The following is a 288,358-nucleotide window of genomic DNA, read 5'->3' on the forward strand; positions in this document are numbered from 1 at the left end:
GACAGAAAGTTAAACAGGTTAATGTGACATTTCAAAGGGATTTTGAAATTCAATAGCTTTCTCTAGCAGCTGATGTTTATTCTCTGGTTGTAAGGCAAGTGTTGAATTTCTTCAAAGGAACAATGATAGATCCTAGAATAACTAGATAGGTTCAGCAGTCACTACAGGGTATTTTTCTTCTCACTGACTTCTCCCCACTTCATGAAAATTTATATATTTTCATGTACATAAAAGGGAAATGGAAAAACCATATGGCTGACTCTTAAACACGGTTTTCTTCATCATCAAAGGGGTTTCTGTGTGAAAACACTGATTTTATAGTTCTAGGAAAAGTAGGTAGGTATAGTGCCACTAAAAAAAAAGTCACAAAAAGTATATGTAAATCCAGAAAGAGGACATATTCCTTTTTTTTCTTACTATATCAGTACTGTATAAGAATGTAAGATGTTTACAATTATATAAGTGAAAGTCCCATGAGCTGGACAGTCTCTTTCAGATGTAGGTGATCAAATATGGCTAAGAAGACTAATAACAAAGATATGTTATATCTACTTAGATAAGCTTAGGGAGCATATTTTATTGCTTAGAAACTAGGATATAAATTGTACAATTGAACATATAAAATAATTTCATAAAGGTTTATTAAGATCATGGAAACCACATTTAAGTGAATCTACAAATAAGGAAACTTCAAAATGTGTTTTAAAAATTATTAAACACGTAGGTGAAAGAATTCTTAAGAGTCATTTGTTCCAAATGACTGGTTTTGTCATAAGTAACATATATGCAAACTGAAGTGATTTCATTAAACACACAAGTAAAGGAGGGAGGGAAAGAGGAGAAAAGTAAATTTAACAAATTATAGAGTCAAAGTATAGGTTGCAGAACCGAATCACTGGGTAAGCATGGATACAGCTGAGCTTCCAGAACAATTGGGATCAGGAATGTGAATGTTCTAGTAGTTCTACAACTCCCTTTTTTTTTTTAAATTTTCTCTCTACAAGTTAGAAGTCAATCTATGATGGGAAACTATAGTCCTGAATTTTTAAGTTATGTAATCTTGCAGACAACTGAATTACGATATTTTAGAAGAGGAATGCATTGGTCTAGATTGGATCAGTCACCTTTAGCCAGGACTAGCCTAGTTTGCATCAGTGTCATCCCCTAGACCAACCCATTGTGATGTGAGTGGAGGAAGAGATATGGAGAAGGAATGAAGTCAAGGAATAATATGATAGATTGCAAAGTGACGTTGTAATAGGAAGACAGCTCTAAGAAAAGTGGAAGATACAATGAAATGATCTATACAAATTTCATCATGTTACAGGAAAGCAAAGAGATGAGTTGGTTTGTTTTAGCTTGTATGACAAACTAGTAAATCAGTCAGAACTCAAGTAAATAGCCACATAAATAACTGCTTTGTGGAATATATTGTAGTGTTTTTACACATATTTATGTCTAACACAACCATTCTATAAAATATGCTTTAATGTTTTTATTTGTCAGATGAGAAAAGTGTGGTTCAGAAATTAAGAAAATGTCAGACAGGATTTATGCACAGGTTTCACTGATTCCCAAGTCCATTCTCTTCAAAAATAATAATAGCAATAACAATGCTGTTTTTTCAAACTCAACGCCTTTCTCTTCATGAGTGCCTATGTACTGATTTAGTGATGGACTATATTAAAAATTATAGAAATTATTTTGTGTACAACACGTTTTTCCCCAGAAATTTAGAGTTGCATTATATAGGGCATTATATAGAGAGTTAAGGCCTCTAGCATCCAAGATCAATTTAATCCAACTTCAAGGACTAGGATGATTTGATACTGAGTTCCAATTCCTTCAAGGTTCATTTGGTTTAAAGTTCACCCATACTTACCACAGATTGACAAAATCTCTATTTAGTTTCTCAGTTGACACACCTGGAATTGGCAACTGGCAGCTACAAATGCTAGCCCAGCTACAAATGCTAAACTAACATCTTTAGGCTTCTTTTCCAAATATTTTTGACTGCTTTATTAGCTCTTCGATGCTTTCAAAGAGAATTCTTGCTAAAAAAAAAAAGTTTTGTCTATGTTTTCTAGTTCTTTTAATGGAATAGTTTTTCCAAATTATAATCTTCCACTATCAATGCTGAAGCCCTAGTTAATACATATTTACTTAATTTAATGTCAAATTTAATATCCAGGAAGATTAGAATATTAGAATTTAAGAGGTTATTAGTACTCCTTAAGAGAAAAGTTTCCATACTGAATATACTGAAATTGGATAAATGAAATAGGTGAGGAGATGAAGATGGTAGAGGCTTCCTTTAAGAAATCTAGTCATGAAACAAAACAGAGTAACAATAGGAATTTTGGTAAGAAAAACAGAGTAAAAGAGAACTATTCATCATTATTGCTTGATTTTAGAATGCGGCACTTTTGAGTATATTTGTAAATTGAGGGAAAGATAGCATCAGATAAAGGATTAAAGACTGGCAGGTAAAAGCAAAGTTAATGAACTAAATTCTGCAGCGTTAGAAAGGAACAATGACAAGTTTTCCACTGAGACAGAGGAGGTAAATGAAGAGATTCGTAAGTGCTGAGATGTGAAAGGGTAGAAATTACAAATGTACCATTCTGATAATACCTGTTACTGTAGTGTTATAAAAGAGATCATTAGCTCATTTTAAGTGTGGATTGTCCACTTACCATTTATAAGGTCTTTTTCTTTTAAAACTAGAACATACATTTTATTGGTCCTTTAGTCTCTTCTCATTGACTTAAGGGGACAGAAGTAGGAAACTATTTCATACTCATATAGCAATATTCCATCTCATATCTTATTTTCTTTTCCCTGTCAAAATGTATTTTGAAGACTCTTATAAAAAAGAGCACTTAGGTTGGCCACTTACTGATATGGAAGTGTAGGAGGACCAATACTTTCTACAGCCTAAATGCATGTGAAATAATTTCAGCAACTGGTTCTTTTATTCCCTCATCTTGTATTCTTATAAATGAAAACTCCTCAAGGGCAATGATCATATGTTTTATATGCCCTGTCAAGGTATAGCAAATGCTGGGGGTGGTAAATAAATAATAAATAGGTATAAAATTCCCAAATAAAAATTACTATAACCTGAAGCAATTGCTGCTCCTGATGCTAGTGATGCAGAGCCGAGGCTACATTCAAATCACCAGGAAGAAACCATACATTCTTTATCATAGTGTCCAGAAATGTGAGTTACATTTTGGTAATTACAGTCTTCAGCTGACTCATAAATATTTACTTAGTATTTTCTATTTGCTTCACAGTAATCTGAGAAACCACCAATAATGCTCTAATCTTAAGTGAAATAAACAAGGATCCAGTTGATTAAATAGGATGCCCAAGTTTGTATTCCTGCTAATATATGCAGACCTGAAATTCAAACTCATTTCTCTAATTCCATATAAACAATGGTGTTATTTACAGTGCTCTATAGCCTTTGACTCAAAGTAGCACCTATAAGTATTGGATAATAACACGTTCCTTATGAAAAAATGAGGAATTATACCACTGTATTTTTCACTTCTTAAAAACTGTATCATATTTTAATTGAGGTAGCAATGGTTTACAAAACTGTGTATGATTTAGAGGTCCAAGGTCACAGCTCTTCAAATGTATGTTAGCACACAAAGGCCACCATCCAAAGCTCCTATAATCTTCCACCATTGGTCCACTGGGCTCGCTCCCCTCTTTATTTCTCCACCTCCCCAACTTCCCTTTCAAGTGGCCCCAATTCTGCAGTTAGAGTTCCAAATTTTGTTTTGGCTTAGTTTTACCTGTTCACTTGTTTTTTTCTTTAATTTCTACATATGAGTGGGTAAATATGTGGTACACACACACAATAGAATACTACACAGATATAAAAACTGAGGAAATTTTGCCATTTGCAACCACAAGAATGGGACTTTAGGAGATTCAGCTAAGCAAGGTAAGAAGAAAGAGACAATACCAGTTGATTTCACTCACGTGTTGAACCACTTGAATTTTTAACTATACAAACTCTCATCTTGGGCCTCCTCAGTGGCACAGGGGTTAAGCGCTGGGCTGCGAAGCTGCCTGCGGCCTCTGCAGCGCCAGTTTGATCTCCGGCAGCCAGGGTCCCACATGGCGCACAGATCTCTCCTGCCGCACCCCCTACTCCCCTCGGCAGTGTACTTCGTCAGTCTGCCTGTTCTGCTCCCCGCTCTGGCTCTGGTGAATTCTCTTACCCTCCCCCACACTTCTGACTGTACCCAGTGCTTGTATAAATAAATAAATAAATCTCAAAAAAAAAAAACAACACTCATCTTGTGCAAGGCAGAAAGCATAAAGATTGAGTTAATGGATAATTACTCAAGAATTAGAAATGGAAAATATTGTGACCTCCTTTTGTATTCTACCATCTTGGCAATGATATATTTAATAGGCTATATGCCCATGGTAGAAAATTTTTTCAGTATTTAATTTGTTCAGAACTGCCTAAGGAGATATGACATTACAAAAAAGGCAATTTCCTACTTTGTGTATTAAGACACTAATTTTTACTTCTTTGTTGTCTAACAGATTTGATTATGTAAGAAAGGTGGTTAAAATATCTGTGAGGAATTTTAAAGTTCATCTCAAAGACAGGCATTGTTAACTATCACTATCACAACTTCTGTACTTCTACTAAAGTTTTTGAAAACCTATGCTGTAACTAGATTAAAAAAATAATTTATATTTAAACTTTTAGTATTTGTGTAGATCACGCTGTGTGTTACCAAACATTAGTTGGAAATAGTAGCTATAAACAGATGAAATTTGAGAAAATAATATAAAAATAGTTATACTTGTTATACAATACAGCCTCTTTAGAATGATACAGATTTTTACAAACTTTGCTTCATTCGACATTGAACATATGGCATTGTAGTTTTGAGGAAAACATATCTCTGATGAGGATTTGCCTTTAAATTTGTATTTATCAAGCACCTCCCAAAATTTCTTTTACATTTTAACACTTATCCCTTTTTGTAATAGAATGTAGCTTACACACAAAAATATTTATTAGATCTATTAGACTACCGCAGTAATCAAAAAAACTCAAGAGGAAAATCCTTATATTAATATAAACATTATAGAGTTTTAACTAGGACTAATTTTAAGTCCATTCTTACCCATTACAAAGATTCTAACATGTAGGGCTTAGTTTGCAAAAGTACAGACTAATACTGTTTAACATTTCTTTTTCCAGAGTAAATCTGAAACATAAATTGTCTTATCAGTTGGCATAAGAAATTCAGGTAGCAATGTGAACATACAAATGGTAAGGGAAGGAGAATAAAGAGGATAAAACTGAAAGGTGTTTTAAATTTCATCCTAAATGGTAAGCCTTTAACATTTCTTATTATGTTAACATATACGTATTTTCTATTGACCAAATGAAAGTGCTGACAAAATTTTTGTATTTCTTTTTCATTTTGAGTTTTTCACTGAAATGTCTCAAACTTCTTAGGTGAGATATTTCAAATGAAATTAACATTATTTTTAAAATGTGTACAGTATAGATTTAGCATCATGTCTGCTGCTTATTTAAAAACAAAAAAATGAAAAAGACTGAAGATATGTAGTATTTTGAAAAACTAAAGAAAATACAATTTCAAATATTTGCAAGTGAATTCTTGAGATAGTACTTTACTTTAAAAATCTTGTTAGGCATACTGTACTATATTCTCTTAAAAAGCACTGGTTATAACAAAATAAGCAGTTCAATATAAATTAATTTAAGTACATATCATATATACTATATGAAATAGAAAAGAAATATAGATATGATTAATATCTAAAAAACAACCTTAAAAACATCAAAGATTATATAGTATACAATGTATAAAATTTAAATCAAAAGAAATACACAAAATACGGATATCAACTACAGATTGTGTTCAGTTACTAAATTTCATTTCTTAATAAGTTATAAACTAAACCTGAAGATTTAATGTACTACATAATGACTTTGACACTTTATTAAAATGGGTTGGTTGAAATCAGTCAATGCAGAGACCTAGAGGGTGTGGAAGTTTCTCAAAAGGCTAACAATGGATGTGCCATATTACCCACTTGAAGGGATCTGTGGAAAAAATACAAAAACACTAATTTGAAAGGAAACCTGTACCCCTATGTTCATAGCAGCACTATTTATAATTGTCAAGCTATAGATACAACCTAAATGCCCCTAGATGATTGGATCAAGAAGATGTATTACATATATACAATGAAATACTGAGTGATCAAAAAAGATAAACTCATGCCATTTCAGCAACATGAATGGAGTTGTAAGAGAAAATACTAAGTGAAATAAGTCAGGAGAAAAAAAAAAAAAAAAACAGATGGTGTCCCTACTATTTAGAATATAGAGAAACCAAACTAATAACCAGAGAATGACAACCTTAAAAGCTAGCCCTTAAAAACTGGCTGGAGAATTGAGGCATCCAAAACAGGGGTAGGAGGGGAAAGAAGGGTTGAAACAAGGAAGGAAGAAAGCACAGCGGACAATGGTGGTAGATTATGAGTGATTTGGTGGCAGTCACCCTATAGTGGTGATACCTGATGGGGAGAAGCCTACTGTTACCACAATTAAAGAATGAAGTATTATTTAAAAAAAAACAATATTCTATAAGACAGTGAAAATAATACAGAGATCCATAAATGGAAGATACCTGTTTTATATTTACTATATTTTATTAGAAAAGCAATGTACATTCATTTTAACAATCAATTTTTATTTTCTATATGTATGTGTGAATTCTCCAAAATTATTTTCCAGAGTTAGCAATTTAAAACTCATTTGTTTTTACATACAAACAATTAAGAAATCAGCAAAAATGATTATGAACTAATTATAGTAATAATGTAATATTAATAGAGTTAATAACATTTCTAAATAGCACATATTTACACTACAACAATTTGAAATCAATTTTGTGTTGGTTAAGGATTTTCATGCATTTTCTTCAATTTTTTTTTTTCTGTCAGAGTATTTATTAGTTTCCCAGGGCTGCCATAATGACTCATCACATGTTGGGTGGTTTAAAACAGCAGAAATTTATTCTTTCACTGTCCTGGAGGCTGGAAGTCTGAATTCACGGTGTCAGCAGAGTTGGTTCTTGCTAAAGACTCTGAAGGAGAATCTACTCCTTGCTTCTGCCTTAGCATCTAGTAGTGTTCCTGATTTGTAGCTGTATCACTGCAATTGTGACCTCTATCTTCATGCCACTTTGCATTCTGAGTTTCTGTCTCACTTTTTCACTTCTCATTAAGGACAGAAGGCATATTGGATTAAAGCCTGTTTTGTTCAAGTACAACCTCATGTTAACTACTTACAATCTCCATGATCCTTTGTCTAAATAAGGTCACATTTTGAGGCTCTGGGAAGGACATAAATTTTGGAGAGATACTATTCAATACCCAACCCAGAGCACTTTCCATTTAACTCTGATGAAAAAATTGCAAAATCGTTCTGATTTGAATAAAGACTGTAAAGTAAAAGGGAAACAAGTTTGGTACTAAAGTTAAATATTACTGTAGTAAATGAAGTCAATCTGGGGTATATCCAAGTATTTCTTATCTTTGTGTTTGTATAATTTTGTTGATATTTTATTCACTTGCATTCACCCATTGAGAATTTGTAATCATAATGGGAAAGATCAGTTTTTCCTGTATTTGAAAAAAAATCATTTGGTAAGTAAATTTATAGCTTAAGTATGATTTCAAGGATAACTACTTTTTAAGAAAAGAGTAATTTTCATGAAACTTTAATTAACATGCCCATGCACAATTGACTACTTATCTATCATTCATCCTTGGGTCATAATCCAAGCACCATATATCACCTGGTTTTCTTCACTACATAAAATTCCTGTTTGATGTTTTCAGAGTACCTTTTATAACTTACTGCTGTATCTACTTTATATTGATTTCGGTAAATATTTACCATTGTTGCTCTCCTCCATTAGAATATAAACTCCATGGAACAGTTACTGGGCTATGTATATTTTACATATCTTTGTTTCTCTAATGCCTAGTTCAGTACTTGTCAAACACCTGAGTAAATTAGAAGTGCATATTTATGTATAAAAAGTTAATATGTGAATTATGAATCAATCTCACCCATTTGTTAAAGAACCGTCTACCAAGTGTACTTTTCTTGATTAACTTTTCACAACTACAGTCATTATCTTTATGTAAAAACATTAGGTGTACAATGTTTTTAATATCTTGAATATATCATATAGTTTTTTAAAAGATTTTTTTTAGATTTATTTTTGCACAGAAAGGCCAGAGGTACAGGGGTAAGAGGATTCACCAGAGACAGAGTGGGGAGCAGAACTGGTGGATTTACTAAAATACAGTGTTGAAGAGAGCAGTGGGTGAGACAGGGGAGGTCTGCTGCACCCTAAGTGATAAGCTCCCTGGCTGGGATCGAACTCAGGTGGCCATGGTGGGACTTTGTGGTGATAGCACTGAGACTTAATCCTAGGCCACCACGGAGTTTCTATAGCATATAGTTTTTTATTTCAAACAGAAATGGTTGCTTTAGGTTGAATACCTCAATTAAAAAATGTAGGATTCAAATCATAAGAGATAATATTATTTATCAAAGGCATCTGAACTATTATTAAACACAAATCAACTTAAATAATAAGTTTTGTGAAATATTTTATGAGCACTGTTAGAGGAATTCTACATGTTATTGCATATATTACATGTGTAATATATGGAAACATGGCACCTATCATATTGAACAATCCCTTTAAAACAATGAAATTTGTCAGTATGATGAATTTTTAAAATGACACTTGAAAATTTAAAATTTACATAATACCTATACTCAAGAAAACTACAGTAGTAATTATTTATTCCCAAGTAGGAAAACTAAAATTCATTCCATGATCATTATTAATTATCTAAGCAACAGAAAATCTGTTGCCAGTCTGAATATCTTAACTCAGAATTTAGGACACACAAATATGATTATAATCTCTCTTTTTTGACAGCCTAAATTTACATATTTAGATAAATATAAATAGTACATTTTTTAATTTCCTGGCTAGAAAAAGGACTGCACTTCAAAAGTCACATATAATGCTAAGATAAACATATTTTTCCAGTTTTGACATCCTGTTGACCTTGAGTTGAACTTTGTGAAATTTCTTTTTGAGAAAAAAATGCTAAATACAAAATTTCCAAACACATATAGTACATATCTATGTATGTCCCACACACTTTCATATTAAGTTTTCAGGAACATACATGAAAAAAAAAACTGTGAGAAATGTGAGGGTCAACTTGAAGGATCAGATGACTAAAACTTTCTTTCTCATAATTTGATAGCTGCTCTAAGTTTGGCTGAACGCCCTCTGGGATTATCCTGTACATCCTGATCATTTGGAGTAAGTACCTTCTTGTGTATCAATTCCCACATTAAAGGGCCCCTTCCCTTAGAGAACTCTTCCTTGTCTTCATGATGTGAATCCAGTTGTGATTTTTGTATCACCTTCTGCCTAGCACTTAGGTTAAACCTTTCAGTCATGCTTATCCCAAGCAAGAAACGTTTGACAATGCGATCCTCCAGGGAGTGGAAGGAGAGGACTACAAGACGACCACCAGGTTTCAGAAACTTCTGAGCTGTCTTCAGTCCTGTGTAGAGCTCATTGAGTTCATTGTTCACAAATATACGTAAAGCTTGGAAAGTCTTGGTAGCAATATGGGTAGATCTCTGTAGCAAGTCTTTTCGTGCATAAATAGCAGAGGGAGGAAATGCACCTACAAACAAATTTTGTAAAAACAGGAAAAGACCACAGGTAACATTACTATTTTCCATTGTAAATCCAGTTTGTTGTGTGTGTGTCTGTGTATGTGTATATTTAAAGACCAAACTTTATTTATAAAATTGTAGTATTTCAATCATACTTCTTCCTTTTATTTCTAAGCATGTTCCCAACGTTGTGTTAGAAACATCTTCTAGAGCTCATAAGGGTAACTGGAGTCAAACAAGGTACAGGGAAAGAGAAAAGAGTAGATAAATATTTGAAGAATTATGAAAAACTTCCCAACTTTGGTGAAAATCATTAACTCATAGCTATCAAAGGTTTCCTGAGCCCCAAAGAAAAAAAGGCAAAGACAATGAGAAAACTCTTGAGGCAGCAAAATACAGACATAACAAATCAAGCTACAGTAGAAATGAATTATCATTCAAATATAAATGAAAAAAAATTGTCTTCCAAGATGTTAAGAGTGAAAGAATTAACAGCAAATAGATTTGCATTTAAGGAATGATAAGGGAAACTGAAATAAATAACACTAAGTGAAAAATTGGATAGACAGAAAAGAATGAATAGATAAAAGAATAGCTAGGTAGGTAGGTAGATTGATAGGTATAGATATATTTATACACATTTATTATTTTCTTAATTTAAGACAGGACTTTTTAAACAAACTTAAATGGTATTCTTAGGTTTATAAAATATATATAGATATGCATTATATATGATACAATAGCACAAAGGATGAGAATGTGTAAACAGACTATTTTACAAAAAGTTAAAGTTTCCTAGAGCAATTACTAAAAATAAACCTAATAAAGAAGTAAAATAACCAACAAAAATATTGTTCAACACCAAAAAAGACAAAAAGAGACTAAGATAGGGCCTCCCTGGTGGCGCAGAGGGTTGAGTGCAGCACTGTGAAGCTGTCCGCAGCCTCTGGAGCATGGGTTTGATTCCTGGCCAGCCAGGGAGATACCCACATGGCACAGCAGACCTCTCCTGTCTTGCCCGTTGCTCCCCTTATCAGTGTTTTCAGTCATCTAACTATTCTGCTGCCCACTCTGTCTCTGGTGAATTCTCTCACCCTCCCTTGCCGCTGGCCTGTACCCCAGTTCTTGTATAAATAAATCAATTAAAAAAAAGAGAGAGAGAGAGACTAAGACAAATAGTAAAGTGGCACACAATAAATCCAAGTGTATCAATAATTACAATAAATACATTAAATGCTCCAATAAAAAGACAGATTATCTGACCAAAAACCAGCAAGACTTAACCATACATTATCAACAGAAATAAACTTTAAATATAACAAACAGAAATAAAAGTAAGGTAAGGTTGTGATAACATATACTCTATAAACAGTAAATAAATATAAAAATGGGGAGACTATATTAATTAATAACTTTAATTAGTACAGGACTAGCTGAACTTTAATTATTTTTATTTATTTGTTTGTTTGTTTGTTTTATTTATACATGCACTGGGTACAGTCAGAAGCGCGGGAGGGCGCGGGAGGGTGAGAGAATTCACCAGAGCCAGAACGGGGAGCAGAGCAGGCAGAAGGACCGAAGTACACTGCCGAGGGGAGCAGCGGGCGGCAGAAGAGGTCTGCGCGCCATGCGGGACCCTCCTCCGGTGGCCGGGGAGCAGCCGGGGATCTAACCGGCGCTGCAGAGGCCGCGGGCAGCTTCGCAACCCAGCGCTCAACCGCTGCGCCACCGGGGAGGCCCACAAGCTGAACTTTAAAAAAGAAAATTACTAGACCTAAAGAGCAACATTTCCTACTGAGAAAAAAAGTCACCACAGCAGGGAGATAATAATTATAAATATTTGGACACCAAATAACATAGTTCCCCAAATTTTGACATATCAGAAAAAATCCTACATTTACATAAGCAATTAGTTTTAGGCCAAACTGTCAGTGACAATGAAGAAAGAACAGTATTTTCAATGTACATAATATCTATAGAAAAGAAGATGAACTCTACTGCACAGTGTCCATAAAAGTTAATTCAAAAAAAATCAGACTTAAGGGAAATACTAAAACCATTAAATGTATATGTATAAATAAATCTCTCTTATTCAGACTATACAGAAAAATCTCACAACTTATAAGGTAAAGAATCTATTTGAAAAATGGACAAAAAATTGATCAGATATTTTGTAAAGATGTTCTACATCATTATGTGTCATGGAAATGCAAATGAAAACCAAAATGAAATACTGCTACATATCTGCTAGAACTGGTAAATCCTAGAAAAACATAAACTACTGTACTTGATTCAAGAAGAAATGGACAATCTGAATAGACCTATTGTATGACAACTTAAGGGTTAAATTGGTAATCAAAATGAAAGAAAAGTCCAGATCCAGATGGCTTTACTACTGAATTCTGCCAAACATTCAAAGAATTAATAACAGTAGTTCACAAACCTTCAAAAAACTTAAGAGTGAAACACTTCACAAAATATTGTATAAGGCCAGTTTTACCCTGAAACTAAAATCAAAATCTTTACAAGAAAATTACAGACCAATATTTCTTACGAATATTAATATAAAAATCTTGAACAAAATAATAGAAAACCAATTCAGCAGCATATTAAAAGGATTAAAAACATGTTAAAAGCATATTATAACCATGACCAATTGGGATTCATTCCTAGAATGCATAGATAGCTCAATAAGTAAAAGCTGTTGATATAATTTATCACATTAACAGGAGGAAGAAAAACACCATGCATGATTATCTCAAGTGATCAGAAAAAGCACTTGACAATATTCAATATCCTCTCATGATAAAATCACCCAACAAACTAGGAAGAGAAGAAAAAAAATACCTCAAAATAATAAAGGCCACATATAAAAACACACCATTAACATCATAATCAATGAAAAGACTGAGAGGTCTGCTTCAAATATCAGTAACTAGAACAATGAAGATTACTTTTAGCATTTTTATTCAACATGGTACTGTAATTTTTAGTTAGAGCAATTAAGGAGTAAACTTATCTTGTTCACAGAGAACGTAATCTTATACGTAGAAATACTAAAGATTATGCATACATAAGCATACAAGATTTTTAAAACAAATTTGGGAAAGCAACAGGCCACAAAACCAACACAAAAAAATCAGGTGTTTCCTGGGATTACATCAAACTGAAAAGCTTCTGCACAGCAAAAGAGACATTAACCAAAACAGAGAGACACCCCACTGATTGGGAAAAAAATCTTTGCACCGCTATCAACTGATAAGAGACTGACCCTAAAGATATACAAAGAACTCACATAGCTCAACCAAAACAAAATACACAATCCAGTCAAGAAATGGGCAGAAGAACTTAAAAGACATTTAAAAAAATGTTCAGCATCCCTTATAATCAGGGAAATGCAAATTAAAACCACATTGAAATACCACCTTACACCAGTAAGAGTGGCACATATCAAAAAACAAGCAACAACAAATGTTGGTGAGGGTGCGGTGAAAAAGGAACTCTCCTAAATTGCTGGTGGGAGTGCAAACTGTTCCAACCACTATGGAAAGCTGTCTGGAGGTTCCTCAATCTATTAAATTTGGAGTTGCCATACGACCCAGCAATTCTAATAGGGACCTACCCAAAGGACACAAAAACATTGATTCAAAAGAACACCTGTACCCCTATGTTTATTGCAGCACTATTTACATTAGGTAGAACCTGGAAACAACCCAAATGCCCAAAAATAGATAACTGGATCAAGAAGATGTGGCATATATACACAAAGGAATATTATTTAGCAATCAAAAAAAGATAAACTCATGCCATTTGCAGCAGCATAGATGGAAGTAGAAGGAATTATGCTCAGTGAATTAAGCCAGAAGGAAAAAAGAAAATATCGGATGGTTTCACTTACAGCAGGATATAGGGAAACCAAATAAGACATCAGTGTAAAAAAATAATAACAGTACAAAACACAACAAAGCAAAAATGGACAATTATAAATGACAGACACACTGCAGGGGAGGAGGAGGGAGAGGGATGGGAGGGAGGGAAGGAGGTGCACAGGGGACTGAGGTGATGGTGCACAGTGCATTGGTGAAGGAAACTCTATGAGGACTACACCTGAGGGGTGGGGGAAGCAAATATTGTTTCAAATTAACAATGATTTAAAAATATAAATAAAAATGAAAAAATCAGGTGTTTCTCTAACAATGAACAATTTAAAACTGGAATTAAGAAAACATTTCCATGCACAATAGCATCAAAATTAATTAAATATTAAGGAATAACATTAACAAAAGTACAAAACATGCTATGAAAGCTCCCAAAAGTTTTTGAAAGTCACTATTTAAAATGGCAATACTCCCTAAACTGATCTAACATACATCGCAATCCTTATCACATCCAGCTGACATTATTGATATAAATGGACAAGTTAATTTTAAAATTCACATGGAATTATAAGAGATCCAGAGCAGTCAAACTGATGCTGTAAACAACAATAGCAATAACAAAACCCCAACAGAATGAAGTAGGAGGACTGACATTTAAGGACTTAAAAACTTACTGCAAAGAAACAGTAACTGAGCCAGTGTGGTACTGCCCTAACAATAAACTTAAAGCTCAGTGAAATGCAATTGAGAGGCCAGACATAAATGCATGTATGTACAATTAACTGATTTTTTAAAAGAATACCAAGATCATTAAATGGGGAAAGGGTAGTTATTTAAACAAATGATGATGGGACACAAGATACCCACATATAAAAACTGGAGTTGGATCTGTAAATCATATGCAAAACTCAAAATGAAACAAAGACCTAAATTTAAAAGTTAAAACTACAAAACTGTTAAAAGAAAACACAGGCATAAATTCTCAAGACTTAATTTATGGAAAGATTCTTGAGTATGAGACCAAACAAACAACAAAATTAGATTATGTTGGACTTCATCAAAATTAAAAACCTTTGTCATTCAAAGGACCCAGAAAGAAAGAGAAAAGATAGGCCTCCCTGGTGGCACAAGGGGTTAAGCACCACACCTCACTATAAAGCAATCCAAAGCCTCTGCAGCAGGAGTTCAATCCCCAGCCAGCCAGGGAGCAACCACATGGTGAGCAGACCTCTCCTGTCTCACCCACTGCTCCCCTCTGCAGTGTATTTCAGTCAATCTACCTGTTCTGTTCTCCACTCTGTCTCTGGTGAATCCTCTCATTCCCCGCATCTCTGGCCTGTACCCCAGCTCTTGTATTCATAAATAAATATATCTTAAAAAAAAAAAGAAAGAAAGAAAGAGGGCCTCCCCTGCAGTGCAGCGATTGAGCGCTGGGCTGCAAAGCTGCCCGCTGCCTCTGTAGTGCCAGTTGGATCCCCTGCCGCTGGCGAGGGTACCACATGGCACACAGACCTCTCCTGCTGCCCACTGCTCCCCTCAGCAGTGTACTTCCTCAGTCCGCCTGCTCTGCTCTCCCCTCTGGTTCTGGTGGATTCTCTCACCCTCCCATGCTTCTGACTGTACCCAGTGCTTGTATAAATAAATAAATCTAAAAATAGAGAGAGAGAGAGAGAGAAAAGACAACCTCAAGAGGGGGAAAATTGCAAATTACATATCTGATAAGATACTTGTATATAGAATATGTGAAAGAAGCAAGTTAGAAAGTGAAACACATGATACTATTTGTATAATATTTTAAAACACACACACCAAACATGCCCCATATAGCTTTTGAAAAGAGGGATGAACAGGAAATGTTTATTTTAAAATAAATCAATACTCTTCTTTAGGCTTATCCAATGGGCCAAACATGATATAAAAGTATAATGCTCAGTGAATTTATACAGGAATTTTTGTTTACTTTAGGAGACTGTTCCTAGAGAATTTTATGCCACAGAGAAGTAATCTTTGCAGTCCAGATTTCTGATGAACAAAGAGCGTGACTGCAACCCGGGCATTTGAGTCCCTTTACCATGCTTCTTATAGCAAAGTAGATTATACAATGCTGGCACCTTAGTTCACATACTAGTAATTTATAGGTCCCATAGCAAAGTACATTGGAACATACCTGATTAATCTTCTTATGGAAATGGATGAAAGATGGGGAGAAAAAATATGTTACACAAACTAGGGAGCGGAGAACTTGACTGTCTAAAGTTAATGAAGTCAGTATTATGGACTCACTCTTTCCTTTACAAAAACTACTTTGCTGAAAGGCTAGAAAATGTTAGTCACTAGGAAATTTATTTTCTAACAAGTTCCTTCAAAAACAAAAAGTCAAAATCAAAGCTGAAGAGGAAGGTCCCTTTTTTACTGTTTGCTATTAAATTTCTTCTTTTTCCAGACAAAGAGTTTCAGGGACTCAGGGTGTATTTCAAAATATTCAAACAATATGAAAAAATATACAGTTCTTCATATTTTAGAAATCAGATTTAGAAGATGCTTTAGGAAAGCCATCCCGAAGACCCCTTGATATAAAACTTGTATAATTAGTGCTATTTTTTTCAAAAGTAAAGTATCAAATAAAAATAAAAACTATAAAATCAACATTCAATGTACACATTAATGTAAAACATGAGGTAAACAAGAGTACATGAATCAATAAATCACACTTTTTTTTAAATCTTCAGGTATTTTTGTTTGTGCTTAAAATTTTTTCTTAACATCTCTAAAATTAATAGAAATTAACAGTGTTCAATATGACAATTATTTAGCTTTTTTGACATTTTATCATAGAACCTCTATTTGAAAAACACCTCTGAGAATGTGATTTTTAAACATAGCACTAAATTAGCCATGCCTGGCTATACAGTAACTAAATTCATGACATAATAGAAAGGCAAAGAATTTAAAAATATTTGCTTAATATTGTCACTGAATATGTTTTAAAAAACTAATAAAAATAGGAATTGTTAGAATAATATCTGAGTCACCATACTAATTGTAATTTAAACAATATTAATTCATGTGACATGATATTTCTTATTATATAACATTAAGTTCATATAATTCATATTCATATTAATTACATCTATACTATATAAATCCACAGCTGAAAAATTGATACTAGTCACTGTGATCAGAAAACCTTTTCTTTATAAAATCTAACTAGGCTTTGTCACTGTTACAAAGTCATGGAAAAATAAGACATGTGTTTTCATGTACATTTAAGGAATGGATGGTGCTGAGGAGAGTAGGGTAACTCCATTCTTTGAAGCTTTTCTTCTGGGGCTTTCTCACTTTCATTTGGAGAATTCAAAACAGAATAATGTCCAATGAATTTCCTGAAAAGGATTCCTAGCTGTGGTCCTGTCAACCTCAAGTCACATCTGAAGGGATCAGGAAATAACACTGTAACAGACAATGTGTTTTGTGTATTTTTTGGTGATGCTCTAGGGATTAAAGGCACACGTTTTCCTTAGACAGATTTGATTTCTAGGTTACCTTTCCTTTATACAGTCATTTTTATAACTGTAATTAATAAGAGGAAAGGCTGACAATGCAGATTGCATAAAATGAAGTTTAAAAAAAGAATATAAAACAGCATATGGTATTAGGAATTAAAATAGTAGAAACAAAACATTAACTGGAAGTGGTACAGACAAGAGAAGAAACTCCTACTGTTAGGATTAAACATGGTTCTTTGTCTGAATTAGAGGGTTTGAGACAATCAATAAATGTCCTAAATCTTTGGGGTGGCAAAAACGGGTTTCCTTCTGAAAGCCACCACTGAAAGAAAGCAAGGGCCAGAGTTCTTTTGGTACAGAGACTAGGCAGGAACATCTGCCTACAAGTGAGCAGAAAAAAAGATTTAAAACCTAAACCAGATTCAATGTCTACCCAAGTGCTGGACTCTGAATTAGGCTAAAGGAAAAGAAATACTCCTTAGGCCTAGTTCCTGTCCTTGAGGAGCTCATTGTTTTGTAATCCTTTGTCACCTCTTTCTCATCTCCATATCCTGTTATCAGAAATAGAAACTTGTCTCTGTTTTTCTATTTCCTGAGTTTAATCACAGAATCTCATATGGCTAATGCTTAATTTCATTAAGGCATAGAGTTGGTAAGACAAAATATGGACTGAATCACAATTTTGGTGATTTAGTGAATGAAAAATTTCCTTTTGTGTCTTGTAGCTCTTCAATGGACTTTAGTTAACACCAAGAGGAAGTGTGCTCACCCTGAGTGATGCACTTACACAACCTAGTCTAATGACTCGTTTACTTGTCTGCTTCACTCACTTTCCTGTTTGCTCTCTTATTCCTCCTGCTTAACACAGAAGCTCGTGATTCTAATTCTAACTGCACATTAGAGTTACCTGTGAAGCTCTTGAAAAATAAGAAAGCCTGGCCCCCGCACAGACCTATTGAATCAGTATCAGGAGTTTATAATACAGGAATCACTAAAGTTTCACAGTAGCCAAGATAAAAACCTATTATAGTAAACACTCAGAATATGTCTGCTAAAAGATAATGAATAATGAATTTAAAATAATGGATAAATGAAAACAAATCCACGACCATTACTACAAATAGTTTCATTCACATCATTGGATGGATATATTAAGAACATAATAGTCACATCAGCTAGTGATTAAATGAAAAGTTGAAGAAAACCTTATGAATAGAATTTTAAAATAATGTCATGAAATAGATCTTATCCTATATGTTACTATTTAGGCAATAATGTGAATGTAGGTGTCAAATTATGATTTTAATAAGGCAATTGAATTCTCAAATTCACTAGCAGTTTCACTGTCTTAATATAATTATTTGCATATATTTAATGATATCTGATACTACTGGGAATGTCCTTAATGAGTCATCATTGACACAAGCTTGAAGCACCTGAAAATAATTTTATACTCAGGAATTGCAAGCTTCTAAGTCTTTATTACGTGAAATGAGCAAATATGCAAGGGAAATCTTACTATTTCACATATGTTTTACAGAATAAAATGAGACATGAGAATGTAAGATATGGAAATTTGTATTAAAAAAATTCATCAATATGTTCAGTTAAATCAGTTTAATTTTCCCCCAAAGATTAAAGTACAATACAGTTGAGATTTTATGTAAACTTTATCTTACTTAACTCCTATTATTAAATTCTAAACCACAAGACTTCTTTCTTGTTCAAAACAGAACTGTTTTCCTCCTAATACTTTAAAGTGGCAAAAATTACAACAGTAAAACTGACTACAAAAGGAAACTGAAGGCTAATACATTCAGCACCAGGATGTTTTCAAATTAAGTATGCATAAAAAATGTACATGGAAAAGTAAATATACACTAAATCCACTGTGGGATAACAAGTTCTAATTCAAGTTCAACATAATTTTGAGACAATACTTGGCACTTATCTCTCACAGTAATGCTGGGAAAATTCATGGCATACAAGACTGACCCTAGTTGTTCAAAAAAATCACTAGACCTCTGCCTCATTGGGGCACTCTGTTTTCACACACCAGATCAGGTTTGATGGTGGTGCTTTATAAGTTTCTAACAGTTTTATATCTTTATTCTTTTCTTTCTCTTACACCAGCAAATTCTGGTGACTCTAACTCTAGAATATATCCAGAATCCATACCTTCTCACCAATTCCACTGCTATCTCTCAAGTCTAAGCCATCATCATCTTCTCTACATATCCATTGTAACAATCCTTTTCAAACAAAAATTAGATCATGTCACTCACTGTTCAATACCTCCAGTGTTTTCCAGTACACAAAACAGAAACTGAATCTCTTAACTTGACCAAATGTCTATGAAACATGCAACTTCTGCTTCCCACCGCCCCCATTTCCGTTACCTCATCTCCTGACCTTGAACTCTTGAATGAACAAGATGGTATGATGGTATGATCCTGTCTAGGTTCTTTAGCCTTTACATAGAATATCTATCTTCATATATCTAGCTGGCCTACTCACTACTACTTCAGGGTGTCTATCAAAAGTGACTAAATTGGAAAGGTAGGCTAACTCAAGGGAAAACAACATTTTTCAATAGAGTCTATTTACATTGCTTTATTATTTTTTAGAATATCAGGAACAAATATATCTTGGTTTACCATCTGTATTCCTACATTAGGATACATACTCAATGTATCTACTTACATTGTTTTATTATTATTTTTTATAATATCTTATTAGGAACACAAATATGTATTGGTTTACCATCTGTATTCCTACATGAGGATATCTACTCAATGAAAGTAGAGATTTGTTTATCTCTGTAAATTTTTGCACAAAGAACAAGCTGGTGTGTTAAATATGATTGGTTGTATTTTAAAGTTATAGTCACGTTAAAGAAAAAAAAAACAAAAGGAAAAGAAAAATCAGTTGTATGTGAAGTAAAATCTTAATGTCACTCCTCCTAGATTCTACCCAAGAGTTATATAGCATTTACTAAAGAAATAAAAAAAAAAAAAGTGTGAATGACATTCGTAAAGTAACTACTTCATGGCAAGTATGTAGTAGGTGCTCCTAAACATTTTATATATTTGATGTTCACAATAATCCTGTGAAGTGTTATTATCTTCTAGTGAGGAAATAAACTCAGAAGTTGTGTTACTGTCCCACATCAAATAACTATTGAAAAAAGTCAAAGATATGATCACCAAAACCTGTTTTTCCTTTCTAAAGTTCAGCACCACTTCTATTACACCATGTTGCCTTAATATAATATTGTTATTTCCTATGCTTTCCCATTAGGATGACTAAAGTGTATAATATGTATAAACAAAGTACTTACAAATAGTCTGAATATGACTTAGGTGATGACAACTATTAAACTTTAATGAAGAACATGTAAAATATTAATGGAAATACTATGTTCCCTGGGTGAATTGCTTTGATTCTATGGTGATGTAAGTTTTATCCAATCAGTTTAGACATTTACTGCAATTACAATCACAATATTTATTATTTGTTGAATGTTTCTAAATTTAATTTGGAATAATACGTGAATGAGAATACCAAAAAATTTTGAATAAAAAGGTAACAGTTGGGGGAGGTGGACTGGCCCCACCTGGTAACAAAACATAGTAGGGGGGGAAAGCAATAGTCAGTAATTAAAATAATATGGCATTGGCAGAGAAATAGAGAAATACATCAATGGAACACAATCCAAAAATAAATCTATTTGTATATAGAAAATGTAATATATGATTTAAGTGATATTTCTAATGAGTAGGGAAAGAATGGACCATTTAATAAAAAGGACAATTGGCTATGTAGTTTTTAAAAAATGAAATAAGATCCCCATTTCATACCATACTAAATTTCCTGTGGATTAAATATTTAAAAGTGAGAAATAAAACAAGAAATATACATAAAAATGTTAATTACACCTATAATTTTGAAGTGTGGAAAGTCTTCCTAAACTTGACAAAACCTAAAGGACATGAAAAAGTCTATATATGTGTTAAATTTCTATATCACAGAAAAAATTAGTAAAGTGAAAAACAGTCACAATCCAGGAAAAAATTTGCCACTATACATCAAAAACAAAGAATTAATATCCTTATTTTATAAATAGGTTTTCCAAGTCAATATGGTCAAAAAAAAAAAAAAAAGCAACATTACATTAAGAACATGGACAAAGGGTTTATTCAAGCAATCCATAGCTGAAATCAAATGGCCATTAGATTTGAAAACATGCCCAAATCAACTAATTGACAAAGAAATTCAAAGTAAAACAACTGCAAGTTATCATTTATGTAATATTAGACTAGTGGACATAAAAAGAATACATTTCTAGTTAAGATGTGGGGAGATGGATTCTCATATACTATTGATAAAGGTAAATTGGCATAATCATATAGGGAGTAAATTTATAAGTATTGATCTAAATTTAAACAGGTATATATAATCAAATCTTACAGATATACTATCACAGATTCACTTACAGTTGTCAAGAGGAACCATGAGGACCAACTCTGAGCCAGTAGATGGTGTCCTAAACAAACACTACCCACTCCACCCCCAACTCCACTCCAACAAGTTCTCCAATAACTGGGATTATTATTCTCAGTATATCATGAATCAGACTTACTGAAAAGTGGTCTGCTAGGAAAGAGCAAGGTGGATTCATAAATGGAAATGGAATGAAGGACAAAGGAGAGACATGTGGAAGAGAGACTCCTGGAATAGACACGGCTGAGACACGTGAGAGGCTGCTCCTGGTCCCGACAGAAACAATGGCAGTTGATAACTTGACCTCAGTGTAGACTATATGGTACATTTTGAATTTTGAATCTCTCCTTCTGCCCCAGTTCTCTGGGATCTGCCTAACCTGTTTCTTGTAGTTCCCAGCCAGAAGATACTGTAGACTTGTGGGAAGCTTTTGGGCTTCACCTGCCACATTTTAGGCTAAGACTGGTTGCGCATTTCCTCATTAGGGGATGGGAATTTTTTCAGTTTCATTAGGAAATTTATTTGAAACTCTTTCTTCTCTCTCTTTCGTTCTATGCATACCAATTCTATTAAAAATCTTTCATATCTAAGAACCTATTTCCTTTGCCAATGTATTCATGGATGATTGGGACCCCTTTTAAAGTATGCACTGCCTAACAGTTTGGGGTCTGAGTACGCCTTGGCTGCACACTCTCAGAGTTATGAATATTTTCTCCAGATTGTGACTGTCTTTGTACTTTGCAGAGGTTTTTATGACTTGCAGAAATTTAAAATGTACAATTCACATGTTTACTGAAGCATTTTTTTCGGGGTGTGTGTGATAAAAAAATAGAAAACACTAAGTATTGCTGTGGCAACAGGAGCCCCATCAGTGTGGAGACTGCCTTTCTTAATTATCATTGTATTCACAGTTAGTTGGTTCTGTGCATATCATTATAAACATTTGCTAAATAAACAATGAATTCTATGCATCTATAAATTTGAAAATGTCTTTAAAACACAAGTAAACAAAGTAAGTCAAAGATCACTGTACGGATCATCCCTTTATAAGTAATATATGCATATACTTATAGATTTATATACAAACTATCATATGTCTATGAAGAAAAAAATCCAAGGATACTAGAAATTGTTTAGATTAAAACTAGCATCAGCAATATTTGGCAAAATTTAGTAATTACATCCTGAATAATATACCATTCATTCATTTAGCCAATATCTATTAGATACAATGTGGTAAACAACAGGGGTTAAAACAATTATGAGGATAGTCCCTGTCCTAAAGAAATTCAAACCCAATGAGGAGATTAACATCAAAATGGTAGAAATAGTGCTATAAAGGATTAGACATATTAATATGGGAGCAAAGAAAACAAAAAAGAACCTTGACCTCATAAAGCCATAGTATTTTCCTAACTACTATTCTACAGAATATTGATCTTGCGAATCATAGCACTTATAACTCCCAAGCAAACATTGATGTGTCAATCACCAAATAGGTCTGAGAGTATACTGTACTCCTCTTTTAAGGATCCACATGCCCATAAGCATGGAAAGCTCTGAAGATTACTGTTTGTCTTTGTTTACCCTGACATTTCTAAATTTTTGAAATAAGAACATAAAAATTTTTAGTAACAACTATTGATTCCATAGAATTTTTTTTCTAACACAATAGGCAAAATACCAAAACCAAATTTTATATTAATCACTTGGCACATATTTTAATTATGTCTTTAAACCCCTATATTCTGAGTAGGTGTCCTTAATTCCAATTAAAGGTGAAAAAACTGAGGGGTTAAATATCTCTTTGCAAGTTCATAGGGATTATAAATAGTCATATAGAAATTCAAGCCTTTTAAATATGTAGGCCATGCCAATGCGCCTCCTTTTATGATACAGAGTAGACCTAACTTCCCTAGTAGGAAGGCATAACATTTCTGGTTAGTTCATCTGAGAAACTTTGGCAAGTGCTGATCACTATTAGTTCATTACATTTTTTAAAAATTTATTATATAGTTTTAAATGTTTTCATCAATCTACTTCATCTCCTTTTTCCTGATTAGAATTTAAGATGTTACGATGAAATCACAAGGCTTAGAGTGATTTCCATGAAACTCTGACTCCATGTCTGGTGTTTTATAAAACAAACTCATTTTCTGAGGGAAAATTAGTGTGGAATCTTTACTATAAGCCTGAATAGCCTTTTACTGAGAGATGTTGTAATGGAACCCAAATCACTTTGCATCAAGTTGCAAGAGTTTGGCTTTCTCTCCACACATCCCCTTGGGAGATGTGCATTGTCAAGCCTAAAGACTGAGCATCTGGTGAAGGCAGCAACTATCCTGGGTCTCTTACCCTGGGAACGGTAATGAATACCTGTGGCTTTTGTCCTTTTAGTCTATTCAAAATAACGTATTGTTAGCTCAGGTTATTAAGAGTATTCATCTGTCTGTCTTTTTTCATCAGTTTTCTTGATAGTAATTTTTAAAAAGAAACAGTTGCCACTGCTGCCATTATCAAAAGACTTTTGGGCAGGTACTGATTACATGTTTTTGATTAAGACTCGAGACTCATCCAATGCAGTACATAATGGGCTCTTGCTGAAATACTAGGCAGGGAGAGCTTTACAGTTTTTAATGTTCTAAAAGATAAGTGTCAAATACTTAACTAAGCAAAATGAGGGGGCAAGTGTGTGTACAATTAAGAGTCAGGGGCTCAGACGGCTAAAATCTTGGGAAATTAAAACCAACTCCTTTTATTCTTTCTTTAAAGCTTTTGGAGAAATGTTGAAAGAGAAGTTTGAAAGATTTTTCATATACCTTACTATGTATTTTTTATAAATACACAATTTTAGCTATGTCAGAGCAGTGCTTACTTTTATTCTCAGTCTAGAATGTTTTTTCCCTCTTTGAACAGTTTATATCTACTCATGCTTAATACTCACTAAGGTGCCATGTTCTCCAGAAAGATTTTGTAAGACCTTTTTATACATATTTTAGCACACTACTTACCACTCTGTACTATTTGTCTATTAACCTCTAGTAGGCTGTAAAAGGCCCAGAACTTTTTCTTATTTTCTTTATATCCCCAGCGCCATGGCTAGGGTCTGGTGTACAACAGGTGACAAAGGGGAAAACCCACTGAATAAGAGATACTCTTCCAAGAAGTAATTCTGAATGTGAAAATTCATGAACTCCCTGAAATCATTTTAAGATTTTGTGTATATGTGCAGTTTTATGTGGAGACTAATCAAGGGATTCTAACAAATTCTCAGGTGTTCCAGAGACCCCAAAGGAGGTAAATTCATGAGGAAAACACACTAAGGTCGCTTAGTTTTCAGCATATAATTTACCACCCTTAATGATATCACCAAAAAGCCTTTGCATTCATTTGGTTCTGTTTTATTATATTTTTTGTTATCTCTAGGAATATTTTACTACTTAGCACAATCAGAAGCTTTGATTGAGAACTCCCTTCATGCATGACAGCAGAAGTTGGAAACTATAATAGTGAATACTCAGTTTTCCACTGACTCACAAGGGATTTCATATTTCAAAAGTAAGAGAAAACCTTGCTTAGTAACAGTCTGCACTACATATAATAATAGAACACAACTTGTATGGGAAAGCATTAAGATAGATTTCATTCATAAAAAAACAGCATGCTTCTGGCTAGATAAATGACTTGAAGTCCCAGAGAGAAATTATCATTTTTAGTTTTGGGATACCCTTATGCTACTTACACTTTTTTAAAATTTAATACATTCACATGTTCAAATGTATTTAGACTTTTAGACTTGTGAATGAAATTAGCAACGTGCTATGGCTGTCAATGGGATGCATTGCAATTCCTCCTGAGTGGTAGGTTTTAAAAATTAATTCAGCTCTTGCACCTGTTTGCCAGCATTCGTCTGTTGAATTTCTATCACATTTAATAAGTCTCTGTGACGCAACTCGTGTCCTTTTGCCTGGGTTCCTTTAATATAGTGTTAAATTCTCACCCATCTGAAATTCAAGTAATATTACAAATTTCAAACTGTTAATTAAAATCTGTGAACTTGAATGGTTCTGGATAAAATCGGCTTTACACAGTGAGGTTCTTCTTAAACTTCTTCAGAATCTCATATAATCCTCAACTCCTACCAGGTTAAGTCTGAGAACAACATGATCTCACTATGGATGGTAGAAGCTTACAAATCCTCATACAATAGGGAAAAAAAATCAAGTTATAGGCTTGAGAAAAAGGTAACAAGGAAAATTACCTGCTGAGATGAAATAAGAAACATGGCTCATAATTAAAGGAATGGATTGATTTTTTCACACATTTTATTCAATAAAAACTAATTCTATATTATCCATATCTTAAAATGCTTAGCCAGATGGGACAGTTGAAACTGAATCATGATTCCTATAGTATTTAGATGGTGAACATTAAATTTAATCATTGACTCGTTAAGGAGGTACTGAGGCCTATTTGCCAGATGCTGTAAATGCAAAGCAGAAGACTAAGCAGGAGATTCTAGCTTATTTAAGACACACAATAAAATAGATTATCTGAATCCTTTAAAAATAGTCTATAGAGTATGCAGTAAACTGTCTGAGTTGGGCCAGAATTGGGAAATGGTAACAGCAAAAGGTATTAAACAATGTTCCTCTATTTTCTTGTGAGGTCACTGCACACTCATAATGAATCCTCAAGCTCCAAGGTAAAGTTCCCTGCGGCCTTGTAGCATATTTAACCTATACCAGAACATTTCTCAACAGCATATAATTATCTTTTAAAAATATTTATCTACTCACTGAAAATATAAACTTCCAGAAGGCTTGTTTTTTTTTTTTAATAACAGAGAAAAACTATACTTGTTGAAAAACCAAAAGAAATCTGACTGAATTAAAGAATGATCACTTTTCTCCAAGGACCAACAGCATATAGATTTTTAATTAAAATATAAATTATAAATACCTCCTTTTTTCCTATCACATACAAATCCAATACAATTTTAAATTGCACCCTCCATCTTTTATTTTCTGCCTGTTCTTTTCTACTAAATTTCTCAAGAAGTAGTGCTTTGGATCATGTCCAATGAAACTTCTGGTTCCTAGAAAGATGTGTATCCATTCTGAAAAATAATGTTCCAAGTGCTAAAGACATATGTATGTCATTAATCTCTAGGGGAATTGTCCTAGAAAGGAAGTACATGTCCCACAAAGTTCCTGAAATATATATAAATATATATAAAGATGGCTATTACAAGTCTGTTAGAAGTAATCAAAATATCTACAAATGAGGATACGATTAAGTAAATTATTGTATATCTAACTGACAAATAGTATATTGGCATAAAAATTAAGTAACATGATAAAATATTAAGTAAAAAAATTCAGAATCATATACATTCAATCACTGAAACTCAAAAAATGTGAGAGTAAATAAAGACAAATAGATAAAGAATATATTATGGTGGTAGTGGTATTAGAGATATTTAAGTTTTCTTCTGAATTTCTTAAATTGTATATGATTTATAAATGAAAATTATTTTATAATAAACTATCATACTTTATTATCATGAATTATAATTATTTTTACATGTAATTGTGAAGTAGATTTTATCAACAATTTTGCCAATTCTTTGTTTTGATTTCCTTTTGCTAAATGCCTATTATATGCCTACTACTAACCTAGGTAGGGTAGTTCTAAAAAGTAATCTCTAATCGTCACAAAGGTCTTCAAAGTTAAACTATTATCCCAATCTTAAGAGGATTAAAATGGTTATATAACTTGTCCAAGTTCACACAGCTACTAAACAACAAGACTGGAATTTGATTCTGGGTTTTTGTATCATTCCAAAATGAGTTTATAGTTTTGTAACTCAGTGATACAATAGGAAGGAGAGGCAATAAAAGGGTTTTGTGACATTAAAAAAAGAAAAATAGGTAAGCAAAATAGCATATTGGCTTGATAATTTGAGTCTGTTATCAAAGTCTATTTTCTATTTAAGAGTACAGAGATGAAGTCAACAGCTTATAAATCCTACCTGCTAGAACAATATCATTCTCAGCTTCAACTTCTGAGATAAGGTAACTACCTAAAGTATGGGGACTCTAGACTAATGCTTTCCAATGGACTTTGCTTAAATGTTAACATTATTTTTAAGAAAAAGAATGCAATAGCTTCCATATCATTGCTACATGTGCTGTCTCTAAAAGAGTTCATAGAATAATAATAAACAAGAGAACTCCCCATTCAACAATAATTTACATTATTATTAAATATAGCCAACATTCACTTTTCAAAATCTAAGTCAAGAGTTTATGTGTGGGGCTAACTTGTCAACCTCTATAAGTTGGCAGCCATACCTTTACTGAAGTTCTGTAATGTGACATACAAAAAGGGGTAGGAAGATAAAGGCATAGCAGGGAATAATTTCAAATTTTTAAAGTAGGGATGCTTTCCCTAATTTTAGCCATTTCTCACACTGACTCAGTTTTCAGGTTCTCAGTGCCTTGACTACAATTATCTCTACTTGTTGATATCTTAACCATTCCTTCAAAGAGCAAGACAACTGCATGGATAGGAAGTCTTTCCCGGTGAATTCATTATGAAAATTTTATTTTAGCATTCTTTTGCTTAGATGCCCAACATACCTTTAAGATATTAAATAGATATTACACACACATGCACACATGATATATATCCTATATGAAATTTAACATATATATATGCATATGTATATAAACAAAAATTTACTGAGATGTGAGGAAAGTAGGAAAAAAGGAAGAAGTCATTCAAAAGGAAAGAATTATAACAAAATGTTATACTCAAAAGAAAAATGCTTGTCCTGATGTAGTCGTATTTTAATATTTTAGAATCCAATTTGAATATCAAAATTATTCTTTCATTCATTACCTCCTTCCTGTCCCTAGAAATACAATCTTTGATTTTTGTTAACCTATCAACACAGGGGTTCTCTTTCTTTGGTATTCTTTTGGGATAATGTGAACATTTTACATTTTGAAAATGAAAACAGATGCTTGTCAAAGAACATTCTCAATATGTAAATAAAATAACTTGATATTTGAAACTATCACTTTTGGGACAGGGGCTGCTCATTGTTGGTCCTCTCAGTACTTTTGGGGTGAAGTTAATACATTTTATATCTAGCAGCTAAATAAGATATATATCATGTGACTCTGAAAAACAAGATGTTAGTACCAGCAGTATATAAAACTGATTGTGATTATCAAATAGTTCTTGTAAATATCTAAAATCAAAATTTCTAAAACTACTGAATAACTGGTTACAGGAATAAATAATCTTTTTTTCATTTTTAATCAATAAAGAGACAAACAAAATGGCCAGGATATTTATGTGTTATTAAAAATTTAATACCAATGTGAAAACTGCTAATGTGTAGAATATAAAGGCAACATATCACTTTAATTTTCACTTGCAGAAATACAAAGATATAAAAAAATAAGAAATGGAGTAATGAGGTAAAGAGACAGATTTCCTTTTTCTTGTTCTATGGAATCAATTTGACATTAAACCTGAATCAGGAAGATCTACAGGACTTTGTTATGCTAAATTACTTTTGTAAGAATCTGATCCAGTGCAAGATCACATATTAGATAGAGGATCCCAAGAAAATGATGGAATTCCAGGGAATTGGAACTGTATTGGGTCATGGGATTCAACTCTTTAATTTCCTGTCTTATGTTTTTTCTTAATTTTCTAAAATTGTATCTGCTTTTTCATTTATTTGTTCCCTCATCTTTTTATTTCTGTAATTTATGTGCTTCTATTGGGTGCCGGTGGCTTTTCTGTAAATCACCATTTCTTCTGCCCCTAAAAGGCACGATACAAAGGTCTCTGTATCCAAAAGCTCCCCTCAATTAACTCAAAACCTCTCACTACTTTAAAATCAATTCTTCCTTCTCTGGGTCCCCATTCCTTTTTTTAAGACTATCATACAGAATTTATCACAATTGCTTATACAACGACCTCCCACACAAGTATATGAAATCCTGGAAGACTGAGCTGTCAGCATTTTCCAGCAAAAGTCATGCTGTACTTGAATCCTATTAAAGGGATCTAGAGTAGTGTCAAAAATAAGAGCACAGGCATGAGATTACAAGCTTCCAATCTCAACTCCACTTGAAAAGAATGAAGTTACTTAGGCTCTTTGTGTTTCAGTTTCCTCATCAGTAAAATGAATTTATAAAAATAGTACCTGCCTCATGGGTTATGTGAGAATTGAGTTCTCCTGTCTCGCCTGCTGCTCCCCTCAGCAGTGTATTTCAGTAGATCTGCCTATTCTTCTCCCCACTCTGTCTCTGGTTAATACTCTCACCCTCCCGCACATCTGGCCTGTACTCCAGTTCTTATATGCATAAATAAACAAATCTTCAAAAAAAATAATTTAGGGCAATATATGCTCAATAAGAAATATTATTTATTGTTATTATTATTAAATTAAGCATGGCTCAAAGTCACTTGGGATTGGGGCAATCTCCCTGCTCCCCACTTGGTCCTTAAAACTGAGACTAGCCAGATTATTTCAGGTGGAAAGATTTTTAGGCTTTTCCCTTTTTTTCCCCACATTTCATTCGATTCCAAGTTGGACTTGTACAGGTTGTCTCTTGGAAAGTTACTTATTAAAATAAGAGATGTTTGCTTATGAAATGTCATGTGATAATTTAATTGGCATGAAGTTACCATACTGATACACACAGAGTGTAACAGACTGAACTCAAGAGATTTGAGATGACAGAAAAATGAGTGTTAAAAATGAGTGGTAATTGAACTCTGACATCTTCATTTATATCTTAATTGTGGCAATGTTAGTGCTATCTGGGGAAGATGAAGAAAGCAACATATAGGTTAATTAAAAAGATAAATGGATGGCAAACTAGTCTGATTAATAAATTCACTGGGAAAAAGTTAAGTTCCACAAAATTTTAATAGCAATGACCACTCTTAATTTTTAATTTTATTATTTCAAAGGTTTCTCTTTGGATTAACAAAATTTAGCTAAAAAGAAGATAATTTCAGACACAAGTTGAAACATGAACCATTAATGCTACTGTGGAAACACACACCTCACATGTACCAATGCAGAAAAAGGTAATTATTATTCCTCCTAAAAGTTATATAACTGCAAGGGAAGAACAGTTTTGAATGAAGTAATCAGTCTAGCTAGGCTCAAATTATAAGGCTGTGGACAGGTATTCATGGGGAGAAGACAACATTCAGGGTTTTGACCAGGACCCTTTGTTTGCAATCTGGGTCATCCCAGTTTTGGACAGAGAAGAACAAAATGCTTAAAAGCGTACTTGTACTTTAAAATTCACAGAGAACTTTCCTATGCACCAAGAATTAGTAGTTCCTATTTTCATGTAAGAAGATGGGGATCTGAGAAGTTAAGTGACTTACTCAACTTCATAGAGCAAATAATGGTAAAACAATGTCCTAAGGTATTTCACTTATTCCTCAAGATCCTTTAATTTATAGTGAGAACTTTGATGTTTAGGGGTTCACTCTCTTGATTGTGAAGGACAGGCTATAACTGATTCTCAGTAACATCTAACAACTTGTACTTTTCCCCTTGAATTTTCATTTTACTTTGGCTGGGAATAGTCACATATCTTAATTGATTTATTTGTTCAATAAGTATTCATTAAGCTCTACCTATTTACCCAGTCCATGAGTCAGAATAAAGGTTACATAAAAATTTCAGGTAGGGTATAAGTGTACATATTTAATCAATGAGATTGAATCATATTTTAGAAGCTTCTCGTTGTCTTTTTCCTATTGAAATAATGATATTCTGAGCCTTGCCATTCTTTGATTATCAGTGAATTATCAGTTTTGAAAAATCTGAATCTAAATCCCAATGATGTGAAAAATGATTGACATTAGTTACTTGATTTTCGTATGAGCTTACAGACTGAAAGTGAATTATCAATATCAATTTAAATAAAATATAATTACTAGGGTTATATTTGATAAAGTAACAATGGTAGTACAAAAAATTATTCAACTCCATTTCAAGAAAAGAAAGATGAAGTCTAGAACTGTTCATGTGTACACTGAAAGTAAGTTGTGGAACCAAACTTAAACTAAGATATTTTCATTAAACTAGATTTAAATTAATAATTGAGGGGCCTCCCCTGGTGGCGCAGCAGTTGAGCGCTGGGCTGCGAAGCTGCCCGCAGCGTCTGCAGCACCGGTTCAATCTCTGGCTGCCAGCGAGGGTCCACATGGCACACAGACCTCTCCTGCCCGCCCTCTGCACCCCTCAGCAGTGTATTTCATCAAGTCTGCTTGTTCTGTTCCCTGCTCTTGCTCTGGTGAATTCCCTCACCCTCCTGTGCTTCTGACTGTACCCAGTGCTTATATAAATAAATAAATAAATCTTTAAAAAAAATAATTGAAAGTACTTTATTTTCCTTGATGTATCTAGAACTGGAAAGAATAATGGAATATGCTCTTTCTAATACATATAAAATATGAACATCCTTTATTATGAGGAAAATAACCAAACTTTTTAATTCAAACAGTTGTCTAGAACCATCCCACTTTAAGACTACCTTAATTCTGCAAATTCTAAATCTCAACAATTTTTTTTTTCAAAATTAAGTGTTTGAATTTTTCTTGAAGAGCTTGAAAGTTTTTATATGTCTCATTGTCCATTATTATTCTTTTTTGACTATTAAGGAATGTTTTTAACTGTTTCATACTTTAAGATATTCTGACAGTAAGAGAGTATTATTTTTCTTTGCAGTATCCCTAAGAAACTAAAGAGGGATATCATTTTAATCTAAAGATGAATAAACTATCAGGAAAGAAATTTTTCTAATTTATCTAAATACTTTAATGTCAAGTTCAGACACTGATATGGAAGTTTCACTGTTTCACAAGCCTAAACATCATTTTTTAAATTAACGTTGACGGTATTTCATTGAATACAAATTAGGAAAGTAGAATCTTCCTCATCAATGTGAATTTTTGTTTATTTTATACATTAACCCTGAAAAAGTATTTATAAAGCACCTTCAAAAGGTCAAAGCTATGATAAGCCCCGGGGCACAGTGATGAGTAAAAGAGTGCCCGCACCTGGCGTTATCACCTCGGACATTGCTGGCCACTAAAAAATGTGATTTATGTTATTACACTTTTATTAAATTTTTCCATAGCCATATTAAGAAAGCAAAAAGAAACATGCAGAGTTAATTTTAATACTGTATTTCACCCAATATATTTGAAATATGGCCATTACAACAAATATTCCAGGTACATTAAATTCTTCTTTAAAACTCATTTTAAAAATCTATTCTACATTTTACATCTATGGTACCTTTAAATTTGGAGTAACCACATTTCAAGAATTCCAGACACATGTGGCTAGTGGTAACTAAATGGAGAATATAGATCTAGGGGAAAAAATGAATAGCAAGCAAGCACAAAATGGGAACTCACTTTTTTTCTCTGTTTTTCTCTTTTCCAAAGAATTAAATCAATAGTAAAGTCTTATTATAGGTCAACCTGAACCATAAAAATGGAATCATTATAGAGAACTCAATCTTTTAACAATATTTACTAAAATTGACTTTTACCTACACATCATGTTCACTGCATCATTTGTCATAGTTCTAATATATTTGAACATCACAGTTGTTCTGAAAATAGTTAAACAGTTCCTAGTATATAGTTTCATATAATTTGTATCTAATATCACAGTTTTATTTCTCCAAGTTTGCTGCTTAGGTTCCTGAGACAGAAAAGTTAACTCAGTTTCTGAAAGGCAGATTCCTAATTTTTCACAAGCTTCCAAATTCTAGATTAGTATACCAGCTTTGTAATTAATAAGGCTGTAACCTTGAGGAAATTGTTGACCTCCCTTTACCTAGCCTTAGTTCTTTTAGCTACCAGATGAGGCTTTTTTAGTGGATGATATCTAGGATGCCCTCTTAGCCCAGAGCCCTCATTTTTAGCACCAGAATAGTCTGGATTTTCTTATTTAAAAAAAAAAAAAAAGTGTGACTTTTCCACTGTTCTTCCCAACATGAGACAGCGAGAACAACACACATACCTAGTTAGAGAATAACAGAAAGGATAAAGTAGAGACATGTTAGTGTGGAGTAGGATGACAAAAAGGGATATGACAGAGGGTAAATTTAATGTCATTATGCTAAAGTAGAATTTTTGAGGATCAGATACCATGGAATATTTAATGTTTACATAAACAACAAAAATTTTGTTCTTACTTACTGATTACCATTTCAATGGTAAGAAGGACCTTGAGGTATGCAGTTTAAAAAATTAGTCACTTTATATTTTCTTATAATATCTGAATTAAAGCCTTATAAAATCATATCATAAAACCATTGCTATATAATCTCTAAATCTTGATCTTAAGATTTATAATTGTTTTACTCAAACTATGGATAATATTAAAATAGAGGCAGTCAATATTCTATTTTATTTATAAACTTCTTTACTTAAATAATAGAAACTATTGAAAAGAAATTTTAAGACATTTGGTAAATGAAAATGATTTAGGGTTTCAGTCTATAGAAGATGAGAATTTACATTGGAATTCTACTAAAAAACTGTGGGAACTGTATTTTTGCCTTGGAAAACTTTCATCATGGAACACAGCTGTGAAACAACTTTGGCTTCAAACAGAAAGGCTATAATAAAGCGCCTCCCATCTAGACTTAAGTTCAAGAGGGTTATGGTGACGAACAGCAGAAAAGATGAAATGTTTCAATAAGGCCCTCAGGCTGATTTAGTTAGCATTCACAAAGTGGAATAACCTATACATCACATACCCTTTGTTAGCTGGTTGTTTAGAATAGATGTATGAGTCACTGGATTTTATTTTAGCAATTGGGCAATGCAATTCTCCTTTTGCCCAAAATATTAAAATGCAGAAATGTGAAACTAAGAGAAATAATGTCAGGTCTTATAAAGGACGCTTATCAACCACTATGATGGATCAAGAAATTCTGCTCTTGTCATTCCAACCTCACCTTGGTAGGCACAAATGATAGATTACCATGTGTTAAATTATTTATATATATATTATATATATATAATTAAAGTACTCAGTAAACTACAGTATATATTTTAACATTGTGTGTGGGGGAGAGGTGTGGAGGGGGGAGGTTTGCAAAACCAAAAGAAAGCTGGTGTGATGGAAAGACAGGCAAGATTCTGTCTTGCATGAATTCAAGTACAAATGAATCCCTTTGGGAGTTGGGGGATTAACACACACACACACACACAAACACACACTTCCCCGCCCCTCTCTCAGACACTGTTCAGAATTAATGAGGGTACCTGCAACAATACTGGCAAGCTGCTGGGTTCTGCTGATGGGGTAGATGCTGCGTGCTTGAATGATTGCTGAAGCGATTTTCTTGGCGTGCTTCTCTTCCCCGTATGTTCTCAGGATGGATGCAAGTGCCTGTTGATCTAAAGCGTTCACAACATCAGCTGCAGTGGGCATGTCAGGGTACCTACACAAAAGAAGAACAAATTAGCTCATTGACATTGGTTTTCATCGATAAGAGGTGAACCTTCAGACTTCTGAGACAGAAAGTCAGGCATGCACACACAGTCTAAGAGAGTTTCCGAGGTTTTTAAAGTCTAAGACTGAAATCTTACATGAGAAAAATAGATTTTTCATTTCAAATGACCATCATTATGGTATGCGGGGAAGATATGTGACTTTCATCAAGTCAAAGGCAGCATGAAGTTAAACTATTGTATTAACCTTTAACTCAGAAGGTAGCTATTATTGCTCATACTTATTTCCCCAAACAAAAAATATTGAAAATGCTTAGATTTAGTTTTTCAAAATTTAAATTACTGTGCGAAATTTTTTTCAGTGCAGAAGATACAAGGCTTACAGATGGATAAAAGAAACCTTCACAGAAACAAAAACGCAACCTACACAAGGAGAAAATATTTGTATATCACACATCTGACAAGGGGCTAATTCCCAAAATATGCAAAGTACTATACAATCTATCAACAAAAAAAGTCAACCCAATCAGAAATGGGCAAAAGATCTAAAAAGACATTTTTCTAAAGAAGACATTTAGATGGCCTACAGACACATGAAAATTTGTTAGACATAATTTACTACAAGGAAAAATGCAAATCAAACCACAATGAATTATCACCTCACCCCTGTGAGAATGGCCCATATAAAAGAAATGGAAATAATAAATGTTGGTTAGGATGTGAGAAAAAGGACCCTTCCTTCACTGTCAGTTGAATGCAAGTTGATGCAGCCTCTCTAGAGTAAATGGTGTGGGGATTTCATAATAAAATAAAAATTGAAATCTCATATGATCCAATACCTCTACAAAGTATTTACCAAAAAAATACAAAAACTCTAACATGAAAGATGTATATGCCCATGTTCATAGCAAAACTGTCCATAATTGCCAAGTCATGGAACCAACCTAAGTGCTTAATGACAGATAACTAGATAAGGAAATGTGGACTGTATACTCAATGGATTACTACACTGCTATTAAAAAAAGATGAAATAACATCTTTTGGGACAAAATGGGTAAAACTTGAGGTGACTGTGTTAGGTGAAATAAATCAGAAAGTGAAAGATAGATATTGGCTTGTTTCACTCATCTATAGAATATAAATAACCAAAAACATATATTGGAAAATACAGCAAGAATCTATACAAAAAGAAAGCTGCAGGTCAGTTTCCTTCACAAAAACTCGAGCTGTAAAAGACAATAACATATATTATTTAAATATTTAACAATTATTGGCTATCCACCCATGACAGAAGGTCACCACGGAGTAATTGACTAGAATCAACAAAAAGTACTAAGCAAGATTAGATGGCAATTTTTGATGAAAGAATCAAAGAAATACCAACCTCTGGTCAAATAGAAAAAATATATTAATAATAGCGGATAATATCATGCATTTTGCCTGATCACTGCAGTATGATTTAGGGAAATGGGTTATGGACTTCTAAGTGATGAGCTGATGGAGGCTGTACTTACTAGTTTTGCTAATAGTACAGTTACTATTATTACAGTTAGCATGTTAGATTGATTGTTGGTTTCATTTATGAGAACTTAAAATTACAAAGATATAGTAACTTTAAGACCTGAGGATCAAAACAGAGTGGACTTGCTTGGAAACATCTGAATCCCTCCTTAAAAATACTACATTGCACCTTGTAAACACCTAGAATCTCTGGGAGAACATTCTGTTGTCCTTCATTTATCCTCTATTTTTGCCATGATCTCCCTCCCCATAACCCTCTCCTTCAGATTCTAACCCATGATATGAAAGTAACAATGCTTACCTCACAGAACTGTTGGGACAATTATGGGTGCCAAGTGTAAAACAGTATAATGCCTGGCATACAGGGAATGTCAAACAATGCTACATTGTTCCTTAAATCTTCCCCATTCCTGTATTTGCTAATCATTATTCTTAGCCAGATTGACAGAAATCACCATTGGATCTTATCTAGTTATGAATTTAACTGCCCAAGCTACTAAACATTAGACTGAGTCTTGTTTATGATAGTAAAATTAGATTCCATAGGATATAGTCTTCTTGTACCAGCACATTTCAAATATTAGTATAGGAGTACTTAGCAGTTTTTTCTATGAATTTCTACTTTTAAGTAAGAAAATTAAAACAGCATTTTGTTCAAAATTAGTTCAGTGAATAATAAGCATAATTTTATTTTACTTGTGTTAACATTAAATAGTAGCATAGAAATTTCCATAGTACTACAAGGTAGAAGGCAGCAACATCCTGGAAAGGTGTTGCTGGGAGGCTTCAGAATAGGCATTCATATAGTAAAGAAGTCAAGGTGCATGGTTTGCACCCCCAACTTAACTGGTTAAGAGATCTTGTCAGTCCTCCAGACATCATCAACTTACAATGACTTAAGGTATTAGAGAAAAAATATTAACAAAAGTTGTGACTTATTTATTAACTTCTATTGAAATTGCAACTAACAACAGACTTAGACCCACAAGTTCTTGAAGCTGTGAATGTCACTCTGCTACATGAGAAATTTATTATAATTTGAAACCCATTGGTGAAACTGGGGTAGCACAGAATAAACCATGCTATAAGATATCAGTGTTAAATGGCAACAGGTTAAGAAAGCCTCTTGCTCACATGTTCATCACCAGCCTCCAGGATCTGACCAGCCCCACAGTACCCCACTTGGATTAGTAGTACACATACTTGCATCTTGGACTCTCTCTGTGAATTCACATGAACCAACTACCTCTTTCTGAATGCCACATACTTTCTTCAGATCTGTTAATATCTTTAATGAGGTTAGAGTCTGTACTGTCTACCTGGAAGCCATTCTGCTTTTTAAGATATATTTGCTCAATTCTAATCTCATCCATTATGTACAGAATTAGAATTTAATTCTCAAGGGAAATCTTATTTTCAAGGTCTTAAGGGTGAACCTCAGAAACTCTGATTCACAGAGCACAATTTGCTAATAAATCTTTATATTAACAACATGGGGATTTACTACTATTAACTAAAAGTTTTCCTCATTGTATTTCAGAAGGCATCTTCCTTACCAAGATATAGACCATCAGAAATTTGCTTGCCATTTTATTACCTCTGCACAAGAACCTCAATCTCCAAACATGAGACGATATTTGACCTTTAATATAAGGATTTTTATTATTTTCTTTTATGATCACATTCTTCATTCTATGAATGCCAATTTATGCAAAAGAAGGTATAAGCATCAAAAAGAAAAAGGTCCCACAAGTACAAGTCACCATGCAAATTAATAGGACATACAGCAACATGTTAAAATCTACCACAAGTCAAAGAGTTTTGGACATGAAATTTCTCATATATCGGTCCATCTAACAAATTGGAAAAATTTTCAAAAACTATGTTTTTCAGTAGAAATGCTTATACAGGTCTAGAATTGCAGATCAGCAACAGTAACAGAATAGTTTGCTTATTTAGATATAAGAGTATGATGCTTTTTTTAGGTGGTGAGCTTTCTAATGGTAGAATCCATGACACATAATTTGTGGTGGTGGGAAAGGTGAGAAAAATATAGTTAAGCTTTGTAGGTATAGTGGAGAACAAAAACTGGTATTTCCAGGGTGATGATTAATGAAGAGGAAATATAAAGCTGTCCTATGCAGACTTAATATAGTGCCATAAATTGTAGTTTCTCTGAAGAAGGTTGAACCAATGACAGTGTACAAGAGGCAAGACAAAACACAATTGCTGACCTCTAGGATCTTGCTTTTATACAATATTCAAAGGAATATTAGTTTTGTTTACTTCTCCTAAGAGGCATATATTTGGTTCTGTATAAAAATGGAATCACTGTTGTATAATCATATTTATTAAAATTGTTAGTAGTCTAAAAGCCCACACTATATCTGTAAAAATAATCAGTATGAAAGTTATTGCCTTCACCACTTTATATAAAGATGACAAAGATTTTTTTATTTTAAATTCCCAAATCTAGAGAAACACTAATCTATATAATAATGAGTAGCAAACAAAACTGATTTATTGTATATGGATAGTGTTAGGTGTTGGTGTGTGATGGGCATTCTAAGTCTTAAAAGGAAATTAAATTCAGAACAGTTCTGAGAATCTGACTTCTGCCTGTGGGGAGAAATGTATTATCAATACTCACCTGTCACCATCCATCCTCATGTCCAAGGGGCCGTCCTTCCGAAGGGAAAAACCTCTTTCAGGAGTATCAAGTTGCATGGAGGAACACCCAAGGTCGAAAAGAACTCCATCCAAAGTTCCTGGTTGCACCCCACCTTTCATCAACAAGGTTTCTGCCTGGCTGAACTGGGCTAGTAGAGCTCGTATCTGTTTACTGTGAATAAACCAGGAAATGTAGAAAACGCTTCAAAATCTTTAAGGTCTATGATCAAAGGAAAGGAGCACATGCTATTTAGATGATTTGGCCAAAACAGATTTAATAATTATGTTTACCACATGCTTGACACAATATAAAGACAAACGCTAGAGGTAATGTGACATAATTTCATTCTTGCTAATAAACACAATTTATTTTATACCTCTGTGAAGGTATACAGCAAGTTTGTGAATTAGAAAAATTTCTTTGGCAGACCAGGTATTTCACTTTTTCTAAATTTTTTTTCTTAAATCGAAAGATTGAGAAAAGAAGCATATGTCATTCTATCAGAACAATAAGTTTAGAGATAACAATTGTTAAGGACGCAAAGCAAAGGGAACCACTATCCGTTGTTTGTCATTAAGTACATGGAAAAAGGGAATCCTTATGCACTATTAATGAGAGTGTATGTTGGGGCAGACACTGGGAAACAGTATGGAGGTTTCTAAAATAAAAAAAATTTAAATAGAACTATTATATTATGCAGCAATTTCACTTCTGGCAATATGTACATCTGAAGGAAAGAAAAACAGTATGTTGAAGTTAAATCTGTATACTCATGCTCCTAAACATTATTTATAATAGTCAAAATATGGAAACAACTTATGTGTCCATCAGCGGATGAACAGAAAGAAACTGTGGTACATATACACAACTGAGTATTATTCAACCATCAGAAAGAAGGAAATCCTACTGTTTGCAACAATATGAACAAAACTTGAGGGCATTAGGCAAAATGAAATAAGTCAAATAAAGACAAATATGATCTCACTTATAAGTGGAATCTTATAAGTGTGTGTGTGTGTGTGTGTGTGTGTGTGTGGGAGAGAGAGAGAGAGAGAGAGAGAGAGAGAGAAAACAAACCAATAAATAAGAGAGATCAGATTTGTGTTTACCAGATATGAGGGATAAAGAGAAGGGGAACCGGATAAGGTCCAGAAACTTCTAGAGTAAGAGATGTATTGTACAACATGATGACTACAGGTAACACTGCTGTGTGTGTATATATATATATATATATATATATATATATATATGAAAGTTAAGAGAGTAGATCTCATAAGTTCTTTATCCTTTTTTTGTATCTCTATGAGGTGATGTATGTTACATAAACTTAGTGCAGTAATTATTTCACATATATATGTCAAATCATTATTTTGTATCCCTTAAAAAAACTACACAGTGCTGTAAGTCAATTGTATCTTAGTAAGACTGGAAAAAAGACAATTTAGTAAGGAAGCCAATTTAAAATAAAACAAGCAATAAAAACAAAAATCATAGTAAAATAGATATCAAACCTCTAAGACAGGTTGTGCTGCACAGCCGTACAGTTGAACTGAAACTATGCCTAAAATGAGTAACTTCTTGCAGAAGCAATGTTTTAGCTCTCAGCAGGGATTTTTGAAGTGAATGGAGGATTCAGAATTAACACACAGGAAAGGAGTTGGGATCACCTTACAGTTATACTAATTCTCCTTCCTACACAGACTGAGATGCTGCCTTCAGGGTTCTTCAGAAGCCTTAGGGCAACTGGCATACACTTTGGAAGAGGAATGAGAAAAATTGGGCTTTGTCTACAGGTGTGTAGTTATAAGCATGTGTTTTAATAGTGATGGGGAAATTACATTTATGGTATTTACTGAAAATACTATGCTTTTAAAGGAGAACTTCACAGCACACTGGTAACTTTTCTTCATAGTCTGATGGAGAAAGTAATTTTCAAATTTGTTCACTAAATATTCATTAAATATCTGCTATGCGTCAGGCACTATGCTATTTGGAAGTATAAAAAAATTAATAAAGCCTGGCTTTTGGAACTTAGAGTTTAAAGGAAGAGATACTTTATAAAATAACCTAATGGGTGCTGAAAAAGAGATAAACTGCTGTATCTATATTTTAAAAATATACAATGAATGCTTTTACTAGCATTGGAGACAAAGAAGTAGAATCTTGGAATTACAAGAAAGCCCACAAATCATTTATTTCAACTATTTAACTAAAGTTTGAATCTCTTCTCCAACATTAATGGATAAGGGAAGGATTCCCATTCTGGAATTATGGAAATGGCCAAACACACAGCAGAAGACATTGGGCAGACGAGATTGAAAGGAATTTAATAATCACAGCCCGGGGAAGAGGACACTGTGTGTCATGCATGTTCACATGCATGTTGCATCAGAAAGTGTAGACAACCAGAAGTTATGGGAAGCATCAAGAGAGTGGGGGATTCTTGGTTCTCATATGAGCACCTGACTAGGTTGTTTGAATAATTCTATATGGGCTGGCAGAGAAATGACAGCTGTTTCTCAGGGATAAGCAGAGGGGGTTTTAGAAAAGGAACTCATCTGTGGGATATTAGTAAGAAGAACTTTTGGTTAAGACATTTGAGACTCTCCTATTTGTCCCCATCATTGGACTTGAATATTTAGTCTTATACCACAGTCATCTAGCACATGTTTGAATATTCTCACTAATAAGAATTCACTACTGATTTGTTAGCCAGTTTGTTTTTAGTCAAGTTGGTATATGTTTCCTCACTACTTCTATTTTTTTCCCCCTCTGGCATCATCTATGTAAAAAAGTTGAAAACTATAACCCACAGCAGCCATGCACATAGCTAATGTTAACTATTATAAAGGTTATTTCTTGGTTAACTGTTAGTTTCAAAAATCTCTATTCTAAAACAACTGATTTTTTTTATCTTATATATTTTTACATCATTTTTCATTTTTGCACAATATATGCATTTTCATCTTGGTTATAGTACCCATACAATTCCTACCACCCTCATTTTGATCCTAGTCCCTTCTCCCCCACCCTGTAGTGTGTCTCTGGTTTATAATTGCTTGTTGATTTTGATTTTTACTTTATTATAATTAGTCTTTGTCCTAGTCCCTTATTCAGGTGTTCTAAATTCCTGCTATGAGTGAGACCATCCGGTATTTTTTTCTTTCTGGCTTATTTTGCTGAGCATGATCCCTTCCAGCTCCATCCATGTTGCTGCAAATTGCATGAGTTCATCTTTTTTGATTGCTGAGAAATATTCCATTGTGTCTATGTACCACATCTTCTTGATCCAGTCATCTATTTTTGGGCATTTGGGTCATTTCCATAGCTTACCTATTGTAAATAGTGCTGCTATAAACACAGGGGTGCAGGTGCCCTTTTGAATTAATGTTTCTGTGTCCTTTGGGTAAATACCTAGGAGTGGAATTGCTGGATCATATGGAAGCTTTATCTTTAGCAGGTTGAGGAATCCCCACACAGCTCTCCATAGTGGTCGGACTCCCAACAACAGTGCAGGAGAGTTCCATTTTCTCCACATCCTCACCAACATTTGCTGTTGCTAGTTTTTTAATATGTGCCATTCTCACTGGTGTAAGATGGTATCTCATTGTAGTTTTGATTTGCATTTCCCTGATTACAAGCATGGGAAAATTCTTTTTTCTTTCAATGAGCTAGTAGAGGGAAATGGTTTTTCAGACACATTTCTTATGAAAGAAGAAGCACATAGCCCTCATTTTTTGCCAAAAGATATCTTGACACAAAGAAGGGAAAGAGTGGTAGCCAGTTTGGGTATACATTGTAGATGAATAATACAGAGAAAGATAAATCAGGTCTTTGGATTGAGCCTCAGTTGAAATCCTTTTGTTTCTGAGGTACATGAGTACATGAATTATCTTTGTTACTGAAACCAGCTTGAGTTGGATTTCTTTAAGTTGCAATGGAAAACATCATAACTATTAGAGTTATCATACTCAAGTATTTTCTTTAAATTACACAACTCAATTCTACTGCTATTTCCAGACTTCCCCCGCACCCGGCAAAAAAAACTTTCACCGAGCTAGTTGCTCCTTTCTGAATATCTTAGTGTTTACATATGTCCTCAGATCTGAATTCCATAATCATCAGCAAAGAATAAAGTAAATTCTTGCCTCTCTTTTTCTAGTTTTGTACAATACAGGTCATGATCAATATAGCTTTACAATTAATTTCACACTGTTGACTTATACTATTTAATGCCCTTGAGTCTTTCCAAGTACACTGCTATAGTACTGTTCTCTCTAAACTCTACATGTACAATTCTTTTGTTAATTATTTTAGATCTAAGTACCATATCTACCCTACATATTTTATACAATTCTTTAAATATCCAAGTATTAGCTTTAACCACAGAAATCTTCTTTACACTGTATAAAAAGTCTCAACAAATCCCTATTGCCCGGTCTTGATTCCTTAGGCATGATAATTATTATCCTACTTGAAGTTAATACACTTGAAAAATAAATACAATATCTTGGAGGGGATGTGTGCATTCTTGATGCCCTCAAACCTGTTTAACATGCAACACTCATGCAGTTTTATGCTTCACAGTGAGTAAAAACAAAAATGTAACCCTGTGGGCCTAAACTCGGATTTAGGATATAAATGTATGATAATAGCACATAGGGAAAAAATGTAAGTATGTAAGTATGAGGCTAAATCATGTATTCAATACAGAATTTTCTGATGCTACACAAGCTATGTGTTTCTAGAATTAGATTGTCCTCAGGGTAAAGAAACCATACACACAGTTTGCTGACCCATCTGTTGAAAACCCTAATGTCAGACCCTGTGACATTACTTTATACATGTGATTATGCTGAGGTTAACCTAGACAGGTATATTTTATGCCCCTTATTTTTTCCTCTCTTCTGTCATTCCTTTCGCCTTCTTTTTCTCACTCAGGTCTTATCTCGTCCTCTCCTCTTTCTTCAAATTTTGATTTTCACTATTTTTCATATATAGCATATACATATATATTAGGTGTTATAAAGCAATTAACATAAAAGTGTCAATTGATCAAAGAGGATCACAAGGTCACAAAAACTGATCTACATTACAACATTTACCCGTAACTGCAAATGCACAATTTGTTCAAATTATATTATCATCATCATTTGTTATCACCTATGCTCCCTAGGATGTAAACAGAATGGTACTGTAAATGAAAGCACATGTTACATGAGAATAGTTCTGTGCAACTCAACCGCAAGAAAAGCCAAGGTGCTTAGCCATAGAGTACCAACAATAGTTGGGTTGCTGGAAGTCCCTGTGAAGCTCCTTGACTATTGACAGATACTGTTATTCTTGATTCTGACAGGCTATCTGCACTGAATGTACAAATTATGACTCTGTTTTATTATAAAAGACAAATACACTGAGGCTCACGTTATAATAGTAGCTATTTAAGTATTAAACATGGGACTTCATCATTCTTTGATCTACAGATAGTCTACTGAGAGGGGATAAGGATAAGTTACCCCACAATTAAAGAAGGGGATCCAACTCATAGGATCAAACATTTTGTAGTTAATACTGTATTCATCCATCTTGGTTTTAGAGAACCTAAATTCCTACGTTTCATAAAATGCTTGATATGAAGAGGTACTTTTCACTGCTGAGGGTAAATAATTTTCAGAGGACTTATTCATGTAGAATCAATTTTTTTAAATGGGCTGTTGGAAAAGTAATTTAAAAAATGTGAAGTCTGAACACAAATTTTCAGGAAAAACTTTGAATTTGGAGATTATTCTTCTGAGACAAACTAGGAAAAAAAAATTGCTATTAAATCTGTCCTCCATGGATTTAACATTCCTCCATCTTAACCAAAAATATTAAATAAATGCTTAAGTCCTTATAAATCTCTAATCTCAAGTACAGTAGTGAACATTACCATAGCACACAAATGTATAATCCAAACAAACAATTGATAAAAACATATAAAATAAAAATTATTTATTCCTGGGTAGTAAAAGCATCTCTACATATTAAGCATTTTATAAACCATGGGAGTTTGGGGCCTCATTCTCACTGAATCACTTAACTTTGGCTTTGTGAAAAAGCACTCCAAAACTTAGCCATTTAAACAATGATCATTTATCAGCTCATATTCTGTGGGTCAGTTAATTGGGCTGGGCTCAGCTAGGTGATTCTTTTGACAGTGGGTTGACTGAGGCTTAGTTCGTCCCATATGGCTTTATATGCCACGAAGTTGTTTGGAATAAAGCTGGCAAATGGACGACATCTCTGACATTTGGCTGACTAGCCCAGATTTCTGCACAGAGAGACACAATATGAAAAGCAGGAAGGTAGGACAATTCCAATACACAAGTAATTTTTAACTGATTATGTCCAATTTTCTGACATCCCACTAGTTAGTAGTTGGCTAAGTTCACATTCAAGGGCTACAGACACACAATTCCTGAGCAATAAGGACATATTACAAAGGAACACATACAAAGAAACAAGTATAGTAGGTATTTGTACAAACAATATACCGCATTCATTCTGTATTTATATTTCATACTTTCAAATTCATATCTAATGAATTTGAATTGAACTTGAAATGAATGAATTTGAAAGTATGAAAGTGGAAACAAGTATTTTCTCTTCAATCTTAGATTCTTTTTTGCTGATTGAGACCTTTATGTTACAGTGTAGTTTCTTCTTTAAGACATCACAAGAAAAATGCCAGTGTGGTTGGCGGTTTATGCTAACTACAGTTAGAGGTAGAACTAAGGTGCCAGAAATTTAAATGTGGGTAGAGACCAACAAAGGTTCTGTAGTGTATGGGTCTGCAAAGGCTAATACATGATAATCTGGAAGAGAGTAGCATGTGGTAGTAGGGCATCTATAGATAGCACCAAGTAAATGAAGTATATGTGTCAGCAAATCTGGTAATAAAGAGGTATCAAACTGTTAATCAGACCTTTCCCAAAAAGGAGTATATTATTCAGTTGTGAAGGAACTGTTATCATAGGCAAGTGAAGGGGAAGAGATTCAGGTATGAAAGAAAAAATTAGATATGTGATTTATTAGCAATGCTCAGTTACTAATACTGAGGCATCAAGTCAGGGGAGTAGCAATACAACTTGATACTAACTCCACTAATCTACAGAGCAGACCATCTCTAATCCAATATTCAGAATTCTGTGGCAAAAATACTAGGGGCACTGAACTAGCCAGTGAATATGCAGAGAGCTTTGATCATGTAGACAAAAGTGATGAGCAGAGTAATGCAAAGTGGAAGAGACAAACATTTCTTAAGAAACTGTCACTTACAAACAAACAAACAAACAAACAAACAAACAAACAAACAAAAACCCTGCCAGTAATAGTACCAGATATTTAATGAAGTTCATTTTACTGAATTTAAAGTGAATTGAATCCAGGGTTCACTTCATATAAACCTTAACCATTAAGAGAGTAAGAGCAAAATCCCAATAACTTCTATAGTAAAAGTCTGCTTATTATGGACCAAAGCTCTTCCCATATTAGTGTCAGCATTAAGCTATGTAAATCCCAGTGTATTACATATTTTCAGTCACTAAATTTTATAGTTATATAGGCACAAAACTAGGACCATGGCTGCGTTTACCACTTCATTATGCATCCCAAGCAAGGAATTCAGAATGAGTCAGAGTAACACATGAATTAGATAGTTCATACATAAGCAATGCTGAAAGCAAATATTTGCTAAGTGTTTTCTAAGTGCCAGAACTGTGCTAACGTTTCCTACTTATTAGGCCATTTCATCCTCATGATAACCCTAATGATTTTTTAAAGATTTATTTATTATTTCTGCGTAGAAGCATTGGGATATAGGCCAGAGGTTCAGGGGGTGAGAGGGTTCACCAGAGACAGAGTGGGGAGTAGAACAGGTGGATCTACTGAAATACACTGCTAAGGGGAGCAGCAGGCGAGAAAGGAGAGATCTGCTGCTCCATATGTGGGTTAGCTCCCTGGCCAGGGATTGAACTCAGGCCTTGGTGGTGATAGCACTGAGACTTAACCCTTAGGCCACCAGGAGGGCCAACTCTAATGATTTATATGACATTAAAACCCACATTCTGTAGATGAGCAAACAAGAATTATTCAAGTTGTACAGCTAGTAAATTATGGAATTAAGATGTAATCAAGCACTTTCTCACTCCAGAGTCTATGTTCTTAAAAACTACACTGTACTACTTCTCAAGTTTCTAATTATTTAGCATCATTTCAGATTGCTAACTCTTCACTATTACATGACCTTGTGATGATACATAAATCTGCCTAGTTTTTCTGAATTTTTAACTAAAATGATTTAATTGCTTTAATATCTGCCATCTCTTCATAACTATAGATCTGCAGATTCAGTACTCAACAAATACTTACTAAATAATGAGTATCTACCAGGTGTTGGATGCAGGGATATAAAAATGAACAAGAACACAAAATACAGAAAGTACACAGGAAAACATAAAGAAATCACTGCGAGGATGGCTTATTTCTTAAGACAGCAGTGGTAGAGTGGAAAAGGAAAACAACATCATAAGGTTTATGTTTAACTCTCAGCTCTGAGACTTAATTACTCCTATAGTATTGGACAAGTTATTTAATTTTCCTGTTTCACTTTCCCTGTATCTCATGCATTTAAGTTTTCCCCTCTGAGATAATCTAGTATGACAGGAGTATCTCAACAAGTTCTAAAGTTAGACTGAATAAGAATATGAAACTTCCTAATTATTCCCTCAAGACTCAGATTCTTCATTTGTACTATGTGGACAAGAGAACAAATGAACCTCACAGATCTTTTATCAAGAACATATTAATTAATGTACCTGAGAACACCTGTTAAAATGCAGGAGATATAGGAAGATCCTCAATAAATATTACTTACTCCTTCTGCTATAAGCTGATTTTCATTCTTTAGGCACATTTCATACTATTTTGGCACTGTGTTACTAAATGAGGACTGGAAACAATTGGTGAGGATTTGTTCCAAGCAACCAAATGCATAGCATACTTACTATGAGACTTTTTCTGTAATGTTTTTTATGACACTACTGGGTTATATTTCTTCTTCCTTTTCATGCACTAGTTATAGTTTGAGAACTTTTCACTTTTGGATATCTCAATATTTACCACACCACATAGAGCTCCTTGCAGATGTACATACATATATATATATATATATATATATATATATATACCTATCCAACACATTTATTTTCTATTAATTATAATCACTTTAAACATGCTTGCTTGAAGAATATTTACATATACTATATAAATAGAAAAGATAATATTTTTGCTTTGCATAACTTGCTCAAAACCTTTAAAAGCATCATCTTTATCGGATGCTGTCTTTCCCATCAGGAAATACTTTAAACATCATAAAATGCAATTTTATTTCTATTGCTTAGTAACCCTTTCAAAATTTATTCAGCGGAGAAATCTTTCCTTGTTCTGAAAATAAACAACTTAGGAGATGGCGTAAGTTTTCTACTTAACAATGTATAATAGTCTAGTGACTTCTGTGAGTTGAAAACAAAGTCAGCTCAGAAATAAGACTGTCCAGTGCTCAACTATAAAAGAACAAGTGATGGTCTCACTCATAGCAGGAATCTAGAAAACTTAAATAAGGGACCAGGAAAATGAATAACTATAAGATAGTGAAAATCAAAATCAACAAAAAACTATGAACCAGAGACACTTTTAGGGGGGCGGGAGGGGAGGGATTGGGGTCAGAATGGGGGGGCTGCAATTGTATGGGGAATATAACAATAAAATGTATTTAAAAAAAAAATAAAAAAAAATAAAAAAAGGAGAAAAAATAAATAAATAAAAGAACAAGTGAATGCGTACTGAATAACTACTAAATATCTGGCACTGTTCTAGGCACCCGAGTTACAAATAAATAGATCATATAATCTCCAGGATTGCAGAGCTTACATTTCAGGTGATAATCAAAATCTGTATATGCAAAGACTTCTATTTCTGTCTAAAGCAGTTTAGCTTCATCATACCAGTCTCCTCACAGTAGAAAAGAGAAAAACTGGATTAAGATAATTACAATTACCTATTTGAAGAGATTAGAGAATTATAAAACAAGCTAAGACTTGATGAAAGAAATAGGAAGTGCAAATAAATAAGCCCAACATTGAAATTGTTCCCCTCAAGGCTTTTGCATGCTATGCATGTGAAAGCTGAGAGGCTACAAAACTGAGCAGAACTTTTGGCAGCTTCAAAGGATGAGGGAGACAGAGGTTGAGTTTAGGAGTTTATCACATGCATATATGACCAGATAATACACCCAGAAATTCAATATGAATAGAAGGGTTAAAACCAATGGGTAGACCAAATATAGATCACACAAAGCCTGAAATCCAGTTTCCTATCGTTTAATACACATTGCTCTAGAGTGATATGGCCATGGATGAACTGCCTGTAAGAACAGGAGTAAATGACATCTGGAGAAAGATTATCTTTCAAATTTTCAAATTAGCTCCATGATTTTTCAAAAGAAATGTGTAAAATTAAATGAAAAATTACTAACTAGATCCAGATATAAAAATAAATACAAATTTCAATGAATTGATAAAAGAAATATACACAGAAGAATAGCTATCAGAGCAGACATTAAAATGATCAGTATGCACATGAAAACTAGGACAAATTAGGTAAGTTTAGTCTAAAAATAGCTTTATAAGAAATAGTAAAATGAAAGTCAGACCAAATCAAAAACAGAAAAGTAAAGGTTTAAGAGTAGCTTAGAAATAATCCAAAAATGGATAGGTAATATTCAGGTTACTTAAGCAGAAAGCATTAAAACTGAAAAAAGGCAGAGAAAATAATTTGGGTGAAACAGAACAAAGCATACATAAGACACATAAGATAATTTAACATATTGTATAAATGGAATTCCAAAGGCGAAGAGAGAGAAAATTAGGTAAAAGCAATATTTGAAGACATAATGGTCAAGTGTTCCAAAATGATTAAAGATTTCAAGCTAGTGATTAAAAAAAGTACAATAAACTCCAAAGAGGACACACATTAAAAAAAAATCCATGCTATCAGTCACATTTGTGAAAACAGAAGAAAGTTAAACTACTAAGGAAGAAGAAAAAAATACATTACATTCAAAGGAACAACAAACAGAACTGAAATACTCAAAGGCAAGAAATAAATGACAACTTTCCTCCAAAAGTGAAAACAAAAATATTTTCAGATAAAGAAATCTGAGATAATTCACTACTAGCAGAACCTTATTAAAGAAATTCTAAGACTGGTTTTCTTCAAGTAAACGGGAAATAATCTCAAGTGAAAACAAGGGAATGAAAATGAAATCTAGATGAATATGCATCATATAAGTTAAGTTTCCATGGGTTCAAGATACATAGAAAGAGTGAAAATATATGATAGTGGTAAAAAAGGCAACATGGCAAATGTAGTAAAGATGATTTAAAGTTTTTGTAATCCAATCTCCATGTCCAGGAAGAGGTGAATGTGCTGAATTATCTTTTTTCTGTTTGTAATTATTATTCTATCTCCTCTCTGTGTTTGCTCATATAGTATACATTTTTACTATTCTTTTTAAGTTTACTCTGGAAATCACAATATATATAATTGCCTCACAGAAGTGTGATATAAATTAGCACATTTTTCAAATCAGTTCACAAGGTTAGCATAGTCCTGATTCAAATCCAACAGATAAAAAAGAGATAAAATAACAAAATATGAGCATAACAAATGCAGCTACATACATTCAACTGGCAACATGCATGAAGCAGCTCACCATGCAGCACTGAAATTAAGGAGTAGTCAGGGCTGGAAAGATGCCTTTTCTAATTATCTTAGAATAATCAGAATTCACCAAATGAATATATAATAGGATTTAAAAAATTTTTAGAACTTTTCTGGTCTCAGTTTCAGGTTAATTATCAGGAGATATCAGTTTCAGATTAATTATCAGATACAAAAAGAAACACCAACACAAAAATACAATTTCCCCATAGCCTAGGGAAGATTTCAATACACTTGGGCCCCTCACAGGGCTATTTATCTACCTTAATATTATAAAAGAGCTTAGAAAATGAAGAAAGATTTTTTTGATAAGAAAATTTTCTTAGCCTAACTGCTTGCTGGCTTAATTTTGTTAGTATTCACTTTATTCTTTTCTATACCATATTTAAGCACAGAACCCTAGATTTCATATAATTCTCATATTTAAATATCTATTTCCTCTGTCCTTAAATCTGCCTGCCCTTTTCGCCCCAACTCCATACACTTATTCTCTCATTTTGTGCCACATTACGTGTATATTTTTTCAGTGCTTGATGAGCATTTCTTCTAGATTGCTACAGAGATTACTGACAATTTGTTTAGCACTCAATATGGGCTACTTTGTGTTATTATTTCTCTCTTTAAGAATGTGTCCTACTTACCTCTGTAATTAGACCTTCAATCTCTAAAACTTCATATTGACCAGATCATGTGTTTTTTAGTATCTTCAGCACCAAAAGCATTACATATGTTCAATAAATATTTTTTATGATGGAGGTGGTAATGATTTTGAAAGATATTAACATTTTTCAAAAAGGCATCAGAGATGAGACCATTTAGTAATAACTTACTCTACATTCTTTTACACATCACACTTAAATGTGATCAAAGTGTTAAGAGTTGTAAGATACATGGAAAATTGACCAAAGCTTTGGAAGGGCTAGTAGTTATGGAGGACATACTCCATACATTTAGTCAATACAACTCTAATATTTTTAGAAAATTATTTTTCACATTTTTTCACATTTTTAAGAGTTATGAGAAACATTATGGAAGCACATTGTAACCACAGTCAAACAGTGTATTTTAAAGCTTTTGTTCATGATAATCTATTGCCCACAATATCGTGGAAGAACTAAAATATACTCAAGGAAAAATAAAATTCTAGCATGTCCTATTGACAAAGGAAATAAAATCCACAATTCATACAATGAAAGCCAGAGAATTCAGTCAGGTAAATTTAATCATCAGAGAAGATTGAAGAGCTTTACTTTGAAGGATTGTGCTACAATCACCATACTATTTAAATAAAATTCCTCTTAGAGAATTCTGTACTCCATTCTGGGGCCTTAAAAGTATTTGAGGGTGGAGGGGGGTGTATTACATTTTATTTATATGTAGAAGATCCATTTTATGTATAGACTGGTTTTCTCTGAGAAATAATTACCAGACACTATTTGCAAAATGACAATTAAATTGCTCCCTCTATGATTTCTAAAATGTCTGGCTCCTATATGCTAGATAACTCTGTTGTCTCCTTCATTCAACCTTCTTATTCCAATCTTCTAGAAAGTTTAGTGTGATAAATGGAATAAGTATCCCTCTTTGGAGGTATCGTTTTCTAAGACTTATATCTTCTGAAATTGTTTTGTTTTGTTTTTTTAAATGATTTATTTATTTATTTATACAAGCACTGGGTACAGTCAGAAGCACGGGAGGGTAAGAGAATTCACCAGAGCCAGAGGGGAGAGCAGAACAGGCATAATGACGAAGTACACTGCTGAGGGGGGCAGCGGGAGGCAGGAGAGGTCTGCGCACCATGTGGGACCCTCGTCCTGCGGCCAGGGATCGAACCGGCGCTGCAGAGGCTGTGGGCAGCTTTGCAACCCAGCTCAACCACTGCGCCACCAGGGAGGCCCCTATTCATCAAATAGTTTTGATGAATCCAAACTTTAATCACCATCCATATGTATTGCCAAAATATCCTACTAGTCTAACAGTTATTCAGGAAATTCTGTCATGACTGAAACACTAATAGTTGTGAAAGTTTGCATTGTTGATGCAGGGTGCATGGATAACTGCTTGAATCCAGGTCTGAAGGGTCCAGATGATTTAATATAATGGTCTCTAATTAAGGGCAAATATCACAATCATCTGGGAAGTATTTACAAATTATGCATGTCTTACAACCAAACTAAAGAATCAACAAGATGAACATGGTATATCTGGGGGATTTTCATAAGGCTGTCTCATAAAAAGCTCTCTGTAAGGAGCAACATTTAACAATTGCAGATATGTTGCAAAAAGTATGGTCTGTTTATAACAATGCCAATATAACATGCATTTGTCTACAATCACATCATTTTTCCCCAGGAAACCTCATAGAAATGTTCTAGATAATTCTAAGTATATGTGGAATCCAATTTTAAAAATCAAAAGAACAGGGTCTCCCCTGGTGACACAAGAAGTTAAGTGCAACGCTGTGAAGCTGTCCACAGCCTCTGCAGTATGGGTTCGATCTCTGCCAGCCTGCGAGAATCCCACATGGCACAGAAGACCTCTCCACTCTGGCCCGCTGCTTCCCTCTGCAATGTATTTCGTCAGTCTGCCTGTTCTGTTCCCCACTCTGTCTCTGGTGAATACTCTCATCCTCCTGCACCTCTGGCCTGTACCCCAGTTCTTGTATGCATTAATAAATAAATCTTTTTAAAAAAAATCAAAAGAACAAATCACCTATATTTTTAAGTTGAAATGTTACTGTTCTATACATAGATGCTTTTGAGATTTTTATAGAAAGTAAATCTGCTATAGACATTTTCTGTCAAGTACTATATTAGATACCACAGTAACAAATGTAATACATTGTTATACACAATAACAAATTATTACAAATGTCACAGTAAATAACAGTAGCACAGAACTTTAATATTCACAATGTTCTTTAACTTAGATGACCACATATTAAAACTTCATCACAATTCTATAAAATACATATAACAAGAGTATGTTTTTCCATTTCTTTCTGTAAGATTATCTAGCTAAGTAGGAAAACAACGGGTGCTCCATAAATGTTGGATAACAAGTAAATTGCTCAAGGTCACACAGCTAGTAGTGTTAAAACTGAGAATTAAACTCAGGTCAAGTAATTCCAAGACAGAAATGTGAAAGCATTACTATAGATAGCTTTGAGAGGTTGATTCAGGGCATCTGTTTGCACATCACTCTGATGAAACTGATTCAACAACTTCTTAATATAGTAATTTCTGAGCTATGTATACATTTTTTTAAAAAGGTGAAATGGCATGCCAGGAGAAAAAGTCTATTCACTGCTCTAGTTTTAGAATCCACCGTTGAGGAGGAGGGATCAGTAAAGAAATGGAATTATAAGATTTATGTCACCAATGTGGATGGTTAGGTCACTGACAGGTATTCTCTGAAATTATCTGCCTGATGACAAATCTTATTTTGTGTTTGAGAATAGAAACAATCCAAACATAAATACTGAATCAGAATTAACCAAATTTGCCTCATGTGGGCACAATTAGGTTTCCTGGAGGGCTATATATTCCAACTCTTAAAAAGTGCAACAACAATAAAATCTGAAAATAACATTACTTTTCAATAAGTACTAAAATTAATTCATTCAGATTTTGGTGTCAATTACTTGGGTTATTTCGTTTTTGACTAAATGTGTTTTACAGTAAGTATTGGTTCAAATACTATTTACAGGAGTACTGAACTAAATGTCAAAACATCCAGAAACACTGTATGACTTCAGGCAAATTGTTTCCATAGGTATGCCTGGTTAAACATTAGAAAATACCGGGACTTAACTAAAAATATCTTTGAAATACCTGAATACAAAATCAACACACAAAAATCAGTAGCCTTCCTATACACAATCAGTCTGAAGAAGAAGAAATCAAGAAAACCATCCCTTTTATAATAGAAACAAAAAAAAAATCAAATACTTGGTAATAAACCTAACAAAGGAGGTGAGAGACCTATACAAAGAAAATTATAAAACACTGTTAAAAGAAATAAAAGAAGAAACAAAGTGGAAAGACATCCCCTGCTCATGGATGGAAGAATTAACATTATTAAAATGTCTATCCTGCCAAAAGCAATACACAGAACTATTCCAATAAAAATCTCAGTGACGTTCTTCAAAGAAATAGAACAAATACTGATGAAATTCATATGGAACCATAAAAAGCCACGAATAGCTAAAGCCCTACTGATGAAAACAAAGGAGAAAGGCGGTATCACACTTCCAAACTTCAAGCTATACTACAAAGCCATAATAATTAAAACAGTTTGGTATTGGAACAAAACAGTCACACAGACCAATGGAACTGAATAGACAGCCCAGAAATAAAACCACACTTATATGGACAACTGATCTTTGACAAAGGAGCAAAGAATATGCAATGGAAAAAGGACAGTTGGTTCAATAAATGGTGCTGGGAAAACTGGACCTCCACATGCAAAAAAATGAAACTAGACCACTACCTTTCACTGTGCACAAAAATCAACTCAAAATGGACAAAAGAACTGGACATAAGACCTGAAACCATAAAATATATAGAAGAAAATATAGGTAAAACACTACAAGACATATATCGCAATAACATCTTTAAAGACTCATCACCCAAAGCAAAGATAATCAAGGAAAAGACAAACACCTGGGATTACATCAAACTGAAAAGCTTCTATACAGCTAAAGAGACATTAACCAAAACAGAGAGACACCCCACTGATTGGGAAAAAATCTTTGTACCCAAGTCAACAATAAGGGACTGATCACAAAGATATACAAAGAACTCACAAGGCTCAACAAAAACAAAATAAACAATCCAGTCGAGAAATGGGCAGAAGAACTTAAATGACATTTCTCCAAAGAGGAAATGCAAATGGCCAATAGGCATATGAAAAAATGTTCAACATCCCTTATAATAAGGGAAATGCAAATTAAAACCACATTGAGATACCACTTTACACCAGTAAGAATGGCACAAACATATCAAAAAAACAAGCAACAACAAATGTTGGAGAGGATGCCGTGAAAAAGGAACTCTCCTACATTACTGGTAGGATTGCAAACTGGTCCAACCACTATGGAAAGCTGTCTGGAGGTTCTTCAGTCTACTAAAAATGGAGCTCCCATACGACCTGGCAATTCCACTATTAGGGATCTACCTAAAGGACACAAAAACATTTATTCAAAAGAACACCTGTACCCCTATGTTTATTGCAGCACTATTTACAATAGGTAAAACCTGGAAACAACCCAAATGCCCAAAAATAGATGACTGGATCAAGAAGATATGGCATAAATACACACAATGGAATATTACTCAGCAATCAAAAAAGATAAACTCATGCCATTTGCAGCAGCATGGATGGAGCTAGAAGGAATTATGCTCAGTGAAATAAGCCAGAAAGAAAAAGAAAAATATCAGATAGTTTCACTTACAGCAGGTATACACGGAACCCAATAATACATCAGTGTAAAAAAAAAAACAAAAACAGTACAAAATACAACAAAGCAAAATTGGTCAATTATAAATTAGAGACATACTATAGGAGAGGAGTAGGGAGAGGCATCAGAGGGAGGAAGAGAGTAACACAGGGGACTGAGGTGATGGTGCATGGGTGCATTGGTGAAGGAAACTCTATGGGGACTACACCTGAGGGGGTAGGGGGAAGCAAATATTGTTTAAAAATGAACAATGATGTAAAAAATTAAAAAAATAATATATTTTAAAAAAATTAAAAATTAAAAAAAATCTTTGGAATACCTGAAAGCTCATTTTCAGTAATTTTAGAATAATAATAGTTAACATTTATTGAACTATGCATCAGGCACTATTCTGAGTACTCTCCTCTTATTCAATGCATATAATGTTCAAACACACCTCAAGTAGGTACTGATATATCCCCCCATTTTACAGACGAGGAAACTGCTTTAGTTTCCTAACTCAGGCAATTTGATTCTAAAGCCTGTGCTATTAAGGATTATGCTTAATGTCTATGCAGATTAATATTTAACAAATTCAAAAGTACAAATAACCGCTACCTCTTACTGAGTTATTACTCTGTGTCAGATAACAACTTGATATTTGTTATTTCAATTATTCCTTACAAAACTAAAATCTTTGAGGAAGTTAAAACTATACCTATTTTATAAGTTAGGGAATTGCCACAATTTTAAATTTTTTACTGTTTACTGTCAGAGATTCTGAGATTCTAACCCTATTTGCTCTACTTCAAAAGCCTCTATTCTTAACCAATGCACAATATTATCATGCTCCATAAGAAATATACTACATTTAGAATTGGAACTCACCCACACATACTGCACCTCATAAGAGTCTTGGTATGTTTCATGGGGAAATGATAGGAGTTAGTAATAATTATCACATACTGCAAGTGATACTGATGTGGAACATATTCCTATTAAGTTTATATATAAGAATGAAAATTTTCCAAGGAAAAATAATAAACAAGAGCTAATGAGTAGATAACATATGAAACAAATAATAATAGTAACAGTTGGATTTGAGGTTTTAAATTAAACTTTGAGAGAAGCAATGTTCTCTGCTCAGATTAAATACAAGCATCTCCTTACTGACACAACTGTTTTCCACAAACAATTATAGCAATGTTGTTATACAGGATTTTAAAACTAGTTAGTTCACTGTAAAAACAAAACAAACAAACAAAAAAACTTTTCCTTTTCTTAATTCTGATAGTGGTCCCATCAGATTCAATTTGAAATGCACTAGCAGAGCTCAGCATGTAAGCAAGCACTTGGCTGGCTCAGGAATCAAGGGACTTTAACTCCATGCATGAATGCACAGTGCATATTTTAGTACCTTGGGGGGGGGGGGAACAAAGTTAAGCAGGAGGAAAACCTGCCTATAACTGAGTATATTACATTTGTACAAAATGATATTCCCATCATTTCTTAAGAATCTATTGTTGGCAATAAGCAAATGAAATGCTAAGAAATCCTCTTAAAATAACAGTAACAGCAAAAAAATCACCAAAAAATGATAGAACTATGAGGCTAATCAGTATCTACATTCATAACAATAAACAACAATAACATGCAGCTAATCCTTTTCTGTGGAATTGTAATCAGTCTTGAAGTTAAGAAAAATAAAGTCATAACACTTGGCTTTTAAGAAGTGTTTAAAAGACTCTATATGTATAATATTTAGCTAGGTATACATATGTATACATATATTTGAATATATATTACACATCTTAGGAATATAAAGCACATGTATATTATATACTATACACACACATGCATATATATGTTGCTAATACACAATTCTTAGTTCAAGGGAAAGAAATGTAATTGGTCAAAATCAGTCATAAAATTTTAACCATGTTTCTGCAAAAAACAGCAGTGCCAAAGGGTAATGCATCGCTAATGGTTTCCAGAGGAATAAATAGCTACTCTGACGTCAAAACTTTGTTACACTCCAATAACTGGCTCACTTGGGGTTTCAGGTACAGCAAGTTACATGTCAGTTTTAAATAAAGTTATAAAAATAGAATGCCTGGTGAACCATATTGTCGCTATGCAACCTGATACAATAAGATTTATAGCCAATAAAATGTTAACAAAGGCGATAGATTATACCAAAATAGTATCTAGTGGCTTAGGATATCTAGCTCCTTAAATTTTAGGTTAAAAAATACTATATTTTACTCTATTTTGTCCCAGAGAGCTATACAACTGAGTTATCCACTTTTAGCACCCGTGTCAAATTAGAAGTATTTATATATCCCAAAGCCAAAGTGATTCATGCACTGGTAAATCTCCCTTGATAGATATAATAATAATATTCTAACCAGGGACTTGGAGTAATAAGGAATGGGTAAGTCTACAGAATGTTAAAAATGGGTAATTATTCTAGTTCACATAGGTTTGTTAGTAATTTTTTAAAAGGGATATTGCTCAGAGAAATTTATGATCAAAACAGACATGTCACCTTACCCTAAAACTAAACTTGAAACTATAAGTTGGTAAATTCAGAAAGGCATACTCCAATTATGTATTATATATAATAATGAAAAGATGTTAACATTTCAAGTTTCCTCTTAAAGGGAATACAAATGAGATCTATCAATCAGAATAAACAATCAGAATAATATTTCCTACATCAGTGTCTTGCTATGGACTGCACAGAGGATATATTTGTGTAGAAAAAGGAAAAAATAAAACTCTTGTTTCAGAATACTATTTACTGAAATAATATAAAAACAAAGTAATAAATGTTTGTTACTGATTAAGACAGCAATTTATGTGGAGGACTACTCAATTACAGTATTATTCCATCAATTCCATACTAAGATGAAAATATTTTATTCTTATGTGTAGACATTTATACAACAGAAATCCATCCACATATGTTTTTATTATATTTCCTTATTTAAGAGGAGTATGGGGCACAAGACATGGACAAATATCATCTCTACTATTTACGAGATACTGACTTCAGCCAAGTAAATAAGGTCTGTGAATCTTACTTCTTCATTCATACATATAGAGATGATAATTACATGAAATAATATAAGTAAAGTCTCTAGGCAGTGCCTTCACATACAATATTCAAAGCACTGTTTTGGGCTACTGAGAATCATTAGCGAACAAACCAGTGAAATAGCATATAAATAAATCAATTATAATAATAGGTGATAAATAACATCAAAAATACAAAGTAACATGGAGATCAGACCTGTTAGGCTTGAAGATTTTAATAAAGTGGTCCGGTAGGTCTCATTGAGAAAATGGTATTTGAATGAAGACTTGAAAGAGGGAAAGGCCTCCTTTTCCAGGCAGAGGAAATAGTTGGTACAACATTCTTAACTCACAGAGACATGCCTGGTAATTTTGAGCAATAGAAGCAAGGAAGCCATAGTAAAGAGAGAAAATTGATCAAGAAGCAGAAATGTAATGAGAAGGCAGGATATTGTAGAGATTTGGAAGCTGTGTAAGCTCTTCAATCAGTCAAATAGTTACCACTGCAGAGTTTTGAGCAAATGGGTGACATTACCTGAATTTTTAAAAATTGAAATAACACTGCATTATAACATTATATAGATTTCAGGAATGCATTATTTATAAATCAACCTTTGTATATATAACATTATGTTCACCATTTAAAGACCCATGTTTTATTTTATTTTTTTTCCCAATTTTTTTTTTATAAATTTTATTGTTATATTCCCCATACAATTGCAGCCCCCCCATTCTGACCACAATCCCTCCCCTCCCGCCCCAGCCCCCCTAAAAGTGTCTCTGGTTCATAGTTTTTTGTTGATTTTGATTTTCACTTTCTTATAGTTATTCATTTTCCTGGTCCCTTATTTAAGTTTTCTAGATTCCTGCTATGAGTGAGACCATCCGGTATTTTTCTTTTTCTTTCTGGCTTATTTCGCTGAGCATGATCCCTTCCAGCGCCATCCATGTTGCTGCAAATTGCATGTGTTTATCTTTTTTGAATGCTGAGTAATATTCCATGGTATATATGTACCACATCTTCTTGATCCAGTCATCTATTTTTGGGCATTTGGGTTGTTTCCAAAGCTTAGCTATTGTAAACAGTGCTGCTATAAACATAGGGGTGCAGGTGTTGTTTGGAATTGATGTTTCTGTGTCCTTTGGGTAAATACCTAGGAGTGGAATTGCTGGATCATATGGAAGCTTAAAGACCCATGTTTTAAAAGGATCATTAACGGCTGCTTTGTTAGAATACATGGAGGAGACAAAAAGATTGGGTAAAAGGTTATACTGTAGTGATCCAGTAAGAAACAGCAGTTAGTAGCAGGAGTAGTGGCAGCAAGGAAGGCGGTACAGTCTATGTATTCATAATATATTTGGAATTTAGAGGCAATAAGATTTCTAGTGAGCGGGATATAGGGTGAGAGAAGAAGAGCGAGGTCAAGGAGGACCACAAGGATTTTGGCCAGATCAGGATTAGGAGGGCTAGAAGTAAAGCAGGTTTCAAGTGTTCCATTTTAGTAACATTAAATTTGAGATTTCTTTATCCAAATGGAGATATCAAGAAGGTATTTAAATACACAAATCTGGAATTCGAGAGATAAAATTAGAATAAAGGTTGTATTTGAAGCCTTTAAACTTGATGAGTTCACCAAGAATGTGAATCTAGACAGGGAAGAGAAGAGAACCAAAGAACATTAACACTGAAGACGGATATTGATAAAATTATGATTGACACAGTGTATTTATATTTAAAATTAATTGCAATAATAAAACATTCATTAAGATGTTCACCAGATACTATATTTGGTGCTCTTTGCATGTGTGGCTAAAATCTAAGTAGAACATCATAAAGAAGGCCTACAGGATTGACAGTTTCATTTACTTAGCATTCTTTCTCAAAGAAATTTATTTCTCCAGCCTTTCTATGACGGTGCCAATAAATTTCTATCTTAGCCAAGTATGGACTTCATTATAACATTCCGTAGGCTATTAAATTGGTTGGATAATTCAGATATTGTAAAATTAGAGGATAGAAAAGGGAAGCGGCAAGGGACTGAGGATCACAACTGCCTATAATTTAGGAAATAGGGTTTGACCTAGACTTATATTTATAAACTTTCAAATAACTATCCTGTCTTCCCACTGTTATGTACAGCATCGGCCATCTTTGCTAAGTTTCATTTAATCACATCCATCATACCACAGAATTCATTATTGCACAAAGTTTGTTCTATACAATTGTCTTGCTATCCATCAATCACATAGAGCTTTGCTCACTAAGTGATCAGTATATTATGGTGATTATTATTAATATAAAGCAATATTACAAGCTAATCCTTATGAGTAAGATTCCTTTCTCCCATACAAACCCCCTAAACAAGGTCATACCTGTTGGTAGTCAGCATTCACAAGTTAAGCCCTTAGTACAAATAGGAGACACACTAAGAGAGGGACAGCAAGTTGTCAAGGTTCAAAGGCAATTATCAGGAATCTATTCAGAATCGAAGTCTACCGTAACGGACTGTGAACATAGTACAAATATGAATGCATGTATTAAGAAAATGATATTCTATGGCACTCTAATCATTTATACCATGACCATCTAATATACAGAGCAAAATCTTATTTTATGATGATTTTTTCTGGGTTCCTGTATCACATGATTCTTATATCCTAACGGATCCTTCAATTGATACATAACTAGATTAATATGTATCTACAGAATTTTGACTAACAGTGGAATGAGGTCTTCACAGAGAACATATTGTAAGACAAGGTCCTCTAAGACGTAATTGAATAGTCAGGGATAGATGAAGGAAGACAGAAAAGCTAGAAGGCTTTTGCAGTAAGCCAGGCCACAGAGGATATAGTTAAACACTAAACTTGTAGCAGTAGAGATGGTGAGAATGGCTGAATTAGAAATATGTTTTAGAGTACTCAAGAAGTATTAGTGAGGGAGAGAAACCACAGATGACATCTTGCTTTTTTCGCCCAACCTATTGAGTGTCTATCACTGAGACAAGAAATAAAAGATACTTTTGGTGGGGATAAAAACATTTTTCAGATATGACCAGATTAAATGCCAATTTCAAGTAGCTACCTGGATAAACCTGAGTTGAGTACAGGAAAAGTTCAGGACTAGAGATCAAAGTTACTATAGAGTCATCTCGTCATCTAGTGAGGAGATGGCCTCAGAGTATAAGGGATCAAACTCTGAAAGAATGTAAATAGAAAAGAAGGCCAAAGACAAAGGTTAGAAGTGCTGCAAAATTAAGTCTATTAAAGGAGAACAAGAAGTAAAGTAAATCAAGAAAACCAATGACTCTAATATCACAGAAGTCTAGAGAAAACAATTTGCCAAAAAGGAAGAAGTGTTTCTTTTAGTAAAATGATAAAAGAAGGAAGTTCAGTTGGAAAGGTTTAAAGTGGGAATAGGGAGTGAAGAACTGAAACAAATGAATATGGACAAGTTTCTCAAAGAGTTTTGCTATGAAGGGAAAAGAAAAAAGAAAGAAAAGTGTGAAGGATTTTGGGGTCAAGAGTGGATTTTTTAAAAAATGTGACATTTAAAATGTTTGCTTACTGACAAGGATGCCCCCATAAAGACAGAGGCTGATAATGTAGGAAAGAGAAAATTTCCGGAGCAAAGTCCTTGAGAATTAAAAAGTGTGAAATTCAATGCTTAAGTGCAGAGACTTAGATTATAAAAGAGTACTTCTCATTATAACTGAAGGGAAACACAGTGGATGGATATAGATATAGGTAAGATGGTGGTGCTGATGGATCTCTTATCTGTAGATGGCAACATAAATGGCTGCGTTAGGGAGGAGTTAACAATTAATAAGAGTGGAAGTCTGAAATAGTTGTCTAAGAGAATGGGAATGGGAATTCACTACAAGAAACAAATCTCTATGAAATTTGTGATTTCAAAATCATTGTGATTTGTTAGCTAAAACTGCCATCTTTCCCTCTTCCTCTCAATATTTCTGATCCTTTCCCTACTATATACTCTTAGCACTTGTTGGTAATTTCATATATATTTTACTTTTTTTCATTGCCTGTCTGTCCCACTAGAATTTAAATCCTGTGAAGGAATGAATTTTCTTATTTTTTATTCATTAGTATGTGCCTAGCACTCAGACCATGTATATACAAAGTTGTTACCCAATAAATATCAGTTGATTGAATGAATCTGTGGTAATAAATTTGAAGTTAGTGCGACCAGTCTAATTGTATTGGTCTCTCTAGCAACGTTCAGCTGCAGGTATACAGTAAGGAGTTAGGTGGATTTAAAGCAATTTTTCAGTTTTGCAAGGCAATATAACAGAGGGAGAAAGGGGGAAAAGTTTATTAATGACATGTAAGGGATGATGGATAGTAAAAAGAAACTATCATCATTGGACATTGATGAAAGGTTGGAGGTTCCTAAGCAGCTGAAGGACAGTGGTAGTATTTAAGTATGGGATCTAGAAGGACAGGGAGAATGGGCTAGAGAGAGGAATATTTGAAGTGGAAATTTCCAAGATTTAGAGTACGATCATGTGAGTGAATGGCTAAGTTGGAATAGATGAAAAATTTAGTATAGTTAAGAAAGCCAAGGAACTGAAAGAGCAGGGTATTGAGTGAAATTCAGGAGACTGATTAGTAAAATATTTCTTTTTTTTATTTTTTATTTTCTTATTTTTTTAAACAATATTTTCTTCCCCCACCCCCTCAGGTTGAGTCCCCATAGAATTTCCTTCCCCAAGGCACCAGTGCACCATCACCACAGTCCCCTGTGCTCTTCCCTCCCTCCCTCTGATCCCTCTCCCTCCTCCTCCCCTGCAGGATGTCTCTGATTTGTAATTGTCTGTTTTTGCTTTGTTGTGTTTTGTACTGTTATTATTTTTTTTTACACTGACGTCTTATTTGGTTCTCCTATATTTCTGTTATAAGTGAAATTGTCCGATATTTTTCTTTTTCCTTCTGGCTTATTTCACTGAGTGAAATATTTCTAAGGCTGATTGCTATAATACCAGTAACCAAATATATATGAATCATCAAGGGTTTTGTGAATTATTACCAAAAAAGTCTATTATAGCATTATATAGCATGGGAGAATATCAGATCCTTCGAGTAATGACAGCAAAACTGATAACCTAGGAAGAATATAAATGACCTTTAACAATTTCTTAAAAGAGAAATTTATGAGTTTGGAATTTATTGAAAGACTTGGTCACCACAAAGCTATAAACTTTATTAATTATAAAATTTACAGCTGAAACTATTATGGGTGAAAAGTGAAGCAAAATTCTGGCCAAAATAAGATTTTAATTTAACAACAGGGAACTGGACCAAAAAATTATAGTTCTCATTCACTCCTTTAATAGAGAACAACAGATCCAATGGGGTGGGAGCATGACATAAGTAAAGGGAGTAATTTTCCATCTTTTCAGATTTACTTCAAATATTCCTCTAGTTAGTATAATTAACAGAGATCTGCATTACTGAGAAACAAATGAGAGGTTAGCAAGTCATAATGACTTATACAACAAGAAATATTTCCAATGTGACCTGAGTGACTTTGTTTAAAAAGATGAAAGAAGAATCCAGATCTGATAGTTTTGATTCAAAATAACTCTTTCCCAAAAATATCTACATAATTCCCTGAAACTTCTCTCTCTCTCACCCAAATCAAAAATAATACAAGTGGAATAAGAAATTGAAGAGCTACAACTGACAAGGTGCATGACCTGATACATTTTATTAGTGATGCAGAAATAGCAATGTTCTGAAAGTTACTAACAAGTCAAAGGTCACAGGTAACAAGAGAGAAGATGCTTTTTCTGGCAGGCAAAAACCAGAATTGAAGGTGATTTTCTGGTTATGAAAACCAACTAAGAGAAGATTGCTTTGGCCATTGAATCAATAATTTTGCTGAATCAGCTATGCACACTTCCCTAAAAAAGTATAAAGTTAGGTACCCCTGACCCTACTTTTATTGGAAAAAAGTAAATGAAGCTAATAAAATACAAGAAATATGTTTTTTTAGAGAAAATTTCAGTTACCAAATTAGTGCAACATTGCATTACTACATCATTTGCTTAATAGGGCAAGGAAGTTAAATCATACAACATAATAATATACATAATGATGAGCATTACCTGTTTAATGATGTAAAGAAAGGTTTATAATTAACATGTTCTGAAGCCTCGTAAAGAGCAAAGCAACAAGGAAACCAAGATTGAAGACCATAAACTCTCCCTCACTGAAAATAAAATCAAAATTAGTTCATGATATATATAAATGTTAAAATATAGTATTAGGTGGAGTGCCAGAGGAATATTTCAATTATTAGCTAAGTATCTAATGGTATGAAGTAGAAATAGCAATTCTAATTTGTATTCACTTAGTAACAGAGCCTCAAAGAACATGATGAAAAAAAATTGATATTACTGCGAGGAAAAAAGACAAATCAACAATTATTAATTGCTAAATTCAGAGTTCAGCATTCTTCCTTCAATAATTGACAGGTAAAGAAGACAAACAATCAGCCAGAACATAAAGACTTGAGTAACACCATCAACCAAATTGATCTAATTAATATTTATAAAAACACTTCTTCCAATAAAGGCAAAATACACATTTACTTCAAGTACTGAGCTTTAAAACAAATCTCAATATATTTAAAAGGATTCAATTCATACCAAATATTTTTAACCATAATATATTAAACTAGAAATTAATAGCATAAGGATCTCTATAAAATCCCCAAATATGTGGACACTAAATAACCTGAGTAACTCATGAGTCAAAGATGAATCAGGGATATTAAAAAGTGTTTTGAAATTAATAAAAATGAAAACAAAAAATGAAAACAAAACAAGATGTGGATCATGTCCCTATAGCAGTATATAGAGGAAAATTTACAGAATTAAATGACTAAAAACAAGAAGAACAGTCTCAAATCAGGATATCAGTTTCAATCATTAAAAAAATAGGAAAATAAGCAAATTAAAGCTAAAGTGAGTAAAAGAAATAAGCTGTACAGATAAAAACAGGAACAGTTTACTAAAAGAATTTCTTCAATAACTATGCAAATGAATTTGGCAGTTTTTATGAAACAAATTTCTTGATAAACAAACTGGTGAGTCTTACTCAAAAAGAAATAAACAACCCGTAAGGCTATATTTTTATTAAATACATTGAATTTACAGTTAAAATCATTCCTCAGAAGTAAATCTAGACTAAGCTGTTTCACAAAGGAATTCTACCAATAGTTGGAGATGTACTTCCAATTTTACATAAATTCTTACAGAAAATTGAAAGGGAAAAAATAATTCTCAATTTGTTATAAATCATCATTACCCTGAATACAATCCAAATAACAGTGTAATAATCAAAGCAATAGACTAGAATCTCACATGAAGACAGATGCAAAATTTCTAAACAATATTTTAGGAGACTGAAACCAATAATATGTGAAAAGAAAAATACATCATGACAGAGGTTTATCACAAGATTGTGTACCATTAAAAAAATCAATCAATGTGGTTAACTATACCAACAAACTTTAAAAGAAAATTATCATACTAACAAAGAAAATGCACTTAACTTCCTCCCCCTTTTTTTTTTTATAATAGAGGCATGTTTTATTTATTTATTTGTTTTTTTTGTTTGTTTGTTTGTTTGTTTATACATGCACTGGGTACAGTCAGAAGCACGGGAGGGTGAGAGAATTCACCAGAGCCAGAGGGGGGAGCAGAGCAGGCAGAAGGACCGAAGTACACTGCTGAGGGGAGCAGCGGGCAGCAGGAGAGGTCTGCACGCCATGTGGGACCCTCCTCCAGCGGCCGGGGAGCAGCGGGGGATCGAACCGGCGCTGCAGAGGCTGCGGGCAGCTTCGCAACCCAGCGCTCAACCGCTGCGCCACCAGGGAGGCCCATTTCCTCCACCTTTTGATAGAGTCTAAAGCAAAGCATACAGACATCATATTTAATATTGAAAGACTGAAAGCTTGCTCTGTAAGAGCAGAAACAAAACACACATGTTCACTCTTATCACTGCTACTCATAATTTTATTTGAGGTTCTAGCCAATGAACTAAGGAAAGAAAATGCTATAAAGTCATCTAACTTGAACAAGAAATAAAACTATGCTTGTAGATGATATGATTTTCAGATAGAAAACTTAATCTACTAAAAAGTACGCTAAGCAGTGGTTTTATCAAGCTTACAGGATATAAGATTAAGAAGCCAAAAAACATGTATTTGTACACACTATCAATAAAAAATCAAAAACCATAATTTTGAAAAATATTATTTACAAAAGTATAAACTACTTTGGAATTAATTTAATAAAAGACTCAAATTCTCTCCAAATTCTCTCCAAAATCCCAGTAGGTTTTTAAAATAGAAGTTGACACATTAATTCTAAACTTCATGTGGAAGTGCAAAGTACTTAGATTAGACAAACCGACTTTGAAAAAGAACAAAATTGAAGAACTTATATTGCCTTATATCAAATTAATAAAAAAAGGTATGGTCCGTAAGACAATGTGTTATTGACTTAAATGGTCAAAGAGATTAATGATAAGAGTAGAGAGTCCAAATAGACTCATGTTGTATTATCAATTGCTCTTTGATAAAACTGCAAAGATAATTATATGGGGAAAGGATGGTATTTTTAACCAATGGGGCTTGAGAATACATGCAAAAATAATAATCCATACCATGCACCATAGGTACAATTAAATCCAATTCTATCAAAGACCTAAATATAAATTTTAACCTATAAAAATGCTACTAGAAAACACAGGGACAATAGTGTGTCCATGAGTTCAGAAAATTGTCTTAACTCTAATACAAAATTAAGACCTGCAAAAGAAAAAAAATGGACGAATTGTACTCCAACAAAATTAAGATTTTCTATTCTTTGAAAGACACTGTAATGAGAATGAAAAGTCAATGACTGGTAGAAAAAATTTGCAAATCACATTTCTGATGAAAGACTAATATCCAGAATGTACTAATAATATCAAAATTTTAACATAAAAAACAGCCCCTTCCATAAAAAAAGAGAACTTTTTTTAAATTGTCATTGAAGTACCATTGTTCACATCCCTGCCAGTGTTTTGATAGCACAGGATTTCCAAGCCTAGCACTTCCACGACTAAGGCACCCATAGTTTTCCAAGTCCCTAGTGCCTTCCTCCCTTTTTCCTGAGTCCTTCTGTTCCCTAAGTTGAGCAGACACTTCATGAAAGAATTTATATGGATGGCAAGTCAGCACATGAAATTAAATTCAACATTTTTTTTAGATTTAGGGAAATACAAATTAAAACTCTAGACTTATTAGGACATTAGGGAGGTATGATCTAATACCAATACACTTTTCTAAGAATGGCAAAAATTTAAAAGACTCACCATACTAAGTTTTGCAAAGCTTTCATACACTGTCAGTTGAAATGTGAGAATTTTGAAAATGTTTGGCAATTTCTCAAAAAGTTAAATATAACATTTTAAAATAGCAATCCTCACCACGATAAGAATGTGGTTTGGTGGTCATTTTCATTTTTTCTAAGTGGATTAGTAAATTCTTGGAGTCACTTTAGAATGTAATTTTGAAATATGTGAGAGTATATAAGAATGTGTGGGTAAAAGATCACTGTAATTTAACATTTAAAATGCATCTAAAGGGCCTCCCCGGTGGCGCAGCGGTTGAGTGCTGGGTTGCGAAACTGCCCGCAACCTTTGCATCACTGGTTCGATCCCCGACTGCTCCCCGGCCACCGGAGGAGGGTCCTACATGGCACACAGACCTCTCCTGCAGCCCGCTGCTCCCCTCAGCAGTGTACTTTGGTCCTTCTGCCTGCTTTGCTCCCCGCTCTGGCTCTGGTGAATTCTCTTTCTCTCACCCTCCCGCGCTTCTGACTGTACCCAGTGCTTGTATAAATAAATAAATAAATAAACAAACAAATAAATAAATAAATAAAACGCATCTAAAGGAACAGCATTTGTGATGAATATTTGCATACAAGGATTATCATCACAGATACATTTATAAATATAAATGTGGAAACCAATCAAGAAAGCCCAGTAATAGTGAACTGGACATAAATTGGTAAATAAGGAAAAATCTCTATAGTGGAATCATATGGGCCATATAAGCATGTTTATAAGGAATATCTAAAGTTATTCTGATATGCTTATGATATAGTGTAAGTAAAGGATACATAAAAAATGACTTTTTTCAATTGTAGTAAAAATCCACATATATATGCAAAAGAAAATGGCAGATTAACATGGCTATTTCAGAGGATCAGTCTTATTTGAAAAGACTATGAACAACAGAGATCTCTCTGTAATAGATGATATCTCCTCTATACATTTCTGTGTTTTTCAAATTTTCTATAAAGTCTATTCGGATATTTTAGATCTTTTGATAGAAGAAGTAGAAAAGTAGGATAAAATATTTTATATACAAATTAGATGCACATTATATACACTGTATTTACAATTGTTCTTAACATAGGAATTCATTCAACTGTATATCAACAGAGGAATGGCAGAGACAGAGACTGAATGGCATAAAATCCATGGATGATTTCACCTGCCTTTCTGTCCACTGAATCTACAGACCAGAGTGAACTAAAATAGGAGATAGGCCTGTCCTCTTCTCCGTTAACCTCTACCATTCCTCAAAGGAGGATATACACACAGCAGGCCCTCCCTATCCCCTGGTTCTGTATGCATGGATTTAACCAATCAAAAGAGAAAATACTATGTAATTAGGCCTATGATAGTTGCATCTGTACTGAAACACATACAGAACTATTTTTCTTGTTGTTATTCCCTAAACAATATAACAACAGCATATATTGCCTCTACATTACATTATTATGTATATCCCAAATAAACTAGAGATGATGTAAAGTATTTGGGATGTACACAGGTTACATGCAAAAACTGTACCACTTTATATAAGGAACTTAAGTATTCTCAGAATACTTTGGTCTCCATAGGATGTCCTGGAACCAAACCATCTCTTATACCAAAAGACAACTGTAATCCTAGTGTTTAAAAACATGTCTTGTCAGACTACAAAGCCAGCTACTTAAGCCAACTACTTCAGCAAATAATCAACTAGAGAAGCAGTGATTTGTGTTTGACAAAAACACTTACTTGGTACTTGCTGAGAAACAATGTGTCAGCTTAATGTGTTACCTGCCTAAGGAATTTTCAAGGATAATTTTTGCCACATAAGAGTTTTACCTTTAGGACAGTCTTCACAGACTAATTCTTGGAAAAGACATGACTTGAAGATCCAGTGTGATAGCAAAGAGAACAAATAAACAACAAAATAGAATCCACCATTGGCAAGAAAGAATATCACAAAGTTACAAAATATACATCATGGTGACTATAAGTGAATTTTTTTCTACTTCTGTCTTTGATTTCAAAATGTTTTCCATCAGCTCATATTACATTTACAATACAAAAGTACACAGAAATTAGAAAAGTTGTATAACATTAGTTAGCTTCTGTTGGCTTAAAGCATCACACTTTGAATAAAATCATCAGCAGTTGATCCATTCCCAAACAAAGTGCCTTTTTTCACCAATTTATTCATCGTCACACATCTATTAGATCCTCTCACATGTTACTGTTTTAAACAGAGAATTTTTAAAAATCCTTACCCTCGAGCTATCAAGACATTCATACACAATAGAAGAGACATTCAAGTAATATAATAAAAATGCTGTTTAGATAGAGATAATGCATAAATGCTAAGAGAACACAAACAAGACAATTGATCTGGACTTGGGAAGGCAAGGAAAGCATTCAAGAGTAATAGGAATTTACTAGGTAAAGAAGCAGGAAAAGTTTATAGACACAATGAACAGAAAGAACTGCAGATTGGAATAAAAGAAGAGTAAGTGGTAAGGATAGAAGGACAGACAGGACCATATCATTAATGGTTTTCAACCTCTAACAAAAGGACCTTGAATTTCATTCTCAAAATATGAGAGGACACTGAAGATTTTTAAACTAATGTATCACTTGAGATTTGTAGAATCAACCAAGAGTTGATGTCAACTAAATATAAATTACCAAAAACTTAGTAGAAACTATTGTTAAACTCAAAAACACTACAGTGAACAAAATAAAATGTAAGAATAATTAATATTACAGTTACCCTATTTTAATTTATTTTAACCAGTTGCTGGTTAAAATGAACTGCGTAACAGTTTTCCTTTGATAACTTTTCTGGTTGATTTCAACCACGTGGGTTGCTTGTTAGTAAATGATTAGGGGGGGAAAAAGTGATGTAAAGAGCTTTGTAAAGCCTTACTAATTGTCAACTCACTTTACCTTTAAGGCACATGCTGTTAACTCTGAAGCTGATGGTGGGACAAAGGTTTGAGCAGCCCAATAAGGACAGAATGAGTTTGAAGTTCCTGATTTGCAGTTTTCTTGCAATCAGTAAAAATTAATTAAATCTTTCACATTCTTTTTCTATACTAAGTTTTAGAAGTCCAGTTACTGCACATCACAATTCAAGTAACAAAACTTCATTAGAAATACTTGATTTCTATTTAGACTTCATAAAGAATAGATTCATATGCCCATGTTACTTTTAAAATTCTAAAAATTTTCAAGTAATTAATTTTGATTTTTTTTATTTAAATTTGCTAAAATTGAAAGTTCATTTCTTCAGTTGACATGAGCCACACAAGTCAAGTACCCAAAGAGGTAGCTGCCTCATGTGATGTGTGACTACCACATTGGACAGTCCTCATCATAGATAGCCATCTTTTCACAGACATCATGCATGTGCATCACTAACATGTCTTAGTATAAAAATGTGTGCCTGAAGTCCTGCAAGTTGTCCCACAACAATATCATAAAGCCCCAGGTCAATTTTCCCTGGTTTTCAAAGTAATATTAGTAATAGGGGCTAGAAATCTAAATCTATTGATCATGTCTTTTGGCCTATAAATTGTGACACACACCACATTTCTTGCTAGGCATTTTCCAAAACAGTCAATGTTTATTAGCTCATTTAACTCTTGTAACAATGCTATGAAGTAGAGGAGAGGTTACCAAACTTGCTTGTCAATCCACCTTCAGCCTCTCAGTAATTTTTTCACAACACACATAGAACAAAATATCTAAAAATTCTATTAAGAAGTGAGGGCCAAACAACTTATTATTTATGTCTTAATTTAGAGGCAATTGGAATATGCATTAATTGAAAGAAACAATATTTTATTTTATTTAACAATACAGTTGTTTACTAAAGTCTATAAATGCCTATTAGACAATGCACAACTTTTCAAATCTTGGCATCAGACTGCATACCACTACCCTTACTTACTGTTCCGTATTGATTCTCATATGGCACTTATTTTGATTATAAGTACTGAAAATTAAGCTTTGCAAAGACCTCACATTACTGATAGAATGAGAAAGTTAGTACTAAGATCACGGGCTATCTTGAACTAGTTTTTTGAGAACCACTATGTTTCCCCTGAATTTTTACAACATTCTGTTGGGCTACATAAGTTCCCTTAAACAGTTGGTATACAGTTTTAGTGCACAGGAAATGGAGAGCTAGATAATTATTTTCATCATTTTACAAATGTGGTAAAAATCACAAAAATTAAGAAAGTTTCCCAAAGTCTCACAATAAGTAAGGGTAAAACTGGATTTTAAACACAAGTTGTATGGCTTTATCATTTGTGGTTTTTACCTAGTCTGCATTTCTGACTTTCAAATGATAGAGTACAAAGTATAAGAAGTCAAACCAAGTAAGAAGGCATACCATACCTCATTGATTCAGGTCTTAATCAACTTGGTTTCAGATTCATCTTTTGTCCTTCTGCTGGGCTTTGTATTTGGGAGAAATGAGGGGCAGGAGTTGGAAGTGGAGAGGAACTAAACTCTGAAAGTAGTATTCCCAGGATTCTACCAGAGCTAATCAAGGGAAGATACCGATAAAAGGCAGGAGGAAGTAGGAAGTCAGTCCTCTGTCTCTTCCACAGCTTCAGTCCAGCCAAGCAACAAAGGTCCTTGAGTTTAGCACTACTTCCTCACCTTTGTCCTTCTCACTAAAGATTCATAGTGGCTTCAGTCTTTGCCAATTCCTTTTGGCTTCTCAGCTCCATAATTACTATGTCAAATCCACACACTGAGAAAGTCTCCTAAGTCACATATTACTCCTAATTTCTTCTAATACAGCTCTCATCAATAAGTATTGAATGACACAGTATATGTGTGTGTGTGTGTGTGTGTGTGTATATGCCTGTGTATATGTCAAAATAACCTAGGGAAGCTTTTAAAAAGCAGATGTGTAGCTCATAATGAAAATAGAACACTAGGAGTTGGAACCCAGGGGTTTGTATATTGTGGAGAAAAGAAAACAAACAAAAAAAATCCCAATAATCTTCTGAAGCTGAAAATTTATATTGCACCATGTATGCAAAATGATTGTTAAATTGACTCTTATATAACATGGAAAGCACAGGAGACATGTGGAGAAGTATGTGCTCGCTTCTCACCTTTGGACATGCACCAGGAATTTGGCAGACATAGAGGGATACTGAGAGGAAGACATGCTAAGATGCTTGAAAGTCATGTGGGTGAGAGACATGCAGGGAAGCTGACAACAGCAGTCATTACCTTGATTTGTGCTGTGATTTTGCTCCTTTAGTTCCTGACTTGCCTGGCCCCTTTTGCCACCTTCTTGTGGTTCCTCACCAAAAAGGTATCTTGGATTTGTGGTAAACTTTGGGCTTCAGAGACCTTGCCTCTCACCAATCTGTTTGGCTTGGTATTTACCCACAAGGGGATGGATAATTCTGGATGTTTTATTGGGAAACCTTTCTGCTCTTCTTTATGTACCTTAAAGATCTGCCACTCTAAGAGTCTCTGCTGTATTTGTGTGCACAGATGGCTAGCCCCTTTAGAGTTCGCTAGTTTGGGGGCCTCAGGGTGTACCTTGGTCATGCTAGCATTACCATTTAATTTTTTAGTTTTCATTATTTTATCACTAGCTATATTATTTAACTAGTGAGGAAAAAAATTGTGTCCTATTTAGAACAAAAATCAGAACAGTAAAACTCGGAAGTGGAAAATAGAATGGTGGTTGCCAGGAACAGGGGAGGTATTAGTCAAAAAGCAAAAAATGTCAGTTATACAAGATAAGTCTAAGAAGAGCTCTACTGTACAGCATAGAACTTATAGTTAATACTGTATTGTATAGTAAAAAATTTGCTGAGGATAGATCTTATGTCAGATATTGCTATCATAAATAAATAAATAAATAAATAAACAAACAAACAAATAAATAAATAAATAAATAAATGGAGAAGGGACAAACTTTTGCAAGTGATGCTCATGTTTATGGCATACACTATAGTGATGATTTCACAGATGTATATTTATCTACAAACTCATCAAGTGGTATACATTAAAAATTTACAGCTCCCTGTATGTCAACCATACCTCAATAAAGTGGCTCATCAAAAAAACTCTGGATTCTAAAACTCAGGTATAAAGGAGAATTCTTTATTTATAATGTGTTTCATTTTGGGCACCTGCCTTCATACATTTGATAATTCAACTACACATCTTAAACCACTGAAAATAAAACAATATTCACATGAGATGTGATTCTTTAATGGGAGAAATATAGATTGTTATTAGAAATATTGCCAATTATAAAAAATAAAGACTAAGTTTGGATTCCACTTCAATTCCTTGCATAAAGGTAGATAATTTTTGAAATTTCAAACTTACTAAGCTCTTACTCTATTTTCTCCCATGATGCATATGCTGTTACCTTAATAAGGAAAAAATGGGTCAAACCCTGTTAGATATTCAGAGTGTAGGTGGAAATCCTTTGACGAGCTTTCTGGGGATGCCTCTAACATGGGAATTGCTGTTGAGATTCCAGGAGAAAAAGATAAAATTCTGACAGTAGCAATATCCCTTACAAATAAACCTTTCACACCCACTAAAATGAAGGTTACAAAGGTGCCTGAAATCTAGCAATTAACCAATATCATTGCAAAGTTTTAGTGCAGAAAATCCTACGCTGAGCCTACACATTGCACACAATATGTTCCTCTTAATATAGCTGCAGATATGAAAAATAATTCTCCAAAATACAAAAGAGGTATGAATTTTAATATTAAAATTGTTCCCTAAATTAGTCCTGACACCTATAATCATTATTTAATGTCAATTTTATTACAATATTTTTTTAAATTAAATGATCTTATCTATAGGAGTTTGATGTGTTAAATATGAATTTTTCAGTAAAAAACAAAACAGATCAGCATTACTGGAAAATGAAATAAGGCTTCTTATAACACATGGTATCTAAATACCTTTTTGTAATAGGAATGTATCTAGTCCCAGATAGGTTTCCATAGTATTCAGGACTTCAAATGGAAACAAAAGTGAAAAGTGTCTCTCTATAGTAAAAACTATAAGGACTGTGAACTTATTAAAAGGCATTGTATATCTAATCAGTTTACCTCCTACTACTTCTTAATATACATTCAGTGAGAAGTTGAATCTTTAAGCAGCCCATCAGTGTTCTCTTAAGACTAACAATATTCTAACAAAGAATAGTTTGAAGATTTAGAAGAATTCTATCTATATTTTGAAATGGAAAGCAAAATAAACCCAGCAAGTTAAAAATTTCTTGTCTGTCAACAATTCTATGTAGGAAATAGAAATCATCCATTTATTCATCTGCCCATATATATCAATTATCTACTAAAGAAATTTAAAGGTACAATGTCAGGTAAAAGGTAACTATACTTTAAGGAGTATAAAGCATAAGAAGTAAATCAAATGGAACAGTGTGTTAAAAGTTTGGCTAAGGGATGCATAGGGTGTGATGAGGAACAGAAAAGGGATATTAAATCAAACTGGGAATCATTGTTGACTTTCAAGGGGACAGAATACCTATTCTTGAAAGATTAGGGGTAAATAACACTTCAGATACATGAACAACATGTAGATATAGAAATTGTTAGAATGCAACATGATGGGTTTATGTTACAGTAGTTTAGCATTTCTTGGGGGGGGTATGAGGAAACTGGATGGAGTTAGAGGAAATGAATCTATAGAGAGAGGTCAAATCCTCAATGGCCTCCTGTGATAAAGCCAAAAAGTTTAACTTTATCTGAAAAACTATGGTTCATTATTGAAAGCTTTCGAGAATTTTATCATGGGAAAAAGTCTCTGTATAGAAATATAACTTAAATAGCACATTTAACTTGATTAATGATAGCTTGTTATTATAGATATTTTACTGGTACTTATAAGTGTTCACATGTCCTCTGCAATGAGTTCTCTTCCTTCTCATAAATATTTTGTAGTATTGGTACTTTATATAAATAACATAGAGTCAGTTCTTCAATACTTTATAAACATACTCCCATAATATCTAATACTTCTATAGTAATCACTTGTTTAATATGTGTCTTTCCTAATAAAATAGGAAGGGATTATATTGGCCTTTTTATCCAGGTGTATTTCCAGAATGTTTAGGGTTTAATTCAACCCTAAAATAGGGCTTCTTGAACAGAATGAAATGAGTAACAAACAATACTAAGAGAAAGTAAGAATAGATGTTCCAAAAATAATTAAGTTTGGGTTTAGAATAAGTTTGGTATTTTTCCTTCCAGGAGATTTACCAACCAGATCTTGTTAGTGGTTCACCTGACTATCTATTAAATAATGAGCTTTCTCTTGTGGTACAGAGACATTATCTTGGGTTTCTAAGCTTTCCCCATGCCAAGCCAATTTCCCTGTACATAGCAGGCACTAAAATAAATGTTGAAATGTGCATTAAATTTATATTGTATTCTCTTGAGACAAAAATAAAATACTAAAACACATAATCCAATCCAGTAGCTGCTTGTCTCAGTTTTACTTTAAATATCAGACAAAATTGGGGCTATAGAGCAGGAGAACTCTACATCTAATTATAGCAAATTTATTTTATTTTCATTAGTTTATGGTGTAAGAGAGAATACTATTGTTTTCAGACTTTCATAAACTCAGAAGCCCAAACATAAAGGATTTTACTAATTTTTTCATATGTAATATGTCTCTAAATATGTATTGTTTATCCAAGATAAAATAAAATGAAGTCTTTCTAGGTATAGTCATTCTTATGCTGAACAAGCTGCTATTCTTATCCTGGTACCATATGGATATGTTCAAATGACGCAGGCAATAAAAATGGATTATCTTAAGTTTGTGAAGAGGTAATTCCATTTTCTCACAGCTATCATAATATGAAATATCATTTGCATTTCAAATATGCATGGTGACTTTTATGAATCAGTTTTACAAACTTTTAAGTCAAATATTCTAAGAAATAAACCTCTAACACCCCTTTCCAAGTGGGTTATAAATGTTAATTATATAGATATATATGAATTATCAACAAGCAAAAATCAGAGTTTATTTGAAATAACACATACTTATCTCCACATGTAACTAATAAGCTAAACGGTCAATAAGAAGAACTTAAATCTACAGGCAATGAAGATAACTTAGGAATCAGCCTTTCAGAATGTTCATATTTCAGAACAAAAAGGTATTAAAAATTAAACTCTGGAAAACCTACAAACTTCTTTAATAAGGAAAAAGTAATCTTTGGAAAGCCAGCAGCATATGAATATAGAAGCCTAGAGTCAAAGAACAAAAATACACAGGGAAGTCTTCTGATTGATTGATGACATACATAAAATATTAGCTATTTTGGCCTGAAGCCAGGAATTGATGAAGAAATCACAACAGATAAAAAGTAAGTTTTGGATGAAAAATAGAAGGCAATGATACAAGTGGAGCAGTCTTTGGATTTGTGACAGGCATAGTTTTCAGTATTTACACTGAAAATGGGAAAGAGATCCTGTAATAAAAGGCAGATGCCAGAATACTTTGTAAGGTGAGGGAAGTTGGATATAGAGTCCCAAACCCCTGATCTATTCATGTTAAGGAACCAATCATGTTGTTGGTAATGGCAGTTAAACTTTCCAGAATCAATAATAAATAATATAATTATATTTTAGCTTACATAGTAATTATTATAATGTAGCAACAATATCTAGTATTTATTAAATAACTGTATACTAAACAACTCAATGACATAATTTTATTTAATCCTCATACACATAGTACCTCATTTTGGAAATGAAACTATGAACTCAGAAAGGTTAGATCACCTATTTAAAACCCCACTGGCTCCAGAGCTTTATGGAGAAGGAAAAGAAAGAGCAGACCTGTAACTCAAACTACAATTCTAAAATTTCAATTATTCTTCCATCGGTACATATGAACACTTGAAGTCAGTCAGATCCAGATAAATGCAAAGGGGAGGAATACATTTAGAGATAAAGAAGGTTCAAAGACTCTGTTAAGCAACAAATTTCCTGACAAGAAAAAACACAGCACATTCAAGTAGAGTTACTGGGAAAAGTTTATTGAAGAAACCAGTTACAAATATATGACTGAGTTAAGAAGAGTCAAAAAAGGATGAAGAAACATCCTGAAGTTAAGAGGTGAAGAGTCAAGGGAAAGGAGTGGCAACTGGAATGCCCCAGATTCAGAGGTATGTTTGGTAGCAGAAAGTCTAAACAACGGCCTTTGAAGAGGAAAGGGCCATTGCTAACACTCTACTGATTTCACTCTGTCCTCTGACATTTTACCAATTTGCTGAACCTAACCAAAATCTAGAAGACAAGGAAGCCTACTGAGAAATCCATAAAAATCATCCTCCAGGAATCAGGGTGAAAAGGGTAGAGAAAGGAAGAATCTAGGCAAGTGAATACTATTGGCTTACTTGGTAGGAATTCAGAAAAGGGTCCACCTAGACTACTGAAAGAAACAAAACAGTTAATTTGCTGAAGCTGAGATCAGGTACACTTTGGGGCCTGTTCTCAACTCTTATCCAAGTTACTACTATATTCCCAAGTCAGGAGAAAAATTATTTTCAGTATCATATACTGTAAGCATTTTAATTAGATATTATACCTTTACCACCCACTTTAAAACTCTATTCCTTTCCTCAACTATGTATCCTTTCTTCACAGCCAGTGTATATATTTCATATTCTATCTCATTCATTCCAAAAAATTAGGTAAATTTTAAGTTTAAGGGATGGCAATTTTCAGGGGATTCTAATTCTCTAGGCAAATTGGGGTTTCCAGGTAACAGGATCCTAGAAAGAATAACTGTCATTACAACATTAGTTTCTATTTTGTTTGAAATATAAGTAAACACTTGTTAACTTCTGTATATACAGTCCAAGTAGAGAGCTGGGTTATTAAAACTGGGGATATGTACATGAATTAAACAATGTTTCTATCTTGAATGTACATTAGTACACAATGTAAACAAATATGTGAAATGTAGCCATATTGAACAATTAGCTTGCAAAAAATATTAATCAATATATATATATGAAGAAGTAAAGTTTAGCCTGTAATACCATATATACACAAAAATACAACATATGTGTACATACATCTAGAGAAGCAAAACAATGAAGTAGACAAAACTAAACCAAAACAAACTCTAGAAATCTGTCTGCAGAATTGAGGCTATTAAGAGATTATGGAAGGTGGGAAGCCCAATGGTCTGTGGAGGATATGGTCTTGGTATTGTTGGTGCTTCGGTAGCAAACATATGACATGTCAACCTATTCCCTTATAGTCCTCCTAGATTTCTAGACTAACACATTTTGCTCTTAGAATTCCTGTACTAATATTGCCCTTAAAATATACTACATTCTCCGGGAAAGAAACTATTAGTAAAACAGAAAAACACTGTATTGAATAAGAGAAAATATTTTCACATAATATATTTCATAAAGGGCTGATAATCACAATATATAAGTTCAAGCAACATACCAAAAAGAAAACAATTAACCTAAAAATAAAAAGGTGTAGAAAAGCAATCTCTAAAGAAGACATACAGATAGTAGGAGCATGAAAAAATGCTCATGGTCACTTACAATCAGGGAAATGCAAATCAAAACCACAAGTTACCATCTCACACTCTTGAGAATGGCCTATATCAAAAAGACCAGTAACAATTGTTGGCAAGGATATGGAGAAAAAGAAACTTTCGTACATTGTTGGTGGAGATGTAAATCGGCCCAGCCCCTATGGGAAAAAGTATGCAGTTCCTCAAAATGTTAAAAATGCATCTATCATGTGACCCAACAATTCCATCCTAGGTATCTACCCAAAGGATAAAAAAACACTAATTTGAAGAGACATATGTATGCCTATGTTCACTGCTGCCCTTACTTACAATAGCTAAGTTAATGGAAACAATCTAAGTGCTCAAAGACAAAGAAGTGGATCAGAAAAATGTGATACGCACACACACAATAGAGTACTATTCAGTTGGGGAAAAAAAGATGAACTCTGACATTGGAACAACATGTATGAACAGGTAAGTGAAACAAGTCAGAAGGAGAAGGAAAATACTGGGTGGTATCACTTACATGTGGAATATGGAAAACATAACAAAGAGTCAGTAAAACCAAGCCAATAACAAACTCCTAACATTTGCAAAACTGAGGCAACCAGAGAAGTAGAGAGGTGAGAGTGAGTGGTGAAGGGAAGGGGTCCAAAGAAACATGATGGAGGATTGTTGGGGCACGGGTGATGGGTAGGGTGTGAAAGTATAAATTTGTAGAGGATTAAATCTGTATCTCCCAGAGCAGACAGAAAGATGTAAATATACTTTACCACAATAAATACTATTTGGAAAGAAAAAAAAATAATGCACTCATTCTTAGCCATAACCATAAATGCAATTAAATAACTTTGGAATTATTTGCTTCATCTATTTTCTGATTACACAGTAAGGTCTGTGGACTATAATGTCATAATCCCCTTGGGACTATTAGAACCTTCAGACTAACTGAAACCTCTTGATACAATAAATGTTTTCTCAAGTACTGGAACTAAATATTAGTAAATGAGAGTCAAATAATTTCACCTCTCCAGACAAACACCTTCATCTTGCAAGGCTGATTATCCTTTGGTCAAAGTTATATTTAACAGTATTCAATGGGGCCAGACACAAAATCCCATTTTAGTAACGTATGTATTATCAAAAATAGTGCAAAAGTGGGCCTCCCTGGTTGCGCAAGTGGTTAAGATGCAACCTGTGAAGCTATCCACAGCCACTGCAGCACAAATTCGATCCCTGGCCAGCCAGGGAACAACCCACATGGTGCAGCAGATCTCTCCTGACTTGCCCGCAGCTCCCCTCAGCAGTGTACTTCAGTCAATCTGCCTGTTCTGTTCCCCACTCTGTCTCTGGTGGGTCCTCTCACCTCCCCCACACACACCTCTGGCCTGTAACCCAGTTTTTGTATGCATTAATAAATAAATCTTTAAAAAAATAGTGCAAAAGTGACAGACCATCATCAATAGTTCTAAGTGATCTAGTTAATTTTTCCAAATTGTCAATTTTTCATGCTTGTTTATATTTATAAAAATTCTTTCTCTCTGACAGAGCATAGCAGAACTGATCACCTATGGATAGCAAAATTAATAACAGCTGTGTCTCATATCTTATCCTAGCAGTCTAAATTTTAGGTAGATAGGATGGTTTAAGATAATATATTCCTTTATATGAGTTATACTGGCCACAGAGACAAAATGCCTGCATTTGGGTCCTAGCTTTGTTAGATAATGTGACTGAATTGCTTCTGGTATAATGTTGTGATGTGATAAAAAGAACACAAACAGCAAGCCTAAAGCAATGAGGTCTATACTTACCTTTCTCCTGGCTTTCTGTGTGAATTTAACTCAAAATAAGAAATGGTGTTTTAAAAGGAAGAAAAGATAAATGGCAGACGAAAGTCCTAAAGAAGAGACTATACAACTAGGAAAAAAAATCATAGGGGTAATTTAGAATAGATCTTATCATATGGGTAAATACACTTGTAATTCTCCATTTAATGACCATGGTGTAAACTTTATTATGAAAGATGGAAGTCAACTTTTGATAGATATTTAATCTTTTCTGAAAACAAACACACAGAACAATGAAACTCCCAGTAGTATTGATAACTAAATATGTCCCTTAAAAATATAACAGAATACAGAAAAAATATCTCTTTTTATCAAAGGTAAGATTAGACCCTAATTCAATGCAGTGGAGCCAGCTAAGGAAACAGTTAAGAATAATACATTCACACCCATTGCCTTAGAGACATGAGAGAAAACCTAAAGGAATCATTAAACTGTGTGAATAAGAATACCAGGAGTCTGCTGAGACCATCTTTACCCCGCTGCCTCCTCACACCTAGACACCAATATCTTTATACTACATCTACTTTGGGAATATAATTCATATAATAATATCATTGGCAAAAATGAATAGATGATGTCAAACATGCCCTGGCCCATAAAGAATTCCTTTAGAATGAAAAGAAGGCTAGAGAGCACTATATTACCAAAGTAGCAGTTATGAATTTTATTCTCCAGTAACAATAAGAAAATAGAACCCTCTTCTTAATGACAGGGTGTTTTAGAAGAATTCCCAAAGGATAAAAAGTTTGTAAAAAGAATACTATGTATCTCAATCAATTTTTGAGCTTAAAATTGGAAGAAAGATTCCAGTATCTTACCACTTAACAATAAGCAGGTCAAAGGACAATCTGTTCAGGCAGTGAAAATTATATACATCATTACATGACCAAGATGGGACCTATGAAAAGATCCTGGAAAAGAAAAGAACTGTGTGTTCAAGTTACAGAGGAAAATCACACTCTTGAAAAGGATTTTTTATAAAAAGCAGAAAAGCTTAGAGTGCACGTACTCTGTATTCCAAAATTTTCCAGAAATGCCTACTTGCCATGATATAAAACATTAAATGAGACAACAAAAAATAAAATAAAATAAAAAGGAAATTGGCAGAAAAGAGGTCAACAAATTAAATATCGGATTAAGAAAGATCACATTTAACATTTGAATTAAAACTTGAATAAGAAAAACCTAAGTAATATTGTAGGATACCAAATCTATAACACATATAATGATTTTGAAGAGATTTCCTGTAACATTGCAGCAAAGTAACAGAAAATACTAAGAGTAAATAAAGGACTTGAAGAACAAATAATACAATTTCAAGCAACCAACAGTAATTACTCATAGGTAGAAACAAGGGTGAGATGAAATTAACACAAAAACTTTTCTTTGAGAGAAAAGAACTGATCCAAATGCCAAAACTGTTCATGGAATATATGGACAATTAACCAACACAGATCACTTACTAATATGATTTAGTGAAATTTAGGATTATCAAACATGTTCAAATAAATATATTCAGTAAGCATCTAGCCTACACGAGGCGGGAAAAAAAGTAACAGATTACCTTGGTAAAGAATAAATAAACTGGGTTGCCTTAGACTTCTCCACAATACTACATGTCAGAAAGGAGGAAAAAAAATTCACAAATTCTATGCTAAATGAAGTTATTGACAATATAAGAAAGCATGAATAACACTGTCACAGGTTTACAAAAGCAGAGAGGTCTCCCTTTCACAAATACACAGAAAAACCTACTGAAATCTGTAATGAACTAACTGTGACAAGTGAAATGGGGCTTGTAGTATCATAAAGTCTAGAAAAATGCATTGAAATGAATGAAATAGAGCTAAGTATAAATTATTATTTTACATTATGACTGCTAAATAATGCAAATGTTAATTGTCAAAATAGTATATATTTGTCTAAAATCCAAGATAATATTTTAAAAATCAAGAAATGGAGAAGATAGGAAAATAAAAATATAAATGTAATATTCATATTTATTCTCTCAGTTATAGAAAACATACCCAGATTTATTTACACAAAGAACATCTGGTATTTGTTGTTTATAGGAAATACGTCTGAATCAATATAGCATAGAAATATTTAAACAACAGTAATATGGACATAGCTAAGACTATTTTAGAATGAGAATTTTAATAAATTACAATTACATGAAGAAAATGCACTGTAACACATTTTAATAAAATATGAATGTGCTGATATATAAAATGATTGATTTTATAAAATATACATGTGTATACATATATACGAATACACACACACACAGTCATTATAGGGAAATATACTAAACTGGTAGTAGTAGAATCATAAATTATTTTATTTTCCTTTTCAGTACTTTATTGTATCTTGTCATTTTAACTGAGAAGAAAATAAGTAATGCAAAATACTGGAATAAATGGAAAGACATCAATTTTCTGGATTGGGATAAAGATGTCAATTCGTTCTAAATTATATATCTAATGCAACTGATTAAAATCGTACCTTAATTTTATCCAAGATAGTCTAACATTTATTAGTATAAAAAGCAAAAAAGATTAAAAAATATAAAAATGTACAAACAAGAGATAGTTCAAACACTATAATTAAATACTGATAAAAAAGATGAATGAGGAATAAATTGCAGAAAATCTTTAACCTGATTAAGGTGATGAAATTATAGTTTGGTCTAAGTTTTTCTTCATATTTTTCTGTTTATTATTAATTTGCTTTAGTGAGTGTATCTACTTTCATAAACTGTCAAAAATCATTGCTTATACCCATTTTTATAATCTGCTTAAAAATTAGAGTCAAATGATAGACTCAATTAAGATTTTTATTTTTTTAATTTATGTATGTCTATATTCTCTAGACTTGGTATACAGGTCATTTTCATGGCTAAATTCAGAAGGAAAAAAAATATTGTTTTAAAAACTGTCTTCCTGCATCTATCTTCCACTATGGTAAAAAATCAGCCAACACCCCTACTGCTGCAATTTAAATGTGTTTCCTCTTGCACAGTTTTCATAGGCAATGGGAAAAAGTTTCAGTTTTCAAACAACAGGTGATCTGACACGTCGTCTTTTGTGAAAGAGCTAAAATGGGTTAGCCTAGAATTCAGCCTTCCTATGAATTGTTGAGTTTTCTGTGAAAATGTTTCTATTTCTGACTTAGGTTTGACAAAGTAAAGAACATGTTTCAGAAGCATGAATTCCTCTATGAAAACAGCAAATTAATAAATGAAAGAAATTATTCTATTTCCTTAAGAGATGTTCACATTGAAACGACAAAATGTTTCCTTTGTGTACTTTAGTACATATCATAATTACATATATATTTTAAGAAAATAATTTTTCTACTCTCTTCACCCTTCCAACCAATCAACCATCCAAACAACCAACTGATCATCCATCTACCCATCCATCCAACCATCATCCTTACAACCTAAATTTGTATTTTTCTTTCTCGTGCATAATTTTTGTAGAGTATTTGATTTCTCCCCTCAAGTATAGTCTCCGTAGTTCTCCCACCACCATAGCAGCTGTGATCCATCACCATAGTCCCTTGTGCTCTTCCTCCCCTGTTTTGACTCTTCTCTCTCCACCTCCCCTGCTGCATTCCTTATATCTATAGTCAGCTTTCAAGTTTTGTCTTTTTCCTGACCCTTTTGTTTCTCTATATTCCATATATAAGTGAAATCATCCAATATTTATCTTTTTTTCTTCTAATTTCACTTAGCATAATCCCTTCCCACTCCATCCAAAATAACATAATATTTCTACATTTCATGTAAAAATGTGTTCTTGTTGTTGTTTGTTTCAGAACAGTACCTGAAGAGTATTTTTTTAATTTTTTTAAATTTTTGCATAGGGATATAGGCAAGAGGTGTGTAGGGGGAAAGAGGAGTGAGAGGATTCACCAGAGACAGAATGGAGAACAAAACAGGTGAATTTACTGAAATACACTGCTATACGGGGAGCAGCAGGCAAGATAGGAGAGGTCTCCTGTGCCATATGTGGATTAGCTTTCTTGCTGGGGATGGAACTCAGGCTGTAGTGGCGACAACACTGAAAATTAACCCCTAGGCCACCAAAGAGGCCCACAAAGAGTACTTAAAATAGTGCACAAAGAATACTAAGGGACAGTGCTAAGGACAGGGACAGTTCACTGTCTGTTGTGTCATGCACAATCGAACGACCACTCAGTTCAGGGTCCAACAACAACAGGAATTACTTAACAAACAGGAGACTGGGGAAAGGGAAAGAGTTTCTAAGGCCAAAAATGGCCAGCTGTTTCACCCCAGATAGTGTCCACAGTGTCCAGAAATCCCAAACAAAGAACGTTCATCGAAGATGTGGTGACACTGTAGCTGCCCACAGCAGTGGTCTGAAGGCTGGGACACATGTCAGATCAAACAGTGACAGACTCAAAAGAAACAGGATGTGGTGCTGCAGGACCAAAGGCTAAGGTTAGTTCTCTGTAAGCTGTTGGCATACACCAACAGCAAACAGTTCTTTGAGATACTAGGCCAAGGCCAACAATGCCTCTTTAAGATGACCTCAGAGGTAGGGCAGCCCAGTCTCTCTGAAGATCTAGAGGTCTAGAAGTACAGAAGTCTACAGAGGTCTGGTGAATCCCAATGAGGTCATCTGATAAATGTGTCTCTCTTCACAGGCTGTCTGCAAAATGATTCTATGAAGGTGGTCCAAATGAATCCTCTCTTGAAAGGCTGGCTGATGACTGCTTCTTTTCTCCTTGGAGGCCATCTGCTGACTCTCTTCTTTTAGGAGGTTAGCTGTTGACTGACCTCTCTTTAGAGGCTGGCTGTTGACTCACTTGTCTCTCTTCAGAGACCAGCTGCTGACTTTCTCTTCTCTCTTTGGAGGCTGGCTGTTGACTTCTCCCTTCGGAAGTTAGCTGTTCACTCTCAGGTTGTCTCTTAGTTCTGCCTTTTATCATCTTCAGGGTCCCCTATCCTCAAGCCTGATTGAACTGGTTAGCCCCAGTCAGCTCATTTTCCATTTTCATTCTAGATTAATTAACTCAAGGTTGAATGACGGCTGGAGAGCTCAAATCTGATCAGTTCATTTAGCTTAAACTTGATCAGTACATTTAGGATCCTAGAACCAGACATAAAAGGGGAAAAAGCCCATCCTGACCTGCACTCAGGTCAGGGTAGGCTGGTAGGCCTGTTGGCTCCAGGGAGCCATGGCTAGATTTGACATCCCTAGGGCCAGGGAAGGGGGAATGTCCACAGGTGGTGGGCTGAGGCCAGCTCACCTCAGCTCCAACTAAGTACCTGAGGCCTCAGCCTCTAGGTACCACAGAGATTAGTTTTTCTTGGATTGTTTTTTCTAACCATTGATTCCTATACCTCCCTGCACTTTTAATTTCTTCTTTCTCAAGTTGTCCACGATAATATACACAAAATGCATGCACAAAGTCTGATGCAAGTTCAAGGATGTCTCCTTAAACACTGACCCTTTCAGTCAGATGAAATAGGTTCTAAGCAGGTTATGTACATTTTTTTAATATTAAAAGATGTCCACCAAAAAAATGGAAGAGAGTATCCTTGTCCCTACATGCTCACTTTTAACATTTTTATGTATTTATAGTCTGGTAAGTGTAAAGTATTATACTATTATTACTTTAATGACATTTCTGTCATTAATGCTACTGATGTGGAGTATTTTTCATACCTTAATTTTCTATGAATGACCATTCTATATCCTTTCCCCAATTTTCAAATTGGAAATAATTGTCATCAATTTTGGAAGAACTATTCATATATAATAAATATTGATGGGGTCAGGACATATTACCTCAAAATACAGCACTGTAGTACACAGAATATTTTTAACTGGAGATATATGAGAAAGGACAGGTACAGGAATAACTTTCTTCTCCTCCTCTGAAATAAGTTATAAGACCCTCATTTGATAGATAACTTCCCAATAACCAGAGGTAAGAAGAACACTTATTTGAGAAAATGAGGGGACAAGGAGAGGAATTTGAATGAATGGGCCTTCTAAGTTTCCCTGTTTACCATAGCTAACTCATGTTTTTTTTTCCTATGATATTTTTCCACGACTTTCATTTTATGTATGAAGGTTCCTTTGTTACATAAAAATTGTGATTAAATACATTCATATGTTTTAATCTTGTTAATCTGTCTTTTGTTACATGGGTCTGAGTTGTGAATTGATATGGATAGATGAAAAAAAAGTCTCCCTAAAATACAACTCTTGTCCTATCATCTATCTTATTCACATTTCTTTTCCAACATTACTATTTAGAAGTTTTACTATACGATTTTTGCCATATATTGTTTAAAATTGTGATATATTTTTACATTTTTATTTTATAAGTCTGTGATTTCTAGTCGGAAGAAAGTCCCTTACCCTAAGATTGTGCATATAACTTCTTCAATTTTCTGATAACTCTTTTCAATTTTTATACATGTTTATTATATCTGAAAGTTAATTTGTATTTTGATTTCAAATACTGGACCATTCTATTTTCTTCAAGTTTGATAGGTATTATAGAAGCACCATTTATTTAACAATTCATTATTTTCTTAATGAATTAAGCTATCTATGTAGCTTCTATCAAATTATTTTATACAGTGGAATCTATATCTGGATTCTCTCCTCCACTAATGTACTTACCTATTCTTGTGCCAATATCATATTTAATTATTATAGTAATTTTATAGTATGGTCTGATTGAAGGCAAGCTTTCTCTTTCTTTTATTCTAAATGATCTTATCATTAATCCGCCCTCTGCATATACATATAAAATCATATTATCCAAATTAAATGAACATCAGTTAAGGTAAACTCAAATAGGATTATTTTTGGAAGTACATTAAATGCTTATTTGAATTTTGGGAAAATTTACATTACTTTATGATATTGATTCATTGTGTCCCAGAGCAAATATGTTTTTTTCTTTAGTTCAGACCTTGTTGTTTACCTCTCAATAAAATATTGTTTATTTTTGCTTGGAACTACTGTGTTTTATTAAAATTATTACTAAATATTTTATACAGTTTTAGGTACCTTTGAGAATAGAATATATTTCCTCTTTCCCTTTCTATTTATTTATTACTTAAGCAGATATTTAAATTTTATTTAACCATCATATCATATCACCTAATTAATTTTACAAGTCTTTTGGGATTTTTAAGAATTCAGTCAAATCATTATGAGACGTTTAGCTTTTCTTAATTACACTAACAGGCCGTCCAAATTAGATATGCCAGCATTTCCTTTTTAAATCTGCATTTTTAACCTGCAGAAGGCTCCCTGAGGAGCCACAGGTGAGCTGGGAAGTTCGCCCAAGATGCGAGCCAGTACTAACAACACAGTGTCCCAATGCATACAGCAAATTAGAAAACAGACAGTAGGGAGTAGAAGAACCACACACAACCCAGCAACACCTCAGGAAAAAAAGCACACCACAAAAAGAAAACCACCCCCCCAGACTGCAACAACAGTAACTTGGAAGAACTTTTGAGCCTTCCAGAAAGAGAATCTAAAATTGCCGTGATTAAAAAACTGATGGAAGTAATAAAGGAAAACAAAACAATGATAAGGACAAAATAATCAGCGATCAGAAGAATGAAATTGGGTCCCTAAAGAGGGAAGTAAAAGAAATGCAGGAGATCAAAAAATTAATGGAGGCACTAAAGAACTCTGGGAAAAGCAATGAAAGCAGAATAGATGAAATGGAAGAACGAATAAGTACTCTTGAAGACACAGAAATAAAAAGAACCAAAACAGAAAAGGAAAGAGAAGTACGAAGGAAAAAGACCGAAGAAAGACTTCGGGAACTATCTGACTCCATAAGGAAAGGAAATATAAGTGTTATAGGAATCCCAGAAGGAGAGGAGAGAAATGTAGGAACAGAGAAAATATTCAAGGAGATAATTGAAGAGAACTTCCCAAATATGAAGAAGGAGCTGAAAATTGATATACAAGAAGCAAGAAGAACACCAAACTTCCATGACGAAAGGAAAAATACAGCAAGACACATAATAGCAAAGCTCCCAAGAATCCAGGACAAGGAAAAAATAATGAAGCTGACAAGAGGGAAGAAAAAGATAACATTCAAAGGAAAACCAATCAGACTGACATCAGACTTCTCCGATGAAACACTACGGGCAAGGAGAGAGTGGAGGGACACAGTCAACAGACTCCAAGAAAACAGATGCCAACCAAGAATACTCTATCCCGCAAAGCTCTCCTTCCTCTATGAAGAAAAAATAAGGACCTTCCCAGACAAACAGAAACTCCGGAATTTCATTACGACTAAACCCCCACTCCAAAAAATACTACAAGGAGTCCTAGAGCCAGAACCTCAGAGGGACGAATAACAACGAAAGAAGGCCAAAAAAAAAAAAAAGTTATTAAAAGAATAAATAAATAAAATCAAAGGCAAGACAAACACAATGGCAAATACAGATGCTAACATATCAATATTAACTCTAAATGTAAAAGGACTAAATTCCTCAATAAAAAGACACAGAGTCACAGGCTGAATTAAGAAACAAAATCCAACCTTTTGCTGTCTCCAGGAAACACATTTAGCTACGAAAGATAAAAATAGACTCAAAGTTAAAGGATGAAAAACAATCCTACAAGCAAATGGACCAAAAAAGAAAGCAGGAACAGCTATATTGATATCAGATAAAACAGATTTCAAACTCAAAAAAAAAAAAAAAAAAAAGAGAGAGACCCCAACGGTCACTACATTATGATCAAGGGGACAATACTTCATGAAGAAATAACACTCATTAACATATATTCACCAAACAAAGGAGCACCAAAATATATCAGATAACCATTGTCATCTCTGAAAACATGTCAGAGAAAACACATATGTAGTGGGAGACTTCAACACACCATTATCAACAATGGATAGATCAATGAGACAAAAAATAAGTAAAGACACTAAAGCTCTAAATAAGGATCTAGAGTGCTTGGGCTTAACAGACATCTATAGAACACTAAACCCAAACAAATGTGAGTACACATTTTTCTCAAGCACACGCAGATCATTCTCCAGGATAGATCACATACTGGGACACAAGACAAACATCAACAAATACACCAAAATTGAAATCATACCAACCATCTTTTCTGACCATGAAGGCATAAAACTAGAAAAAAACCATAAAACGAAGGCAAGGTCATGGAGATTGAAAACCACACTTCTGGAAGACCACTGGACTAACGAGGAGATCAAAGAAGAAATTAAAAAAATTCCTTGAATTGAATGACAAGGAGGACACCAATTTCCTAAATGTATGGGATGCAGCAAAAGCAGTAATAACAGGAAAATATATAGCAATAGAGGCTCACATCAAGAAACATGAAAGAACTCAAAGAAACAGCTTAATATCGAAGCTCAAAGACCTAGAAAAAGAAAACAAAAAAACCCCAAAACCAGTAGAAGAAAAGAAATAATAAAAACCAAAGCAGAAATAAATGAAATTGAAACTAAAAAAACAATCCAAAAGATCAATGAAACCAAGAGCTGGTTCTTAGAAAAAATAAATAAAATAGACAAACCCCTAGCAAGGCTCACAAAGGAAAAAAGGGAGAAAGCACAAATAAACAGGATCATAAATGAAAGAGGAGAAATCACAACGGACACAGCAGAAATTAAAATAATCAGTAACTACTATGAACAGTTATATGGAAACAAGTTCAACAATCTAGAGGAGATGGACAAATTCCTACAACTCTACAATCACCTAAAACTAGATAAAGAAGAAATAGAACACCTAAACAGACCAATTACAATTAGCGAAATTGAAATGGTAATCAAAAACCTCCCCAAAAACAAAAGCCCAGGACCTGATGGATTTACAAATGAATTCTGCCAAACATTCAGAGACGAATTAGTGCCTATCCTTCACAAACTCTTCCAAAAAATTGGGAAGGAAGGGATAATACCAAACACGTTCTATGAAGCCAACATTACACACGGAATATTACTCAGCATTCAAAAAAGATAAACACATGCAATTGCAGCAACATGGATGGCGCTGGAAGGGATCATGCTCAGTGAAATAAGTCAGAAAGAAAAAGAAAAATATCGGATGGTCTCACTCGTAGCAGGAATCTAGAAAACTTAAATTAGGGACCAGGAAAAAGAATAACTATAAGAAAGTAAAAATCACAATCAACAAACAACTATGAACCAGAGATACTCTATGGGGGGTGGGTGCGGGGAGGGGAGGGATTGGGGTCAAAATAAGGGGGTTGCAATTGTATGGGGAATATAAAAATTTAAAAAATCATATTAAAAAAATAAATAAATCTGCATTTATACACTTTAGTGAGCCTGGAGTTTCTCTTTTTTCTTTAATACTATATAAAGTTTAGACATCAAAACTATGCTGATTAATAAAATGAACTGAAAGAAATTTTCACACTTACCATGGCTAGGACTAGTAAAAGTCATTGCTTTTTCCTACTCTTTAAGAGTCAGATACTAATTGCAATATTTTTGATCATTGTGCAAAAGTACTTTACTTACTACTCTAATCCATTTTATGATTAATAACTTATTTAAATTTTGCAATTAAAAAATGGACACCTGCACCCCTATGTTTACTGATGCACTATTTACAATAAGCAAGATACTGAAACAAAACAGAAGCCCATAAATAGATGACTGTATCAAGAAGATGTGGTACATATACACAGTGGAATATTACTCAGCAATCAAAAAAAGATAAACTCATGCCATTTGCAGGAACATGGAGGGAGCTGGAAGGGATCATTTTTTAGTGAAATAAGCCAGAAGAAAACGACAAATAGCAGATGCTTTCACTTATAGGAGGAATATACAGGAACCAAATAAGGGATCAGAAAAAAAATTATAATAAATAAAAAATACAAAATTAACAGGCAAATATAAGTCAGAGACATTCTGAAGGGGACAGGGAGGGAGAGTGATCAAAACAGGTGAGGGAAAAGCACAGGGACTATGGTGTTGGTACATGGGTGAATTGGGGTGGTAATTACACGGGGACTACACCTGGGAGGAGAAAGCATATATTGTACAAAAATGAAAAATGATGTAATATATATATAAATAAAAAGATGAATTCAAATTCAATAGGGAGTGCAGCTCCATTAAAATAAATATCTCAGACATAAAAACAAAATAAATAAATATATAAATTTTTTATTTCAGGGTTATTTTAACAATTTGTATTTTACTACTAAATTATTCATTTCATCTAGGTTTTACATGTTACCACAGAATTGTGGTGATATCATTTCACTACTAACATACCCTGTGTCTCTCAATCTTAACATATTTTTTCCTCTCTTTTTCCTTTAATAATCAGGTTTAATTTTCAAAAACTGGTCACTGAAAATATTGCTCCCCACTAGCTTTTATTCTTTTTGGTTTTCAGTTTCTTTGACTGGAAGTTTTATCTGTATTAGTTCATTCTTCCTGTTTTATTTTGAATTTCTTTATTGTTCCTTATCTAATTTATAATGTTTGAAAGGAATTATTTTGTTGATGAATAAAAAAAACTCACAGTAAGATTTGTGCCAAGGTAGTAAAATTTCATAAAATGAGATTATTTGGCTTTGGATCAGAATATACATCCTAGTTCTATCACTATATGCCATATGAGCCTGTTAGTATTTAATCTGTCTAATAATGCTTTCCACATCTAAACTGAAGAGTCTCAAGGTTCCAGTAAGGTGAAAAATAAAATCTTGTAAAATTGATAAACTTTTAAGCTCAATGTGAGAAAGTAGGGTATTTGTTTCATGGTCTCTTTTTCCTAAGTGACTGAGAATCACTCCCTTTAGAAGTAATAATATTTAACAAAATTCAGCATTTCTATGACAGTAAAATACAATAAAGACATATACTCATTTTATTAATGTTCAGGTCATAATCAAGAGACTTAATAAAATGTTGAACAAACATGAATGACCTAGTATAAGATCTTCTAAAAAAAGAAACATCTAAGTTACATTGCTGAATGAACTGGAAAGATTTTAAAAACTATGTTTTTAAATAGCATGTCATTAAAGCACACCCTCATTTTTTATTGAAAATAGTCTGAGTCTAATGGGTTTCAGGAACTCCAAAAACCCTGTGATCTTGCAAGCAAAATTCTATGTATATCTGTTTACATTTTTATTACGATAATTATATACACTGATAGATTTGAAGAGCGTTTGGGACCTAAAAGAGGTTGCAAAAGATCTTGCCAGATTAGTAATCCAACTTTCTAACTATAGTCTATGACTAAGGTTTACCAGGGTCAAACTTTGCTACCTCACTAATGAAACCATTTCACTATTTGACTGCCATAACTTGTAAAAATTCTAGTTTACATCATGTATTTTCTTGAATTCAGTCTATGGAGCATGAGATAAAAGAACAATTCCCCATCCCTAAAAATAGACCTTCACATATTTGGACACAGTGATCTTAGCTCTTAGTGTTCTTTTTTCAGGCTGATGGCTCTTAAACAGCATAGCATATGGATGTAACTAATTCAAATTTTACCTTTAAAGGAAAGTGATTTCACTAGTCATGAAGACATTATTTTATATTTTAAAAGTTCAACAGTAAAAGTTCACTAATTTTGACAGAGATACATACTCTTGCTCTAAATTTACTTCTGAATTTCAGGAAGAATTCAAAGAAAACAACTGCATTATGTTGATGTATGTGACATCATGAATTCTGCAGAATTCTCACATATTTACTCCACTAAATTCTTATATTCAATATCTCATAAAATTCTTTAAGAATTATTTTTTTAATTATGGATTATTTGCCAAAATACCAATTGTTAATGGATTTTAACACATGTTCAAATTTGTAGTTAAGTCACTTTTTACTCATAGGAATTCAGAAAGGATAAATGCAGTAACATTATTTCATGTACTACAGATCATTTTCACTCATATGTGGAATATAAACAATGTAAACAAAACAAATACAGAGACAAAACAAATCCTTAGATTCTGAAAGCACAACGGAATGTTACCAAAGGGAGAAATAAGGGAATGGAAGTAAATAGAGGGGCCCCAATGAAGTGTGGTAGATGGATACTGCTTCTCTGGTAGGAGGGCATGTTGTGGCAACAGATCTTTGAAGAAGCATGAATCTGTACTCCCATAAATTGTTACCTTATTTAAAAAAGAAATTAGATAAAAAATCATTTTCACTATTTCTGAGCAAAAAAGGGACAAAATACTGAAGTGAAGCATCACTTCCTACAAATGAAAACAAATTCCAAGATGGTAAACCAAGATCTGTACAACTCAGCACCAAAATTAAACAATGATACAAAAGTATTACTTACGGATACAATTCTGAAAGTTGCTCTGCTATTGCATAAGCTGTTGGATCTCTGTCTAAGGCAAACAAAGTAATATCTGATTCCTTCTGTAGAATGGCTCTTGTGTGTCCTCCTGAACCAAATGTCATATCTAGAAAAACCTAGCCAACACAGAAAAAGGAAATTACCACTTAGGATGAACATTCTTGATAACTACATTAATTTCTAGAAGCACACAATAATTTGCAGAGTTGATGGCAAGTAGAAAACAATTATAATAATTTTGCATCTAGTTCTGTTTATCAAGCCAAATGAACATATCAAAGTATCAGTAAAATGACGATCTCTGGCAAAAGCTGGCAAGTCAAGACAAATTTACATTTCCCTTCATAATCAGACATGCATGTCACACTGTTGGGCTGGTAGCTTTTTATTGCTTTCCAGCACCTGGCTGGTAATAATAGTTCCAACAATTTCTCATCATTTGGATATAGCTTACAACTAGTATGGCTCATTTTATATCTAAATGTTTCTAAATGCTTTACAATAAAAGTATAGATATTCAAGAGTTGGAGAGAGAGGGAGTGAGTGAGAGAGAATATGCTAACACAGTCACAGAACAAACCTTTTAACGATTAACCCGAAAAATGAAAAAAAAAAAAAAAAATCTGACCTGAAAAAAGCCCAAGGCATAGTCAAAACATGTGGGTAAGTTCCAGTTTTCTCACTAAGTAGCTATATGTTTTGGGGAAAGTCACCTAAAATTTTAATATCTTCTGATTTCTTCAGGGTTTAAGAAGAAAAGGAAGGCCTAGAAAAGAAATTATCACCAATATCCTATCTAATTGGGACAGTGACATTTATCCGAAGACACTTTTGAGAGACAAAGATTTACCAGTATAATTTTACCGGGACAGTAGGATATGATGTACAGTAATGTATATCTTTAAAATGTTTGGATCATTTTAGTTACTAAATACAGTTTATTGGATCTGAATCTACATTTTTGCCTTTTTTATTTGGTCACACTCTAAAGAAAATAGATAACAGAGGCTGCAAATTGCTTCATAGTTGAATGCTTAACCCCTTGCGCCACCAGGAAGGCCCTCATTTAAGACAATTTTAAAACAGCACTTAGTCTTATTATTGTATGTAATATCAAATAATTTCTTTTTCCAGTATGTATAATCATTTTATGCATCCAAGAGCAGGTAAAAATCCTCCACCCCTGTAACTTACCTCAGTTTTTAATTTGTTAGGGATTAACATAATTTAAACAAAGAACTTTTCCCAGGAAAAACCATAAACTACTTTATTCTTATATCCCAAAACCCAATCTTATTATAACCATGGATTTAAACTAAGAATATGCCAAATAAAGTAATTTGCATATGATTACCTTATCCCAAGCCAGTAAAGTCCCAATCAATATATTTTTTATAATTCCTCATCATTAAAAATATTCTGGAAAATGTGAGATGATCATAATTTACATGATTATTTTTTAATAGATCATGATTATGCCCTTGGAGATGCACTGATAATCAAGGAAGCTTCCATAGGGGGAAAAATAACCTATTATTACCAGGCAAGTGTAACACCAAAGCTAAAAGGGGAGATGAATGGGAATTATGAAACTAGAAATGAACACCACCATATGTCCTAGTTTAATAGGTGACTGGAATCATCAACTTTCACTATACAAATTTTTTTTTAAAGATTTATTTATTTACTTATATAAGCACTGGGCACAGTCAGAAGCATGGGAGGGTGACAGAATTCACCAGAGCCAGAGCGGGGCACAGAACAGGCAGACTGATCAAGTACACTGCTGAGGGGAGCAGCGGGCACAGCAGGAGAGGTCTGTCGTGCCATGTGGGACCCTTGCCGAATGGCTGGGGATCGAACCATCACTGCAGAGGCTACGGGCAGCTTCGCAGCCCAGCGCTTTACAAATTTTAGTACACATTGTTCATCAAAAATAAGGATATCTCAGTTTTATTTGTCACCCAGAATTCTAATTTCAAAGGTAGACAACTGGGTCAGTACCATTGACCATATTTTAAAATCTGTAAAAATTAAAAACAGAATAAGGAAAAGGACTAATTTTATTTTTCTTAAGAAGCTCACAAGAACAAATAAATTAGTTCTTTTATATCAAGAAAATCATTTGTATGGACCATTTTATATATATATATATATATATATATATATATATATATCCAAATGTATTTTTTAATGCTCCAAACATATAGAGTCTTTCTTTAAAATTACTTGACATAATTTATCTAAAAAGTCAAATCTGGGCCTCCCCTGGTGGCGCAGTGGTTGAGTGCTGGGCTGCAAAGCTACCCGCAGCCTCTGCCGTGCCAGTTCGATCCCTGGCAGCCAGCAAGGGCACCACATGGCACGACAGACATCTCCTGCCACCCGCTGCTCTCCTCAGCAATGTATTTCGTCAGTCTGCCTGTTCTGCTCCCCGCTCCAGCTCTGGTGAATTCTCTCACCCTCCCATGCTTCTGACTGTACCCAGCACTTGTATAAATAAATAAATAAATCTTTTTAAAAAATAAAAAGTCAAATATGTATTTGCCACTGAGAGTTTATTCTGATTATTTCACTTATCCATCTGTGTAATCCTGGCTTAATCATTTTAATTCTCTGTGCTTCAGTTGCTTCATCTAAGTATAAAATACACATCTGCTTACCTCACAGAGATTGATAATTTTATTTCCTCCTAGCAATTATAAAGTATTATTAGATTTTACATTTGCAGAAACTAAGATTACAATAAACTAGTATGAAGCAAATGAGAGAAATGAATCCAGGTATATCTGGCACGTAAACCTACGCTTTTTCTTACACCATCCTGCCTCCGCATTAAATCAATAAAATCTGTATTTGCACACTGCTTTAAGGTTTACCAAGTATTAATGTTTCCCTACGTGGTCTAACAAAAGCTCTATATGGGAGTATAAACAAAAGGTACTATCCTCATTTTTACTAAAGAGAAAACTCAGGTGCAGAGAGACAATGTGACTTCATTAAGAACACCTTAGTAGTAAGACGAGAGGAGAAAGGGATGGAAGAAATGAAAGAAAAAAATAAGGGGGTGGGGGGACAGTGGATAGCATGAAAAAGAATCATGGCAGAGGTAGCTTTACAAAAATCATAAAAGTTTAGCTTTTTAAAGCTCAATCATTCCCACTGGAATTCATAGCCTTGAAAGTCATGTTTTTATCTCTGCGTAGGAGGATAACATTTGATCTTTCTCTCTTTCTCTCTCTCCCTCCCCCTTTCAATTAGTTACCTATCAACTTAGAACTTTAGAATATATGTATCTTGAAGATTTTACATGGGAGAAAGAAAATTTTTTATTCTTCCTATTATTTGAAGACAATCACTTTTCTGTATTTTAGCAAAGACAAAATAAAATTAAATTAAATTAAATAAAGCTCAAAAAGTAAATGCTAGTTATCCTGGGTAGGCATTATCTTTAAGGAAAAGAGATTTCTCTAAAATGGTGTCAAGGATAGAAGGAAAAGATGGGCAAATTCCAAGAAAGTACTCAACCTATGACTGACAGGTGATAAAATCTCAGAGCAGCAGACTGGATTGTGAACTGAGGGAGAACAGCCCCTCAATCACCAGGTTCTGAGTGCTACCACAGATTCCTGTGACCCTCTGTGGCACAGAAAAGCAAAACCTTCAGTCCTGTGAGGTTCCATACAGGTGAGAACAAAAAGCATCTCAGGGAAAACTAAGTGTGACATGAGGTAAATAAGAAGATGTAGGGTCTCTGCATAGTCTGCATGGTGTGTGGGGTCAGGAAGATGAGTTAGATTAATGGTTTCTCATGCAGGGGCTCATAATGAAAATGCTAGTAGGTAAAGAAGAAAATAGCACTTTGGGGAGAGACTCATAACAATAATTCTTGAATTTTGTCTCCAATTAAATATAGTAGTATCAGAGAACAGTAGTAGATGTGTAGCATATATTTAGTGTTGAGATATGAAAAAAGAGCTCAGCCTCCCAAGGTACTGATGATAAACACAGCAACACTCATTTGCATATATGAATCCAAAATACGATTTAGGATATAGGACTCACTGCACAGGACTACAGAAAACAGTCACAAGATGTCCAACTATTGTTCACTCATTTAACATCAATGTATTCCTAATATTACAAATTGACTCGGAAATTATTCAGAACATTAATAATATTCTGTAATTAATTATACTCTGTAATTCCATAGTACATTTTTATTTGCTGAGCAGTCTCCTTTACATTTGAAATTTAAAAAAAAATCAACATTTCTTAATTTAGATTAGCTCTTTTAATCAAATACAAGTAAATGACAATTTATTCCCATGGTCTTCTAAATATCAAAGAAATAATTAGGTTTACCTTTCACCAAGATGAGTCACACTTTAATAGTTGAGCTATAGATGTGGATCTGCTATGGATCAGGTACAGTCACAAAATTTCAGAGTTCAGAGAGATATGGCAGACTTTTTATTCCACCCCCTCATTTTACTTATGAGGAGATCAAGACCTGAAGAGGGTAGCCGGTAGCTAGTTGAGGGCAAAGCTAATAATACCAAAACCAAGATCCTGGGCTCTTTCCATTTTGTTTCATAATACTCCCCCATTGAAATTATATAATCACACTGAAATAAAATTGTTCTTTGAAAAGACATTTTTTTCTTAATATGAAGATAGACGCACTTAGGAACTCTGCACCTTAAGCCTCCAAAACAGTTTATAACAATCACAGTCATACCACTCAAATTTTTTTAAAGACCTTATGAAGATAACCTCTTGAATTAAATTCCAAGACAACTGTGTTGCATATGAGAACTGGTATATGGAATAGCAACTAATAAAGACTAATGACTGAGAGAAGACATCTTAGACTTGCCTGAAAACAGTAAGTTCAAGACAGGTTACAGTGTCAAATTGGTCTTGAAATGAAAAACAAACAAACAGAAAAATGAAACACTTAAAAATCAAAAACTCATGGCTGGTTAGAGTTAGAAGGGCTTATAGAATGAATACAAGTTCAATTCTTTTATCACATTCTCCTCCACTTTTCTATAGCATACCTAGTACTACTACTCGTTTCTACCTCTCATATAAGATAACCTTTAAGACTCAGCTCAGTCTGCTCTCTGAAGAGGGAAATTGACAAAAATCAAGGAATTTGATATTTAGTATATACTAGATAACTAAGTGAAATTTTTAATCCAATAGTTCTAACCATTGAAAGTTTTACACTGGAACAACACTTAAAATTGGACATAAAAACATTTTTATCCATGAACAGTACAATTTCATTTTCCTAATGTTGATTAGTCATTTTCAATCTGTGCAAGATTTTTAATAGTAAGTTCCCATCTGAATTTGGAAACAATATGGCCTGATTTCACTTAAAAATTCCTTCCAATGAATATTTTGTTTTCTGGGCAGAATTCAGACTTCACCCAATCTTCTCTCTCTCATAGACTCCAAATCCAATTAGTTACCATGTCCTGCTGATTTTACCATATAAGTTTGTTTTAAATCTTTCTATTACCATTTTAATTCAGGCCCATGTATTTCTTTTATTATCACAATAGTCTAGCAACTGGCATCATGTCTCTACTCTCATTTCTAATTCTTCTTGTTACACTGTTAATAGAATAATCTTTCTGAAGTAAAACTGCAGCATATGACATTAATATTAGGGATTCAGGCCCTACAACAAAGAAACAAAAGAGAACATAAACAAGGGGGAATATATCCAACTAAAAAGCTTTGCACAGTGAAAGGAACCTAAGATCTACAAAGAACTCATACAACTTCAACAACCCAATACATAGACTTATCCAAAGATGACGTACAGATTACAAATGGGTACATGAATAAATGTTTATTATCACTTATTATCAGGAAAATGCAAATCAAGACCACAATGAGATATAATCTCATACCTGTGAGAATGGTCCATATTAAAAAGACCAGAAACAACAAGTACTGGTGGGGATTTGGAAAAATGGGAACTCTCCTACACTGCTGGTAGGAATGCAGACTGGGCCAGTCCTCACAGAAAGCTGTGTGACAGTATCTCAAGACATTAAACATGGATCTGCCATACAATCCAGTAATTCCAATCCTAGACATCTACTGCAAAAATCCAAAACACTAATTCAAAAGGAAACTTGCACTCCCATATTTATTGTAGTATTACTATAGCCAAATGATGGAAATAACCTAAATGCCCACAAACAGACGAGTGGATTAAGATTTGTTATACAATGGAATATTACCCAGTGGTCAAGAAAAGATAGCTTATGTCATTTGTCTCAAGATGGATGGAGCTGGAAGGGATAATGCTAAGTGAAGTCAGAAGGAGAAAGATAAATACCAAATGGTGTCATTAATACATAAAACATAGAGAAACCAAACTAAGTGTCATATATATATAAACTTAAAATCTAAGCCTTGAAAACTGATTATAGAACTGAATCATCCGGCGGGGGCGGGGGGGGAGGAGATCAGGGAGGTATAAGAACAAAGAAATAAGGAAACACAATGGACTATGGTGGTGGATTATTGGTGACTTGGTAGTGAGCGCACTATGGTGGTAATCCCTGATGGGGTTATCTTAGTATTATCTTAATTAAAAATAAGTTAAAAATTAAACACACACACAGGTTCTCAAAAGCTACATAGAGTGCAAACTCCTAGGCATAATACATAATATTCTTCTTATCTGCCCTCTGCCATGTGTTCCCAACATCATCCCCCACCATTCTCAGACATGAAATAGTACAGAAGTCTGTACATACCAAAGTCTGTAAAGAAGTCTGCACAGTTGTCAAACATACCATTATCTCATCTTCCATCCCTTTTTTACCTCTTTCCTACTCTCTCAAATTTTATTCTCAAACTGTATGAGAATTCTAACATGTCCACAGTTCTATGCTAAGAGTTAAAAATACAATAATAGGCAAAAATAAACATGACCGCTGTTCTCATGCAGTTTCAGTCTAGAGAACTTAGTATCTCTAATGCTATTTGTTCTTTCTAGAACATGTCTCTGGAAGGTGCCCTAAACATTTGTGTCCCCAGTGTCAAATAATATGTGGCATACAGAATATATCAATAAATAGCCACTGAATAAATTAACAAAAACAAGGGGCTAAATCTTACGACAATGCACAGACAGATATAGAGAAAGATATCTCATATATGGGAAGAACTAAGCTTGACCAGAATCCAGGAGAAAAAGGGAAGAGGAAGGAGAAATTAACAACTTTCATATTTGTGCCAGATATTGCATTATTTGTGGCGACATGTTTCCTGCCTTAATCTTCATCATAGTCAGTGAGAGAGACAATTTATGAAATAATGCTGGTAAGGCAGTATGAAATCAAATTGTGGCAGTCCTAAAAGGCCAAGTAATTTTTTGCATCACATTTGCTAGAAAATTAACAGCTTTGAGAATTTTTAAGTACACAAAATAATTTAACTGCCAACAGTATTGGGTGGTTGAGTAGAACATAGTGGCGACCTGGTATAGAACACCAAGCTAAGAGGACATAACTGCCTGAACTGGTAACAGGAATGGAGGGCAGAAGAGTAACAATGGACAGCACACTTATGAATGGTTATCTTATACCAAATATGGTGTTAATCATTTTATTTGCATTATTCACTTATTTTATACATAGGCATAAACACAAACACACACACAGTTAACTGAATATAATTCTCAAAAATAACACTCTGAAGCAAGCTATACACCATTCTATGCTATGCTATGCTAAATTTTATTAACTTATTAAGAAATGGGAAGTTTTGGAGAAGTTTAAATTGTCTGAAGACCAGCTGATAAATGGGAAAAAAGATTTTAAAACAGTTGTCTACTGAACCTGTACTACTAACTACTTTGCTTTTTTAATAGGGTAGAATCGAGAGATCATATATGGTGAGTGGAGAAATGAGGAAAATAAAAAAGTTATGACAAAGTACGCTATCTAGGTAACCACTAGATAACAGACATCATTTTTTATGCAATTATTAAAAATTATTATGTGCCAGAAGTCACTATGCTACACACTTTGAAAACTTGATTTAATTCTTACAAGAATCTTTATGGTAGAAAAAAATAAGCACATAGACGAGTACATTAGATCATTTATTTAAGAAAGCATGAATTGGTGGTATGATTGGAAATAGAGGCAAAAATAAGATAAACATTTCCTTTTCCTCTCTTCTACACTGCTCTTCCATCATCTGCTACCTCCCAATTAGTGTTAGAGATATCTAGGGATAACTTCATACTCCAGCAGGCAGAAAACTAAAAGTATGAGAAAATCCAGGCTGCACGACAGGGAGAATGAAGATGTTTAAGAATTCCATGCGGAAACAGAATAATTCTTTGTATTGAACTTAAAACACTGAAGTGAGGGGCACTGCTTAAGAGATCTTAAATAGAATATAATGAAATTGAAATCCAAAAATGCAGTGAGGCCAATTACAACAGCATTAATCCACAGTGGGAGCAAGTAGTTTCTGAAAATGCTTAAAGAACATTAGGTTTGAAATATATTTTTGAAAGTTCATCCTAATAAAAAATATTGACGTATGTTTGGGCCTCCCCGGTGGCGCAGCGGTTGAACGCTGGGTTGCGAAGCTGCCCGCGGCCTCTGCAGCGCCATTCGATCTCCGGCTGCTCCCCGGACACCGGAGGAGGGTCCCTCATGGCACGCAGACCACCCCTGCCGCCAGCTGCTCCCCTCAGCAGTGTACTTCGGTCCTTCTGCCTGCTCTGCTCCCCGCTCTGGCTCTGGTGAATCCTCTCACCCTCCTGCGCTTCTGACTGTACCCAGTGCATGTATAAACAAAACAAACAAACAAACAAATTAATAAATAAAACATGCCTCTAAAAAAAAAAAAAAATTGATGTATGTTTAAAAAAAAACCCTAAGATAAATTACCTTGATTATATATTAAAATTATTTTCTGCAGCTTTGGTAAGTATGGTGTCCCAAATACAATCTATCTGGCACATTTACCAAAGGCAGTGGAGGGGTATCCCTTTAATGTAATTAGTGAGGCAGATATTAGGAGTTGAGCTAGTTACTGGATATGATATTGGAAATGAAATGTTATATAATGATTACAATGACTGAAAAATCACTAGTCTTCTTCTTAATGTCACTGCAATGTTTACAATTGCCAAGGCAAGCTATGTGTGCTGAATCACTCAAGACTATCACTTATTCTCTTTGGTTTTGCTTATGTTTTCTGTCTAATCTGTTGACAGATAGACATTTGTCACACCGATGCATTAGTCGACCTGGAATGAATTAGAACATATAACTGTGAACACAGAAAGCCACCAACCTTATAACTAACGTTCTGAACAAATATCTTTCCTACCAAATCCCTTGATTTATTATTGTCCTGTCAAGCTTTGTTCAGGATCTGTCGGCTATGCGCTTATTTTGTTTTATTTGTAACTATTACATGGGCTTATATAAAAGGAAGAAAACTCAAAATAATATAAAAGTTACACCTCAAACAAATCAATGCATTGCAATAAATTTATCTCTTTTCCCATTTTATGAAGAGTATTGGTGTTACTATGATGACTCATTCTGCCAAAATTCTGCAAACATTTAATCTTGTAGTTTAAATTCTATTCTATTCATAAAAGAAATCTTTACTTGTCATAACAAAACTTATTTTTTTCTCTTCTTTGTAAAGTATGTTCATTATATTAAGTATTTGGTGCATTCATACTTCTTTGTGATGAGCAGCTTTTACACTTCTCTATAACATGGGGTGAAATTCAATCATAATTCCCAGCCACATACAATCAACTGCACTTGATCTGCTTGCATATAATGTTTACATTAACAGAAATAGCTAAAAGTAACATGGTATGGGTACTCTCAATAAGCTTACCTTCACAGAGGTCACTGGTCAGACAATGCACAACCTGTCAGCAATTTTTAAAATAGGAAAAATAATTTTTATCTACATCAGAAAGAAATTCTTATAAGATATTATGAACAAACTACCCATGAACATTACACAAATATTGAGAAAGCTCAGCAGGCATTTTCTTTTCAGAATTATTAATTATATAGATTATCTACAATATTTGGAAAAACATAAAATACAATACTAAGCTCTTTAGCCAATGTATTCAGTACACGCTCTTCTAAAAAAATTTTCAGCAGGGAAAACAAGTCATTTTACTGATGGCAGTTTCAACATGGTTCTGTTATTAAATTCTTATCAGCATTAAAATAAAACTAAGATTTTCTTTACCTAGACTCCAAACAAAGCAGACATACATATAAGTGTTATCTACCAGGTACACATGGCTGTATACGCACATTCAGGCACAGGTGTATGCAGGTGAATGCATGCAAATAAGGACAGGTAAGAGGAAACTTCTACATCATCTCTTCTTAAAAATGTGACTCCAGGTTGGACAAGTTTTAGACTGAGAATAGGGTATACTATGCCACCATTAAATCCTTGTGCTGAGAAGATGTAAAAAAGTAAACTATTTAAGGCAAAGTGCTTCATAGATTAGTAAGGTGGGAAATAACAGAAAACATCAGAAAGTATGTTTGAAATAATTAAAAATAATTAGAAGAGGTAAGCTCAATAAGCTATCCAAAAACTTTTAGAATAAACTGCTTTTTTGACTTTCAAGTATTATATGAGTTAAAAAAAAAGGATATTAAATGAGGCCACAGAATATTAAAAAAAAAAAGATTAAAGATCAGAATATCTGATATCTGGTTCAGGACCTATTATTTAATTGCCATGAAAGTTGGGCAAAATTACTTAACTTCTCTGAACCTCCATTTCTTCATGTGCAAGAAGAAATAATTCTGCCATACTAGTTCCATATGACTGAGCTATTAGAATAAGCAAATAAGACAATATGCATGAAAGGAATTTGAAAAATGGTATAGTCTATATGAATAAAGTAATTAAATGTATTTTAGTTAAGAAAATAATTATTCACAAAAGGCCTAAATTCCATTATAATCTATATTATGTTTAAAAGTAATTTAGCAAACAAAAAACATTACATGCTTTCTAAATTTGAAGAAATATTAGCAGAACCTTCAGTTGGCAAATGGTCTTTAAAAGGAGTCTTTAAAAGGAGTTACAGTAATGTAACATTTACAGAGGGAGAAATTTGTAAGGAATTTAAATAAAACTTAAAAGTCACCAATGATTAGTATTTCAGCTTATCTTTATCTGACTATTAATTTAATTACTTTATACTCCACATCTTAGTGAAAAAAAAAATCACCAATGGTATAGATGAAATAACAGTTATTACCAGTTACATTTGCTATATTTTTGAATTGAGAAAACATCTTTGAACTATCATTTAATTCAAATCAATTTAAAAAAACTTACTAGATGATCTTTAAAATACTTATTCTTGAAAAACGAATTCTTAAAACATAGATATTATTACAAGCTTTCTTTTTCAGACAATAATACTTTTGAATATTTTTATAATTACCCTTTAAAATTTCATCATACTTTTAATCAAATATTAGAATATGCAAACAATAGGTACAAGGACAATGAACTGGACAAAGGGGTTACTTTAACCACACTGGTATTCTGATACATAACAAGGAAAAGAGCATCTAAAATTTCTCAAATTTTAACAGACCAGGAAGACTACATAACATAACATTCAACATGCCTAGTTTACTTAAAAAAAAAAAAAAAAGCAATAATCATACTAAAAATCAATTAGGCAATTATCTTGACAGTAAAGTGAAAATATGTACTTGTTTAGATTCTTTCAGTAGAATACAGAATTTTAAATTTTAGATGTACGGAGAGCAAGGAATTATATAAAATTTACTTCTAGTTTCCTAGTTATACTCAATTAACTTGAGTAGAACAAACACATATCTACAAAATGATTAAATAACAAGAAAGAAAATTCTAGACATACCAAATGCTAATGTATAATTGCATAAAGGAGTTAATGATAGTAAATATATTCTACAGTCTGTCCTTTGAAATCTATGCTGTGTACAAAGCCTCCTATTGCATCCTATCATTTGTTTTTGATTAGCATAAATATTAGATAACATCATTCCCAAACTTTCTGCTCAAATCTTTCTGATGGCTTCCCATTACACAAAGCCTTTCACATTTTGCCAAGCACATCTTATTCAGCTAGTCTGATTTCATCTTCTAATCCTCTACTCCTGGATCACTCCATTTCAATTACCAGAGCTGCCTTGTTTTCCCTCAAACACACTCCTGTCACAAAACCTTTGCACTTAGTGTCCCACCGCCTGTCCATCACAGACCAGATAGGATGAATACTTGCAGTGGCTTCCTTTTTAAGTCTTTGCTTAAATTATAACTTTTTCAGTAGAGCTGTCTAATAAAACTATTCAAACTATACCTCCTTTCCTCATAACATTGAACTCCCTGCCCTCCTTTGATGCTTTACTTTCTTTCCATCCACTCATCTAATTCAACATGATCTACCTTATATCTTTCTTTCTTATTTATTGTATTTATTGTCTCCTGTCACTAGAAGACACGTTCTAAGAATGCACATACACTTTTGTTTCTGAACTAGCTGGAACAATATCTACATGTAGTCAAGCTGAATGAGTATTTGTTGAATGTATACATGAATAAATTAATACAAATACATATTTGTCAAACAATTTTGTTTTCAAAAGTAAAAGATTAATATTAATTGAGCATCTAATTTATGCCAGCAGTCTACTGATTAAGATGCATTAACTACTAAATAGTCATCTAATTCTCCTATGAGAATATTATTTGCCTTATTTTACAGAACAGAAAATAGATGCTGAGGTTAAGCAGCTTTTCCCAAAGAAAATCACAGTAAGGAATGAAATCAAGGTGTGAAGTTTGGCCTTTTGATTATGAGGGTGCATGAGCTATCAATCTGCCTATTGTAAAGTACTTTATGTAATACCCAGAATTTAAACATCTAATCTGGCAGAAGTCTTTAAAAACATTTCCACAAGTAAGCTACATCCTATTCAAATAAAGAGAAATGCATGTTCATGTTAAGGGATATTGCTAGAAAGATACTTTGTGTCTTAATAGCTCCTAACCTTAAATTAATGAGATTACACTCATAATGTGGATGGGTCTACTCCAGTAAGTTGCAGTGTTTTAAGAGCAAAAGCTTACGTCTCTTGGGGGAAGAAGAAATACTATTCAAGATGATGCCTTAGAGTGCAACGTTCCTACCTGCCCTTCAGATTCACTAGCCTTCACAAATGTGTGAGCCAATTCCTTAAAACAAATCTAAGACATGTATGTATAATCCTATTGATGTGGGTGTTTTTGTGTGCGTGGAGAAAGACGAAACAAAAATTCCAGCCATAGCCTTCCTGTAGAATGCTATGACATAAAAGACCCGACTATAAGACCTGAAATCATAAAATACATAGAAGAAAACAAAGGCAAATGCTCCATGACACAAACTTCAGAAATATCTTTGTAGATTCATTTCCAGCAGCAAGGAAAACAGAGGAGTATAAACAAGTGGGACTATCTCAAATTAAAAAGCTTCTGCACAGCAGAACACAGTATCCAAAACAGAGACACCTAACTAAATGGGAGAACATATTTGCACAAGAGATTGATATCAAAGATCTACAAAGAGCTCATACAACTCAACAAAAAACAACCAACACAATCAAAAAATGGGCAGAAGGGCTAAATAGACACTTCTTCAAAGAAAACATGCAGATGGCCAAGCAAGTACATGAAAAAATGCTTATCATCACTTATCATCAGGGAAATGAAAATCAAAACCATAATAAGACACTATTTCACACTTGTGTGAATGGCCATTATTAAAAAGACCAGATACAAGTGCTGAAAAAGGTGTGTGTGGGGGGCGGGGAGGAACCCTATTATACTGTTGGTGGGAATGTAGACTGATCCAGCCCCTATGGAAAGTAGTGTGGAGGTTCCTCAAAAGACTAAAATTAGATGGCCATAAGACCCAGCAATTCCATTCTTAGCCATCTGTTTAAACACAAAATAATAATTCAAAAGGAAATCTGCATTCTGATGTTTACTGTAGCACTGTTTACAATAGCTAAGATATAGAAACAACCTAGATGCCAAAAACAGATGAGTGGATCAAGGAGATGCAGTGTATATATGTATATAATGGAATACTACTCAGCAATCAAAAAAGATTAACTTATGCCATTTGCAGCAAGAGGGATGGAACTGGAAGGCATTATGCTACGTGAAATAAGCCAAAAGAAGAAAGATAAATGCTGGTGGAGTTATTCATATGTGTAAATAGAGAAACCAAAGGGTGAGACAAACTTAAAAAACCAATCCTTGAAAGCTGACCATAGATCTGATCAAGGAAGTGAGGGGGATGGGAGGGAGAAAGGTGAGGATAGAAGGAGAGAAGAGCACAATGGACTGTGGTGGAGGGCTGTGAGTGCTTTGGTGGTAGGAGATCTAAGGTGACCACACCTGAGGGAAGAAATCCTACACTGTGAAAATACTAACAAGGATTAAACAATGGTACTTCATTAAAATAAGTATTTTTTAAAAAGTAAAATTACAAAAAAAAAAATACAACGGTGTTGTGTGAAATAAAGAGATAGGTCATATGAAAGTACCTTGTACATGGTAGGCCACTACACAAATGCCATTTAGTCGTTAAACATTTGATGGTGATAATAATGACAAGAAATCTCTCTAAAATGTGTTCAGAAATGTCTTTCAAAGTACCACAACTCAAAACTTAGAAAATCCAGTTAAAATTATTTATTGCCTATAAAATATAATTAAAAAGTTTGAAAGTGTCACTACTGTAACAGATCTACTGCCAATTGAATTTGACTGCATTAGGAATCTCAAAAGTTTAGATTATGGTTCCTGCTCTTAGATAGTTATAAAACTTTTGTTCTGAGTCTCCCTCAATCATCACACCAGTTTCCACATGCCCAACTTCCCAAATGTATGGTTGGAGTGCCAGAAGGAATAACCCAAAGAAATGAAAGTACCTCAAATTTCAAAAGGTACTGAAAAATATGAACACTAATGCAGGGATCACCAAGTCTTCTAAACAATAAGAGTAACATGCAAACTACTATAAGTATAATTTTAAGTGCCAGGGCTATGTTATGTTAGAAAACAAAGGGAACAATGTCTTGAAACAAAAAACTAAATTACTTGTTGATTTTGATTTTAACTTTATTATAATTAGTCTTTTTCCTTATTTAGGGGGGAATAGGGAGAAGGGAGTAGGATCAAAACAAGGGGGGGCGGGGATTGTATACGGACTATAACCAAGATGAAAATGCATACATTGTGCAAAAATGAAAAATGATGTAAAAAATATATAAAATTAAAAAAAATTAAATTTAAAAAAATGAAAATATGTAAAATGTAAAAAATAAAAAATAAATTAGTTGATAAATCTAATAACAAAGGGAACCTAGTCTTCCCTGCATAATATGCTGGGCTTTCTTCTACTTTTCAAGTGGCTCTTCTAATTATTTCTATTTATTAAACATCAATCAAAAAAGTTCCATACTGTCAATTCATTCTAAATTAAATCATCTAAAAAAATGTATTCTGATTTAAGGAGGAAGCATTATTAAATGAGACAAATTTTCAATCATTCCTTCAACACTTCACCTACAACTAAACCATTATCCTCAATTTTACATCCCAAATTTTGGATTCATGTTGTAATATAAATATGGCTTCAAATTAAGTTGAATATTACATAAAATCCAGAGATTTTTTTTAAGTTGTATATTACAGAATATGTTATCATTTGTTGTAATATTACAGGATATGTTATCATTTGTTGTCAGATATTATTTCTATACCCATTAAACCTGAAATAGACCACAGATTTATATCCACATACCATTTTTATTAAAATATTTTAAAGTTATAAAAAGACTGCTATCAGCTGTCTGACTCAAAAAATATATAGCTATTGAATGGTAAATTTCTTTACACTAAAATAAAGAAGAAATTTAGATTTTTTTTATCTCTTTAAACCTCTTTTTCAGACTACTCAGTTTTCCAAACTTACTTAATTATTGAATTGTAAACAATATCCTTCAAATTTCAAAAAATCTATAACACAAAAGAAAGAACAATTTTAATTTATAGATACCCAAAACAAAGACACTATTAAAAAATAACTATTTCACAAATTTCACTAGCAAGTAAATGTCTGCTTTAAGCACTCACCTTAAGTTTTAAGTGAAAGTATTGTCAACAGTTTTAAATTCTACAGGCAATTGTAAAATTATTCATACTAGCTCAGTTTAGGAAATAATTTATAACTTTAGGAATAACTTTCAAATGTAAATTATGTTATAAATACAAGAAGAAACATCATTTGTTTTCTGGGAGACATACAGTATCTCTCTGCTGTCAAGTAAAGATATTATTACATTTGATATTATAACAAGAATAATGTAAAAGTAATGCAGGAATAATGTAAAAGAATATACAGAATGTAAAAGAAATGTAGGATAACTCTCATTAGTACCAGCCTACATTTATTACTTTGATTGAAAAAATTAGAAATAATGTAAATGAGCTGAGTATAACAAACATTGCCTTATTCCATCATTACGAATGTTTACAAAAACTTCACTTATTATTGTCAAAAAGTGTTTTAATTTGCATTAATTCACATATTAATTTTATCTAATCTAAACATTATTCTGCCTCTTCTATCATAAACATTTATCCAGGTTTTGATACATATAATTCAATAGACAATTAAACAGCACATGTATAGGCATCATGCTAAGCTCTTTATATAAAACTGTCTACATGACTTAAAATAAGTCACTTTACCTCTCCATCCTTTAGTTTTCTTAACAATAAGACAAGAAGATTAAATAAGATGATCTCTTCAAGTTAAAATGTTCTGTAAGTCTAAAATATATATGACCCAAACATATCTGAAAATAAGAGAAATCTTTGTATTTTAACACAGTGAAATAAACTAGAAATAACTCTACTATAACTTAATAACAAGTCAAGAGAGCTGGAAATTAAAATCCAAAAAGTAATTCATAAAATAGATTTTTTAAATCATGGTTTTATTCCTACAATTTCTGAAAAGAAAATAGTGATCTTTATTCAATCATAAAAATATAAATTATCTCTGTGATTGTTAGTCACAGAAAAAGTTTATATGAGGAGGAGATTTTATTCACATTCTAGGACATGTCCAGATAGAGACAATGTATTCCCTTCTCTGAATAAATGTTTACTGTCACAGGCAAAAAGACAACTACTAAGGGAAGTGAGAAGCCAGAGGTTTCTCTTCACGAGCAATAATCTTAAAATCAGTAATAAACAGTATTAAGTCAACTTTTGAATAACTATTAAGAACAAGTAAATTAGTCAATATAGTATAATCAACATTTAAGAGCAGATTAATTGCATTAACTCAAAATACAGAGCGCTGAAGTGAACTCTAGTATGAGTCCTGAAAAGAAAAATTATCAATCAGTAGCATTGCAAATATATGAAATCTGTTTCAAAGAATTTTAGAGTAATAGCTTCATAAGTGAGTGCTGCTGTGATAAAAACACAGATGATTGTGATCAATTTGGGAGTCTTTAATTTTACTGAAATTTCTGTTACATTATTTCAACAAATCATAAAATAGTATACCATGCTAGTGATATTTTATAAAATGTGATGTGTACTGTACTGACTAGCTAATCACCATGGGGAATCATCAAATGGCAATGACTCACTCATGGATGAGAATGCCTATAAACATTCACCAGTTATACACTTCAACTAATGCAGTATTGATGGAATCAGGAGGTTATTAAATGGGTCTCTATCATTTACTAACACTTGCTCCATCATTAATTGACTTTAATAAATCGATCCAGATTTGCTTGCATTTGTCAAAATAAGAACTCAAGAAATAGATAAAAGAAGTATATAAACAAAACAACTCAAATTAGGACCTTTAGAAGAATTCTTTGAGTTATTAATTGGTCTTTCTCCACAATGTTTGATACTGACTTTAGACATAATCTTATATTTATCTATTTAGAAGTGGGTGCATTCCTTGAGGAAAAAAAAAAAAGATACAATATACAATGTCCATTAAATTAAATACACAAAAATATCACTTTGTAGTTCACATTATTAGTAACTTTTTAGCAAAGTTTATATTTCCACATTTTGAAATAGTGTGTTAAAGAAAGAAATGAAACTTGGAATTATGAGTCAACACTATATTGTTTAACATTTCTTGTGAGTTTCTGCAGGAAATAAAAATTCAGCAATGTATTAACTGACATAGCTTTTCAGTCAGTTTAGAAATTCACCTATATGTTATATGTTATTACAAGTTGAAAAGTGTCCCAGGAAATAAGACAACAATAAAATAAGCTTTATACCTAATAATACATTAGGCAAATTATGGTAATGATATTTCATGAATGTAAACATTCATGTAATCTATGATGAATAGATTACTAAGAAACAAGTTTACAGATTTTATAGTACCATTTATATGAATAATCACTGTTTCCTTTAGGAAACAAAATTATTTTGTAAAGAAACACAAAAGAAGTTTGTGATTACATTTCCCAATGTAAAAGAGGAACTGATTAAATAATTATTTACTGGGGAAATTACAATAATAACGATGTTCTAAATGGCACTCTAATGATATGGCTCAGCCAAAAGAGAACATGGAAACATGGATAGCAGTAAGACTCAAACTAGGTAGTGGAATACAGGTGAGTCCTAATATCACCTTTGCAGTTGATACTATGTACCATTTTATGAAAGATATTTCATATCTTCCTGTTTCTTCTATAAATCTATTCAATATTATTTATTGTTGAGAATATCATAATTGGGTGACCCGGGTGGCGCAAGGGGTTAAGCACCACACTGTGAAGCACTCCGAAGCCTCTGCAACATGAGTTCAATCCCCAGCCAGCCAGGGAGCTACCCACATGGCGCAGGAGACCTCTCCTGTCTCTCCCGCTGCTCCCCTCAGCAGTATATTTCAGTCAGTCTGCTTGTTCTGTTCCCAACTCTGTCTCTGGTGAATCCTCTCACCCCCTGCATCTCTGGCCTGTACCCCAACTCTTGTATGCATAAATAAATCTTTAAAAAAATACATCATAAACTAGTAAGTTAACATTTATGCGAGGCAACTGTTTAAACATTTGCTTGATATAATTACATCATTAGCTCTCAATTCATAGTAAATGAATTCTAGTAAATGAATAATGTCTGACTTGATATTTGGCATCATTAATCAGTTCAAAAAATCAGTCATTTAATAATTTCATTGTTAAAAATCACAATAAATTTAAAGCCTATTTGCCTTGATTGAAGACTGTCAGAATAATAAAATATTTCTAACGATAGTTGGCTTTATTTCCAAATAACAATATGAAATGTGATTCATGTCTTGTGTGTTGAACCAAATGCCAGAAATTGGTTGACTCAACTATGACATATCCCAGAACACCAACCCATTTTAAAAGTTAATTGGATAAAGCTTTGTGGTATGGTATCCTTTATATTTTCAAATGCAACAGTAACTAGTATAACAAAAAGCAATGAACAGAATATCATCTAGTCTGGTCACAGGCTAGTACTTGGGGAACCTAAAAGAGTACAAGGCTTATGATGAAAAATATCCAGCAATGCCTTCATAACTCAATTAACATGCATTCAAATGCTCTGGCAACAAACTTTAAGCAATAAAATAATAATTGATAACCATATGTGCTAGTCACATCTTGAAGATGCTTTATATATAATCTAAGAAATCGAAAAGATAGGTATCATTCTCCAAAAAGCATAAGTAAGAAAAGATACAGAAACCAAGATTCAAGATTAAGTAAACCTGCCCAAACTTTTAAAAGAGGTAGGATTTGAGTCCAAATCAATCTGACTCAAACCTTAATACTTCTAAAAGAAATCTGTACTCTACCTTTCTTTTTAATTCTATTGTTTATTTTCAATAGGATTTCAAATTAACCCCCCCCCAAAAAAAGCTATAAAAGAAATCTGTACTCTACCTTTCTTTTTAATTCTATTGTTTATTTTCAATAGGATTTCAAATTAACCCCCCCCCAAAAAAAAAGCTATCAGGCAATAGGTACAAAGTCTAACACAATGAGGCACAATAAGCAAATATAAAAAAAGATATGAATCCCTGGTCCTGTGGAGTTCACTACTGTAGGTAGATTTCCAATCAGAAAATATTTTGAGTATATATTAAGCAGTTATTTTATGTTCTGTAAAAACAAATATTCCCTTTTCTTACAATACCTATTTTAACATTAAATGCATTAAATACAATTTGGATTCAATGGACTTATTAAAAACAAACTTCTAATGCATCTCCTTTAGCCAGAGACTATAGAGCACTCTCTGAGACATGTTTGATGCACAACAACCTGTTATACCTACACTTGGAAGTTGATCTATCTATAGGGATGATCAACTGTGCTTTAGATACTTAACCAGTATCTATCGTTTACTTTTTCCTCATGTGAACATATGTCAGCATTTTTGGAAAGCCATTAAGTGAGATATTACCATAATATAAACTTGAAGTAGTTATTTTAAAAAATAAGAAAGAAAAATATTGTAAAATTTTGTTAGTAATAAGATAATACTAGTTGAAAAGAAAGGGCAAGCACTATCCTAAGCACTTTAAAGTGTTATCTTTAAATATTTTTAATAAAAAGTTACTGAAATTGATTCTGACTTGTCAGTATGTTTCCACACTTATATTTGATCCATAACTTGATATAACAGATTATTCAGTGAGCATGAATATTATTTTTACTATTTATCTTTCCCTTTGGTCATTTTCTAGCTCTACAGGACAAACAGAAAACAAGGTAAACTTACATCAAACAATATTATTATTTCCAGTATCTAATTTTAGAGTTGAGAAGAAGGAAACTAAGCCTGGTGAAAACATGAAAGATTTAGTGTGTGTGTATAAATTTCATTTATACACGCTTTTATATTTTTCCCCAATAATGAATGGAAATTAGCAGCAAACACTCAAGAGGAATTGCCAGAATTCATTTTTCTTACTTAAATTTTACAGCCCACCATAGAAGAAAATGCCTAAAAATATTAAAGGGCCAAGAAATTGGAGAAATTCATATTCAAAATATATTATTTTCATTAATATTACTTATGAACATTACATATCCCTCCATTTTTTCAAACTCAAAAAATTAGACTGCTAAATTGCCAACAGGAAGAAGACATGAAAAGAAAAAATTGCCATAAATTATGTGTTTCTAATAAACAGCAGCATCCTTAAAGGTAAAGGCCCCAGGCCTTTCCTTTCATACACTGCTGATAGAAGAATAAATCACTTCATAATACCATTTAGTAATACCTACTAATGATAAATATATGCTTATACTCTGTTCCAATAATTCCACTGTTCGGTATATACTCCAAAAAAATGAGTACATCTAACTATCCTAAAAAATATAGATAAAAATATTTAGATCAACTTTATCCATAGTTGGCAAAACATGGAAATGACCAAAAGTGTATTAATAGAAGAATGGACAATAAGATTGCTATATAATCATAGAATACTATACTGTAATAAAAAACTAATCCTATCAAAAATATATATGACTATCTTAAGCATATTGAATGCAAAAAAAGTCAGTCATAAGTAGTATATACTGATTTTATTTAAGTGGAATTCAAAACCTATAAGTGATAAAATGAGAATAGTGGGTTACCTTTGAGATAGCCTTCTAGGGCACAGGGATATTCTTTATCTGGTTAGCAATTATAAGCGTAAAATTATTCATAAAAAATCATGAATTATGCAGTCAAAATGTCTATTTTCAAGCATATATGCTAACATTCACTTAATAAAAGTGCTATAAGTAAAAGAATGCATAATGAGAAAATTAACAAGGGACAAATGCAACAACATATATTTAAACCACCCAAATAGAAAAAGATGATAGATTGTAACCCATATTTACTAGTGATCACATTAAATGCAAATGAACTAAATGTTCCAATTAAAGTATTTCCAGATTGGATTCATGTCAATAAATCAAGTTTCCACCGAAAACAACGAAAAGATTAACACCCCAATTTTTTTTCAATTAAAAGACATACAGTAAGATAATTAAATGCTCAACTTCTATATAAAAGATGCAAACAAAAATGGAGTGGTCTTGACAGAAAAAGTCTTGTAGGAAAGAGGTGCCAATAATACTATTAGTAGAATATCAATTGGCAAATATTTTCTGGGAAGTAACTCAGTGACATATATTAAATACCACAAAATGTACCATAATTTTTGGTCTATGTCAAGTAACTAACCTCATATAATAAATACCTAAGCGAGTTAATCATTTTCAATGTAACATGTAAATAATAGCAAAACTAGAAACTGAATTTTTAACAGCACTGAACTGTTTAAATATATGTGGTAAAAAATTTTAAAATGTAATACTACATAGTAAATATACAGTGTACATTTATGTAGCATAATGGAAAAATGTAAACTATGAGTTGTCACATAAAAATGCTACTTTAAGAAGACAGAATGTATGTGCATGGATTTTTCATAATGGTTTATAAAGTCCACACTGCCAGTTTTCTCTTAGTAGAAAATTTGAGCAGGCAAATGATAATAAAGGTAAATTAAGCACTAAATTGTTTCTGTCAATAGAAAGTGAATAGCAACTCAGTTGGGCTAATCATGCCTTTTCCTAGGATCAATAGTGCTAAGTCCCAAATCAGAGACAAGATAATACAGCAAACCTTAGACTTAAACTGTAGTAATGTCTTAAATTTCTATTCCATACATTTATAATAAAATCATAAGAAGTTGTTCAACCATATGTCCACACTAAGCAATTGAAGCTATAATCTCTCTTCAAGCTTTTCACATTACAAGTTCTTTCTCAGAACCTGAAAGAATTTATACCTCAATTCCAAAAGACTCTACTCTTTTATCACATCAGATAACTGATGCTGAGAAAATCATGAAAATTAAAAAACAAAGATAGTGTCTACCTTTCAAATGCTTTCCTAATTCAGCTCATCATGTGAGTAATGCAATCTTCCAGTTCCCAGGGTTCTGTGTTCTGATTTTCACTTTACTTACTATCTATACCACCCAAACATTGTGCCTACATTGCCTACATTTTTATATTTAATACAGCTTTTTATATGCATAGAAAATATTTTAGTTGGAGTCTTCAAACAACCCAAAACACTTGTCTCATACAAAACATCTGCTTTGCCAGCCTATGTTGTAATTCGAAGACTTGTATTTCAATCATCTTGGTACAAATCAGCATTTTTCTTGACTTGAGGCCAAGTATGTTAAAAAAAGTGAACTCTACTGTATGTTTTCAATAGAGAGCCCTTATTCAATGGTAGAAATCTGCATAATAAAATATCAGGTATTCATTTTTTTTCTTTGCAAAAAACACATTTCGTTTTACCATTTCAGCAAAAGTTTATATAAAACACTTTCAAATTTGTATACATGTCCTTTGAGATATTATCAAAATGCTTCATTTTCTAAAAAGACATCTAATACCTTAAATTAATAATGCAGAAATTTATGAAATAACTACAATGCAAGTCAGCTTTACCTTACATAGAACTTTGTTACAAATGTTAAGCTAAAAATTGCTACATTTATAAGAGGCAAGAAGTGTATTCAACTTAAATCTTCTCAATTAAAAATGCATTTAAAAATAGACTTTTGATGCATTTTATGCAAATCTCACAGATGTATGATCAATGGCTTTAAGTCACATAGGTAATAACCGACAGCACCAGCCAGTTCAATTTAGATACAAAGATACTACCATCTCATTCACTAAATTCCTCCTAGGATTGGATTTCATATGAAAACAATAATATTGAGTTAAATGGTGTGTAGTTGATGGTAATAATAATAATAGGGGGAAAACACTAGCAATTCATATTAAAATAAAGAACAAAAATCTTTCTACAATATATAAAAAGATTTGTATTTGCCTATATGTATGTTAAGATTCTCTAGAAAGGTATACAAGATACCAAAAACACTAATAAAAAATGATATTTTATAATTAATGGAGAATTCAAACATTTACATTAAAAAACAATAAATAAAAATATTAGTTGAGAAAATGAGTATAAAATAAGAGAGAACCTAGAACAGAACCTAAAAAGAATACTAAAAAAACTTTAGCATATAAAGATAAGTAAAAATACAATGCAAAGTAGTATCAGTACAAACTTAAGTTAATAAAGATAAAAATTGTTCCATATGGAAAGTAGTATGTATAAACAAGATTAATATACAAAAAATATATATTTCCTTTCCGTATTCTGTCAGCTGAATGAGTGCAGAATGAGGGATACCATACCTCTACACACCTGTTATCAGTGAAAGCACCTAGCTCCAAGAATTTGGTTTCTAATGCTATTCTAAAAAAAAAAAAGGAAAAAGAAAAAACTGGAGAAATAAATAATTCTAGGAAAGAATAATAATAATAAATAATTCTAGGGAGGCAAAAATCATAACTTCCTGAATCAGATATACTAATTTCTTTGAATAAAGAAATATTAATTTCTTTTATTGAAAAGAAAAAAGATTTGAAAATTTTTTAAATACGTAAATAGCCAATTATGAAAATAGTTAAAAAGAAAATCTAAAAAATGAGGTTTTCAGTTAGGAACTCTACTACATCACTATATAGAAACTCCACTATATATGGCTAATAAGAATGTGTTGAAGTGAAATATCACCTAAAATGTTTAGAATACTGTTCATTCTCATTAGTGAAAGCTGACATTAAAATAAACTTAAGACTTTATAATTATACAAAAAATAAAAATACCCACTAAAAACATTTGCAAACCTTTGCACATACTTTCTCTCTTGTGAACCTCACAATAATATATAATATATGATGGACAATATTGTCTCTATCACACAGGTTTGAAAAGAAAGGCTTAGAAAAGCCAAGCCATTTACGTAATGTCATGCCACAAGTAACAGAGTCAGGACCAAATTCAGATCAAGTGACCTCAAGTTCAGTGTTCTATGCATAAATGCTCAACCATGATTCTTCAATTCTGTATCTTTCTTTCACTTTAAAATTAATGTTCACTCCCAAACATTATTAATTTGTAAATATTATAGAAGAATAAAATTAAGAAAAACCCTCACATTAAAATATTGATTTTTAAATCTGAAGATTTCTAAGAAATCTTAGTAATTTCTAAGTTTTGAACAGCTGAAGTAAGAAACATTTGGAGTTTTTAACTCACAAAATGACAGAACCATCTCCTGACTTTCCTTGACTATTAACACCCACTTTCCAATGCTTTGAATTCATACTCAGAATTCTCTCTCAAATCTACTCTTCCTCTCCATTGTAACAGCATTGCTTTAGTTAAAGTTAAATTCACCCAGGTTATTATGTAAGTTTTATCAATTCTCTCTACTACTGTCTCCCTATTTGGGTCTAACCTCCACTAACCTCCACATTCTGAAATCTTTTTAACAAAAGAAATTTGAGCACATCACTCTCCTGTTTAAAAATCCTAGTGATTTCCTGATGTCTACAGGGTAAGACTGAACTCCTTACTATAGCTCAGAAACCTCCATGATACAGGCAAATAAGTTTTGGTTATTTGCAACCAGATTCATCCACCTTTATTCCTGCCTTGACAGTTAATCATATCCATTTGTTATAACAAGCAAAGAACTCTCAATGGTTTTGGAAGCTCCATGATTTAATAACTGTCTTTCAAAAGCATTATTTGTTAATTTTGGGGGGCTAAAAAGAACAAACATTTAAAAGTTTAAGTCAGAACTGCTGGGTATAGAAATAATAGATGCCTATGCACTTCAAGGATCAAACAGTTATTGTTGAACTGTAAATACCCAACCTAGGTGTTCAGAACCACTTAAAATTAGTTAAATAAAAATCACAGCTGAAATTTATATTCAAACCTTGAGTACTCTAGAATTAAGTGATACAATACAGCTCATGATATTAGAAATGGGGGCACTAAACAAAAAGAAAGCTATAAAGACAAAAAAATGAGGCTGGAAATTTTATATTCTATACTCCCACCAACATTTACTAGGATATTTCCTATGTGGCTTACATTGCTTTCCAGAGTAAGCAATTTGAATGATAAATTCACATTATCACTGATAACATGGAAATAAATCTCACATCATTATCCAAAATCACTACAGGCAGAGAGCCAAATTAAACATAGAGGTAGTGTTTGCACAATGGGGAAGAAAAATTAGCTATATATACCAAGAGAGTCAGAAAACACTGAAAAGACTGTATTTTCAAAGTGAAAGAAAATCACCTATCTAAATTTAGGGAGATAATATAAATTATAGCACAATGACTGTTTTACAAAGCACATACAAACTCTTCTCCTATACATCAATACTAGAATTAAAAACAGTGATTATAAAGTAATATAGATTATGAGATTAAAGGTAATGGTGTGTTATTTGTTTTACAATTTCAGGGAGAACGATCAGAACATGACATCACCTTCAAAAGTGCCTTTTAGTTTATTGAAATAATCATTTGTTTTATATATACATATATTTTTTAAATGACTGTCTTAATCTAGATCAGTAAAAAGAGTTACAGTAGTGAGAAATTATGTGTTCAATTAAATATCAAGTACCAAGAACATATACTGATTTCATTTTGGCAAATGATTACTTCCCAAGGATTAGTGATGGCTATTTATATATAATAAAATATACATGTGATAATTTGATATATACATTTCCTTTGGACTTTATAATTACTAAAATTTACATTTAATTTTTAAAAATAAATGTAAGCCTGCTAGAAAAAATTTTTTGCTGAGTTACTTAAAAAAAAAATAAAAAGTCTCTCCTATAGACATGTTATACTTTGAAAAATGCATTATCTTAATTCATTCTAATTAAAGAGGGTATATATGTTAAATTTTCCAATCAAGGTCCCTACTTTAAATGGTACCATTTCTTAATGGTACCCAGACAATGGAAAGAAATGAACACTGAAGACTTGACAATGGCAGCTCACTAAATATCAGTTAAGGATAACTAAATTCCCAGGAAATAAATTACTTTGGGTCAGGTATATGGGGAAAAATTATAAAAACAAAATTCTGTTACCTAAGTCACTAAAGGTAAGGAAATGTGTTTAAGTACATAAAGATTGTATTATATATATATGTGTGTGTGTGTTATGTATATACTTTATATAGTTTATATAAAGTTATACAAGAAAAAGTATCCTATTACAATTAGCTTACCAAGCATACAAAGATGTGAGAGAAAAAAATCTGGAACAAATTTCAACTGATAGCAAAGGCAATGCTGCTGTGGAAATAAGTTCTGGCAACAGGTGCATTCACATGGGAAAGCAGCCATGAAGCCTGACAGAATTCTGGGAATAAAACAATATTTAGAATTAATGCCATACTTCCTTTTTTTTCAAGCATTTTACATACATCAAGTAATTAATCATCAGAACACCCACATGAATATTTCTCCCTATTATCACACCCAAAAATGAGTTGCTTCTTCTTGACTACATAGTATAAATCATAACAATTAACTTTTCACACTATTCTGCAATGTTTTTCTTTTCATCTAGAACTAATTTAATTATTGCTTCTGGTATTATCAACATATTTGTACTGCCCCAAATTCAAAATTGTATTGCTTATTTCTTTTTATTTATACAAGAACTGGGGTACAAGCCAGAGGCACAAGAGGGTGAGAAAATTCACCAAGACAGAGTGGGGAACAGGACAGGCAGATGACTGAAAACACTGCTGAGGGAAACAGTGGCCGCAACGAGAGGTCTGCAGGGACATGTGGGAATCTCCCTGGTTGGCCGGGAATCAAACCCGCACTGCAGAGGCTGCAGACAGCTTCACAGCACTATACTCAACCTGCTGCGATACCGGGGAGGCCCTATATGGCTTATTTCTGATAGATTTATTTCAAGATGACATCAGGATTTATTAAAAAATGGCTACACTATGATTGCTAAGACTCAGAATTCAATCTGATATATTAAAGTTCAGAATAAGTATTAGACAAATAGAACATTAAACATTTTGAGAAAAATCTCAAGAAAACACAGGGTTAGGTAATTTTCTTGAGCTTTGTAACAGCACTAAATGACCATTTCCCAGGGATTTATTGATGACCAAATCTAATGGAGTTTTCCAAAATGCTCTGAAACCTGTGGTATTAGCTACCATACACTTATTCTTTGCCTTCCATAACAATGTACACTCTAAATCACTCTCTGCACTAACAGCTATTTCTCTCTTGCTAAGGTTAGCTCTAAAATGAATGAGTTCTTTAAGAATACTTCATTGGAAGTGGGTTGAAGAGCCACACTGCCTGAGTTGGTATCCAAACTCTGCCATTTACTAGCTATGTGAATTAAGGCAACCTCTCCATCAGTTGCTTTATCCATAAAAAGGAATTATTGGTAAACCACAACAAAGCAAAAACAGACAATTGTAAACCAGAGACATACTGCAGGGGAGGAGGGAGAAAGGTGAGAGGGAGGGAATGAGGAGCACAGAGGACTGTGGTGATGGTGCATAGGTGCATTGGGGAAGAAAATTCTATGGGGACTCAATCTGAGGGGGTGAGGGAGAAGTAAATATTATCTTAAAAAAATGTAAAAAAATTGATAAATGTTAAAATAAATTTTTTTAAATCAAAAAAGGAATTGTTGGTAATAATTATACCTATTTTGTAAGGATTTGGTGAGAAAATATACGTTAAATAGATAACATAACACATGGCATATCATAAATATCCATAAATGTTGACCATTGTAACTATGATGTTAATTTATATTACTATTATTATCCTCTTGTAATATCATCTAATCTCATGGCTTCAATGATTCCTGCTTTTTGTGAATGACCTTCAAAACTAAATCGTGGTTGTGTCACCATTTTCTGGAATTTTAATTTTCACTTCAGCTACCTGCTGAATATCTGTTTTAACGTTCTGTCGACAACATGAATTCAATAGACCTCAAACTGAATTCATCACCCCCAAAAAATCACTCTGCTTATTCTCCTTTGTTCTAGGTGTAGATGCATTTCAAAATACAATTCATATTTTCTTTCCTATTTCACTACTACACCACCCATATCCCTACCCCGAAAATTACTTTAATAGTACTCTTAAAATAAGGCCCAACTCATTAGCTCCAATTTGATGTAATGTCTTCTAATGTTTTCCTACTTTGGCAAAACTTATTTCCATTTTGCTTAAATTAAAAACTAATAAATGAGCACTGTTATTCTAGTATATTATTCTAGGGTCCTTGTACATCAGCTCTTTCAATTTCTCTATCCTTCTTGTGTAGAATGAATTGTGCTCTCCTCTCTTTTAACTCCATTCATTAGATGTAGGTGAAAGAGCAAACTAAATCACCATTTTCTAGCATTTACAAACTGTAACACTTAATACGTAATGACTTACTACTCTTTTATTTAACTATAGTTAGCCACAACATATTGATATCATTTGTATTTGGCTATATGTTCAGTATAAGGGATGCTACAAAACGTTTACAATAGAAAAGAGCTGTGAGGCCTGATGGGATCAAGACTCAATGTAGCACAGGAAGAACTGTATAAGGTGGTTCTTAGCCTCACTACATTTATTAAAGGGAGGGATGTTTGCTACTGGTATGGTTATTTTAATATTAAGGCCATTTGGTAATCTCATATATAAGAATGAGGCAATGGTAATCATTACCATTAACAATATTTTACAAATGCCTAGAGTATGTAATTATTGTAAAATTTCAAATTAATTTCATATGTACAAATTCAATGCCAGAACTAAGGCTGTCAACTACAATATACCAAAATGTTCATAAAACATAGTAAATATTGCCTTTTAGAAACCAGGGTCACAAAAAATAAATCCATGTACTGGTAGCAAATAGTCATGGACTAGTTTTTACAAAAGACCTAAAGGAAACCATTCTTGAACTGATTAGAATTTAAATGTTATGGATATTTTAAAACATTCCTTTATCTGTACTTGAAAGCCATTATCTTCTTGGTGAAGACATCATTTTTGCTGGCTAAAGCTACCAGATATAAAATAATTGACTATACTATTTATCATTTATAAGTTTTTCAGTAGATATGTAATTTTATAATATAAGAGGAAACAAATTTGTCTATGAATAAGTTTAACAATTCATAAAAAAATTTTGGAGTTTTTAATCATTTAAGAAAGTAATCTAGTACAAATGTTTTTGCTTGTCTTATTCCCTTCCCCTACCCTGGAAATGAAACACAGGTAATTTTTTAACACTTCAGAAGAAAAGTAAGAGTGACTTAAAACATCTACCAAGTGATAACATAAATGTTAACAGCAAAGATAGTTGAAAAGGTCAATTTTAGATCCCATTGAGTGAATACACAGGGTCAGGAAGATTAAGGCATTCTGAATTAAAGATATATTTTTCTAATATATGGAGATCTGGTAAATGTTGAAATCTCAAAAACATTTAATTGTATTTATGACTTGAATAGAAGGAGGAATTTCTAGCCACTTTGGCTATCTAAGAGATAGGAAATGCTGTATATGCCTTAGTAGAAATTTCAGGTCTTCACCTTTTCCTTCTCCACTGGGCACCTTTCCAGGTTCATGCCTCCTATAAAGCACAAGTCATGAATGAGATTTTCTCCGAGATCCTTTTGAAATCTAATTTCTTACCCTGTGAAACTCTTTATGCCCTAAAGAGTATAAAGTATTAGATGTACATGGAAACATACAATTTTTTTCTAATCAGAACAATAGTCTTAAGGACAATATTTACACACATCCTCACACACAGTCTTCATTTTCAGACATTCCAAATTCTAGCAATTTACATTTATTAGAAATATAAGGGCCTCCCCGGTGGCACAGCGGTTGAGTACTGGGCTGTGAAGCTGCCCACAGCCTCTGCAGCACCAGTTCGATCCCCAGCTGCCGGAGAGGGTCCCACATGGTATGCAGACCTCTCCTGCTGCGCCCGCTGCTTCCCTCAGCAATGTACTTCGTCAGCCTGCCTGTTCTGCTCCCTGCTCTGGCTCTGGTGAATTCTCTCACCCTCCCACACTTCTGACTGTACCCAATGCTTGTATAAATAAATAAATTTAAAAAAAAAGAAAAATGAAGCCCATGCTATTAATTATAGCCATTATTCTCAAATGGCATATAAATGAATTTTCAGAGATTGTTCAATCTGTATCTTGATATAATCCTTAAAACATTCTTTTTTTTTTTTTAATAGAGGCATGTTTTATTTATTTATTTATTTGTTTGGTTTTTTTTTGTTTGTTTGTTTATACATGCACTGGGTATAGTCAGAAGCGCGGGAGGGTGAGAGAATTCACCAGAGCGGGGAGCAGAACAGGCAGAAGGACCGAAGTACACTGCTGAGGGGAGCAGCGGGCGGCAGGAGAGGTCTGCGCGTCTAAACATTCTTAATAAAAAACTTTGAAATATCAATTATGGACACTAGAGAGCATTTATTTAATACTGATCAAGCACTGTGGTAAAATCATTATTCCAGTGGCGCAGCAGTTGAGCGCTGGGCTGGAAAGCTGCCCGCAGCCTCTGCAGCGCCGGTTCAATCCCCGGCCGGCTGGTGAGGGTCCCACATGGCGCAACAGACCTCTCCTGCTGTGCCCGCTGCTCCCCTCAGCAGGGTACTACATCAGTCTACCTGTTCTGTTCCCCGCTCTGGCTCTAGTGAATTCTCTTACCCTCCCGCACTTCTGACTGTACCCAGTGCTTGTATAAAATAAATAAATCTTTAAAAAAAATCATTATCAAATACATAATCTCATTAATACAATTTTATGGGAGTTATCTTCATTAAACTTAAGGAAATTGAATCAAAGAGAGAAGTCAGAATTTGAACTCATCAGTTTTCCTCCAAGTCTAATCCTTGTACCATCTTCTCTATATCAGTCTTTTTTTCTTCAGCCTTTAATTTAAATCTCCAGCTACTTGATTCAATACAGTCTCCCTACACCTCCATCTTACCCCTGAGGAAAGGGTCTATGGACTATTAATCCAAGCAGTGCCAGCAGAGGACCTGGCAGAGGTATGAAGGAAAAGATAAAATAAATTTAATAAAGTTTTATCTTAAATAAAGGAAGAATGCACTACTTACATTGTCCTAAGAGCTGTGTTTTGCAATAGATCAAGAACTAGTTGTAAAGGCAACTTTATTAGAATAGAAGTAGCATTTCTTCCTAAGGTTGATTACTCTGCACTGTGCAGGACAATACATTTAGAGTAATATTACAAACAATAACATTTTAGAGTTAGGAAACATTTAAATCATCAAGCCCTATGTGCTTACTTGTTTCCCTCATGCCAGCTCCAAAAATAAACAGAAACAGAAAAGTTAGGTGTTTTTTCCCTAACAACTAACTCATAAAAATTATTTTTTTGGAGTTTTTATCATTTAAGAAAGTAATCTTGTACAAATGTTTTTGCTTGTCTTATTGTGTCCCCAACCCTAGAAAAAAGCTAGTGGCAAAACTGAAAAATCAATGTTCTATTTCCATACATTTTACAAATCCTTATTATTGGGGAATTACTGAACACAATACAGTACTGAGACATGCAAAGATGTCAAAAAAAGAAAAGAAAGAGGGGGAAGGAGCTGGACCAGTATTTCCTATAAATGCTGCATTGATACTACAGACAACTGGACACCCACCATGCCTTCACCTCTCTTTTCTCAATTCACTCTCAGTGTTCCAGATTCTGAACTTTACAGAATAAATATCATTAGGCAGTACTTCTCTGCCTAATTCTCACCAACCTTAATATGGCTTTCACACAGAAAACTGGGTAAAACTTGCCTAGTCTTCACTTATAAATTCAGTGGTAATTCACAAATTTACTTAAGTCATATGCTAAAATCATGCAATATTGAGACTGACACATTCAAATGATTAAATCAAAATGAAGTTGCTGGGAGAGAGGGAGAACTGGAAGGGTAGAAAAACTGTGCTAAGGACAACACCATTTTGTAAATCCATGCTATATATCATACATTATAATCGGTATTTTGCACATTGTATCATGAGCATAATACCTCATACATAAAATTACATAACATTTACATGAGATCACTAAAGTAGCATAATACTAAGATACTATCCTTTGAGATCAGATGCCTGTTTTGTGCAAAAACTTAATATCAAAATTTATACACTTTTCATATACTCATTTAATAAGCTGTTGTATGTCTGTTTCATTCTACAAAAATGAATTCTAGCACCAGAAAGGAAGCTGGAGTTTATATTGCTCCTCATACCACAAAAAAAAAAAAAAAAAAAAAAAAAACAAGGTTGTAAAGTAACTTACCTAAAATTACATAGCAAGTTAACAATGGAGCAGAAACCACATATTGTTAATACCATGAATCTATTACTCCAGATAGTAGGTATTATTACTATTCCAATTTTATAAATGAGAAAACTAAAGCAAAGGGACAGTAAATGATTTATCTGCATTCATAAAACAACTAGCAAATAAGAGCAAGAACAGAGATTTGTCCTCGGTCTGGTTCCATGGCCTGCGTTCTTAACGACTAGGCTAGAATCTGCCTTTCAATTACAAGTTGGAGATCCTAATTCCTTTTCCAGCAACCTTTACCTAATACTCAATAAAAATGCCTGCCAGAAATTAAAATAACCTTTGCACTTAACAGTTACACATAAAAGAATCAATAACAGAAACAGCAGATAAGAAACACCTAGCTTGAAAATTCAAACACTTCCATTATTTCAACTGATATTAGATATTTATTAAAATGCAAATGAATCAATTTATGTATATTAACAGAGGTTCAAATTTTAAACCAGAACTTTCCTTAGTACTCCCAATTTCTGTATTTAGCTCATGCTTCCAACTCTACCACATGAATATTTGTTAAAGGAATCTAAGGGTTACAATCTCTGTCCAGAATCATTCTAAATTGGGACCTTAATTGTTTCATGAGTCAGTGGGTGTAATATTTTATCTGCTGGATTTTTTAAAATGCCAATTCCATCATCTTGCTCTGAGCACACTCTTTTGCCCACTCAGTAGACTGGGTCACCAAGACAAAACTTTGGGATAACAGGAAAATGAAACTTTCTAATTTTTTAATTATTGTTTCTTATAAGCAACCAACAAACTAATATTTCCATGGACTCATCTATCTACCTCTCTATCTCTGTCTTTCCACACCCTATTGTATAAATTAGAATACTTCTTTTTGGGAATTATTTTTCAGAATAAAAATTCTCCCCAATGTTTGCAATTTTTTCAAAATTCCATAATATTTATTTCCCTTTTACATTTTAATGAATTGTCAAACTGTAAAAATAATGTGATGATATTACCCATACAGCAAAATTCTTTCATCAAAATTGACTGGAAAGGAAAATTTGGTGTCCTGAACCCCACATTTCCTGCCATACATTTGGAAATAATAAAATCAAAAGAGGGGAAGTTATGAGATGATTGTAGAGTGTAGTTTAGACATAATGTTTAGGAACCAGAAGGTAACAATCAGGGGGCTGCAGCTGAAAAACAAAACAAATAAAAAAGCAAACCTAGCCTTTTAGGCTATGTAAAATTAATTTATCACTTCCCTGCTCTTTGATTTTAGGCAACTCATTTCACGTCTAAAATGCACATAAGTTGTATGTGTGGCCAGGGGATAGAAGGAAAGTCTAAAAGTCTTAGAAAAATCAGAAATTCAAGATACATTAATATTATATACTGTAAATAAAGCAGACACTCATGTCAGGAGTTGGCCCTCTCTACTTCAAAAGCAAATAACTATACCTGACTGCTAAAGTTTGCAGGAAGAGGTGGGCCCAATAATGGCAGGGGTAAAATTCTGAAATTAAAGATTCCTTTTCAAGGGAAAACTTAGGAAATCAAGGCCTAAAGCATAACCATAAAGTTATTTAGTATCTAAACCTGTTGAATAGAGACATACAAAAATTTACAAGATGCAGAAGGAAGGTCAGTAATTCATTAAACAGTGAAAGAGGTGCTGAGCTAAATGTTCAGAAAATATAGGGAGTAGTCAGGATAGCTTCACAGTTTTAAAAAAGAGGTAAGTTATCAGACAGTTACAAACTTTAGACAGTGTAGTAAACAATGCAATAGATAACATCATGAAAGAAAGAAGGGGTAGAAACATGTACAAAGCCACAGACCTGAAACAGCCATAAGTCTGATATGGGTAGAAAGCAGGAAAAGTAGAAAACAGGATGTTGAAGAGGTAGAAGGGATCTGTAAGCAATGGAACTTAGACATTTGCCAGGAATTTGCAGACAGTGATAAGATCAGAGATAAAGACAGATGTACTGGAAGTCAGTGACCAATTAAGAGGTCTTGCAGTCATGGTGTCTTTAAAATGGTAGAGCAGTGAGATACAATCAAGAATATTCAACAAAAATAAAGAAAATAATCCAGTCAAAAAACCGGGCAGAAGAGCTAAAAAAGAAACTTCTCCAAAGAGGAAATGCAAATGGCCAACAGGCATATGAGAATATGTTTAACATCAGGGAAATGTAATCAGGGAAATGCAAATCAAAACTACAATGAGATACATCTTAGACCACTGAGAACTGCGCATATTAAAAAAACTAGCAACAATAAATGTTCAGGAGGGTATGGAGTAAAACGAACACTCCTGCACTGCTGGTGGGAGTGCAAAATGGTCCAACCACTATGGAAAGCTGCATGGAGATTCCTCAACCTACTAAAGATAGAGTTTCCATATGATCCAAGAATTCCATTCCTAGGTATTTACCCAAAGGACACAGAAACACTAATTCAAAAGGGCACCTACACCCCTGTGTTTATAGCAGCACTATTTACAATAGGTAAGCTATGGAAACAACCCAAATGCCCAAAAATAGATGACTGGATCAAGAAGATGTGGTACATATACACAATGGAATATTACTCAGCAATCAAAAAAGATAAACTCATGCAATTTGCAGCAATATGGATGGAGCTGGAAAGAATCATACTCAGCGAAATAAGCCAGAAAGAAAAAGAAAAATACCAGATGGCCTCACTCATAGTAAGAATTTAGAAAACCTAAATAAGGGGCCAGGAAAAAGAGACACACTACGGGGGCAGGAGGAGAGGAGGGATTAGGATCAAAATAAGGGGGGTGATGGGCCTCCCTGGTGGCGCAGCAGTTGAGCGCTAGGTTGTGAAGCTGCCCGCAGCCTCTGCAGCGCCAGTTCGATCCCCGGCTGCTCCCCGGCCACAGGAGGAGGGTCCCACAAGGCGCGCAGAACTCTCCTGCCGCCCGCTGCTCCCTTCAGCAGTGTACTTCGGTCCTTCTGCCTGTTCTGCTTCCCGCTCTGGCTCTAGTGAATTCTCTCACCCACCCGCGCTTCTGACTGTACCCAATGCTTATATAAATAATTAATAAATAAATAAATAAAAATATAAGGGGGGTGAAATTGTATGGGGAATATAACCAAAATGAAAAGGCATACATTGTGCAAAAATGAAAAATGATGTAAGAATTATATAAAATAAATTAAATAAATAAATTGACTTCTAAAATTTTCAGCTGGAAAAAAAAAAAAAGAATACCTACTAGGTTGTTAATTCAAGTACCAACCAAAACAGGTAAATTATATACTATACTATTTAGAACTATGAGCTTATTTTTAATTCAGATTCAAAGGCCTGTTAGGAACATCAGGTCCAATTATCTGTCATGTGAAAACAAACAATTCCTTCTGATGAAAGTTTTAACACACAAAAAGCACAACCCTATCTTTCATTACCTATCTGTTAATCACTATTCTGTCTGAACAAATGGGAATTTCCTCCTCTCAATCCAACTGAGGGCAGAAACTTCAAATGAAAATAACTTTTTGGCATTGGTTTACAAAAAGTACTGAAACCTATTCTAGCAACATAGTGTGGGAGTATTTCAGTACAGGTTGGAACAGTTTCAGGTTCATCGATACCTCCTGAGAATACCTTTGATAAATAAAACTTTATAAGAAAGTATAGCTAAAGTCTCCACTCTTAAATAGACAGCAAATATTCTCTTCCATTTTTAACATTCTATCCATTGTGGGTAAAATTTCCAAAATGCGGATTACTAGAATAGCAACATACCCTATTCTTAAGAGTGAAATTACAGAACTGTCAGAGAGTTTGTTTGTTTCAGTCCCTTCTTGCCCTCCAGGTTGGTGTATGCATGTACATGGGAGAATCTTTCAGATTTTAAAAATCATCCCCACTTCAAATATAATGCAAATATTCCTAAAGCACTTTTCCAAACTCAATATCCTCCCTTACCTCTACTTTTATTTTTTTTTACTGTCTCCTCCCTCTCTATATGCAAAATAGATGGCTTTTCTTGCTTATGAAAGTAGTATTGGTGAGGAAATAATACTCCAACTTCTTTGTTCTCACAATATCACACAAATCCATTATAATGTCATGGCTCAAACTGAGAGAAATAACAAGATAGAACAGGGAAACAAGCAAGAACAGGAATGGGAAGGCAAACAAACCAGTAATAATGAAACAGACCTAGTTGAAGAAAGATCAATGCTATACTCACCAGTATGGTTACTGAATTAGAAGGTCCAATTATACAGTTGACAATTTGAAGTGAAGGTGCATTTTGGAAGATTGAGGGTATTGGGAGAAGAGGGATTGATTGGCTTTTCAAACACAATCTGGTTAGGAATACAGGACTACCTGCCCAAGAGATGTATCCTGACTAATGAAAGCCCTGTAGTCTGCACATTTGAAATTTGAAGAGACTACATGAGCATTACATATGTAAGGAGTTTATAAGTGTCAGATATTACCAAAATTCTTTTTCATATTTCTCAGTTGTCTCAAGGTGTGGTTCCAATTGTGACACATCTGAGTATTTTCATGCTTCAGAATTTTATTAATTCTTAATTTGAGAAATGCAAATGTATTTTAACTATGTTAAGCACTGCTTTGGTATAGTGTTTTTTTGTATACATTAAAAATGAACTATCATAAAGAAAATTAAGAACACAATCCATTTACAATTCCATCAAAAATAAAATAAATGAAATACCTAGGAATAAATTTAACCAAGTAGTTGAAAGCCCATTTGCTTAAAACTATGACAATAATGAAAGATATTGAGGAAAACATAAGTAAATGGAAATATAGTCCATACCTGGAATGGAAGAACATCATTATATCCATACTATCCAAACCAATCAACAGTTTCAGTGTAATTCTTATTAAAATTATAATGGCATTTTTCACAGAAGTAAGAAAAGCAGTATTAAAATGTGTATGCAAGCACAAAAGACGATGAATAGCCAAAGCCATCATGAGAAAGAACAACAAAGTTGGAAGGAGCATACCCCCAGGTTTCAAACTTTTACAAAATTACAATAATCAAAACAGTGTGGTATTGGCATAAAACAGATATCAATAGAGCAATGGAACAAAACAGTCCAGAAATAAAACCATGTGTACATGGTCAACTAATTTACAAAAAAAGGAGTCAGGAATATACAATGTGACGTCTCATCAATAAATAGTGTTGGGGTATTTCTTGTCCAAAGACTGCCCACCTATGTCCATACAGGTTTCTCTTAATAAACCTTTCAAAACCAGCAACAATAGCAGCAGCATCAATAGCAGCTCTTTGCCCATCTGTGTCTATACAGGTTTTTTTCTTCATTTCTCTTTTCTCTAATAAACTGTCCTTTAGAAAAAAATTGATAAAAAATACTAGGTAAAGGGGATTAAAAGGTATAAACTTCCAGTTATTAAATAAAAAATTATGGGGATATAACATACAGCATGCTGATTATTGTTAATAATACTGGATTGCTTATTTCAAAATTACTACTAAGGCCATAGATCTTAAAAGTTCTCATCACACGAGAAAAAAATTATTATGTGGGGTGATGAATGTGAGACTTATAGTGATTTTTCAGTGCATACAAATATTATGCAAATTATTATGTTGCTTACTTGAAACTAATATAATGTTATATGTCAATAATAAACAAATGAAGAAGGAAATTTTTCTATTAGAAGCAAATGAATCCTGATCAACCATTTACCAGTTTGACTTGGATAATTCATCAGAAATAATGCCATTAAATATGAGATGGCCCTACTCTCATGTTCTCCTTAAGTCACACTTGCCTAAACCAAAAGTATCATGTATTTAAAATTCACAATCATAACTTTTAATAACTACTTAATCCAAATCAATTATTTTATTTGTATAGGCATAGTGGTCAGGGAGGAAAGATGATCTACAAAGCACATAGAGATGGAACCAGAACCCAAGTCTCCTGATTTCCAACCTACATATACAAAGTGTAAGAATGACCTGGGGTGCTCTATCTGCTACCTGGCCAGGCTTGCTAGACTAGAACAGTGTGTGGTTTCACCCCCAACCCACACATACCTCAGCTATATCCATATTCCAGTACTTTCTGTCATATTATTGTTATCACCACATGTACCAAACACTATGTTAAATGCTTTGTGAACGATGTCTAATTAAATCATCAGAAAGTCCTGTTACATAGGTTCTTTATAGTAGAAAAAGGCTAAAAAAAATTAGAAAAGGGACTAATGCCAAGAATATTTGCTGATAATTACATATCAAGCTAGTTGGAATAAATTCAATGTTTTAGGGTAAATACACGGCAGGACAGGAAAGCATATTATTCTCCTGCCCAAAAGTTATCCTAGCCTAGCAATACCTTAGCCTAACAGTCAAGCTACTAAACATTCTGGTAGCAATCTACATTTCTAATCTCATTTTCCATACCCTTTAATACAAGATCATACTTCGTGGGTCCCTTTGAAGTCCTGTGGATGCAGTAAGTTATGATCCAAGGCTTTTTCCCTCACTAAGCTCATAAGGTGCTCAAATGGTCTATATAATGGTCACTATAATTCTAGGAAAATAACACCAATCCAACAACACTTACTAATAGGAATGATGATCACAGGCCTAACTCTTAGTACCATAGATAAGAAAGGAAGAAATTGGAGAAGGTTGCAATAAAATCAGCTTACCTGAATCCGGCAGTGACTGAAGAAACACAACCAATCTGCCAAAAGGAAGACTGGTAAGAAATTAGTTTAGCTTAGGGATGAGAAGTTAAAGCTTAGGTATAAAATGTTGAAGATTTTCTACCAAAGTGTTAAGGGTTCTAGAGCAACATTAATAAAATGGAGAATACAACTGAGGAAAAAATGACAAATATTACATGATTAAATAAACAATCATGACAGACTACAGAATTGGTAAGTAAATTGAGTTCAGATACTAAAAGTGAGAGTGGCAGGAAGGGGGTTAAAAAAAATGCACAAAAGAGGCAAGAAGTAAAGATTTTGAAACACAAGAAAAATAGCAAGGAATAGAGATTTACTCATCCTTAGTGAGCCCTTGAATATTAAAAATGTCATACTTTAAGGAGACCAACGCATGTTATCGTAATAAAGCTTCCATAAACTAAAACCTTTAGATGTCAGAAAATGGACTTTTTTTCTTGGCATTTTATTCATTATCAAGAATTCTCTAGCTAGGGCCCCCCCAATGGCACAGCGGTTGAGCGCTGGATTGTAAAGCTGCCCGCAGCCTCTGCAGCGCTGGTTCGATCCCTGGCGGCTCCCCGGCCACCAGAGGAGGGTCCCACATGGTGCACAGACCTCTCCTGCCACCCGCTGCTCCCCTCAGCAGTGTACTTCAGTCCTTCTGCCTGCTCTGCTCCCTGCTACGGCTCTGGTGAATTCTCTCACCCTCCCACGCTTCTGACTGTACCCAGTGCTTGTATGTATGTATGTATAAATAAATAAATAAATAAATAAATAAATAAATAAATAAATAAACAAACAACAACAACAAAAAGAGTTCTTCTTTAAAAAAAAAAAAAGAATTCTCTAGCTATTTACAATACTTAATAAAACTCCAAACATACAATTTCTAAGTTTCAAACACAATTTGGTTAGCATTAGGAAAAAAATATATATCAAGACATAACTCAAGAAATCAGGAAAACAAAACAAAAATAAACAAGGAATTGGTAATTGGTAATATGGCTAATCCATAGCAACAAATTAAAATGAGTTTGGGTAAGAAAGTTGAAAAAGAAAATTTGTTACAAAGGTTAACATTAAATTCTTCAAACATATTTTCAATGTTCTTTGAAAAACATGAAAGAGGTGAGGTGGGGATATATTGCTCAAATATATTTTTACATAACAGGTAACAAAGTTAAAAATGTTTTACTAGAATTCTTACATACTAGTATACTATGTACTATGAGAATCTGCAAGAAAATAGATTATGCTGTGTTTACAAAACTTAGCTGACCACAGATTTTCTTTAAAAAGATAATCTTATTAGAATAGACTTCAAGGGAAAATGAAAAAATAAACTAATAGGTCAAAAGGTTATCTTTGCTCTTAAACTTTTATAAACAGTGAGGGGCCTCCCTGGTGGTGCAGGGGTTAAAGTTTCAGTGCTATCAAGTTATCACCAGCCACTGCAGCATGAGTTCCAACCCAGCCAGGGAGCTAACCCACATGGCTCAGCCCACCTCTCCTGTCTTGCCTGCTGCTCCCCTCAGCAGTGTATTTCAGTCAATCTGCCTGTTCTGTTTCCTGCTCTGTCTCTGGTGAATCCTCTCACCCCCCACACCTCTGGTCTGTACCTCTGTTCTTGTATGCATAAATAAATCTTTAAAAAAAAAAAAAGTGAGAAAAGACTATCCACTGTATTCCAATAAATCTAAGATACTTAAGATAAGATTAGCATTAATCTACATACCATAAAGATGCTACCAATTATGACGCTTCACAATTATAAACTATCTGAATTTCAACCAAATAACTTCAAAAGTAATATTCAAGATAAATGATTAAATGATGTGTAATCTAATTGTTGCCATATAAATTGTCTGTTCTATAACTAAATGTTTTTCCCTAATTGTTCTTTGGCAAAATGCCCTAATCTAGCACAAAACAAACACAAACGAACAGCACACTAAGCTATGTCTAAGATGTTTATTACACAGACATTACTGAAAACTTTGACTGAATAATTCCCACTTCAGAGATAGTAGGAAGAATTACAGAAATAGCATATGGAAAGTGTATGGAAATTAGTAGAAACTTAATACCTATGATCTCTTTCTTCATTTTTCCCCCTCAGTAATTCATCCTAGCATTTTATCATTTTGCCAGAACATACTTATGTCTTCAGTCAAAATGTCTTCCTAGCCTTGATTTCTTCTTATTTACTCTTTTATAATCAATCCAGTTCTTGCAAAATCCTTCCTTCAAAATAAGTACTTCTACTATGAGCACAATGAAGTAACACAATCTTTCAAAAACATGGCATTTTTAACGAGTTTAGTAAGGTCAAATTAATGGACTATAAAGGTATTTAAGCAGCCATTTAATTTATTCTTATAAAATAAAACACATAGTTTTTATGTGGTTAGAAAGTGAGTTTCATTTGACAAATCAATACACTATTATTATATGAACTAGTTTCTATGGAGCATAAAAGACTTTTCTCATAGACTGATAAATCAACAAGCAAAAAAGAAAAAGAATTGTATTGAATATTTCAGGAGAAAAAAGAATCAAGCAAAGAAGAAATTAAACACAAGTGATACTGGGTTCATAAAAGGACTTTTTAAAAAATCAACATGATATATCTAGGTCTATTAACAGACCTTTAAAAAACCATAAACACAAAAACCTAAATACTAAAGAACAATTAAGCAACTTGCCAAAAGACAAAATACTTTGGTAGGATGTCAATCAGTAACACTGAGTTGACAACTGTGCCTTAATTAATTTTGAAACTGTTTCCAATTAGTTAGTATAGAACACTAGAGGCTTCATGCTGCCTATGACTCAGTGCACTGACTCATCCACCAAAACTTTTCTTACAGAAGAAATATCCAAGCACCCGCCAGGATGCAAGATCAAAAGGAAAGAAGGTTCACCAACCTTCTTAGATAAAGGCCTGTGATAAATTTAGATGACCGGAAGGATATGGAACAACTCTCCAGAAAGGTTTAGCTATCAGAAATGGCTTGAAAAGTCTGATTTGTTAACAAAACTATATTATTTTAAAATGGGTCTTGCAAATATATCTTAAAGAATGTTAGTTTTTTTAACTATAGCGAATATAAATACTATGACCAACATTAAAGTGTTTAACAAAAATATGTAAATCTCTCAAGCTTCTTAGACTCTTTAACATTGAAAACAAAATTTAGACATTAAAAAAAACATAAAATCATCATGTACGTTTAACCCATAGTAATGGATATTTTATTGAACATTTAGTTTATTTCTTAGTGTGAGCCAAGATTAATGACCTTTCTAAAATTAATCTGAATGTCTAAATTGGTTCTTAAAATAACTAAAAAACATAATATAAATAAGTTACTAGTTTTCCTCACCTTAATTATAAACTTTATCTCTATCTAACCTAAACATTGTATGAAATCACAGATTTAAAAACAGGCAACTATTTTTTAGATGGTTTAGAAATGCTTTGGGGGTTAGGAGAGTAGGCAGATTAAATGGTAGAGAAATGAAACACTACTCCCTAAATGGGAAAACAATGAAGACCCTTTATTCAGAAATAAAGGGTAGGAGAGAGAGTGCTCCACAGCCCACATGCACTCTCAGTATTTTAGAGAACCCAGAGGAGTCAATGACAGAAGTGAAAATGTGTACTAAGTACCTCCTAAACAGATTGACAATAAACATCCATTATTCTATATATACCTACATGTAACATTTTAAAGCCCTATGGTTACTTTTTAATTTACTTATTCTTGTTATTTAAGTACCATTATTTTACTTTCTTGCCAGTATTTTGATGGTGTAGGATTCCTTTCTCCCAGGTATAGTCACCAGCCCTCCCTCCACCAAAGCACCCATAGTCCTCCATCATAGTCCACTATGTTCTCCTCGCATTTCCCTGTTTTCATCCCAATTCCTCCCCTAAGATCAAGTGTTAGCTTTCAAGAGTTAATTTTAAAGTTTGTCTTTGTTTCACCCTTTCTTTGGTTCACTATATTACACCTATAAGGGACACCATCGGTATCTTTCTCATTCTGACTTATTTCACTTAGCATAATCCCTTCCAACTCCATACATGTTGCTGCAAATGGCATGAGTTTATCTCTGATTACTGAGTAGTAGTCCATTGTGTATATATGCCACATCTTCTGGGTCCACTTATATGTTTTGGGGCATTAAGGTTCTTTCCATATCTTGGCTACTGTATAGTGCAGCAATAACATGGGAATGCAGGTTGCCTTTCGAATTAGTATTTTTGTATTTTTGGATAGTTATAATTGGAACTGCTGGATCACATGGCAGATCCACTTGTTGCCTTTTGAATCCTCCATACTAAAGCCCTATGATAAAAAGAAAATTTGAGTTGACTCACAAAGATTCACTGGTACAGAGAGTAAAAAAAGTAAAGAAATGGGTCTGAGAGGGGGATAAATATGCAACAAAAGCAAAATGAATAAAAAATAGGATGAAAATCAACAAGACTATTACAACAAAAGATATAAAGTGATCATGTCACAAAATTTAACTTGAGTTATCTAGAAGTCACTGCAGAGAGTCACCATAACTACAAAAAATTAAACACGCACACATACAAACCAAACTGTTCAAAATGAACTCTACTCCTACTAAGAAAAAATTTCGTATCAATTCTCATAAAGAAATCACAGCAAACTACCTTCTCCTCCATCATTAGAGTGAACACAACAGTTTCACTCACAGCTGTTATTTTAATATTCCTGAATATGGAGTAACCAAATCAGTAAAACCAATTCCAAGCATGTGAAAATTATATGATCCAAGAATGTATTGTAGTCCCTCATACATTTTTTCCCCCAAACTTTTATGTGTACTGGTGGTAGAGAATTCAAAGTCATAATCTAAGGAAAGAACATGAGAATAGGCATTATATGTTGTTTGCTCAAGAGTAAGTCTATGCATTTTGACAGTAATTAAGTGGGAAATATGGTTGGTAATATACACATGAAACCTAGTATGTCTAACGCCTGAATTAATTAAACAAGTACTTAATGAGTTCCTTTATATAAAAGATAAAATAGTACCTGCTAATGATACAATGGTAAACTTTTTTCCCACCCTCTGTTAGAATATTGGGTTTAATATGCAATTAAATAAGATGGACAATAAAAAGATTCAGTGCCCACTAGAGAAGAATTAAACCTAAGAAGGAAAAGTCTTAAGAAGCTTTCCAAAGAAACCATTATCTAAACTGAGAATTGAGGCTGAGTTAGCTCAGGAGTTTCAATCAGAAATCAACAGAGATCCTAACTGGTCCCCCTTTAAATTCATCTTCCCTAACTCAATAATTAAATAATGGAGCTACTTAAGGATCAAGACATACTTTTATTGACTCAATTACAAGGCAAAATAATCTAAGGCTATGGCTTCAGTTTTTCATTACATGCTAAAAACTACGTGATATGACAAAAATCATAAATGTGTCACTGTTCCCAGAAGTACTCCCTGACTTTCCTCTCTCTAGACCATCAAAAGAACATCTACTTTTATGCTCCTATTTCTTTTCCTATCCTTCACTGCAAGGAAGGCCCCTCTGTTGTCAAATCAAGAAGAAAACTACATCAATTTAAATAATGAGGAGCAAAGAACAAAAAATGAAAGCTGAATTAGCAGAGTCATCCTGGATGAAAGCAGAGGGGTAGTTATTTGAGGAGTTTTGAAGAAAGTGGTGGAAGAGCAGATGCGTGTAATGAAAACAGGAGATAGAAAAGGGGAGAAGGGCAATATTATAAAGTACTACTGGGAATTAAAAGTTCCATTCATAGTTTTGAGAAATGCATAAAGGACTTTCATTATTTTGAAATTGTTTTAATAGACTTTTAACCACAAAACTTCACAAGGAATACATCATGTAGGTTGCACAACTTCATAATAAATTTAATAAATTTTTGTCTCGAGTTCAGATCTCTTCTGTGTTTCTGAACAACATTCTAACTGGCTCTTGAAACTCCACTTTGGCTGTCAGAAAAGCATCTAAAAACATCCAAAACAAAATATAAGATCTTCTAAAAAAAATGAGCTTCGGCCATCCAACAAGGCCAAACACCTGACTTAACAGCTCCTTTTCTTCACTCCTACAGCTAACTCCATACAGCACTATTTTATATCCCACCTCTCAAATCTGCCTACCTCTTTCCACCACTCCAGTTCAAACAATCATAATCTCTTTAGAGAAATACAATTGCTTTCTAACTGGTCTACTCCATCCACTCTTGCACAATCACTCTCAACCTATCATCTCTAATAGATTCTCCTCAAGGCAATCAGAATGTTCTTTACAAAATATATATCGAATCTAGTTACTACACATTCCCTGCTGAAAACCTTCAATGGATTCCCATTGCTTTTTTTTTTTAATAGAGGCATGTTTATTTATTTATTTATTTATTTATTTGTTTGTTTGTTTTGTTTATACATGCACTGGGTACAGTCAGAAGCGCGGGAGGGTGAAAGAATTCACCAGAGCCAGAGCGGGGAGCAGAGCAGGCAGAAGGACTGAAGTACACTGCTGAGGGGAGCAGCGGGCGGCAGGAGAGGTCTGCGCGCCATGTGGGACCCTCCTCCGGTGGCCGGGGAGCAGCCGGGGATCGAACCGGCGCCGCAGAGGCCGCGGGCAGCTTCGCAACCCAGCGCTCAACCGCTGCGCCACCGGGGAGGCCCCAATTCCCATTGCTTTTAAAGTAGAAAACAAAATGACCACAAGCCTACATTTTCTGATATTTCTGTCGTCATCTGTTCCTACACTTACATGCACTGATCTTTCTCAGAAGAGTCCTGCTGTAAAGGCAGGATGGGCCAGTGCAGCTTTTCTATGATCCTATGCAGATGGGGTAAGGAGGCATCCTGGAGCCCTCAGTGGCTTTTGAGGCTTTTACTCAGTTTACCAGGTACATGGCAGGCAGGAGTGCTGGGGGGGGCGAGAGACTGATAGGCCTCCCAGCCCCCAGCAAGTCTTTTCTCTCTCTGGGCTCTCGGATGTTCTCTCGTGGCCTTTGTGTCTCTGCTCCTTTCGCTCGGCTGATGTCCCTGTGACACCACCCTCATAAACCCAGTCTCAGTCCAGGTGTACCCACCTATGCATGCCCACACCCTACTCCAGGTGTTCCACCATCAGGCATGCATTTAATCTAATGGCAGGAGGGCAGAAAAGCCTGATACTTTTTACTTACCCTACACCTGCTTTCTCTCACAACAGAGCCATTTCACAGGCTATTCCCTGTCAGGAATGCTCCTTCCTATTCTTTAAATGTAAGTTCGCAATTAATTGCCAAGCTTCCATACTAAATCAGAACTCTGTTAGGCACTCTCATAACATTACTTCTCTGTGTTACATAACAAGTTATCCTAAATTTAGGAGCTGAAAACAATACACATTTATTATATCAGTTTCCATGGGTCAGGAATAAAGAACCAGCTTAATCAGGTGATTGTAACTCTGGCATGCAGTCTCTTAAGGTTTTAATCATCAAGCTGCCAGGACTGCAAATCTAAAGGCTTGTTTAAGACTGAAGGATCTCTTCTCATGATGGCTTTCTCACCTATGTTGGCTGTAGGAAGGAAACCTCCATTCTTTCTAGCCAGCCTTCTCCATCCGCTGCTGGAGAATCCTATTGGCATGGTAACTGACTACCCAGAACAAGTAATCCAAGAGACAGGAAGGAAGATGCCACTATTTCTATTATGACCTAGATTCAGAAGTTACCCAAAATCATTTCTACAGTGTGGTAACTTATTTTTTTAATCTTCCCCAACATACTAAACTCCAAAACTAGACTGAAGTAATTACTGTAAATCTAGAATTACCTTAAAGTGTTGTACTTATTCTGAGTCAAAACTCTCATATGTCTTGTGTATCAAAGACAAAGTAATGATTCTCATGTATGACATGCCACACCAAAGTAAACTTCCAAAGACTAGATGACTGAAAAACTCACTTTAGGGTAAAGAGAAACTCATTTATAGTTTATGAAAACCTCATGAGGGAAAATTCCCCACAGATAAACTTAAAAGCAGCTGAAATTAATGTGCTAATTGATTTAATTGATTCATTTTCAAGATAAAGAGCCCAGGATGAAAGGAGAATCGGAGTTTGAGAACAAATTATTCTCTACTAGTTTAAAACATAGACTAAGTAATGTACTAAAGTTAAGGGACAGGAACAAATTGGATTTTATGAAATATCTCATTTTTCTCACATAAAAATGATATATGTCTTAATCTAGAAGAAGTGAACCCCAGTAAAGAGATGTCACCACACATATACATGATATAATTACATAGCCATTTAAATCAGTTATATGACCGCTACAGTGTTCCATTTAAAGATCATGTCTGTTGCTATGACTTTTTTTTTTTTTCAGAGGCATGTTTTATTTATTTGTTTGTTTGTTTATACATGCACTGGGTACAGTCAGAAGCACGGGAGAGTGAGAGAATTCACCAGAGCCAGAGCGGGGAGCAGAGCAGGCAGAAGGACCAAAGTACATGGCTGAGGGGAGCAGCGGGCGGCAGGAGAGGTCTGCGCGCCATGTGGGATCCTCCTCTGGTGGCCGGGGAGCAGCCGGGGATCGAACCAGCGCCGCAGAGGCCGTGGGCAGCTTCGCAACCCAGCTCTCAACCACTGCACCACCGGGGAGGCCCTGTTGCTCTGACGTTTACCTTTACAGGACCAGAAAAAAAGTTCCAATTTTTACAACTCTGGCTTTTCTGCAGGGACACCCAAGAAGCATAACAATTAAGACGAATCATAATGATTTCTAAGCTATGGGCATTTATCCCAGGAAACAGACTAAAAGAACGAATACATTTTACAAAGCATGTATACTTGAGCACCTAATCTTCACTATCAAGGATGAGGTTTTAATTCACAAAGGAAACCAAGAAACTAAAAACCTCATGAAAACTTATTTAATATCCTGGATAAATATTTTCTATTATATTAAATTCTTATTTATGTAAAAAGAAGAGTATTGTTCTGTGTTGCAAAAATCATCTTTATTAAAACACACTACGTAAATAATGCAAATTCACTAAACGTTATAACATTACTCTTTTAAAAAGAATACTTTTGGTTTATTAGGATCACCAGAGGTAAACTACTATAAATGAGATAATTCTTCCAAAAGAATAAAAAAAATTTAAGTTAGACAAAGGTGATTCTATTAAAGGTTTATCTATTTGAACAAAAGATGAAACTGCGGTAATCATCTTCACTTATTCAACTGCATTTTATTACATTGGGTATGTTCACAAGCAAACATAGAAACTCAGTAATTACATTTTTATGTAACACATTCACTGATGGCCAGAAAAAAATCGGTAAGAAAAATAGTTCAGTGGGAAAGACCAGGCATTTGCATGTCTTCACCTAGAAAGGGAATACTTAAAAGTGTAGTAGAAAGGTAGAAAAACATTAATGTAGTTAAAAGAGAAATCATGCTACAATTATATTCTTCAATTATATTCTTCAATTATATTCTTCATATACACTAAAGAATTCTTACTGTACAAGGCTACTTATACAGTATTAATATAACCTGGCTACCAGCCATACCTGAGCTAGAAATGGTTAGGAAGGAGTTAGTAAGGACAAGATGCTGAGATGGTAAAGAAAACCTTATTCCACTGCAACTTTATATCTGAATTCTACCTGGAATTTTGTTAGCAAGCAATTTCCTGCCTCATATCTCTATATACCTAGTCACAAAAAAACAGGACCCTGTTCTTAGATCTAATCCACATATTACTTTGTGTCTTCTTTCTCCTAATCTGGTGCTCAATGGGGGCATTTTTGAAAATGTGTTTGGGCTGCAACAAAGAATTAAAGGATGCCACTAGCATTTAATGGGTGAGGTACAGGAATAATAGATGTTCTGCAATGCACAGCACAGTGCTGCAAAATAAACTAACACAAATTCTACACCACTTGTAGTTCCTCAAGGGGGGAGGAGGAATAGGAACACAATTATCTAAGACTGAAACCAATCTTTATATATCACCCAGTACTTATTACAAGGGTTTAATATACACTGAGCTGTCTAGAATCAACTAATTTAAGCTGAAAGTTTACCAAAAACAGTTCTCCATTTTAGAAAAACAAATCACATTTTGCAATGCCACCTGTCAGACTGAAGTGGTCAATACAACACCCCTTTGTTAGTCTGCACGTGGAGAAGTTGCATCCAAGCATTCTGTTTATAGAAGTCCAAACCGCTAATACTTCGACAACATGTCCATCTCAGATCCAATGACCTTCAGCTCTCAACAATCAGTTGTTGAACCTTTTCATCGGCTCAATATGTTCTAACAGAAATTTTAAATTCAAATACTCTTATTCTTTACTCACAACTATTCCGGTAAGCGAACGTACACATCTGCTCATGTTCTTGTTCTTTCTCTCCCTCCGTTCCTCCTTCTCTCCTTTCTTTCCTCCCTCCTTCCCAGCTTCCCCCAACCACATTTGTTCACTGTCACAACTTCCATTTCAACTGTAAAAACAATAATCAGAATTACAATTCCTAGATTATTTACTCTGTGTCAGTCACAACTTACAAGTAGACATTTATTAACCCTCAGAATATTTCAATGAGGTAGGAACTATTATTATCCTGTTTTAGATGAAAATTGAAGCACAGAAAGTGCAACTTACCTGTGGTCACACAACTGATCAGTAGCAGAGTTCAACAGTGCAGGCTCTTAAGGACTACACTGCCTCATTTTTCAACAACTATTCTTAAACAAACTCCTGACACCCCTACTCCAAGAATCTCAAGTAACCCTCATATTTACATAAAACAGTCCTAAAATCTCATGAACCTCATGAAAATTGAAGTACTCAGACTAGAATCCTCTCCATTTTTCTGACCCATTTCTTGCAAACTTGCCTCCAATCATACCCATTTTCACTTCAAGTCACAAAATTAAATGACTTATCTTCTCCTCAGGTCTATCTTTCACCTGTGTTCTTAAACAAGACTTTGGTTTTCTTCAGAGAGCCCCTCTCCTACATCTTTAAACTTTTTACTCTGGCATACTTTATCCTCATGAAAGTGACTATCTACTTACCTGACTACCAACTCTTCTGCTAGCCCACAAACTTACACATACATACACATACATAAAACCTTTCCTCAACATATATAAAATCTTTCCTTGACATACTACCATTCTCTCTCATTTATTAATTCAATTTTGTTCATAACAATTTACTCTGCTCTTCGTTCCTTTTCCTTCTGTACAGAATTCTGATTATGCTGAACATTACTTCATTGAAATTATTCTCCCTTTCCATAACACTGTAACTGCCAACTCCAAATAATATTTCCCACTCTCTACCTTTCTGAAACTCTGGTGCATTTGTCATTGTTGATGTTCTATGTCTTAAAACTCTGTTCCATTGGCTTCCTCAAAATAGTTTCCAGGCTCTCTGCATATCTCTTTAACCATACCTTCTCTTCTTGCACCAAATTCACAATACATTAATTTCCTCTGGGTTCCAGTCCCTATATTTTTACATGCAATTATTGAATGACCCCATTCCCCTTTTTGGCTTCGATATACCTTCTAGTAATTCCTTAAATTATTATTTCTAATCTGGTTTTTTCCTCCTTATTTCAGACTATTCCAGTCAATTGATTTCTACACAGGAAAACCTAACCATCCCATAGGCACCTCAAATACACAAGTTCAAAATTTAGTTCATCTTTCCCCATCTCATATAGCAGCATCACTTTCTATCTGGTTACTCATACAAAACCACTCCACCACCATAACTGGTATTTTTCAGCTCCTTCCTTTAACACACTGATACATTGTTGTTTCACTCATATACCTATTATCTTTTATCTAATATTTTAAAAAAAATCAGCCTTCTTGCCTACAAATTCACACAACATATGGTCATCTGAGTAGCCTATTTTAAAAAAATGGAAACTTAACCAGGTCACTACTTATTTTACAACTATTCAATGGTCCCCTATAGTTACAGGAAAAAACTCCATACATTTTGACTCAATTAGACTAATAGTAGTCTCTGCCCCAGGAAGATGATTTTAAAAAATAGATTTCATTGATCATAAATGAAGAAAGGGTTCACATACACACACAGGTAGCATACAGTAACTGTAACTACTAACAATTAATAGCCAGAGAGCTATTTTATTTTTATGGCGTCTTCATGATGCTGTTAATGGTTAAGCGATTGATGAAAATCATTACAATAGAATAGAAAGTATTCATTAAGAGTTCTGGCAACAACAACAAAAAAAGGTGTCACACTCAAACTGGATAATATGAGGATGAGAGTTTAATTAAGAAATTACTAAGGATTTAAGAGATGGAGAACATAAGAGTTTGTGCATTGTTGCTAGGGGTCCAGCAAAAGCAAGATAATTACTATCCTGAAGGTTCGGAGCAGATGATTACCAGAATCTAGAGAGGATTAGTCATAATAAAGGGGTCCTCCTTAATGGACCTATGGCCTTTGAGAAAGCAAAACAACCAATTCAGGCCAAAGTGAAGGAGCTAGGTACATAAGTGCCATGATGTCCCTTTCCCCTCAACCTCCGATATCCTACCAGCATGTCTTACTGGTGTAATTCAACCAGAAGCCAAAGAGTACATGAACTAGGACAGGTAAGGCAATAATTCCCATGCTCCTTAGATAAAAGAAAGTCCACTCTCATGAATTCTCAAGTTACTTCACAGATAGGTTCTCTCTCCAATTCTAGACTTAGAAAGTTATTAAAACTGTATTCCATGCTTTCTTAACTCATGTATTTTACAAATAAAAAGTCTTTATCTAAAAGGTAAAATCTTCTGGGTATTGACTATTCCCTCATTTATTCACCACTACTTTTGGTGACTCCCACAGCCCACATCAGTGCCAGACACATAAAAAACATTTAATACATACTTATTTGATTGCATATTTTGAAGTTTGTTCACAGCATACAAAAGATAGAAAAGTACTTTGATATGATTTGAAGAATTTCCCCTGTAGTCATTATGTGAGAAAGAAAAAAGTACAAAAACAAATTTTATCAAAGTATGTAATTGTGCCTTTCTTCTGAAATCTAACAAAATCAATATATAAAATGTTATAAAACATGGGGAAGGGTAGTCAAACAATTTCAAATGGTCAAGATAAATCTATCCATACACATGTTGACCTAAAGTCAACCAATTTTCTATTTAAATAGATAGCATCTAAAAGATCCCTCATTTCTGAGTCAAGAGAATAAATTAACAAAAAAGAAAACCACGAAAGGCTAGTTGATGAATATAATCAATTGAATGTGTTTTAATACACCAACAAATTGTCTATGATAAATAATAAAGCAATATCTATAAAATCTGAATGATAAAAAACTCATTTCAGAGACTTTAGTTTCCCCATTCACAATTTTAGAGGAAGTAACATATCCCTAAATTCAATAAAAACTGTAACTATATAGTTTCTGTTCACTTTTGAGCTTCATAAAAATCATTTAGAAAATAAAAACACAACTAAAGATCCAGATAAAATATCCATTGCAAAATAATTTAAATTTCTATCTAGTATTGACATTTGAAGCAAAACTACAAAATATGTTCAACTTTTAAGAATCTTGAAATGTATATATATAGACATTTTATGTTAATTTGCAGGAAATAACAATACAGTTACAAAAACCATGTTCCCTGAATGCCTCTTAAATATCATACCAACTCCACTTTAGGTTTTTAGTATAACTTACATTTTAACTAAATTATTCTTACTTTAAAAATTCTTAGATGGGGCCTCCCCTGGTGGCGCAGGAGGTTGAGCGGAGCACTGTGAAGCTGTCCACAGCCTCTGCAGCGCTGGCTTGATCCTAGCTGGCCAGCGAGAATCCCAAAGGCACAGCAGACCCCTCCTGTCACACCTACTGCTTCCCTCAGCAGTGTATTTCAGTCAGTCTGCCTGTTCTGCTCTCCACTGTCTCTGGTGAATCCTCTCACCCTCCCGCTCATCTTGCCTGAACCCCAATTCTTAAATGCATGAATAAACAAATCTTTAAAAAAAAACTTCTTAGAGACTATGAACATGACAAAGACTATTCATAGTCTTCTTAGAGATTATGAATATGGTATAAAGTACTTAATAGCAACATGCGTTCATCTAGAGATTATACTGTTATTCCTAGTAAATTGGTTTTCTAATTTAAAAAAAAAAATCTAACCCAATCTGTACAATAGCATCAATATGCAAATGAGTAAAACAAGTTTGACTTGCGTAAAAAAGAAGTCATTAAAAAAATGCCTACAGAGTACTCAATGCAAATTCACTTATAATACCCTCCTCTCTCTTCCATTAGGTTTGAATATTATAATTTACCAACTAGGTCAGAAAACACAAAATTAAGAAATGAAATTCACAACTCAAGTGGGTGTTCCTGTCACTTAATTTATGCTGAACACAGGCCAGTCTCTGAAAGGTAATAAGCTAACTAGTAGGATAAATATTAACTGATGGCAATGAAGCTATAAACATATAGAAAGAAATAAAGCAAACTTCAAATAATAGAACAAAGATGGGTAACCTCATGTTCCAAGATGGCAGAGTTTGAGCCTTCTGAGCAATTTCTTTAATATCCCATTTTGTATATAAATCTGTCAGAATTAATAGTGACAACAGTGATTAGTCAGATTTATGTTACAGTGTGTACTATATATAACACAATAGCAATGAAAAGCTTTCATATAAACTAAAGTGACTTCGCCAGATTTGTGTATCTAGATGAAATATAAAAAATGCAGTATCCAGCAAGAGGATGTTTTGGAATTTGAATGAAATATTGTTAACTATAGCAAGGGAAGAGTTCGCACTAAATACGAGAAAACAGTCCAGTTATTGAGGTATTACAAATCATTTTTACCTTTTACTTGAGCTATTCAAAGAGTCAAAAAAACACCTTTTCCTTCAAGTCCTGGGCCAATGGACCCAAAGTAATAAAGCAGAATATATTTACAAATCTGCCAATTTCCTTTCTTTCTGTCCTCTGAATTCATTTACAGCTTTAATATTCAATGTAAGCATTTTCCAGGATTTTCTTCTTTCTGTGTTAACAATCAAATCTATTCTCAAAGAGCTAAATATCACCAGTATTGTACATTCAATCTCCTTATCTAGTTCCTTCTCTAATTTCTCACTTCTTTTGGTAGACATTTCATATGAAAGTGTCACCTATCAAAATCCAATTCTTGGTCCATCTTTGCTTTCTACCCCCAAATTAGTTTCAACTCCAGAGATTCCAAGCCAAATCTCAGGAGAGTAAGAGAGAAGTACCAAGGCATACCATAAAGTCCCATATTATTAGCATGTCCTACTCATACCTTCCAGTTCTAAACTTTTGCTTTCCTAAGTAAACATTACTTGCTCATGTCCTTTTGCCTTTGCAAGAATAGTTCCACCTGGAATTCTCTTCCTCTCTATCCACCTTAGAAAACTCTCTGTTACTTTTGAGGACACATATTATCCTTTATCTCCCCTGTAAAATCTCAGGTAAAATTGCTTTGCTCACTATTATCCTAAAGCAGTCTAAACATATCTCAACTATAGAATGTTTTATGCCAGACTTCTCACACTGTTTCTTTTTTGTTTCCCTATTATATCACCCAGTGTCTAACACAAAAAAAAAAAATGGCATTTAATAAATGGCTGCTTTGTCCTATGCATTTCACCACCTAAATATCTCTCAAACCTGCCCATTCTTCTCCAACTCCACACTATCACTGGTCATTATCTTTTGTCTAGATGAAAGCCTCATGATTGATTTAGATCAATTCATTCTCAATAATGTAGACAGAGTGATATTTTTTAAAAGCAAATCTAATCATCTCTGACTTCCACCTCTCTCTCCAATGTCTTATTTCACCACCTCTCCTTGGCATTTTTATCTCACTCAGTCGTTAGTAACAAACCATTGTCAATATGCTCCAGCTGAGCATAAAACCTCTACAAGGGTTCTCTCTTCTCATCTCTCTGAAATCTTCTCCTCTTAACCTATTTAATTCCTGAAATTCTTGGCTTCTGGTCATTTCCCAGTCAGGAAGGCCTCACCCAACCTCTTTGAACAATTTAAATCCTTCATTTAGGAGCACTTATATCACCACATACTCTTTTGTATAGCAGTTCTATTGGTAAAATTTCACATTCACAAGAGGATTATTGGGTAAATGTCTGTCTGCCCCACTAAACCGTAAGCTCCTTTGGGGCTTCAACCATGTCCAATTTGTTTTACATTGTATCCCCAGCATCAAAAAATATTGCCCCTGTTATACAGAATCTCAACATACATTTACTGAACAAAGGAGGGGATTATTTCATTTTTACACTGAAACTCAAATTAACAACTGTCACCTTTTCGCTTCTTTCTCTCTTCAATTACTTGTCACATCTCTCTCCTTAATGTGTCTCTTATCATACCTCTCTTTTCATTCCTGTATTCATAAATTATTTTAACAAATATTTATAGGGCACCTACAATGTGGAAGACTTCAACACTGGGGTCACAGATGTAAAGAAAAAGACAAAAACCCAAGTTTTCATAGAGCTTATAAATTCTAGGATGCCTTGGAAGAAGGGAATGATGGAGGAGCAACAAATATTTAAGAAGATGAAAATGAAATATTTCACATATAGTGATAACAGCTAGGGAAAAGGAAAAACACAAGTAAGGATATTAAATATTAACAGATGGTAGCTGAAATGTTAGATAAGGTAGCCAGAGAAGATAACTCTGAAAAGATGTCATTTGAATAAAGACCAGAAATGAAAGAGACAATAATATAAATATGAGGGCTGAGTTTTCTAAATTAACAAATGTGTGATAGCCTTTCACCTAGAAACTCCTCAATTTTTTTTAGATTAGTTCTATTGGTAAATTTGATATTGATAACCTTCTAGAAGTGATCACACTAAAAGTGAGTACCAGCAAGGAAAAAAAGGCACACGAAAACCAGAATCAAATAGGAATTTAGACCAAGGAAATTAAGTAACTTAGAATACCACTGTAACATAGAACAGGACAAAAATGGATAATTCAAATTTACTACCTTAATTAAGGAGAAGGCAGTAAGCCTCATCTGAGCCCATGGTTTTGATATAACAGACACACTTGTACTTGTACACACAGAGGTTCAGAAATCGGAGTTGCTGGTCAATTTGAGCATGTTGCTACCATGGGGAAATTAGGGTCAACTAAAGTAGGTTTTTTGATATATTAAAAAAAAATGTTGAAAAGCAAAACAACTTCAGGTTTTCATCAAGTTTGTAGGATCTCTATGTTTTTGTTTTATAGAATCACTTGTTTCAAGTACCTTCTCATCTTTCAGGAGATGGAGACAGTTCTAGAGACAAAATACTTGTAATTTTGTATCCGGGGTATTTATTCTCTGCATGTGAAATGTTATTCATTTAAGATTCAGGAGGAGCTATTTTTTCTTCAGAAGAAAAACCAAACCCCATCTTCAAAAAAAAAAAAGGGAAAAAATAATACTTTAATTCAATTAATAAAAGTGTGATTTACTCTAAGGTCAGTCAGTTTGTATTTTGGGAAAATAAGGTTTTAAAAGAATTTTTATCCAACAACCAATACAAAAGAAGTGAACAAGAACAATTTATAACATTTAAAGTGGTAATGGGGGCCTCCCTGGTAGCGCAAGGGGTTGACACAACCTATGACGCTATCCGCAGCCACTGCAGCACAAGTTCGATCCCCGGTCAGGGAGATACTGACATAGTGCAGCAGACCTCTCCTGACTCGCCCACTGCTCCCCTCAGCAGTGTATTTCAGTAGATCTGCCTGTTCTGCTCCCCACCCTGTCTCTGGCGAATGCTCTCACCCCCCACACACACACACCTCTGGCCTGTACCCCAGTTCTTGTATGCATAAATAAGTCTTTAAAAAAAATAGAGAGGTAATGGGAATACACAATGAACCTCATACAAAATTGAAAACTGAAGATCTGCAACACTGGTTAACACCCTGACAGGCTGTATGAGAGAAGAATATAGTCTTGAATCCATTTAAAATGAAAATTAATATCCTGCTTTTCATATCATCATGTAAATATGTACTTTATATCACAAAAACCCTTACTTTATGAATATATTTATTGCTAACAGTATTTGCTCCTATTTCAGCAAAATGAACATTCATAAAACAACATTTTTTATGTATCATTTACTATTAGTTAACAGTATTAGTAACATTGTTTCCTATACTGCCCATCCAGGCTGCCTCTTTCTTACATTCTCTAGGAAATGAAGCTATTTTTGGTGGGTACCAGATCAGTCATTTTTCCTCCAATAAAAGAAAAATATTGTAACCTGCTCTGATCTGAATGTTTGTGACCCCACCTCAATTCATTTGGTGAAATCCTAATCCCCAAATATGATGGTTTAGGAAGTGCTTAAAGCATTAGTGTACAGTCCTAATGAATGTGACTAGTATTTTATAAAAGTAGCTCCAAAGAGATTCCTAGCCCCTTCCCCCTTGTGAAGAAAACAACAAAATGGAGACTGCCATGAACCAGGGAAGAGGACACTCTCTCAAATATGCTGATATTCTGATACTTTATTTACAACCTCCAGAGTTATGAAATGAATTTCTGTTCTTTATAAACTACCCCATCTTTGGCAGTTTGTTACAGCAGCTCAAATGGACTGAGACATAGTGGGTGGTCAATAAATTTTTATTGACTGAATTAGCCATGAACAAAGAACATTCTGAATTTTATGGCTGTATCTTTAGAAAGAAATATATCTGATAAAATTCATTAATCATTTACTGAACAAAATGCTTTGGGTAATTTTTCCATACGTGATTATAAAACCAATGTATCAAGTCAGGCAGCTAGGGTTAAATAAATTTTGAAAAAAAATACTGGAAACAAAAATTAAATGAACAAGAGAAAATGTCAGAGTTTTAGTTTTAAATGGATACTTATTTATCTTATCCAATTACCAAAGGCTTAGATATAATATATTCAGCATATTCAATATCAATCTCCATATAGATTTTGCAAGAAATGATAATTTGACACTAACATCACTTCCCACTCTTTCACTAAGCAGAACTAATTCAAATGTCCCTGAGATGAATTTCTCAAAAATTTCTAATACTTACATTGAATAAATCCTGAAATATATTTTTTTATTTCTATAAGTTATCAATCATTCCTTCCAGTTAAAAGTTCTTCAAAATAAAAGTTAATATCTTCAGGAAAATCTGGGCCATTTCTATTACTAACAACATGTTACAAAAGTAAATATTAAAACAAGAAAATATTATATACCATTTTTCTCTCATAGTTATCTTCATTCTCCTTTCTGGAAAAAAAAATCAGTTTATATTTAAATTCTAAGATAGACCTTAGCAAAAGAAGTTGGTTTCATTCAGAAAGGTAGTTAAGTATTTTGGTAATTTAAATTAGAACAAAATCAAGGTTTTCTACACAAAAATTCTGGTTTCACTTGTATTGTTCACAGAGGAAATCACCCTGATGATGATACTCTGTACTGGTGGAAAAGTCAGTCTGCATAAGGCCATTATGAAGTTCATTATAACTTGTAGAAGAGAGGGCGTGACTAAATTAGTTTGATTACTTCATTACTTCTGTTACAAAGGAATGTAAAATAAAAACCATAAAGAAACACAGTAGCAAGGTGCTAGAGAAAACAGGGAAAATATACAAAGAAGACAGAAATTCATAAGGTCTGTTTCCCCTCTTGGTATTAACACTGTTCTTCAAAGCATGCTTTTCCAGTTCTTTCCCATTACCATCATCCTTTCTCTCTGTTCATTTCTAAGTCTTAGCCACTTAATGGTTTTCGTCAGTTTACCCATCCGTTCTTCAGCAGCTTTTCTCCCTCACCTGTCGTCCTGACAAAGCAAGACCATAATTAGGGATTGAGTTCTGAAAAGCCCAGTGAGCTAACCAATGAGATGGGTCAGGGCTCCTCCACCGTGTTGGGAAAGCATAAGAAACATAAGCACTGAAAATGAGTCAGCCCTAGCATACTCAGTGTGCTCAGGAAGCTAACCGTCCAGACTCTAGCAACAGTGAAGCGAATCTGGCTGGCCTAAGTGACTAGGTTATAGACACTTGCAGATCCTGAAGGTTTCGTAGGCTCACTGCTAGATATAAAAGACCACTCACTAATCGTGGAGGAAAAATAGCAAAGCCCATAATCTGATTACTAGCTAGAAATATTCAAGTCCACCTAATAACAATTATTACTTACTACATTGTTCCCATATAACAGGAACAATGGAGATACTTCCTCTCCTTTTCACATTTGACATGACTCTTTGAAAAAAATCACTACTAAGATGAGTACTAATGAAAAGCACAGACTATATGAAAGCTCTATGCAAATAGCAAGCTTTCATACAACTGTAATTACAAATATTCTCTGCATACATTGTTCTCATGTGGAAAATCCTCCATATATATTATATTCAATATCTAGTTTCTTTTTCTTTCCAGAAAGAAAAACATGCAACAAAAGAATCAAGTTTTACCTGAAAATATAATTACATGCAACAAAAGAATCAAGTTTTATCTGAAAATGTAATTACAAATATAGAAAAATACTGTATACCACACAAACTTGACAAGTTAAAATAGATACTTAATTTGGTATATTATGTGATATATGGCATCTCATGTACTGAAGATCCAGACCAAGTAAAAAGTTTATATAGAACAAGAAAAAGAAACTAAGAAGCTGCAAAAAAGTACATATTTTATAAAACAATATTCAACAATGTAAATAAAAATATTTAAATGCCCATGAACTCCTGGTAAAGTGGTATTTGTTTTACCCAAAGGAGACAAAAACCCTCTCCCCCTCAAAAAAGTGTGTTCACAGAATATTACAAGACAAGTAGCCATAAAGCTTTGAGACTTGGTTTACTATAAATTAACATTGTAAATATACCACTTACGACTCAGTACTTTGTTATATGAGGAGTAAGTAGCAGAAGAATAAAATAAAATGCTCTGAGAACTCAAAAGGTCAAGGTATACTTCCTACCACACTTAACAAAAACAAGCTAGACGTAGAAAAATAAGAAAAGACAGAACCACTGAACCACCTCTTGCAGAAACTAAGATTAGACTATTGATCAGAGACTAGTGCTGACCTCAGTAGAGTAACCAGTACCCAGGATGACTCATGCAAATGTGCTCCGTGAACAAAAAATTCTCACTTGTTTCTCCTTTTCCTCCATATAAGCTTCCCTTATAGAATGTATCTCCTTTCTGGATTCGTAATTGGCTAAGTATACTTAAAAAGTCAATAGATATCTCTGACTTTTAAACAAGGAAGAACAGCATTTTCTATATATTTACTTAGGAGTTATATATGAGCCAGTGATTTTTAAAATTGTGATTATTAAATTACCTTTCAGTTGAATTTCCAATAAAACAAAACATTTTATTTTATTTTTGAAGTGAAACTGTAGTAAAAATTCAGCTTCTGGACTACAAAAAAGACTGAACTGCAAGGATAATATAAAGATATTGGCTAGACATAAGAAATGAGTAAGTTATTAGTCTTATTTATCTGAATTCTATTTATAATTTGCCCACATATGGTAATGAAAATTAAATACAGTGATAAGAATGCATTAAATCATTGGTTGTAAAGAATATTCTCATGGATGCTGAACTTACTGGAAAAGGTATGTGTACATTCAAAAAACACAATGCAATTACTAAAGATTTTAATATGAACAGTAATACAACTATAAATATGCTTGTAATTATTTACATAAAATGTATAAAAACATACATGAAATAATATTTTAAATAGTACTATACCATTATGAAGAAAAAGGATTAACAAAATGTTTTCCTTTTAGTTAGAAATGATACATCTAAGGCCTCCCTGGTGGCCCAAGGGGTGAAGCACAGCACTGTGAAGCTGTCCACAGCCTCTGCAGCATGAGTTTGATCCACTGGCCCACCAGGGAGCAACCCACAAGGCGCAGAAGACCTCTCCTGACTTGTCCGCTGCTCCCCTCAGCAGTGTACTTAGATCTATCTACCTGTTCTGTTCCCCACTCTGTCTCTGGTGAATCCTCTTACCCCCCACACCTCTGGCCTGTACCCCAGCTCTTATATGTATAAATAAATAAATCTTGAAAAAAAAAAAAAAGAAATGATACATCTAGTTCTAAAACTTTAAAGAATTGTCAAAGAAACTAAGTAATAATATTTTGGGCAAGATTGGGTAGCTCATTTGTCTCTAAACATGTTATTTTTTTTTAAATATATATATTAAGTAAAATTTAAAAAAAACAGCCAAATTCACTTCTGCATCAATTTTTTTACCTTTCTTATAATGAAAAATTTCTTATATGAAAAATCAAATTATTGAATAAAACTAGTTATATACATTTATGAATCCCACTACTCTTATATGCCCAATTCCAAAATTCTAATAAGAGGAATGTTTAAATTTGATACTTTGAGTAAGATGGGATTACTACATTACAGTTCTTTTATAATAAAAAAGGTGAAATAAAATCTTCAAAATCATGAAATACAAGAATACAATATTTAATTTTCTGATTGGTCTGTGTTTACTACTGTTGTAGCAAAAGACTTTAAATACCTTAATAATAGTATGTAAAATGTTCATCACGTTATCAGGTAGCATAGGCTCCTCATACCATAAATGCTAATGGCCCAAATGACAAAGTAAATATTTCATTAATAAAATATTGAATAATCACAAAGAATAGTCATGAGCTCATCATGAAATCAAAATAAATAGGGTTTTTAACTATATGCAGTTTAAAGGACATACTTTAGAAATAAACATAGAAAAAAATCTATAATATAGAATCTGCAACAATGAAATAACAATATTATTTGAATGCTCTCACATAATTATAAAACCATCTATTTCTAGAAATCATAAAAATATAAAAAGAACTTTTTTGTTCTAAAATGTAAATTGCCATATTTAAATTTTTATTATGATAAAATAAACACAACATAAAACTTACCATCTTAACCATTTTTAATTGCACATTTCATTTGATATTAAATACATACATAATGTTGTGCAACCATCACCACCATCCATCTACAAAACTCATTCTTCTTGTCAAAATGAAATTATACCAATTAAATAATTGGGGGGGGGAGGTGAAAGACAGGGAAAGGCCCTAGAACCAACCATTCTACTGTATCTGATTTTTGATTATACCAAATACCTCATGTAAGTGGACTCATATAGCATATGACTTTTTATGACTGGCTTATCTCACTTAGCAAATTATCTTCAAGGCTCCTACATGAAACATGAAGTATGTTAAAAAGATTTAGCTTACCACAAAATTTCCTTCCTTTTTAAGGCTTAATAATATTCCAGAGTGTGTGTATGTATTTTTGCTTATCCATTCACCCATCACTAAAAATTTAAGTTAATTCCATATTTCAGCAACTGTGAATAATGCTGCTATGAACACAAGCGTACAAATAACCCATCAATAGCTCTCCTTCAGTTCTTTTGAAAATATACTCAGAAGTGCCAGATCATAAGACAATTCTACTTTTAATTTTTTGAGGAACAGGTATATAATTTTCCACATTCCTAGCAGTACACAAAATTTCCAATCTCTCCACCAACATCCTCGTCAACACTTGTTTTCTGGATTTTTGACAGTAGACATGCCCTTGGGTATAAGGTAGTATTTCATTGTAGTTGTGATCTACATTTCCCTAATGGTGATTAATGATGTTGAAAATCTTTTCATGTGCTTATCTGGCATTATTATTATCTTCTTTGGAGAAATTTCTATTTAAGTTTTTAAATTCTTTGATCAGGTTGTTTTTCTGTTGTCAAGCTTTAGACATTCTTTATATATTCTGTATATTACTCGGTGGGCGGAGCAACATGACGGCGAGGAGACACTGCGAGTAAGATCTCCCATTAAAAAAAGTTAATAGGGAGGAAAAGCGGCAGGCCCCACTGAGAACTGGGACATGGAAGATAAACGGACAACTCCAGCAAACTGCCCAAAGAAGAAAGTTGCCATAAAAGAGGACCAGAAGGGAGGAAAGCGCAGAACCCTGCTCCCCTCCCCCACCCACAAAGTCGGCACTCTCTGACCGGCAGAGAGGAGGGAAACAACAAACCAAAACGGCCAACAAGAACAAAGGACGCAGCAAGCGGGACTGTGAGTGGAAAGGAACTATTGCAGCCACCACACCCTGTGAACGGGAGCTGTGGAGAACCCTGCAGGATCCGCCGCGGAGGTGAGCTCCAGGCTCCATTAAAGAGAGCCCCGCCCCCCAGGAGGAGACCAGCACCAGCACACAGCCCCAGCCGCCCGGTAAGCTTGCGCAGAAAAGTGGCACGCTGGAAAACCAGACGCGGATCCAGATCGGATCGCAGCTGCCCAGGTCCCCCGCGCCTGTGACCTAGGCTTGCGGGGAGACGCGCGGAGGCCCTCCCTGAGTGAGCAGGAACCAGGCGCCCAGGCAGGGGAGCGGGACTCAAAAGGCGCCATTCCCGCGCCACTGATCTGGGCTACAGCCCGCGTCCTGGAACTGAGGGCTTTGGAACTGAGACCCGGGGCACGAAATTAGGGGCGTGGGTTCCCCACGACGGTGGGGCACAAGGCAGACACAGCACCCCAAAGCCGTTGAGGTGTACCCTACCATCCCCGCTCTGCTCCCTGTCCCACGGGGTGGAAAATCAGCTCCCCAAGGGCTCTAGGAGAGATCTCTGGCGCCACCTAGCGACTTGAAGCCAGCAGAGGCTCCTGACGGAGCTAGTGGCCAACTGGGGAGTTAGCCCACACCGGGCCCCTTCCGAACAAGTAGTCTGAGCCCACAGGGAGAGCGAGCACCCACAGCCGGGGCAGACCAGGCGCGAAGAAGAGTGTGCCTGAGGCCGGACGCGCAGGGAGTGTGTCCCACATCACCATTATAGAACAGGGACATTTCTTCAGTAAAGACTACCTGCAGAAGGCTTCCTCAGGAGCCAGAAGTGAGCGGGGGAAGTTCGCCCACGCCAGAACCCCTCTGGCCTGCAGTCCAAGCCCAGAGGGGGAGCAGGAACCCACCGCCGGGGCAGACCAGGCGCACAGTGGAGTGTGTCCTCACATCGGCATTTTAGAACAGGTACCTTTCTCCAGTAAAGACTGCTTGAAACTGACAGATGACTCCTGGAGGAACCAGAGGGGAGCAGAGAAGCGCACCCAAGATGCCGGCCAGTCCCAACAACACAGTGTCCCAACGCATACAGCAAATTAGAAAACAGACAGTAGGGAGGAGAAGAACCACACGCAACCTAGCAACTCTCCAGAGAAAAAGCACACCACAAAAAGAAAACCAGCCCCCAGATTGCAACGACAGTAACTTGGAAGAACTTCTGAGCCTTCCAGAAAGAGAATTTAAAATTGCCGTGATTAAAAAACTGACAGAAGTCATAAAGGAAAACAATGATAAGGGAAAAATAATCAACGATCAGAAGAATGAAATTGAGTCCCTAAAGAGGGAAGTAAAAGAAATGCAGGAGATCAAAGAATTAATGGAAGAACTAAAGAATTCTGGGAAAAGCAATGAAAGCAGAATAGATGAAATGGAAGAACGAATAAGTACTCTTGAAGACACAGAAATAAAAAGAACCAAAACAGAAAAGGAAAGAGAAGTACGAAGGAAAAAGAATGAAGAAAGACTTCGGGAACTATCTGACTCCATGAGGAAAGGAAATATAAGAGTTATAGGAATACCAGAAGGAGAGGAGAGAGATGTAGGAACAGAGAAAATATTCAAAGAGATAATTGAAGAGAACTTCCCAAATGTGAAGAAGGAGCTGAAAATTGATATACAAAAAGCAAGAAGAACACCAAACTTCCACGACGAAAGGAAAAATACAGCAAGACACATAATAGTAAAGCTCCCAAGAATCCAGGACAAGGAAAAAATAATGAAGCTGGCAAGAGGGAAGAAACAGATAACATTGAAAGGAAAGCCAATCAGGCTGACATCAGACTTCTCCGAAGAAACACTACGGGCAAGGAGAGAGTGGAGGGACATCGTCAACAGACTCCAAGAAAACAGATGCCAACCAAGAATACTCTATCCCGCAAAGCTCTCCTTCCTCTTTGAAGAAAGAATATGGACCTTCCCAGACAAACAGAAACTCCGGAATTTCATTACAACTAAACCCCCACTCCAAAAAATACTACAAGGAGTCCTAAAGCCAGAACCTCAGAGGGACGAATAACAATGAAAGAAGGCCAAAAAAAAAAAAGTTATTAAAAGAATAAATAAATAAAATCAAAGGAAAGACAATCACAATGGCAAATACAGATGCTAACATATCAATATTAACTCTAAATGTAAATGGACTAAACTCTTCAATAAAAAGACACAGAGTTGCAGCCTGGATTAAGAAACAAAACCCAACCTTTTGCTGTCTCCAGGAAACACATTTAGCTACAAAAGATAAAAATAGGCTCAAAGTTAAAGGATGGAAAACAATCCTACAAGCAAATGGACCAAAAAAGAAAGCAGGAACAGCTATACTTATATCAGATAAAACAGATTTCAAACTCAAAAAGATAAAAAGAGACCCCAATGGTCACTACATTATGATCAAGGGGACAATACTTCAAGAAGAAATAACACTCATTAACATATACTCACCAAACGAAGGAGCACCAAAATATATCAGACAACTGTTGTCCTCTCTGAAAACAGACATCAGAGAAAACACATACGTAGTGGGAGACTTCAACACACCACTATCAACAATGGATAGATCAACAAGACAAAAAATAAGTAAAGAAACCAAAGCTCTAAATAAGGACCTAGAGCAATTGGGCTTAACAGACATCTATAGAACACTAAACCCCAAAAAAACGGAGTACACATTTTTCTCAAGCGCACACGGATCATTCTCCAGGATCGATCACATACTGGGGCACAAGACAAACATCAACAGATACACCAAGATTGAAATCATATCAACCATCTTTTCTGACCATGAAGGCATCAAACTAGAAATAAACCATAAAAAGAAGGCAAGGAACTTTCCTACCTCATGGAGATTAAAAACCACACTACTGGGCGTCCCCAGTGGCGCAGCGGTTGAGCGCTGGGTTGTGAAGCTTCCTGCAGCCTCTGAGGCGCCGGTTCGATCCCCGGCTGCTCCCTGGCCACCGGAGGCGGGTCCCACATGGCGCACAGACCTCTCCTGCCGCCCGCTGCTCCCCTCAGCAGTGTACTTCGGTCCTTCTGCCTGCTCTGCTCCCATCTCTGGCTCTGGTGAATCCTCTCACCCTCCCGCGCTTCTGACTGTACCCAGTGCTTGCATAAATAAATAAATAAATCTTAAAAAAAAATATTATATAAAAAAAAAAACAAAACAAAAACCACACTACTGGAAGACCACTGGACTAATGAGGAGATCAAAGAAGAAATTAAAAAGTTCTTTGAATTGAACGACAAGGAGGACACCAATATCCTAAATGTATGGGATGCAGCAAAAGCAGTAATAAGAGGAAAATATATAGCAATAGAAGCTCACATCAAGAAACAAGAAAGAACTCAAAGAAACAACCTAATCTCGAAGCTCAAAGATCTAGAAAAAAAACAACAAAAAAACCCCAAAACCAGTAGAAGAAAAGAAATAATAAAAACCAAAGCAGAAATAAATGAAACTGAAACTAAAAAAAACAATCCAAAAGATCAATGAAACCAAGAGCTGGTTCTTTGAAAAAATCAATAAACTAGACAAACCCCTAGCCAGGCTCACAAAGGAAAAAAGGGACAAAGCACAAATAAATAGGATCATCCATGAAAGAGGAGAAATCACACGGACACAGCAGAAATCAAAAGAATAATCAGTAACTACTGGGCCTCCCCGGTGGCGCAGTGGTTGAGCGCTGGGTTGCAAAGCTGCCCGCAGCCTATGTGGTGCTGGTTCGATCCCCCGCTGCTCCCCAGCCACTGGAGGAGGGTCCCACATGGCGCACAGACCTCTCCTGCCGCCCGCTGCTCCCCTCAGCGGTGTACTTCGGTCCTTCTGCCTGCTCTGTTCCCTGCTCTGGCTCTGGTGAATTCTCTCACCCTCCGGCACTTCTGACTGTACCCAGTGCTTGTATGTATAAACAAACAATCAAATAAATAAATAAATATTAAAAAAAAAAAAGAATAATCAGTAACTACTATGAACAGTTATATGGAAACAAGTTTAACAATCTAGAGGAGATGGACAAGTTCCTACAACTCTACAATCACCCAAGCTAGATAAAGAAGAAATAGAACACCTAAACAGACCAATTACAATTAGCGAAATTGAAATGGTAATCAAAAACCTCCCCAAAAACAAAAGCCCAGGACCTGATGGATTTACAAATGAATTCTACCAAACATTCAGAGACGAATTAGTGACTATCCTTCACAAACTCTTCCAAAAAATTGAGAAGGAAGGGACAATACCAAACACGTTCTATGAAGCCAACATTACACTAATACCAAAACCGAACAAGGACAACACAAAAAAGGAAAACTACAGGCCAATCTCCCTAATGAACACTGATGCAAAAATCCTCAATAAAATTTTAGCCATCAGAATCCAACAATGTATCCATAAGATAATTCACCACGACCAAGTAGGATTCATTCCAGGGACACAAGGATGGTTTAACATCCGAAAATCAATCAACGTTATCCAACACATCAACAAAAAGAAATATAAAAACCATATGATAATATCAATAGATGCTGAGAAAGCTTTCGACAAAGTGCAACACCCATTCATGATAAAAGCCCTTGAAATTCTTGGGATACAAGGAACATACCTTAACATCATAAAGGCCATCTATGACAAGCCAACAGCCAGTATCATTCTCAATGGTGAAAAGCTGAAAGCAATTCCATTAAGATCTGGAACAAGACAAGGATGTCCACTCTCACCACTGCTTTTCAATATAATACTGGAAGTCCTAGCCAGGGCAATTAGACAAGAGAAAGACATCCAAGGAATCCAAATAGGAAAAGAAGAAGTCAAACTATCACTATTTGCAGACGATATGATATTATACATAGAGAACCCCAAAAACTCCACAGAAAAGCTAATTCAACTCATCAATCAGTTCAGTAAAGTGGCAGGATACAAAATCAACACGCAAAAGTCAGTAGCCTTCCTATACACAAACAATAAATCTGAAGAAGAAGAAATCAAAAAAACCATCCCTTTCGTTATTGAAACAAAAAAAATCAAATATTTGGGAATAAATCTAACAAAAGAGGTAAAGGACCTATACAAAGAAAACTATAAAACACTGTTAAAAGAAATAGAAGAAGACACAAAGAAATGGAGAGACATCCCCTGCTCATGGATTGGAAGAATAAACATTATTAAAATGGCCATCCTTCCAAAAGCAATATACAGATTCAATGCTATTCCAATCAAAATTTCAATGTCATTCTTCAAAGAAATAGAACAATTATTGATGAAATTCATATGGACTCACAAAAAACCCCGAATAGCCAAAGCTCTCCTGAAAAAAAAAGAAGGGAATGGAGGCATCACACTCCCAGACTTCAAACTCTACTGCAAAGCCATAATCATCAAAACTGCATGGTATTGGAACAAGAACAGACATACAGACCAATGGAATCGAATAGAAAATCCAGAAATAAACCCACAGATTTATGGTCAACTAATCTTTGACAAAGGAGCAAAGACTATGCATTGGAGCAAAGAAAGTTTGTTCAATAAATGGTGCTGGGAAAACTGGGTCACTACATGCAAAAGAATGAAGCTTGACCACTACCTCACACCATACACAAAAATCAACTCAAAATGGATTAAAGAACTAGACATAAGACCTGAAACCATAAAATATATAGAAGGAAATATAGGCGAAACACTACGTGATTTGCACATCAAAGACATCTTTACAGACACATCACCCAAAGCAGTGATAGTGAAGGCGAAGATAAACAGCTGGGACTACATCAAATTAAAGAACTTCGGCACAGCAAAAGAGACAATAACAAAAACAAAGAGAAACCCCACCAACTGGGAGAACATTTTTGCACCCAACACTAATGATAAAGGACTGATCACAAAAATCTGCAAAGAGCTGATGAGACTCAACAACAACAAAGAAAATAATCCAGTCAAAAATTGGGCAGAAGAGCTAAAAAGAAACTTCTCTGAAGAGGAAATGCAAATGGCCAACAGGCATATGAAAAAATGTTCAACATCACTTGTCATCAGGGAAATGCAAATCAAAACTACCATGAGATACCATCTTACACCAGTGAGAATGGCACATATTAAAAAAACTAGCAACAACAAATGTTGGCGAGGGTGTGGAGAAAAAGGAACTCTTCTGCACTGTTGGTGGGAGTGCAAACTGGTCCAACCACTGTGGAGAGCTGTGTGGAGATTTCTGGACCTACTAAACATAGAGCTTCCATATGATCCAGCAATTCCACTCCTAGGTATTTACCCAAAGGACACAGAAACATCAATTCCAAAGAACACCTGCACCCCTATGTTTATAGCAGCACTGTTTACAATAGCTAAGCTTTGGAAACAACCCAAATGCCCAAAAATAGATGACTGGATCAAGAAGATGTGGTACATATATACCATGGAATATTACTCAGCATTCAAAAAAGATAAACACATGCAATTTGCAGCAACATGGATGGCGCTGGAAGGGATCATGCTCAGCGAAATAAGCCAAAAAGAAAAAGAAAAATACCGGATGGTCTCACTCATAGCAGGAATCTAGAAAACTTAAATAAGGGACCAGGAAAATGAATAACTATAAGAAAGTGAAAATCAAAATCAACAAAAAACTATGAACCAGAGACACTTTTAGGGGGGCGGGGGCGGGAGGGGAGGGATTGGGGTCAGAATGGGGGGGCTGCAATTGTATGGGGAATATAACAATAAAATTTATTATCTAATAAAAAAAATAAAAAATATATATATTCTGTATATTAATCCATCATGAGATAAATGATTTTCAAATAGTTTCCCCCATTCCGTGGTTGCCTCTGACTCTGTGGGTAATATCTTCTGATGCAAACATTTTTAAGATTTTTCATGAAATACAACTTGTCCATTTTTTTCTTTTACAACCTGTTTCGTGCTATAATCCAAGATTGCCAGACTCAATGTAATGAAGATTTTGTTCTGTTTTCTTCCTGAGTTTTATTGTTTTGGGTGTTAGATGTAGATCTTCTACCAATTTTGAGCTAACTTTTCGTTGATGTTGTTACGGGAGTTAAACTTCATTCTTGTGCATGTACCCATTTTTGAAAACACTGTTCCATCCCCACTGAAAAGTCTTGATAATCTTGTCAAAAATCACTTGGCCATTAATATATATATCACCCTGGGACTTCCATTTTATTCTATTTGTTTCTCTATCTGCTATTATGCCTGCACCACACTGTGTTGATTAGTGTAGCTTTGTAATAAGTTTTGAAATCAGGATGCATAAATGCCCCAGGTTTGTTCTTATTTTTCAAGATGCAGAGTACCTTAAGACTCCAAATGAATATTTAAATCATTTAATCTATTTTGAAAAAAAAAATTAGGATACTGAGAGCACTGAATTTGTAGATTTCTTTGGCTAGTGATGACATTTTTAACAATGTTAACTACTCCAATCTTAAAACACAGGCTCTCTCTCCATTTATTTATGCCTTTTTCAATTTTTTTTCAAGACTGTCTTGCAGTTTTCCTTGAGTCTTTTACCTCTTTGTTTCAGTAAATCCCTGGGCATTTTATATTTTCTGATGCTATGTTTGCAATTTTTCAGATTGTTGATTGTTGATGAATAGTGATATCTGTGTGTTGATTTTGTATCCAGGTACTTGCTGAATTCCTTTATTAATGCTAATAGATTTTTGTGGAATCTATAGGGTTTTCTACCTATATAATGTTATTATTGGCAAAGAAATAATTTTCTTTCTTCCTTCCCTATTTGGATGCTTTTTCTTTTTTGACCTAAATTACAATGACTCAATTGTCCACCACTATGTTCACAAGTAGTAACTAAAACAGGCATCTTCCCCTTGTTTCTGGCCTCAGAGAAAACCCTTTCAGTCTTTTGCCACTCAGTATGATAACTGAGGTGGATTTTTCGCAGGTGAACTTCATTGAATTGACGTATTTTACTCCTATTCCTAGTTTGTTGAGCGCTTTCATCATGAAAGGGTGTTAAAAGATTGTCAAACAATTCTTCAGCATACATTAAGATGATCATACGGCCTTTACCTTTCATTTCATTGATTTATTACATACAAAATTTAAAAATTACAATTTCTGAATGCTGAATCATCCTTGCATCCAGTAACAAATTCCATTTGGCAACTGTATATAATCCTTTCAATATGCTGAACTCTTCTGTTGAGACGTTTACATTAGTGACTATAAAAGATACTGGTCTGTAGTTTTCTTTTCTGATAGTGTCTCTGTCTGATTTTAACATCAAGGTAATGTTGACCTTACAGAATTACTTTGAAAGTATCCCCCACTCATGCGTTTTTTGGAAAAGTCTGAGAAGGCGTGGTATTAATTCTTTAAATATTTGTTAGAATTCACCAGTGAAGACATCAGGCCCAGGACTTTTATTTCTTGAGATTTTTGATTACTGATTCAATCTTCTTACTTCTTAAAGTTATATTCACATTTCTCACTTCTTTGTGATTTAGTCTTGGCAGATTTTGTGCTTCTAGGAATTCATCCATTTCATGTAAGCTATACAATTTTTGAATCCAATTATTTATACCATTCATTCTATTTCTATATAATTGGTAGTAATGTCCCCAATTTGAATTTAGTAATCTGAGTCTTCCCTCCTTTATTCTTCCATCATGGCAACCATGATGATATTTTTGATTTGCTTCCATTAATTTTCACTATTGGCATTCTCTTCTTTATCTTTGCTCTAATTTTTATGTCTTTCCTTCTGCTACTTACAGGTTCAGCTTGGTTTTTGTTTTGTAGGTCCTGAAGTTGCAGATTCAGGTTGTTGATTTGAGATCTCATAGTTTATAGCTATAAATTTCCTTCTTAGCACCACGTTTTCTGAGTGCCATTAAGTTTTCGTTTTCATTTGTCTCTAAGTATTAACAATTTCCCTTATGATTTCTTCTTTGATCTATTAGTTATTTCAGAATGTTGTTAATTTCCACATTGATCCATTAGTTATTTCAGAGTGTTGTTAATTTCCACAAATTCATAAAGCTTCCAGTTTTCATTTTGTTACCGATTTCTAACTACATACCACTGTGGTCAGAAAAGATGTTGTGATGTAACATAAGATCTATCTTGGAAAATGTCCCATGTCCACTTAAAATAAACATGTGTGTTGTTCTTGTTGGTTAGAAAGTTCTGTGTATATATGTTAGATATAGGTTTACTTATTGTCTTTTGTTTCTATGAGATTATTATATGTGAGGTTCTAAAGTGTTCAACTATTACTGTAGCACAATCTATTTCTCCTTTCAGTTCTGTTGGATTTCGCATCATATTTTTGACGATCTAATATTAAGTGCATAAATATGTATAATTTGTATCTTAGTATGTTGATCATTTTATATTTTTAATACATATTGTCCTGATCTCATTAAGAATTTCCTTACGTTCAGTTTCATTAAAAACTAAGATTACAGGAAAATTGTTTTAAAATTTTAATTTTATAATTATTTACCTATTGGTGGAAACTCTTATTATTTAAGTTTTACACTCAACAAAACAATGCACTGTTTTATTAAGTAACCTCGTAACAAGTAAATTATATAAACAAATTTATGCTATACAACATTGCTTTTATCTGTTCTATATTTGGATAGACTATTTAGTAAAAAGGGGAAAAAAGAATTTTGCTATTTAAAAAAGCTGTATGAAAGAAAATATTCCATGTCTATACCATGGTACTTTGTAGGGCAGAGAAACAAAAAACCCAGGTATTAAATACAAAAACTAAATGAACTAAGATTACAAATCAACAGTATATAACTTACAAATATAATATAAATCATGAATCATATCTGGTGTTCACTGTAGCTTGAGAGGGCCAGCTGTACTTATCTATGACATCAGGTTGGTAGCTTGAAATGGGCTATGAGAGAAATGCATATATCATGAAAATCTATACACTAAGTCAGTAAGGGGTTTTGTATTTAAACCCACATACCATTCCAACCTCAGACCAGGTGTTAAATATTTACCAGTATAATACTGGAAATATCAAACTCCAGAAGGTATTTTGATTCAAAGATAACTTAACTGGCTATATGAGACAAAAACATTTTTCAAACAAACAACAGCAGAATGCAATGTAAAATAAAAGTGTGCTTCACAGAAACCTATATTCTAAAGAGAAAACAAAACATATTGACACAGCCCATTTCATCAGAAAATTTTAAAGTTCCTTCTTAAAAACAAAGAAAAAATGTCTTCATGTGTGATATGGCATTTGTTCTATCTCTTAGGAATATTCTTAACTTTTTTAAGAATTTGAGACAAAATAAACTCTTCCTTTCTCTGATCAACCTTTAATACGTAAGGATAAAAAAAATACTGCACGTACTGTTTTAGGATTTTCTCTTTGATGTTTAGTCTTATTAAAACTTATAGAGATTTTCAAATAAAATATTTCTACTGATGTTAATAAAAACCATTATACAGGACATAATGAATATTTCTATAAAGAAAATGATCCTATCTGCTACCATGACAACTGAGGCAATCTCAATAAAATATTAAATGTTAGAAAATCAAAGTAGATAAGATACTTTGAATACTTTATAAACCTAACCTTGTACCTTAGTCTAATATTTGTAATCATCCTATATGCTCATTTTTTCAGTCCTAGTATCTGTTCCTCCCCCAGGTATCTCCAGATACATCTTCAAACTGTGTCTGCCACACTGAGGTTGGAATTTAAACCCAGTAAGCTAGCACAACATCCAAGAGCATTCCTTTTATTGGTGATTCACATCTGTCCTTTAGTTCACTTAAACTTTTACTCATTCACTTAAATTTCATTATAAACAGACCATGTGTAGGCCTTGGGCTAGGCACTGGATCAATTATGGTGAACAAAATAAACACGTTCATAACTACAATAGGACAGTTTGCTGAGCACCATTGAATGAATAATCTCATAAAAATCACAAATATGAATTACTGTAAGTTATATGAAAGAAAGGTTTATGACTCCATGTATGTATAAGACCTACCCGCTCTAGAGGCTCAGAAAACATTCCCTGAGAAAGTCAAGTTTCATATAAGACCTACATCATGATGATAAGGAAAGTTCCAAACAAGGCAACAGTAACTTTTCAGTTGTACATCCATTGTATCCACCTTTGCTGAAACTTTTATGTCTAACCTTGTTGTCCCCAGGCATTTTTCTCCTGAATTTTTTAGTACTTGGCTAACAACTTTGAACTTTCCTTCCCTATAATAGTAACAGTAACTGTTTAATGATCTCATACTACTTAGAAGCTATTGTTACAAACAATTTACATTGATAAACTTTTCTAATCCTCACAATGACCACATAAGTCAAATATTACAAATTTTACAGATGAGGAATCTGAGATACAGACATAAGTTATTTGCACAGAATTATAGAGCTCCTGATACTAGTCCTTGCATTTCCATCACCTCCATTAAAATTTAGCATGCTTACAGAACCCCCTAGGCACCTAGATAAATTAGCACTACTCTTGGGCAAATACCAAATCTCATATATCTTCAAAATCACTAACATCATCAATGAGACAAGATCATGTTGATTTTCTATAGCTTTCAGAAATAAAAAATGAAAAATTGACCAAAGTAGCCTACACTAAAACATCTCCAGGAACAAGAAAAATACTTTCAGAATCAGTAATATATTCTTACAAAAAGTTATCCAACCAGAATATGAAATAATGAAAACTAAGCAAGGAAAAAAAATTACAATTTAATTTCTTCTGCAAAACCCAACAAAGAACATAAGAATTTGTTTTTACTTTTAAACTGGTAAATATTTTTATATAGTTTCAATTTAATGTGTTATAAACTAAATTGACACAGTGCACAACAAATTCCCACAATTAATTGTTTTCTTTAGGTAAGTAAGCACCTTTTAAAAAGTTTAAAAAAAAAAAACCTACTACTGGATTTCCAATACCGCAGTTGAAACTATATTGAGGTATTTTTTTAAGATTCTTGCTGTGATCAAAGGTTTCATTTGTAAATCCACTACTGAAGGTAATGTGCAAAACAGTAATTAAGTGGGTGATTGATACAAGTGAATGTATGACTCATAGTTTGCAAAGGAAAATGATTTTCGGGAAAAGGCTCAGGAAGAAAAAAAGCAAATAATGGATTCTGGATGAAATGAAGACCTTTCCTGTCCAAGGACTGTCACCAGTTCTTTATTACTTGAAGATTAAGGGAACAGTGAATAAAGCTGTCTGCCAGACAGTAGAAAAGGTAATATATAACATTGTCTCTAAGTGTACCTCACATGAAAGTTTTCAGAAATAACATTAATAAAATTAAACTTTCTATAAAAAGTTTCTAGAAAAAACAAGTCAAATCAGAATAAAAGAAAATGTCGAAACAAATCTACATTGTCAGAAACATGAACAGAATGAAATAGCAGGGTAGGTCAAGTGTAAAACAGTCAAAATTTTATTCCACTGTAGTTATAGACAAAGGCAGATCCAATAGTGATTTAGTATGGGACCTAGTAGGATTTGTTCTGTTTAGCTGTATTTCTACCTCCTGCATTATTACAAAGTATATATTTGGTTTTCATACTTGAATTCAGTAAATTTATACAATGAGTTTTTGCTTTCTGGTCCCATAGATTAAAATTAAGTCAGTGGGCTTCCCTGGTGATGCAAGGGGTTAAGATGCAACCTATGATGCAATCCGCAGCCACTGTTGCACTAGTTCTGTCCCTTCGCTGGCCAAGGAGCAACCCACATGGAGCAGCAGTCCTCTCCTGTCTTGCCCGCTGCTCCCCTCAGCAGTGTATGTCAGTCAACCTGCATGTTCTGTTCCCCACTCTGTCTCTGGTGAATCCTCTCACCATCCACACCTCTGGCCTGTACCCCAGTTCTTGTATGCATAAATAAATCTTTAAAAAATAAATAAAAATTAAATTAAATCAATGAATTCAGTTCCACATTTTTACTAACCGGCCCCTCTTAAACATATTAAAAATATATAACACATTACTTATATATACCTTTTAAACTTCATATTAGCTGCTATCTATCCCTGCATTATAATTCTTCAAAGAAAATGAAGGCTATTTCATTTTGATTAAGTCATTTTCAACCAAAAAATTTATGCAAATAATTTTTTGTAAAATACTCATATATTATTTTGGACTCCCCACTATGTGACAACAATGAGTTATATACTTTGTACACATAACTTCATTCAAGAACACTGTATTTGTTATATGTATATGAAAAGACTGCTTAAGGATAGGATAACCAACAAGTTTTTATGATGAAGCAAGCCAAGTCATGTAACTTTTATATAAGTAACTTTCACCTATTCCAGCATACCTTAAGCATATAATATAGAACTTAATGAAGAAAAAACTCTGATTTAACTTGAAGTCTCAAAAAAAATTGTTAGAGCTAGACGTGTGTGTTTATATATACATATTAGGTAAGAGATGTTAGGTAAGAGATTTGAACCCAGGCACTCCAGTTCCAGAATCTTTGCTCTTAATGACCAAACTGTATGTTCTCTTATACTAGAAAAAGCAAGCTATAACTTTAAAAAATAGCTGGTTGAGATAAAAATAGAAGCATTCCGAATAGAAGATCATATTTCTGACATCAGTAAACTAAGAAAAATGAACATTAGACACCTGTATAAAACTTACTATGTTAATTTTTTTTTTTTGTAAATATACTTTAATTTTCATAAGGTTTTCTTGGCTACTATACTGTATCACCTAACTTTATTTGACCTCTATATCCATTGAGCCATATTCTCTAAACTACCAGTGAATATATTTAATAAGAACACTAGCAAAGAAAGGACAACAAATTGTTTAGGGGTAAAGGATAAGCAAATAAGATGGATGCAGGTACCATAATAAGTTATCTGCTTTTTTCCCCTAGCTACCTTCAATATTCCTTTTTGTTTGTTTGTTTTGTTTTAAACTACTGAAGAGTCACAGCTGTATCTTCAATTTAGACATTCATATCATATTCAACTTCATAGACATATTTCATTACTTTTGCAAGTTTAGGAAGTTTTCCTCTGCTTATTTGCATAAGTTCTCTGTACCATTCTCTCTCTCCCGCTCTCTCTCTCTCACATATCCATAGGTTGCCTTTTTACATGGAATCAGATAATTCAGAAGTGTGAAGGAATTCTTCGTTTTTTTCCTTTGTTCTATGTACATTACCATCTTCAAGGTGAATGATTCAATCTTACATTTGGTCTATTCTGCTTCCATCGATTTCTTCAGAATTTCTTTTAATCTCCATGATTAAACTTTTTATATTTTGGATCTCTATTATTTTCTTATTTAAAGCTTCAATTTTCATCATCAACTCATTAATTTTACTTCTTAGCTCTTATATTTTTTAAATTTTCTTGCCTCTTTCTTTTACTGTCTTGTGCATTTTCTGTCATTCATCTGAATTTCTTTGCCATGTCAATTTTGAACTCTGTATGATAGAAAGATAAAATCTTCCGTATCTCTGTTGTTGGATTATGAAAAGTTGTTCTCTTCTTGTGATGACATTTTCCCTTGAGGTTTCAGGTCCCCTTCAAAAAAGGAGAAAATGAAATGATCTATACAAGATACTTATAAAAAAAAAACTATCACTGAAGTATAAAATATCTACCAAGAACCTCCATAAGATATGAAGGAGAAATAATGGCATTCCCAGATAAACAGAAGCTGAGGGAATCTGCAAAATCTAGACCTACCAGTAATGTAGAAGGAGCTCTCTTATCTCATTTGATGAGAAAAATATTCACAAAAAAAGAATAGATAAAGCCAGAAAACTAAAGACAAAATGGTAGTAGCAGATCATATGTGTATGTGTTCACATATATACACATGCAAATGAACTGAACTCACCAATCCAAAGGCACAGAGTGGCTGGACAGATCAGAAAACAAAACCCTATCTGCTGCCTCCAGGAGATTCAGCTAAGATCTTTAGATCAATATAGTCTCAAAGTGAATGGATGGAAAAAAATTTTACAAAAATATGACCTCAAAAAAGGCAAGGTGAAAAATATGCATATCAAACACAATAGATTTCCAGTTTAAATAAAAAAGACAGGGCCTCCCCTGGTGGCACAACTGTTGAGCGCTGGGCATGCAAGGCTGCCTGCAGCCTCTGCAATGCCGGTTCATTCCCCGGCCACAGGCGAGGGTCCCACAAAAAATAAATAAACAAACAAACAAACAAATAAATAAATAAATAAGACACAGTGATGCATATTAAGCAATGACTAAGGGATTGACAGAGCAGGAACATTCATCAATATATAACACTCATCAATATATGCACCAAACAAGAAGCATGAAAATAAGACAAATATTAACAAGTCTGAAATAAGAAAACTATTAACAAGACAACTATTAACAACTATTAATAAGTATCAATAAATTCATGAAGATGGAAATCATATCAACTATCTACTCTGATCACATGGTATCAAATTACAAATTAACTACAAAATGAAGCAGGAAAACCTATAATATGTGGAATTTGAACAAAATACTACTAAACGACCATTGGGTTGATACGGTAAATGAGGAAATTAAAAATTGCTTGGAAACAAATAAAAATGAAGATATGAGCCACCAAAATCAAAAGAAAACATCAAAAACACTAAGAGGAAAGTATAAAGCTACACAGGCCCACACCAGGAACAATAAAGATCTCAAATAATAATATAACCTTATACATTAAGTGACTAAAAAAGAACACACCTAAAGGCCAGTAGAAGGAAGGAAGTAGTATTAGAGCAGAAATAAATGAAAGAGAAATCAAAAAGACAGTTCAAAATTCAATATAACCAAAAGGTAGTTCTTTGGAAAAAAAAATAATAATAAAGTAGATAAACCTCTACTTAAGGTCACAAAGAAAAAGGGGAGAAAACTCTAATAAAAAGAATCCAAAACAACAGAGGAGAAATAACAAATATCTGAGGATTACAGAGCATAATAGAAACTATTACAAACATCTATATGCCAGTAAAGTGAATAAACTAAGAGAAAAGGATAAATTTTTAGAAGTATACAACCTTCTGAGATTGAATCAGGGAAAAGCAGAAAATCTGAACAGATCAATCACAAGCAGTGACATTGAAATAGTAATCAAAAGTCTAACAAACAAAAAAAACAGAAACAGATGGTTTTACTAGTGAGATCTACCAAACCATCACAGAGGAACTAACCCTATCCTTCTCAAACTCTTCCAAAAAATTGAGGAAGAAGGAATGCTTCCAAACACATTTTATGAGGCCAACATTAATTCGATACCAAACGCAAAGATAATACACACAAAAATAAAGCTATAGACAAATATCCCAGATGAACACAGATGCAAAAATCCTCATTAAAATCTTAGTAAAACAAATTCAAAGATACAGTAAAAGGACTATACATTGTGAGCTAGTGGGGTTTATTCCAAAGACACAAGAATTGTCCAACATCTAAAAATCAATCAATTTAATTTACCATGTCAACAAAGGAAAAAATCATATGATCATATCAACAGAGCAGAGATAACATCTGGCAATCTTCAACATCCATTTATGATAGAAACCTTCCACAATGGGGATATAGGGAGCATACCTCAAAATAACAAAGGACATTGATGACAGTTTCACACAGTTCATCATATTAAATGCTTAGATCAGTACAAGACAAGTATATCCACTTCAACCACTACTATTCAACACACTATTGGAAATCTTAGCTGGAGCAACTTGGCAGGAGAAGATATAAAAGGAAACCAAATTTGGAAAGAAGTAAAACTATCACTATTTGCAGATAACATGATAATAAACATAGAAAACACAAATGATTACTCTAAAATAATAAAACTATTAGAAACAATAAATCAGTAAAGTGGCAGATTACAAAAATCAAGTGAGTTTCCATGTGCAAGAGGAAAAAAATTCAAGACAACAGTTCAATTTATTTAAATAAAGCATTAAATACCTAGCAATAAACTTAACAAAAAAGATCAACAACCTTTACAATAAAAATTATAAGACATTGTTAAAAGAAGTAAAAGAAAGAAATGGAAAGATAATCCCTGTTTATGGGTTAGAAAAATAAACATTTTAAAAATGACCGATTTTACCCAAATCAGATTCAATGCAATCCTACCAAAGTTTCTATGGCACGCTCAAAAAAATAAAACAAGTATTACTAGAATTTATATGGAACCACAAATAACCCCGAATAGCCAAAGCAATTCTGCCCAAAAAACTGAAGAATGAAAGTATTACACATCCAGACTTCAAACTATACTACTACAAAGCTATAATAACCAAAACACTGCGGTAGAGAAAAACAGAAACACAGTCATAGAACAGAACTGAGGAACCAGAAATAAACCCACATTTACATGAAAAGTTACTCTAAGACAAAGGATTCCAGAGCATACACTGAAGGAAAGTCTTTTTAACAAATGGTACTGGGAAAACTGGACAGCATCTTGCAAAGTAATAAAATTAACTCACTATCTCATACCACAAATGTAATTCAAAATGGATTAATGATTTGGATATAAGATCATAAAACATAACAGAGAACACAGGCAAAACACTCCACAATCAACATCCAAAAAAAATAAAAAATGGACAGAAGAGCTAAGTACACCCTTATCCAAAGAAGATATACAGATGGCCAACAGACTCATGGAAAAATGTTCATCATTAGTTAGCACCAGTATTCACTGCAATGAAATACTTTCTCTCAACCATGAGGATGGCCCATATCAAAAAGACCAGAAGCAATTAGTGTTGGCAAGGGTCTGGAGAAAATAAAACCTTATACACTGTTTCCAGTTCCTATGGAAAACATTATGGAGATTTCCCAAAACATTAAACAAAGATCTATGATACAAACGGGTAATTTCACTCCTAGGTATTTACCCAAAGAATCCTAAAACACTAATTCAAAAGATGTACGCACTCCTTTGTTCATTGCCGTAAAATTTACATTCACTAAGTAATGGAAATAACCTAAGTATCTAAGATTAAGTCTCGTCATGTTATACTAAGCAAAATAAGCCAGAGAAGGAGGTCAAATACTGAATGGTTTCACTCATATGGAACAGAGCAACAACCAAAGGATCAGACAAAACCAAACCAAAAGTAAACCCTAGATATCTGACTGTAAAACTGACTATAAAACTTTTCCCTTTTCTCAACCACAGGGCAAGGGAAAAGGCAGAGTACAGCGAATCTCAATGGACTATGGAGTAAGGTTTTGAAAGTCTTAGAGGTGGAAGTGGTATAGTAATACAACTAAGAGTATGTTACTTATATATGAACTTCTATCTCTGAATCATATTCATTGTGGTAAAGCTATGATACCTCAATAAATAAAAGATAAGCACACACAGACATTTCATTCTGCACAAAGTGTTAATTTCAATATATCCATGAAAATAGAAAATATTTCAGAAAAATCATTTAAAAATGTTCACTCTAAATTAAATTTAGATACAGAATTTACCCATTTTATTGCAAGTTTTTAAAATTTATATGAACAAGATCAAATACTTGAGCAGCTAGTTTCCTAAACTTTATACAAAATCTACTGTAATCTCAAAAACTTATAATCTTCAGCAAACAAGAAATACATTAGTCATTCATATGTCAACAAGTCCTGAAAAATGCTTCCAAAATGTCTTATGTTTACAGATTATCAGAGCACCTTATAAATGTAATATGAGAACAGAACACTTTTCTCTCTGTGTGTGTATGAATGAGCCATACTTGAAGCTGAGGTCCCATGAATATGAAGATGCACACAGGACATCCATTTCCAAAGTTTTAACAAAGTGAGTAGGAGAGACAGGCAATCTTTAGGATCTTCATTTATGCATGCAGAAGAGGCCAATTACTTTCTGCTAAGTTTTTCTGCACTAATAGACGATTTTGCAAAGTAGTCTTTGCCAAAGTCACTTTCATTAAGTTTTATCTTCATCATCATCATCTTGAAGATTAACATGTGCATAAAATCATCATTTACAACAGACCAAAGTCAAAGGCAAATACGTCTGCTTTGTCAATAATAACACCATTCTCCAAAATTTCAATGGGTTTCCAAAGTTCAGTGTCAATTACAGACTTTACGGATCAGTCACACTTATATTTTCATCCAATAGTAGAGAGACACCTATACCACAGATTTTAATTATTTCAAAATCACCTTTAATTATAATATTGGAAGACTTTATTGTCTCCAAGAAACAGTTTCTTTTCTTAGTTCAAATGTTTAAACCCTCTCAACATGTTCAAAACAACTCTTAAATTATGGATCCTGAAAAAGAATCTTGGCTGTCTTTACTGGATCCTACACTTTTCAGCATAAACAAAACCTGGGCATATAAAAGGTCTGGGCAAATAAAGGCCCAGGCCAAAACCATTTGAAAAACTGAGTCCGAAAAGCCCCCAATAAGACCCTCACAGCTGCCTCAGCCAGCAACTAGCCCATATCTATATAAATCTCAAAGCACTTTCACATTTCTAGTTCAATTACACTCCTAAGAATGTAACCAAAAGAACTAAAAACATACAAAAACTTGTACATAAATGTTCATAGCAACATTATTCATAATAACGCAAAATGGACAATAAATACCTATCAATTGATGAATTTATAAAAATGTGGCATATTCATATGAGGGAATGATTCAGGCATAAAAGTGAATAAAGAATGCTACATACTACAATGTGGATGAATCCTGAAAACATGTTTAATAAAAGAAGGCAGATTCAAAAGACACATATATGATTCCATTTATAGGAATTACCCAAAGTAACAAATCAAAACAGGCAAAAAATAAATAGATTAGTGGTTGTCAGGTGAATTAAGGGAAGAAGATCAATGAGAAGTGAATGTTAACAGGTATGAAATTTCCTATTTGGATGATAAAAAAATTCCTGAATTAGATAGTGATAATGGTTGCACAACCTTTGAATATACTGAAACACTGAATTATACATATTAAAATTGTGATATTATAAGTGAATTGTATTTCAATTTAAAATGTGCTAAAAATTATAAAAATTAATCAACTCACCTGCCCTTTTTGTGGTGCCAAACAACGAACAACTTCATCCACCATTACCGGTATATGTAATTTAGTAACAGCTTCAAAATCTCCATCTTGAAATCTGTGTAACTCCTGAGCTCCAGTTTTATCTGTTTTCTCCTGAGCATCATATTCATAATATCTGTCTGCTGTAACATGAACTTTTTTTGGTCCAATACCTAAATTAAATATGCCAGATTCCAACGCGTATGAAAGAAAACTTTTATAGATTCTACAAAAATATGGGTATCGAAGCATTTTGTAGATCAACAAATCTGGAAAAAAAATTTAACATTACCATTAGATTAAAAAAAAAATGTTGATACTTGAGGGAAAGCAAACTAATATGCAATATTTAATACAGAAAAAATGTGTGGAACTAGTCGTCTCAAACAAGTACAAGTGACTAATTTCCATACACAAAGCAAAAAACCTTCAAGAATCTCAGAAATGATCTGAAGATAAAATTTTAACATAGCTTGGTAAGTTCTAGGATCATCAATATCAATCATTAGAGATGTGAATATTGATTAGTCATCTTTTTCTGAAATAAACTTTCTGAATTAAATCTAAAGAATGGGTTCAATGCATCAGAACTGTTTACCTAGGGCCTCCCTGGTGGTGCAAGGGGTTAAGATGCAACCTATGAAGCTATCCACAGCCACTGCAGCGCAAGTTTGATTCCCTGCCAGAGAGCAACCCACATGGCACAGCAGACCTCTCCTGACTCGCCTGCTGCTTCCCTCAGCAGTGTATTTCAGGCAATCCGCCTGTTCTGTTTCCCGCTCTGTCTCTGGTGAATCCTCTCAGCCCTTCTCCCCTGGCACCTCTGGCCTATACCCCAATTCTTCTACACATAAATAAATAAATCTTTTTTTAAAAAAAAGAGCGGTTTACTTAAAAATCAGAATGACTGAGTGATTACAGATATCGCATGTTAAGTACAGATGGTTATTTATTTCAAACACTACCATTTGTTCTTCTCATTTCAATCTGTGTGAGAGGTTATCCCTGAAAAAAAGACTATGCATGCATATATAGAAAGAAAGGGAAGAGATCAGTCTGTGAAAATCAGTCTGACAAAATCATTTCACCATGGCCCAAATCAGTGAAGGATATATCAGTTTAAACTAAAACTTTGTAAACTCTTAACTGAGCAATACTATGATTTTCACCTAATTAATTCAAGAAATGTGTTTGATACCTAGTTAATGCTTTCCCTCAGATTATAATTTAAGATTGGGACCCATACCTTTTTAATCCACAAAATCAGAAGCACACTAGGTGCTTAGTGTTTTCTTGAAAAAAATAATGGTCAAATAAATTCTGAATTGCATAAACATGTCTATCAAACCTTGCTTTAGAAAATTCCACCTGGAAATAAAGGGGGAGGTACAATTGTATGGGGAATATAACCAAAATGAAAATGCATACATTGTGCAAAGATGAAAAAAGATGTAAGAATTATATAAAATAAAAATATTTAAATTAAAAAAATTAAAAAAAAAAATTCCACCTGGGACCTCCCTGGTGGCACAGGGGTGAAAGACAGCGCTATCAGGCTATAGTCAGCCACTGCAGCACATGTTGGATCCCTGGCCAGCCAGGGAGCTACCCACATGGCACAGCAGACCTTTCCTGACTCGACCTCTGCTCCCCTCAGCAGTTTATTTCAGTAGATCTGTCTGTACTGCTCCCCACTCTCTCCGGTGAATCCTCTCAACCCCTGTACCTCTGGCTTACACCCCAGTTCTTGTATACATTATAAATCTTTTTTAAAAAAAAATTTTACCTGACCACAGCAAAAACCATTTTTTCAAAAATACTTCAAAAAACATAAATCCTACTTAAATACACCTTCCTTTCATTTTGCAATAAGAAATTAATGGTAACACTGAATAGCTGGTCACATAACCAGAAAAGAAAGAAATATATTTATGTATATATATTTGATATTATATAACGTCAACATGTTACCTTGAAGATACCTAATACATCAACTTTACTAAAGACAATCCACAGAATCATCATCAAATATAACACAGGAAATATATGACAAAATAAAAAAGGATATTGGATATAAATGTTGTAAGTAACTTTTTGGATACTCAGCAATGACAAACTATCCAAAATATTAAATATGCCTTATGTTTTCCAGGAAGCTTATACAAATAAGCCCAGTATTCCCTAATTTAATGTTTCTAATATTTTTCAAAAGAGCTAACATTTACAATCACTAAGTATCATTTACTATTCTAAGCACATACCATGTACAAACTCATTCAACTCTTAACATAACTGAAAAATAGGCACTATTATTATTATTCCTATTTTATAGATGAAGATAACAGAGAAGTAATTTGCTCAAAGTTCACATAAATAGAAAGCCATAAACTAGAGCTACAACTCAGTTTATCCCCAGAGCTTGAAATCTTAATCTCTATCTTATTAACATAACCCACTGGACCTATGTAATGCACTCACGTGATTGAATATTACTTTAATTACATTGACTGTATATTTGTAGTATGACTTGGATTCTATTTCTTCAAGAAGTCAACATCTATTGCTTGGTCCTGCTCCACCCGAAAATACAATATCCCTTAGGATACCCAAAAGAGGACATAGAGGCCTAAATAATGGGATCAGGAGGATGTAAACAACCTACACTGTATACGCGAATTGCTTGACATAACATAAAAAAAAATTTCAATCCATCAATTCCAAAATACAGGTCAAAATCAAAGACAAAAACAGACAAAATGAAAAAAAAATTTTTTTTTCACCAGCATTTCTTTTCCTCTACATTGAATTTCTATTCATTTACTCAACTGTGTTCAAGGTATGAAGGCTGAAGATTTTATCAAGCATGAACTGGCTACTAACTTGGGTCAGTGTGGAAAAGAGCCATGATAATTAACTTTTCTCTGTGGTTATTTTATGAAGTTTCCCTCACCTCTGCCCAATTCTTACCAGACCAACCTGTGCCCTCCTGCAATCACCTAAGGACCAGGCAGGTTAAGTTCGTGCTGGACACAGGAAGGAAACAGAAGCCTGTAAACCTGGCCTCCAAAAGAGTCTGTGTGGTTTCCTAAATAGATCTTTTAATTTTTCTCTGCTAGCAAAGTTTAGTATGAGATTTTGAGACCAAGTAATTGGCCAGTTTACTCTTTTAATTGTGGGACTACAGAGGTGAGTGATAGCTTGGAAAGTACTTTCTTGACATTGCTAATAAGTATCACTTCAACCAGTTTTCCCTAAATCCATTTGAAAACAAAATTCCTAAATCTAAAACCCATCCTGAAGGCTGGCACTCGAATGCAGTGAAAGCGAAACAAGTTCTAAGGAAAGGGACTAATGCAATTTTTTGCCCAAGAACTATACTGTAGAGAGAGAAACCTCTGTAACCAGGAGGTGCGCAAAGGACGCTAGAACAGGGACCCATGTTTTCTTTTCCGGGGCGCATCCGCCTACCCCTAATAGTTCTCTTAAAACCGTGGGGTGGGCTCCACCAGAGCTCCCGGCATTCAGCCACCTTTTCCTCACCTGAGGCATGAAGATATCTCAAGTTGCCTCTAACTTCCGCCAGCGACAACCACTGTGGTGCGGGAAAACCTGACTTTGCCGCACGTGTAGGTCCCAGACCTGGGGGAAAGTTGCCAGGACGGACAGATCCGGCCCAGGTCCGCCCCACAACCGAGGACTGTCTGCCTTTGGTTCCGCTGCTTGCAGCCCCTAGTTGCCACAGGGCCTTGCAGGCTGTGGGGTTTTCAAATGATGTTCCTTGGGAGAATGGGAAAATATATAATGCCCTACAGCTGCCAGGTTTAAATTCACTTTTACTTTTATAATGCCTCACACAACTTTAAATTTAACTTTTCATGTTATCTTTACCGCTATGTTTTTCAGTTTGCTATAAACATAGCTTAAACTTCTGTGTCTTAACAACACAGCAGTTATAGTTCAGTTCCCAAGAAAAGGGGAAATCTCTGTCTTCTAAGCTATAAACGTTTAGAAAGTTTTGGGTTTTTTCCCTAAAATTCGTTTCAGAACACACCATTCTCTTACCCTTTCTAATTATATTCCTTAATGTCATGCCAAACTAAAGAGAAGCCACTGGTACAATAATGACATTGATTTTAAATATTAAAATTTCTCTTTTAGTAAATATACATTTCCGTAAACACACACATAATCAGCACACAGGTGTAAAGCAGAAATGGCAGGTGTAAAGAAGAATTTAAAGTTAAATCTAAAATAAGTACTTAGGTTAGGTATGGAAACACCTGTGAGACTAGTAACCCTAATACAACGTGAGAAAAACAAAATTTAAAATGCTTCTACTAATTCAACAATGATCAATGCTATTTTAAAAAAATGGTAAGACATGAATACTTTCAGATTCGATTAAGATAGCATCTTAATATTACTTAATCTAGAAAGTATTCCATAGACAAACAACAAAATTCTAAATTAGCTGGTTTGTAACTTCAAGAGAAGTATTTTTCTCTACAGATTTTATTTTAAACTTGTTTTCTCCTTAGAAAATAAATAGTAATTAAGATTCATGCAATTTTGAGAATTAAATGAGAACTTCTATAAAAAGTTAATATACCTGGGTCATCGAAGGCAAATTGGGATAGAGTGAATGCAAATTTGAAATAAAGTAGAAAGGGTTTCTCATTTTATTATCAAAGTCAGAACCATGCAAATAACTATTGGATTAGTTAAACTATATGTATGACAGTAATTAGTATCTTTATCTATAGTCTTTCCAATATTCAGAAACAAGCATACACAATATCACTGCTTCTAATGCTCAGGAATAGGAAAGAAATATCCACAATGCAGGGTTTTCTATACATTATTGCACTTTTAATATCCTGTCTGGTGTTATGCCATTCTATTTATATAGTGGTATTGAATCACCAGACTATAATCTCTAAGAGGGCAGGGATTTTGATTCAATTCTATACTACTATGTCATTAAATCTATAATCAATAATTGCTGAATGAATACAATTAACAAAATATAAAGAACCACAATAACCAAAATATTCAGATTATACTACCAAAAATATGTTGAAAAATAAAGATGATTTACCTTAACAAACATATTTCTCTTTTTTTCAGGTTTTTTTTGCTTTTTAAATTGCACATTCTAAATAATATTTACAACTACGACTTTAAAAACCATTGCATCCAACAATGAACGAGGTCAATAAATTTAAATGAATTTATTTTTTAAATTAGAAAAAAACTTCAAAAATAGCCCAACACCAGTTTGAGTGAGCACTAAGGATGTAGGCCTGGAAGTCCTAAAAAATGAAGTATGAAGCCTCAAATCAAAAGCCTTGGATTTATAATTAATTGCAAAACAAAAACCAGACCTATGCCTTGGAGGCCTCACTACTCCTCAACAGATACAAAATAATACACCCAGAATCCATTATTCCAATCCAAGAGGCTCCGCCTCCCCACCCCCAGCGAAGGGCACTCGCCAACCCCATCCCACACCCATCTCACTCACACCCAGAACCCCGGGACTGAGACCGCGCCCGCAGCTCTGGAGGCGGCCTGATGATCCCAGGTGACTGCCTCCCACCTGCAGCTGCAGCCTGGCCCCGCCCACCTAGGCCACCGCCTCCGGAAACCGCCGTGAGCGTTGCCATGGCCACGCAGAGTCTGGCGGACTCATTGCTCGGTGCTGCGAAGTATCTCCGCGCCCAGCGGCAGCGCGCCTCGACAACGTACTACGTGGTGACGTCACGAAAACGGTAGCCAATGAAACGAGGCGTTGCGGAAACTGGCTTAGTTTTGAATTTGGTGGCAGAGTTTGAATTGCCGGGAGGCGGATATGGAAGAGAAGTGTCGTTGTAAAGTCTCCTGGCCCTGAGGTGAGTGCGAGTCGGCACGCCAGAAAAAACTGGTCTCGGAGACACTTCTTTTGATGGCCTGTCTCATCTGGGAGCGAAGGGATCGATCCCGCCGCCCCAGGTGGGGAGGAATGGGAGGGATGCTCACAACAGGCGTTGGGGCGTGGGGGAGGGGAGGGGCTACTGTTGAGGGAGAAAGTTTAGAAAGTTCCCGATAGTCCAGCCCTCAGGAGTCGGCCGGAAGGCCTGGGATCGCCTGCCTTAAATTCTGAGGAAGTAGGAAGTTTTAAAGGGCTTCCTGGCCTCTTTCCCAGACGTGGACACAGCACTTGCGCTGACCGCCTGGGACCCTTGATTCACCAACTCACAGATATTTGTCTGAGAAGGTTCTGTTTACCTCGCACAGGTCAGTCTGGATCCTGCCCTGAGCCCCAAGTTTTGGCATCGAGATAAGACCTGCCAGCGCTGCCTGACGGGGTTGGCAAGGATCAGAGAAGGTATGGAAGAGGTACTGCGTAGCAAAGTGCTCTGCAAGTGACAGGGATTTGAAACACAGACAGTCTGTCCAATAGTGTGTTAGTAGTTTTTTTAAGATCCTTTAGAAATTTATTAGGCGCTTTTGTTGCTGAGAGGTCAAGGAAGACTGCTGTTTAGTGTTTGACCAGAATTGTGTTGTATATAATACATGCTTTGGGTTATTAACTATTAGCAATTGGGTCGAATAGGTTAAGCATCCAAAGATTTTAATTGGTGATGTTACTCCACCTCATTCAACCCCAGGTCTTGGATTCTGAGAAGTATTTATGAGCTTTGTTGACAATAGATCCAAAGACTGAGTAGTGCTTGTTATTATGTTATTTTGTAAGTATTGTCCGTTTCGATGAACAAAGATTAGTTGCCTTTAATGATGTAATTAATCTTTTCTGTTGCTGAACCAAGTATTTTACGTGTTTCATTTTAAAAGCACGTGTTGTCCTACTATAAATATATCCTGACTCAATTAAGGGACACAATAAAATTTTATACTGTCAACTCTTTGAAAACTCGGAGGAAAAAGTAGCCCAGATGTCAGTGCCACCCTTTCCTCCATTTGAAATTTTCATTCTTTCCTGATGCTTCTCAATTAGTAGACGCAATGGCTATAACACTAAGGTTATTTTCAAAGAAATTTGCATAAGACTACAAATGGATAGTGTGGAGGATAATTCCTACTCCTAAAAAAATGTTTGTTGAATCTGAATCTCAGATTTGAGTATGTATTCAAGATACAATTTGTAATTATATCAGCCTATAATCAAGATAATTTGTGCAATATTTCTATAACATTGTTCAGAAGTATTCTGATTCCAATAGCATAGTTGTGACGAACATGGACTTTGGATCTGGACATGGGTTCACATTTTGACTGCTCACATACTATGTCATCTTGGAAGAATTACATTGTAAATCACAACTCTCATTCTATTAAATGGTGACAATAAAAGAAACTACCTTATTTATTTTAAGAATTGAATGAGATAATTGTCAAACGTTTATCATAATATCTGGCATATAAAATATACATAAATAATCATTGTTGATTGTTACTAGTTGTCTTATACACCCAATGCAAGAGTTCTTAGTAGTGTTATTGCTAGGAATGGATACTATTTGATACCTGACAAGCACCAAGAAATCATTTTATTTTATTTTTATTTCAACATTCTTATAAGACCTCTTATACTAGGCCCTGGGGTTTCTATCAAAAGTAAGCAACTATATATTTTTAACTCCACAACAAAAATTTTCAAGGGTTATATTTTTACATCAGGGAGAATAATGATTAAATGAAATTTAGATTCAGTCAATTTGAGTTCAAATCCAATATCTTATGCTTCTAATAGTATGACTTTAACTAGTTAAGATTAGTTAACTAGTTAGTAGTTAGTAGTTTCCCCCTCTATAACATAGGAATGATGAACATAGGGTTGTTGTGGAAATTAAATGAGAAGTATGTAAATTGCTTAGCACATTTATATTTGTAAACTAGGGCACAATAGAAAATTTCTCATAAAAATAGATGTTATTATTAAATGAAAGGGGTTTAAGGTAAATTTTAATAGTTTTGTTTTGACTTTGAAGTAAAAATACTTAGACTTTAAAATCCAAGCAGGATATGAAGTAGAAAATAAGCCTGCCTGCTGGAAATCGGCCTTTCACACTTCCCTCCCAAGGAGCAATTATGTTAACCATTTCTTGTGTTCTCTTCCTGAAAGAAAACATGCATATACAGATACATATTTAACTTTGAAGACTACAAATAGATGCATGCCAATTCCATTATTCTGCACTTGTTTGGGGGTTTTTTGCATATTTATCTTGAAATCTGTAGGAGTTCATTCATCATTTATCCCAAGTTTGTATTTAGTAGTAAATATTTGATGCAAGCCCCACTCGAGGTTTTAGGGTATCAGATGAAGTGGATACTTTAACATGTGAACATTCTAGAAGGGAAACAAGCAATAAATATGTATCCAAATTATATATATTCCAATTAATCTAGACACTGGAAAGAAAAATAAAGCAGATAAGGGATTAGAGAGGCAAGGCCAGAGTGACACTATTTTGAATATAGTCTTTAGGGAAAGCCTGTGGAAGGTGACATTTGAACAGACCTGAATGATGAAGTTAGGGATTAAGAGTTGCAGATATCTAAAGATGGAGCCTTTTGGCAAAGAGTAGAGAAAGTACAAAGGCCATGAAGCCAGAACAAGTTGAAGTGTTTTACAAACACTAAGCAGGACAATGTGAGTCAAGCAAAATAAATGATGAGAAAGATAACATTTGAAGGATGGGTCAGAAAGGTTTATAGGGGCCAGATGTAGAACCCACAGGCCATACTAAAGAATGTGCACTTTATTCATTGAATTCATTGGCGTGTTTAGAATAACATGAAGTACATAACGTGAGCTGTTTGCTTTTGAAGACAGTCTTACTACATACAATCAATGCATTAAAATTTCCTGTTGTATTTGCTTGGAATTAGACATGAATATTTAGCTGGTTAGCTTATGTTTTATCCAAGGTGAGCAGATACATTATAAGTTAAGGATTTGCCTGTCCAGCTTTACTTATGTTATCTTAAAATTGTAGGAGAGATTTTAACACCTCTTTATTAAACCTTGCAGAGAAATTAGTTGTTCTACATACTGTATTGCAAAAATTAGTTACTAGTTACCCTTATTAGGTGATGTAATGTTTTTACCTCTCTCTCTCAACATAAGTCCTGATATTCCCATTCCTCTAATTTTATAAACAAGAAATTGGGAACATTATTTAACTTTTTTGATGTCTCAGCATCCTCATTGTGATTGTTAATGTACTGCACAATAATAAGTTGATTCACTTAGAGAAATATATTGTAAGTATACCTCTTCTAAAGTAATGAATTGTATTATTGGATTCTATGTCTACTTTTAAGACCCATTACCTGTTATTTCTCATTATTTTTTGTACTCTTTTCTAAACGTGCAATAATCAAAATTTTAGAATTAAAAGGACCTTATATCATGTAGTCCAATGCTATCACTTCAAATATAGACAACTAGAGTCCCTTCATTTGCCCCTTCATTGCTTTTTTTCTTATATACTCTACCACCTTTATACAAATGCCTTTTTATTATAATGAACAATGGCGTTGGAAATATTTATCCTTCATGTTTTATCTCCACCAATGAAATCCTACCAGCTTGCTCTTTTCTATTCTATTTAACAAATACTGCTTAAGAATAAATTTGGGAAATTGATCAAAGTCTGTGATCATTTGAACAATATCTAAAAGTATCTTTGAATCAACACATTGCCTGGATAACAATATTTAGGCTTTTGTTTTGCCACTCTTACTAGTAAACATGGTCAAGGAATTTGCTTCCTGTGTGGCTTATTCAGAATCAATTAGATGTCCAGCTGTTTTACTTAGACTTGTTAGAAAAGAAAGCACATATCATGTATGTAATAACAACCTGATTAATCCCTAAAGATACCAGTATATTTGAACATAGACCAATTTTTACATTTTGATGAATCTGTTGAGCTTAGGTATTTTTTATTAAGGAGACTATATTCACTCATTTGTTCTGAAAAGTAGGGAAGTATGTGATACTTTGAAAATTAAGATTTATGTTGTAAAATGTGTAACAAGTTATAAAGCAGTTATATTTGACATTGTGCTCTTAAACATCTTTAGATAATTATCAAAATTTTTCCTTGACATATTGCCTGAAGAAGATATATTGCCCTTTAAAATACTTCAATAATTCCTAATAAATTTTCAAAATCAAGTCTAAACTCTATAGTCTTACATTCAGGTTCTAAATCTGATCTACCCTTACTCAGTTTTATCTTTTTTTTTTTTTTAAGATTTATTTATTTATTTATACAAGCACTGGGTACAGTCAAAAGCGCAGGAGGGTGAGAGAATTCACCAGAGCCAGGGCGGGGAGCAGAGCAGGCAGAAGGACCAAAGTACACTGCTGAGGGGAGCAGCGGGTGGCAGGAGAGGTCTGCGCGCCATGTGGGACCCTCCTCCGGTGGCTGGGGAGCAGCCTGGGATCAAACCGGCGCTGCAGAGGCTGCGGGCAGCTTTGCAACCCATCGCTCAACTGCTGCGCCACCACCGGGGAGGCCCTCAGTTTTATCTTTTTTTAATGCAGCCCTCTCCTTTCCCTTTTGTTCTCTTCAGCTGCATCAGCACTGAGCAAAGGTGAATCCTGCATTTATTTAGATACTGTAGATAAAATACAGTTATTAATCTAAAGCTAAACAATTACAAGAAACAAAAGTTAAACAGATTGATTACACATTGGGTTAGCCTCTGTTCCCTGTAGAAGCTGTTTTCCACTACAGGTTTTTGGACTTTCTACCTGCAGTGTATGCTCTTGCTCTAGAAAGCCACTTACTGCTCACTCCTCATTTCAGTCTGTAAAAAGTCACCCAGCCAAACAAGTGTTTCTTACTTATCTCCTACCTGGCACATAGAAAATATTCAGTAAGCATTTGTTGAATGCATAGCTATTTTTCCTTCCTGAATTTTTTTTTTTTTTAAGCCTTACTAGTAACTATCCACCCTTCATCTCTCAGCTCTAATCACTCCTAGGTAGCTTTCTATCTGTATTTATCCCCCATTATAGTGGTATTGCCCTTGTTACAGTTACACTTTACATTTTTATATCACTATTATTGTTTCTTTTACTGCACTGTATATCATAGTGGCAGTAGTAGCAAACACTTGTAGTGCATACTTTGCAGCACGGTTTCAAATGTTTAATCCTCACAACTATGAGACAGTTACTATTTATCCCACTTTACAGATGAGAAGACTGAGCCATGGTAAGGTAAGTAACATGCCCCATTTCATAGCCAATTAGTAGTAGAGGTGAGATTTTAACCTATGCTGTCTAGCTCCAACATCTAATTGTTAACTTATTGAATTCATTGGCAAGAGTTCCCATGCAGTCTTGAGAATCTAAGGTTTATTTAACCATTTTATTTATATTGTATTTATATTGTATTGTATATTGTATTTATCAATGGAAACAAAGTATATTAAACTCAAAGTACTATTGAAAATTTCTAAGAGTTTTTAGAAATGTAAATGGAAGTTGATTTTTGGTATCATAAGGAATGTGATGCTACTGCCTTTAATTTGACAGGGCTCAGACATCTTGAACAACCTCTAACACATGGACAGTTCCAAACAAGGAAAAATTGCCCTACCCAAAGTGACATTCCTAAGGCTTTTGGGAAACACTGAATGCGGATCAGTATCTTTGGTAAGAAAAGACAGGAATATGGGGCAGGAAGGAAGGAAAATTGACATTTATTAAATGCCTTCATAATTGAAAATTGTTACAATTTCAGATTTCACAACAGTGCATGAGGTATTATCTCTTTTATATGAGAAACCTGAGATTTATGAGGTTATGTTACTTATCCAAGGTCATAGAAGTGAGTAGGAATAGGTGCTTTCTGGGGCTGAGCTAGACGAGGCTCAAGGATGAAGAAAGAGCAGAGTAGTAATTCACCTGGGACCTGATTGTTAGACTCCAAATGACCATCCTTTCCTCTTTAGTGTTCTATTTTTAGGAAAGAACAGAGTCCTAAAAAGCGAGTGCTGTGTCCAGTATCTTCTGCTTTTAGATTGCTTTGTTCTTATTTGAATTCTGTTCAAAAATGTATGGTTTTTATATTATATTTTATCTTTATCATTGCTGTTACTTCTCCTATTTTAAAAAACATTTTCTCTTGATCCTTCTTCCCCTTTTCCCATACCCATTTTTTTGCTCACCTTTGTAGTAGTATTTCCTGCCTTTTCTTCACTTTCTGAGTCTTCTTCCATTCCGGTTTTCGTTCCTGCCATTACCCCAGAATTTCTTTTAGTTGACCTCTGTTGGTAAATTTTATGGCTAATTCTCAATAAATACTTATTATCATTGTTTAAAAGAATTAATCTGAGTAAGGATTTGAGAGAAGTGAGGGAGTGAACCATGCAGATATTGAGGGAAGCACTCTGCAGTAGAAAGAATGACTAATAGAAAAACCCTACAGAGATGTTTGGTTTGCTAGCTGTACTAGGAACAATAGTAAGACATGAGCTAAAAAATGGAAACCACTAAAAGAACTTTAACTTGTACTCTGAATAAGATAAAGAACTATCTGAAGAGTGTGTGTGTGTGTGTGTGTGTGTGTGTGTGTTACTAACATTTACCAGGTGAGTGAAGCTGAATTTAATATATTTTTTATGAATTCTATATGCCTGTCATTGTGCATACAAACAGAACTAATATTAATGCTTAATTTTACTTTTTAATTTCAAAGAAATATTCAGACATTCATATAAGCTGAGGAATCAAGATAATCTACAATGGCTGTCACCGAGGAAGACCTGTGTCACCACATGAAAGTAGTTGTCCGTGTACGTCCTGAAAACACAAAAGAAAAGGCAATTGGATTCCATAAAGTGGTCCATGTTGTGGATAAGCATATCTTAGTTTTTGATCCCAAACAAGAAGAAATTAGTTTTTTCCATGGAAAGAAAACTATAAATCGAGATATAACAAAGAGACAAAATAAGGATCTTAAATTTGTGTTTGATGCTGTTTTTGATGAAACTTCGACTCAGTTGGAAGTTTTTGAACATACTACTAAGCCAATTCTTCATAGTTTTTTGAATGGATATAATTGCACAGGTAATTAATTCAGTTGGAGTTTTTCCATCTGATTTCAGTTTTACATTAGAAGAGATATCTACTTGGCCGTATCTTCTCTATGTAATCAACTTTAAGATGCTTGTTTGCTAAAAATTCTTAGCTTCAGTAGACTTTCACAGTATATGTAGACTTTTCTTTGAAATTTAGTCATCATGTATAAAATACATCATTTGTGAAAATGTCTTCCAGAATCTTGCTGTGGTCCTTATAGACTGTCATCTTCAGTTTCCTGTTTTACCCAATAACATGTTTCTGGCATTTGACATCAAGTTTCTCACAGTTTGTATTTATAATTGTTCCCCCTGCTGAATTATACAACTCTCTATTCCTGAAGAATAGTAGGACATCTCAGTACTGGGAAATTTCTTTATAGGACCGTTTTGTTTTTTTTTTTTTACAGTACCTTGAAATAGAAAAGTTAAAACTCCATAGTAATTGAATTTCATGTGCTATTTTAGCATGTTTTCAGCACAAAAAAATCCCTCTGCCCTGGAGAGTCCTATAATAATTTGTCTTTCAGAAAGACCAAGTTGATTTCCTAGAAAGAAAAATATACAAAAGGCCAGTTAATCCAATGCTTACAAGGCACTTAAGCACTTAATTATTAATATGTCATTTTATGATTACTGCATTTTACGCCATTTTCTTCAAGATAGCCCAAAACTATAACATGTTTCACTGTCATTCACTGACTCCTTCAGTTTTATTAGAGAAGATGTACCCTCTTGGTCAAGCAAGAATGGAATGTGGTTTATTGATTAGAACTGCTGTGATTCTCATATTAAGCAAATATTCTTTTCCTTGTTCATGAAACTTCTTGTCTTTAGAGATTTTTTAGATTTTTCTTGACTCCAAATGAAAAAATCTCTACCAAATTAACAATTTGTTTTCCTGATTTTATATTCTTATCTCACTGTCTTAAGACTTGAGGTACGTAAAATTGAACAAAATGAAGCATACATAAGTTTAATTCATTCTGTTGAAAATTGTTTTTGTTGTTTGTTAACATTTAGCTTAGCAGAGAGATTTAGGGTTAGCTTTTAAAATTCTCCTCAGTAAGTATAAGGACTCACTATGTAATGTAGAGAGTGATTTTTTATTTTCTAAATTTGAAGAAACACTTGATGTCTACATAGTACTGGATTAGAATCTTGAAGTCAAAGTAATTTTTTAAAGATTTATTTATTTATGCATACAAGAACTTGGGTGTAGGCCAGAGGTGCGGTGGGGTGGGGGGCTAGTGAGAGGATTCACCAGAGACAGAGTGGGGAACAGAACAGGCAGACTGAAATATACTGCTGAGGGGAGCAGCAGGCGAGACAGGAGAGGTCTGCTGTGCCATGTGGGTAGCTCCCTGGCCAGCCAGGGATTGAACTCATGCTACAGAGGCTGTGGAGACCTTCACAGTACTGTGCTTAACCCCTTGTGCCACCAGGGAGGCCCGACAAAGTAATTTTCTTAACAAAAGACTTTTTAAAGAAACGTTATAAGTGACTTCTATCAGGAATTCATTCAGCAAACTTGCATTGAATACCTGCTTTGTGCCAGGGGATTTACTAAATGCAAAGTATAAATGACCTCTATTGTGATGACGCTCACAGTTGGAAATAAAGTGTGAAAAAGGGAAGAAAAGAGGGATTCATGGCATATATAGAGGGGTCAGATGAGAGAGTAGCTGTTTCTACCTAAGATGGTTAGGGAAGGCACAGGAAAGTGAAGTTTGTGCTATATGTTTACAACAGATGCAATTTTTCCAGCTGGGTTCAATAGAGACTCCGGGAGAAAGGTAGCAGAATAGAAAGGAGAGCAAATAATCTAATATACCTAGATCACTGCAAGGAAGAAATAGACTGGAGAGTTAACCAAAAGCCCTCTCTTAGAGTGCTGGATAATATCCCAAGGCAAAGAATTTGAACTCTCAATATAACTGTTGAACAATTAAGGTTTAACATGATCAGATTCCTTATTTATAAAAGTAAGTATGCAAGTTCTAAGGGATGGATTAAAGAAGATTGAGACTAAGAGACAGAAAGACTAATACTTGTTTAGTTAAAATTTTTGAATAAAAGGAGCAGGTGATAGGGAACCAGCCGGTGATTGTACCATTAATTAGAATGGAGAATATAGGAGAGAGTAAATTTGTGCTAACATTCCCGGGTTTTAAGCATATGACTTAATTTGGGGTCTGTTGGTATTGTAAGTTACTGTCCAAAATATCCAGATGGAACTATCCACTAAACAGTGAATATGGTGATGTTAATATGTCATAACAAAGAGCTTTGATGCCTTTTCATAAAAACTCAGTACTTGCATATGGTGCCACTGGAGCTGGGAAGACCCACACAATGCTAGGATCAGCTGCTGAACCTGGAGTGATGTACCTAACAATGCTAGACCTTTACAAATGTATGGATGAGATGAAAGAAGAAAAAGTATGCAGTACTGCAGTTTCTTACTTGGAGGTAAGTTGGCAATATCATGTTTTAGATTAATCAATAGTATTAAAAACCTTTCTTTAAGAAATTCCGTGATTGGTTCAAATCATATAAGAATTTTTTCATGAATGCATACAATCATTCGAATTCCTTCAGTATTATTTTATTTTGGCATAATTTCTGACAGAAAAACAGCAACAAAGGTACAAAGAACATTAAGATACTCATCACCTAAATTCCCCATATATGAATATGTACTTGCTTTCTCTGTATTTTTTTTTCCTAAACTAAGTTACAAACTTGCAAAAACAGGAGATTTTCTTATCACTGAATAGTTATCAAAATCAGTAAATTAACAGTGATACAACACTAATCAACAGAACTTATTGAGATATTGGGACTTACGCTAATGGTCTTTATTAATAAAGCAAATCTGTAAGATCATGAATTGCATTCAGAGCGCTTATCTCTTTTATCTGGAACTTTGTTTTTCTTCATATTTTATGATGCTGTCAGAAAACTCATAGCCTGGGTTTCTCATGATTAAATTCACATCATACTCTGAGAAGAACACTGTAGAAGTAATAATGTTGAATTCTTATTGTATCATATACAGAGACTTATGCATTTAGTCACATTTCCAACTACCTACTTTGATCAATTTTGTTTCGCTAGTGACTACAAAGTTTCTCGACTATAAAGATACTATTTTACCCTTTATAATTAAAAAAGCGTTCCTCATGGGAAAACAATTGTAATTATTCTGTTTATTCATCAAACTCTTTTTTATTAAAATCCATTGATGATTAATACCTGAATCAATTATTATTATGGTAGATGATAGTGATTTTTAAGTTCCATTATTTCTCCTATATTTATTCACTTGTTTTCTGTTATAAGAGCTTTCTCAGCCCTTTACTGTATCAGTATGGACTCAAGGAGTCTTATATTATTCAATAATTTATAATCCCTTTCCGTAATTATTAATTTGTTTGTATGCCCATATTATACCAAATTTGGCCAGTCAAAACGTCATCATGATGTCCTTTGTGTTCTTTTGACATATCATATTTTGACTCCTCCTACCCTCTTAATAATTACTGGCTTTCAAGTCATATCTCAGTGTCAGACACTCTAATTTTAATGTTTAGATATTTCAGAAACCAATACAGTTACATAAATTCCCAATTTTATTACCTATTCATTTGTGGTGTCAGATAAACTTTCTAGTAAGTCACAAATCTTTTATAGTATGGTGGTTAGATTTTCTTCACATTTCAAAATTGGTTAAGATTATGCATTTTGCTAAAGGTTAGATTAAAGAAGTAAAACTTTTTCTGTAGTTACATTCTGAAAAGAATTGTTCTGTACTTAGGAAAAAGCCTTGGCAGTGTTCATTATTTCTTGGATCCTTTCATAACTGGGAGAATTTTGAAGTTTGGTTATTTTCATTATTTTCAGTTTTTCCTCGATTTATTTTTGCGTTTTTAATGTCAAGGCATTGTCTAATCTAATGGTTTTCCACTTAGACTGTGAGCCAGAACTGCCTATGTAGCTTTTTAAAAACAAACATGTCTAGGCCTTGTCCCTCGGACATTTTAATTTGATAGTTCTGGATTGTGGCCTAGGCATCCATGATTTTTAAAAGCTCCCAGGTGATTCTCTTGCATAGACCAGCTTGAAAGTGATTGTCCTAATTGTATATTTTGTATGATGGAAGTAGTTGAAAGCAGGACAAAAGTGACTGCTCCTTATCAGAGAAATAAGAACTAAAAAAGTTACCTCTTCACATTATCACTCACTATTAACAGTTTATTGAATTTAAAAAAATTAATCATTCATTGTAGACAATTGCACCAGAAATTCTCAGTGGGCTTTTATTAGAACATGGAAATAAACTGCTTCTTAAAGATTTAATTTTGTATTTTTTTCTTCTCATCAGTATTAGTTGTAATTGTCATTTGGTTGGAAAGTAATAAACATATCTTTAATAAATGTGTAAGATCAAATCAGTAGTACTATTCATGTGTATTACTTACAGAAGTTACTAAAACCATAATTGGCAAAGATAAAATGCATTCAATGCTATGCAACAAAATAAGGTATCTGGGCTCTAATCCCTGCTGTTACCTTTATGACCAGAAGCAAATCATATAACTTCTTAGAGCCTTCATTTTTTCATTATTGAAGTAGGAGAGATGGGATGGTCCCTTTATAGAATTGATCATTAAGAATTACCTATTAAACTTAGTGTAATGGAAGAACAAATGAAATACATGCAATCTGTCATTGAGTATAGGATTTCTTTAACTTTTAAAACCTAAAAATTAAAATGTTTAGAACTACCTGGGCATCATAAAATAATAAAATATTTTCTCCAGTAAGAACCATGCCACCTCCATATAACTCATGTTAAAGATCATTAGAATTTCCCATACCCGTATATCATGTTCTATTTCCAGGCAAAGAAAAAGACAATTCCAACTATTTTATTATCTCTGTTTCACTGTAGTTATCAAATTAGGAGTTTTAGGACAAAGGTATAATGACTCTACCTGTAAATTTCTTAAGCCTAGGTCATCACACTTTTCAGGGATGTGTTATTTCTCTTTTAAGACAATTGCAATATAACCTTAAATCAGCAATGATTTAAGTGTGATGTTACTACTTGACATCAATATTAAGTATTTCTTTTTGTTTTAAGGTATACAATGAACAGATTCGTGATCTTTTAGTAAATTCAGGACCACTCGCTGTCCGGGAAGATGCCCAAAAGGGAGTAATTGTTCAGGGCCTGACTTTACACCAGGTATGTTTATAAAATCTTTTTCCTTTCTTTGAATAACAAATGCAGTTAGTTAACTGTTTCCTCCAGCCATTTACTTATTTTCCACTGTGTTTAAGAAAGAAGAAAGCCATTACAGTTAAATAATCAGGGTGTATCTTCAGTCTCTGTTTCCTTTTAAATAATTGAATGAACATTTCTTTTAAAACTCTATGTGAACATTTGATATTGTGTGTTCTCCACTTAATGCATTTATGTTATCTCCCTAGACAAGATTTTATCTTTTATTTCTGATTTAATGCCAGAGTGCTAAGCAAATGATACATAGTCAATATTTAATGAGACTTAATTTATAGAAAGCATTTTCCTACCTTTTGCCTTACCTTTCAGTGTCATCTTTCCCATTAAAAGTTTGTTGACAATTTTAAAAATAGATGTCTAACTTGTATATTTTTCTTCAACTTATACTTTTCTAGCCCAAATCCTCAGAAGAAATTTTACAGTTATTAGATAATGGGAACAAAAACAGGACGCAACATCCCACTGATGTAAATGCTACATCTTCTCGTTCTCATGCTGTTTTCCAGGTAACAGGCTACTAGGTTATCACTGTTAATATTAAATTTCAAATAAAAGAAGCCAAATTAATAGATAGTAGTTTTCGCAGAAACCAAAAAAAAAAAGTCTATCTGTGGACTTCTGTACTTGCTTTACTTTATGACTTTGAGAAGATTCTATCAAGACTATTTAGATTTGAAATTATTTAGATCAGAAATGTAAATTTTTACCTGTGTAAGGGTATAGGATAGGAAAATGATAGTGATAGAGGGCTTTTTCTTTTTTTAAGTTGGTGAAAATGGTCAATGTATTCAATAGTTAATCTTCTATTTAGAGCAAACTTTATAGATCTAAATTTACAGAACCAGTAAGTTGGAAGGGTATTGATTCATTTTTTTTTTTTTTTAACAATTTCACCATAGTGGCCTTGTAAGTAGTTGTATTCCTAAAGAAAGTATGATTTAGTTAATATAGTATATTTAAGAATAGAATTTGATAAAGAGCTAAAGCATAGATTCGTAGCTATTATTCTTAAAGCTTTCAATCTTTTAATATATAAATGATTATATATAGCTTCATTCTGAATCATGTAATATGGCACTCGTGATTAAGTCATCATTGAAGCAATCAAGCTGTTCAAATTTTCTCTAGTTCATGTTTCTTAATCTTTCTATTCCTAAACTCTTCATTTTATCAGTAGTCTTGAGAAAAATGTTTGTCTGTAACTATGAGATTTCCTCAAAGTGGATTTGACCCTGCTTTATAGAAAAATTAATGAAAAGATTTTATAATAGAATAATCCTGTCTTCCCCATTTCTTTTATATTTGGCACATAATTTATTTCCAGTAAACTGCTACAAAGTCATGTGAAATAATTGACTAACAATTTACTGTAGTGGGAAGTTGAACATGACAACGATAACTTTACTAGATTTATATATATGACATTTTCTTAGTTAATTATGACATACAATTTTGTATTAGAATAAATTCACTATTCAGTTTGGTTCAACATTTAAATGCAACTTTCCTTTGAAAACAGTCCCTGGAGACATGCAAAGCAGTCTGTCCACTTCCCTTGGTTATTTCTAAGAAACATTATTTCTAAAGGGCTTGTGCCTCACCACCACCTCTGAAAATTCTGTGTTCTGGTTCAAGGGTTGCCAGAATACAAACCAATTGTTTTGACCTTCTATTAGATCAAGAGTTATTTGCCCTCAGATAGTCTTTTCATTTAAAATTTTTCTCAGCTTTGAACATTACTTTCACTACTCTTGGATATGAGTCAGATTATACTTTGTTCAGTTTGCTCTTAAATGAAAGTAATATCGATTTTACACTCTTACAATTAAAGTGTTATTTCCTTTTTAATTGTGTTAAATCTTATCCTTGTTTTCCCTATTCTCCCTTCATTTCAAAAAGATTTATTTGAGACAACAAGACAAAACAGCAAGTATAAATCAAAATGTCCGTATTGCCAAGATGTCACTCATTGACTTGGCAGGGTCTGAGAGAGCCAGTACTACCAATGCTAAAGGGACCCGGTTTATAGAAGGCACAAATATTAATCGATCACTTTTAGCTCTTGGGAATGTCATCAATGCCCTAGCAGATACAAAGGTAAGTCCTCTATGTTTACTTGTTTAAATATTTTGCAACATTGAAATAGGCATAATTCATAGGAAAAACTATTTAAGGTAATTTTGTTTTACAGTTCTATTATCAAATTTTAAGTGTAAGTCAATAACAGTTAGATACAGAGCACAAGCTTAGAAAACCTAGTATAACAAACAAAGCTATAGTTCTGTTTTGTTTTGTTTTTTAATTTCTTTTTGTATAATTAGAATTTACTGAATGAATGTAATGAATTTCAGATCAGAAGTTAATATTTTATGGTCCTTTCTCATCACTTATTTTGAACTTGATTTTTTAAATGACTGTTTAATGATCACTACACAGCAAGCATAATAATTAAATTGGCTTGAAGACAAATCATATTCTAGAAAAATTAAGATCTGTTCTGGTTATTATTTTATCTAATATAAAATTGGGTTAAATATTAAAGAGTTTTTGTTTCTTAGAGAGAAGGAAGAGGGGCTTAAGGTACAAAATATAGTTGAATCAACTAATAGGACAATGTTGTCTATGCTTTGAAGACATTTAAAAATATTTAACATTGCCTAGAAATACGTGTAGAACACAGCTTACTGCATAACCTTTGTATTTATAAAGATAACTTTCTGTTTTAAACATTAAAATATAAGCTCCAATCAGGCTCAAACTTTTAGGGAAATTACTTTTAACTATTGAAAATTTTGCATTTTGATATATTTTGTGATGTGTATTAAAATGATTGGGGGGAGGGTCTTTTTAAAAAAGGAAAATTACTGAAATCGTGGAGGTTACAAAAGCAAGAGTTCTTCTATCCTAAGATAAAATTTCAAAAATGAAGGAGACTGCCTGGTATAAAGCTAGTTTTCTGAAATTAAGCCATTTTTTCACATCAACTTAACTTTTTAATAATTGACTTCTTTGGAGTTATTTATGAGTCAGTATGTAATGCATGTCTTGTATATATAAAATTATTTCAAATAGCATGGTTCAGTGCTAGGATCTGTGTCTAGATCTGAATTACCAGTAATGAGTCAAGTTATTTCATTGTTTGCTTAGCGTCTCCTCTTTGGTAGTATGAAAAATTTATATTGGGTAACATAAAGTTGCTTTCAGCTTGACATTATAATGTTCTGTTTTCAATTAGAGAAGAAAGCCTAAAAATTTAAGTTCTCTTTGAACTCTATTGTATTTTCATATGAAGGCTCTGTAAGATTATAGTTTACTTTGTATCCATGTTTAATGGTTATTTAAGGAGAGAAGTAAATCTATGCAGTGCACAAATAAATTAATCCTCCACTATATTTGTGTTGGACATATGCGTAGTTTCTTTTGTATTTTACTTCCTTTTAAAAAATGGAAATATGTTTTAAATAAATAGACGTTTTGTTTTTGACTAGTTCTAGATACAAAATAACAAAGTGTCTGTTAAGATAATATGAAAAAAAATTGTTAAATATTCCCTCCTCTCTCCTATTGTTAAAATCTCATATTTATTTGGCATATTCTTATCTCAATTAATGAAATAATATTGATATTTTGCTATTAACTAAATTTCATACTTATTCAGATGGAAATATAGGATCTTTAAATCTTTAAATAGGATATTTGTTTTATACGTTCATTTATTAGTTCCATAAGATTCATTGTCATGATTTCCGTTATCAATTATATCATGTCTGAGCAAAGTTGGGTAGTACTTAAATTCTTATAGTGAAGTAGCAGGTTTAAATGTGGAAAATGACATAAGAATTCTTTTTTTGTTCTTTCAGAGAAAGAATCAGCATATTCCTTACAGAAATAGTAAGCTCACTCGCTTGTTAAAGGATTCTCTTGGAGGAAACTGTCAGACTATAATGATAGCTGCGGTTAGTCCTTCCTCTGTATTCTACGATGACACATATAATACTCTTAAGTATGCTAACCGTGCAAAGGACATTAAATCTTCTGTAAGTATGTCTACTCTACTTTGCCTTCCTTGTGAGGACAGTGGGTGCATACTATTTTCATAATTCTAATAAAATAATTAAAGCTATATTTCTACTTATGAGATAGAAAACAGTTTATTAATTTAACAATTGCATTAGATAATTAAGCCATTAAGCATCTTGATTAAATATATAATAACATTATTTAGTCTTTCAGGTACTAGATACTTTAATACCTTTCTTATCTCTTTCACATCATGGCACATATTTTGATGGCACCCTGTGCTAATTATTCAAGGCTTTAATACATTTGTTGTAGCCAAGGATGACCCTTTTTTTTCACCCAGCATAAGCATTTTTGCCTAAACACTATGGACATGTTCATCTATCCTCAGTTTCTTCATCTTAATATAAACATGATATCTGCCTCTCTCTACAAAGTAAATATCCCTTTTTAAATAATTCATTTCCTCATTCCTCATGTATATGTAACCAATCTCTACATAGCTCCATCAGTATAATAATGATTGATTAGTTCAGTATTTTTGCCAATAATTTGGGTAATTTAAAAAATGTAAATCAAACAAGATGTATGTTTAAAAATTGTAGGGTCTCAGAGTAGGAAGAGATCTAGAATTCAACTGATATGATTGGTTTCCTACTTACGACTCTGTTACTTACATTGTATAAAGATTAGCAAGTTTGTGTCTTCATTATAGAAATATCAATATATTAATTATATTACTAATTGGGAAAGGTTGTACTATGTGGGTATACAAAGGTTTTTCATCATATAATCCTTTTTTTTAAAGATTTATTTATTTTTATACAAGAGCTGGGGTACACGCTAGAGGCGTGGGAGGGTGAGAGGATTCACCAGAGACAGGGCGGGGAACAGAACAGGCTGACTGACCGAAATACGCTTCTGAGGGAAGCAGTGGGCACAACAGGAGAGGTCTGCCATGCCATGTGGGAATCTCCCTGGCTGGCTGGGAATTGAACCCTCACTGCAGAGGCTGCAGACAGCTTCACAGCGTTGTGTTCAACCCGCTGCACCACCGGGGAGGCCCCTCATCATATTATCCTTATACCAACTTACTGAGTGAGGCATTGTTGCTCTACTTTACAGTTGACAAATCCCATGCTCAAACTAATTTTAAATACTTATTTCTAAGTCAATTAAATGAGAGAAGCAGGCAGGGCCTCCCAGTCAGGCATTTGGACTTAGATGTTCTACCCTCTGTTCCACCTCTGTTTCATAGCTGCCAAAGGTTCCATAGTATTACAAAAAGTGTAAACTGTAATAAGAACTCGTTAAAAAGTAGTTCAAGTTATCATTGAGTGCAGAATAAAATTATCAGTGAATTTCCTGGAAGTCAAAATGAAAAGAAAGTGTGCAATTTGTTTTATATTGTGAATGAATGCTTTGCATGCTCTTAAAAATACCTTTACACTATAAGGCAATTTCTTTGTAATTTTATCTGTATTAATGTGCTCAACATATTTTCTTTCATAGCTTTTAAGCATAACATAATTTTTCATGATTGTCACATGATTATAATTGTCACAAATTCTGAGTTCATGTAACTGACTTAATGAAGGATAATGCTATTTCTCTTCTTTGTATAACTAGAATTATCAATATCTTTACACACAAAAATTTTTGGTCTTTTAACAGTTGAAGAGCAATGTTCTTAACCTCAACAATCATATAACTCAGTACGTAAAGATCTGTAAAGAGCAGAAAGAAGAGGTATGTCTACTCTGTACTTTGTTATGTTAAACCCCCCTCAGTTCCTCATTCATGGGATTTTTCAGTCTAATTGTCTCAAAACTTGACGTTTCTTACAATCAAAATCTAGCTTGTTTGGTTCATTTTGGACATTTTAAAATTTGTTGTGGCCGTGTACAATGGGGACATAACTTACTTTGTATTTTAACAAATGTTTCTTTCTATTAGATTTTAATGTTGAAAGAAAAACTGAAAACTTATGAACAGAAAGCCTTTACTGACGAAAATAGCAAAGCAAAGTTAATGATTTCAAATCCTCAAGAAAAAGAAATTGAAAGGTAAAAGTGACATTAAGATCTCATTTTGAAGAATTTATAGCTTTAAAATTTAGCCAGATATGTTATCATTTGTTGTAATAAGTATGTCTTTATATACTCAAATGAATTCAGGAAGTCCTTGATTGCTCTTTATATTGCACACTTTAGAGATCAGGTCATTTTAGTTGTGATCAAACAGGACTTAGATGGAAAAAGTAATTTATGTCACTTAAGAAATTAATTTTTAGCAGTTTTCATATTTTTCTTCTCTGATATCTTATACCATTCAGATTGCTGCTAAAAAGTTGAATAACCACAGACGGGACAGTTTATAAACAACAGAATGTATTTCTCACAGTCTGGAGGCTGGAAATCTAAGATTAGTTTTCTAGAATAGCCAGTGAGGATCCTCTGTCAATCTTGACTATTTCTAAAAAGACAGTAAAGAATTCCTGGATTAAACAAGTTAGACTCTAAGAGTTTTTTTGAAGTATATCAGCGTATTAAAACCACTCGGAGGACCTATAGTAAAGGAACTTTGATTAAAGTTGAATAAAGTTAAACTTTGACATTGTCCAGAGCCAAGTTTCTATTGTGAAAAACTAGCCACAATATATAACTAAGGATTATTCACACTGTTTTGGAACTCTTAGTTTGTAAAAGGTGTCCTAGTGTGCATAAGGAACACTGGTCAGTGATGCCTTTCAACCTAATTTCAGGTACAATACCTTTTTTAAATTGGCCTGGTATATTGAAGTTAATGTAAAATATCAGATTTAAGATGAAAAGTGTTTTTCTGCCTTAATGGCTCCCTCGATGTTAGGATATAGTTATCTAGTAATAATGTCATTATCTAGTAATAATATCATTTTACTTTTGCAGATGACTTGGTAGTTTTTAATTATTTTAGGCCCATGTTAATTTTATCTGCCCACTATAGCAACCTTCTGAAATTTAAAGGGAGTTGTTCTCTTACAAGTAAAAGCAAGAATTATAAATCATATCTTTCATATCTTAATCCTTTTACTCCCATGGCATGCTATATCAAAATTACAAATATCAAAAGAATAAATATACTTCTCTCAATCAATGACAATGTGTAAGTTTTTCATACAGCATTAAGCTAATCTAAGTATTGTTAGAGTGCAAAATCTCCACTTATACGTAGATTTTCTAACACGTCTAAATTTTTCTAAATTGTTTTGTTAATCCTCCTAATAACCTCTTACCATGGTTAAATTGTTAATTAGTCTTAAGATGCTTTTTATTATATATAACAAAGGTTATTCTTCATTACTTCTTCAGCCCTAGCAAAGAAAATTTTTAACTCTAATGTATTATTAGTTGTTATTTCATATTGATAGTTAAATATAGAATTGATCCTCAAGAAATCAGATACTCTATTCTTATAAGTTTTTTGAAATTTAAGTCACCACATGCTCAGCTTGGAGTTCCTGCTTACATGAAATTGCTGAATAGCAATATCTAACCAATATCTAGTTTTCAAAACCTTGAATTAGTAGACTTTTCTTGAATTGGTGGCTTTGAATCATTGAGTCTTTCCTTTTAGTAAATTAATTCAGCAGGAAATGGTCAGAAATATGAAATCAGAATTTATTTGGATAATTTTCTAGTTTCAACTTTCTACCTGACTTAACAAATAATGTTGTTTTAATTCACACAACACATTAAATAACTGACTTGTTTTTTAAAGTAGTGGTGATAAAATCATAAAATTTTATACAGCATAGCCTTTGTCATTTTCCCTCAACAGTAACTAGTCTGAGCGCAGACCTCTCCTGCCGCCCGCTGCTCCCCTCAGCAGTGTACTTCAGTCCTTCTGCCTGCTCTGCTCCCCGCTCTTGGTCTGGTGAATTCTCTCACCCTCCCACGCTTCTGACTGTACCCAGTGCATGTATAAACAAAACAAACAAACAAATAAATAAATAAATGAAAAACATGCCTCTATAAAAAAAAAAAAATTTAAAAAAAAAAGTAGCCTGAAAGAAAACCTTGGAATCTTATCAATCATATTGTTACATAGGACTGTCTTAATCACTAAAATAATTCTCGGCCATAGAATTACAAAATTGACAAATATTAACTATGTCCTTGTTAAAATGTTACAGAAAACTAAGAAATTATCTTTGGGTATAACCTAAAGATAACTTATCAATTTATTTACTGGCATCAACGTTATTGTAATATAATACAATGAAATTGCACTGTCCGTACATATTTCCTATGAAATATTTATCAGCTTGACAGAACTGCAGTAAAGTCAATGTATTGTGGCTTATATTCATTCCCAGTAGAGTTTCATTAAGAACTACTGACGTAAATTGGCAGTGTTTTTACCACAGATACTTACAAATATATCTAAAATTCTGGCCAAAGAACATTTATTTTTAAATGCATATACTCTGTTACAGTTTTCTTTTAAAGGCTTCACAGTTAATTTTTCTTTGAGAGTTTTGTCTTTGTGTGACTGACTTTTTATCTTTTTTACTGTTACTGTAGCTCAGACTTGATCTGTTATTTGAAAGTGTAAATATATATTTATAAAATTAAAATATTGCTGTGGTTGAAGTTCTGCTGTCTCTGTAAGGTACAGGGTTGCAAATTCCTTTCAGGAGTTCTTTAGGTTGCATTCTTGAAACATTTGGTGAAGGTGCCCCAACTTGATTTTCTCAATCTGTATTGCCCTTTGGACCAAACAGACTGGGTAGATTTTCTAGGTTTACCATGTTGTAAAATGCGGGTTTTGGGTCCAGACTGTAGGGGGTAGCTAATCACTTGCTGTGTCACTCATGGGGCCTTGTGAATTGGGAGAGTACATATCCAGATTCTAGATTATCATCCTTTCTTAACAAATGTAAAATATTTTTTGCTAAGTAGTTGTGTTGTGTAGACAGAATGCAGTATATGGCTAATACCAGGGACTTCATGAATACCCATCTATATATATTGGACTGTCAGAAAAGTCATAATGTATTTTTTCTGTTTTTGTTGCAAAAATGCATCATGACTTTTCCAAAAACCCAGTATTTTTATTAATATGTTCTTCAGTGTATTCCTTGGAGGAGAAACAGAAAGAAACCTTGTGTGAAAATAAACTTAATAATCCTTTCCAAACTTTTCTGTAATTTAATAGGAAGCAATCACTCTAACCTATTTGCATTTTATTCTTTTGTTCATACGTTTAAGTGAACTGTTACCATTTATCACGAAGTTAGTGAAAATCTGTACTGTATTTTATTTTTCATAGATTTCAAGAAATTCTGAATTGCTTGTTCCAGAATCGAGAACAAATCAGACAAGAGTATCTGAGGTTGGAAATGTTACTGAAAGAAAATGAACTTAAATCATTCTACCAACAACAGTGTCATAAACAAATAGAAATGATGTGTTCTGAAGACAAAGTAGAAAAGGTATTTTAAAAAATTATAATTAAACTTTAGAAAATGTCAAAACATGGAAATATCTAGTTCTAGAAATTTGATAGGCAAGGTTACTTAGTCATCCATTCTCTTCAAACATCTGTAAATGCTGGAGGAAATGTGAAGATACAAATCACCAAAGATTGGAAAAATAATTTGAAAATATTGGATAATTATTCTCTTCGGTTTTGGTACTCACTGATGATAAATTTAACTTTCTTTTTTAATGTATTTATGTAGTTTTAGTATATAGGTAATTCTTATATTACTTATCTTAAAACTTTCTCTCATAGTAGCTTCCTGGTCTGTTTTGACCACCACCTCTGACATGTCTTCTCCTTTTCCACCTTCCCAGAAGTAACATTATATATAAAAATTTTTTATTTTTTTAATGTCTGAAAATCATCAAATTTTTAAGAGTGCTTTAAAAAAATAGCATTTCAATTTCTTCTCAGTCTGTAAAATGAGAAAAGATATTGATATAAGGTTGAATACAAGAAACCTGCATGTATTTTATGTATACAACTTAATGGATGTGGAAGTAAATCTCATGAATCCATTACCACAAAAACTATGCATCACCTCTAAAAGATTCCTCCTGTCCTCTTAATTTTTTATTGTTGTTATTTTGATATAAACAATAATATTGACCTTATAACACCCTATTAACAATGAGTAACCAATTAGAATTTTTAAATATACATCAAAATAATGTTTAGCTTTTAAAAGAAGGAAATCTAACTCTTTGCAACAACATAAATGAATCTAGAAGATATTATGCTCAATGAAATAAGCCATACCCAGAAGGAGAAATTTTACATGATATCAGTTATCTGAGAAATCTATAATAACCAAACTCCGAAGAATTGAGAGTAGAATACCAAAGCCTGTGGGAAGGCAGAACTGGTACAGAGGTTTAATTATGCAAGATAAATAAGTTTCAGGGATCTACTGTATTCTGTAGTGCATATACTTAGTATACTGAAAATTCCTTTTTAGTTATATTTTTTCATGATGCATTTAAAATGTCCCTAAAAGCTTTTTAAGGTAGTAGGAAAACTGAATTGGAAACATGAATTTAACTTAGTTTTGTAATTTTTTTAAATATTTATTTATTTAAGCATACAAGACCTGGGGCACAGGCCAGAGATGCAGGGGGTGAGAGGACTCACCAGAGACAGTGGAGAACAGAACAGGCAGACTGAGTGGAACACACTGCTGAGGGGAGCAGCGGGCGAGACAGGAGAGGTCTGCCTCGCTATGTCGGTTGCTCGCTGGCTGGCCGTGGATCTAACTCGTGCTGCAGAGGCTGCGAAATGTTTCATAGTGCAGTACTTTACCCCTTGCACCACCAGGGAGGCCCAGTTTTTTAATTTTAACAACAGCTTTTATTGAACACTTATATATATCCCAAGTATAGATCTAGACACACTATGTAGGTAAAGTGTTTGTGTATGACTTTAAATTACTTACAAGCTAGTTGGAGCAATAAAATATATATAAATGACAAAATACTTGTAATTGTCATATGAATAGAGGCACAATAAATTTAACAAAATGGCTAATATTATTGAGCACTAACTGTACCAGACAGTTTTCAAATTCTTTTTTTGCATGAGTTAATCTTCTATTGCTTCTAACAAACTACAGTAACATACCACTATGTTGTCAACCAAATGTGAACGACCAAAGCAGTGAGAACTCACGTCCGTTATCTGGAAATATATACCTAGTTAATATGGCAGGACCAGTCGTAAACTCTCCCTGTCTTGCTTCAAAGTTTGCATTCTTATTCACTCTGCTATACATTCTCTAAATACTATAGCTACTCAAAGGGGAAAACTGTGGCTTCTAATTTTGGTGATTATGAAAGATTTCCTAGAAAAGAGGCTACATTTATTGATATATACTGGGCTTTGCTTGAGAATAACAATGGGAGAAAATTGGAATAGTGGGATCTCAGTTTGACCAGATTTTTTGTAAGACAGTGTGTATGGAAGTATATGACTATACTATACAACACTTCCTACCAATTTCTGTTCTTTTCCCCATAGCATATATTGATTGATTGGTTGCCATACTCTCTCACAATCAGAAAATGACCACACCTAATCATTGTGAATGGATTGGAGTTGGCACATGAATGAAGACATTTTCCATATTGGGAATTATTGACAATAGATTGAAAGATAGGACAGTGGGCCAGATTGTGGCAACTTTGGATGCCAGGAGTTTTACAATTGATTTTTATAGTGAAAGACAATCTTTGAAGCAAAGGAATAATACATTATCAGAGGTTGGAATCAAAATGCCATTTTTGAACATTTGAATGCTATTATTTAGTACACTTAATAAAGTTGATCTATTTAACCACCCTCTAAATTGTTACTTTATTTCATCTTATTTAACCCCATTGAATTTGCATTGTGAGTAATAGAAAGATTTAAGGCAGAGTAGTAGAATGGATTTGGCTGGTTTCTTTAATATTTTTTTTACTTCTATCTTTATTCTTATGCTTAGTAGCCTTCTTTCAGCCCACTTGCCTTTTATGATTTCTTACTTTTGGTCATTTCAGTACATGTGTTCCAATTCTTATAGCTATTTTTATGAGACGAGGTAAGCAATGGAGATAAAGCCTCTTAAATTTTATTGGTTGTAGTTAAACTTGAAAAACAGAGGAAGACATTGAGACACTGAGTTTTTGCTTGTTTTTTTTTTTTTTTTAACATACAGACAAATCTATCAAGCTATAGTCTTACTAAACTGCTTTGCTAAGGCAAGGAATTTTATTTCTGTCTTAGACTCTCTCCAATAGAGGTTTATTATCAGAAGCACTAAAAGAATCGCATAACATATTTTTAGCTATAAATGGTTCTAGAGTATATAGAGTCTGAGATTTGTATTAAGGTGAATCTGTTGGGTAATTTCATGGCATATAAAGATAATCTACAAATTATATTTAATGAAATAATCAATTTACCATGTTAGCAGTTCTTTTGCATAAAGGTATGTATTAACAGCTAAATTTAGAATTATATATCTCACCCAATACCTTTTCTCGTATTCTGGGGATTTTTTTAATGATATATATAAAGCTCTATTGAAACCGTTATGTGAGACATTTTACTTTAATGTTAGGCCTTAACAGTTATATTTTAGAATTTGTTCCAAAACATTTTTTTGCCATGTAGTAGAGCGGTGATTCTATAGGTAAATGAGGTAAAATATTCCATTGAGAGAACCATCGTAATAGATTCATTTGATGAACATTAGAAGTATAAAGCCTGGGCCTCCCCGGTGGCGCAGCAGTTGAGCGCTGGGTTGCAAAGCTGCCCAAAGCCTCCGCAGCGCCGGTTCGATTCCCGGCTGCTCCCCTGCCACCAGAGGAGGGTCCCACATGGCGCACAAGACCTCTCCTGCCGCCCGCTGCTCCCCTCAGCAGTGTACTTCGGTCCTTCTGCCTGCTCTGCTCCCCTCTCTGGCTCTGGTGAATTCTCTCACCCTCCCGTGCTTCTGACTGTACCCAGTGCTTGTATAAATAAATAAATAAATAAATCTTTAAAAAAAAAAATAGTAACAAGTCTTTTAAAAAAAAAAAAAGAAGTATAAACCTAAAAAACATCCTTTTGGGGTTTTTCATCTTTTTGGTATTAAATATTGCTGCCATCAAAACCATGTATCATTTCATGCACTGGTTTTTAACAGTGCCTAAGATACTTATAAGTGTTAAAGCAAAATAAAGATAACTTGATTTAACTGCTTTCCTTCAGGCAGGTACAATACTTTTATGTTCATTTTTCAGATGAGATGAGTGAAGACCCACTGAAATTAACTTGCCTAAGCTTTCACACCTTCTGAATAGCAGAAGAAAGTCAAAAAGTATATATTCATTTTCTATTATAGCAGTAGCTCTAAACTTTTGGTTTCAGGACACCATTCTGCTTTGAAAAGATATTTAGAATCTCAAAGAGCTTTTGTTTACGTGGAGTCCATTTATCCATATTGCCATGTTTGAAATTTAAACTGAGGTTTACAAAAATACATTTATATATTAATTTTTAAACAACTGATTAACCTATTACATGAGAGTCTTTTAATGAAAATTGTTTCCTAAAGTAAAAATAGGTAGTGAGAGAGTTGGTGTTTCACCAATTTTTGCAAATCTCCTTAATGCCTGACTTTTCCCACCAGCCATATTCTCATAGGTGTTTCTCCATTGTTCTGCTATTATGTTATCATTTAGCTTCTGCAAAACTCTAACATACAATACTTGAAAATATTACGATAAAAAAGACTAAAAATTTTAATTAGTAGTTTTGACTTAAAAATAGCTTGGGCTCTCTGAGCCCCAAAAAGTGTCTTAGGGATTTTTAGGAATTTCTTCATCACCCTGGGGTTTCCATGCAGGAAAACCTCTTCAGTGTAGCATTTTATCACAGTTCTATCCCTACTGTGCTAGCTTTGTTTGGGGTTAACATTTGACTTCTTTACTTCCCCTTTTTGTTTGCTTGTCAGGTTTGTTTTGTTTTTATTAATGTATTAAATGATAAAGATTGATTGCACTATTATAAGTAAACAGAGAAGTCACAATAAAGAGTTAAGAACCTTTGTAAGAACAACAGTGCCTACCTACCAACTGTATTTGCCTGATGTATTTGGCTAGACTGAAATGGAGTATACTTCTGCCTACCTTTGTAATTCCTTTGAAGGGAAGGTCAAGTTAAGTTTTATGAATATCCTGAATATGCCATCTTTACCAGACATTATATGACTCAGACGTTCATATCCTGTATCCAAATGAAAATAGCATGTCTTTTTTTATTATTATTTTATCACCAATTTGTTAAAAGGTCTTAAAAGATAAGGAAGAAGAACTTATCTCCTAAATAGGGTAACATTTTGACCAAGTTCAAGTGTAGTTCCTGTTCACTTTTTCATTCATTTAGTTCCCTGCTTCCCAAGTCTTGAGGCTCTATTTTCTCAGTTGCAGCCATCATTGCTGACGATTGAGTTCAGTGTCTATTGACAAAGCCCACGGTTCTGTTCTGGCCCACAATTCCTATGACAGTATGCAAGACCCTTCAGATAAGACACCAAAAAGCCAGTTTTACTTTCAATTCATGCCCAGCTAAAACACTAAAAAGTATAAACTATATCCATTTTCAGTCCTGAACCAACCATCAGACCAAGTTCCATAGTCTGATATAAGTGCTATTTTCTGTCATTTTCACCAACCACTTTAAAGTCTTGTAGGTAAAACCGAAGCAATACAGCATTTGATTTTTTTTTTCACATCTTTCAAATTGGAGGAAAACAGAGCAAGACATGCATCTTCTTTCGTTGTGAATATGGAAATCATGGAACTTACCAAGCCTTCTATGAACTTTTCAAATGCAACATTGAAAGAAGTATATTTTAACACAAAAGAAAAGTTATAGCCTTCAATTTGACCATTGTTATTTCTTAAAGCCATAAACTCTCAACATGTAATTTTATAAAAATGACTCACAACTCAATTTCCTATTTTCCTGCTAGCAGTATTGTGAGATTTCAAGGGGAAAACAGCTTTAAATACAGAAGTATAGACTAAGAAGATTACAGTATCACGTTTACAAGAAAATATAGTAATTTATTAATATCACATACATCAAATATCAAAAATACTAGTTTGATTGTTCAGTGCATTGTTTTTCAGGCCACTTGCAAACGAGATCATAGACTTTCTGTGTTAAAAACTCGTCGCTTCTACCTAGAGAAGAAAAGGGAAGAGGAATTGAAGCAATTTGAAGAGAATACCAATTGGCTACATCGTGTGGAAAATGAAATGGTACTCTTAGGTCAAAATGGTCATATTCCAAAGGTATAGATGTGTTTGCATGTTCAGATTTATTTTGTGAGAACTGAGCTTTTTGAAACCCATTCTCTTTATTATTGAGTAAATATCTTTCATAAGACAGCTGTTGCCTCATCTCACTGAGATTTAATTTACTCATTTTTGCTGTTTTTACAGAATATACCTTCTGCTAATTGCATTCTAGATTTGCCTTTCCTATATTCAGAAGGTTGAAATTACTTTTAAATGTCATTTTTAAGTAAATGCATCTATTTATGAGGTAGACCTAAGTTAGGATAATATTGTTTCAAACTGTACTTGAGACTATATCATGTAGGTAATTTAAGTTTGTTTTAATACTAGATATTTTGTGCAAAATTAGTTTTAAGTGTGGTCAACATCACTTGTAGTATTGTTCAGGAAAGCTGGTTTGCAAATTGAGAGAGTGAGTTACATTGAACTAGAGATATTACACATGGAATGGCAAATGGTAACATTTATAAAGAATATTAATGAGTAATGTTGGTTAGTGGCTAAATCAGATCAGAATTGTGTTCAACCACAAGATTACAGAAATGAACTAAATGAACTACATACATGTCATCATTCCGTGGTTATGACATCACTACTCTGTCTCTAGTTTCAAGTTCACACTTAGAACAGAAGAGGAGGAAAGAAAGGCATTTGTATTAAAAGAGCAAAAACTATTTCAGAAATTGCAAACAGATACATCTGATTGGCTAGAGTTGTCACTTGACTATCCCTAGATGTAGGGAAACTAGAAAGGTGACTACTTTTGCTACACACATTAATCACTATGAAAAAAATTAATCACCTTAGAGTTTTCTTAATAAGAAAGGAAAAAGAAATATGGAATAACAACTAGCAGGCAACTGTGTCAAAGTAATTTCCTCCAAATACCTAATACTTCACAAGAACAGTTTTCGTAATTTTCTAAAAGGAGATACTTTTAAAGTTTTTGCTTTAATGCTCTTCTGAAATGCTATACTATGTGTCAGCTAATTGACATATATTTATCTGGAATCTTCTACTGAAAATAGAGATTCAATATATTTTAATATTTCAGATATTCAGTAATGAATAGAGATGGTAGATTATATTAAAAGATAACAAAATTTTTGTTTTGTTTCAAAGATTGTAACAAATAGATAATGACTAAGGAAATGGATTATCTGATTGTCAAGTAATCATTGTAAATGACCATGCTTTAGCATTAAATCTTTGACTATGGAGAGTAGAGGCTAGCAGTAGTCAATTATGACACCTCAAGATAGTAAAAGGAGCAGTGAATAGTAAGTAGCAGCAACCCTGTTTCTTAAGACAAAAGCTTAAACAAATAGAGACTGAGTAGGTCTTCATTCTAGAGATATATAGACAGTCAAACAACAAGTTAATCCGCAGCTCTATAATTCTGGAAATCTTCAAAATGTATTGCTGAAAGTATGCTAGCCAATTAGTTCAACAGATTAGGAATTAAATGTAGCACAGAGCATACTTTAATAAGATTTTATAATAATATAACTTAATTTATAAGGCACTTAGAATAATAATTCTAGTGTTTGATTGTAGTGTTGAATACTAACCATAACTATGACTTTTGGTAACATATTTAACTTCATTGTCTTAATTTCTCATCTTTAAAATATATTTAAGGCATTATAAATTTAAATGAAAGCTTTATTATACAAAGGCCTAGCAGTGCTTAACATAGATAGTTGATGATCATTTAATAATATTTTAAGCAATAGTAATGTAAACATCAATAGCCAAGGAACAGTGTACACAGAAGGAATGCAACAGGGTTAGCTGCATTATAAAACATTTTCTTCCCTTTTTTTTTTTTCCCCCCCAGAAAAGTGATTACTTCTGACCTTTGGGGTCATACATGCCTTTGAGAATCTGGTTAAAGCCATGTTCACCTTTTCCCAGATGGGAGTTTATTGAGGGAAATCATATCCAGACAATATTGCCTTTTTTTTTTTTTTTGGTCATTTTTTTTCTTGACACAACATTAATATCTATTCTAGAAGAGAAATATAATCTTTTTAATTACCATATTTATCTTAAGACAATATTATAGACATTTATATTTACATGGTTTCAAAGGAGTAGGCAAAAATAGACAATGATCAATAAACTTCAATAGGAATTATCTTGGGTTAGAAAAGGTAACTTTTGAAATTCCATGCTAAGTCTGAGGCATCTAAATCTATAAAAATTCACTCTAGAATACAACAGCCTCATCCGAGCACTGCAGCTATCAGATTACCCAAGCCATGTTCTGAATAAAAAGTTTTCAGAGAAACAGCTGATAGCTCTGTCCAACTGAGTGTTTCTTTTTTTTTCTTTTTTTTTTTTTTTAAAGATTTATTTATTTATTTATACAAGCACTGGGGACAGTCAGAAGCGCGGGAGGGTGAGAGAATTCACCAAGCCAGAGCGGGGAGCAGAGCAGGCAGAAGGACCGAAGTACACTGCTGGGGGGAGCAGTGGGCGGCAGGAGAGGTCTGCGCTCCATGTGGGACCCTCCGCCGGTGGCCGGGGAGCAGCCAGGGATCGAACCAGCGCTGCAGAGGCTGCGGGCAGCTTCGCAACCCAGCGCTCAACCGCTGCACCACCGGGGAGGCCCCAACTGAGTGTTTCACATTCAGTGCCTAAGGAATGATTCTCTTGAAAAGGTTGTAGACATTGAACATGTATAATACTTTTTGATTTATTTCACTTTTTAATAATGCATTTATTTCATTTATGTATTGAAGTCCATGCGTATCCAAAGCTCCCTTATTCTCAAGATTAGTTTCTAAAGGCCATTAAATTATAAGTATTAAAGATTCTTTAATTTTCTTTATTACTATTTTGGCCATGGTGATCTATAGGAATATTTAACTCATCTGGTAGACAAAACCATTCTCATGAAGAGTCCAAACAGATTTTTTGTGCGATAAATACAACATAAAATTTATCATTCTAACATTTATGGTTCAGTGGCATTAGTACATTCATAAAAATAATTTTAATACATCGCTTCTCAGTCTTTTGGCTAAGATCAAGTGTAAAAATAATTTCAATACGTATATGTATCATTCCAAAATGTTAATACTAGAGTATTTTTACCTCTCAGTAGTTTTACTTAATTTACATTAAACTCATACTATAATTTGGTATATTTATGTAATCAGCATTCTAATTTTTGGCCCAGTCTCAACTAGAGAAACACTTAACAACTAGTCTAGTGTTAAGGAGGCAAAAAAGTCAATTGTAGAAATTTACTATTGATAAGCATTTGCTTTCCAATATCTATCATAAGCTTCTAATTTCATAAATGGTAAAATATTCTTGATATTTTTATTAACGTATTACTAGTAATTTGGTTTTACCTTTTTTTACTTAATGGCATTGGTAAAGTTACTATTTATTTTCAGTAAACTTAAATTTTTTCAATACAGTCTAATCTAAATTTATAGCAATGCGCCTCCTATAACTGATTTTTTTTAATTGAGACAACATTGGTATACAACACTGTATATGATCCAGAGGTATGGGATCACACCACTTGAGGTGTATCAGATGTATGACACTTTCTACAAATCTCTTTAAGCACAACTTTTGCACAACTAAATATGGCCCTCACATTAATCTTTCAAGTGCATGACATTCATTTTATTTTCTTGTAACTTTTGTGTGTGTTGGGTGTGGGGGGGAACAACTCCATTCCCTCCATCCCAATCCTACTCTCAGTTCTCATTTCTGTAGATATTTTCAGCTAATAATTGAAATATCTAATTACTAGCTTTTTCCTACATAAGAAAATGAGAAATAACTTTGTAAATGGACTGATACATAATATACAACTGTGGAATGCACACAGTACTGTGACTTTCAAATTGGTGCTTTTTTTTTTTTCCTATCCTTCATTAACTACCTCTTAACCTCTCAAATCTATCCTCCCCACTTCTCTCTGTCTCCATTACCAACTCCCTACTTCAGACTCCCACCCTCCATTATTGCACTGCTATATTTGGTCTGTTTCCATTCATATTCCACTGCAATTCATCTTCTCCATTGTGACTAAAAGGAGCTTTCTAAAAAGGTAACCTTGTTCATATCACTCTTCAGTGCCTTCTCTCTATTATACACTCTATTATGATTTTCTAGACCTATTATGGCACCCAAATAGTTCACACATTTTATGTATCTCATCATATTCTTCACTGCCAGCATAGCTAACCTATTTGTAGTTCTCCAAACAGATCATGATCTTTCAGTCACAGTGATTACCATGGGCAAGACAAGAAAATACTTGTAAACTTGGTTTTCCAAAAATGATAAGCTAGTCAAGGGCCATTTTTATTGACCAATACAATTATACAAGCAAGGCTTGTCTCTTTAAAAGAAGAATGATTTAAGATGATAAAAGAATAAGATTATTGAAGAAATATCTTGAGGGATTATTTTAAGGTATAAAGAGGGAATAGTTGACAAATAGGTTCACATTATTAGAATCTTTGTATTTGCTAAGTGGGAAAGACTAAAGAGATCACTTAGTCAAGTTCATAAATTTTAGGTAACTTCAGCTCCATAAAAGTCCTATTTTTGACTTTAGATATAACATTTATGTCATCAACGAGACCATCTCTAAAATCACCTGACTCATATTATCCTGACTCCCTTAAAAGAATTTTTTTCTGAGATACTTGCTGTATTTCTTGACTTGCCATCATGAATTATGTAAATAACCTCCAGCTTTACTGTATTTCAGACATGTAGAGTGACAATGTTTGCCTGTCACTGCCTATCACTAACATAGAAAGTATTTTTTAAAAAGAGAGTAAAACGACAACTTTGGCTATTAGCAAATCAACAGTCAACTACAGGTTGGGATAGAGTATGAAAGAACTAAAATGAATAATGAAAATAATCCCTAGAAGGAAGTTCCAGGCACAGCTCCCCTACTTTTAGAATTGTTTCACAAAATTCACTCCCTTTTATTGTACTTTTATTATACTAAAATTTTTCCAATTAAAGACTGAAAATTATATTAGTTATTACTATTCATACTTTAAAGTATAACCATTTAGCTGATATTTTCCATAGTTAATGTTTAGTAGGTTAGAAGAAAAAATCAGTAATTTCAGATGGTCAAGTAGGGAATATTGGCCCTACAGAAAACTAAGGTTTAATGCTTAGCGTTTTGCTCTAGAATGAAGCTTATACCAAGATTAGCTGGAGGCATGAAACTCCAGACTCTACATTGGGCCGATTCACTAGACTACTCTGACAGGGGCCTCCCTGGTGGCGCAGGGATTAGAGTATCAGTGCTATCTAGAGCTATCACCAGCCACTGCGACAGGAGTTCAATCCCCAGTCAGGGAACTAACCACATGGTGTGGCAGACCTCTCCTGTCTGGCCTGCTGCTCCCCTCTGCAGTGTATTTCAGTAGATCTGCCTCTTCCACTCCCCACTTTGTCTCTGGTGAATCTTCTCACCCCCTGTACCTCTGACCTACACCCCAGTTCTTGTATGCATAAATAAATAATAAATAAACTACTTGGACACAGCTCCTGTTCTGGTGCTAGACCTTGCAGTCTACTTCAGACAGAGTAACTGCAAATAAAATAAAGACAGGAAATTGTTACTGATGCGTGGTATGACTGAGACCGTAAGGGGTGGGAGGTATCCAAGCTGGCCATTTTCTTCAGTTTCTGAGGAAACTTGAACCATACCTTACATTTAATTATACAACAGACAGCTTGTACTTGAATTCTTTCTTGTTTGAAATTGTTTCTAAATATTTCATATATTAAAAAATTAAAATGGTGTCACTATTTAAAATAATTATTAAAATTGATTTAATTTTAATATCCTTAAAGGAATCTAAAGTACAGTCACATTGTTTTCCCCAGGAACTCAGTAGAGATCTTCGTTGCCACAATTTGCACCTCCAGAACAAAGATCTGAAAGCTCAAATTAAACATATGAGGGATCTAGTTTGTCTTCAGGAACAGCAACACAGGCAAACAGAGGCGTAAGTACATGAATTTACCTGTTCTATAATTTTTTACGCTGTAGACCTAAGGAATTTCAGTCATAGAAGTTCACTTTTCCACTGTCAGAAAATTGAGTTTTATAAGGGCTACATCATTTTCTTCTTAGGCTTGGAGAGTTGGAAATCATGGAGAAAGTGAAAAAAGATGTGGTTCCTCTCTTCCAAATAATACCTCATAGGGCTTTGTGGTTTTGAAAGCGTTTTTCTTTAAAATGTTATTATTTTTATGTAATATATGCCTAGTAATACAAAATTTGAAAATACCTATACAGTAAAAAGGAGTCTGTCTTCTACCTCTGTACTGTAACCATCCATTTCCCCTCTTAAAAGCAATTACAATTAATACAACTGAAATTTTTTTTATGCTGATTCTAAATTTTATTTTTTTTTTATTTTTATATTCCCCCATACAATTGCAAATGCCCCATTTTGACCCCAATCCCTCCCCTCCCGCCCCCCACCCCCCAAAAAGTGTCTCTGGTTCATAGTTTTTTGTTGATTTTGATTTTCACTTTCTTATAGTTATTCATTTTCCTGGTCCCTTATTTAAGTTTTGTAGATTCCTGCTATGAGTGAGATCATCCGGTATTTTTCTTTTTCTTTCTGGCTTATTTCGCTGAGCTTGATCCCTTCCAGCGCCATCCATGTTGCTGCAAATTGCATGTGTTTATCTTTTTTGAATGCTGAGTAATATTCCATGGTGTATATGTACCACATCTTCTTGATCCAGTCATCTATTTTTGGGCATTTGGGTTGTTTCCAAAGCTTAGCTATTGTAAACAGTGCTGCTATAAACATAGGGGTGCAGGTGTTCTTTGGAATTGATGTTTCTGTGTCCTTTGGGTAAATACCTAGGAGTGGAATTGCTGGATCATATGGAAGCTCTATGTTTAGTAGGTCCAGAAATCTCCACACAGCTCTCCATAGTGGTTGGACCAGTCTGCACTCCCACCAGCAGTGCAGGAGAGTTCCTTTTTCTCCACACCCTCGCCAACATTTGTTGTTGCTAGTTTTTTAATATGTGCCATTCTCACTGGTGTAAGATGGTATCTCATGGTAGTTTTGATTTGCATTTCCCTGATGACAAGTGATGTTGAACATTTTTTCATATGCCTGTTGGCCATTTGCATTTCCTCTTCAGAGAAGTTTCTTTTTAGCTCTTCTGCCCAATTTTTGACTGGATTATTTTCTTTGTTGTTGTTGAGTCTCATCAGCTCTTTGCAGATTTTTGTGATCAGTCCTTTATCATTAGTGTTGTGTGCAAAAATGTTCTCCCATACAACTGAAATTTTTAAGTAAGCAGTTTTTAAACATTCGTAATTCCAGAATGATTTTTACTGTCATTAAAATTAAATTTGCTGAACTTGTATGTTTTTTTTGCTTCAAGTGTCCCAATTTTTAGGCAATGTTATAGGGGCTCTTTTATGCTCTGCTAGCTCAGTAACAGCATTTTGGTTGTTGAAACAGTATTTGTAACTTAACCTTTGTCATTTACCTTGGATATATTCATCAGCTCCTTAGGTGTCATTCTGTTATAATGTAAAAATAACAAATTTATTTCTCTAATGACTTTTTTGCTTCTTTAAAATTTAACCAGAATTCTACCAGTGTTTTCAAGTAACTGATAATTAAATTTGCTATATTTTTGATTTGAAGGAATTCATATTAGGGCAAATACTTTTAAAAAGAAGAAAAGGGAAATAAAAATTTAAGGAATATAATCCTTCTGTCGATAGAAGACAGTCAACCTAATCTTCCCATACTTTTATACCTGGTACAAAATATTCATTTACCTGTATTAAAACCACCAGCAGGGCCTCCCTGGTGGCAAGGATGCAATCTATGAAGCTATCCACAGCCACTGCAGCATGAGTTCAATCCCCAGCCAGGGAGCTACTCACATGGCGCGGCAGACCTCTCCTGACTCACCCGCTGCTCCCCTCAGCAGTGTACTTCGGTCAATCTGCCTGTTCTGTTCCCTACTCTGTCTCTGGTGAATCCTCTCACCCCCCACAACTCTGGCCTGTACCCAGTTCTTGTATACATAAATAAATCAATAAAAATAAAATAAAATAAAATCAACAGCAAAAAACTAAACTCATCAAAGAAACATTGATCTATTTCAACCAAACTCTATTTGTTACGTCAGGCATAGATTATTAATACATTTAAGATAAATTTTGTGTCTCAAAGTGGAAAAAGAGATTTCTTACTAACTTATTTAGAAAAATTCAGAGGTCATATGACATGATGAAATAGTGTGAGTTTTGGAATTGGTCTTGAATTTTAGCATATTAGCCACATAACCTTTCATAAATTATTTAACCTCATTAAACCTTAGTTTTCTTATATGTTAAATTACTTATCTATAAAGAATTTGAAAGATTCAGATGGCAAAAGTAAATCAACAGCATGTATTGTACATCTCTGATACTACCTTCAGGTTGGATGATTTACTCGGAGGAGTAACTTGACCTATCATACAGTTGTATTATGATTTATTATAGTGGAAGTACACAAAACAAAATCAGCAAAAGGAAAAGGCACACAGGGAAGGAGGCACAAGGAAACAAAATGCAAACTTTCATATGTCCTCCTCCAGTGGATTTGCACAGGTTGCACTTAAGTTTCCCAGCAAAATGTCATGACAACACATATCAACTCTCTCTTCTGGAAACTCTTCAGACACTCAGTACTTGAGTTTTTATTAGGAGTTGATTGCATGAGCACCCTATAGAATACATGAAAATTTCAAACTTTCCAGAGGTAAATCAGCTGTTCAGCATAAATCATGTTTGCAAAAACAACTTACGCATAGTAGCCACTCTTAACCTGTTTTGAGAATGATGGGGGCCTTCCCAAAATCCAAGTGTCAAGAAACCAGGCCAGACCAACTTTGCTAACAAGTCTTTCCATGAGTAGCAGCCTTAGGCCATTTAACATGATTAATATATTCAGTAAATAATTACTTTTGTTGGCTTTCTAAATAATGACATTTCCCTATAGATAGGAATTGTGGTTACCTTCCTGGTTTAAATGGAGTACTTCCGACTCATTCCCATCCCCACCAAAAAGAAAAAAGATAATTTGTGCTACTATCTAAATATTTAAGACTCCTAGGTAACAAAGTATTTATATCCTTGTGTGCTAAAATTAATGCCTGTTCTTCCCATTGCTCTATTCATACCCTAAATGACTCTATTCTGGATGTTACAAATCAACTGGAACATCAAATATTAACTACTTCACTATACCAGGCTGAATCATTTCAGATCATTCATACTGTTTGACATCTTCCTTGATATAAAACCTCAGAATGATTATTTGATTATATAAATATATAAATGTTTAACTGAGGTGCTTCTTCAATAAAATCTAATACGTTAAAAGATATATTCTGTGCTTTCCTGATTGACAGCAATAGGGAAAATTTTGAACCACAACTAAGATTCTTAATGATTCTTCATACACACCATATTTTTCTACTGCCTTGCAACTGAATGCCTTTGAAAACCATTGCTTTAGCTCATGAAGAGCTAACTTGAAGGTTCAGATTAGTTCATTTGTTACTAGTTTTTTTAATGTTATGTACCTAAAATTAGCCCCATATTTTGATTGTATTAATTTTTCATTTCACTACCATGGTAATCAATCACAATATCTTTGGTTTGTAAATCACATCATGCTTTGCAAAAAGCTTTCATATGTATTTAACTCACTTAGTGCTCAAAATAATCTGTTTTGACTAGTGACCATCCAGTTGTATCTCACACTAAAAAAAGGAGAAACTTCAGTTTATACTTGTTACAAAGTAATAGAGATACAGGTAAAGAACTCAGACTACAAAGGTCTGGTGATTTTAATTCCAATCCAAGATGTTTCCAGTTATATATTTAATGTATTAGGAATATTTTGAACTACTTCATTAAAATATTCTAAAGGAACGTATATACAGAGAATCATTTTAATGATTTGCTAGTACTTTGGGTGTAACTTAGAAGTGCAATAATTTATTTATAATTTAGTATCTCTCTTTTCTTCTTCCTTCTCTATATAGAGTATTAAATGCTTTACTTCCAGCCCTAAGAAAACAATATTGTGCATTAAAAGAAGCTGGCCTGTTAAATGCTGCTTTTGAGTCTGACTTCAAAGAAATTGAACATTTGGTTGAGAGGAAAAAGGTGGTAGTTTGGGCTGACCAAACCACTGAACATACCAAGCAAAACAATTTACCAGAGATTTCTATTCTTATGACTTTTCCCCAGCTTGTACCATGTCAGTCTACTCCTTGTAAGTACAGCTTTTATTTTATTAAATAAAGAGTTATATTATTTCTAGAGTAACCTCCTTTATATATCAATCTACAGAGCAGTTGATATTTTAATAGGTTTGGCTACTTTGTGAGAATTAATGGGGAAATTTGTTGTGGAATCATTTCAATTAACCTGTATTTTCCAAAGGTCTAAGAGCAAGTATGTATTGATGTTCTAAATGAATATAGAAGTAAAACCTTGAAGTTATAGTACTCATTTTTGTTCAGAGTAATTTTACTATCATCCTTCTTTAAAATTTAACCCATGTTAAGGACTGCATAGTAAAATTATTGACATTGTACTCTGTAGTATCTAATAATATGTTAAAAACATCTAAACTGGGAAATCACTTGATAGCTCTTCTCTCATTGAAGTGTGTATGGGACATTTTAATTGCAAAATAACATTTGATCTTGTTTTTAAAGATTCAGACAATATAAAATACATATAGAAGTAGAATGTCACCTTTTCCCAGAACCCCCCCATCCTGTGTCCTAACTCAGAAATACATGCTATTTAGAGTTTGATTATATGTATTTTTATATTATTTCTATTAGATATTACAACTAGTGTTTTGTCAGGTTTCACGTGAATGCTACCACATTATACATGCTGATCTACAATTTTCTTGTTTTTAATGTACATTTTTAGGATATACAGTTTTATTAACAGTTATGAGAATCTAGAGAATAAATGTGCCATAATTAGCCATTTTTCTGTCATGAACAGTACATTTGAGTGCATGCCTGTGTATTCACATTTTTGCATGTGTACCAAATTCCTAGAATCTGATTTGCTGGGTCAGAGAACAAATGCTTTTTAATTTGTTGATTCTCAAATTTTTCTTATAATAAATGCTTATATTCTTTTTAAATTTGAAACTCTCAGATTACTACTGAAATTGTTTCATTTTCTCTGATGTATCTTTTGCTCATTGAGTTGGTGGAGTTTCTTATTTGTTTCAGATTTAGAGGAAAGGAGTTTTGGTTGGTGCTCAGTTAATAGGAGCTCTGGTTCTTGTGGTGGTGTTTTGTTTTTTGTTTTTTTTTTTTTTTCCTTAGTTTATCAATATTTTAATACTATTGATATTTTTTTTTTTACTTTATGTAGTAAGATTTGTTTTCCATTATAAGGAGTTTTCTAGGAGTCTTGCAATCTGAAAGTGTTTGCAATACCCCTTCACTTCCAAACACAGTCCATTTTTCGTATGAGGGTGGATATATGCTGACAGTAATAACAAATAAGACCTTATTCTCTGTAGAAAGAAATGAGGTTTTTTTTTTTTCTCATGTACTAAAACCAATTGAGCCTTCTAATAATTAGGTGAAGAATGCCAGGGATCTTCACAAAAACTTGGCCATAAAAGTCCATGGATTTTCTGGGGAAAAGTTGACATAGATTCTATTGCACATGTTATTCCTGAGTACCCAGGGGACCTACAAATAACTTAATAGGAGAATTGAGACCTCATCCCTGAGGTAGGATAAGAGCAAGAAGACCTGGGAACAAAGAAGTTTCCTGAGTCTTCTACAGAGAATTCACAAGCTGCTAAATAGTCCGCTTGCCAGCCGATAGTAAAGCCCGCTTTCTCATTCACTTTCACCACTTATTGTATTAGTACTAAATGTGAGTTTCCAATAACAAGACCTGAGCCCCCAACACCATCTTTCAAATAGAGGAAAATCAGAACAAACAACATACCCAGTGAATAAAAAGCAGTGAAGTACATACAATTGATACCATACATGAGGAAAATGCCTATTAAAAAAAAGGCTTTAATCAAGCAATAAATAATCCATATAGGGGTCTTCCTGGTGTCATAGGTGTTAAGTCTAAGCGCTATCAAGCTATCACTGCTGTGGCCTGAGTTTGATCTGGCCAGGAAGCTAACCCCCATATAGCACAGAAGACCTCTCCTGTCTCTCCTGCTATTCTCCTTGGCAGTGTATTTCAGTAAATCCTCCTGTTCTGCTCTCCCCGCTCTGTCTCTGGTGAGTCTTCTCACCTCCCCCATGCTTCTGGCCTACACCCCATCTTTCTATGCATAAATAAATGAATCTATTTTTAAAAATAATACTCCATATAGTAAACTCAAGATTAAGGCAAGGAAATAGTTTAGGAAATTAAGACATTGTAATGGTAATAACACTTGCTATATATAAATAGTTTATAAATCTGAATGGATAACTATATCACAGACATTAGATAATGCAAAAGAATACAAAATAATGATAAGCATATTTGCACAAAATAAATTACTAACTAAATGTAAAAAGAAGTAATTTTATAACTGCAAGAACAACAAGATAAAATTGTAATTAAAGTACATCTCAGTATTCCTTTTTAAGAATTGGAGAGCAATCTAGTAGTTAGCATTAGGTTTAAAGAAACAAATAATAATAAAGTTTGATTCAATAGCTATAAGTGGAAACTCATGTCCCTCAATAAACATGTATACATGACTTCTGTACATTGATCATAACTAAAATGCCAATCATATTCTCAACCTGTACCTCTGAGTATAGTTCTCATTGATCTTGTCTGGAATTTAGTGAGTCTTAACTTATCACCACAGTCATTTGTTGAGCTGTTAATCTAATTATCTCTGATAATCCTCTCATAACCTATTCTCCATTTTTAGGAGTTTACAGATTGAGAAAGAGCAATGCTCAAATGTATCTCAAAAATATATACATATACACATAAAATCAGGAATTGCAATTTTTCTCTCCTACTTTTTCCATTGATCTGTTCCATCTGCTTTCCAACTTCAAAAAATTACGCAGTTTCTGATAGTGACAGCCATTGCTTTTTTGTTTGTTATCTTACAATAAAACTATTTGTTCTTTCTGTACTTGATAAATTTAATGATACTCATGTTTAAACCTACCATCTTGCAATTTGCTAAATATTCTGCTTTTTCTAAATTCCTTTCTACTTATCTTTGAAATAATAGATTAATATTTTATAATGCATTTTTCTCACTTGTGTAAACTTGCAAGCTATACGTTCTTTTTAAATTCTTTTAGTGATTAACCTCAAGGAAACACTAGTACCCTTGCTTTATCAAAGTCTATTTATCATAGTGACTGTGTGTTACTTTTACCCTTTTCTCACACATTGTTAAATTTTTTAACTCCATTAACCCCTCTGCTGAGGGGTTAATTAACCCCCATTCTATTGTTATGACATTTTATTTTTCTATGTATGCTACACTCACTTTTTATTGTCTGTACAATCAACATGTATACTTACTCTTCATTGTTCTATATTCTTTCAGCATCTGGACCTCCAAGATGTTTTTTCTTTTATCTCAATAACCTTATACATTCCTTCTGCAGTTGGTATGTTGGTGACAAATTTTGTTAGTTTTTATAGATCTGAAGACATGTATATTACTTTCTAACCTGAACAGTATTTTGCTGGAAGTAGAATCCGTTCTGGTGTTCTTTTAACACTTTAAAGATATTGTTTCGTTATCTCTGGCTTCATTGCTATTGAAGTCATCTTTAATCTAAGTGTTACCACCTTCAATGTAATCTGACTTCTTACAATATTTTCTCTTTGTCTCAGGGTTTTGTTAGTAGCTTTGTTATAGTGTACCTATGTGATTTTACTTCTACTTTTACTTGGGTTTGTCAAACTTTCTAAATATGTGTCTGGATTCTCTTTCATAAATTTATAAAGTTCTTAACCATTATATCTTCAAATACTGCTTCTGCCATTTTTGTTCCTTTCTCTGCTTCTGAGACACCAGTTATATTACAAGGCATCTTTTCATTGTCTATGTCATTTGCTCTCTTTAGCTTTTCAAGGTTTTCTCTCCCTGGAAATTTCTTTTCACATGTTCTTCAATTTTCTCTTTCTTTTCTGCTGTGTCATATGGTCCCTAAATCAATCGAGTTCATAATTTAAGTTATATTACAAAACTGTAATTTGTATTTGTTTTCATTTTTTATAAATTCCTTTCCTTTGCAGAAACTCTCACTGAACACAGTGGATTTAATTCATATAAAATCCTTTTTTTTCCTTCAGAATTTCCAAGTCTAGAACCCTCTGGGTTTGTTCTGTTTTCTCATTCTGCTGGTTTTCATCCACCTGGCCTCATCTCCATGAATGCATGCTAATTTTTGTTGTATCAGACATGTATTTGCAAAATTATTTATAGAAATACTTTAAATCTTCTGATAGTGGTATATTCCTTTGTCAGGATTATTTTTGTTTCTTTCAGTCTCTGGGTAGCATTAGCAATCCAGAATCACATCATTCCAGTTCAGAGACTGAGATAATTTGAAACTGACCCACTCCACTCCTGATTTATCCTTTAAAGTATAGCTATTCAGGATCCCCACTTGGTGAGGAAGCTTACAAATGATTCCCCTTAGTGGGTTCTAAAATCCAGTTCCAGCACCCCAGTTCCACAAAGCACTCAACAGCATGGCTAGATTTTTTGGCCGCCTCCTCCAGCATCAACAAACAACCTCAAGGGAAATGGCTATAAAAGCAGCGATTACCTTCCTGAACTTTCAGCTTCCTCCTGATACTTGTTTATAATTCTTTACAATCGTGTTAGCTTCCCTATGCCTTCAAACAGATGTTTTTTTTATATTTTGTCTTGTATTTTAGTTGCCTTCAGTAGAAAGGTTTGTCTTAATTACCTGGGTTTTTATTAATTAAGTTTACCTATATTACATTTTTCTTTTAAGATGACTGGGAAGTTGAAGATTATATATAATCTTAGTCTTACAATAAAACATTGTCATCATAGAAATTTCCTAATTGAGATCTATGATAAGAAAACTTAATTTGTTTTTTGTTTTTTTATTTAAATTCTCATACCTTTTAAGCCTTGATCCGTTCTTTATAATGTATTCAAGATGTTGGACAGGAAATGGGATTTTAACACCAATATTGAAAAGTGCTCACCACCTGCCAAACAATGATCATATTTCTTATTTAAAAATCCATATTTCGCTTGCAATACAATTGTACAAACTATACTTATCAACAAAAAAGCAAACATTTATTTGGATCTTAATTCCTTTTCATAACATTTTCAAAGAGAAAGACTACTGAAATCTTGTTCCATTTTATAAGTATGGATTTTTTGTTGAAAATATACCATGGCTAGTCTCAAGAACGCTTTTCTCCTCCAACCCAACTATATCTACATCAATTGATTTTGATGGAAATCTCAAACAGTGTATCATTTCTTCAATCTATAGCTTAGTGTCTTAAAAAAGCTGCAATGCCTTCTTCATAACTAATATCGAATATCTAATCATTTTTCTATAAATGACTTACAATTTTTTTCAAATGAATATTCACATAAGATTTATACTTGGTCATAGGTTGATGTACCTATTAAGTCCTTTTAAATCTATGATTCTCTCCTTTGTCTTTGCTAATTATTAATTCCTTGCCAGTTAAATGGTCATAAATATTACCTCCTTTCCACTTTTTTATTTTATTCAAGTATACTTGAATATATTTTTTTCATCTGTTTAAGAACATATTTTTTCTGCAAATGACCTAGCCATATTTTTAACATTCTTCTGGTATGGTCAATTTTTGCAAAGATTGTTACTTATTTATAGGAGTTTAAGATAGAGATATTTATCTGTTCACAATATTTGCTGAACCTCTGTGTGCCAGACACTTATCTGATGCTATGTATACATCCAAGTATAAACAAACTTCTGTACCCTCATGGCACTCACATTCTAATGGAGGGACAAAGATAATACACATAATAAGTAAATTAAACAGAATCTTAGGATAGTAAGTACCATGCTATGTGAAAATAGAAACAGGGAGTTCAAGAGGGAAAAAGGAGGATGACAAAGAGATTCCTATTTTAAGTAACAGGTATTTAAGGAATGGCAAGGATATATAACTGGCACTAAGGAAAAAGAAGGAAAGAAGATAGTAATGAGGTTGTAGTGATAAAGGGAAGGAAACAGATCGCTCACATTGAAACTTACAGATTATTTATGAGGAATTGGACTATGCACATAACAAGGAGTTATAATATGATCTGATCAGAAAGAAGATATATCTCAGTCATATTTTTTAAAGCTCTCCTCAGTCTGCTCTATTAGCAAGTATTGAAACAGGAGACTATTGCAATAACCCAGGTAAAATATGGTGGTGGCTCAGACCAGGTTGGCAGCAGTGGAATTGGTGAGAAGTGGTAAGGTTCTATTACAGTATGAAGACAGAACCATCAGGTTTTCCTGACACTGGATTTGGGATATAAAAGAAAGAAATGTCAACAATAACTAAAATTTTTGTACTTATCAACTGAAAGAATCAAGTCACCTTAAAAGAGATGGAGAAGACTTCAAATGAAGCAAGTGTATGGGGTACAGGATAGAGAAGATAAGGAGTTCAATTTAAGCATCTCATATTTGTTTAAGATACGTATCAGTGGAGACATCGAATAAGCAGTTGCATGAGAATATGGAGTTTAGAAGTCTAAACTGAAATATAAGTTTGAGAGTTGTTAACATTTAGATGATATTTAAAACCTTAGGAGTAGATGAATCATCAAGGGATATTAACTCTTTCCTGTAAAATACACTTTGCAAATATATTCAAGTTAATCATTCACTTTTACCTTTGTTTGAGATGTCCTTTTTTCATACTGACATTTTTTAACCTATGTGGTGTGAAATGTCTAGTCTTTCTGTTTCACTTTGGAACCATTCTTCAAAAGTTCTTCACAACCATAAGTTTTTAAATTTTCACATTCATATTTTCCTACTTGGTTCTGATGTAAGATAACAGACAAGAATCTAACTATTTTTTTCCAAAAATGTGTCATTTTTGTATAATACATTGGCATTCTACTCCCCGCTGTACTTTTGTTTTACATACAGTAAGTAGTCAATCTATTTTGCCTTTATATTTTTCTAGCATCAAAACTTCTCACACTAGAATAGTTTAGTTTCTCCATATATATCTTCTTGTATGCTCCTCATCATAGCTTTAGATTTTTCTTCATCTGTGTCTTAACATTTATTTTTAAAAATATCCATAGATAAAATTATTTTTTCTTTATCAGTCTATATGTCTTATTCAAGAAGAAACTTACTTTTTAAAATGATGTTAATTTTAATACTCTTCCAATTTCAATGTGTGACTTTGAGAGAGGTATTTATTTATTTGATTTGAATACCACCAAACAACACATCCATTGATTTGGAGTAAAATATATGCCTATATTTAGTCTAGAGACAACAGAAAGTACACACACTGAGTGCCATGCAGGATGGGGTTGCCAGCAGCAAGACCTATTTATGGAACTGATAACATTGCTGACATCAAATGAAAAGTCAAGATTTCCTCATTAGCCATCTTGAAACACATTTAGTAATATTTCTATCTGTAACCTTTCCTGTTGTTAAATTTTACCTGTGTCAGTGGTTTTGTCTTAAAATACAATAACAGAAAAGATGCTAGTAGAAGTGGTGTCTTAGAGTACAGGTATATATATTCTGATTGAATATAGCGTTCCAACATAAGTTTAGGTTTCCCCTAAAAATTAAATAAAAAGAAATTTTATTTTAAAAATATGTAATTGTTATTCTATTTCTTCACATAAGAAATATGAAACAGTAAAAATGTTTATAAGCTAAATCCTCCATATATTGCCTCATTAGATCTCAAAATCTTATTGCAGTAAACATTAACCCCAAATACATTCCATTTAACCCTCATCACCATGAGCACAAGAGGGTGTTCAATTATTACGCTATAACTACAAATACTACTGTAAATTGTAAGGTTCTTTCTGTTATCCTTTTTCTCCATCTTAAATAAGCATGAATACTAGTAAAATGAGACTTAGGAAAAGCATGGTATCTGTTATTTCCCACAGAGACAAGTACCAAAAGGTTATGGTTGATTTACTACACAAAGTGCTACATTAATTTAAAGGACTGACAATTCTTTAAGACATAGGAAAATATATTCTTTCTCTGTGGCACATGCATATACTTGATACCACCTATATAATCATTAATACTATAATAATGCCTTACAAATACATTATAAAATGTTTATTGATTCAGTTAACTCAGTAGTACTTTAAGGTTACATATCTTTTTAATAGTTAAAATTCATTCACCAGTATCATTTGCAACTGTGACTTCCATGAGTCACAAAGCTGTTACAGAGAATCCAGATTTATGATTAGTACAGTAATTGTATCAATCATTTGTAGCCTAGAAGTGTTTATTGAAATGCATATATTAATACTTGATTTCACTTTAAAACTTTGCCAACTAATTTTAATTTAGCATACTTTCCCAAAATATCTTCTCACGTACATATTAACATGAGTACTAGCAAAGAAAAATCCTCACTATCATTTTGTACCAAACCTCAATTAGGTCTAATCCCATTCATCAGTGTCTCTCTGACATGAACCCTATTTTGCTGCCTATGACTCATGATTGCTAAATACCGCATTCTACTTTTTACACTAACATGCAGTTTTGAAAATCTTGTAACTTTTTCAGTCTTAAGCTTTTGATAAATTAGTTCCTCTGGGCAAAATCATTCTGAACACATTATATGGCACTTCAAAAGGTGACCCCAAAAGGTCTGCCTATTTTTTTAAGAGAGAGATTTTTAACTCATTCATGATAAATTATCTGGTCCCTTTTTATAAAGGAACCATCTGTGGAATATTTAAAAAAAAAACCTAAAAAATTAAATATAAGCTCTTTTTACCTAAGAAACCATTTGAAATTGCCAGTTAGTATTAGTACTTGTTTTATAGATTACTTAAATCAATGAGAGTCAGGAAATACTATTTCTTAAAACATTTTGAGAACATTTGATGTAAAAAATGAATAATTACAGTGACATCTAAACTGTTTTCCATTTCTCTAGTCTCCCTTCTACAATCGATCCTTCACATTAAAATGATCTTCTTTATTAAGTGCAGATCCCTTTCTTATAATCTTCAAAGACTTCCCAGTTCTTGTCAGACTGTCTACTCACTTCCTTACCACACCTGGTATGCCAAACTTTTCAGAGAAAAATGCTTTCTGTTTTTTGCCTCTGCACTTTACAAGCTTTTCCCTCAATCTTGAGTACTTCTCACTCTTCCACCATCCAACATCCCAGCCTTTTTAAGTCCTTCTCATCAAGAGTCCAATTGTGATACTGCCTTCTCTTATGAAACCTTTCCTTTAAATGCTTCTATAAGATGCATTTAATGAGTTCTTTTCCCTTTGCCTGTAAATACTCTTTAGCTTTTCCATTGTAGTTTTTAATTATTTTTTTATTGAGATAACATTGGTTTACATTGTTGTTTGTTTTACACTGTTGGTGGGTATATAAACTAGTCTATTTTATTATTTTACTTCATAATAATAGCAGCTATCATATTGTACTGTATCTCCTTTCATCTCCCCAACTCACTGTAATTTCATTTTAAAGTCAGAAATCATTTTAAAGTTTTGTTCCTGTCTCTGATATTTTATCCTTATGATCTTAACTTAAAGCAATCATTTGCTTTAGTTTGAAAAAAAGTGAAGCCAGAAGAAATATCTTTTATCAACTTCTAATAATTTGTTTTAAAGTTTATCAGACATTTCTAAGCATAAATATGTGGGTTTTTTAAGCCAAACAAAAATAGGTTTTGTTATACACACCATTGTTAAATAGCTCTCTTTTTTTGGTACTAAGCCATTTGTTATACACACATGTTCCTATCAAGAATGAATTTAAGTAATTTTTAATAGTTGTATATTTATCTCATTTGCTAATGAACTTTTAGTTTTTAACTTTATTACTGTTACAAGCAACACTCAACTAAACATCTGTGTGTACATATATTTTGCATTTAATCCTAAAGCCTATTTAAGGGAATGTTTGTAGTGAAAAATAAAATATTATTAAGAGATCTTTTCAAAGAACAAAATATATGCACATTTCTTAAAACTACTTTTATAAATATAGGCATGAAACAACTTTTTTCCTGCTTTCTACACGAAGCATTTCAGAATTCTCAGCCAAATCTGTGGGCTAGACTTCTTGGTAAAATTAAATATTTGAAAGGTAGAAAAAAATGAAGTGGACTAGATTGCACTATATTCCTTAAATAGCTTACAGAACAATATACCCAATAAACACATTTTTAAATCTATCTCTTGAGGGAGAGGCAATTTATCAAAATGTCTTTTCAGTATTCTTCATGAGACTTTCCTACTATTTTAACAAAGTCAAATTGTCCAGTGTGTTGCCTTTATTATATTGCCATCAGTTGATCATATTCCTTAAAAGCTCAGAAGTTTGGGGGAAGAGGGGAAGAGATGGCCAGTGGTAGATAAATATCTGAACTTTTATTTACCTCTTAGTTATCCACTTAACTAGTCATCAAATATGCATAATTTTTAATAACCACTTAGCAAATGCAATTCAGAGGGCCAGACAAATTAATTTAACTATGATTTTCACTGCTTTTGTTTGATTTTAACCTGTGACTTTATTAATAACATTGATTCTGTCCAGTACTACGTATTATACACAAATATTTATATACGTATTTTATAATCCAGGTAGCATTGCTTTAGAATCTGGACTATTACTAATGAAAATGTTTATATTTCTTCCTCCAACTGATGCACAATTTCAGTGCTTGCATTACAGTTCATTTTAAAAGTGGTATTAATACTTAAAAGTCTTCTGAGAGGCTTCTAAAACTTGGCAGTCCAAGTTTTACTGTAGACTTACAGTAAACAAACTTTTTGAAACGGGAATCTCTCCCCATAATGCAGGAACAGATGAATAGAACACTAACCACTTTATCCTGAAATGCACATTTTCAGTTATATATAAGATGCCTTAAAGCATCATATAAATATTTTAAGATGTTTCCTAAACTATTAATGGATAAGTATTACAAAAACTAAGATTGGGTTCATTAAACAAAACATTGTAGTGTTTAGAAGAGATGCTCTTGTATATCTTTGAGTAGCCCTCTCCCTGATTGTTTTTAAAATTCTGGTTTGAACTGTGGCACATAACCATTTTCAAAAGTTATATTGTACCCTCTTCCCTGAACTTGTGCTTGTCAATAAATCGCTAACATTGTATATGCATTTTTGCAAAATTTTAATTTTCAAGAAGCTTTGTGACTTTAAAACCTGCAATTAGATGCATTATATTATTACCTTATTAATATGTACCTTCAACTATGTGAGTTATGACTGAGCCTTAAACCATCCTCCTGAATTTCAGGATAACTTTATTAGACCTTTACAGGTAATCCAAGTTATTTTTCAATGAGCAGTTTCACTCCAGGTCATTCCCAAACTAGAATTACACATTCTGTAATATACATAGTATGCATGGTAATATACATAGTAATAGGAAATCTGCTGAGTTTTAAAACTATCCTCTTTGTTTCATCATCTGGATTTTTCTCAACAAACATGTAAAGAAATTCAATAGTGTCTTGTCTTCATGTAGAATCTAAATATGAAGGTAAAATTTGTCATAAATACTATAAATGACAATAATAAGTAAAATTGGATTTCTTTAGGATACTTAAAATATCTGAAAGCTAACTGATTAAATCTATATCTTTATACCAAAAATATCTTCTATTTTTTAGAGTTTTTGGCATCCTAAACTTTATGTGTACTATTCTCTATAAACTTTTCAATTACTCAAATTCAACATGCTAACATTTGTATTTTCTTAAGTAAAAGGAATTTTCCTTCATTTCTAGGACTAATGACTTTAAGTCTGTTCTCTCCATTTCACATCACCTTGAATGATTTACTCCTGATTTATTTCTGATAAAAGTTTACATGTTTATTAACCCTCTTTAAATTCCACTAGGTAAACTACAGTTCTGCCTTTCTTTTTGACAAGTGCTAGAGAAAAAATTAGTAGGAAAGTAAACACTGAGCCCCTAATGGGGCTAAGTAAAGAAAAGATCTTTCCCAGTTTTCCTGAGCCCAGAATATTCATTTCACCTTTTATTTGATTACCCATTCCAATTCATGTTATTTGCTTCCGTTGACTTTTGAATATAAGGTTTCATAGCTTTAGCTATTTGGACCCCACTCAGTCTACACATTTTGAGTAAAGCTGTCCCAAGCCAAGTAAGAGATTTCTTTTTGTCTGCTTTTTTCCTTATGTTTGATTAATTCCTTTTCATAACAGCCCATGTGTGTATCTATGTGTGTTTTTTTTCCCTGTTCCCTTTTCCCCCTCCTTCCTGCCCTCTTTTTCTCCTCCCTCCTTTTAAAATTCCATTTATTTTTATAATTTTTATAACAGTAATACCTGTACATAGTTTAGAAAACAAGTACTTTATCTGTAGGACTATACCTTGCCCTATTGCTGCCCACACCCAATACTTATTTCCCTGTTAACTATTTCTTCTCATTTTTACTCTAAATTTCTAAATTGAAAATTCATACTGCTCATTCTTATTGTTTATATTTTTCCATTTTATTTTTTACTTTGGAAGATAAGAATTTAACTGTTTTATATTACATATACATTTCCTCCCTTACTCCATCTTGCCAAAACAGATTTTTACCTTTCCCCCCACCCTGCAACCCACCCACAAGAAACCTCTAGTGTCCTTAAGTAAATATTGTTCCCTGGTAAGCCAAGAAATGTGTAAATTCTTTGTTGAAGAGCTTTTACAGTTTATGTTTGGCATTTGCCTTTCACTGTATATTCTTTCTTGTTGTTTTCCTTTTTTACAGAAAACCTTCTTCAAGTAGGCTTTGGAGAAGGGGTGCACAAGAAGTCAGTGACTAGGTCTTTTTTGCTGTTATGATTGATCTAAAAACAACTCACTGATTTCCCCTGTAGATGTGTGAACATGGCTGCCAGTATTTTAGTAAACTGGGAGAAAATTCTGCAGACATTCATTGTTAAGAATTTACTTAATTCTCCTGTTGTCAGCTGTACATGTTGGCCCCAAGTTTGCAGCCTGTCCAGAGAGTATAACCTCTTGTTCTTTGACAGAGTGACAGGAGCAATCACCTGATAGTGTATGTGGTGTGATAAGGAGATCATGAGGGTCTGCCTGTTTTATACAGATTTTTAAACAATTATTTTTAACTCCACCTTATGCCTTCAGAACAGTCTCATCTCTCTGAGATTTGAAAGAAAGGGTGTAGGTTGTTGGGTTTTTTTGCTTTCTGCCTACCCCAGATATTGATTGTTTTTTCTTTTTTTTTTTTGTTTTGTTTAGTATTTTATATTTGCAATTTTATAGAAGTGGCATTATGTTTATTATAGAAAGTAACCAAATATTTGAAGATAAAAGTAAAATCACTCAGAATTTTCCAAGTCAGCCATAACCTGTATTAATATTTTAATGGATTAGGCCAGTTTTCGGTAATTACCTACTTACCTCCATGGTTTTGTGTTTTGGGGGGTTTCTGTTTGTTTTTTGGCTTGCAAGGTCTTTATGTATCTGCTTTGATTTGATTTTTGTGGGTTATTTGATTTTTCCACATTGGGGTAATACTATATGTAAAATTAGTATTCCTCTTCATTTAATGAACATTTTCCCATATCAGATAATCTCTAAAATATGGTTTTAAATAACAGTGTAATTGTGAATTTTTCATATTTTACCTAGCCTTTATCATAATTGGTTTACTTTTCCCTTTGGCAGAGACTCAGCATTGTGTAGTGTTGAAAAATATAACATCTGAATTATTAGAAGCCCTTAGTTTTTAGATTCATCAGTAAGTTGTTGGCGAAAACATGCTTATAATTAGCAGAGAGAAAACTCACTAAACCAATAAAAGGGTAATATAAAGGAGTGACCAGGCTTCTGATAACTTTTATTTATAAAACAAACATTGATTCTGGATTTTAAGTAATGTAATGACTTCCTTTCAATAACTTGACATTATGGTTATTATTATTCTTTGGCACGGAATGTTAACAAATCATATTCAGTTACATTCCATGGATCAAAACCATTTTAGGGCAATAAAAATGCAGTACACTTACAATATGTTAAAGAGTTAGTCCTGAGAGTTGGTCTAAATATAGCAACATTTTTCGGACCACAAGATACATTGATTAACTCATATGCTTAAGTATATGATGTGTAATCTGTTACCTTAGACAAAGAGACCCTAGAGAGGAGATTACTGTCCTCCCAAGTGGCCATCAATCTTTTCTATCGCAGTTGACAAGAATCTACTTAAAACAATTCATTTTTAATTTTAATCTATCCCCTCCATGTGGTACCCACATTGCTGAGGTATTTCATTGACTACCATCATCTATTAGGGTCCCTTGTTCTGAAAATTTATAACTATGTGTTTCCTTTTTCTCATTTTATGGGGCCTTTTAAAAGGAATTGTAATCTGCCTCCAGGTTCCTTCTTTATCACTTACACTTTAGGGCCAAGAATTATAGAATCTTGTTAGGTAGTATTTTCCCAGACCGAATAAGGGGAACTGCCCCAAACATGCTCTTCTGGAAAGTTACTGTACGTACTCCAACGGAAAAGTACAGCAGATATCTTTTATAGACATGCACCTAGTCTATCCAGTGGTTCTTACAGCCTATTAAATATACAGTGACCCAAACCCAACAGTCTCAAGTCTATTGTACCCACTTAAAATACCTTATTTTAATTCCTTTAGTTAAAGGACAATGATTATTTGCCATTATTTATATTACTTACATTTACATATTCTGCAAATCATATTTAAAGTGAAATGTCAATTGTGTTTTTGTTTTCATATGTTGAGTAGTTACTTACTATAGTTACAGTGGATTTACTGTTGAATTTTTATGTAAGCCTTTAAATCTTGTTTTTGCTCTGGTTAGTTCTTGAATTTTTCTTATCAACTAGTTAGCCTAATATGTAGTCATGAATTGTCCAACTGTTACTTTCTGCTCACTTATTTTATTTGTATTTAGTAATTGAGAGAATTTTTTTAAAGGACTCTCTGGATTTGTATTTTATATATGCTGTATGTCTGTAACCCTTCTTCCAGGGCCAGTAAAAGAGTGGTGTGTGAATCTCCATTAACTACTACCTACTACATCTCTGTGTTTCTCCCTCAAGTTATTCACATTCTGTCAGGAGAACAGAATTATGGGTGAAGATAAACATTGTGATATTACTATTGCTTTTCACTGACAAACTGTTATTCAATCTGATTATATCAAATTTTGAAGTTGGGTGTGTATATATTTAGATTTTCCCAGGAAATAGATATTTCTTTAGTTTCTTAAGGAAGACCCCTGTTTTCATGCTTTTTATTAACAGTAGGAAGAAAATGATCCATTCATCCTGAGATTGTCCAGTGCCACACTGGAGATTATCCCTCTCCAGATATATGTTTTTAATTATCACTTAGATATTCCTGCTTTAACAGTACCTTTGTTTTATATTACAATTTGTCATCCTTGATAAACTGGACATCTGATAAACTAAAAGTGAGACATTGCTTGAAATGTACAGTTTTGGTGGTAACTGTGTTAGGTATTGATGGAGTACTAGAAAGTAAACTGCAACTTTCCCTGTGAGAGCAGTAATGCTAATAGTTGAAGCCTATTTCTCTTCTATAGCCTTTCTTGAACCTTATGTATTTTACAATTATCTAATCCTAGAAAATTCCTTGTACACAAAAAAGTAGTATCCCCGTTTTTCTAGGGGGTATTAATGTCCACACTGCTTAAGTGAGTTGCCCAAGGTCACTCAGTGAATCGTTGGTGAAGCCAGAAATAGAATCCAAGTCTCCTGACTTCCAGTTCAGTTCTCTATCCTGGATATAGTTTTCTATCCTCTATACCCCTGCTGCCTCTCGGGAAAAGAAGTTAATCTTCCAGCTATTAATAGCCACCAAATTGGTGGTAGCAGCACAGTGGAGAAAAGTAACTGTCTTTACACTGCAGCATTAGTATAAAAATATCTGGTAATGGAAAATTTGACAAATGTCATGTTAAAGGGAGTGGAAAATTATTTTAAGATCTGGATCTCATTTATCTAGTTCTCAGAAAAGTAAAATTCCTTAGTAGAACATGTATCATATTTTTATTCTTGCTTTTAAATTGTATTTCCTAGAGGGTAATTGTCAGCCTAGCCATAAAAGAGCCTATTGTCAACTAATAAGAATAATGCATGTAGTGTTGGTGGTTGTTACAGTGTACTTTCTAAACTTCATTGAAAATTTGAATTGCTTTATTGAAATACATTAACGCTATTCAGCTTTCAGTGTTATTTAAGTTATTTAAGTTTTATATTGTAAAGCAAATAGAACATCTGTTGGGTATTTTAGTGCATGATTTGAAAGCACGGGCAGAAATACACATTATAGTTTCTTCCCTGGACAATACACCCCAAACAAAGTTACTTCATGTCAGCCACTTTAAAATTCCCTAAATTGACTTAAGCAAGACAGAAAAAAAAATATTAATCAAGAATTATAAGAAAGATCACTGAAAGTCTTCAATCAGATGAATGGCAAGCTCATACTTATTTTTTAACTGTAAATGTAAGAGAAGTAGAATTAGTAGAAGTTGGAAAATGCAAGGAAAGGATAAAAAAATCAAATTATTTGAGACCAAGGTGACTGAGACGGTAATGACAAAAAGATAATTAGAAATAAGCATGTGTGAAATATAAAGACTAGGTGGTCAAATAAAGCTCTTAAGGAAATGTAAATATTTACTGGATGGAGGAAAAAACTGAGATAGGACATTGGAGAGGTAGTAGGAGATTTTTTTTTTTTAACTACAACAGTTGTGGGATTGCACTGAGGAAAGGTCATTCAATTCATTGACTTCTTGTCATTTAAGAGAATGACGGTCAAGTAAGAACGCTCTGAACTCTTGAAAATATGTTCACTATCTTTGGTATTATCTAATTATATAATAGGTGCAGCTATAGACAATGTAATATAGGAAATAGTCAACCAGAATGCTTTATGAATTACCATATCTGAGATAGTAAAACAGTTGTTTCATTCACCTGGGATTTTACTGGTTATTGCCATTCTTGTTAATGTAAGCAACATGACATTTTATAGTGGAACATGTTACTAATTTCTACTTATAAGTGTAGAATACTTTTTTGTTATTCTACACCTAAATCACACTTTAAAGCTTAAAACTGCTTATGAAATTTATTTGAATTGGTTGGAAATTTGTTTTCATGATTAACCAGTGGTTTAGATAACTATATCTATCTATCTATATATATGTATATAAACTGATATTGATATTAGCTATTGATTGCTTTCTGATATAGAATTTCTTTTAAAATGAGTTTAACTTTGTTGCAGGTATTAACAATAAGTTTTCATTTCCTCTCTAAATTGTATTCTTTCAAATTTTTATTTGTCAGAAAATGTACCTTTTTTTAAATTGGTGGAGTTATCTGAAAACTGTAACATTATTGAACTTTCTTTTTTTATTTTCCTGAACAGGCACTTCTCCAAGTGAATCTAATCTACCTAAAATTCCTCAACAAAAAAGAACAAGAAGAAAATTAATGCCTTCTCCCCTAAAAGGAAAACATACCCAAATGCCTACACTTTCTGAAAGTGTGCAGCTCAATGATTCTCTCAGCAAAGAACTTCAACCTATTGTGTATACTCCAGAAAACAGTAGAAAAGGTTTACAAAATCCATCTACAGTGACCTTATTAAAACCATCATCACATACTACAAGTTTTCAGACTGTCAGCTCAAATATGAACTGTGATAATTCTCTGAAAATGTTTTTTAAAGTAGATAATCATCTGAATAGGAGAAAAGAATATGGACAGGAGGATTTGGACTCTACATTTACCATATGTGAGGACAACAGGAGCTTGTCAAACAAAGTACCTGAACAAGAATCTCTACCCAACAATAACACTTTACAAAGGTACAAAAAAAAAGAGTATTTGTCAATTCTGTTTTTGTTTCTGTATAATCTATAAACTGTTTGCTTCTATTTCTTCTTCAGGTGTGTTTGAGATTTAGTTCATAGATCAAATATACTGTCTGTATTATAAAAGAAAATATACTAGCTACCTTCATTAAATCTTAATTGTCTTTCTCTCTAAATATTAATCCACTAACAATACTTTAAAGTCTTTAATTTGAAATCTTCCATTGAGAGGCCTTTATTAGGTTTGAGAGGCTTTTCATCTGTTCTCCATATTCCATAGTTAAGATAATACAAGCCATCATTGGAGGATTACCATGTTTATTAGTCATTAATATCTTCACTGAAGGAAATTCCATAGCTTCTATTGAAGTTTAACAAACCTCAGCTAACTCTGAAATAGTCATAAAGCTCTAAGATGTGGTTGACTGCATGTCTTCCAAGCGAATATACCCTTTTTTAAAAAGATTTATTTTTATTTATGCATACAAGATCTGGGGTGTAGGCCAGAGTTGCAGGGGGGTAAGAGGATTCACCAGAGAAGGAGTGGGGAGCAGAACAGGTGGATCTACTGAAATACACTGCTAAGGGAAGCTGCAGGTGAGACAGAAGAGGTGTGCTGCCCCATATGGGTCAGCTCCATGGCTAGGGATTGAACTCAGGCCACAATCGCTGGTGAGTGATAGCTTGACAGTGCTGAGACTTCAACCCCTGCACTACCAGGGAGGCCCATGAATATATCTTTCTTACTTCATCTTTATAATCACAACTTATCTAAATATCAGAAGAATGATAGTGTAACTTTTCTCTGCTATTGCAGAGAAATTCTCTTAGTAGCAACTCTGGCTATTGTGTAAAAAGGGAAAAAGAAATCTTCAAGACAAGCAAGGGAAGTTTTATAGTTTGTTTTTCCTCATATAGTAAATGATGTTTTAATTATGGAATTATATGCCACCATTTTTCTCCATAGTACAAAACAATTTTTTTTTTCATTATTAAATATACAGGCTTGCCCCTTCTTCATTTTCAACTAAACATTCTCTGACTATACCAAACAGTGTACCATCCTACATGGCAATGACTGCTGCTGCCAACAGGAAACGGAAATTAACAAGGTAGGATTAAACAAAAATTAATTCAGTCTTTATACTAAGTTTACCTTTATACTTTGTTTCCTATAGTTCTTTTTCTTACAACTGGATTATCAATTCATATTTAAGCATTTATATAATAAATTGCCCTGAATGAGGTGCTGGACTTATATTATTATAGGGACTGTCCGGGCCAGCCGGGCAGATCAACGGGGTACCCGGGGGAGGAAGCAGGGGCTTGGTATGGGACAGGGGTACGCGAGGAGTGGAGACAAAGCCAGGATCATCGCCAGTCTCATTTATTCAGGAATGTGTACAATGTTATATAGGGTTCAGAGGAGGGGGTCTCTCGTTATCTCTAGCAAGGAGAGACCACCAATGCAAACAAGCCACAGTAGCAAGCTGGGGGAAAGGTTCAGTCGTCACAATAGGAAACTTGAAACCTTCCCTGGAGCTAACATTCAGTACCTGCTTCAGGCAAGAACCCGGATGTTCAGGTCTGGGCCTCAAGTCTGGGCCCCGACAAGGAACCTCTTGATAAAGCTCAAATATATATGTCATTGATATTTACCTAAAGAATTCCTGTTTCAGACTTTTAGAAAAAGAAAGAAGTCTTCTAGTCTTTAACTTATAGTGACAATTTTTACTCATTTGGTATTTTTACTTTTAGATATTGATGAATTCTTCAGTCCTAGAATTATATTATTTTAAGGAATTATGATATATGATTGAAATATAATGATTAAGATACTATTATTTCTGGGTATGATAGTGTAGCTTGCCTGATGACCAGCATACCCATCAAGAGCAGTTAAAGAAACTGGTAAGATACAACTAACAGCTGCTTGAAAGCACTGGAAAACAATCAAGGCAGCCAGGAATTGAGGGTCTAAGATCCCAGAGAAAAAGGAAACAAGCTCTGGAGAGCCAGACTTTCTCTGCCTCTTTTTTCCATTTAGCACTGCCAATTCATGAGTATAGAGGACAGACAGAAAATGGAAACCTAGAGCTATCAGTCTCACTGAGCTATGGAAACAAAATCATTCTGTGCAGCTTTTGCCCTCTTGGCATTCACCAATTTCTAAGCTATAGAGTTTAGAGGCCAAAATTACAAGCTGAAAGTAACTGCTAAGAGGCAAATATTTAAGCAGATATTTTCATGGAGCTGGGACACCAAAACTGTTGTTCAGTGATCATCATGGCAAAAAGGCATTGTTAAACACACAAGATTTTATTTGAAACCCCTGAGCCATGTGCTCAAGGAGTAGGGCAATGGAAATAGACCAGCTCTTGAGAGCCAGAAACAAACCTCAGACCAACTCAATCCCCTTTTGAATCTAGGTGATCTATCTATACGCTGCCTGCTTGCCAGAAGAAAATCAAATCACATCTGAAAGAATATTCCATCCAGAGCCTCTGTAGTTTTTCATATACAGTATTTAGCACTGTAACATAAATTACCAAGTGTACCGGGAGACATGCCCACATGACTGAGAAGCAATAGAAAAAAGCAAATTAGAGATCCATGCATGATGTAAATATTGAGATTATTAGATAAGGACTTTGAAATTTTAACTGTGATTAATTTCATGAAAATAGATGATTAAATAGACATTTTCTCAAAGAACTGGATTTTGCTAAAATGAATCAAGTGAACTGGGAGATAAGTTAATGGAAAAATTTCCAAACCATTGTACAAAGGGACAAATAGAAAATATGGAGAAGAGATATACAGGGCACAATTTATAAAGGTTTAACATGTATGTATTTCGAGTCCCAGGAAAAAGAAAAGGAATGGGGAAAAAACATATTTGAGGAGACACTAATAATTTTCCAATGCTGACAAAAGATGTAGACTTGAGAACCAAACCACAAGCAGCCTTAATACAAAGACAAATACATAAAAGAACATAGCCGTAAAATAGCTAAAAACCAAAGACAAGGAAAAATTTAAATAGACTGAGTTACCTGATATGAAGTCCATTATTTAATACTGGTTTCAATAACAAGGCATAGTGAATATATGTTGTAAAATGTAATGACTATTTTCCTTTGACATCCAGTTATGGGGGAAATAGTATAAGAATTTAACTCTTTTTTTTTTAGTTATAAACCTGGGCTAGTGTAAACAAATTTACAAATATCTATTTATGACATAGGACTATCTTCTCAAAGGTACATTTAGGATCTGTCCTTTCTCCTCCAAAGTACTCTAGAGACTTGGAATGCATAGATTTAAAATTAATGAATTGATTTTTCCTAAATGTCTCTAACTATCCATGACATTGAAAAACTTGTATTTCACTAGACAAAAATTTAAACTGTGCAGTTATCCTGACCCGTGTATGGAAACCAGTTGCTTAACGAGTAAGCCTGGGCAACTACCATCATTTGTTTTGTCACGTTATCACTAATTGTGTTAGTCATGTTATTCTATCCATTAGTTAACATTGGTGACTTTTTCTGGTCTTTTACCAGTTAACATTTGTATTAACTAAGATGTGACAGAAGTTTATAGCTAAGAATTATTTTTAAATGTAAACATAGTCATTATCAGAATCAAATGATTTTTCTTTAAGAAATGTCCTGGTATGTAAATGGGTTATTTGGAGTTATCTTTGGTAAGTTAAAGGGCTTCCACATGAGCAACTAATATTGTGAAATAATATTAAATGGCATATAAAGAAAGTAAAATTTCATATAGCCTATTAATTGCTCTATCATGTTCCCTCTGGTAACAATAATTAGATCCTGCCATTAACTAAGGTTAAAGAGATTATTGCTAGAAATGTACAAAATTACTTTTCTTTTTAATCTTCCTTTTCCCCAATTAAGTCTTGAAGCTTGAAGAGTAACAAACTCTGGTATTTTCCACTTAAGAGTTTATGTACATACTTAGGTGTGCATATATTCTAATGTGGCTTTTAAAAATAAAGAAGAGAAGGCTCCATGTATGGTTTTGGGGTTTTTTTGTTTTGTTTTGTTTGTTTGTTTTGGTATCAGCTCTTCTCTCTGAGGAAAAAAATTTAAAGTTCAAAAGCATTCTTTGGATATTCAAAAAACTAACAAAAACTGAATTTTTACTTATTACTTAAATTGAGAATATTGAATTTTTAATCATATTGATTTATTTACTATCATTGTAGCAGACTGTTTCAATAAATGAATCACCTTACTAAATATCATCCTAGCAAATATAAGATTGTACTTATATGTAAGATTGTACTTATAAATTAATCACTTTGGGGTTTTTTTGTTTGCTTTGTTCTTTGTTCCATAACCTTGGCACCCAAAAATGGTCTTATACTTGCCATATATTTTTGGTTTCATTTGAAAGATCTAATGATTCCAACTAGAAATTATCTTGACTAAGAGAATATAAGATGTATTGTCTTCATTCAGCAACAATATTCTACCCATGAGACAGACAAAAGATTATATCTTAATTTTTATATTAATAGGTAGGAATTCTTTTTGACATACAGCTGAGTCAACATTTCTTCTCAGTAAAGACCTTAATATAATTTGAATTTGTACTTATGCCAGTTTTAAATCTTTAAATTCTGTGTTGTAACATAAATGTTAAACATTTTATCAGTGGACTATTTTATCTAAAGTCTAAAAATATTTGAGTGTATTTGGCTTATATATAAATATACAACTTATTAGACTTTGATTACATCCTGGAAATGCGAGTTTTGTTCAAATAGGATTATTCAAAAGCCTAATTTAGAATTAACTAAAGTGAAGACTCATATCATAAAATAATAAAAGCAACTATAAGATATAGGTCAAGACAATACTTATAAAAAGTAGCCAGTGACATTGATCTTTATACTTGAAGTAAAATCACCAAATGACCACAAAAACATGTTTTCCTTAGCTGATATATAATCAAAAAATGGTGTTAGTCTATTGGTAGGAATGTAAATTGGAGCAGTCACTATGGAAAGTATGTAGATTCCTTAAAAACCTGAAAGCACAATTACCATATGATCCAGCAAAATTACTCCTGGATATTTATCCAATAAATATGTAAAGACTAACTCAAAAAGATATGCTCCCCTGTATTCATAGCAGCATTATTCACAATAGCCAAGACATGAAACAACTTAATTCCCTATCAGCAGATGACTGGGTTAACATGATAGAGACAGACAGACAGACAGATAGACTTATTCAATGGAATGCTATTCAGCTTTAAAAAACAAAGATGAAATCTTGCTTCTTGAGACCACATAGGTAGGGCTGGAGGTGATTGTGCTAAGCAAAATAAGTCAGAAAGCGAAAGACAATTACTGAATGGGTTCTCTCATATGTGGAATATAAATAACCAATGCAAACAAATGAGCAAATCACAACAAAAATACCTTAGGCTGGAAAATATAGTGGTTACCAAAGCGGGGTAAGGGAGGGACTCAGTCTAATAGTGAGAATAAATAAATGAAGTTATAAGGCCTCCCCGGTGGCGCAGCGGTTGAGCGCTGGGTTGCGAAGCTGCCCGCAGCCTCTGCAGCGCTGGTTCGATCCCCGGCTGCTCCCCGGCCACCGGAGGAGGGTCCCACATGGCGCGCAGACCTCTCCTGCCGCCCGCTGCTCCCCTCAGCAGTGTACTTTGGTCCTTCTGCCTGCTCTGTTCCCCGCTCTGGCTCTGGTGAATTTTCTCACCCTCCCGCGCTTCTGACTGTACCCAGTGCATGTATAAACCAACCAAACAAACAAATAAATAAATAAATAAGACATGCCTTTAAAAAAATAAAAATAAAAATAAATGAAGTTATAATCCCAACAATTATATAGTATTGTGAACTTATAGTAAATTATTAAAATTTTATTTAAATTAAAAATTATAAATCAGGTTTTTTTAAAGTGTTAGTATTCATAACAAAATTATAGAAATTTATTTAGTACCATTTATAAATAGAATTTCTACAGCTGAATTTGTTTGCTCTTCTAGCACTAGTACTTCTCTATAACCATTCTGGATGGGTATCATTCGCACTCTTGAACAGAATGGTCACAGATACTTTATAAACATAGTAATCATATCTTTAACATGCTATGGAAGATTGAGTTACATTGGTTGTCATTTTTCCCAGCATTCAGTGTGCTTGTGCCTATTTTTTCTTTGCTATCATATTACCATTTCTGACTCCTTTTATTGAGTATTCAACTAAACCATTTATCTCCCATTCCACAAACATACATACCTGTATCAGTTTACCACATGGTTAAAATTGCCAGAAGATCAGGTTGATGTTACAAAACAGGAGCCTCCAGCTGTTAGTCTGACTGACAATCAAATTAGTATCAACTTGTAAAATGGCATCTTTATCTTTAGAGTTAAATTCCTTAAAATTAACTTACTTAAATCAGAGTAGAGAAGGGATCTTCATCTCCCACTCAACCCAACCATACCTATTAAAATCTGACCCTCTTTAGAATTAGAAAGGATTGCTGTTTTTCAGGAACCAGATCAGACCCATCTCGTCCATAAAAATCTTTCCATTTTTCTTTCTTCTAAAATCAGGAACCTTCAGGTGCTTGTGCTTTGAACACTTAGGGCACTTTTCACTCACCCTTGTTTTATTTTGTGTATTTGTCTTACTTTTTTTTTACCCCTCCCACCATGTGTCTGTTATATAAGTTTCCAGGGTGGGGTTCTTTGTAACTTATCTTTTTGTGTATTCTGTAACATACCCCGTAATAGGAGCTTAGTAATATGGCTGTTCAAGTTGAGTTAGAAATCTGACCATTCAGTAATGTGAGATTGATATAAATTTTTGAGGCTAAAACAAATGAAAATAGATCATTTTAAAATTTTCGGTTTCTATAATTTTAATCAGAGAGAGATTCTCAGTGTATTACCACACTGATTTAAAAACAAGGTTTCAAGACACATTCTCTTGTTTATATTCCTCAGATAAGGGTTCCTTTTCCAAGTACAAGCTTCATTTTTCATCCCTTACCATGTATTCTTTATCTCTACACTGAATAACAGTGCTCACTTGTATTTCAGCAGAGTAACCATGAAATGTTTTGTTACAGAACTCTGTTACATACACCTACCATAATCACCAATTTGAATAAACATCACTAAATTTACACATAGCTAAATTTCCCTGTGGGCCAAAATGTGTTTAGTACATTACTCCTATAGGATTTTACAACTTAATATTTTAGAATTTCACTTTTTCTTCAACCTTTTTTTTCAAGGAGCACATGTATTAAAGCATAGAAATATAAAAATTGCTTTACTAAAATGAACTTTCCTTTCAAGTTCTGCATCAAATACTTCATTACCTGGTGAAGTAAATTCTGGATTTGCCAAGCGTATTCGACAAGATAATTCCAGTGATAAGCACTTACAAGAAAACAGACCAACAATGGGTATGTCTTAGATTTTACTTTGATATTTAATATGATCACCTAATATATGTACAGTACTTTATATTTCATTTGATGAGAAGCTCCTTTTATCTACTTATCACCTTGAGTACATGGTAAATGTGATTATCCACATTACAAATAAGGAAACTTAAGACACATAATTAGAAAATGCCCAAGATCACACAGATGTTTCATGATGGTTCCAGAACTCAGAATCAGATCTCTTAACTTTATATTCTATACCATTTTTGTTATCCACTCTGCTTCATATTGCAGAAGAATTGGTAAATAATTTTATAATTGAGAGAAAATTGGCTAAATATATGTAATTAATTAATAGTTAATGATTAATTCTATTTCCTAGATAAACTGTGTACCTTGAAATTTTCCTTTTAGCCTATTATTTTTATTAACTTGACCTCTGGTTCATTTGTGGAATTATTGCCAGACTCCATTCTGTACCTACTTGTAATCATATTATAACTCCCATTAGCAAGTTGAAAAAAGATGTTAATAGAGGTGACTATGTCTTCTGAATGCATGGGGAGGGGGCCTACATGAGTGCATGTCATGTAATATTAACATGTAACTGAACCACATTGTAGTTTTCTATAACTGGCTTATAAGCCTTGGTGTCCAGACCTCCATAGTTCCTAGGACTTCGTTCAGGGAAGTATTTACTGCATACTATGTGCCAGGTTTTGTGGTGAACACCAAGGCTATTAAAACCCAGTTTGATTTCTTTTTTAAAGGTGTTTATAACTAAGAGCACTTGGATTTTGATGGAGTTTCATGAAATAATTTCTAAAAATAACATAAGAACTGCTGTTACCTTTTTCTGTTGATTCTCATAAGAGTAATGTATATTTTTCCAAATTTTATAGTACCCTGTGGCAGTTGTTTACCTTAAATCAGGAAATAGATCTTTCATGCAAATTTAAAAATCAAAAAATAAAATAGTAAAATTTACTATGGTTATTGGTTCAATATGCCAAATTAATAATACTTAATGGCATGTATATATAGTTGGTGTAGATATGTAATGCTCCCATTGGAGACCCAAAAAAAACAATTCCGGGACGTCATAATTCTGCAAACTGCTAATAAATTTATGATAACTCAAATAATAAAGATTTCATTTTTCTAATGTGCTTATATCCTAAAAATAGTATAAAATATGTCAGGTATCTCATGTAAAGCGAGGTGAATAAAAAAAATCTATGGAGAATAAAGCGAGAGATGATACTAAACTACAGTGCTTGCCAAACAATGAGGAAAGAAGAGCCAAACCTAGGTTAAAAGATTATGTGTTGTTAAGATAATGGAGCACTCAGAAAAAGGCATTATATTAAGAGAAGATAATAATAGTTTAAGTACATTGGGATATCCAAGTAAAAATGCTCTGATACCCATCAGGAATTACCAGAAAAGAGAGAATTGGCACTGCCTTCCTTAGAATGTATTCAGGTGAACTCTCCAAATAACACTGTTTTCTAAACTGTACAAATTTAATAAAGGTGGTGGGGAGGGGAGAGTGTCATTGGGAGAGAAAGTAACTGCTGTTGATTGAATGAACAGAGAAGTAAGAAATAGTGGCAAGAGAACGTGTGACTATAAAACTAAAACCTAATGTGACCCAGGAAAGTGGATCAGAGATTAGACTGATCCATAAAGAAGCCAGTGGCACTCTCTGGTAAGAACATTGTGTTGAATAGGGAATCGTGAAGGCTGATGAAAAACCAGAAGAATGGGCATAAATAGAACACACTGGAGAAGTGGTAATGAAAGGACTTGGATAGGATCAGGATCAGCACTGCAGGTAGTACTAGATTCAAATGATACTCCTAAATTGGGAAAATATAGAAGTTAAAAAGCCCTAAGAAAATAATCCAAAGAATAAGGGGGGACACTGTTACAATAAAGGAAACAATGCATACGAAAAGTATTTTATTTCAGAAAGGAGAGTAGTAGTTTATTCATTGACTTACCTTGATACCGTGTGTGTGTGTTTGTGTGTGTGTGTGCATGCCAGTAAGCACCAAAATTTCACCTCCATTTTGCAATGTGAAGAAATGAATTTCTACTTTTAAACTAGAGTATTAATGTTTGAATTTTAAAGATAAGTTTGCCTTCTTACAGTTAACAATTATCAACATTATTTTATAAGTTGAATGAATGGTGAAAATTATTTTTGAATGATATACTTACCATACATATTTATTTCTTCTCTAGAATATAAAAGAAATATCCATAAAGTAAAGCCAACCATGACTAGACAATTTGGAAGAAGTATTTCAAAAGAAAATCTAAGATAAGTCACTTCAAAATGAAACCGACGAGTTTGCTTTTAAAAGGATTTATTGCCAGTGTCCTTTAAGAAACGTATTTAAATCTTGGAAAGAAGACCATCTTGGTTTCCCCAAATACCATCAGCAAACAGAAAATGAAATTCTTTCTGTTTTGTTCTTTTGTGTCTGAGCAAATATAAAATTGCATCCCAAAAGTTGTGATATATTACATTTCTAAAATAATTGCTCTTTTGAGACCCCTAAGTCAGGAGATGGCTGTTTAGTTTATGCTGCAACAAGTTGATTAGGACATTTTAGATGATAATAGTGAGTTAAATTTTCTTTACTGTAGTTTGAAAACAAGGAGAAGTGATAAAATTATGACCCAGGAAGTATTTGGCCTTCCATTATTTTAATCATATACATAACTTTCTTCCCAAAATACCTTGATGTACAGATGTAGATATATGTGTCCATAGAGTTGTGAATATTATTTAATATTTGTCATGAATAAAATACTAATATTGTTCCCTGCCACTGAATACATTAAAGATAGAGATTTTATGATATTTGGTCTTTTGTGTCATTACTACCCCTTACACATTTTAGGCTCATTTATATAGAATGTTGATTTTGTAGATTTGTATTTCAGATTAGATCAAGATGTGTGCACTGAACCACATCTGAAAATAATCCATAGATTCCTTAATGATAATGGGAAAAAGCTTTTTAATCATTCCTGCTATTCAGAAATGCATGGATTTGCAACTTAATCATCTGTTTTTATTCACCTGGCTTGCTTGTGCTGCTTATCTTCTGAACACAAGAAATACTTGGTTAAATGCACTTTTAATTTTATGAAGCTGAGGAGCTGTCCCACAAAGTAAAATAATTGTTAAACATTTATTTGACTACCAATAATGTTAGATCTGAACCTAATATAAACAGTAGCCCATCTTCAGACTTTTCAACTTAAAATTCAAGTTTTTCAGGTAAAATCTGGCTAGGAAAGTATGAAGTAAAATAATGATCTTTGACACTGATAATCTTATATTCATATAAGTGCACACATGATTGTTGTAGAGAAAGCCATTATACACACTGATTCTTTGTTATTAGGCTTTTGGTTGTGTTGCCTACTTAAAAATCATTTTCACCTATAGTTCCTTTCCATCTATTTTAGGTAATTAGATGCTTTAAAAGAAGTCTTTGTACCAGGTACAAACTAGTTAGCAGGATTAAGTGACCGTATTTCATGTTCCATCTCATAGCATATGACCTGAGTGAATTTCCTATATGCCAGTTTTATCAGCTTAAGGATTTTGTCATCTGTAAAACTTAATAATCTCTCTCTAGTTAATAGTGACAACCATGTTAAGGATAAATTGTGGAGAATAAATCATAATGAACCTGGGGAAAGATAAGCATTGAATATGTATAGAAAAACAAATGCATTTAAGCTAGAACAAGCATGCTATTCAATGCCACTATAAAGCAATTTTAAATGAATTTTATAAAAAGTACAATATAAATATATAGCTCAATGAATTCTCACAAAGTGAGCACACCCAGGAGACATTAAGGAATAGGAAGTTATCAGTACCCTAGGGTCCTCCCCTGTATCCACTTTCCCCTAATGGGAACTACTACCCTAATACCATGGATTGATTCTAACCAAATGATTTCTTTTTATTTATGAAAAAAAATTACCTTAAAAATTTTAGAAATGCAAACAGTGAAAATGTGTTTTCCTCACCCCTACCAATATCATTCCCACTTGTAAGCACTGTTAATATTTTCTTAACTTGTCAAGATTTGTATTCATGTAAAAATTACACTCTTCATGAAAGTTGTGTTAAACTGTCATTTTGCCATTTGCTTTTGTATTAATGTTTGAAAGCAGCATAGACATCGATCTATTTAGGTGTAAATTTTGAAAATATTGCTTATAGCAAATTGACTGCTCTTAGTAACACCTGACACCAAATCATCTTTACATGGAAAATCAAAGATCAAATAGAAACCTAGATGACAGTCTGTTTTGACTACTGAGAATACTTTGCAGTATTCTCACTATTATTTCTTCGTCACGGCATTCAAAGTATGTTTCACAGAACACAGCTTACAAGGGACATTGCCACGACAGGGTTCCACATGGAGGGAAAATGAGAAATGCAGCATACTGGGACAGTGAACCTGCACTTTGACAGTTGGTAATACGCCCTGAAGTCTTGAAGAAAGATCATATTGATTTAACCCAATAGTTCCCAAGGTATCTTTAACATCAAACTCTTAAAATACTTTAAGTGAGGATAGTACAATGAACCATTAAGTAATTATAACACTGAATTCATTTACCATACATCTCCACAATTGTGGTGTCCCTTTTTACCCTTGGTTTGTTGGGCGGGTTTCCCCCCTTTTGAAATGTTTTAAAGCACACCCAGGCATTTCATCTCATCACCATATACCTGTTTATGAATAAAAAAATACAGCTAGTTTCATTCTTCATTTTTATTAAAGTAAGACTTATTTTTTTTAAGATTAGTTGGTGAACTTGCTCTTGTTGTAGTGGCAGGAAGGCATGGGGCAGATTTTCTAGCTCTGTGGGAGACAGGTAAAGGAGAGTCGTGGAGCCCTTGGTGACTTTTTCAGGCTTTTAATAATCTTTCTACGCCATTTGTAGTGAGGCAACCAAGTGCAGGGCAGGAAGGGGTGCAGTGGGCCAAAAGGCTGGCAGGCCTCCCAACTCCAGGCAAATCTTCACTCTGAGCTAATTCTGACATTCTCTCCTGGTCACTCCACTGCTAACCCCTGCGGTCCCCTGACTCTGATGCACTGCACCACACCATCCTGTCACACTTACATGCTTAGCCTTCAGGCTTAGGTGTGCCCACTCACGCCCACACCACACTCCAGCTGTCCATCATCAGGCTTGCGCACCCCGAACCCAGCCTCCCAAGCACCTCCTGCATTCAGGGCCGCAGGTGATGGCCACAGAAGCCAACATTGCAAAAGCCTAAGCAATCTTCATTTACCCTACATATGTGCATGGATATCAGCTTTGCTTCATGCCCACAGTTAACTCTGCTATAACAGCTTCTGTTCCTGTAACCTGTGGTTGCAGCCAAAGACTGTTACAGGTGGTGCCCCCTGGAGGGAGTTGCTGGTGAGGATAGATAGCCCCAGGAAAAATTGCTAAGAAGTGTGGTGGAGCGACTGATAATATAAGGTACTGCAGAAGGGGTGCAGATATATTCAGTCTGTGGAATTCAGCATTTCAGGATTCAGTATGAGGGGCCAGCAGATTTGGGCCCCTGCTGCACCAATCTTCCAGAAGGCTATTGTGGGCCTATGAAAGTGGAAACTTTCAACAGCCAACCTCAGAGAAGAGTTTGGACACTTTGCATGTAGCCAAGAGACTGAAATTGTTTTCTGGTTTTGCTGCTGTTGCAGCCTGGCAGAGAAGGTAAAGACATGGAGCCAGCGTCTTACTGAGATGCATAAGTGTGGCCATTTGTCAGGTCATTTGACAGCTGTAGCTGTTGTTTTGAGGGTCACCTGTCTGGTGCTGTGCTGGGGCATCCCAGCAGTTCACAGAGCATCTCCTGTTGTGTTTTCTGCTTTCTTCGTGACTTGGAATCTGGCCTATAGTCTGGCAATCGCGTGTCCGCAGTGGCAAGAAGACGCCATTTTAACTGTTGTAAGGGCTGAGAAACACTGGACATGGCATTGGGTGAGGTAAAGGCCATTATTGGCCTCAGTAACTCTTTTTTTTTTTCCTGCTTTGTTAAGTAAATCCCTTGGTTGGTGTTCTCTGAGCCCGAGTAGTCTTTGAATTGTAGGCGCAGGTAAAGAACTCAAACAGTGACTGGTAAATTATTTGGGCCGTGTCCTTGCCCAGTTTTAGTGTCCCTTGCTGCCCTGTTTCATTCCTAAAATTCGCCACACTACACAGAATCATGTAATAAAACCACAGGATTTAGAGGGAAATGAGATTAAGGATACAAAAGTTTGTCACTGACACAAGGACCAGAACCTAGTGCAAACAGTCACCCATCTTCACATATTAAATTTTAAGAAATGGATAAGGGGGCTTCCCTGGTGGTGCAAGAAGTTAAACACAGCACTGTGAAGCTATCCATAGACTGTGCAGCACGAGTTCGACTCCACCCCAGGGAGCTGACCCACCTGGTGCAGCAGACCTCTCCTGTCTCGCCCGCTGCTCCCCTCAGCGGTGTATTTAAGTCAATTTGCCTGTTCTGCTCCCCTCTCCGTCTCTGGTGAATCCTCGCACCCCCCACACCTCTGGTCTGTGCTCCTGTTGCATGTGCCCCAGTTCTTGTATGCATAAATAAATACATCTTTAAAAAAAAAGTTGCTATTATCCCTAGACTGTCTATGCACTGCCTCCATCTACAGTGGGGTTAATATTCCACTCATAGAAAAATATACAAAAAGCACTACAGAAAAATGTCATCTACATGGTCATCAGTGATTTAATTTGTTGGTAAAGGTCAGTGAATTGATTATACCTACCCAGATTTGGTGGAAAGATTTACTCAATGCATTTTATAAGCAAATTATATTTAGCTCATGTTCTTTATATCAAAAATAATTTGAATTATTACTACTGAAGTATTATTAGAAATCTTTAGTATCACTGAAGGCATTCACAAATTCTAGAACTATTCTGTGTGTTTTATAATCAAAATATCACACACATTACTTTTGCATTTTCACAATTTATAAATTGTTGGCCATTACTCAGGGTAAGTTGTGTTACAACATCACTAGTTTATATCCTGGATATTTTGTGTTAAGATTCCATATTCAAAGTCTGAAGAAACAACTTGGACACTAAGTCAAAATATAATCTTGTATTTCAGAAATTAACACAGGTCAATTGTTTTTGAAGTGTTTATATAGCATACTAAGTTCTTTTTCTCCTGTAACTTTCCCTAATTATTGACAGATAGTCTATATTCAGAGTGAACATCATTTAACAAACCACTCAAGCCTTGCAAATGGCAAATCCGCATAACAACCACTGCAGGGACTAGCCCATCAAGTTAAGAGCTGTCTGCAAAGGTTAGCTCTGAGAGATTTCTGTCATATATGCATGTGTGCACATACCCTGTGTACCTACAGCAGCTACAAGCCAGGAGTCATAACAAAAACAACTAACAAACAAACAAGCAGAAACGGTTCATTCTCATCCTTTCAAACAGGTGGAAGGTGAAAGATGTCTGATATAATTAAGGTCAGTAAAATGAGAAGAAAACAGTCCATGATCAGAACAAAAATACTGTATCTTCACCTTCATTTCTTATCCCTGCAGAATGTCCTTACCCTCTGCAAGCAACTTGTCAGATAGAAGTGTTGGGAATCCTTTCTAATCCCACCTCCACACTTTGTACATACTGATTTCCTATTTTCTCTTCATGTGGCTATTATAGAAACACCACCATAACACACTTGAACCATCACCATAGTGCCTTGTTTTCTTCCCTCCATGTTTTCACCCCTCTCTCTCTCTCTCTCTCCCCTGTTATTTGCCTTAGATCTGTGGTCAATTCACAAATTTTGTCTTTTTACTCGACCTTTTTTATTCGATTACTCTATATTCCACACATAAGTGAAACCATCCAAACTCTTTTTCCTTCTGAGTTATTTCACTCAGCATAGACCCTTCAAACCCTCCATCCATGATGCCACAAATAGCATGAGTTTCTTTTTTGATGTTAAGTCGTATTCCATTGTGTCTATATACACCACATCTTACTGATCCGTTTAGGGTATTTAGGCTGTTTCCATTATCTTGGCTATTGTAAATAGTGCTGCAATAAACACAGGAGTGCAGATTTCCTTTGGAATTAGTGGTTGTGTGTTCTTTGGGTAGATTCCTAGCAGTGGAATCATTGGAACATATGCTAGATCCACTTTCAGGGTTTTGAAGAAACTTCACACAGCTTTCCATAGTGGCTGGACCAGTTTGCACTCCCACTAGCAGTGTAAGAGGGTTCTTTTTCTCCACATCCTCGCCAGTAATTGCTGTCACCAGGTTTTTTTAATAGTGGACATTCTCACCAGTGGGAGATGGTAACCCATTGTGGTTTTGATTTGCACTTCCCTGATAATTAGTGATGTTAAACATTTTTTCAAATTCTAGTTTGCCATTGACATTTCTTCTTTTTTTTTTTTTTGAAGAAGTGTCTTTTTAGCTCTTCTGGCCCACTTTTTGATTGGCTTGTTTGTTTTTGGTGAGTTGTGTAAGTTCTTTGTAAATCGTTGATATCAATCCCTTATCCATTGTATTTTGGTTTTTTTTTTTTTATTGTCTCCATTTTATTTATTTATTTTTTTTATAAATTTTATTGTTATATTCCCCATACAATTGCAGCCCCCCCATTCTGACCCCAATCCCTCCCCTCCCACCCCCGCCCCCCTAAAAGTGTCTCTGGTTCATAGTTTTTTGTTGATTTTGATTTTCACTTTCTTATAGTTATTCATTTTCCTGGTCCCTTATTTAAGTTTTCTAGATTCCTGCTATGAGTGAGACCATCCAGTATTTTTCTTTTTCTTTTTGGCTTATTTCGCTGAGCATGATCCCTTCCAGCGCCATCCATGTTGCAGCAAATTGCATGTGTTTATCTTTTTTGAATGCTGAGTAATATTCCATGGTATATATGTACCACATCTTCTTGATCCAGTCATCTATTTTTGGGCATTTGGGTTGTTTCCAAAGCTTAGCTATTATAAACAGTGCTGCTATAAACATAGGGGTGCAGGTGTTCTTTGGAATTGATGTTTCTGTGTCCTTTGGGTAAATACCTAGGAGTGGAATTGCTGGATCATATGGAAGCTCTATGTTTAGTAGGTCCAGAAATCTCCATACAGCTTTCCACAGTGGTTGGACCAGTTTGCACTGGTTTTTTTTTTTAATAATAAATTTTATTTTTATATTCCCCATACAATTGCAGCCCCCCCCATTCTGACCCCAATCCCTCCCCTCCTACCCCCGCCCCCCTAAAAGTGTCTCTGGTTCATAGTTTTTTGTTGATTTTGATTTTCACTTTCTTATAGTTACTCATTTTCCTGGTCCCTTATTTAAGTTTTCTAGATTCCTGCTATGAGTGAGACCATCCGGTATTTTTCTTTTTCTTTCTGGCTTATTTCGCTGAGCATGATCCCTTCCGCGCCATCCATGTTGCTGCAAATTGCATGTGTTTATCTTTTTTGAATGCTGAGTAATATTCCATGGTGTATATGTACCACATCTTCTTGATCCAGTCATCTATTTTTGGGCATTTGGGTTGTTTCCAAAGCTTAGCTATTGTAAATAGTGCTGCTATAAACATAGGGGTGCAGGTGCTCTTTGGAATTGATGTTTCTGTGTCCTTTGGGTAAATACCTAGGAGTGGAATTGCTGGATCATATGGAAGCTCTATGTTTAGTAGGTCCAGAAATCTCCACACACCTCTCCGCAGTGGTTGGACCAGTTTGTACTCCCACCAACAGTGCAGAAGAGTTCCTTTTTCTCCACACCCTCGCCAACATTTATTGTTGCTAGTTTTTTTAATATGTGCCATTCTCACTGGTGTAAGATGGTATCTCATGGTAGTTTTGATTTGCATTTCCCTGATGACAAGTGATGTTGAACATTTTTTCATATGCCTGTTGGCCATTTGCATTTCCTCTTCAGAGAAGTTTCTTTTTAGCTCTTCTGCCCAATTTTTGACTGGATTATTTTCTTTGTTGTTGTTGAGTCTCATCAGCTCTTTGCAGATTTTTGTGATCAGTCCTTTATCATTAGTGTTGGGTGCAAAAATGTTCTCCCAGTTGGTGGGGTTTCTCTTTGTTTTTGTTATTGTCTCTTTTGCTGTGCAGAAGCTCTTTAATTTGATGTAGTCCCAGCTGTTTATCTTTGCCTTCACTATCACTGCTTTGGGTGATGTGTCTGTAAAGATGTCTTTGATGTGCAGATCACGTAGTGTTTCGCCTATATTTCCTTCTATATATTTTATGGTTTCAGGTCTTATGTCTAGTTCTTTAATCCATTTTGAGTTGATTTTTGTGTATGGTGTGAGGTAGTGGTCAAGCTTCATTCTTTTGCATGTAGCGACCCAGTTTTCCCAGCACCATTTATTGAACAAACTTTCTTTGCTCCAATGCATAGTCTTTGCTCCTTTGTCAAAGATTAGTTGACCATAAATCTGTGGGTTTATTTCTGGATTTTCTATTTGATTCCATTGGTCTGTATGTCTGTTCTTGTTCCAATACCATGCAGTTTTGATGATTATGGCTTTGTAGTAGAGTTTGAAGTCTGGGAGTGTGATGCCTCCATTCCCTTCTTTTTTTTTCAGGAGAGCTTTGGCTATTCGGGGTTTTTTGTGATTCCATATGAATTTCATCAATAATTGTTCTATTTCTTTGAAGAATGACATTGAAATTTTGATTGGAATAGCATTGAATCTGTATATTGCTTTTGGAAGGATGGCCATTTTAATGTTTATTCTTCCAATCCATGAGCAGGGGATGTCTTTCCATTTCTTTGTGTCTTCTTCTATTTCTTTTAACAGTGTTTTATAGTTTTCTTTGTATAGGTCCTTTACCTCTTTTGTTAGATTTATTCCCAAATATTTGATTTTTTTTTGTTTTGATAATAAAAGGGATGGTTTTTTTTATTTCTTCTTCTTCAGATTTATTGTTTGTGTATAGGAAGGCTACTGACTTTTGCGTGTTGATTTTGTATCCTGCCACTTTACTGAACTGATTGATGAGTTGAATTAGTTTTTCTGTGGAGTTTTTGGGGTTCTCTATGTATATTATCATATCATCTGCAAATAGTGATAGCTTGACTTCTTCTTTTCCTATTTGGATTCCTTGAATGTCTTTCTCTTGTCTTATTGCTCTGGCTAGAACTTCCAGTATTATATTGAAAAGCAGTGGTGAGAGTGGACATCCTTGTCTTGTTCCAGATCTTAATGGAATTGCTTTCAGCTTTTCACCATTGTTGGATTCTAATAGCTAAAATTTTATTGAGGATTTTTGCATCAGTGTTCATTAGGGAGATTGGCCTGTAGTTTTCCTTTTTTGTGTTGTCCTTGTTCGGTTTTGGTATTAGTGTAATGTTGGCTTCATAGAACGTGTTTGGTATTGTCCCTTCCTTCTCAATTTTTTGGAAGAGTTTGTGAAGGATAGGCACCAATTAGTCTCTGAATGTTTGGTAGAATTCATTTGTAAATCCATCAGGTCCTGGGCCTTTGTTTTTGGGGAGGTTTTTGATTACCATTTCAATTTCGCTGCTTGTAATTGGTCCGTTTAGGTGTTCTATTTCTTCTTTATCTAGCTTTGGGTGATTGTAGAGTTGTAGGAATTTGTCCATCTCCTCTAGATTGTTAAACTTGTTTCCATATAACTGTTCATAGTAGTTACTGATTATTCTTTTGATTTCTGCTGTGTCTGTTGTGATTTCTCCTCTTTCATTGATGATCCTGTTTATTTGTGCTTTGTCCCTTTTTTCCTTTGTGAGCCTGGCTAGGGGTTTGTCTATTTTATTGATTTTTTCAAAGAAACAGCTCTTGGTTTCATTGATCTTTTGGATTGTTTTTTTAGTTTCAGTTTCATTTATTTCTGCTTTGGTTTTTATTATTTCTTTTCTTCTACTGGTTTTGGGGTTTTTTTTGTTGTTCTTTTTCTAGATCTTTGAGCTTCGAGATTAGGTTGTTTCTTTGAGTTCTTTCTTGTTTCTTGATGTGAGCTTCTATTGCTATATATTTTCCTCTTATTACTGCTTTTGCTGCATCCCATACATTTAGGATATTGGTGTCCTCCTTGTCGTTCAATTCAAAGAATTTTTTAATTTCTTCTTTGATCTCCTCATTAGTCCAGTGGTCTTCCAGTAGTGTGGTTTTTGTTTTTTGTTTTTTTTTTTTTATAATATTTTTTTTTTAAGATTTATTTATTTATTTATGCAAGCATTGGGTACAGTCAGAAGCGCGGGAGGGTGAGAGGATTCACAAGAGCCAGAGATGGGAGCAGAGCAGGCAGAAGGACCGAAGTACACTGCTGAGGGGAGCAGCGGGCGGCAGGAGAGGTCTGTGCGCCATGTGGGACCCGCCTCCGGTGGCCAGGGAGCAGCCGGGGATCGAACCGGCGCCTCAGAGGCTGCAGGAAGCTTCACAACCCAGCGCTCAACCGCTGCACCACTGGGGAGGCCCAGTAGTGTGGTTTTTAATCTCCATGAGGTAGGAAAGTTCCTTGCCTTCTTTTTATGGTTTATTTCTAGTTTGATGCCTTCATGGTCAGAAAAGATGGTTGATATGATTTCAATCTTGGTGTATCTGTTGATGTTTGTCTTGTGCCCCAGTATGTGATCGATCCTGGAGAATGATCCGTATGCGCTTGAGAAAAATGTGTACTCCGTTTTTTTTGGGTTTAGTGTTCTATAGATGTCTGTTAAGCCCAATTGCTCTAGGTCCTTATTTAGAGCTTTGGTTTCTTTACTTATTTTTTGTCTTGTTGATCTATCCATTGTTGATAGTGGTGTGTTGAAGTCTCCCACTACGTATGTGTTTTCTCTGATGTCTGTTTTCAGAGAGGACAACAGTTGTCTGATATATTTTGGTGCTCCTTCGTTTGGTGAGTATATGTTAATGAGTGTTATTTCTTCTTGAAGTATTGTCCCCTTGATCATAATGTAGTGACCATAGGGGTCTCTTTTTATCTTTTTGAGTTTGAAATCTGTTTTATCTGATATAAGTATAGCTGTTCCTGCTTTCTTTTTTGGTCCATTTGCTTGTAGGATTGTTTTCCATCCTTTAACTTTGAGCCTATTTTTATCTTTTGTAGCTAAATGTGTTTCCTGGAGACAGCAAAAGGTTGGGTTTTGTTTCTTAATCCAGGCTGCAACTCTGTGTCTTTTTATTGAAGAGTTTAGTCCATTTACATTTAGAGTTAATATTGATATGTTAGCATCTGTATTTGCCATTGTGTTTGTCTTTCCTTTGATATTATTTATTTATTCTTTTAATAACTTTTTTTTTTGGCCTTCTTTCATTGTTATTCGTCCCTCTGAGGTTCTGGCTTTAGGATTCCTTGTAGTATTTTTTGGAGTGGGGGTTTAGTCATAATGAAATTCCAGAGTTTCTGTTTGTCTGGGAAGGTCCATATTCTTTCTTCAAAGAGGAAGGAGAGCTTTGCGGGATAGAGTATTCTTGATTGGCATCTGTTTTCTTGGAGTCTGTTGACTATGTCCCTCCACTCTCTCCTTGCCCGTAGTGTTTCTTCGGAGAAGTCTGATGTCAGCCTGATTGGCTTTCCTTTGAATGTTATCTGTTTCTTCCCTCTTGCCAGCTTCATTATTTTTTCCTTGTCCTGGATTCTTGGGAGCTTTACTATTATGTGTCTTGCTGTATTTTTCCTTTCGTCGTGGAAGTTTGGTGTTCTTCTTGCTTCTTGTATATCAATTTTCAGCTCCTTCTTCACATTTGGGAAGTTCTCTTCAATTATCTCTTTGAATATTTTCTCTGTTCCTACATCTCTCTCCTCTCCTTCTGGTATTCCTATAACTCTTATATTTCCTTTCCTCATGGAGTCAGATAGTTCCCGAAGTCTTTCTTCGTTCTTTTTCCTTCGTACTTCTCTTTCCTTTTCTGTTTTGGTTCTTTTTATTTCTGTGTCTTCAAGAGTACTTATTCGTTCTTCCATTTCATCTATTCTGCTTTCATTGCTTTTCCCAGAATTCTTTAGTTCTTCCATTAATTCTTTGATCTCCTGCATTTCTTTTACTTCCCTCTTTAGGGACTCAATTTCATTCTTCTGACCATTGTTTTCCCTCTCTAGGGACTCAATTGCATTCTTCTGATCGTTAATTATTTTCCCCTTATCATTGTTTTCCTTTATGACTTCTGTCAGTTTTTTAATCACGGCAATTTTAAATTCTCTTTCTGGAAGGCTCAGAAGTTCTTCCAAGTTACTGTCGTTGCAATCTGGGGGCTGGTTTTCTTTTTGTGGTGTGCTTTTTCCCTGGGGAGTTGCTAGGTTGCGTGTGGTTCTTCTCCTCCCTACTGTCTGTTTTCTAATTCGCCGTATGCGTTGGGACACTGTGTTGTTGGGACTGGCCGGCATCTTGGGTGAGCTTCTCTGCTCCCCTCTGGTTCCTCCAGGAGCCATATGTCAGTTTCAAGCAGTCTTTACTGGAGAAAGGTCCCTGTTCTAAAATGCTGATGTGGGGACACACACCCCTGTGCGCCTGGTCTGCCCCGGCGGTGGGTTCCTGCTCCCCCTCTGGGCTTGGACTGCAGGCCAGAGGGTGTCTGGCGTGGGCGAACTTCCCCCGCTCACCTCTGGCTCCTGAGGAAGCCTTCTTTACTGAAGAAATGTAGTCTTTACTGAAGAAATGTCCCTATTCTAAAATGGTGATGTGGGACACACTCCCTATGCGTCTGGTCTCAGGCACACTCTTCTGCGTGCCTGTTCTGCCCCGGCTGTGGGTGCTCGCTCCCCCTGTGGGCTCAGACTACTGGTTGGAAGGGGCCCGGCGTGGGCTAACTCCCCAGCTGGCCACTGGCTCCTCCAGGAGCCTCTGCTGGCTTCAAGTCGCTAGGTGGCGCCAGAGATCTCTCCTAGAGCCCTTGGGGAGCTAATTTTCCACCCCGTGGGACAGGGACCAGAGTGGGAATGGTAGGGTAAACCTCAACGGCTTTGTGGTGCTGTGTCTGCCTTGTGCCCCACCATCGTGGGGAACCCACGCCCCTAATTTCGTGCCCCAGGTCTCAGTTCCAAAGCCCTCAGTTCCAGGACACGGGCTGTAGCCCAGTTCAGCGGCGCGGGAATGGTGCCTTTTGAATCCCGCTCCCGTGCCTGGGCGCCTGGTTCCTGCTCACTCAGTGAGGGCCTCAGCGCGTCTCCCTGCAAGCCTAGGTCGCAGGCACGGGGACCTGGGCAGCTGCGATCTGGATCCGCGTTTGCTTTTCAACCGCACTGCTTTTCCGCGCGATCCCGATTCTGGTCCACACTTGGTTTTCCAGCGCGCCGCTTTTCTGCGCAATCCCGATCCCGATCCGCGTCTGCTTTTCCAGCGCGCCGCTTTTCCAAGCAAGCTTACCAGGCGGCCTGGGGCTGTGTGCTGGTCCTGGCCTCCTCCTGGGGGGCGGGGTCTCTCTTTAATGGCGCCTGGAGCTCACCTCTGTGGCTGATCCTGCAGGATTCTCCACAGCTCCCGTTCACGGGGTGTGGAGGCTGCAATAGTTCCTTTCCAGTTCCTTTCCACTCACAGTCCCGCTTGCTGCGTCGTTTGTTCTTGTTGGTGGTTTTAGTTTGTTTTTTTTTTTTTTCCTCCTCTCTGCCGGTTGGAGAGTGCTGACTCTCTGGGCAGGGGAGGGGAGCAGGGTTCTGCGCTTTCCTCCCTTCTAGTCCTCTTTTTTGGCAACTTTCTTCTTCGGGCAGTTTCTTGGAGTCGTCTGTTTATCTTCCGTGTCCCAGTTCTCACTGGGACCTGCCGCTTTTCCTCCCTATTAACTTCTTTTAATGGGAGATCTTACTCGCAGCGTCTCCTCGCCGCCATGTTGCTCCGCCCATCCTATCCATTGTATTTTGTACAAATATTTTCTCCCATTCAGTTAGATGTTCTCTTCTTCATTTTGGTTACTGTCTCTTTTGCTGTACAGAAGCTTTTTAATTTAATGTAGTCCCAGCTGTTTATCTTCTTTGTTTTCCTTGCTTCTTGAGATGAATTCTCCAAGATGTATGAGGCATGGTTTAATAAACTTTTGGTTTTATTTAGCAGTCATTATAACTCTCTAGATCGACTCATTCTCCCTCCCAAAAAAGAAATAATGGGTAACAATTCGTGATATTAAACAGCTTTAGTAGGTATTGGGTAGGTTTCATCATCTTTCTTTGCCACTATTGGAAGTTCATTTTTAACTAAGGGTGGTGGGATGTGATGGCTGTCAGAATTAGCTGGAACTCATTTCAAAATTCTCCATCTGTCAGTATTTCAGCATCATTGCTCATAGGCCCAGGATGATACAGTTGATTGCATAGAAATGACATTTCCAGGTGAAATCCATTTTAAAAAGTAAACTAATTCTGAGCAATGACCTTAATGACCATTAGAGAAAGTCTCTTATCCACCAAAATTAAGCTCCATGGGATGATGAATGCAGTCATTCATTTGGCTGTACCAGGTATTAAAACTTTCTAGGTTTTCTTTCCTAGTTCATTTAATGCTCATTTAGAAATACGCACCCAAAAGGACTTGATATTTAATTCTTTTATAAACTATAAACACATCGCTGTGGTATTTGGATTTCTTACAGACTTTGTCTGTAAACAGAAGTTGCTTCAAGGCATATTCCAGATACTTGCTAGTACAAAATTTTAGATGCTAAACAAATCTCTCAAATGAATGCCAATATTTTTTATCATTTTAAAGGATAAGCATATTTAGTACAATGTTAGTGACCACCACTAACGCTATATAGAACACATATGCAAGATAAAACTTGAATTATAGGTAGCACCTTGAAACATATTTATATATGAAGTATATATTTAAACAAAATTTCAGCATTCTACATCCTATCATATTATCTACTGCCAGATGGAATGTAACATAATATTGCACAACTTAGCATGATTCAGCAATGCAAGTGGCTTGAATTTAGAGTATTTTTCAATTAAAAGTCTCATTAGAAAGAAAATTGCTGGAGTTCAAGGAAAGAAGGAAACCTGTTTCTGAATAACCAATTCTTCAAACTATTATATTGATGAAGTCAGTTGTAGCATTAGTTACCCACATGTAGAAAATGAACCTTTTGTATTCAAACATGTCTATTTGTTAAAGGATCAATCAGCCTTATCCACAGGTGTACATTAAGAAGCATTCATAATAGGTTGCAAAGTCAAGGTCAATGAAAAGAAATCATTGCTGCAAATATGAAACTGCATGTACCTTTGGTGAAAACAAACCGCTGAGTAGAAAAATACCCATTGTAAATATTCATGAGGCAGTCAGACTTTAAAAACCTCTCATTTGGCATTATAAAATTCTATACATGAGGTTCAGAAATGACATTTATGCTTCTTGTGGTTTTTTTGTGTTTTTTTTTTTTTACTTAATATCAGAGCCAATTGTCTAGCAGTTTTGTATAGCCATAAATTTGGGCAGAACCCACTGGCTTATCTGCAGATAAACTTGCATTTCTTGGGAGTGAGTTGCTTCTATTTAGAGTGTCAGAAAAAGCAGGAAGAAAACACTTCACTAAAAAGGGATAAATCATTATTTCATATTCCATTCCACTGTATCTTAGTCATGTTGATGGGAACAAGTGATGGGTCATGGGAACAAGACCGTAAGCTCTATGAAAGCCAAGGCCCTGGCATTTTGTTCATGCTTTCCCCCAACACCTAACATGGTACCTGGACCTGTTTGTCCACTTTGAAGAAGTCCAGTGGGAGGCCTATTATGGTGCATGGTTCATATGCTTCATGAGGAAAGTCAACTGCTTAATTTAGGAAATCACAGTTCCAATGCTGTTCAAATGGCACGGTGAATTTTTTAAGCCAGCCATAAAAAGGTGATTTATTACTTAAAATTATCTTTTAAAATGTGTTGACTCCTCCAGAGTGGCCTGGGTCATATGCTCAGTGTCTCTCAGATAGTGAGTCATGTAGCTTGAGAGCTGTGTGCCATCTATCTCCTCTGTGTGGGCAAAGGGCTTTGTGGCTACACCATTCTTGGTCAAGTTCTCATTTTAGCCCTGAACACTGATTTTTTTTTAAATTAATAACATTTGTTGAAATTTTTAAAAATCATATCTTAACATATTAGACTTGCCTATAATATCAAGGTTATGAAATAATTACCTAGAGTTCTAACTGTAACTGTTTATGGTGTGTTTAAGGAAAAGCAAAAACTCTTCTCTTTTCTTTTCTCTTCTTTCACTGACTTGAAACTCAAGTTACCATTTTGTGTAAATATGCCATTTTGGGGCCTCCCTGGTGGCACAAGAGGTTAAACACCACATTATGAAGAAATCTACAGCCTCTGCCACATGAAATCGATCCCCGGCCGGCCAGGGAGCAACCCACATGGTGCAGCAGACCTCTCCTGACTCACCTGCTGCTCCCCTCAGCAGTGTATTTCAGTCAGTCTGCCTGTTCTGTTCCCTGCTCTGCCTCTGGTGAATCCCCTCCCCTCCCACATCTCTGGCCTGTACCCCCATCTTGTATGCATAAATAAATAAATCTTAAAAAAATTGCCACTTTGATACACTTAATATTTAGGTTTAATATTACTGTCCCATTTTTCTATGTCTATTGACTCATAAAAGAAAGGAAGAATATTCACATTTTTGTAAGTAAATGAAATGTTTTATTTTTGTGAGTAGGAATCAGATGAGCTACTATTATCTGTAATTGTCCTCTTTTATATCAAATAAAATAGAGGAACTGGGCTTCTCTTGTTATTTGGATTTGGGATTTAGTAGTTTCAAAGAATTTTTTTATTTAAAGCCTTTTTATTTTGACATTGTTGGAAATTGATATTAGTCTTAGGTTAAGAAGAAATATTAGATGTTTCTCATAGGATCTTCTACACAGAGCTGAAATCCTTTCTATGGTATTTTTACCTCTTCCTGAAATTATTCTCTTTGCAAGATGGCTGTAAGGGGCAGGAAGGGACACGGTGCAGGATCTTTATGACCCGAGCAGACAGAGTAAAGCAGGAGAGAGTCCTGGAGCCCTCAGTGGCTTTTGCAGGCTTTTATTGTGATTTATCAGGTACACAGCTGGCAAGGGATGCTGGGGGGCGGGGAGGCTGGCAGGCCTCCCAGCCCCCCAAAAGTCTTCACTTTACCTGGGCTCTCCGGCGATCTCTGCATCTCTGCGTCTCTGCTTCTCTTTCGCTCTCTCTGCTTCTTTCTCCTAGTTCTGCTGGTGTCCCCGTGATGCCGCCCTTATAAACTCAGTCTCTCAGCCCAGGTGTACCCACTTACGCATGCCCACACCCTATTCCAGTTGGCTGCCATCAGGCATGCATTCAGGACCTCAGGGTTCCGTCATCTATCCTAATGGTGGGAGGGCAGAAAAGCCTGATATTTTACTTACCCTACAATGGCATTTTCCAATAATGGAAAGCAACTTCTTGCTTTGCTAGAAGATGTGGGTTATCTTGAATCCAAATCTCGCACACTGAAACTTTGGGCTATTGGTTCTAGTAGTTACTGAAAGCAATAAAAGCTAGTTCCTGCTTTATACCACTCACACTTAATGTAAATACCACACTGTTGTGTGGTATCATAAATCATTATTACAAGAACTTGATAAGGTCATCGGGAAATAGCAGTTTCTACTGCTTTGAGTACACTGTATCCGTTAGAAATGCCTTTAGCTGCAAGGAAAAAGATTACCAAATGATAAGAAGTGCGATCTCACTGCCTCTCCTAACTAGAAATCTAGAGACAGCTGACTGCTGCCATTTGTTCAGCAGTCAGTGGAGCTCAAAAGATGTTTTCTTTGCAATCCTCCTAGGTCTTCCTTGGAATTTTCTGAGTTCCAGACCCAAAGAAAAAGGAACATGCAAGGCTTTCCCCAGGTGAGTCTATAATTTTTCTTTTTTTTTTTTAGAAAGCAAAAGTTTTCCCAGAAATACTCCAACCATACCATATAGTTTATTTACCATTATGTTCTCAGCCCTTAACAGAATGTGGTGCCCAGCAAATCATCACTAGGTATTATAAAATTAATACATGAATGAATGTCTTATATCAACATTACCATGTGAATAAAATTCTGGTTTTAGAGGAATTCAGACCAGAGTGGAGATAAATATAAAATTGAAATACAAAACAATCAAAAACTCTCACTCATCTTTGAGAGAAATGAAAACAACCATAAGGAAGCTACTCAAGTGTGACTTGATTAAATGTTACTGTTTGCTTGCTAGTAATTTAAAACTGACAAAAGAAGCCCTAATGGAACATATTTGATGATGATTGCTTTCAAATAAAATAATAACAGTAAACAAAAAATAAGTGGTCAATAAGTTCCTTGTAGAAGTTTTTTTTTACATCTCTAATTCTTACTATCTGCATTCCTGTAGTTCAGATAATAACAATTGTGGTCTCAAAGGGTTGTCTTGGATCAAGTTAGAGTTAAGGATGAATCAAGTATGGGGCCTCCCCGGTGGCCTAGGTGTTAATTCTCGGGGCTATCACCACAACACCTGTAGCCTGAATTCAATCCCTGGCCAGGGAGCTAACACACCTGACACAGGAGATCTCTCCTTTTTTGCCCACTGCTCCCCTCAGCAGTGTATTTCAGTAGATCTGCTGTTCTCCTCCCTGTTCAGTCTCTGGTGAATCCTCTCACCACCATCTCCCACACCTCTGGCCTTCACCCCACTTCTTCTACGCGAAAAGAAAATCTTTAAAAAAAAAAGAATGAATCAACTATGAAGACTACTAACATAGCACCTGGTACATAATCAATATCAGTATCATCATTTATTCTCTAAATAAAGATTGAGACTTGGTGCTTAGATGGATGAACATATGAAGGTTTTACTATCTCTTACTTTAAATAGTAAAATTGACTTACCGGTGAAGAAATGCAAATCACAAAATAAGACAAAAAGATTCTATGGAATTTTCATTAAAATTCTTTCTTTCTTAAAATTAAACAAATGAAGGACAACAAAACTTTAAATTGATTAACCATTTTGGTTGGGGTGACATCAGAATACAGTGAATCCATCATGTGATTAAAATTTAGATCAACTCATCCAAAATATCATCACTTATTGCTCTAAACCCTTGATCAGTGGAACAAGTTACCCTAGGAACAAACAGCTCAATCCTATTCTAGAGTTCTTATATACAATAGGGTTTGTGAACTTAATATTGGATCATGACATCCCAATGGTGTAACCTTTATTAGTGGTTTTTCTGTTCAATGATTAAAGTCACACCAGAGAAATTCAGGTCAATTTCTATTCTCAGTATGAAAGGACAAGAGAAATAAAGCCAACTTTGCAAAAGCATCTTCAAACTAATAGTTTAATTTTAATCTAATCAATGTACAGTACATATACAAAAAGCTCAAGAATAGGGCTTTTTTGAGTGGCAACCTGGCCAGCGCTAAATTCTGCTACCTAAAAACATGTTTACAGGGCATCCCTGGTAGCACAGCAGGTTGAGAGCAGCACTGTGAAGCTGTCCGCAGCCTCTGCAGCACAGATTCAATTCCCGACCAGCCAGGGAGATTCCCACATGGTGCGGCAGACCTCTCCTGTCTCGCCTGCTGCTCCCCTCAGCAGTGCTTTCGGTCCTTCTGCCTGTTCTGCTCCCCGCTCTGTCTCTGGTGAATCCTCTCACCCTCCTGCGCCTCTGGCCTATACCCCAGCTATTGTGTGTATAAAAAATAAATCTAAAAAAAAAGTTGTTTTAAAAAAAAACATGTTTATAATCTTCTTTCATTAGTTATTGCCATTTTACTGCAGTAGCATTCTTTATGCTAATCGAATGTAAAGTATTAGGCTCCATATAACTCCATAACTCCATTTGTTCCCATGGTCTATGTCGACCCTTTGCTGATGCTGCACAACTATCAAAGAATCCTTAAAACCGTTAACATCATCAGCATCCATACTTATCATCACACCAATCCTGGTTCTTCCTCTGGCTTTAACAATATGAATTCTATTATTTGTACAATATCCACTAATTACCATAAACCTAGTCGTACTGCTTCTATTAGCAGTATCAAGCTTAGTGTCTATTCTTTGGGATGAAACTCAAATTTAAAATATGCATTAATTGGGGCACTATGAGCAATAACACAATTTCTTATGAAGTAACACTAGTAATTACCTTATTACCAGTTATATTAACAAATGGGTCATCTACACTCAACACTAATCATTACCCAAGAGTACACATGATTAATTTTCCCCTCGTGACTATTCTCAACAATATGACTCATTTCAACCCTGGCAGAAACTAACCAAGCTCCTTTTGACCAAACAGGAGAATCAGAACTCATTTCTGGCTTCAGCATCGAGTACACTGTAGGCCCATTCACCCTATTCTTCCCAGCAGAATATGCCAACATTATCATAATGAATATTTTCATAGCAATCTTATTCCTAAGAGTATTTCACAATCCCTACATACCAGACTTATATTCAATCAATTTTACTATCAAAACTCTCTTACCCATGATTCTAATGCATGATTCTAATACAACCAATTTCTACGGCTCCTATGAAAAATAAATTACCATTAACACTAGCACTTTGTATATGATATATATTATTACCCATCAGCCTATTAAGCATCGCACTACAAATGAATGAGCTCTAAAATTATTAGGGAATTGGTGATAACCACCCCTTGTCTTGAAAAGTCTATGTGTTCCTCCTAGAATCCTGCAGTCCAGTCACATGTGTGATTCTAGCACTGGGATGTCACAGTAATGGTTTCCTTCAGAAGTTTTCCACCAAGTGTTGAGTTTTGCTAATGTTTTGCCCAAAAGGTTGTACTTAAAGTATGTTTTTAAGTTTTAGGGCTTTATTCACTGATAGCCTAGAAAATCTTGCTTTCTTCCTTCCTGCTCTGCAAAATGCTGGCTATGCATCGAGCTGCAGCTTTCCAAGGGAAGCACTCTCATTGCAGGAGCTTTGGCAACCGAAGGAAGTCATTGTGAGAGAAGTTGGAAAAAAACATATAAATTCTCTCTGGCATTACAAGTCACTTCCTGCATGGGGTGAAAATCATAAACAGATCCTCCAATGCAAGAAATAAGGGTGGTGAGATAACTCCTGAGGCATTCCACACCCCTGGCCCCCAAGAGAGGTCCACAGGTGTTCCTCTTTTACTTTTTATTTACATACTCATTTCAAATCTCCAAGGGGAGGGGAATATGTACCCTTCAGTGCAACCTGAGAAGATTCTGTGAGAGCACTGGGCCATCAAAAGAATGGAATCTGTTAGCTGCTGTGTGGAAGACTGGGCTCCTTGTGGATCAGTTCCAGGAAAGGTCCACTGTTGCAAAAAAGAAAAAAAGGCAGCATCCTCGAGAGGACCTAATTTTCTTATTTGCCTTTTTTCTCTTTAAGCTTGACTACAGACAAGTTCCAATTAGTTGGATTTGGGGTAATAAAAATGTAATTTCTGTATGGGGAGGGCTCATGCCTCATTTATCTCTGTGTCCCCAGGGCTAGCCCTGTGCCTGGAACATTACTGCTGCTGCTTAATGCGTAAACAATGGTATTGTTGGATTTGGTCTACCCGAAATGATTTAATCCATGACTAATCCATGTTTAAGGGACGTAACAATGCATGCTTTGTTACTCCCAATCCAACTTTTGATGAAGAAAAAATGAAATCTTTCTAAAAATACTACTTGATAGTGTCAAGATATTTATTATCACTTACGTAGTCAGGATGTTAAGCAACTCATTCCTCGTCTCTGTGGGAGCTGTTCCATTCTCACAACATTATATAATGAAGATTAATATTGTGTGAGAAAATTGTAACTCTCTCTTTAAAAAATCATATTGCTTTAACCTATAACATAAATACAAATAAAGGTCCCAGGCCTCTTGGAGAAAAGTTAACTGTGATATTTCTCTCGGTTACAAATGTTTTTCCCAGGTCTTGCCTTGGTAATAATCACTGGAAAATACTTAGTGCTTGGCCGTGTGCACATTCCTAAAAGAAAAGTGATGGTAGTCATTTGGGCACAGAAATTGGATCCCACTTATTATTAGCTTTCTGCCTTTCCCCAGACAAATCCCTCCACCTGTGCTCTGGTTCACTTCCCTCCACAATGGAAACCTGTTCTATCAGGTGTATCTTTTCTAACACTTGCCTCTCCATCTCTCTCCTCTTCTAGACTCATTTCTTAGAATTGTTGCTTCATTCAATAAAGCCAAAGAAACACATGCCATATGCCTTGCAAAATGTTGGACACTGGGATATATGCAAAGAATACTAAGACATTGTCTTGCTTTCTAAATTCTAGAAGCTCACAGTATAATTCAGGAGGTTGACATGTAAACAAAATATCCAAGTAATATTTGTAGTAACGAAGCAGCTGAAAGTTTCCAAGGGAGTAAATATGCTCAGGTACCTTCCATCTGGTCTAAAGCAATTTTAGCCCTCTGTTCTTTTCATTGTAAGCTTCTTAAAGTAATATGAGCCCACATATATAAATTTCTCACTATGTAGCAGACACTAGACTCAGTATTTTGACCTACACTATCACTTTATTCTCACAACGTACCCAGAGCTAATTTCTATTTTTACCTTTCCTCTACAAATGAGAGAAGTGATGGCAGAAAGAGGGTACATAACTGCTTTATATGACACAACAACTAAATAGTAGCTACCTGGATTAGTTAAGATGCCTTCAGCTGCAATGAAAAACAAAAATCCTCAAACTGGGTTAAATAATCAAGGAAATGTATTGGTTTATATAAGTAAAAGAATAGAATGAGATTCAGATGAGTTTCAGTCTAGAAGCTCAGTGATGTTAGCATAGGACCTAGTTCTTCTCCTCTTTCTCCTTTGCCTTTTATCCTGTTGACTTTATCCTCAAATCAAAGCTGATTGGGGTAGTAGAGTACCCCATGTCTAGGTACCACATGTCTCCTCCTTATTCAGCAAAGAGAAATTTCTTTCCTAGTCATCAAACAAAGATCCTTGACCACCCCCTTTGATGCTTTCACTTCTATCACTGAAGCAAACTGCCTCAGGGAGGGAGTTTGTAGACTTGATGCATCAACTCAGCAGAGCGCTGACACTTAGAATGGTTCGTAGAGTTTAGCTATTATTTTACTAATACCTACTTTGCTATATGTTGTCATGTATGATTTGTTAAGGGGAGATTTTTGTGATGGCTCAGAAGGCACTGTTATGGCCCCTCAAAAGTCATAGGTTGAATTCCTAATGCTTTATGTGGGGGTGTTGGTAGGTAGAGCATTTGAAACGTGCTTAAGTCATGAGGGTAGAATCCTCATGAATGGAATTTTTTTTTAAGATGTATTTATTTGTTTGTTTGTTTGTTTGTTTGTTTATACAAGCACTGAGCACAGTCAGAAGCGCGGGAGGGTGAGTGAATTCACCAGAGCCAGAGCAGGGAGCAGAACAGGCCGATTGACGAAGTACACTGCTGAGGGGAGCAGCGGGCAGCAGGAGAGGTCTGTGCCCTGTGGCCGGGGATCGAACGTGCCCTGCAGAGGCTGCGGGCAGCTTCGCAACCCAGCGCTCAACCCCTGCACCACTGGGGAGGCCCATGAATGGAATTTTTTCCTTATGAATAGGGTTCCAGAGAAGTCCCTAGCACTTTCTACCCTGTGAAGACAGAATGAGAAGGCACTAGCGATAAACTGGGAAAAGGACTGTCTTTGGAAGGTGACCATATTGGCATGTTTTTTTTTTGTTTTGTTTTGTTTTTTTAGTATTTTTTTTTTTTTATAGAGGCATGCTTTATTTGTTTGCTGGTTTGTTTGTTTGTTTTGTTTATACATGCGCTGGGTACAGTCAGAAGCACGGGAGGGTGAGAGAATTCACCAGAGCCAGAGCGGGGAGCAGAGCAGGCAGAAGGACCGAAGTACACTGCTGAGGGGAGCAGTGGGCAGCAGGAGAGGTCTGCGTGCCATGTGGGACCCTCCTCCGGTGGCCGGGGAGCAGCCGGGGATCGAACCGGCGCCGCAGAGGCCGCGGGCAGCTTCGCAACCCAGCGCTCAACCGCTGCGCCACCAGGGAGGCCCCATATTGGCATGTTGATCTTAGACTTTGAGCTCCAGAACTATGATCAATGAATTTCTGTTGTTTGTAAGGTGCCCAGTCTGTGGCATTTTGCTAAAAAAGCCTGAATAGACTAAAGCATCAGGTAGTAGTAATAGTAGTAATATTTATTTTTAACTACTTTGCTATGTATTCTTGCATTCATTATTTATTTGTTCATTCATTCAACAAATTAGTGAGCATCTTTAATGTGCCAACTGTTCTAAGTGCTGAGGATGCAGCAGGAAATAAAACAAAGCCCTGCTCTCTTGGAGCTTACATTCAATAGAACATCAGTGGATAAATAAAAATTTATTGCCATAGAAAAGAAAAGAAGGTATTAGTGAAATAATAGCTAAACTCTACAAGCCATTCTAAATGCCAGCACTCTGCTGAGTTGATGCATCAAGTCTACAAACTCCCTCCCTGAGGCAGTTTGCTTCAGTGATAGAAGTGAAAGCATCAAAGGGGGTGGTCAAGGATCTTTGTTTGATGACTAGGAAAGAAACTTCTCTTTGCTGAATAAGGAGGAGACAAGTGGTACCTAGTATTGAAACATAATTATTAACATAAGTATAATTAAAAAATTAAACTGATATGTATTAATATGTATAATATGTGCTATTATAATATGTATTATAAAGAAGATTAAAAAAGGATGGTGGGGACACAGAATGACAAGGGAGGCATACTATGGTGGGGGTCAAAGAAGGGTCCTGTGACAAATGGCACTAAGCAGAAGCCTGAAGGAATGAGCTTGTGGGGCCTCCCTGGTGGCACATGGATTAAATTCTCAGCACTATCAAGCTATCACCAGCCACTGTGACACGAGTTCGGTCCCTGGCCAGGGAGCTGACCCACATGGCACAGCAGACCTCTCCTGTCTTGCCCTCTGCTCCCCTCAGATCTATATCAGTAGATCTGCCTGTTCTGTTCCTCATCCTGTCTCTGGTGAATCCTCTCATCCCCTGCACCTCTGGCCTAAGTTCTTGTATGCATAAATAAATAAAAATAAATCTTAAAAAAAAAAAAAAGAAGAAGAACTGAGCTTGTGAACTGTGTGAGCATCTCTGGAAAGAGCATTCCCAGAAGGAACACAAATGCTTTAACTCCTGCATTTGTTTTTAGCTTTCAGGGATCCAGAAAAATGAAGAAATCATGAAGAAATTTCTGGCAATATCTGAAGGATCAAGGTAAACAGTTCACAACAAAATGCCTGGAAGTCACTACAACATTTCATGTCTTAAAGCCCTGAGAATTTCTGCCACTGCCTGGAAGCAATAATATAGCTCCTGCTTTTCTTCCCTCCTCCAACTTTGTTCACTAGTTTTTGGGTGGAATCTATGTTCCCTTCTGCTCACAATGTTACAGAGAAATATAATTTCCAGACTTGCAGCCCCTGCAAGGCAGGGGGAACACTGAGGGCAAAATGGAGTGATGGTGTAAAAATACTTAGGAGCATATTTATGAATGTCTTTTTTTTTTTTTTTTTTTAGTAAATGGAATATTTTGTTATTTTTTTCTAATAATATTTTATACCTTTCTAGATATAAACCAGACTCTTTTGTTTTGTCATTCATTTGTTTATTTTTCCTTTGCATATTTCTTTTTCTTTTTTTTTTTAAGATTTATTTATTTATTTGTTTGTTTGTTTATACATACAAGCACAGGGTACAGTCAGAAGTGCGAGAGTGTGAGAGAATTCACCAGAGCCAGAGCAGGGAACAGAGCAGGCAGAAGGACCGAAGTACACTGCTGAGGGGAGCAGCAGGAGAGGACTGTGCGCCATGCGGGACCCTCCTCAGGTGGCCGGGGAGCAGTGGGGGATTGAACCGGCGCCACATAGGCTGCGGGCAGCTTTGCAACCCAGCGCTCAACCACTGTGCCACTGGGGAGGCCCTGCATATTTATTTTTCTACCTGCCAGGGGAACAGGTCAGAAAAATCACTTACACTGAAACACTCTATTCAAATGTAAAATAGAGGGACCAAAGAGATGGAAAGGGTAGGAGTGGTTAATCCAGACCAGCACCCCCCAAAATCAACAGAGGATACTCTGGGAAGGACCACAGAGTATAGACTCATGTGGCACAATGAGAGACCAGTCACAACAGATGAATATGAGTTTATTGCCTTCTGACCTAGGTTTCCTGCTAATGTTGGCCAGCCCACTGGGAAGTCACTGGGCTGCTGCCACCAAATTAAGCCTCAGTTTTCCTGAGTTGCCTCCTAGTTCCACTCCCCATTAGATAAAGCTGTTGATGCCCCCAATGATGCCCTGAATGAAGATCTGGTGCTCATACATGACAACAAGACTGAGAATAAATAGTGTGAACTTGGAGAAAACAGTAGACTTCACTGTGTGATTTCCTGTAAAATCAGCAGCTTCTCAAAGTCCTCTGTACACTTTCTCTTAGCCTGGAGCTCCCCCAGGTCTCCTCTGTTCACTTGTCCCTTATCAGGGCTCAGGGTGAAGAAGTTAGCCAAGAGGATCATGGCTAACATACATAACTTTCCTCTATCTGGACCAGGATGGAGATGTCACAAAGTATCATCTTGGTGCCTTGATAGATGAGCTGATAGAATGGCATGCTGGCCATTGGTTCCTGGCTCCCCCAGTACAGTGAGGACCCACCTGGTGACCCACATGGGTGCTGGATTTGGTGACATATTTCCCATTGAACTCCATGTCACCCTGGTGGAAACAGCAACAAAATAATGCTGGTACTGGTAATAGGGGCGTGTGTCTCATACCGATAGCAGTTGCTGATTAGATACCCAGTATGGCCTAGTGAATACAATTTTTGATATCTAATATATGGCTTCTAGCAGGTTAGATGACTAATAGGCCTTTATACCTCTATCATAAGTGACATTTTACTGTCAAGATTTTGATGAGAGCTAGATAGCAGTCAATTTATTATTTTTTTGTTAGTATTTATATATTTTTTACTTCATTGTTCATTCTCCTCTCAGGTGTAATACCCATAAAATTCCCACCACCAAGACACCCATGAACTGTCACCATAGTCTCTTGTGCTCTTCCCTCTCCTGATACCAATCAATTTAAAGTTCATCCCTGGTATGTGGTTAGGACTTAAACTTCAGGTGACTGAAGACTCATTCATTTTTAGTCTTACCTATAAAAATAATAAAGTCAAGAGTCTATAAGAAAAATACAAGAAGTATGGCCAATGGTCTCAATTTAAGGGGCACTTCATTGCTATACCATAGGTGAGCCATGGAGTTGGAGTAACGTTAATTTTATGGAAATATTGGCCAGACGTCCGGCATTAGTCGTTCTGGATTATGAGCGACTGTCAAGAGTTAATATCACTCTTCAGGTATATGAAAGGAATGAAGCTTCAGTGATAGATGTGAAGGTGATGACAGCAGACACATTGGGGTTTGTATATGCACTTTATATATGTGCTTGACTCAAAGTAGTTATTTAGAAAATGGTCCCCTCTGACATTATAATGCTGAGGACAATATCCATAGAAGTTGATTCTCTTCACTTTACCTGATTGTAGCTTCTTGCCACTCCCTACCTTAAAAAATATGAACCTCCTTTTAATACAAACCAAATAGAATTGATTTTTCTTAACGACAAGGCCTGCACTAGATATTTATGCTAAAAACTTTTATAATATTTATGATAAAGGCTTTCCATCTGGTCACACTAATATTAACTCCTTACTCATGCAACTGTTGATACTCATGATCATAAAAATGAAGGAAATAGTTGACATAAATTCATATACAGACAGGTAGTGCAGATGGTTAATCTCCTTACTGCACCTATGATGAGACTATCTTTGGATTTTTTTATTTTTCTTGCTACTGTATTGAACTCAATTGAGACAGGGTTAATGTGCTATTCATTTTTTTGGCTATGCTTCAAAATAGTGCCTTGGGCCCCTGGTGGCGCAAGTGGTCAAACACAGCACTGTGAAGCTATCCACAGATTAGCACAAGTTTGATCCCTGGCCAGTCAGGGAGCAACCTACATGGTGCAGCAGACCTCTCCTGTCTCACCCGCTGCTCCCCTCAGCAGTGTATTTCAGTCGATCTGCCTGTTCTGTTCCCCATTCAGTCTCTGGTGAATCTTCTCACCCCTTCCCACCCCCTGCACCTCTGGCCTGTACCCCGGTTCTTATATGCATAAATAATTAAATCTTACAAAAAAATAGTGCCTAGCACAAAGTGTTCAGTAAATGAATTCTATGTTATACATGAGTGAGTAAATGAATAGATAAAGTATCATCTGAGCTCCTTGATAATTATGAAGTTTTTCTACTTTGAGCATGTGAATCAGTTTAAAATCCTTGTACAGGGAAAAAAGTATCTGTTGATCTCTGCTCATTGACCCAGATCTGGCCTTTTGACATCTCATCAATCCTCTTGTTATATGATATCTCTTTGTAAATGGCACTTGAGAAGGGGAAATGAGCAAAAGAGCTAGAATGAGTATAAAGTGAAAAATAATAATAATAATATGGGACTAAGTCCTAAAGAATTTGTAGGTATTGGTAGTTGGATAGGAGAGGAAAAACCTTAGCTTCAAGTTTAGGGAGAATCCATGTGAAAAAGATAAGGTTTGGGATTTCTTTGACTAGCCCCAAGGCTTTTTCCTATCTATTGTCTTGTTTTCATTGACAGAAATAATCTGCCACTTGGAACAGAATAGAAACTATTTCACAGGAGTTGTAATAAAGAACACAGCTGAGGCTGAGAAAAGAAAGCAAAAAGGGTGGCATCACAGGAGTTGGAAGGTTGGGAGTGTTATCCTGTCTCTGCCTGCTTGTACCTCATGACCCAGGGAACAGACACACCTCATGAGGCATCATTTCTTCATCTATGAAATGGGGCTTGATGTCTACTGAACAAAGTTGTGAGATATTAAACGTGAAAAATACCTCTTAGATGATATAGTCTATATAAATGTAAGGGTTTTTTTCTTCAGACAACAGATGATGACAGTTAAGATGTTAGGGGGAAGTGATGTCCTGAGTTAATCCTATACAGGCTTTGTGGACTCCACCCCCACTCCAGACTAAAGCCATCAAGACTCTGGAAAAGACAAATCCCATCACCACCAAGGGAGGGTGGCTGGGACCTGAGGGTGGAGTTGGGCAGCCAGGTTAAATATAAAAACCAAACATGTGGGCCTTGCTCTCGCTCTGGCTCGCGATCGCTCGCCTCCTGGCTTCACCGCTCCTGGCTGGCGGCCAACTCTGAGAGCCCATTTTGGGATTCCTGATCGGTGGATCGGGTAGGACTCATTTAAAACTTTGTCTCCCACTTTTCTCCCAGAGCTGTACATTTCCTCATTTGCCCTTCCCTTGTAAATAAACCTTTTATTAACCTTTCACGTGTGCCTGCAGTAGAGCATTGATAAGTCCTTTTAAGCGCGCGGGTGAGGACCCACAGTCAGGCACCCCGTTTTGTATCGGGGTTGCTCTACAACAAAGACAGGCAATATTTTTCTAATGAGCATGTATTACTTTAAAAAAATTAATATATTTTATTCCTTTCAATGCATATATACCTAGTATAAATGCACCCTTCCTATTACTAAACTTAATTTAAATGTAGCTGTCCTTAATTTTAACTTTACATCAGGAAATTTAATTTTTTTAAAGATTCATTTTATTTATTTATGCATACATGAGCTGGGGTGTAGTCCAGAAGTACAGGAGGGAGGTGAGAGTATTCACCAGAGACAGAGTGGGGAGCAGAATAAGCAAACTGACTGAAATACACTGCTGAGGGAAACAGGGGGTGACACAGGAGAGGTCTGCTGCACCATGTGAGTCAGCTCCTTGCCCAGGGATTGAACATGTGTTGCAATGGCTGCCAATAGCTTCATAGTGCTGAAACTAAACCCCTAGGGCCTCCAGGAGGCCCAGGAAATTTAATTTTGACCAGTTCTGGGTAAATCAACCAGTTCTTATTGTTTCTGAGGAAGTTTCTGGGTATCCCAGAATGGGAAGTGGCGCCTGCTTCTCCACTATCACTGTCCGCACTGACACCCGCCCATCATACATGCGTCTCCATGAACATGCCTCCACCTGGCTGCCCTGGGAAGATTCCCATCTGGAATCGCTTCATAGAAAAGCGCATATACACCTCCCCATTACTTTGGATGGTGATACTCCCCTGGCTGGTCAGAGACTGATTCTGAAATTCATGTTATCCAGAAGAAAGCAGGGACACTGTTTAATACAATCCTTTCCTAAAACTCTCTACTCCTCCAAACGACTTTAGAGATTTGGCGAGCACGCTTTCTCATCATGCCAAGAGCAAGCTGGAGAGTTTTGACCTTCTCCTGGCTCACTGGGGGTCCTCTAAATCCAGGTCATGATTTCCTCTTCCAAACCATCCCCCAATGTGTGTGCTACCATCTGAATGAAGCCAAATAAATTCAGCAGTCATCAGAAAGCAAGGAGGCAGTTATTTCTCAAATACATGCTCGATTTTTATTCTGGTCTTTTATCTAAACAACTATAACTTTGGAATAATATTTATACTATTGGCTTGAGTAGTCTTTAATCCTCTGTAGCATATGGTGGAATATAAACATCCCAACAAATGTGTAAATGAGTTTGTGTCCTGAGTACAATTTAAATTCTTACAACTGAATGCAGCCGCATAAGTCAATTAAATTCAATGACCTTATACTGAGTAAGTTCATGGTGACATATCCTGTGCTAACTTCCAGATCTATACAAAATAAATGACACTGACATGGCCTAAAATGTTCAGATTACAGTGTAGAAGTGTAAGCCTTTTGCATGTTTTGGATCAAGAACGGGGCATAGAACAAAGTGTTTGGGAATGAAAATGAGGAGAATCACAGTGATCACTTATTAAGATCTAATGAAGTACCAAGTACCAATCATTTAATCTTCACATCTACATGGAAGTTACTAGCGTGCCACTCCCCAGGTTCCCACAAAGGAGATCAAAGCAAACCCCATGATTCAAAAAAGCAAAACACAGCTTTTACTGCATTGCAATGCAAGATGTTTCTAATACAATCTATTCCCTTCAAAGATGGGGTAGAGAATGTTTTTTGGGGGGGCATGTGGTTTGGGCATGCATTTTTATTTTTGCATTTTATTTCATACTGGAAAACTGGTATTTCAATGCCAAATCAATCAGGATACATTTATTACTTGGCATTGTTTGAAATAATATCAACAATGTTCAACATTTCAATTAAAAGCATAAAATTCTTTCAAGCTCAAAATCAAAACAAAAATACAAGTATAAACTGCAATTTGTGCTCTGTTAATATTTAGCTGTGTGACCATAGATGAATATCTCTCTCTCTCTCTCTCTCTCTCTCTCTCTCTCTCTCTCTCTCTCTCTCTCTCTCGCTGTTGCTCTCTTGCTCTCTCTCTCTCTCTCTCTCTTTGAACTTTTGTATTCTTATCTGGCAAATAAGGAAGTTGAAGTAATACCTTAAGTCCTTTCTAAGTTTCTTTCATGTGATGGACTGTAACAAATGTAATGATCATATGATAATAAATATAGCATGTAAATATGCTACATTTCTGTTATGTTTGTTAATAGTAGGTGATGACATAGGCTTCTGACTCCTACAATTGCATCTGTGACAGTCATGGGGAGAGTTAGTAGGCATTGTTACTCAAAGGGATAATCTGATTGAGAGAAGAATGAGCATCCAGTGGCAGCCCTGCTCTGTGAAGTACCAGTGTGTGCTTAAAACTAAGTCTGGAAAAGAGTTACTGCTGCCAGATACTGCGTGACAGCCACATATTAGGCACTTCACAAATGAGCCAAATGGCTCATTTGGCCATTGTCAGAACCTCTGAGAGAGTAGTCTCAGATGCTAAAATGAATGTCCAGAAAAGTCAAGTTGCTTAAGTGGATAGCAAGTACAGCCATTCACAATAATAGTTCCAACGCCCAAGGCATTCAAAACACTTGCCTCTTTTTTCCATTTATTTTTTATTTATATATATTTTATATCATTGTTCATTTTTATTTTTTTAATAGATTTTATTTTTATATTCCCCATACAATTGCAACCCCCTTATTTTGACCCCAATCCCTCCCCTCCCCGCCCCCCACCCCCCATAGAGTGTCTCTGGTTCATAGTTGTTTGTTGATTTTGATTTTCACTTTCTTATAGTTATTCATTTTCCTGGTCCCTTATTTAAGTTTTCTAGATTCCTGCTATGAGTGAGTCCATCCGGTATTTTTCTTTTTCTTTCTGGCTTATTTCGCTGAGCATGATCCCTTCCAATGTTTTCTTTTTATTTCCCCCCCTCAGGTGTAACCCCCATAGAATTTCCTCCACCGATTCCACCATGCACAATCACCACAGTCCCCTGTGCTCCTCTCTCCCTCCCTCCAATCCTTCTCTACCTCCTCTCCAGCAGGATGTCTCTGGTTTATAATTGTCTGTTTGCATTTGTTTTGTTGTGTTTTGTGTTGTTATTATTCTTCTCCTCTGATGTCCTATTTGGTCCCCCTACATTCCTTGTATAAGTGAAACCATTCGATATTTTGCCTTTTCCTTCTGACTTATTTCACTGAGCATAACTTCTTCTAGCTCCATCCATGTTGCTGAGAATGACATTCATTTATCTTTTTTGATTGCTGAATATTATTCCATTGTGTATATATACCACAACAAAACAAAATAAAACACTTGACTCAATGGCAGGAAGAGGGATCTGGGCTAATGTGAAATCCTGAAATCCTCTAGGAGGCACAGGTTATCCACATCCTCAGTGACGACCCTCTGACAGCAAGTTGTGCATTCTACAGCCCCTATTCTGCCCACAAGAGATTCACACATTGGGGTGCTGACCCTGTGATGTAGATTCATTAGCCTAGGGTTTTTCAACATTTGAACCAACATTTAAAAATTAGGAGAGTACATATAAAGATGCAGATTTCCAGCTTCTTTTGAAAAATCCAAAGACTTGGAAACACCAATCCTACATTCTAGTCTGGCATTAGCAAGCTGAAGCCTGCACTGCTCCCTGCTTACCCCACGCATTTGAGTAAATTAGAAAAAGGTGCCCCATGGGGCAACAGAGACTGGTCGCAGCCTGAGGAAAGGAGAGCAGGATGGCGTTCACCCTGCACCTTATGTAACCAGAGCCCCAGTGCAGGGTCACAGATGGTAGCTCTAGGGGACAGTTGGGGTGCCTCCTCGCTGCTTGTTGACACAATCCCCTACAGTCCCTATATTCTCCAAGCCCTCAGGCAGAGCAGGTTAAGTGACTGAAACTCCAGAGAGTTTCAGAATTCTGTGCCTGGCACGCCATCATTTACTTATTTCCTGACCCCTTGTAGGTTTTTTTCATTTACAACCTTCTCGCTAAAGAATTAGGGAGGGCCTCCCCGGTGGCGCAGCAGCTTCATGCTGGGCTGGTTCGATCCCCAGCCGCGAGGGTCCCACATGGGGTGCAGACCTCTCCTGCCGCCCGCTGCTCCCCTCAGCAGTGTATTTCGTCAGTCTGTCTGTTCTGCATCCCGCTCTGGCTCTGGTGAATTCTCTCGCACCCTGACTGTACCTAGTGCTTGTATAAGTAAATAAATAAATCTTAAAAAAAAATAAAATTAGGGAAGAAGGACAGCACAGTGGTTTCATTTGGATTTGCAAGAGGACTCCAAGGACATAAAATAGTTAACAGGCCTATTCCCCGCTCTGTCTCTGGTGAATCCTCTCACCCTCCCGCACATCTGGCCTGTACCCCGGTTCTTGTATAAATAAATAAATAAATAAATCTTTTAAAAAATTAAAATAAATAAAATAAAATAGTTAACAGGCATATGTTAGAGTTCTTAACCATGGGAGCAATTGATCCAAACCAGTTCAAACTTTTCACGGCTGACCCTTAATTCCTCCATTCTGTGGGCCCACTTGGACTCCCTATACCTTGGAACCAAGCCCACTGTTTAATTAAATAAATTGCTCAGGTGGATTGTGTTATTCAAGAAGTTATGGAGAAGTCCTAAGCCCCGGAACTTCAGGATAGCGCTTGTTTGCGACAGGGTCATTCCACCTGTAGTTATCAATCTGCGGTCCTTTATTTCTCCCTAACTTGCAGTCCGCCAGTCCACCACCCCTCTCCCAACCGCAACATCTTGCTGGTAGCATGTCAAAGGAAGCATTCACTCCCTTTCAATAACAACCTCTTCCTTGATAAATCTATACACTGATCAAAGTGATGGTGTATTAGGTCATTAGAAAAGTAGCCATGGCAGGAGAAATGAGATGCAGCTTCGTTTCCAAGGTATTTTTGCTTTTGGTCTCATTTACCTGAATAAATTAGTGAAAATAGAGCACCTAAAAACTGACTAAAGAGAAAATTGATTATACTGAGCTGTGATAATTGAGCAAGGAAGCAAGAAAAGGTGGAACCTGAGCTCTCTCAGAAAGAGATGAATTGTCTTGGGCGAATCACATCCCCTCTTGAACTTCTGTTGTCTCAGGAGGAGAGATGGAATAGGGATTTTCTTCTTTCTGAGTCTCTGCTCTGGAGTTGTAGGACCTATTGTCTTGAAAAACAAACAAAAAGCAATATCCTAAAAACATGCAAAATCCTTAGCTTCAAGTTTCTCCTTTTCAGAAGCTTGTGCATTAAAGATATGTATCTCTTTGGATGATGGCTTTGCAATTCTTTTTTTTTTTTTTTTTTCTTGCATAGAAGAACTAGGATATAGGTCAAAGGTGGTGGCGGTTTGTGGGAGGAGGCAGGGGTGAAAGTTTTCAGCAGAGACAGAGTGGGGAGCAGAACAGGTGGATGGATTAAAATACACTGCTAAGGGGAGCAGTGGGTGAGACAGGAGAGGTCTGCTGCACCATATGTGGTTTAGCTCCCTGGCACAGGATGGAACTGCTGGTAGCAGTGATACAGCACTGAGACTTAACCCTTAGGCCACCAGGGATATTCTTTTTCTAGTTCTCGAGCACAGTGTGAACAGTGCCCTACCAGAGATACCGAGAGGCTACAAGTGGCATTGCTACAGGTAAATCAAGGCACAGAACAATATTTCAAGTAAGTAAATCAGGTAAATAAATTTGAATGCAGCTCTCAATATTCAGTCCTGTAAATTCTTTCTGTTTCTCTTTGTCTCAGTACAAATTTCTCAGTAAAATACATTTTATGAAAAAAACTATGAAACGCACATGAGCAAAAGGGAGAAAATAAGAAACATGATAATCTCACCACTAGAAAATAAATGCAATTAGCAGTTTTGGTATTTGCTTTTGGTTGTTTCCTAGCACACTTGCAGGTGTGTGTGTGTTTGTGTATGTGTGTGTATGTAATATAATTTCTAAATCATCTTTGCAAAGAAATATAAGAATTTTTATGAACTTATATGAACACTCAAACTGTTTCAAGAGCACTTCTTTTCAAATAGAACATATTCAGAAAGTCAATAATATATTTTAATCAGTGCCAAGCAGTCCATATTTATGGGGTCTCTGTGACAAACAATTTATAGTGCCGATCTTTAATAAGGCCAGATAGTGTGTGGTTTCGGACAACCAAAACTGGTAAACAAATACCAAGCTTTTGCTACAAGACCACGAGCCACAAGGAGCTCTTGGTTGAATATTTGTGACCATCAAGTGCATGTACAACTACATGTATAATCTCATGGTCTATGCTGGGAAATCACAAAAGTATAATAAATTTCCTCTCCCCTGAAAAAAAAATTTAAATATAAGTTTTTAAAAAATGTAAGCTCTAGAATGCACTTTTTCAAACTAAAATCTTAGGCTAAAATTGATGTATAAAACAGATTAAATCAGATAGTTCTGGAGATCCATAAATAAAGATTTCTCAGGTGACCACTAAGAAGTCCCTAAACTACAGGGCAAAAACCAGGAGATGCATGAAAGCAGAGATGAGTCAAGGTTTGTGATCAGGAGTGTGGTAAATTGTGGTGAGGAAACCACAGTTGAAGCACTCCCCCTGTGTACAGAGCATTCCTGCTGGGGCTTTGCCGCTATCAATTAATTTAATGTTCATGACTTGATGTGGAGGTATAAGTGTTCTTCACTGATGGCCAAGGAACCTGAGGCTTGGAAAGATAAAATGATTTACCTAATATGTCATAGTTATATTGGCAGGCCTGAGATTCAGATGC

General features: G+C 34.5%; 2 protein-coding genes across 3 annotated transcripts; one reads left to right on the forward strand and one right to left on the reverse strand.

Annotated features, from left to right (window-relative positions):
- Positions 1 to 9,280: 9,280 nt before the first annotated feature.
- On the reverse strand, positions 9,281 to 180,865 carry METTL15 (methyltransferase 15, mitochondrial 12S rRNA N4-cytidine; the record flags this gene model as incomplete). 2 transcript variants are annotated; one of them, XM_084255672.1, is made up of 5 exons in its annotated part: positions 9,281 to 9,816; positions 35,040 to 35,218; positions 39,400 to 39,591; positions 95,948 to 96,084; positions 180,596 to 180,865. In XM_084255672.1, 5 exons carry the CDS (start codon positions 180,863 to 180,865, stop codon positions 9,371 to 9,373), a joined length of 1,224 nt encoding a protein of 407 aa, XP_084111798.1. The 2 variants fall into 2 exon arrangements, with proteins under 2 accessions (XP_084111798.1, XP_084111799.1); XM_084255673.1 differs by having other exon boundaries at positions 9,711 to 9,816; positions 35,040 to 35,174.
- Positions 180,866 to 193,384: 12,519 nt separating this feature from the next.
- KIF18A (kinesin family member 18A) lies at positions 193,385 to 252,438 on the forward strand (the record flags this gene model as incomplete). Its single annotated transcript, XM_084231601.1, has 16 exons — positions 193,385 to 193,709; positions 196,035 to 196,192; positions 198,870 to 198,974; positions 199,427 to 199,537; positions 200,931 to 201,128; positions 202,892 to 203,068; positions 204,726 to 204,800; positions 205,008 to 205,117; positions 208,365 to 208,527; positions 214,232 to 214,396; positions 220,295 to 220,416; positions 224,495 to 224,727; positions 242,198 to 242,639; positions 243,650 to 243,757; positions 250,014 to 250,123; positions 252,356 to 252,438. The coding sequence occupies 16 exons, from the start codon at positions 193,385 to 193,387 to the stop codon at positions 252,436 to 252,438; spliced, it is 2,685 nt and encodes an 894-aa protein (XP_084087727.1).
- Between the last annotated feature and the right edge of the window lie 35,920 nt (positions 252,439 to 288,358).

This window comes from Talpa europaea (genome assembly GCF_964194135.1).
Source record: "Talpa europaea genome assembly, chromosome: 1".
NCBI classification, from domain to species: Eukaryota; Metazoa; Chordata; class Mammalia; order Eulipotyphla; family Talpidae; genus Talpa; species Talpa europaea.